Raw genomic sequence first — 219,840 nt, 5'->3', positions numbered from 1 at the left:
TTTCAGGAACAGAATCTAGGACTTTAGAATAATGCCAAAAAATGGACTTGCTTTAAGTACGAGTGAACCAATCATTGTAATCACTACTATAACTTTGCATGTTATTTCTGAAAGTGTTGATATGGTGATCAGGCTCACAGAACTCTGGTTTATCTCTCTCATTTTCCAGTGAAACGTTCCCTTGCTGTGTCCATTTCTCAGTATCCCTGGTTTAGCTATCTTGCTCTTTTCTTGAGTAAAAAGAATCACTGGATGCTGCTGTTAGGCTGCTGTCAAATCCCATATAGACCACAGCAGTAGTAAGAAAAGTGATTAGATGAGGTTAAAAACTTGATCCTTGAATTATTTTTAAGATGTTCAGTAATTTGTTAAATGTAAAAACTTCAATATTTTTTAAACAAGTGCAAATACATATATACATTAGGTTGAAAATATTTTGGCAAAGACAACCCCATACAGGAAGATAAGATTACAAAGATTAAGTATTTGTGTATACTTCCCTGTTCTGTGGCACTGGTTATTGCCAAGAAGCTGTGTTATGGGGAAAACAGAATGAATATGGACTTATCAATTTACCTGCTATGATATCAGCTGCATTTGCATATGAAGACAATAAAAATTACCTTGGCTCAAAATACTTTTTATGAATAACTTGTGATGTTTGTAGAATATTCTTGAATTGAAATCCATAATGAGTCATAGTCCAAGCATATCAGAAGTTGAAATGTCACACCTGGGAACTGATAAGGAAAGAGAGAATACGCACCCAAAAAAAGTAAGTAAAACTGGTCACGCTCTTGAGCTCAACAGACGTCGCTTCTTTTTGTTGGAGAAAAAACACACTTGTCCTGAACTGTGGATCTCCATATGGGAGGCAAGGGCAGTGCACAGATAAACATGTACACAAAGGAAAAGGGTGTAGACAGTGAATGATGTAGGCATGGGAGGAATCTCTTCTGAAGGAAATAAGACTTATTTACAAAACTGAGCTTTCTGCATTAAAGCTACTGTCATCAGTTGCTAGTTGTATTCTTTGAGCATTACTTTCACATGCTGTCACAGGTTTGCATTCCAATACTAGTTCTTTTCCTAATTTTCGGTCTGACATACAGACCTCTTTATCTCATTTTATCCAAACACAACTCTTTATAACAGAAGGGGTAAAATGAGGTTTTTTTGAGGAGTTTTTCAGATTCTTTTGTTGAAGAGGATTTATTTTGGCTTGGTGAGCTAGTGTTAGATTCAGAAATGCCGTGTTCCGTTGCAGGCTTGGGTACCAGTCTACTTCAAGACATTGTGCTACTAATTTCCCCATCAGTGTTTTATTTTCCCCATCTGTAATTTAATAAAAATGAGACTTGCATTTGAAAAGCCATGAAATCTATAAATGCAAAGCACTTCAAAAAAGCTTCAAAATAAAATTCTATAAATATAAAAACTTGGGCCTCTTTCTTATGATCTGGGGTTCTACCTGTACATTCCTATTTATCACTAAAATAATGTTGGCTCACTAATTTATTTACCATTCAGACCATATAATAATTTCAATCTCTGTTGTAATTATTGTAATCCAGTAATTAATTTCTCCAGCTTTCTTCTCTTCAGCTCCTTTTAAGGATTTTTCTCCTTATATGAATGGGCAGCAAAGTAAGTTCAATAAAATATTTATCTGGCCTCAGTTAACAATCAAAGTATGTTTTTGAGATGAATAAGAGCAATTAGAGCTTAACAACATCGTTGACAGATGTCACATACTGAAATATGAAACAGCATTAGCTTAGATTACATTAGGGGATAGTTGTCAAGTACTGAGAATTTATTGTCTTATGTATAATGTGATAAAATATTGACGGAAAAAATGTCACACTTCATGCCAATGGAGGTATTGTTTTGCGAAGATAAGCTATGGGTATGCTCGCCATTGGATATACATCTAGAGACTTAAGAAAGCTGTTGATTAAATCAGTGCTTTTATGAAAATAAATGTAATTTCACAAATTGCTGTCAGATAAAAAGGTAAGTCTATACTTGTTACATTCCAGAATTAAAGCAAGACACTGTTTGTTAATACAGAATTCAGTCGCTTAACGTCTTTCTTACTGGATTTACAAACTGTATTTTTTTTCCAGAAAATAATAATGTTGTAGCAACTAGGTCCAACAGTAGGGTAATTTTACAATATTACTAATTTTAAAATATAAGTACCAAGTTTGTGCTTATTTAATGATAAGTGAGTGTAATGTACCATTTGAGACGCTAGAGGGAGCACAGTGAAAACAAGGAGGCAAGTTATATTAACTGCTTCATTTTGCTCAGGATGCGAAACCATGATTTGTTTTTGTTGAATTGCAGTTTAACTACATTTTAAGCTTTTAGAAGTAATCTTCTTGTTTTGTCCTTCTCATAAATATTTTAAAGACTTTTTTCTTGTTACAATTACTCACTTCACACTGTGGCTTTGCAAGATTATCTTCATAAAATGGGTTGTTTCCTTGTGTTTTTCTGAGGAAAAGTGTGGAATACTAAATTATATGTTTAAGGTTAAAAGGTAAGGGATTTTTTGTAACAATTTTTCACAATTTAAAAATTCCTCATAATAAGCATCATGACCACACCTTTTCCAGTATTCTTGCTCCTGTTAAGACCGTATACTGTAGCGAATTGTGGCTGCTACGTTTGTTTCTAGGAGTTCCTTGCTTCTTCCTTTTGTGGGACAGGAGAATGCAGGAGAAACAAATTACCTGTTCTGTCTTTCTACAGGACAGGAGATATTTGCGTTTCTGGTAGATATTTAATGTGGCTTTAGGGTATGAAGTGATTTTTCTTCTTTTCTTAAAAGGCTGACAGTGTTGAGCTATTACAGATAATTTAGAAATATTTATTTAAGTACTTCCTATACGTTCATTAAATAGAAATACAGGAAATAAAGATTTTTTTACCTCTTGTTTTACACTATGGTTCCATGTAGAGCTGTGTTTTAAGAGAGAAATAAGATCTGAAAACATCTGAAGTGCATTCGGAAATGAGAAGTCATAGCTGTTTTCCACAGCAATTCAGGCTATAGCCACTGGGTGTCTCTAAATGTAAAATAAAAGTAGTTAAGAAAGCAGCTGAGACTGCATAAGAGCATGTGGAACAGATATTCAAGAGACTGGAAAACTTTTCTTTCATAGGTAACAAACTTGCACTTCTAACTTCTAACGGTTACTGAGTAGAAAAGTTTGGACCTCTGATTAGCGGAGTTTCTTTTGGAACTCATTCCTCCTTAATTATAATGAGCACAGTTTAATTTTTTGTGGCAACAAGCAATTTTACAGAAATCATACCAATGAGCAGAGCTTCTAACAGCTAAATAAAAACTTCAGAAAAATCTTAGTTAACCTAAAATAGATTCTAAAAGAAAATAGATTTTTTTCCTTAACGAGATTTATGTTTCTTTGCATTATTTAAGATAGCTTTTTCTGATCTGTCTTGCTACACAAAGCAGGCATGCGACTTCAGCGGTCCAAATGACTCCATCACTGAAGAGACAGAGGTCACAATGGGGAGAGAACAGTATCCAGACTTAAGGACTGTAATCAGAAGTAGGTGATCCTCTTCCCAGTTAGTGTAATGGTACAATGACTGGTTTGTACATACTCCATTTATTTTATGTAAAGTAGTGAAAATATTTCTTTTCATAACATTCTTAATGAGAAGATCCCAAAGCACTGTACAGACGTTAATTCCAATGCTGTTTTCATAGGACAGGTGACAGGTTTTTTCAGGTTTTATGCAATTGGAGTCAAGGAGGAGAGGTGTGAAGTGACGTGCAAAAAACGTGCAAAAAGTTAATCTGGACTGTATAATCTATTTTTTTCTAACACTGAGGACCAAAGGAAGAATGATGCCATTTTCTCATTAACTCCAGGTATTCAATTATTCAACACTTAGAGATCTGTGGCACTTATTTTTATAGCTGAAATACCACTTTTCTGCAATAGAATTAGAAAAAACCTGTGAGATGTCTATTAATCTGCTAGCTCCTACGTCTATCACAAATATGACAGCTGGAATATGAATCTATGATGAGTTTTTGTATTTTTGTGTTAAAAGTTCAGAATTTTTTAATTGCTGTGGCTTGACTTTTTGTTATTAATCTACAAAACTGTAATGAATAGATATTTCAATTAAATTTGTATCTATGTGCTTGGTGGTTAACACATAATATTTTGAAGGAGAGCCCTTCCTTTGTTTCCTGCTGGAAAAAGGTAAATGGAGTGCATCGAACTCATTTATAAAGGATATTCTTGTGAAGCCCAGAACACATCACCTACTATCCCTAGCTATAGTTGTGCCTGTCTTTTGAATGCAAGGACCAAACTGGTCCAATATGTAGTTTTTATCTTCAATACTGCTCATAGTTTCTCAGGGTCAGAAATCAGCTGATAGGTTTTCTGCTTATCCTGTTGCTTTGATCGATCTCTTTATAGCATGCTTTGTTACAGAATTCTTTATTTCTATCTTTTATAACTTATGGAGTCCACTGGAAATTATAGTATAAACCTGGGGATGCACAATCTGTATTTCTGAAAGGTAGAAATGAGTTGGATGGAAAAACTATGTGGGTTTTTGTTTTATGGGGTTTGGTTTGGGGTTTTTTGCTTCCCTGGTTGTGAATTCCCTCTCATTCGTTTCAGTTTTCTGTGTTATCACAAGGATGATAATATAGCTGTTTATCTTTGAATTTGATCTGCCTATTTTTTTCCATAATAGACAAAATCTTCTCTCAGTAGCTCTCATTTTAATCAAAAGATTGAATCAAGGGGAAGGCAAAAAACCCAGTATATCTCCCAGTCTTCTGAGATGACTGGCACGTTTCTTCATCTGCTTATGTAAAGAGATGGCGATGAATGTTGATCAGCTGAAAATTTCACTCACTATATTTATTTGCAAAGGAGCAAATTCCCCTTCTTCTCAAGGCAAGAATTTCAGAAGAAAGATAGTTTAAAATGTTTGTGTTCCAAGGTCAAAAGTTCTTTTAAAAGACACGAGTCAGCATAAAAGTAGCCAAGAAAAGATTGTTTCATAATGTTCACAGGTGGAAATGTCAGAGATGCAAGGAAACTGCTCCTACGCTCTATATTTGTAATATCAGTTGAAATTTGGATATTTTTTCCCACCAAATTTGTTTTTTAATATTCTTTTATATAACTAATATCTTAAACCAGCAATAGGCTGTGTTTTCTTTTTCATGTGAGAGTTGAGATGTTATCTTCCACATGTTTTTGCAATCAGTATTCAAATGTGCTCTGTTTTGTGTTTTCCATATTATATTAAAATCTGTATTCATGACCATAGCTCTTGCATTACAATGTCCTGTAGAGGAGGAATTTCCTGAGAAGAACAATATGTAGTTTTAATGCCAAGTAGGTAAATCATCAGACTGAAATCTCTTTGCTTTTGATGAATTAACTCAGAGATGCTCTCAGGCTTCAATTTGCTACTATGTGCTGTATAAATTCCCATGAAGAAAGAGAAGTAAAAACAAAGCAGGTTCTCACCAAAAAAAAAAAAAAAATCATATCCTCCTTATATCAGTTTAGAATTTGGATTGAAAATAATTACATACTTCTTTTGGAAGCAGATCACTCAACAGTGTCAGCTATCAGCTTGACACATCCTTAATAGAATCATAGAATTGCTTAGGTTGGAAAATACCTTTAAGATCATTGAGTCTGTTAACCTACCACTGCCAAGTCCACCACAAAACCGTGTCCCTAAGTACCACATCTACCTGTCCTTTAACTAGCCCCAGGGGTGGTGGCTCAGTCATTTCTGGGCAGCCTGTTCCAATGTTTGAGAGCAATTAAAGACCAAAAAATTAAACCCCAGTATTAATCTGAACTACCAGTCACAAGCACTATGGTTTTTTAATTATTTCAGTGTTTTCAGTATTGTTGTAAAATATTTTAACAATTGCACAAGAATATTTACTTTCCAATGGAGTGCTGCAATAGAGTTAGAAATTAATGAAGTATATTAAATTTCAGTTTGAGTTTTTGTGCAATATTTGTTCACACTTTATTTTAGAAAATTAAGGCTACTTATGCTTAGCTATAGGTAATGCAGGAAAATAAGAGTTCTGACTCTGTGAATCCATGTTAAAATAAAAAAGGAATTAAACCCTCTATGTTCCCCTTCAGATGCTTTGAAAGTGTTAAAATCAGTGTTTAGCAACTCCCAAAGTATGTTCTTAATAGAATAGTTGCACTGAGTTTGTTATTACTGACAAAGATGTCATTAAGAAATGTGTTTAGACTAGAGACAGCTGCAGAGAGCAGATAGATGTTGAGGAAATGAGGGTGAGGAAGCAGCTGTAAATTTCTCCTTTCCTCTTGCATCTCAAGAGTGTGTACAGAGGGAGAAAGAATTTGTTGGTCTTTCACTGCTCCATCAATTGGCTGGTTTTCCTCTGTGCGAAACATGGGAGGAGCATGCAGCAAAAGTGAAACACACTTGCAGTGAAGAAACAGGAGGAAAAGCCTAACTTAGTCTTCAAGCCAAACTGGTTTTTTTCCCATTTGTTAAAAAAAGCTTACTTTCAATTTATGTTCTTTAAAATATTTTTCTACTGAAATGGAACTTCTTTCTGTAAAAGGTAGGTTTTTCTTAGCATATAAGCTCCTTTGCTAATGTGACAAATATTTAGTAGGTGGCTATAATAAGCAACTTCATAGACTGCAAATGTGTAGTGCTCGTTTAAGTTGATGAGAATATTTCTTGCAGTACTTCCTTCAAGGGAAGTCAAGCAAGTGCAGCACTTAAATTCTGCACTTATGCAGTGCAGTTGAACTGCTGCAGTGTTTCGGCTCTGCTTGTGGCTCAGCAACAGTTTGGCCTCTCCCCATTCGCCTTGAAAGCGAAAGCTTTGTCAGTGTGAGACATGGAATTATTCATGCTGTCAGACATTCTGCAAATATGAAACAATTCCATGGAATACTTGGGGATATTTAGGAATAGATGAAAGCAAGAATAAGGCAAGGAATATAGGTGAACTTAGGCAAGTGGGAAGGGAAATGGAACGCAATGGTAAACTTTTGGGAGCCTTTGCACTGTAAAGTTGCAGACTCAACATTTTGTTTTATTGACAATTACTAGCTCCTAAATACAGTAGTGAAACATGATATACATAACTATATAGTTAGAGCAGGACTGCAGTGTGATGTTTCATTTGAATTGAACTGAATTGTCTTACATGCATAGATATGGCAGGAAAATTTAAAGAATATTTAACTATATTATTTCAAAGTCTAAATTCAATGAACATTAGTAGCCAGACACGATACAAAATGATGACCAAGCTAGATTTTCATAATTATTATTACTATCTGAATCACAAGCCTATTAGCTTCATGGCATTTTTCATTAATGGAAGTGATACCAAAATGTGGAACTTATGGCTATTGAACGAAGCCAGATTTAAAATGTTCACTTTTGAATTGATAATGTGTTGACTGCAGTATGTCTTTTCTAATAGGTAGAGTAAATACAATTCAAAGTGAATAAAAATACAAAGGATTCTTTGTAAGATGATAGAAACTACTTTAGATTATATGAAGTCTGTAAGCCTTCTGTGACTATTATCGAAAGAATTTTGAACTACGATTATGAGGTGATGGATAGAATGCTGCTCTCTCTGGTCACACGGTCTCCCTTCGTGTTATATCCATGTAATTACTAAGTTTCTGTAAACTGCAGAAACTTATGACGTCTTATGTCCCAAAGAGTTCTGAGTAATCATATTATCTTACTGCACTTGAGCTTACATTTTTTTAAGAATACTAGTTTTCATTTTTGATTCAGGATTTTATACCACAGAAATCTCTTAGATTTTTTTTTTTCCCGAAAATGTATGGGCAAGCATTGTTAAGGTATTATCTGAATATAATATATTTCTCTTCTTTTATATAGTGAAAAAAGGAAGGTTGGATAAAGCAGCTGGTAAGTCTGATTTCTACCTTTTGACTTCTGCTTTACACACTAAAGAATCATTTAAACCTGGGAGTACCTGCATGCCTTTCATCATAGTTCAGTTAAAAAAAAAAAAAAAAAGAATAAAAAACCCCATATATTTTAAAGATCAAATTAACAAACAACATTGTGGCATCACACAATCTGTAATTTTCAGTTATCGTTATTGTCTCTCAAACTAGTGGTATTTAAAGGATATTTCCACTAAAAAGAATTTTCATATAATTTTATAACCTAAATGGGTAATCAGTGAAGAGAGGTTATTTTTTTAGATAAAGAGAGTACAGATTTTAACTTAACCAGAGCAGCAAGGAGATGGTGTCTGAATTTTCCCAGTGAGGAAATACAGATGGCAGATCCTGATGGACAGATAAGATATAGGCCCTAGGCAATAAACACGAACCAAATCAAGCTGTCCAGGACCCTGTAAGTCTGCTTGCAGGACCAAGACTTAGCCAGAGTGGAAAAGTAAGTCTGAACTCAGCCAGAAAGGTGCCTCCATTTTTGACAGCCAAAGGGTTGGGAGCTGCGATAGTGACTTCGTGGAAAGTTATGCTTAAGCAAAATTTATAGCTTCTTTCCACTGCCAAGGTTTTGTAATAATATTGAGTCTCAACATTATTATTCTTCAAGGAGGTTACATATCTGCAGTTGTTTAGAGAGTAGAATTGTTACATTGTCTGTCTTGATGTAACTCATGAAATCTGAAGAAGGTGAATTAGTGGTAAAGTGCTGAAGGGTAACATTTAGATCCGGAGAAGAGTCAAAGACATCAAGGAGCTACTGGAGAAATAGAATCTTGTTATCTGTCTTTTAAGATACCTATGCAAGACAATGATAATCCAAATAGTCTGAAATACTGTTTTTGTGCTAGAAAGGAGCTGGGCAAAGATAGAAGGTGATTAGGTTTGATCACCTGGCATGATACATGGGAATGTGAAATTTTCAAATGGGAAAGAAATTAGAGTTGAATGTGAAGATAACAGAACAATGAAACCAACTGCCACTAAAAAGATGTCTTTATCTTGTCAGTTACACCTTCATTTAACGGAGCTAAGTTTTATTTTTGAAGGGAAGTTTGTGGCTGTATTTTTGATTTAAATGTAAATACAGGTATGAATGCTCAAAATGACTGGAGTTAGGTGTTGTAGGTGACTATTTTTCACCCAATGGTGAATTAATGGAGAGTCCTTTTGAAAATTTCTCAAACTTTGAGTTGCAAGCCTCCAAACTACAAACAAATTTTGCAAGTATGAAACATTTTGCAAATTTTATATGCCTCAGTTACACAGAATGAGCAATAGAATGGTATGTGAATCACGCATTGTTGACACCATTTCTCACCAATAAGTCACCAGACTTTTAAATTTGTATTGACTTTGTCAAGTTTTTTCAGTGTAAGAGCAAAGACATGTTGGAAAAGACTGGTGCACTGAACTACAGAAAATAAGTAGATAACATTTATCATTGTAGATTTTTGTTTATTGAAAAGAATAGTTCCCATAACATCCTTTAGTCCTTTTGTCAAATATTATCGGTGAGATCTCATTGATGAGATCTACATACAGGATAGAGAGAGCTAACTCTTCTCCTTCGCACTTTTTAACTGCAGTGTAATTTGATACAGCCTACCTATTCAATAGCCAGAAATAACTCGTGTCCTTGGCTACACCTCATATGTATATTTTGGCAGTAGTTCTATTTTTTTTTAAGCCTTTTTTTCAACTGTATGTAAATGTTGATCCTTATGTAGGATGCTGGAGGCTAATGAAGTACGTGTTACATGCATGCAAGCTGAGAAGCTTTTCTGAACAGCCACATTCATCAATATGATATAATATGTCCTTTGCCACCTTAGTTTCCTGTGTGAGGCCCTAAAGAGTAGAGTTTTCCCTTAGTTCTTCTGCTTATTTGTGTCAATTATATTTTTGAGCACTTTGAATTTTTAAAAAATTCTTCTTGCTGATTAGGTCCAATTTTATGAATACTCATACTGTGCATGTACAAAGACATTTACAAAAAAGTCTGAGTTCTTTTGGAACTGCTTCTGAAATACATTTTGCTGCTATGTCTATAGACAGAATTAGATTCACACGCAAGGCAAGACTGAATTAGATGTTACAAGTCTGTGGCCTTGCCTTAATTGAACATAAGAGCCCATTATACAGTCACCAATATTATCATACCAATAGCAAGGCAAAGATAATTTGCAGAAAGGAAGTGCACACTAGTTTCATGCAAGATCTGTGAGATAAATTGATAAATAATCTGAGAAGCCATGTCTGGAAACTGATCCTTAAAATATTGGGATTATGTTGTCTCCTCTCATAATTCCATTAGAATTAATGACAATTTTCCTTGTTCAAATCCATGTTTGAACCACACCTCTGAATGTTTTGTATGGAGTAAGAGTTAAACCCCTACTACCATGGGGTTTAATGTTTCTATCTTCTAAGAAGAAATATAGTGGGGTTTAATGCTCTGGTTATTTCTTTTTCAGATACATTCGAAACCTATGTTGTTTTAAAAGTCAAAAATTTAAAAAGCACTACAATAGACAGAAGGGGGAGTGAACCTTGCTGGGAGCAGGACTTCATGTTGTAAGTAACCGGGAATTCTTATCAATTGGTTTTGTTGTATCTTCACAGTATCTGGATAGTTTAGAGCAATTAATAACACCTGAGACTGTGTACAGACTGTAAAAGCAAAAAAAACCCCATTCAGTTCAGAGAGAAGGTGCCAGGCTAGTTCTAGGGAACAGAAAAAAAGTTAATTTTGCAAGCCACATTGCAGATCAAGGCCAGCAGTCAATAAAGGGAAGAAAATATTTGTTTCCAGTATCTTTAATTTCATGTAATGTTTTAGGAATGCAGGAACCAGAAGAAAGAGAAGTCAATCCCCATACCACTTGATTTTTGTTTCACTCAATTTCTTTTCTGTATGCCTCATATTTTATATATTCATTTATCTACTTAGCTGCCAATTTAGGTAGCTTTTTTATTATTGACCTACTGTTTCTCACTTCTGTCTGCAGATCTTTGACCACTTCACCCAACTCTCCATCTTGTTATTCAGTCTTTATCCTCTTTTCTCTAGAGCCTTATGCTACACCTTACTGGTCAAGGGGGTCTTAACACTTACATATGGACTGACATTCTGAGGAAACCTGCTTTCAACTGTAATTTCCAAGCAGTTAAAACCAATAAATATTTAACATCATTAAATGCTGAGATACCACCTTAATCTCTACTATTTTTGTTCCCTTCTTTCTCCCTGCACGAATCCTCTCCTCCTCCCTCTATCAGCACATGCTCCTTGTGGAAACACAAATTTTATTCTTGAGGTCTAGAGTTGGTTGAAATATTTTTACAGAATTAAACATGCAATTTGCTTTAGTTATTTTTATGAAAAGTGTCCTAATTACAGTTTTGTTTTGGTGTTGCATGTTGTGGTGTGTTTGGTTTTTTTTTTCCTCTAATCCAAGTGTTTTAATATTTTGCCAGAAGAATGAGTTGTTTTGAATAACTTTTCTGTACTTTCTGGTTATCGAAAACTATAAATATATTTTGACAGGCTCTGTGTGTTGAAACTGACATTTTGATTGAAATAACCCCTCCAAATTTAATTTTATTATACATTAAAAGCAGCATTTCTAAAATATTCTCCATTTTTCTTCTTCGCAGATATTTCACATAAATTAATTTTATTTCACAATGCTCTTAATCTCACTTAAGGAATTCATCTACCTCACAATTTTTTCCTAAAGTTTGAATCGAACTTGGAAAATTTTTTTTTGTCATGCAACTGGTTTCTTAGACAATTGTAGCAGACCACTAGTTTGCTTAACTGAAGACTCTGAGTGACTGAAGTCTATATATATTTTTTTCTTTACGTGCTATTTTATGGCTAGATGTAATGACATATCAAAATCGTTGTTAAAAATTCTGACTTCTGACCATATAAAACTAATTTTATCCTGGAGTTAATTCCTCCCCTGCTCCCCAGTCATCAGGTTTCTGTAGCAGACTGTTCAGAGCCACAACCTGAATTATCTGAACAGGAGGATCTGTTTTTGAAAATGCTAAGGAAAATTAATATCAATAGCTGACCTTTATAAATACCATTCTTATACTGCAGCTTTGACTTTTAGAACAGATTGTCGTGTTTCAGTGCAAAGGAATCATTGTTGTATGATACTACCATGTTAACATGACTTTTTGGCGCTTTACTGATCCAGACATAATAGTTCCATAAAACATGGGACGTGGATTGGGTGACAATGTAATTGTATATCAGGAAATAGATCGATTATATTTCAGCATTTGCTCTGTTACCTTTAGTGCAGCAAGGAATTAGAAATATTTTAAAGTGGGTGTGTGTAATCTGTCCTTTAAATTTTCCTGAAAAAGGTATTAAAATATTATTTAATACATTTGCTTTTCAGGTGTATATATGCTTTTCTTTTAATCATATTGTAGGTGAGTGTTGCATGACATCAGTGAGAATGAGCCATTTATTAGGCTTATTTTCTTAGTTTGCAATTTAGATGTTACAAAAGAATACTAAACCACATTTCTAGCAAATATGAAACGAGGTTGCTGTAACTCCATCTGCTGCCTACTCAACAACACAGCAGCTTTTAAAATGCATTAGAAGTAGGCATTTACAAATACCTTTGTATAGACTTTGTAAAGTCATCCTGTAGTTAATTTTCTTAAGGGCGCTCTCTCCATCTCTGTCTGTTGCAGTACATTTGGAGGGTAAAAAAACATGTTCTGTTACATGCAGATATTAACAGCTTGCATTTTAAAAATTATGTATCGTTTAAGCTTTCAAAATGCAGTTTCACTGTTCAGTTATCAGTGCAATAGTTTTAAAGTCGAGGTCCAAAAATACCAGAAGATAAGAATTTACAATCTGTCTTCCATAACATATTTGTGAAGGGAGAAGCTGAACAAAGATTCATTCTACCTATTCCGCTGCATGAGTACAGCAGAAAAGTAGACATTGAGCCAGCCAAGACAATGTTTTTTGAGAGTAATGTGATAAGTTCAGTACCCATCTCAGGGGTGGTGCCCTTTGCCCTTCTCAGGTTTCACTTGTCCTTTTCCTGGTAACTTTGTTATATTGTTTATATTTAAAGAACTGGTCTGTAACTGCTTATAGTAATATACAAAGGAAAGACACATTCCATGAGGAAATAACTTTTCTCTTCGTTTTAGTTCAGTGTCTTGAGTGAGTCATATGACCTCACAAAATTTTGTTTTAAATTCTTGCAAAATAAGATTGTGGTATGGTATTTTTTTGGTGAAAACCAGCTAGTTATAAAATGCGTCCTATAAGTAAAATTTAAATAAAGCCTGGATCAGCAGCTCTCAGAGTTGCGAGTTATTTTCCCATCGTATTTTTATTGTATAGTGCAACTTCTCAATACTGATGAAGGGAATATGCTTCAAACGTCTTTTATACCTGGACTCCTTTACATTGAAGACGACGAACTGGTTCAGTTTCCTGTAGGAAATGGTCTAGCACTTCTTTCTTCTACTGACAACTGGGACTTCTGTGCCACGTTTCCAGCAGAATTGTCCTTGTCAGTTTGTAAGAGCGATCCTGAACAATAAGACTTGAGACTTGGCCTGTCCAGTCTAACCTTTGCATCACGCCTGCTGTCTTGCATTTCGAGTATTACTGAAAGCAAAACACCTCTGTATCTGCTTTAAGTCACTAACTCAAGTTATTATGATAGATTACCAAGTAGCTGAGACTGCATTTTCAGTTTAATGGTTTGTGTGTTCATTGTCTTTAGTGAAATCTGTGCTGATACGAAGGGCTTCATTATAGAGCTGTGGAAGAAAGGCTTGCTCTGGGATAGCATTTTAGGAGTTCTATGGATTCCCCTTGCAACTGTGGAACATGGAACAGATGTAAGTTGACTTTCTGTGGAAATATAAAACACTGGCTAAAATCTCGTATGTCCTATTATATCTCACAAATGAGTTTTTTATTTTTAGCCTTGCCAAATACTGTGATGACATTTATGGTCAATGTATATCTCTATATCACTTGTTTCAGTATATAATACTGGGGCATAATGCACATTTAACTCTCAAAGTGACTACTGATATGCATTAGCCATATACCCTGGAGAAATGGCTCACATGCCGAGTCAGGTATAATTCAGTAGGGGGGTTAGAGTTCATCGGTACTCATTAATTATTAGGGAGGCAGGGACAGTTTGGTTTATGCGATTAGAGTGAGGGAATTTCAAATTTAGGTTCCTGAACAGCTTTTCATTGTGTGACCTTGGGTAAATCTCTATTAGAATGGCCAAAATACTGTTGTTCTGTCTCTCAAGAAAATTGGACATTGTCTCAAAGATGAAAACAGAAATTTACCCCATGGTAATAGGGAAGAAATTAATAGTACAATGAGCACATATAAATGGGTGAGTGGAGAAAATGAGTCAATCCCAAGAGCTCATCATAACCCTGCAGATCTGCTCTGGGCTTCATAACTCAGAAATAGTCTGTAAGGGAGAGTTACTTCAGAATCTCTTTTTTGGCTTGGTTATTAGCATATGTTGATTGCTTCAGTCTTGCTAGAATGTACTTGTTTAGTACCAGTTCAAAGGGAACTGGAAAATCTCAGTGCATAAGAGTATTTTTCAATATTCATATTTCTTGCATATTAATCATCTGACCATCTTAATGTGGATTTGTATTTACTGTAGAGCAAATATTTTATTCTTTTGAATTCCATGCCTGTGAGAAAATTTGAAGTCCTAACTACCACTTACACAAACAAAAGTTGGAAGAGTCTAGAACGGATCCTAAGCCTATTAGTATCATAAAAAAACTCTGATTGACTTAAGGGAACCTTCATTCAGGAAGAAGTGAATAATGCTATAAATCCTATGCAGGTAACTCTCAGAATGTTTTTTCCTAGGAAGGTCCAGGTACCTGGTGGACATTGCATTCTGAAGTAATAAAAAAGGGGAGTGAGATTCAAGGCACAAAAACACCAACTTCGCATGAGATCTTACTAGATGTCTACTTTGCATTACCATTTGGTGAGTTATGGGTTCTATTCCACTTTAAGTTCCTGAAATACGATAGCAAATAGTAATTGTTCTCTAAAATCTTATACACTTGTTTGTCACTGGAGAATTTGTATAACATACTGATAAGCCACTGAGAGCCACTTACCATGAGGAACTGGATGAACCATTCCACTGGTTAATGTTCATCCACATGTGGATTGTAGAGCTAAAGAAAGTATTAAGACTCGTTCTACTGGGGCCTGTGTTATAGCTCTGTATCACATCAGCTTTGACCAGTCATTTGCACAATGTAAGTTCTAGTAAAGTCTAGGACTTCACAGCATTTTTATCTTATTAGCAAAGGTTCTCTGCCCTGATGAATAGTGCATATGAAGATGGAAACTGCATATATGTGAATGAAAATAGTGTATATGAAGGTAGAAATGGAAACTGAACATCAAATAATGCATGACATCACATTATTCCCAGATTTAATACAAAGAGATTGACTTTATCAAGATTATCAGACCATCTATATGACATGGTCCAATATGCCAAATGAGTACACAAAGATAAATTAGCTTAATATTTTATTCTTTAAACAGTCTAATGAACTATGACTAAAGAGAGTAATCCTGAAATTTATACAATAATAAAATTAAAAAACATGAAGAAATGCTAATGCGAAACATTATCTTTTGAAAGGGAGAAATAGAAGTCACACCAAAAAGAAGCTCTCCAGCTGTTTAATGTTCTTTTTCAAATGCATTGCCTGGAACTGAACTTGGCAATACAGTTAATGCTGATTAGAGCAGACCAGTTATTTCTGATGTTTCTGTGTGTAGCCTGCATAACTACACTCTTGTTAATACATGTGGTAGAATGTATACCTTTTCACAGAGTAACTGTGGACCATTGTGGATTCTTATGAGTCACAACAGGGCCTAAATCTATTTTTCTTTTCCCTTCAGAAATTACTTTTTATTTAGTACTTCTTAGCCTTTTGAAAGATAACCTAAGCCCTAGTCACGGTCACATTCTGGATTTTTTTAGTCTTTTGTTTTGTTTCATTGCTTCACTGTGTGTTTGAGGATTTCTTTTTATTTGTTTTTGGTTGGTTGGTTTTGGTTTTTTTGTTGTTGTTTTTTTTCCCAGCAGCCACAAGGAATTTTCAGTTGTCTGAGTAAAAGTTCATATGGACAAACTTTTTTCTTGCTATTCACATGTGCCTCCATGTCATTTTCACAAGATAATTCTATTTCCTCTAAGCATGATGGAAAGTGTACATATGTCAAATAGACTGAATCGTCAAGTACAAAAAGAGAATAGTAGTACGAAGAAGGAGTGGTTTATAAAGAATATGACAGAAAAGGACAACAGTTTGTGCAGTAATAGTGGAATACCCATTATAAAAGGAAATAAAATTGGTACAAATGGTATTTATTCTATGTGCTATTAATTCTTCATGAAAGCTCCTTTGAATCAGCAGCATGTTTTGTGTGTCCTTACATAGTTTTCATATTGTAGAAACCTGGTGCAAATCTGTTATAGAAACTCTAATTGTGTTTTTACAAGCTGTAAATCCAGGTTGTTTCTGATTTCAGGCTGCTGCTTGGAGGGAGTGTCGGTCCATAGGTTGATGTCTGTATTCTGTTTCCAAATATTTACATTTGAATGAGTTTTAAAGGCAGTCCCTGGGACTGTACTCTTGGAGCACTGTGGAAATCCTATAGAGGTCACTAATACACCATAGTTTTCCGTGCAGAGGGAAGGCCTCAAAATCATTAAGTCTAGGGTGTTGAGAAGCCACATGTTTAACTTTACCCTCTACTTGGAGTTCGACTAAGGCATTCCATTTTGATAGTTTATTCTGTTGAATGGCTCTCGGCTCAGCTGTGACCAGCTGAAAATCTGTCCTTGACTATTGGAACAGCTACAGCCTCTTTGTTATGACAAATTACGCTGGAAAGGTAGAAGACTGCAGTTAGTTTTTCACTTTTCCTGAAAGATGTCCATTTGAGAATGCCAGATACTTGGTGGAAATGTAAGAGCCTTCCACAATGCTTTAACAATATGGCTTCATTTGTACTTGAAGCACTCCATGTAGTAACAGGGAAGTGTTTTAACATCATTAGTTCATTCATGAGTGCTTTTGTCTAGAAGTATCATCTAATGTTAGTTGTAGTAGGAACAAAGTTGTCATTTCACCATTGCCATCTAGACTGAACTCCATTAAAAGAAAAAGACTGCTAAGTAAAATGAGGATCTCGTATACTTAAAATTCTGCAAGCAAATTCACAGTAATAAAATACGGACTCTAGATAAATACTACTTCTGAATTGTGAACATTTTTAATATTTCTAAAATATAAGGGTTTTTAAAAGAATAATCAGGTTTTGTTATGAAATACAGTAATTTTGTTTCAAATTTATTAGGTCACTCTTGTAAGAGAAGACAGAAGAAAAATCAAAGGACATGACTATCTATCATGCTCCTTAACAGTCAATTATACCTTACATAGAGAGTATAAGCTAAAAAAAATAGAGATAATTTTACTTAAGTGGAATGTATTTGGTAATGGCTATAATTTTGAACATCATTTGTGTGACTTGGGAGCTACAATCTCATTTCACCAAGTAGCCTACTGAAAGTCAACAGAATTTTAACCTCACAAGTAATTTGGAAACTGCCATGCAGGTATTCACCTTTTAGGCTCTTTATCACTTTCTGCCATATACATTAATTAGCAAATGAGGATATAAGGTAACAAGAATGAAGTAATAATGATCAGTCCCTCTTTCTGCAATAGTCACCATACTATTAGTCACTGATAGACCAAGGGATTAGGAAATGAGAAAATGAATTGTTCTGATACAATTTTGATCAGCCTGTAACAGGGCCATGAAAACTCATAGTGGAGTGATTTGGAAAACAGTATAAAATTCTAAGTTCAGAGCACCTTAGTGTGATAGTTCACTTATGTTTACAACCTGAAAGTTGGCATTAATTGACACAGCAGGAAAACCACAAGATCCTGTTTTTTTTCAAAAGTATTATCTTGTATCTTCTCTTTGTTTCACAACAGTGTTGTTTTTATTTTGAGCAAAAGATATGACATAAATTTTACTTTTTTGGTAGGTAACCATGTGTGGCTAAACAGTGTGAGAGGAAATAAATCAAAACATAGTTCCTAATATATAATTGAAACATTAAAAATGGAGGAAAAGAAAATTCTTCTAATCAGTATGGAAAAAAATTTCCCCACACTTAGGACCAGATCAGGAACCCTTTCCTCTCACTGAAGCTAATAGGACAATTTATAGAGTACAATGTTGTGCAGGAAATCAGTTTGTACCTCCAATTGCAGATGAGACTTGCCAGGTTTCTCCAAAGACATAGGAGCTTGTAAAAAGTTCTAGGCCAATAGCAATGGAATTAAAGTAAAATTTGATTCCTTACTTAAAACACAAACCAACAACAACAAAAAACCCAAAACCAAACTGAAAAAAGCCTGCCTTGGAATACTGTGCATGGACACATAAGAAATGCATGGCCAGTTAAGAACTGAAGTTGGACTGGGAAATTAAGAGATACATTTTTCTTGCCAATCCAGCAATAGCTCAGTTTTCAATTGTAAAATGAACTGTTTCCAAGTTCGTCTAACAAAAATGTAACTGGCTTAGGCCTGTTTTCAAAGGAACAATCAGAAGGTGATCTTGGAACTGTTTCTACTATTCTTGTAAAAAGTGATTTAATTGTAATAATGTTTTGTAATTGGCTTGATTAATTCCCTATTACTATGAACTGAATTAATTGATTTAATGTGCACTTCCTCTTTTAGAGGTTCCTGCTGTAAAATGGACTGAAAGATTTCTAGCAGGTTTTTTTCTCTACAGATACCCACAAAGATTTAGATTGCAGAGGCTGGTACAGAGGGACACCCCTCCGAGGTACAAGACATTTGCATCAAGATACATATGATAGTCTGTCATCCATGGAAAGTGGTCTCAGCATACAAGAAAGCGAACTAAGGTATTTTAATTTTTGGTATCAGATGAATCATAACTTTGTTTGGTTTTGTTTGTAATTACTGAATGACATGGATATGTATACAATTCTTTTAAGCAAGAATGTGACTGGAAGTTTTATAAACATATAAAACCATAAGGCATATGTTTCCATTATGCTGGGACAGAGCATCATAAATCTTCATATTCTGTTGAAAGAAAAAAAAAAAAGCGAAGAAAACTGTATCCTGCCAGACCAGTCTGTAAAGATGTGTGCCTTCTCAATGAATCTTTGGTGGTCAGAAAAGAGGATTTTAGCCTACAAAAAATGTAGATATTGAAGGCAACCAGAAATAACTTTGGCAAATTCCTACAAAACAATAATATAAACATCTAATGATTCAAAGAGGTGAATCACATTCTAGAATCTTTTGCAGTAGATTATGTGTATACAGATGGCTTCAGAAGTGCAAAAATGTTGGTCAATTGGCCTTCATTTAAGATGATGTTTCAAAGGGTAATATTTTCAATACAATACACATATTTATTTGCTTTCCTATATTCTTTAATGACAGACACGTGGTAAAGCAAGTTTCTTTCAAATAAAATAAACATCTCACCAGAACTGAAAGTCATTCTTTCAACCCATCCTTGCCTCTAACCCATCCTACTCTTCCATCTCCAGCCCCGTGTTGGGACCATCTCATCTCTTCCATCTCTTCTGGAAATGTACTTTGTTGAAACAAGCTGTCTGTTTTGAAATGAGAAACAAGAAGCCCCACTTTTTGGCTTGATTAGTTTTCTGTGTGTTTAGTTAATTGAACAGGTTCAGGGATGAATGGAGGACACTGAAAGAAGTAGTGCTGCTTCCACTGTCAGCTTATCACTGCTTTCCCTGTGTTGTGCAGCTCAGTGGGTCATCATGAAAGTTTTTCTCACGATTCATGGAACAAAACTGGGAACTGATCTGGATTAAAAACTGAAACATTTTGCTAGGTAACCTTAGCTTTGTGGTCCATTTAACTTAGCAGATGTTCAAATATTTTATGTCAGCATAAAGGAAGAGCAGAAATGAGCAGGGGCAGTTCTAGCTTATTTCAGTTTAAAGGTAGTAGATTAACAGCCTATATAATAGGACACATAATGTAGCATGGAACAAAGTTTCTGACAGAGCTTCAAACAACAGAACTCCATCTTGCAAGAGGAGGCAGTAGAAAGTCTGGTGTTATGGCTATTTGCATTACGTTTAACAATGACTTTCCAGGTTTTGGTTCACAAGCAGTGTGCTGCCTGTATGATACTTTAATTTTAATGTCCACAAGACATTAAAGAAATTGGAACTGAGACCAATAGGAAGAACAAGTAACATTTGTTAGAAGGTTCAGTGGGCCAACAAAATTGACGGATGAGTAGTCTATAAGATTCCTTGTTACTGTCTTTCTGAAAATACATGAAGTTCTATCTGGCTAAGCGTTGAGAACACTTTAGTGGTATTAAAATAAAAATTATTGCAGTGTTCACTATCTGCAACTGTGACTGTGGGGGTCTAGATTGTTTTACCTTTTAAACAATCATCTCTGGAAAATCTACAGAGCTGAGACAGATAAGAGTCACCTCAGCAGCTCATTGGGAGCCCTGCCTTTCCCTGATAGTCAGTCTTCAACTATGTCTCACATGGTGGAGCAGGAAGGTTCCTTCTTCCCTGCCTAGATTACGTGCAATGGATGCTAAATGCAGTTCACCCAAAGTTGAAATAAAGGCAATACAAAATGTGAAGAACTGCTTACAACCAAAAGTAAGGTAAAGAATTCAAGGGCCCTGCCACAAACCATAAACTATAAGGCAAGCCATCAAAGGAAAATTCTTATAGGAGCCATGAGATGTGAAAATGTTTGTTGCATAGCTATGTATTCTGTAAACACTGTACTGTATGTGACAGTATTTTATATTAGGACACTAAATTATAATACCCAGAGCAGGATAAGGTTGAAAAATACATATATAACTGTGATGGAATTATATTCCTAAATATTTTCAGAAATTAAGAATCCTGCTTGATTTAAAAGTAGCAAAAAGGAGAGCAGAAGTGCACAAATTTGTTCTAACCTGTTTCTTTGTACTACAAATTGATCTTGAAGATTTGCATAATGAAATGATTCTTGATGCAGTCTTCTAGTTATGTCATTGTTTAGGTAACATCTATTAATTTTCAGCTACTTTTTACAAATCCCAAAGTCTTAGATACCTTTGCAGTGTGTATTGCTGTTTCAGTATCACAAAGATTTTGTGTGCCTTGTTTGTGTTGAAGCACTAAACTGCCTTCCTGGTTCAGATATGCAAATGGGTATATGAGGAGGGAAGTGATGGGATAATGGAATTTAACTGTTACATTGAGTTCCTTGGACTCCTTCGTATGTGGCAAGTTCTGTAAGTGGTTTGGGTTTCTTGGTGGATCCTCTCTTTTCCTTGTGTGTTCGTAGGCCATGATTTTATAATGCAGTGTGCTTAAAATCAGAATTGGTTTAATTTCTATTACATGACCCTGATCTCAGCTCACTGTCCTCTTGAGTACAATGGTACAAATCTTTGTCCTCATCCTATTTAAAAAAAAAATAAAAGAGAAAAATTGTAAGGTTGGTTGTTCTAATGGCAAATATTTTTACCTGAACCATTTTGTAGATTTGGCAGTGGCTAGTGCAAATAGTGGTTTTAGTATGCCATTGAATAGGTACAGATGCAAGGGGCAGGTGATGGGAAGAAAAGGTTGGAATTGTTGTTAACAGCTTTGTGTTGTGGAACTGCAGATTTATAGGAGAAAGAAGAGTGCTTGTAAGGTGAGTGCTTGCCTCTCATCTAAGTGGAATAGCGGAGCTATAGCCCATATTTAAAAGCTAACCACATGAATTGTTTTTCTAAAACACTGGAGCATTGAAAAGTTCAGGTACAGCTTTTTTTGAAGTAGAGAGTATATAGTTTGGAACCAGAGATACTGGTGAGTGAAAGATGGCAGCCAGCAGACTATCATCTTCTGTTAGAGTACTCCCTGGTTATTCAATATTTATCTCTGATAGCCTGCCATGAAAAAAATAGATCTGTAAATGCTCGTGGAAATGAATATTTTGCCTAGTGGGGTTACAGTTAGCTCTGTTTCTTCTGTATGGGAGAGGATACTGAGAGAGGCTCCAGAGAGCAGTTCAGTGTAGCTGCTGCTCTTAATCACCTGTCTTGATACCCAGACCTAAGCAGCTTAATCTGATGCCAAGACTGTGTGGAGGGGGCTGGACTGGACGAATATCAGCTATTTGTTCACGTAAGAAGATCAAAAGAATGTCTGAACAAAAAGGTAACATCTAATGAAATAAATGTCCTCTTATTAAAAACAAACAAACAACAAAAAAAAAACCCCAACCTTAAAAGCTTCTGTTCAACAGGTCTTGGGTGATACGAGGTTTTGTGACTATTCTAATAGATGGTTAAAGGTGTGTTTCACAACCCAATATATACTTCTTTTAAGCTAAATTGGACCAATTGACAGTGTTGATCCATAAAGCTTCATCTCTGTCCTGTTCTCACCCTTGGACGTGTGTCCACGTAGTGTTCAGCTATTGGATTGTGACTTTCTGAAAGCTTAAGCAATTCCTGACATGATTTGGGTGTTGTAAGTAATTTATTGCATCCAGAGAGCAGGAAAGGCATTTGATTCCATTTTGGAAGCTGATGTGTTTTCCTTAACAGGCTACCACACTTTCTGGAAGTTTTCCAGAAGGCAATTAATTTTTTGATCTCTTTGCTCTGAACAAGCAACAATGCTGTGGGAGGCGGGAAAGATAATTGCAATCTTTCTGCTTCCCTGAGTGTGGAAGATGATGATGCATAACGGGTGGAAGAGGCAAGGAATGAAGTAGCAACAATTGTATAACTCCCCTGCCATCACCTTCTGTTGAGTGGGGTTGAATAGTCAGGAAGGAGTCTGGTCAGGCTCTGAGAACATTACTCGACAGTGGTCTCTGCTTGCCAAGGGAAACCAGGGGTGGGGGCAACAAACCACAACTCTCTTTACTGTTAATTTTGGCTTTTGTATTAGCTGTCACAGACTATATTACTTTTCATGGTGTCCTCTATCTGTAGTAACTGAAGAAACTCTGTGAGCAGCTCACCCTCAAAAAGTAGTGTTGTTCTGTTGAGGGATAGAACATGCGCTTAGGGAATGCAGCAGGAATACACGGAGTGTCAGGCACTTGGCTCATGTTTAAGCCATGTCTGACAGCAATGGTACCAGAAAAATACCTCAAACACACACACACACACACACACACAAAAGATGATAAAAGCTATTACATTATTAAGTTATGTATTCTCTGAGGGGATGACACGTGTATGCACTTAAATGACCTTTTCATGTACAGTAAAAGAGCAGAGTCCTAGTGTGTGCAGCTTCAACACAAAGTTACTTGGAAATAAATGAGTCTGCAAAAAGATTGTCAAGCTCATGGATGCAGTTAGGCAGTAGATTGTATATATAAAAGGCGCTACAGCATCATTTTGGCTGTCGTGATCCTTGGCCTGTTTACATTTACTAGCAAGATTTTGCAGGGTATTTACGGAGAAGTACAAGTGCATCCTTAGGGGAAGAACTGTCAGTAATGGCAGTATTCAAGAGCTATTTCTCTATTATTCTGAGCACTCATCCAGCCATTAGCATATCATCTAGGCCGACGTCTTTTTCAACAGAGATCTGAGCCTCCGAGCAGGTTAAGCTAAACCAAAAGAATTTAACCTAACCTGTGAAATTTCTTACCTCTTTGTCTCAGATAATTTTATTGAATTTAAATGAACTTTTGTATTACTAAATAGAGGGTCACCACTAAATTACAAGATAATATTTTTAAATTGAAAGGTTTTAATCTAGTAATAGGTATTTTTAAAGATTATGAGCAGAAATATGATGATCTTTTTAAAGCTAAATTAAAGATAAAGATGTCTATTCCAAATAACTGTATTTGTACTATGAAAATACAGAAGAAAAGTCTGGGAAAGTAGGGAAGAAGATTAGACTGTTTGTTTTGAATGGCTGTATTAAACCCCAAATTTAACTATCCTGTAAATATTTAAGTATTAATCTGTACAAAACGTCTTAATTAATCTGTTTCTTACACTGACATTTGTCAATTATCTGGTTATATACATAAATGGTGTTTATGGCAGTTTTACTCTAGATGTAGACTGATAGGTAATTAAATGTAACTTATTAATTTTTTCCATAAATCATAAATTAACTAAATTGGAGTTTGAAGGATGTGGTAAATGGTTTAGTGACTTCTTATTACAGCAATATATTTTCTTCTGGAGTCTTAAAAAAAAAAAGAAGAGAGAGGAAAATATTGTTTAAAAAAATAAATCTGAGTTTTGCTTCAATGAAGGTAATTAATGAATGGATGACTGTAATTTTTTAAAATTGGCAATGAAGTATTTTAGTATATCCTTCATTCTGGCTGTGTATAGTAACCATACGATAAATCAACTGATTCATTCTGTATACATTGTTAGTACCCAGTGCTGAATGCTACTACTTGAAAGAATAAGGATTTCATGGTTAATCTCTCTGGTACCATTCATGTACAAACATGTTGCTATATATCCAGAATAGCCAGAAATTTACAGATTTTACGCCAGAATGGAATGACTGAAACAAGGTGCCTTATAATTGAAAAATATATAAATTATGGAGAAGGACGTAATGACTGGGTACTTCATATAATTATATGCTACTTCTTCAGGAAAAATAAGCATAGAAGTACTTCAACTATACTCTTCAGTAAAATCACACTTTTCATGTGTGCTTCCTTGGTGTGCTATCATACTTGGGCACATCTATCATATTAGCAGTATGCTATGGCATAAATGCTTTAAGCTATAACAATTTCAATTAGAACTGCAGATAAGGAAATAAAGTATATACAATATTCTGTGAAATGTTAAAGTTTGTAAAAAGCTTTAAATGAAAGCCAAGTATTCTATTTACAGTCAAGCTACATTAGCATAGAAATGAATTAATCGATGCAATTAGTATACTTGTAATTTGAAACACATTAATATTAAAATACTACAATCAATGCTTGTATTCACAATAAGTTTACAGTATTTGTTCTGAAGACATTTAACTTAATTAGAAAATAGAAAAGGAAAATATTCTTAATGATTGAAACCAATCAATTAATCTAGGCCTCAGAATGAAAAAAGAGTGTGTTGTAAAATTACTGTTTTGAACAACTACTGTTTGAAACAAAAGTCAGATTATGCTGAAAAGGTACACCAAAGAAAAAAATTACACATCAAAAAAGTAAGCTTATGTTCCATTTTCAGAGTAATTTAGTCACCCAGCTTTTGAAAAATGTTACTCAAAATCTTGTTTTAAAAATGCTTGCTGTATTTAAAAAAAAACAACAACAAAAACCAACAATCAGATACATTGTGAATATTAATGACAATAATTAGAAAATATTAATGCTGCGGTCCACAGTTAATCACATAAATAAAGTACTATGCAAGCGCTTATCAATTAGAAACTAAACTGAACGGCATGAAATTGATAAGGGGCATTTCCAAAACAAGCAAAATTAAACAAAGATTTCTTGAAAATATCAACCTGCTCACCCGCTGCCCGCCCCCCCAAAAAAAAATATTTTTTTTTTTTTTAAAAAAGCATGTTCTGTGTTACGTACTTCTCTGCAGAGATACAAATCAGTCATTGGACAAGGAAAAAAGAAAAAGACTTGATTACATAAAAAAGTCTATTCTTCAGGTTTTATTTCTGCCTACATAGGCTGTATGAGTAGATGTCATCACAGATCCTTGTATTCACACAGGAAATGACAAAATCGGTTTTGATTATTTTGTTCCAAAGTGTTTGGCTTTGTGACAAGTAGCTGCTGAGTGTTTAAAGGAGCTATATTACTAAAAATGTATTTCATGATCTGCAACCACTAGCAATGTTGATTTTAATGTAAAAGTCATTAAACTGATATTAAAGCAAATTAATGTGGTATGACAGCAATATGTAGATTTTTTTTGAAAAGATGAATACTGAAAAGAAAGTTTAAATGTGATTGTCTTAGAAGTTTCTTAATGCTTGAAACATCTTGAGAGGTAAATGGCCTCCTAAAAAATGTAATTCATTTTCCCTGTTTCTAAATACAGAGAAGCAAACATTAATGTCTAAATTCATTTGAAGTGATGACTTTACAGCCATTTGTCCAGTAATCTGTTTAATTATTCATGCCTAGATAACAGAAAAAGTGATAGGCAGGCATAAAATTATTTCTCCACCATGAAAATTTCCACCTCCACCTCTTGGCTGCAGCTCAGGCACTCCTGAAACCATATTTCCAATATGCTGCCATAACTGTTTAAATAGGTAATGTTTTTCCATGTATGTTTGGTTTCTGTTGTGATCATTCAATAACAGATTGTTTCTTAAAGCTATATCACAGAATGGCTAAGCATAACCTATGTTTTATGGTATGTTATTGTTTCTTTTCATGTTTACTGCCAAACAGAAATGAGGTCCAAAAGAAAGAAAAGAAGAAGGTGGACTAAAAAAAAGTGTATGTCACACATAATCCTTTTGGCTATGATGGTCCACTGATTCCCAGTCTTTCTGAACTGGCATATTACTTTTAAAATACAAAAAAACAGTTGACATTGTAATTAGTGGGGGTTTGCATATAATCATTATTCTGAGGCTGTTCTCTAAAATCAAGCCACATGTTACATGATTGCAGTCCCTGTGTCATTGTTTTAGAGAGCTTTAGTTGTATTACTGAGCTTTACTTTCTCATAGCTGATACTATGCTCTTCCACACATTTGAAGAAGAAAGCAACTACTTCCCAGAGTAGCAGCTTCATTTGCTCTGGAGAGCTGAGAGGAACATCTCATAGAATGATGTTTCATACAAGTGCATATTCTTTTCTAAGTGGTTAAGCTGTTCCAGTCAACTGCATTTTCAGACATATTGTACTTACTGGGGTCTGTGGTGATTTGGTTTTGTGTTTGTTTTTTTGTTGCTGTTGTTGTGGGACTTTTTTTTGGAGGGGGGGATGTGGCATGGAGTAGGTGGGAGAGGGGCTGTATGTATGTGCTTCCAAGAAATAGTTCTGTTCCCTTCCAGCGGAGTGAAACAAAGCTGATGAAAGGGCTGGAAGAAATGACCTATGAGGAGCAGCTAAGGACTTTGGGTTTGTCTAGTTTGGAGAAAAGGAGACTGAGGGGTGACCTCATTGCTCTCTACAGTTTACTGAAGAGGGGAAGGGAAAGGGAGCTGCTGAGCTCTCCTCCCTGGTATCCAGTGATAGGACATGTGGGAATGGTTCAAAGCTGCACCAGAGGAGGTTTAGACTGGACATTAGGAAGCATTTTTTACTGAGAGGGTGGTCAAACACTCGAACAGGCTTCCAGGAGAGGTGGTCTATGCCCCAAGCCTGCCAGTGTTTAAGAGGCAAATGGACAATGCTGCTAATACCATGCTTTAACTTTTGGTCAGCCCTGAATTTGTCAGGCAGTTGGACTAGATGATTGTTGTGGGTCCCTCCAGCTGAAATATTATTTTCTTTTCAGGCAGAGACTTGAGCAGAATTCAGTTTGGCTAAACATAGGTGTCCAGTGCTGTTTGGATTTTCCCTGTAATTCCTTCAAGACAGATCTACTAGACTGAAAAAAATAAAAATAAATACTTCACCTCCTATTCTTCCTCAAACCCAAACTATTGATTAGGAAAAATAGTTTAGAGAAAACAATTATAACTAATTGAGCTATATCAAATCTATTTTCGAGATAGTGACTGAACATGGATGCAGAAATCATAGCTGGTAAATGTGAATCTTGACAGTAAATAGAGAAAATTAGTTTCTCATGATATCTTCTAATTAGCATAAATAGCATCATATACAGGTCTTAAAGGTGGAAACCAACAATACTTTATCATTTCTATAGTATCTAGTGTGATAGAAACATTTGATGTCCATAACAGTTCAGTGGAAGAGAATGTGAATCTTGATAAGTGGCTGCTGCAACTACTGCTTCTTTGATTTGCTGTTCTAAAAGAGCTAGTTTATTTTTTCCTCTAGATAACAGTTTAAGTCATAATATTTCTGTGTTCCAAAGGCAAGGCAAAATGGCTGTTTACATCAAATACCCACTGACTGAGTGGCTTCCCTGAATATGAACTGGTTTTGCATATTAAAGAGCATTCCTCTCAGGTCTTTGGCTGCTTGAGCAGCTGTTTTCTACTTGGTTTATAGAAAGCAGCGCGAGTAGGAAGGTATTCTGCTTTAGGTGATGTTTGGTTTAGTTTTATAGATCAGTCATTTAAAACTGCAAATGATGTTATCAATTTATTTTATTACAGTAAGGCAGATAAGAGAAAACTGTTGTAATAGTGGCTTACAGTCTTATATAAAATCAAGCCCTTCTGAATAGCACTGTAGTGCTGAGAGTTCATTCTATTGTTCCCCAGGCTGAATTCTCATCTGTCAGTCAAGATAACATGCTCATTGATGATCCTTCCTGCTCTGCAGCCCTTTCCAAGTTCAGTTCCTCTCTCTTGCTTTTACCAAATGTGTTTTTCCTTCTGATCTTTTGTGGTCTAGAACTATTGCTCTTGATTGGAGTAAAAGTAGTTCTTTCAAAATCAGCTTTAAAAAAAAATGCTTCTGAAAAATTTTAAAGAATGTTGCGGTAGCTCTCCACAGCTGGAAAAGTGTAGACAAAGATTACAATTAGAGCTGGAGAATGCCAAGTATCAGAAATATACTGAATTTGAAGTTTAAGAGATTTTAATGGGTTTTCTTATATGTCTCTACTTTATAACTGTTAACTTCACAGTTGTTACCAGTTTTATTCTTATGTTAAAAAATTTTGACTGAAGAACATGGAAGAGGAGGTAAATTAGCAGTAGCAATAGGTAGATAAACCATTGTATTTGAAAGAGATTGAGAAAAAGGACATTGAGAGAATTGAGGAAATTAACGTTTAGGGAATTGACAATTCCATCAGAAAAAAAAAAATAATGTATAAAACTGTTAATAGTAGTAGGGAACAGAACAGATTTACTTTGGCAAGGCAAATTGTAGTTTAGAACAAGTGATGGTGAGCTGATATGGAATGTGGATGTACATTTTCTTCCCTATAATTATCCCAAATAGATTTTGGTAGGTTGGTTTTGTTTGTTTTCAAAGCTAAATGCTTTAATTTACATCATGAAGTACTCAGTAGGATCTATTTAAAAGTTTGCTGAAAAATTATGTAGCGCAGCTGTCAATCTGATCTTTGTAGAACTTTTGAAAGCAAAAGTCTTCATACTCAACTGACTTCTTAGAAATACGGAATGCAGAATTAAGTCCTTAGGTAAGTGAAGATGAGCCAGTGCAGCCAGCTGTTCCCCAAGGGATGGGCAGTCAGGCACGATAGCACAGCAAGCAGGGCAAGGGGCCTCACCAGCCGGTGCCCCAAACCACTACCCCAGGCAACTCCAGAAATAGCAGCAATGGTCAATCAACAGTGCAGATGACCAGAAAAGTATATGGTGATGAAACAGGTCCAAGGTCAAACTGGTAAGTCAGCTCTTATAGGTCAGGATCAGGTCTAGTGATGGCAACCAGGGTAAGACACAGCACAATGCTCACCTGGCAAGTCTGTGACAGTGAGGCAGGGTCAAGCTCAAACCAGGACACCAGTCCAAGAGTGATTGTCTAGATCAATGGGTATGTGGGCAGAGCTGTACTTGAACCAGCAACTGTCACTCCTATAACCTTGTCTCTTGATACACTCAGGGCCCTGACAGAGAGACAGAAGAGTGATTGAAAAATACTGCTGCAGATTTGTTTTTTAATTATTGAGTTATTGATGATAAATGGAATTGATAAAACTGAATTTCTATTCTAATAGATTTGTTCAAATTATTTCTCATTTAAAATAATAATATAGACCTTTATATATCCACGTCATGTCTCTGTAAAGACAGGCATTCTGTTGCAGAATTAAAAGGAATTAATCTGACAAAATGTTCAGCAGCTCTGGAGTGCTCTGAAGAACTCTGTAGAAATTAGGTCTTCTGTTTTGGATATTTGGTTTAATACAACACAATCTTTACACATATTTTTCAGGTCTTTCCTTGGGTTTGAACTTGACCGTGTATTTTAGTCTAGGAATGAGATAATCATGGGAAAACTTGTAGTAGGAGAAGAGGTATAGTGTCTAGTTCTGCCACAAGAGATACAGCCAGGTTTGATATCCTGTGGTATATATAAAATAACTTACAAAACCTAATTATAAAAAAAAGGTTATCTATTAAAATAAAATATAACTATCTTTATCACATGGCAGAGATTACTATTAGTTTCTTCCAATATCCATCCCTATTAGACCATACTGTGTTGCTCCTCCCAGATGTCATAACTTTCCTTTAAATCTTTCACAAGTGTCTGTTTTACTTGTGGTTATGGAAGTGTTCTGGTGGTTGTTTTGCATCCTATTATGACTTGATATTGAGCTTTAATTGACTTCATTATTACTGTTCATGGCTTTGTATTGTTTGTTATGGTGACAACATTTCATAAGAAATGATGAATCATTATGACCTTCCCTGAGATTCCATGTAATAATACTATTAATGGGTTCATTAGGTGTGAACGGAATAGAATAGTCTTTGGGAGTGGTGGTTTGGTGGGGTTTTTTTGTCCTAGATTAATTAAAGTTCTATGCCTTCTTAGGTGTTCTGTTCTCACCCAGCTGTATTAATGCTCTACTGTGATGCAGTTATTTCGTCTTTCATTCCCAAAAGGTTTACGTGCTATAAAGGTTAACAGACTTCACTTAGACCTTACTTATGTAAGTAGTAATTTATTTAACTAAGTAGCCTTGTCAGCTTCTGGGAACTAGTTTATCTAATTAATGCTTACAGATATGTGTAAAAGATGTATATTCAGTCTCTGTGCAAGTATTCCCTTGAAACTGCCACAAAAGCTGTTCATTTATAGAAAAGCTGAAATAGTCAAGTCGGATATCAGTTCTTGTGCAGGGAAATCCCCTTTGTAGGACTTCATTTAAAAAAAAAAAGCAGCCATTTCAGGTAGAGGCACAAGAAAAGAGAGCTCCTGTGGGAAGAGGAGCACATCTTTATCTAAAGTTTCATTAGGCTCTGAGTGTTGTGCCATATTTCATCTTTAAGCTGCTTCTGTGAAAGTTACCAACATGTTCATGTGCAGGGTAAACTTCACTAGAAATAATTCACTGCATTTTCATAGCAATTGCTTAGTTACAAACTCATAGATTAAATTTTGATTGGTTGACAATGAAAGCAGTAAGCTACTTAGTGTAAATTCATATTACTCTTTTTTTTTCTCATTTCATTAATTTGATTACCTATTAGTAGGGATTTTTCAAATGGAATTTCAAGTATTGATGTGGATTATCGGTACAAAGTTTTCTAGCATGTTGTCCATGGACTAGCAGTCAATGATATATGACTTAAACAAGTTGTCCTCCTGAACTTGTGGTTTCTATGAATTACTCTGCAATAGACTCAAAAGTAGTCCAAACAGTAAAATCATCTCCCTTGGAAACACCTTCCTTTCTGTCTTGGATATTGAGATTCAAGGTTAGAAAAGCCATATAAGCCTGTGATGTGGAGAGATGGCAGACAGCTTTTTTGCTTTATGGTGCAGCAATTGCTGAAGGTCAGGGAAAACGCTGGTCATGTAAATGCAGACACTACAGGTACAGATTAAGTTTGGACTAAAACCCAACTGATTTTTGCAGTGCGAGACAGCTGTTTAAAGATAGCTTAAATATGGTCAGATATTTAACATGCTTTCATATAAAATTTAAGTGCTTTAAGCTAAAGAAGTCTATGTAGAGCACTAGAGCTTCCTCTATTATTCCTATTCCTTACTTGTTGCAAATCAAGCTGGATAGAAGGAGAAAATAGGAACAGCACTAGGTGCCTAAAGCTAATCCTGTTCTGGTTTTCCCTACAGTAGGTAAGGATTATGGCAAGACACTAGATAAACATTCAACATTCTGGTGCAGCAGGAGGGCAAGGACACTTCATGTTCTTAAACCATTTCAGAGTTTCTGAAGAAGAACAGATTCATCCAAAAATTGTTGTTATTTTTCTTAACTATCACATAGTTATCATTGTATCCTACTATTATATTCTTTCATTAGCTAAAACAATAAGCCAAAAAATCTTACACTACTCAACATGATAGTTTTGTATTTCTGTGTTTCACATAGTTTAGAAGTATAGACAGATTGAATCTATGTAAGGATTTATTTGAGGTATGAGTTTATCATACTTGGATACTGTGCAAGAGTTTTGAATGCTAATATGATGGGTCTTAGTCAAAAGAAGGTAGTGAAAAATATGTAGTATTATAATTAAATATAGTTGTTATTAATTAAGTTGTAATTCAGGGCAAGTATAACTTATTCAGCACATTCATAGTGTATCAAATTAGTGACTTTGTCAAATACAAAAGTTTAAGTAGTTATTATTTCCCTTTCAGAGTACCCATTCTCAGCTACACAGAATAGTTTGCTATATCTGTGATGATACAAAAGCTTGTTGGGTCATATGGTAAGTCAGAACACCTAAATAACCTAACTGGAAAATAATTGTTAAAGTAAGCTGTAACTTTCTGAATCAGTTTTAACAGAGACAGCAATAACCCACAAACCTATAGTCTGAAGGGTAAAAACACACTAGAGAGAGGAAAGTACTTACCTTGCAACAAATAGTTAATCGTGCCCAGGAAGAGAAGGGATAATCAAGCAGCAGTTATTTATGGGTTATCTTCAGCAGCTGTGCAGATAACAGCCTTGGCTTGGGGTATTTCTAAAAGCAAGCAGGAGTAGGCATCTTCCTTCAGGAAAATATGAAGATCAACATCAGTGTGAATTATGCTTCTGAAAATCTTGGGGAAAAAGTAGAGGAAATATTCAAACTTGGAAAAAATTTGAATTCCACTGTGGGGATAAATGCATACCTCAAAACTTCATTAATTTTCTCTGGAGGTGAGTCAAAAGATATAGGTCTTCTTTTGAAGACTTAGGTTCTTAATGATTAGGTAAGTAACCTGATTAAGAGTGGGGGAAGAAAAACTCTAAGAACTTAAAGTGTATCGTTAAGCGTATTTTAGTTTCTGTTCGTGTATTACTCAACATTTGGATCTGAACGGTTAGAAGATGGATGTTATTGCTGTACTATGTGTTTTAGGCAGGTACACAAGGTGATCTCAAATCAGAAAATGTTATTTCATTGCTATAGATAATGTTGCCCTCAAAATACAAGCTGATACGATAAAATTTAGTTCCTTGTCTTGAAAAGACTAAGGCCTCACAATTTTAGTTTAAAACAGACAAAAACCACCAAGAACTCAGAACTGTAAACTATTCTAAATGAAAACCAACAGTATTATAACTGATGTAAATGTATGATTGAAGATAATACAGCTACTAAAACTTGTAATTGTAGACAATAAGAAAGCAAATGAAACAGAAAAAAAGTATAGTCAAATTTAAAACTAAAATTTTACTGTAGAGATGAGTAACTGGTTGGTTGACCTATAAGCAAGTTTTGTTCTCTGCTCCTAGTGTCTGGAGACTAAATTTTGAAGTTCAACTTGAGCATCTGTAAATGAAAACCTGTGTGGGGGTATAGATTTAATGCTATAAAGAAAGTATCCTGGAGCAAAGTCTGTCTTCTGCTGTCACTGAGACAGAAAAATGTATGAAGTAGTTAGGTAATGCTAAATTATATGAATCTGTGTAATGCTTTAAAAAGTCTTACTGTGATATAGCTAATTGTGGAGAGCTTAGTTCACATAATTCTTCTTTGCAATTTTATCCAGTCATTCACTTTCTGTTAATGTGATTATAGGTAAAATGTACATGTACTGCCTGCAGTTCTTCCTAAAGTTTTACTAAACTGCTACTTATTGCACAGCTTTTTAATGTCATACGGATTCTTTTATCTGCTCTGTAAAATTGAGACCTATGAAATGGGTTAAAATTGAGTTATAAATTTATAGTACAATAATCCTTAATGGGATACCATTTTTATAATTCCACATTCCAGATAAACTTTCCAGTAAGAACAGTGCTCTCTTCCACTAAGCGCATGAGTTGACTTGAAAGGTAGTGATGCAAAGCACCTTGTTTTCAGCTGGAAACAATTTAAGTGGAGTCAACTTCAGATAATCTCCTGGCAGGTGCTATAACAAGGACGTGTTTATTGGAGCCCAGGTGTATGTCATGCTACTAATGTCACTTTGGTCTGATGCATAAGGCTGTGATAGCAACGTCTGTGTCTAGTGTGTCACTACACCAATAATTAGAGATACACCCAAAGAGCTTGTGCTGCTGCAGTCTAAATAGAGTACCAGATGTGTACATCCTCCCCAAAAAGTTGCAAGTATCTCATGAACTTTCAATATACTTCCAATGCACATTGAATTGTGTGTGTTTCAGAAGTTACAGCATTATTGCTGTAGTGCTTCGAAGTACTCTTTTTAGTATGCTAAAGAACACAAAGCTGTTCATCTCCTTTCCTGTACTCTTTCTGAACTATAAAAGAATGCAGAATAAAACAAGAAATTACCATTAGTATCCTCATCCCATATTCTTACAAGAATGACCATTGCTAGATCCTTTTCAGGAAGTTATTTAAAGGAAGCAAAACACAAATAGTGATGGTTTTGTGGTATTATAGTTTACTACCCAAGTACAACTCTGCTTGATTTGTCCATTAGAGACTGGTTTAAGTACAAGATGTTAGTTCCAACATGGCTGTTGCTATTGGAAGATGGAAACTGCCTATTAAAAATCATCGTAGTATGTCATAAGAATGTAATTATTTTAGTTTTTCTTCCATAGTATATTTCCATTTATATTCAAAGCTGATAAGATTGACGTTAATGATGAATAGTTAGAAATCAGTGCAGATGTTCAGGACTGCCTATTGCAAACAAATAAGCATTCAGAGGATGCTATTATTTGTATGTGTCCATACTGCAACTGCTATATAATTAACTGCTTCACAGTGAAGTCTGTAGTGAGATTGACATGAAGAAGTACTATGAAAATGCAAATAGTTCTTGAAATACTAGACCAATTTTAGTGTATTTAGGCAACATAATTGAGAGATAAAACATTATTAAATAAAAGTGTCAGTGTAACTTTTGTTTTCCATTAGAAATCCTTAGCTTTTGATAAACCAGACTGAACAGCCTTCATGTTTATCTGGCCTGCGCATTCCTTTGCACACGCCTGTCTTCTGTTGGTAAACTGACTGTGACAAGGTTGTTTATTTGGATCCTTATGGCTAGGAGATGTGGAGGCCTGCTAAGTTTGCACAGTGCATAAAAATTTTGACCTAGGCTGTTTGCTCGACTCATCATATCTGAATATTGCTTCTCATTATGAAATTTCTCTTCTAATTTTCCCCTTCTCATTTTTCTTGTGAAATGCACTTGTTTAGAGACCACAGCTGGATGTTATGTTGTAGGAAGAGTGAATCAGTATGATTTTCAGGCTTTCTTAAGGCATTTGTTTCCAAGCTTTTTGTTTTTTCTACCATGGGGAATTAATGCTCTTCTGATTACCAGCTATGATTCCCTTCTTGTCTGACTTAATGCTTGTGTGAAATTCTCCTGATCTGCTGTTATTGATTATGCTATTTGTTTAAAAAAATTTAGCAATGTCTTTGCCTGTAACAAAATACTTCCTTTGTACATAGTTCAGTTAGCAGTACTGATCATTCCCAGTGGTATCTGGTGCGTCTTTGCTACTCAGAATTCCTGTAAAATGCATGCCATCTGGAGGCTTTATTCAGTATTGAGAAGCTGTTTTCTGCTGGGTAACTAATCAGTTTTAATAGATCTGAATAGAAATTTTACAATCTTTTGTTGTCCAAACTGCACCAATCATTGTGTCAGCAGGATGTGGACAGGTAGAAAGTTGTTCCTGCTCCTACTGTACCTGTCTATGCTGGTTTTATGTGATGTAAGGAGAAATGTATCCTAATAAGAAGTGTCTTGAACTGCTGTACTTGTCATCACTGTACAGCTGTCTGATCACAGACCCATGATTTTCTAAAAGTGTTCCAAACCAGTTAAATGTTTTTGTCTGCCTGTGTATGTAATGCCTCAAAACTTAAGAATACTCTTGACCCTACTTACTCTTGGCTAAGGCAGAGAAAGCTGTTTTTCTCTTCTCCTTCTGAATCAACGTTGACAACCAACACTCTATCTGACCTTGGGGTTAATTACCCTAATAATTCCTAAGGTTAATTATTACCTAGTATTTCCAGTCTAGTTAAAAGCTGCAGGATGGGATTGACTAATTACTAGCATCACTTGGCTGATTTACTGCACAATTAAAAAAAAAAAAAGTGAATAGATGTAAAAAGGAAAAAGGCTGAATCTGCAAATGTGCAGCCTCAGAGATGGGGGCAGGGGAAGACAAACCTCTTCATGCTTCATTTATGTCATGTGCACTCAGCTGTGTATATCAGGGAGAACATTGTTCTCCTTAAATGAAAGAACACTATTCCACAAGTCCAAGATAATAAGTAGTAATGTGTGGACTTAGGGATATCACTGAAGTGTAATACAAATATACTGCAACTTTACTTAGTAGATAGGCCACTGCTGTCATCTGTAGGTTGTACCTATAGAATTTGATTGTGTACTTCTATTTTGCTACTTGTTATTGTACAAGGCAGTATCTTCTGAATTACTTAGATTCTTGTGAGAGTAAGAGAGTCTATACTAATTGTTTTAACCTGTGCTTAACAGCCATGAACTGAATTAGTGGCTTTTCAGCTTGAACCAACATTCTTCACAGGTGTGGTAAAATAGCTGAATAATGAAACTTTATTATAATCGGCCTGTGTAACTGCACAACTTTTGTGTGGGGGCAATAAATTGCATAACAGATTCTTATTTCAAAGATCTGTTAGAGTTCTGATAACAATGCTTATGTGACCAAATGTAAGCTTTTGTTGTGGTTGCTTTTTTGTAGGGGGGTGTTGTATTGGGTGGGGATGTTTTTTTTCATTCCTTTGTAGAGGTTTATTCCAGGCCTTGAGAGGTATGAATGGTTCCAGGATGTCTTCTCAGTCACTCCTCCAGTGCAGTTTGCAGAGACTTGGTGATGGTGCTAGCTCTGTGTCCTAAGGATATGCCTTTACTGAGGAAGTCTGAAAGTTTCTTTTTTTTTTTTTTTTTCTTCCTGTCTCGGTGGTGGTTTGTTGTTGCTGTTTTTCTTCTCTCCTCCTGCCATTTGATGTCAAAGACCTCCTAAACCTGACTTAAGAATCACTATAATTGGGAAATATATTCCTTTACCAATGCTGTTTTATATTCTTAATAATATAAGGAGCAGGGATCATGTCTTTTCAAGCCAGTATACTCTTAGAATTAATGAAACCCCCTGTAATCCAAAGGGATTTTGCGAGCCAGTCTTCTCTGCTTGAATGTATCTTAATTGTTTCAGAATGCCTGGGTAGATAGGAATTGCTTCAGAACTGCAGTTTAATATTTTATTACAGCAGAGAAAATCACCATATGGAGATACAGCCATGTGTTCTGTTGCAGTTACTGTCTAGTGTCTGCTTATTTCTCCCTGTATACTGAATCAACTTATATGTATGCTGTGTTCTAACTCTACAGTCAAAACATCATCCATGTAGTTCACCAAATCACCGGCCCAAGTAGAGTGGCAGGGTAGTTAGAAATGAATGAGGAAAATGTGAGAGAGAAATGTGTTTCTCTACCCTTATCTTCAATTGTAATGAAAATAAGGCAACATATTAATTATCAAAATGAAAAAAAAATATTTTCAAATTGTTATATTTTATTTTTAACATTCAAATCCTAGGAGAGAAACAAAGCTGTTTGAAAATAATATCAGATTTTCTTAGATTGTTACTTTTATTTCCCTTTTGGAAAAAGTGGGCTGGAATTGAAAACATGCGAATAATGGAAAAATACATTATATGATTGTCTTTAATTAGGTGATTTAATCTGGTCATCCCCCACAAAAAATAGTGATCTAGCTCATGGTGTCATGTTATTCATCCAATATGAATGAAATAAATCTTCCATGTGGAGGGCTAAATACATCATAACGAAGTGTTTTCCTCCATGATTTTCTGTAGCTTGTTTGGATTCAGTATGGACAAAGCAAACCACTTGTGAATCCACTCACTTGAATCTACTTACTGAACAGCTATCATACTGAGTAGAAGGATGAGAGACTTTGAATCAGCCCTTTTCCTGTGAAGTATAATTGTTACCCTTATGCTAATTGCCAGGATAAGTTTTCATAACTTTATGTGAAGAATAACTTCCACAGAGCTATATTTTCTAGTATAATATATAGAGGATACTATATGCGTAGAAAATACAGAGGAAATGGATGATTGTTCTGGCTGACTTTGATCCATCCACTTGTCCATAGACTTATCAGAGTGCTTTTAATTTTTTATTTTTTTGAGCTTAGCTGTTCTGAGTACTTTTTTTTTTTTTTTTTTTTTTTTTTTTACTCTTCCCCCACCCTGCCTTTCTGCAGGAGAAATAAAGATCAAGCTGATGGAAGTAGTTTTGCAAAAGCAAGATGGGCCAGAGCTATTCAGAAGGTAAGAGCTGCTCTTAAAACAACAGATGTGTTACTGTAATTTGAAGAGTTTTCTCAAATGGAGGGAGAATTTTGTTTAAGGTTTCTAGTTCATGTAAAAGGCTATGCAGTTACGGCAGGACCTGAGGACATGACTGCTGAGTTTCTGATAGTAGACACAATTCCTTCTGTTGGTTCTTAAATGTGTGTTTCCCTCACCTCAGGATTTTTTTTATTCTGAAACAGAAAGAGGATGAGATTCTGAAACTTTTAGATGCATGAGAAATTATTGTTGTTTGGCTATATTATCTGTGTTGCATATTAATCCGGAAACGATATCTTCAGACATCTATTTTTAATAATGTTTGCTTTTGAGAAACCTCGGTACTTCAATAATATTTAATTAAAATGATTTAAAGAACATTATTTTAATTTTTTTTCCTAGAAAAATCTTGTAAGTTGTCCTGATGATACCACTGCCTAAACAGGTGTTTTTTATTAGATGTGATAATTAAGGGAAGTTATTATGATCACTTGCTCTATTTATGTGATCCAAGTATTTTCTTTCTTACTGCTGCTCCTAAACTGTACAAACCGTTGCCTCACATGACCAGTTGAGAATTCAGATATCATCAGGTTTTGCCAAGGTTGCTCAGTAGTTCAATCTGTCATGTCAGTTGTGTGCCACTTCCGGATAAAGGAAAGGAACTAATAACCCAACTCTTAAAATCCCTTTTTCTTTTTGCATTGAACTGTTCAGCTTTGGCTGCTGGTGATGTTTGGTGTACACGGGTGAGCACAGCTGTGCAGTCCCTCCATGTGGCTCTTTCTGCAGTGCAGGTGTAACTCTCCGTAGAACAAAATTATTCTCCCCACCCTCGTAGCCTCAATCAGTATCCTCAATCTCTCTGAAGCCTGTACACCTAGATGTTAATCCTATTGTTGTAAGTTTGGCATCACTGCCTTAAGTAAATGTTCTTTGGTGGTTTTTTAGGTGGTTTCCCCTTCCCCCTCCCTGAAAGATCACTGATCAGAAGTTGTGTGCCTAAGCTGAGGTAAACAGCCATCCAAAAGAATGTACACTAGAGAAGTACCCTCAGAGCTCCTCAGGAGGCCGTGTCTGTTTTAAATAAATAAATATTTATGTTTCCGAGGAGAAGGAAGTGTCAAAAGCAGCAATGTATCATTATCTGTTGTCATTGACTGAATGGGCTTTTTTAGGTGTGGTGTTGGGGTTTTTTGTGTTTTCTTGGGATTTTTTTGCTTTTCTGTAATTCCTTTTAAATACCTCAATTATTATAAAGTAACCAAGCCCTTTTGAAGCAATGTTTATCAAGCAGCTGTCTCCACTATAGAGTCTTTGAGTGGAAATTATTTCACACAGCTCTTTCAGATTGGTGTTTTGAAAAAAGCTTGAGATAAGTTGTTTAAGAATTTGGATCTTAACTACCTGAGGTCTAGTAAGTATTTTGTGCATTAAAAACTGCTTCAGCTCACTACTCACACAGTGTGTTATACACTAGGATATCTGTCACTGGAGGCCTTTAAGAACAGAGGAGTAACAATTTTTTTTTTTTTTTTTTTGAACTGGAACAGAGATGGCTGGGGGGGAGATTTGTCAGGTGGATGGTCTTTAAAACACATAACTACAAAATACTTACCTTAGGCAATAACACTCTGCTTCTTTATAGGTATTTCCTCACAGGTGAAACAAACGTAAATTCTTACTGCACTGAAAAATAAATAGGTGGCTTAAGTTTCAGTAAGAATATTTGGAATATTATGCTTTAAATGCTAACCTATGGAAATAAGAAATTGAATTAGGCAGTTCTGATCAAATATGAGATGGCGTTCAGCAGTTCACCAGAGGCATTGTAACTAATGAATATTTACTCAAATATTGACCAGATAGGAAAAGTGCCAAATGTCTGTTTTGGGGAATGTATCATTTTATATAATAAATTGCCTCAGTGTCTGTTTGAAATAGCAATAGTTAGGCCTTCTTGCAATCATATAGGATATAGCAGTGCTAAAATAAATGTATTAGGGAAGTCCTTCCCATGTTTGGGAGAGCAGAGAAGTTAAACATTTGAGGGAATGAATAGCTTTTAAAAAAATGATGCGGGACTAGATAGGGTCCTTTAATTACTTCTCCGCATATCGATTAAAAACAAAAATCCGAACCAGAATTATTTTACAATAATCCAAGCCTAGTATCTATTTTTCAGCTTCATGTTCACTGTACTGCTAGGAACAGTGACCAGTTGGGGTTTTGTTTGTTTGCTTTAGTTCTCTAAGAGATTTGAAATGAGTGCTATGAAATACTAGCAATAATTTTGAAATTATGCATTTAGAGGATTTTTGTTTTTCTTTTAACTCTGTGTCAGCCTTGAGTGCAATGAAATGGATTTTCTCCTTTCCTCCTTCCCACCCCAGTTGTAAATGTCACTTCAATTATGTCTTTAGCTACTGATCCTATCTGTAGTAGAGACTGCTTGAATCACTTGAATAAATAATTGTCACCTCTCTGTGACGGATATGCTTTTTATAAAATACAGAGCATAGTAACTGATTCCTAAGGCTAACATTAAGTAGGAGACCACTCGTGAGTTACTTCTTCTATCATTTCACAACTGTGTTTAGTGATAATAGTGAGTATTTGAAGTAAAGGGTAGAAATTGAAAGAAAGGTGGCTGGTCTTATAACCTGGAGATCAACAGTGATAGTGACGCAGATTTACCTGGGCATATCTTCCCTACGTGCCTTATTTCTTAGTTTGCACAATGGACATAGCACATCTGTATTTCACAGTTTATGCCATTAAATATAAAAATATTGGTGTGTGTTCCAATATTAAAAAAAAAGAGAAGATATAGAATTAAATATTCACTGTGGATTGTTCTTACACTGTTCTTTGTGATTGATGGTTAACCATATGATGGATGCAGTGGTGATGCTCAGTATGAAAATGCTCACTAACAGAGAAGTTATCAGTAGCTTAGTTCTGTCAAGATTATTGATTTACTGTCTTATTCTGAAACAAAACTTGATAAACTAATACTAAAGCAGATATTACATAGTGCCAGCGATGGGAATTTAGGAGTGGGTAAGCAAAAATCATTCTTTGATTAGGAACCACGGAGCTTCCTTCAAAAGATCCCAACAGGCCCCCAAAACTGCATATTTTTAAAAATCTATCTTTCAGTTGAATGATTTTTTTAACCCTGCATTGCAAGTATTATTTTGTATACAAGTTCCCGTTGAAGTGGGAATAAACACATATTTCCTTTTCATGAAGTATTAATTATAGGTATTTTGTATCCTGATGCAATTCAAAAGTAATCATAGTGGTCAAGTGACAATTAGCATATTCATTGGGCTAAATGATTGTCAGCAAATAAGCTGCATTTCTCAAAGTTTTGTGAATTGTTTCAAAGATGAAACATTTCACAGAAGTGGCAAACTGACAATTTGAAAACAGAGAGATGTTGAAGTGCTCTTTTCAATGAAGTGAATTTCATATCAGTGCAAGTTTGTCAGCTCTAGGATATTTCGACAAAGGTTTAGAATGTTAATTGGTATTATGAGGAAGCTCAAAGTATCTGAGTAGTTAAAGGACTTTTTGAGATGTCTTTACGAATCACTCTTTTTGTCACTAATTACGTGAAGAAAATTATTCATTGGTTACATCAAACAGTTCTATGGTACAAAATATCTTTACAATCCTGTGTCTGAACTGTTTGAGTTCATATGAAGAAGGTAAAAAAGGTGAATGTGAGGAGATTGAGCTAACAGTTCTAAGACCACTTCATAGTTGCCTTTGAGGCTTTCAAAAAGTGGTGTTTGGAAAGTTTACTTTGAGAAAAGGTGATTCACTGATAAAGGCAGAACTTCAAGCATATATGTCACTTGTGTTGTGGCCACTGAATACAAAACAGAGTACAATGCTTGCAAATAGCATCAATTATTTCCTCAAAGAGATCATGGGAGAGAGATTCATCTTCATTCATGGCTTCAAAAAATCACACGAGTTCATCCTGGTTGCAGCTTGGAATACACTGTTCAAAGTAGAGATCATGGATTAGAAATTGAGCTAACAGGTCAGGATGGTAACACTCATATCAGAGGCATGTAGGAAAGTCATAAAAAAGCAATAAGTATAGCTTATTAGTTAGTTGTATGGAAGCAATTGAAAGTTTTATGCTGCCTTGCTGGTAAATTATCTAGGACAGATCAATTATAACGGGATTATGTTTTAAGTTAGAATGTCTCATGGCTTTTGTGCGGGATATATACTAGGTAAAAAGATAAAAACACACCTCAATTTTCACCAAAGAATTGCTTTTACTTTATTTCTTTTTCAGTAAACTCACTAGCATATTTGTTGTTGGGGGTTTTTTGTGTGGTTGTGGGGAGTTTTTTTGGTGTTTTTGTTTGTTTTTGTTGTTGTTTGTTGTTCTGGAATGACTTCCTCTGAAAGTTTCTCTGGAGTAAACGGTATCAACAAGTTGATAGAATTTTGAAGAAAAGAAAATGGAGATGTCTTTTATCTGAATAAAGCTATAGTTAACTTACGTGAAGGCTTATTTTAACTGTAATCTTCCTATGGTATTGTGAGTTTAGGTATTTTATGATTTATTCCGCACACCCCCCCCCCCCCCCTTAAAATCGATGTGAAAGTTAAAAATGGCTTTCTTCAGTTAATTGAAGATATTAAGAATGATAGACCCTGGGAGAAACCTTAATGAGCTGCTGCGCCATTGTTTGGGGATTCCGTTAGGCAAGATCAGAAAAAGAATTATCACTTTTCTTTCATCTTCAAAAAGTGAGAGATCATGATTCACAACAGAGGGTAATAAACCAAAGCTTTCTCTCTTGACCCTCATAAAAGAAACTCAACTAAAAGGAATGTAACGTGTAACTTACTCCCTTCCACAATTCTCTCCTTTGCTTCAGAGTTCAAAAAGGGAGTGTTGTAACATTCTTTCCCCTCCTCCTGTTTCAATATCTAGTTTGAGTAACCATTTTATAGAATTTTGCAGGTTGTCTTTGGACTCAAGTTAAATGATTTTAGTGGTTTTATCGGTAGCCTGTGGCTAAGTCAATGCTCTACAGTATTATACCTCTCCTGGAGCATATTTGTAATTGAATTATAGAGCGTTTTGTGAACATTTCAAGCCATGCTTGGAAGACTGTACAATTCAACAGGGTTCTTACCAGAGAAAGTTTACAAGTGAGAAAGTGTGCTTCACACAAGTAGAAAAATAAACCTGTTAGTACGAATCAGCTCGGCTGTCCTTTAAGAGCACCATGCTGTGGAGGCAAAACCTGGCTTTTGGAATGCAGTGAAGGTACTGAAGGTGAATAGTTAGGATTGTGAAGTCAAGAATCCATCAAGTTAGAGAGAGCTGAGGCTGTTAATTATAAGGATTGGCAGAGTACTTCTCATGATGGCAAGAAAGGGAAAAAACTCCCAGGGTGACGAAAGAAATACTGGGGTGATCAGCAATCATATCAGTGGGAGATCTAGGATCAGAAAGAGAGCTGAGAGCAGCCAAGAATGGAGCACTGGACCTCAGAATCCTGGCACAGGGAATGACAGGTCATATACTGATAAGCCAATGAATGGTACTAATGGAATCTAAGCTAGAGTCAGAGGGCTCCGGGGGGTGGGGGGAATATCCAGGAGAGCAAATTGCCTGGATTCCAGATTTATGACAAATGATGTAACCCTTTACGCTGGCAATCCTAACAATGTGAGCAGGATTGTTGCAAGCACTCAGCTTCTAGAATCCTTGCAGCATCTGCCTTTGAGTTCCTCCTTCATCATTATGGATCTTTCTTGTGATTTACCCTCCTTATACATTTTCACATTAGTGGGGTTGGTTGTTTTAGTTCACTACTGAAGAAACTTTTCCAGTTTGGAGATGTGCTCTTTATTGCTGAGTCTTTTATAGCTTCTCATGTCAGCATGTTACCTCTGAAAAATCCTTGATCTGCTTTTTTCCTCCCCATTCTTTCTTTTTCTTTTTTTTTTTTTTTTTTTTTTTTTGCTTGGTCTCCCCACTCCAACACGTGTTCTTCTTGTCTTGCTCACGTTTTAATTACAGCTCTCTCAGTAAAGCTCAGGCAAGGTTATACACCTGTACTGTATTTAAAGAGAATTTGGGTCAAAGAAACTTGAACCCTCAGGCTGAAGGTCACAGTCGGTTCCTTAGCTGGGACTGGAATGCATGCACTGACAGACCTACGACAGGAAAGTCTAATGCATAGAGTTAGACCTGAGGCAGCGCTTGCATATTGTAAGGGTTATTTTATCTGGAGCCAAGGTGCAAAGAATCAGTGGAAAGAAATTACCTTTAAGAGAGAATAATAAAAATCAACTTGTATAATGGGGCAAAAACGCAGACAAATTATGTTACTTTGAGTTATTATACTTTCCTGTCAATAACACCAGTAATAAATTTGTATGTAATTTTAAGAGAGTAAACATAAGTATTTGTGTAATGCAGCTGATAACTGACAATTTTAGGATAAAAAAGAAAAAAAGAATATTCCCAAAATATAATGCTTATGTAAGTATTTGACTATTTTACATTAATTTCTGTAAAGATCACTATCTTTTTCTGCATAAGGTACAATGCTGCACAATTAGTTATATTGTATTTGTGCAAGAATAGTGTTTAATATTCTGCTGAAACTTTTTGTGTCTTCTTCCAGAATTGGAAACAGTTAAGTAGAACAACAGTATGATTTAATATTTAGAAACAGAAATACTGTATTTTCTGTGACTAATGAAGAGTATAATGCTTTAACAGTAGTATCTGTAGCAGGTCAGTTACTACATAGAATGTTGTAACTGTGGCAAAACATAAAGGGACACAACAATAGAAAGGAAAGCATCAAACTAAACATAGTTCCTTACATGAAAAGTGGCAACTGAGTCAGATTCTTGATTTTTAAAAAATTCCTTAGCAAACATTCCACTTTCCTAGACAAGAAAATCAAACAGTCACTAGAATGAACACATTCCTAGAGGGCAACAGTGAACATCATAGTCATAAGCAATGAACGCAATGGGAGTATTACCTTTCAGGAGTCATGTATATTGTTCTTAAGTTACCACTTCAAATGCGTATCATTATGACTTTCGGTGCTTAATACATCTGGATTAGGAGAAAACTCCCTTTTTCTTCCTGAAAGATGTTTAGTTGTTGGTTGGTCTTGATTTTTTTTTTCTTGTAATTTTTGTTGGGTTCCCTCCTCCCCAGTATTTGTATTTCACTGTGATCCCATCTTGTGATTGCCTTTGAAATCAGGGCCAACTTTTGTTTAAATTGCAGCTGACAAGAAGTTGTTCTCATGTCTTTAAATTGTTTGCCCGTTCCCTGTTAATTGCTATTAAAAAAGCTCAAAAGTGATTTTACTTCACTTCATGGGATTCAAGATGCTTAATTTTATAAAACTGGTTTAAGGAAAAAGTGTTTGGAAAAGTTTTAGTGCAGAATAAGAAATGGCCTTAGCCTTCGTAATTTCAAAAACTCCAAAACACTTATCGTAGTTATCCGAAGTAAAATCTAAAACAGCTCTATGGGTGGATTCCATGCATTTATGAAACATCAAGATTTGTATCTCACGAATAGCTATTTTCTCTTTCTGTCTCTTATTATGAAGTCTTCTTTTTAGAAGAAAACATTGAGATTTGCAGTAAAGAAAATAATCACTGTATGGAAAAGGTGTATCTTGTATGGAAAAGGTGTATCTTGTATGGAAAAGGTGTATCTTGTATGGAAAAGGTGTATCTTGTATGGAAAAGGTGTATCTTGTATGGAAAAGGTGTATCTTGTATGGAAAAGGTGTATCTTGTATGGAAAAGGTGTATCTTGTATGGAAAAGGTGTATCTTGTATGGAAAAGGTGTATCTTGTATGGAGAATAATTTCCAGCCGCGGGGCCGGGCGAGCCAGCAGGGGGCGCGCTGGGAGCGGCACGGCCGCCGGGGAGCGGGGTCCGGTGCGGGGGAGCAGCGGGGTCCGGGATGGAGCAGCGGGGTCCGGGGAGAGCAGCGCGATCCGTGCACCGCTGCTGCGGGGAGGAGCCCGCGTGATTGCAGTGAGGGAGTGACTAGAGAAACTTCCTTTCTACTCTTCCCGGTTATACCCCCCCACCTCACCCCAATCCGGACATCTCTGATTAGGACAGAAAATTACGATTTAAGAACTGATTGATTAGATTAATTTTTAATTGGTTGATTAGGTTCAAGAATTGACACATTTATTGCCTTTCTTTTATGATAACAGAAGAAATATCCGTTCCTTAAACAGACCAGTAAGGTCTGGGGTGGAGAATGATAGCTTAATTCTGTAACAGCTTTTTTGACTTTCAGGCTGAAATCCATCATGAAATATAAATAAACTCTTAGTTGTTCCATCAGTTTATAATTGTCTCCATTCTAGTGTAAGTATACTACTTGTAAAAAAAATGTAATATTTATGTTATTTAACACTGGTTTTATTACTTAGAAATAGTGATGGAAATTGTTGAAATATTTTCACTGCATAGATGCTCATTCCTAGGAATTCCAATAATAATCTCTGAAAGTCATGGTCACATAATTCTGGAAATAGGCACAAAGAATAGCTGTCCTCTCCATGAAATCTAATAGCTGCCAATTGTGGTTGGAGATTTTTTTTTTTTTTTTTTTTTTTTTTTTTTATTTGGGTTGCGGTTGATATTTGGTTCTCTTTTTTTTGGAGGGTGGGGTGGAGATTGATGGTGTTTGGGGTTGTTGTTGTTTTTCTCTGTTAAAATACAGGTATTGACTAGAATTGTGTAACAAATAGCAACATCTTTGTACATGGTCTGTATTTCTTCAGTTCCTGCATGTGGGAGTTATATCTTTAACACTGTGTTTGTGAAGTACAATCACTGTGAACCCTTACAGTTGTGGTTCTTTAAGCCCAACTTTGTACGTGTGAGGTTACTGGCAAGTGACCACAAAAATGCAAATGGCCTAGGGGTGCAAACTGCTCCCTTGTGTTGGTTTTTTGAAGGCTGACATGGGTGCCTCTTCAAGAGGCACAGCATTCAAGCCATTGGCTTACAAGTATCTGGGCTACCATGACTCTGAGCATTTTAGCTACTGTACAGAATGAAAACCTCTGCTCATATATTTACTATAGAAAGTTCTTAACATCATATCCCTGTGAGGATCATGTGAAAGAGGTACAACGTAATGTTGTCGTGAAGATGAAATTTGATAAGTCCAGTTGCAAGTAATTAGTATGTATTTATACATGAAGCTAGATTCTTGATTGGTCAGTATCATTACAAGTAAGGTCAGCATTTTGCTGGCTTGGGCAAGTTCTACGTGGAATTTTAATTCCAAGGTAGATAAGTCATAATTAGGTATGAATGTTTGTGAATTGTTTTTTGTTTTCATTTGGTTTTGTTTTTCCTTCTTGAATATCACTTGAGTGACACATTTGGCAGAGCAAAATTCTATGGTTCTGCTGGGCTATCAAATAAGTGGCTTCAAACTGAAACATTCAACATCTGGGAATATAACAGATTGGTATAAACAAGCTCAATACTTAGGAACTTGCTTGAAGATGACAACATTAATCTAAGAGTTATGAGTTAACATTGTTTGCAGGTTTTTTAATTCAATGACCAAACCTTATATTTTTGCAAAACAATCCCAATATTTACTGGTTTTACTGCCTGTAGTCTTAAAACTATTTGCCTTAATCTTGATTAAAAACCCAGTTTATTTCTGTTTTAAGTGTGTATCTATCGTGGGTGGCCATGTTTGATCAGGCTGCCAGATTTTTTTTTTTTCAGTCCTTACATGAGCAGACCTTTTGATTTTGAGAGTCATTATTGTTAATTCTTATGTAATTAGGATTCTATCAGTCAGTATTGATATCAGTGGAATATTTCCTGTTGTACACTTATATAAACAAGTTTTATTGTATTCTTTCTTGACTTGCAACGTGGCAGGTTTGAAGCATCAGTTTGTTTAGATGAAATACTAAGTAATTGCTGCAGGTTAATAATTACAATAAGATTTGAATAATGAACCATTCATCTGGTTATTAACTATAAATCTAATTAGTGCAGTATTTATAGGTTGCATTCATAATAAATAATAAATATGGTGGTCCATAATGATTTTTACAATGATATACAAAAGAATAAAAAATATTAATTTTACTACTGTATTTAAGATATTTTATTCTAGGACAATCAAATTATAAACTGTACTTTAAAAGCATTGTATCCCAAGTTCTCATTACTAATAATAATACAAGGATTGCAGAAATTGAAGGCTACAGTCAAGAAGCTTTAATAAGTATTAGTAGAAATTATTAAATATTATAGCTGCTTCCTTCTATTCTAGGCAATCTTAATATATTTTTGAAGTAAATAACTGAATTACAGGTTTCACAAATGTGTCAGCTGTTACGAGAAAGTCCAAAGGTATTTTATTTTTATACAGGAAACATACATAATTTACTAGCTAAAAACTTAGTGGCACTGAAATGCCATGTAAAATACTATCTCCTATGATTAAAGGGGCTAACGGTATACCTGTGGTTTTAGGCATGTACACATTTTATGAAACTTTTACACTTAGATTATGTGTCTACTTTGTATGTAGACTAGTTTTCTATAGGATCATTCTGGATGTATTTCTATAGTTCTTCATGTGTCAGAGTTTCAAATATGTCCTCAATATATGCAAGGCTGAATGTGGCCTTATGCACCCTGTAAAATCAGTAAGCATTTAAAAAACACCCATTGTATTCTGTACAGGATAATTTACTTCATGTACAATAATAAAACATTCTGCTATTTGAATCCTAGTAAACAACTGATTCCTACTGTCTAGGTGTTAATTGGGAGCATATGAAATACTTTTCATGGAAAAGTATTTGATATGCTGCATATTATCTGGAGCATTGTTAGATAATCATGGAACGATAGTAGTCTATTTAGCAGATTCATTATAAAAAATGATCAGCTGTTGATGAAAGCACTGCTGAAAGAAATAGCTATGCAATTGTTTCTCTGGGTCATGTCAGACTGATAAATAAAAGGTTAGGTGAAAGAATGGCCCCACCAAGCAAGATGTGCTATGTCACACTGTTATCCTTGTGGGCACTGATGCACTTGCTAGCTCTCACGATGCACTGCATGTGTTGTTTCTCTGAGCAAGGGTTCTCAATAAGCCTCTTTTACTCTCTCCGTGAAGCAGAGGAGCTGCCTTCCACGCAGGGGGGCTGTGGCTATTGCAGTGAATGCTGCATCCAGGAGCGCTGGCAGGAGGAAAACAGCAACGGGTGAAGTTACCAGCACATAAACCACCAGGATGATTACTGTTCCCTCATGTTGATGTTGAATTTGAGCAGGAGTAGGACACTGACTCCCGTTTTGCTATTAGAGAGGAGAAATAAAGCTGCGCTGCAGAATGAATTAGTAGCTAACATGGCAATTACTCTTAGCTGTTAGCACAAGTTGTACGTGGGGGGAAAAAAAAGGGAGAGGGAGTCAAAAAAAAAAAAAAAAAACCCAACCCATTTAATGCTGCCTAGGGAATACAATGGAATTTAGAACAGATACTGCTGCGGACTAACAGCATGCCTGATTGCACTTGAGTTGAATCACTGAGAAGGAGCCTCATGTTTTATTGTACCATTTTTAAGGCTGAAGAAAGAACAGCAACATAGTAATGGGGTTGTGTACAGTATTTCTGCATAAATGGAAAACAATATAAAGATGGTGGTATGTAATTTGTGTTTTATTTTTAAGAAGAATTTAATCCAGGTATGTATCCTCTTTGTATTTTTGTGCCTAGTCTAAATACATTTTTCTGTTTCCTTTGTTTCCTTTCCTTATTTTCATTCCGAATGTACCTCCCACTGTTCTAGCTAATGCAATGCATTGATTTGTTACTGATTTGCTTTCTAATGTTGTAATGTTGATGAAACTGCCTAGGCTTGTGGACTTAAGGATAAACACTTCATTAAAAAGTGGGGGTTTATTTTGTAATGTTGGTAAGCTCACAATGTAAGTCGAGCAAGACAGTATAGTGTTTGATTTCACAATGAGTTGGAACATTTCAGTTGGTATAAAAAGATAAAAAATTCAGTATACAAATACATGGTGAAGATATAGTACATTTTGCTTATCTGCCAGTATTTTTTTCCTAGTTCATTATAGGATTAGTAATAAATTGAGCTTTACAGATGCTTATGTATTTTGGGGTCTTGATTAATCTCCAAGATGAACACTCTGCAGCTTTCTTTTGAAGAGGCAGCTTGCTTAGGAGACGCGCTTGATTCTGTGCCACAGTTAAACCTATGTGTTAGAATACCCTCTCATATAGCTCCCCCAAATCCACAACCTAAAAAACCCCTATAGCTATTTAATACTTTTTTGTTCATTCTTTTAGGTTCAGGAAGTTAACATTAGTATTTTGCCTTCTGCAATGGTAGAAGCCAAGCAATATTAGCTGAAACTATTTTCTTACTATGAGATTGATGGTTTATTTTGCTTAAAGAGGAAGAATTATGCAGATGTAAAAATCTGACTGTATTCAATAACTCCCAACTTTCTTTAGTCACCTAGGTCCAATTGCATTTTTTTGTCTTTATTAATAATATTTTCTTTCAACAGACTACTGGTTCTATGTAGTAAGGGAAATAGAACATAAAGCTATGTGCCCTTAAACTAAGGACACTAAGTTGTCTTATAATGGGCATGTCTAGTAAAAATCTATTAAAAACATTTAAGACATTAAAAATAATGCTCATCTGATTGTTCAGTAGTCCTGCAATCTCTTAAAACATTCTGTTGCATTTCTAATTTGAATGCAGTCCAGTTTTAAGTGAGTTGTGGGGTTTGTGGTGGTGGTGTTTTGTTGTAGGTTTTTTGGGGTTTTTTGAGGTTTTCTGGTTTTTAATAACATGTTGATACAAAAGGGTTAATATCAGTTCCAGCTTCTTAATACTGATGCTAACCCTTGGCTGACAGGGATTCTTCTGTCATAAAAGTATTCATTGGTGTAACATTACTTAATTGCTTTCTGATGTGAAAATAAACTCTGATTGTAAAGTTATAGTTATTTTTCACAGAAGAGGTGATACGATGCTTGTTTCTTGAATGAAGTTGTCAGTGATTATATAAAATAGGTGCCTTTACTTAGTGTAATACACAGCTATGATTTGGCAATTGAAAATGTAAGGTTACTTGACACATTTGAGTGTTATAAAAATCAGTGCTAATTCTTACCATATGAATCATCATACCGAGAAAAGTGTAGAGAGAATGCTGTTGAGTCTAAAAGCATAAGAAGAGTGAAATGTAGCATTTAAGGTTAAAACATCTTTTCTTCATCATAAATTACTTTGGTAAAGGATGTTATGATAGAAATTACGATTAAGAGTCACCTCAAAGACTTTTAAATCTAGAAAGAAGTCATGATGCAAGATAAATGAGGTTTTTTTCTGGTGGAACGAGTTTTTTCACAACCTGCAAAGAGTTGTATAAAGGCTTTCTGTCACTATACCATTTGCTTGATCCTGCAGTGATATCAGTACAACATTATCATAATGACTGTATATTGCTGTGGAAACCCTTAGGAAATCACAGGTGAAGTAGTGGGTTTCCACAGTATTATCAAGTAGGAGATGACTGATGGCTCAGAATATCTCCCAATTCATTAAAGTGTCAAGGAGGATTGAAAACTCCAAATTTTCTTTTAACTTTAGTGTTGTGAAAATCTAGGAAGAATCGAGTAGTATGTTAGACTCTGCCTTATGAGACCATTACAGGAAAACAGAAGCTCTGAAGCATAAAAATTCTTTGGCAACTAAGAAGGTTCTTTTACAGGTTTTGTTTTTGTCATCTGCGGTGTTAATTAGATTGATAGCGCTAAAGCAGAGGTTCTTACTTTCAGGTGGAAATCTAAGTATCGTTCTGTAGCTGTCAGTATATTGAAGCAAAGAAAACAGAGAATCTCTTTGTTTAAAATTTTTGCAGCAAATCTAAAATTATGTTTAATATCTACCATTCTTGTCAATGAATGTCATTTCAGGTGTTTAGCAAGCATGGCTCCTATCTGTGTGTGCCTACTCATCCTAGTGTATGTTACTGTCAACAGTAGTCGTAGTGGTTTGTTCTTGTGGCATTTTTCAAATGTAAATATCACAGACGGTTGCTACTATTTATCAAATGAAAGACTTCTTTATCAAAAACCATACATTTAATACTTTTGTATTCCAAAAATTTAATGGAATTATTAGTTAACTACATTTTAGAAAATATTTCAAACCTTTTTGGGGGGAAGGATGGAATCCAGGGAGCTTAAAAGTAACATTTTGCCCATTTAAAGTTGTTCCCTTAATCTAAACATTTCAAAGAGAATTTTTGCAAGTAGTTTAAAAAAAAAAAAAAAGTCCCCTAGGAAAAAAAAAATCATAGCTCTCTAAAATAATCCGTTATATAGAGTGCACACATGGTCACAGACTCCATAGCAGTCTCTGTCCAAAAGAGATCTAATTCAGGGCAGAGAATTGCCCATTCTAAGGCTCAGTCCAAAACAATTAGAGGATTAAAATTCTATACCTGGAAAAAAATTGAGGGATTCTTTTTATGTTTTTGGATGGCATGGTTGTAGAGATTGTTTAAAGTTGCTGAAAAGTTTGAAATGTTAGTGTTATATGAGACTTTGAATGTACACTCAGTATACTGTAAATATATCCTCTGCATATGTGTTATGCTTCAGTGTTAATTAAATCACTTGGACTATCAGGGTATAATGCTTTAAAGAAAACTCGCAATTAAAAACCCCAACAAAATTAAGGACAGAGCTGAGATTGGGTCAAATGCATGATGATGCTTTCTATTTTTTTGAAGGCACTAAATAGGTTCTGATTATTCTGTACTCTATACAGTAAATCTTTCGTATATTTGTAGTAATCTGACATAATAGCTTGCATGTATGAGTCTAAGTCATACTTAGAAGATAATATACCTGGTACCGACTCAGTGATACAATTATCACCATATTGCCAGCAAATAACTTTTCCCTCTCCAGGTTTTCCACTCCTTTTGTAGCCTACATTTAAATAGGAATGCACTATTAAGCGGAGTTATCTCTAAATCTTAGCAGCTTTTGAAGTGAGAGTATTGGCTAAAAATAAGTTTATATAGGGTAGAATACAACATATATACAGCTGTAAAAGGGGGAGAAAACAACTCTCGCTTTCACTATTGCTGCCGCCTTTATACGCTGCAATCTTTTTCTTCCCTTCTTTTCGTTTAAAAAGTTGAGGAAACAACTAGAAACATTAAAGAAAAAAAGATAGTACACTTAGCGAAATAATATTGAAGCTGTGTTCCAAATCACCTCCAGTCTCTTCACCCTTGTACACATTAATGTATTCAGCTATGCTATACTAAGCTATCTACTTCCTTGAATGTTAACTTTAGGAATCTTTTCAATAGCTCATTACATTTAAGTATTAATCTATTATATTTGGCAAATCTCTTCCTTTTGTTTTTAGTTCTACTCAAGGCTATTATCCTTTAAGGACAATCACTTCAAATTTAATTTTCATATTTGTAATATAAATACCTTACTACACAATTGTTACTGAAGAAATGAATGGTGTTCTAAATGTCTTCAGCAGTTTTGTTAGTATTTCATAAATAATTGGCAAATTTAGCCTCACAGTTACTCTAACAAGACTTTTCAGAGAGAAATGTAAATATTATGAATAAACGCAAAGGTGCAGAGGGTAGTGTAACTAAAAAAGTAAGAAAAAGTATTGCAAAGTAAGTGTGTTTATTTTCTTCTTCAACTCATGTCTGCCTTCAACTGTAATTGAGGAAAAAACATCTCTGACTCTGCAAAAAAAATCCTATCTTTTCCAATAGTGGTCATAGCAGTAGGGGAGCAGCTAAGGCAACTTTTCAGAATAATTACTAGTTCTAGTTAACTGGGAATTCACAGTTTCTTCTAAGCTGTCCTGAAGATAATATGCTTGTATATATTATAATGTAGTTTGATTGCAGATGACTGTTAAACCACTGAGTTAATTCACTAATACATAAGGTTTTACACACGGTTTCTGTTTCAGGTGCTGTTCTAAATCACAATGAGCCAAAGTTAGGTTTTTTAGCATGTGCTACTTGCATCTGTTGTTATCCTTACACTTGATTAAGTTGTATGCTGAAAGAACAGGTAAGTCAAGTAATAGCTGTGAATGACCAGTTTTGCTGTATGCCTGTTAAATATTTAGATTGGATTCCATAATGTACTTGACTTGCATATGTGTAAGCTCTTCAGGACAGCAGTAGGTCTTGTGGGTTAAAATATAAGCAGATTCTAGTCTCTTTAGACTTGGGGTTGAAACAGCAGTTTGGTGGTTAGTTTTGTTGGTAACATTCCCCATAAATAGAAAGGCAACCTGTTTAATGGTGTTTAGATACATTAAAAGCAGGATCCATAAAGAAATATCACCAGATAAATAGATACAGTGCACTTTCCAAATGACATTGGTGGACAATAGGAACAGCTTTCTAGCCAGAAGGAGAGAGTGCTGTTAGCACTCCACACTTCATCTCAATGTAGGATAGGGCAAAACTCTGGTAAAAACCTGAGAAATTCCTGGAACAAAGAGTAATTATCAAAGCAGGGCTACTGTCTTGCTGTTGTCCTTGTCAGGGTCTGCAGGCAGGTCATCTATGTGGCGTGTGCAGTATTAAGATGAGTATCACTTTACCTCAAGAGACTCACCAATAACACAGATCAAAAGTGTCCATACTTAAGAATGTGAGGAGAATTTAAGAAGAATATAAAGTGGCAGATAATTAAGTTCTTCTGAATTAGGTCATCTGAGATGATCTGCAGTATAATGCTGCTGTTACAGTAAACTGATGAAGCAATCTGGAATATACACAGTTATTCTTGTCTAAAGAAACATAGCAAAGTTTTAGCCCAACAGACATACACTGATGAAAAGTACAGTTATGTCAGGATAACCTTATTCCCAGGTGACCATAAGACTAGTCGAAGACCATACTTGAGCAATCTGTAGATCTGAATTCTAATTATTTTGTTGTTGTTTCCTTCTGTTCCTGATAGTAAGAGAGCCTCTCTTAGCCTCAGCTTCTGTGGCTGCAAAGTGGACTATTTACATTTTTTGTCATGTGGGAAGAATTTGTTTCTGTGAAGCATTTTGCGTATCACAAATAGATGTTACTGCCTATAGGCAGTAGCGACTGCTTTGGCAGTACTGCAGAGTGGCATCATTGCAGAAAAAGACTTTTGGGGTTTGCTTTGTTTTTCCCCAGTGTCTTGGTGTTGTGAACAAGAACTGCCACATGCCTTTTTACAGAGAAAGACCGCTTTAGTCTCATCTTCTTCCCTGTCCGCTTCCAATACACACAGGCCCCTTGCAGTTCATTAATAGTGTAAAGGTTAAGCAGGGCTATGGTCCTGCCTGTTTCTAGCTTTTTTTAGGGGGACAGTCTGCATCCACAGAGCTACCTCTGAATGGAGAGGGATGCTGCTCTACAGCTTCATTAACTAGGATCTGAACAGAAGGTCAGCGGTGATCCAGCTTTTTTTTTTTTTAATACTGAAATTATTTTAAGATTATTCAATTTTCTTTAAAAATAAAGGGCTGGATCTAATAAAATGAAAAAAAAAAAAAGGGAATCTATGAGGATTTATTGTTCAGACATGTAACTAAAATACACTGCTTGCTTTATTTAAAAAGCTATTATTCTTAACCCAGCCCACTCCACCCCCTTCTACCTGACACGTTAGTTTTAGACTTAGCAGTAAGATCCTTTATACCTGATGCTTCCAACTGACAAGTTTTATTTCGACAATGCTTTGTTATCAATGCTATCCTTGATATCAATGCAAATTAAAATACCTGTTCACCAAGTTGATTCACAAAAGTCTATGTTCAGACTTGCTAAAAAGTTCAAGGAAGTGTCATTGTGTCCTTTTTTAACAGAAGGAACCCATTAACCATTTCTTTTATTTCTGATCTCACAATCCATAACACTTTCCAGTTTCCTGCTCTATAACCATCAAGCATATAGTCTGTATTGCTCTAACATTTCAGCTCAATTCCTTCTGCTTAGAATGGGTTAACACATCTGTGTTCAACTTTATCATATAAATTGATTTAAATCAATAAACAAGCAAAGTGAAAATTAAAAAAATGGGGTTATTATGGCTTATTGGGAGACCTGGATAAATCTGAACAATTGCTGAATAACAACTTACAGCTCATTCAGATAATTGACTTAGTCCTATGTCTTCTCAAAAGACTGTTCCTTATTTCCTAGAGTTTCAGCCTACACTGATTTTAAAATGGTAAGAACAACCCAATACAAATCTTTACAAAAAGAAATGTATGAGACTTATGACTAAAACTTGATTCCGTATGTAGAGATACAATTTTAGAAAATGAGTATTTGACAGAGCAATGGTAGGCTGTAAACTGATGAACAGATCATCTGACTAATATAGCTGAGATGGAATGGAACTCGCATGAGAGAACATAAATCTGCTCCATTTAGCAGATCTGTGTGTGTCTGTAACAGTGCAACTTTTAATTTACTATGGCATTGTCAGAAACTGGGTTTAGATAAATTGAGTATTGAATTTGCAGCTATTTATAATACTTTCAATTACCTCTGATAAAAAGCGTAGGTTAGGCTTTGGATAAAACATATATATGGCTGGCTGTGAAATCAATATTCACAGGGAATTAAACCTGATTTAAAATGAATGGCAATGTTAATTATTCCAGTGTTAACTTCACTATTTCTTGATGTTTTGTAGGCTGAGCCAGTAAACAAGCCTTCTAGCTTGTTTATATGTTGTTGGTTTGAAGTCTTTTCAATGAGAAGAATGTCCAAGTTATCTGAGTGAAGTTTGTGTACAAAGGCACTTAAAAATCTATGGTTGTGTGTGCAGCGGAGATGGGCAGTCACACTTTGAATCTTATTCGACAAATGGTTACAAACATGCAGTGTCTGCATCTAGAAACATGCCTTTGATATTGAAAAGTATCCCAGGATGGTTCCTTCCTTTACTAATAATATATGAAAACAAGGCAGCCTTGGCTCTAGTGATAGCTTTGTAATATTCTGAGATGCTCTTTGCTTGCCTTGAAAATTGCATGCAGACTCGTTGAGCATTCTTTTCCTTCCAAGCATTATTTGCTCTTAGTTCACTCTTAATACTCTGACTTCAGGTATAAGCCTCAAAGTAAAAGAGGTCACAAGAGCTGTGCTCATGTATATATGTTAAAAATGTGATTCATTTTCCACAAATATTTGACCTTTTATAAAATAACAGGCAACAACTTTGGGAAGGATGAGGAATGTTGTCTATTCTTGTTTGCTCTTGTGCTTTATCCAAGTTTTGTTATAACTAGAAAAGAAATAAGTCTCTTTACATCCTTTCTTCCAGGATTCCAGAAGTCAACCAAGCTTCTGCCAGCTTTGCTTGGGCTCTGTTGAGCATGGTGCATTTTGCTGCTGCAGTGTGAATCAGTAGTTAGTGTGTATTATTGACCGTAACATGAGTATAATAGTAAAGTTAGTTAAGACAAACTTTGTAATGAAAGACCAGAACTTGAGGTTGTGAAAGTGCCATAACGTTTCATACAGTGCCATGATGTTTGCAAACAAGGAGGACAGTTCATAACCTTTACTTCTCTTAAGACACCACAGAGCAAGTTTTAACAATTCATATGCTCTGTATCAAAATAAACTTCTTATTCTGCCAAAGAATTTTTAGCTGGTTTAGAAAGGTGAAATGGCTGTTTTAAGAACTGCTTGTTTGTTGGATTTTTCTGAACTATATACCTTGATTTTATTCTGCAGCTGTGAGACTGGGAGGTGCATGATACGCCCTACGAATAAGTACAACTATATGTTTTAAATGCATTGACTGCATTTCTATGGAATACAAGCTTTTGTTTTATGGAATAGAAGTTTCCAGAAACCCCATTAAATATTTTCTTACTCTTCCATACTATAGATCAAATTGCTACGGTGTTATAATGGCACCTGATTTTGTCCTGAGACTTATAAATCGTATTTGTTTCTCCCTCTCGTTTTGTGTAGATTTGTGGGGGGTTTTTGTTGTTTTGCATTTTGGCGGTGAGGGGTGTGGGGTGGGTTCTTGTTTGTTTATTTTCCCCATGGCCAAAAAAAAAGTAAAAATTAGTAACCTGGATAAGAATGTTCCATTAGTTTTTGTTATGATTTTTCTGTTATTTTCTATAGTGATTTTATTTTGTTTTTTCTTTAAGAAGGGAAACAAGGATGTATGCCCACTTTAAGTCCTGGCTTACCATAATATATGTTAAAATCTGGTATAAAAAGAAAACATTTATTTCTCAAACCATAGTAATGTGCATAATTAAATCTCAAGATATAATAGTACTTTATGAATACAATACTGATTTGTTGCACAGAATCCTGCCTTGCTCCAAAGATGAACCGAGACCTTTCTATATTTCTGTTTTACTAGCTACTAACAAGTTGTTCCCATGTCAGCTTTTTGACCACTGCTGAATATCATATGGATCTAAACTGAGATGTCAGTACTCTGAAAGAATGCTGGCAGAATTAGTACCAAATATCTCTGTAAAGTCAATGAATTAAATTGGACAAAGAAGCTAGTAAATAAGTATAGCTTATTCATTTATGTTAAAAATATTTGCCTAGAACTACTTTCAACTTCAATTTTTCATGAAAAATTCTATTCAGACAATTATGAGGAAAGTATAAATACTTAAATGCTCTGTGTTTCCATTGTAATCCAGTTAAAACAACATTAATATTGTTGAATAAGAAGTTTATTTGGCAGCCATTGTAATGTCATTCCCTCCTTTTTAGATACTTCAAGAAGACGTGCAACAGAGTGAGATTTTGCAAGACTTACAAAATCCCTTCAGGATTTGGGTTTGAACAAGAGGATGTGTGATTTTTTTTTTTTTTCCTCTTTTTCTCCTCCTTCTTTCCTTCTCTCTGTCAAATGATCAGTAATTTATACATCTATAGTGTCTGTTAATGAAATATTTGCGGATGATCCTGTTGGAGATACAAATACTTGTCTGGATCAAAAATTGTGTTTTGTGGAAACAGTTTAATATAAATTGCACTCCATGGTTTCTGCCTTCTTAAAGAGCCTGATCTCATCTTACCTATATAAGATTTGCAAAGGAATGTTTACAAAGAAATCGGGAAATAGTACAAAAAGGAAAGAGAGTTGTCAGAGCAAAAAGGAACAAGACTTAACTCAGATTGGACAAACAAAGAATCCAAAATTTTCAAATACTTTAAAAAGCACTGTTAAAAAGATTACCAAGTGTCCGTCTGCTCGCAACTTATCAACTGAAGAAGAGGAAAGTAATAGAGAATTTTCACTTTCTCCAACATTCAGTTACAGAGTTGCTATTGCCAATGGACTGCAAAAGCATATTTTTGTAACAAACAATAATAATGAAGATATAATTCAAGATTTGTCTTCAAATGATAGTTCATATTCTGAGTCACTAAGTGAAATAAAGAGTAATAGCAAAAAAAACGAGTACTTATCACACACAATGCCTGTGAGACGCAACAGAAAAAGCTTAAGCAGCCTTGCGCCATCTGATGGAAGTTCTGATGGGGAGCGTACTTTACACACACTGAAGCTGGGAGCTTTACGAAAGCTAAGGAAATGGAAGAAGAGCCAAGAATGTGTCTCATCAGACTCAGAACTAAGTACGTGGAAGAAAACATGGGGCTTAAGAAGTAAATCTCTAGACAGAACTGGCCGTCACCAGAAATCAAATACTCTTGAACCTGGCTTTAGTTCAACGAGTTGTATTAGTCAAACCCATGATGTTATGGAAATGATTTTTAAAGAGCTTCAGGGAATAAGTCAAATTGAAACGGAACTCTCTGAATTAAGAGGACACGTTAATGCTCTGAAACAATCAATTGATGAAATTTCTAGTAGTGTAGAAGTTGTACAAAATGAAATTGAACAATTGCGAACTGGATTTGTACAGTCCAGAAGAGAAACTCGGGACATACACGACTACATTAAGCAGATAGGCCATCCAGGAAACAAAGCGAGTCTTAGGTTTCTGAATGTGCCTGAAGAGAGACTTGAAAAACCTGAAAGCATAGTTTACAAAATATTAATAGATAAAATGGGGTTCTCAGAGGCACAAAGCACTATTAATATTGAGTTTGCCCAAAGACTAGGGCACCAAAGAGACTGTCCAAATGCGAAGCCAAGACCCATTCTTGTTTACTTTGAGTCATCACAACAAAGAGACTTGATTTTAAAAAAGTCTTATAAACTTAAGGGAACTGGCATTGGAATTTCTACAGATATATTTTCCCATGACATAAAAGAGAAAAAAGAAAGAGGACTACCTTCTTCTCAGACATACGAGAGTATGGATATGAAACCTTTAACTGTGGAGGCAAAAACTAAAATGCATGACTGGGAGTCACCTGACAGTGATAAAGACTTGGAATCTGATATAAATAAGAACAGTTATGCAAAGGTATCTAAATCAGCACTTCAAACAAAAACAAGCACTGCAAAGGGGAATATTGAGTCACCAAATACTAAAGACCTTAACACAACTGCTGACAGCAGCACCTTTTCAAACAGAAGAAATTATGGTAATCAGTCACCAGAATTTGACAACATGGAAAAACAATCAAAGACCTGTTATTCAGACATGACTCCTCTATGGCATTTACAGAATGATTTTGCAACACCAAAACTTAGCCGTTCAGAGTCAGATTTCTCAAAATTGTGTCAGTCTTACTCTGAGGATTTTTCAGAAAATCAGTATTTTAGCAGAACAAATGGCAGTTCGCTGTTGTCTTCCTCTGATCGAGAACTTTGGCAGCGAAGGCAAGATGATTCTACAAACTGGTATGGTAGTTCCCAGGAACAGACTTTTGTCCAAGATATGCAACAGTATCCAGAGCTAAATGAAGTAGAGAACACAGGAACTGTTGACAGTGGAGTAAGCAATGGAATAATATGTGCATCTGGAGACAGAAGCCACTATAGTGATTCTCAGCTTTCTTTACATGATGATCTTTCTCCATGGAAAGGCTGGAATCAGTTGGAACAAGGGGCAGATTTAGGCCTAGACACATCCAGACAGGAAGTTTTTGTGTATGATATGAGCAGCCCTTCAGATCAACAGACAGATTTTGGAAAGTGCCAAAGTTCTGACCTCCAGTATGATACTGAAAGCTATGATTTTACTCTTGATGGTACTTCTCCATCGTGTCCAGGCCTTGATAGCGAATCACAAAGTCAGTGGACTAGTCAATATGATGATTATCAGGAAACAAATTCTGTCTCCCCTTATCAGAATCAAAACAGTTTGCCTATGATGTACCGAAGTCAGAGTGAACTACCAAGCGATGACTCGGAAGAAACAGCCCCTAAATCATGGCATAGCCGACTAAGCATAGATCTCTCTGATAGGACTTTCAGCTTTCCTAAATTTGGATCTACACTTCAACGTGCTAAGTCAGCTTTAGAGGTAGTCTGGAATAAAAGTACACAAAGTTTAAGTGGGTACGAAGACAGTGGATCATCTTTCATAGGGAGGTTCAGAACTTTATCGCAGTCTACTGCAAATGAATCAAGTACAACACTTGATTCTGATGTTTATGCTGAGCCTTATTGCTACAAAGCAGAGTATGAGGAAGACTTAATGCAACCACCTGGTGAGAATGAAACAGACTATGTAGAAGTAATGGAACAAGTTCTTGCTAAACTAGAAAACAGAACTAATAGTAGTGAAACTAGTGAGCAGGTCCAAGAATACGAACTGGGGCAGCCTTCATATGAAACTCCATATACGGTCCTGTCAGAGGAGCAGTATGATACACAGTTTGACCACGTGGTCAGTGAAGAGATATTGGAAGTTGAAAGTAACATAGCTGCTGAGGTAGAAGTAAAGGAAGATGAAAATCAGAATGTGCCAGAAATGCTCACTGAAACTCCAAAGAAAAAAAGAATACGACCATCATTTAAAGAAGCTGCTTTAAAAGCCTACAAGAAACAAATGAATGATTTGGAAGAGAAGATCCTTGCTGGAGGTAATAGTATTTTAATATTGTCTTTTTAAGTAAAACATGCTTCTTACTAGAGATGGGCATTAATTGCTGTATGGTACCTGATCCTGCTTCCATTGAATTTGGTGACAAAAATTCCACTTATGTCTGGTTTTTGTTCTTAGAGTGAAACAGTCCCAAGAAAGTAAAAAAGCTAAAATTTTTTGTTTTGAAGGAATTTTCGAATACATTTAGTCAATCATGTTTATAAGAAATTGTATCGCGTCGAATTTCAATAACTTGAAAATTAAATTTCATGATATTTAGGTCCTCTAAAAAGAACTAAACAGTTCTTGGTCTTTTTATGGCTTTACAAATGTATTCACAGGAGTAATCCCTAGTGTTCAGATATTGCAGTGCTTCCTTTAACAGTTTTTAAGGCAAGGCTGATTCTATATTCATCCCGACGATCAGTGTTCTGCATCCTGTATGCAACCTATAGCTTGTTATGTACTTGTGGGAGTGTAAGTCTAAACTGATTTTAATTCTGTTCCTAGCTGTACCCCTCAAACAAGTAGTCAGTCCCCAAAAATGGGAAGAGAAGGGTGTAGAGGAAAGAGAGAAGTTTAAAAGGTAGCATCCCTGTATGAAGAGGTTGTAGAAAGGAACTTAACTCACGGAGTATGTTGACACAGTTTTATTCATGATCTTTAGCATCAAACCAGGCAGTCGTATAGGTAAATTTAATAACTATAGTAATACATAAATATGGTGTTTTTCAATATTAACGTACACTGTATTGCTGTTGTTGTAATATTGTATGTTTATTTAATTGGGAGTACGTAATTACCATAGCTAGCCAGATGGTAATTGTCACCTTGACTGAATCTTCTATATCTTTATCTGCCTCAAAAAATAATCAGCTGATACATTCATTTCAAAGTTGGAGAATTGTGCCTTTAGCCAACGTTTGTATTTAGTAGTAATGAGCATCCAAAGCTTGAATTACTATAAAGTTCCTTTTGTATATGGACAACTTCTTTTACAATATAGTCAAGTTGAAAATATGTTGCACAAACAAATATTGCTAATCTGGAAGTTGATTTAAAATATTCTTACATTCAAATAATGACACTGGATTGTAGATTTGCATTTGGCAGATATCTTTCTACAGTAATAGACACTAGATGGTGTATGTATGAAAAAACAGCTAGCAATAACTAGTATTTTCATGACTCTTTCAGTATTTTATGTGGTATGGGATGGGGGACCATAGTCATTTTACCTAGTCATTGTTGTACAATAGGAATATAAAGGTCTGAGGACCTGATTAAAGAAAGCATGCAGGAAAGATCCAAAATAGTGAAACCCAAATTGGTTCTATTATTTAAAGTCTGTACATTTGTATATGTTACTAGATAACATAGGCTGTTAGAAAATGAGGGGTTATTAGACAAGATGGTCTCTAGTGGTCCCTTCCAGCCTCAGCTGTTCTGTGATAAGGACATTTTTTAATATTTTGTATGCAGCTTTGAAGAAGGATGTTTTCTTAATGTCAGTTTGTTCTCTAAGATGAAACATGTTTAACTTCTGTTTATTACTTAGATTGCACATATATTTTGATTTAGTATGGGAAACAACATTTTGTAAACTAGTTCTTAAAGGAGTTCTATGAAACAGACAAAATGTAGTTCTCAGCCTCTCAGTTTTCACAACCTACCCCCTCTTTACATGTGGATTCATGCATGTCCAGAGAATACTTAATTTATTATTTATGCAGATAGTAGTTTGGGGTGTTATATCTTTATATCTTCCTTTTCATATTTGTAGGAGCACTAATAACTTAAAAGAAAAGTGACTCATAGTTGATCTAGACTTTACATTACTTTTATAACTGTTTGGCGTTTTGGTGTTTTTTCCGCTCTTATCCCTGTAACCGTTTCACAGTAAACTTCTGATTTCTTAATTGTGGATGGAAAAGTACTAGTTGCAGATCAAATTCCTTGAATTGATCTTTATTGTATAATGAAAGCATAACCTATTGTTTAATGAATTCTTTTATCTTTCTATGTAGACAGGAGCAGGTAGACAGCAATCTGGCCAACCAGAGATATAGCCAGATCATACAGTAGTGTTATTTCTCCAAATTAGTACAAAAGAAAGGTTTAGAATACTATTATTTTTATTCTAGTAACATATGAGGTAGGGTTATCGAAACTTTGGTACATAAATAATTTATTAGTGTACAAGAGCCCTATTGGATAGTCCTGTTTTCTGTCTCTAGCTGGTGAGAAAAAATACACTATGGGCTGATTGCTTATGTATTATTTATTACAATGTGGTTTTGGAGGCATACTGGAGTGAAAGTAATGGGGTATATGGATGAGAGGAGGTGTGAGTGGTACATGAGTAATCCTCGGATTTAAAGTTCTGTAAGGACATAGAGGCATTTTGATGATGCATGTATATTAATGGAAGGATTCATGGCTTTTCAGAAGAATATCAGAGAAATGCTAGCCAGTGGTTTTTCTCTTTTACCACTGTAATCAAGAGTAGTGCTTGCCCTTTATTTATTGTTTCAGTCCTCGCTTGCTATTTTCTAGCTTTCTGTTCTCCTAGTGGCTTCTTTCATTCCCTCCCTATCTTGATATCTTTTACAGGTGCTTGGAATAAGCATCGTTCTCTCTCCTGATGAGACTATCACTCTGGATAAGCTTCCAGAGTTGCATGCACCCTTCTGAGTTGTTTTTAATAACATAGACTGTTTCTATGAATGGCAGTTTACAAGCGATAGCTCCTTGTTCTAGTTGATGAAGATCTTACTGATCATTTGATGACTGGTCAGATTTTTAAAAACCTTTGGTTTGAATTTTCTGCCACAGAGTAACCTGTAGATTGCTTGTGGTGTCAAGATGGGTGAACTCATCTTTATACATACATACAGTGGCAGGTCAGACCACAGGGACCAGGTATGTGAGTTAACTTTATAACATGTGGATGAAGGTTCGTTTTCTGTTGTTCTATAGGAAGGATTTGTATTATGTTTAGTGGTGTCTGACTGAAGAACAGAACTTAGAGATTAGTATCAGTACAGCCTTATTTTGTATATGCCTGAAGGAGGAAACATGATGCTAACATTTGAAACCAAAGGAATCAGTAATGTATTACGGCACTCCCCTTGCAGTGTGGTCATTTGGTTCCCCATTAAGGACAGCTGTCATCAAAATAAGTTACTAATGCGTATTTCAAACTCTGCTAATTCAAACTATGGTCTTTTGAAAGAGGTGTATGTTTTCTTGTTTTGACAACTTTTCTAGCCTTTTTATAAGGACTATTTGCAGGAACTGACTGAGTCAGCTGTATTTTTCCCAAGGAGAATAGGCTTTAGAAGTTAATCTAATCCTGTTTTGTGGCACTCAGGCTTTTGTTTCCTTTCTGTCTTACCTGCATCGTGTTTTTTCAATACACTTATATAGGTGCACATTTACTAGTAACTAATAACTATAGTTAATAGAAGTTGTACCAGTTTTGTTACCTGAATATAAATCTTGGGTTTAGACTTGAAAAGATCAATGCTGTAACTCAGATGAAAATCAGTTGATCAGGTATCGTCTGGTAAACGAATCAGATGTTTTATAGCCATTCAGGTGGAAATAAGATAAATAAAACCAATACCTTGTTCGTGACAACTGTGTGTTGGTTGATGGTGACTGTAATGGGGAAAATAAGAAGCCTGGTAGAAGATTAATTGCTTTTAAATAATTAAGAGTTCTTCTACATTCAATCTAGGTGTGTTGGGATGTGGGCTTTAAAAAAGGACCATTATTTGTAGAAAGAGAAATGAAAGGTAGATTTAGATCTCATCTTATTTTTTTAATTGCTTAAGGCGGCAACTATGTTGGCTGATTAAAATATGATGAATTGTGTTTTGGGTTTTTCTTAGAAATAAAGTTCTCTCTCGGGCTGCCGGTGCAGACTGGGTAAAGGAAGGATGTCTAGTTAGATGGCGGAATTCTAGTTTATTGTATAAAATATTACAGTAATTAATAAAAATAGGACATGTATATTAGCATGTATTATGCCAAACTGAGCTGCTAATTCTTTCACTGACCAGTAGTAAGAGCTAATGCCAGGCAATCTTCTTCATACCAGTATAAAAGACGGTGTTAATAACAGTCATATTTTCCCCTTTTTAATGAGTCTGCCATTGTCATAATAAAAGTAACAGTTTGTCATCTTGCAGGAATTCATTGAAATCTCTAAGACCCTCCTGTTGTTATAATCATCTCATTTCTTCAGCTTGCAAATCAAATATTTTGTGGCAATGTTGGCTGTGTGACATGGGAAGACTTGCAACAGTCGGTTATCTGTTTGATTTCATAGGCTATAATTAATTACTCGGTTCCATTTACTGTTATATTTTGTATCAAAAAAGATAAAATATCCCTCTGTTTTATAGATAATATATGCTTTACCATTCCAGTGTGTTCTGGGGTTGGAATAGAACAGTCTGCATTTTACTCCCTACCATCACTCTGTCAAGCCAGAGACTGTCAAGGAAGAGGACCTTAGTTCTTTGAGACCACCAAAAATTAAGAGGCAGTAGTATCATACCGCATTCCGTATTCAAATAGTTCTATTGATAGTCCATAATTTATTCTCTTAGACATAAGTTTCAGAAGTTGAAGTATCTAGCAGCTGTTGAAAGACAATGAAAAACAAAAGCCATTCAAAGTCTAATGGGACTTTAATTTCTTAACACCAGAGATGTTTTTAAAGCATGTCCTCTTGTTTCAGATTTGCAGACCAGTTTATTAATAAAGACACGAATGCAGTTTTTATTTTCACTAAGCTGACCTCTTGTTTTGGCTCTCAATATATCCGCTAGTAATTTTTCTACATGACTGCTAGTAAAGTGCTAGCAGCAATTCTTCTATTTCTGCTGTCAACTAAGCTTTATTCAAGTTTGACCTTCTCTTTGTCAGACAAGCATCGCTCATCTTTTATGATGTGCTAGCTTTAACATTATCTTTCAAGCATTATACAGTATATCTTCCTAGAATATGCTTCAGCAACACAACATCCTCTAGGCTTACATACTGTATACATTCTGTTCTGTGGTGACAATATTAGCTTCTGGGTACGTTATTATTTTAGCATGAGTTAATTTGTGTTATTGTTTGGACAAACAATCTACTACTTTAATGTGCTGCTTTTATTTGACCTGGTTTTCATCTTATATTTCCCTTTCTTAGCAATACATACTAATTAGAATTGTCCAGCTCTGACTACAAACTATTTCTGACTATGGGTACTTTACACGTTATTTCCATGGAACAGCTGTATTGTTATCTAATTCCAGCGAGTATTATATCTAAAGGGTTTTCTTCCAGGAATGACGTAATTATCAGTCAGTTTGACATTCTTGCAGCTGTTTTGCAGCATTAAAGATTAAAATGATACTTGAGAGACTAATGAACTTTAAATCTTTTTCCAATTTGGTTTTGTATAATTATGTGCACTTATAACAGTGGAAAATCAAGGTAGTATGCATAATACCATTTTAATCCTAGGGTTTCCTAATGGTTTTGATTTTTATGACCTTATTACAGTTCTTCTGTTATGGTGGGGGATGGTGAACTAAATTTTTGCAATCATTAAAGAAAGAGAAATATATTAGGATGATGCTCTGCTGCTCAGAAAAATACAAAAGTGAAATAATGACACAAGGCTTGAAGGATACTAATGACTGGGATGGGGGGAAATCTTCTGAAACTCTTTGATATAAATATCTGTGCTGACTGATGAGAATATTGTCCAGCTGTATTTCTGAGGGTATCGTAAGCCACAAAAGCGAAGGTCTGTCTTCTCTTCTATATCTTCCATTCTAGTTTATCTTTCATGCTGGAAGAAGCTGCTTTTTCAGCATCCTTTAGATTTCCGCGCCCCCCCCCCCCCCCGCCCCCAGGAAGTTTGGATATAGAAACTGTTTACCTTGTATGGTGAATTCTTGTGTTGTGTGGTTACAGCCAGCAATATTGCCATTAAAAATGGATAAATCAGACCATGTGTTAATTTGAAAACAGTTCATAACAGTATAAAGTTCAACTTTTATCAGATCTATTAGTTTTCAGACTGAGTTTAAATAGTAATTATGCAGCATTAGTAAACACTTTTTGGAAATTATACTTAGCCTTCTCAAAACCTTCAAACTGATATGTGGACAGAAAATAACTTGGGAGCTTATTTGAGGGTGCTGAAAGACTGCCAAATAGTCTTCCCTAGGTCCACTCCCCACACACACACCCCTCATCTGGGGACTAACTTCAGTGGATAATTATGAACCATTTTCAGTAGAAGCCAGGATTTAGTGGATATGTTAGACAGCCTTTTAATATCTGAAACTTTTTCTTAGCAGAACCTTAAAGAATAATTTTAGCTAATGAATATTTTAAATTTCTTGTTTACCTAAAGGTTTATGTCTGTTTATGGGAGGCTTAGGGAGTGTTAGTAAAGAAGAGAGGATTAGAGATAAGTGATAAAGAAGGAAGAACTTTCTAGCTAAGCAGGAGCATTTTAAAATATGGTTTGCTAAATATTCCTTAAGGTTGTCCTCTCCTTCCTAAAGCTGTTGTGTTCTATTGTCATCTCTTAGGAATTCTGTGTAGAAAATAAGCTTATTTGGAGAAATGTGATATGAGAGCTGATCATCATGCTTTCCTTGCTGTAATTAGTTATGTGCTACTTTTTTTCTTCTTTGTATTCTTACATGGTTTTAAATGAGCAACAGAAACCTTGTACCACTAAAGTATTCTTAACTAAGTTAAAACAATTTTTTCCCTCTTTTTACCAGTTACCTAACTAAATATAACTGAGTTTGAAACTATCAGACTGCCTAAAAAACCAGGAGGGGGAGATTTTCATTTTACCTTCAATATTCGATGTCTATAAATATCTTTCACTAGTAAGTAGCTAGATGACCATTGAACTCTGTATTATTCCACTAGACAGGTGTATATGTATGGAATGCACTGAGCTGAAGTAGCATCAAATATGGAGCAGCGTCACTCCAGAGATTTTCCTCCCCACCCTGCCTGTAATCCTAGTAAAACACCATTCAGTTATCCAAAATGGCATATGGTATAAAGGCATAACATGAAGGCTGTACTGGTATTTCATGAGGTGAATTTTCACATAAAATAAAAATCTAAGGAGAAACAAAGTAATTGAAATAAAATAGGAAGTATCCCATAGGGTTAACTAAATGAACCAGCATTTACACTGTTCTTAGTAAAGTCATAATTTTTTTTAGGTTAGTTGTTTGCCATAGAATGTGTGGATGACAGAAATGAGTTACACGAAGATAAACTCTTTTAAGTTTCATTGTCATTCAGCAGTGTAATCTGAGATGTCTAGCCTTGTATCCTTGATTTGAAAATACATTCAGTGGTTTCTTACATAATCACAGTTCATTTCTTATCTACATCAAGAAAATGTTGCTGTCTATTCTGGTAGCCTAATGACTACCAAAGGGAATTGCTTGGTGACTGTGCACTTCCTGCTCTCAGACACGCAGAGAACATTGCCACAGTTCAGAATATTCCACTCATGGTGAGTTCAGAAGAAGCAATAAACAATGACGTTTTGAAGCTAATTTTGTTTCTGAAGATGCAGTCATTTCTTACAAAAAAGAGATGCTCTCAGAATCTCATTCTGGGAAATTTGTGCCAGTTTTCTGCTTTTTTTTCCTGCTTTATGCAATTTCCATTGAGAAAAGAGAAGTTAAACTGCTTGCCTTTTTTTTTTTTTTTTTTAAACCAAGCATGTAATAACTTTTTTTTTTCCCTTCCTAAGTTTTGATTGTTGCTCTCCTTCCTAAATTTAGGCTAGATTATGCTCCATTAAAGGAAGTGTAGTGAAATTAGATAAAGCTTTCCTATGTCCCACAAAGTGTGACAACAAAGGAGGTCCCACATAGGAGGAGAGACTGTTGCATAGTTGGATTTTTCTGTGGATTCAAATTTGGTGATGTGATATTGCTAATACCTAGTAGCTCGATCCTTTTTAACCTATTTGAATAGTACAAAATCAAATATAATCTGACTGGTAAAACGTTTTGAACAACCTATCTCCAGTTTCTATTCTGACTGTTCTTCCGTATGTGCTTTGCGTTGATCACATAAGTAGCCTTTAAAATTAGTGGCACGAGAGCCTTTTGGTTCCCTGGATTGTCGATACTATACTGTATGTACCTTACATTTGCCAATCTGTTTTTCATATTTGTGTTTGGATGTGATATTTTCTTGTAGATAAACTGGTTTAAAAATGAAATATGGCACATACTTAAGGTGTAAATAATCATTTTGTAATGTGTGTAATGTGAGATATCTCCAAACATCTTAAATACCTGAACTAAGTGGAAAGGTCAGTAAGGTGACAATTAAAACAATACAATGTCATGTATGCACCGTATTATAAAGTGTCAAAAAAAAGAGAGATACATTTATCAGTGTAATAGTATATGAAAACAATTCTAATGCACTGGTATTTTAAAATTGACCAGACAGTAAAATAAGGGTAGCTTTTCCTCTCAGCAAATATTTTGTCTTGATAGTAAATGTGAATACATCACGTTTTTGCATTAAGCAATTTATGACATATGTATATTGTATGTTATACTTTGACAATTGTAGTTCATCTACTGGCATTTTGGGGGTAATTTCTGTCATTATATGAATAGCTGTGATAGAATAGAATAGTAACAGTTCCAGAGATTGTTGGGGTTTTTTTTGTTTGCTGGGTTTTTTGTTTGTTTGTTTGAACTATATCCTTGGTAGAAACACTCATTTACTGAAAATACAACATTACTGTTCTGAACACTGCAACTATATTAAATATATATTCATTAATATAAAAATATTAAAAAAATAAAACAAACAAAACACTAAAAGTCATGTAGGGATGAGATACAGTATATATATTAAATGATATCTACACAGTCCTGCATAAGTCACAGGGGTTCTCAACTACTGAAAACATCTTTTTGCTTGTTTAAAATGTAGTGACAGTGGTCTTGTCACGATGATACAGCTAATCACAGGTGTTACTTGGATTCTGCTCTGCGTTAGTAGATTAAAACAGTGACAGCTTTTTATAGCATAAGACATTTTCTGAGAAACTTTTGTCTAACCTATATTCCCTTTCTTCCCAATTCTCTTTCAGATAGCGGTTCTGTGGATGAAAAGGTTTAAAATCCTGTATTTACTATAGGGATTGTCTATTTTGTTGATGCTTGTTTGTGACTTATTTGACCTGTTTGGTTCCTCCATTTTATTGTGAAATTTGCATGTTTCTCCCAGCTTTCCGCTCTTTCGTTCTCCTTTGAGTGTATTGCAAATGTGTGGCATTTATTAACAGGATAACTCTCACTGTTGTGCTTCTCATAACTGCCAACACAGGGGTCTGCTACTGTCAAATATGATATCTGGGATTTTTGCCTCCAATTATCATCTACACTGCATACACTATAGGACTTAAAGGACAATATTTGGGAAGCAATATCTTCCCACAGGTTCTTCAAGTGTGTTTCACTAAATGCTGAATGCTACCAAAATGTATTCCAAAGTAACAGTGACTCTAGCTTTGGCCTGGAGCTGACCCTGCTAAACATTTTCATACTACGTGTTATATGTTTGGTGCAGTTCAATTCTGTCCAAGACTTAGAGCAACTGAGTAACTGTACTTCTTTTGGTCTTTATTAAAGGCTCGGATAGTAAGTGGAAGTTCCTTGGATACTTCAAAGCTTTATGCAGTCCAGGCATTTAGTGGGTAAGTACCAATATGACTGTGAATTTTGTTATTTGTATCTGCAAATTAGTCTCATAATGTTATAGTGTTTTTTCCAAGTTTTGTTCTTGTAAGAGATTGAATTATTTTTTAAAGGAGGATAATCAGTTTCATTGTGAACATTTTCTCCTTTTAATTTAAGTCCTTAATTTTTAAGAATTTAATGCAACAGTTCAGTTGCACAGGTCAACTGGATGACAATTTTTTACCTCTTTGCATACAAAAATAAATGCCCTTTGAAGCTGTAATTTGATTTTACGTCTTCATTTTAGTAAACATGTAGCAATGTAGTAATATCAGTCTAATATTTTAAAGCTTAAATGTCTTCCAGTTGCTGAGAGGGAATGTGGCAGAAACCTGTACATTGGTTGTCTCCAGACAGGGTTTTCTTGCATCCAGTTCTAGAGATTCCTTCCTTTGAGGAAAATCTCTCCTATTTTGAATGCCTATTTATTTTTTAGTTTAGAAAGGGGCAAAAAAAAGTAAGCAATGGGTAAAATTTATCAGATATATTAGTTAACTATTTTAAAGGTGTATCATGCCCTCGGCGGTGCACTATATAACCACCATTAGCTAGAATTATGCTTTGTTATGCAGACAAGGTGATGAAATCAAATTATCTAATTTATCTTCGTCTTCTCATTTGTACATCCTACAGGCCATATAACAGAACCTAGACACTGAAGTTTTTCCATCTAGATACCTATGGGGTTTTTTCTTTGTTTTTCCCTAAAATGCAGTAATGGTATTAATTTGCTTAATAAAATTCACATGCTGCTGTGGAGTGTATATAGTTAGGGTAACATCTGTACTTATTTGGGTTTTTTTCTCTAGAAAAATCAGAATACAGAGACTGATAATAAAGCTAGTCCAAAACTGTCTTGGATTTATCATTTGTGTTTTTTACTGACCCAATTTTGATCACTGCATGTGGTTGGCCTTTCATTGCTTAAGCTATAGAATTGTTTCTTAACCATAATCTCAAGGAAAATTTTCAATTTCATATATTTCTTTTTTCCTTATTTCCCCTTATTAGTAAGCTACTTCTTGTTCTCTGTTACCTTTTATTGCTTGCCTCCCTGCCCCCCATGTGAGTAAGCTTAATAAGAGAGAGCTCATTCTGTTGTATTCCTTGCAATCTGCAAAGCCAGACAAGAAACCGTTTAATGTTTATTTAATCTGTAGTTTAGGAATAGCATTATGTAAACAGGCTCACTTGATTGTCAGTACCTACACTCGCAATTGATATCTATGCATGCAGGAAGCTCCACATGACCATACAGTTTTGCTGTATGCAGTACTTTCCATAGGCAATTACTTAATTACAGTTTCCTAATAGGTGTAGGACTTAGAAAAGTAGTGTACAAGAGTGTGTAGAATTTCTATTCTTTTGTGGGTTGCACACAAAAAACCAGTCTCATGGTAGTAAGGAGACCTTTGCTACTGACAAGGACTATAGAGACAAAAGTTGCACTTTTTATGCCCTCTTTTCCATTCACAGGTGAATAAACTCAAATATCGAATCCTCTAAGAATGTGTCAATCCCTTGTGCAGACAACACTGCATAGGGCTACTTCACATGACTGACAGTAGCTCAGTATTAGCTCACGTTTTCAGATTAAACCTTTCTTCTCTTGCTGATAAAATTTACACTGGGCTAGACTGGGAGTTTAAACCCCCTTTGCTGTCTGCAATATCTTTGTGCAAACTTGTGTTTCACTAGGACTCCCTGAAAACAGTGATGCAATTCTAATTTAAGTTCTCATTCAGCTGAAGAACCCGATATCTCAAAGACTCTTGTGGTTCTATTTTAATCACACTTTCCGCTCTACTCCTGCATGCAAAAACTAATCATGAATTCTAGAATCCCTCAGCCTCTTCACTGCCAGCATAACAGACTGCAGCCTTAGCTATGATTCCTTTTCCCTCTTACTCTCTCAGGAAAGGTGTTGCTGTTTGAAGTGAGGGGAGATTATTTCCCTCACAACCGTTTGATACCTTGCTTTATCTGTATAGAAATATCTCAATTACCTCTTTTCTGCTTTACTCTTCCCTCTCATAGCACAATGCTGTGAACCCATCTCACATGTACCAGAATATCCCAAGTCCATAGCGCAGACTGAAACTCTTCATTCTCTGCAATGATCTACACTTGGCTGCATGAAATGAGAGAAAAGCCAGGATGAGAAAGAAAAAGCAAAGACCAAATACAGTTTTCCGGGGGCTTCTTATGCTACTTCCCTGTTAAAAGGCAAAATAAAAGCTCCATCTTTCCTGTTCTTTCCATGCCAGTATCAAATAATATCTTTATCATTTTATTGAAGATGAGACACTTTAGAATTTGTTCTCTCAGTATTTCTGAGAAGCACATGGGAGTCAGTTGGGTTTTTCATCATGTTTATGAATCTAGGGTAGTACTGTTCTACGTTTTCCAGAGACTTGATCTGTATTAGTTCACTGCTTGCTTGGTAGCAGTGATGTCAGAGACTGATAATTTTATCACATGCCCTCATCCATTCTGAAATTTGCTAATGGTACACAGATGGTGCTGCATGCAGATGATTACTCCTTTCCTTCAGTGGCATATTCTCAATGGTAAAACATATTTGTTTTTCTTGAACTCTGACAAATCCAAATAGATGATTGTTATGCAGAATATCTTCAGAAGCACGCAAAAATAGTCAACTTGCAGGTTTTTTTCTTGCTTTGAATGATAACTTGTGTGCCTTCAACTTCATCATCTTCTGTGTCAGGATGTTGTTGGGTTGTTATTATTGGAGATGGGGAACATGAACAGTTTGTCTGTGGCTGTAGTGCTTAACGTTCCAGAGACTATACACAAAGACTAATCTTTCACTGTCAATAGTATATTGCCCAGTTTGTTAGTTCTGGTACTGTAGCTATTCTCCTGGTTTCCAACAAGATTTGATCCCACAATCCACGTCAGTATATTAATATGTACTTCCAGCTGATAGCCAACAAGCTTTGCATACTTGCAATCCTCTTAAATGTTATTAGAAGGATCAAATTTGTTCTTGTATGGAGAATTTGTGCATAGGAGAATTTCTACTTCATATCCTCAAACTCTGGGCTGTTTCAATAAAGATGCAAGAAAAAGTACTAAATATGCAGTTGTCCAAGAATAAGATTGAAATGTGCATTTTCAGCACACATATATATTAGTGGAACTGTATTCTCCCACTGGATCATTCAGTGGATTCTCCTACTCTTCACTTAAGACTGAAATGGATCTTCCCAGGCAGAGGTACATGTATTATTTATCTCTGAGATATGAGAGTTTGGTGGGTCACCCTTTCCATGTCTCTACTGGATATTGTTTACCTTATTGTGTACCAATCCCCTTTTGTGCTGTTACACTTCAGTTTTGTCTCTGTCCTTGGAAAGGACATTTTTTGTTTTAATTAGTTCAGCAATTTCTTTTTTTTTTTTTATAGTGCTTATAGCTAAATATTTTATTGGGGAAAAAAACTAATTAACAGCATTTAAAAATGTCTTCAAAACAATGTGAAATGCTATGGCTGCTCTGCTACCAGGAGTAAAATGGAAATAACTTGCCTATGTACCACCCAATTTCTTCCCCCTCACCCCTCAATATATGCTGGAGTCCAGTGGCTATTGCTATCATCCTTCTATATGTATCCACAGACTATCAGTCTTCAGCCTAAACAGCAGTGATCAGAATTTCTGATGTGGCCCTTCTTTAGCATATCACCTTGCTTATGCACTTTCTTTGTCTTCCCACCAAGACCAAAACACACACAGGCATATCTCAAACCACTTCAAGGCAACTTCTACTTGCTCCCAACAAGCCTTTCCCAAAGCTGCTCTTCTATTTGTTTCCCTTTAACCTTTAATAAGAAAGGAAGAGTCACTGTTTATCCCAAATTATGCAAAGAGGCAGCTTTTTGTACCAAGATGAATTCAAAGTTTAATAAAAGGTCCACAAATGCATTAATCAAGTGAGAATTCATATAACCTTAGTGGAGTATAACTGGAGAACAACTCTGAAAAATGAAAGCAGTCCTGCAGTTGTGGAAAGAAATATTCTTTCCCTCAAAAAAATTGAAATGTAGATTTGAGGTTTTAGTGGGGGGTTGGATGTTCGGGTTTGTTGGTTGTTTTACTGGTTGATTTGTTTGTGGGGGTGTTTTTTTCTCTCTTGTTGAAAACTCTTTTGCCTGTAACTAAGCTTAATCACATCAAGAATACAAGGAGAGCAATTAATGATGCTCCAAGGTCCATATAAGGTAGCAGAGAAGTAGGAGACAAATGTAGTTTTTCTTCTAGAAAGGCAATCTGAGAACATGTTCATTCCTGTCAAAATACAGAATACCGACTACTAAACAGTACAAGACACACTGTTCTGCAGGTAAAGCAACCGATTCAGATAATTACTTGGATTCTGTTTGACTATTGCCATAAGGAACACATTGTTTTCTCATGCAGAAAACAGGCTTTACTCTCATTTCACTAGATTCCTATAAAGAAAAGGCACCCCTTTCTGATGAAAGCAACTGGAAACAACTTGCCTTGTGATTTCTTCTTCTATCATTTATAAGCTGATCTGTTAAAATATCTCCTGATAATCAAAAGCAATTGGAAGCGAGTTTTGAAGCATAATAACCTTAGAATGACTGCTAAACTTGTGGATGCCAAGTACAAACCATATAAAGAGATGTTTTTAGAACAATCGTTAACTAGAAACACTCTAGACACCAGACCTTATCTATCAGTTTTTCCCCAGTTGTCTTATTTCTCTACAGAGTATGTATTCTATCAGTATTACTGAAGTGAGAAAGTGCATTCAGATACAAATTTTTCCTAGTTTTTTGCAGTCGAAGTATTAGCCAAGAACTACTCTTAGCCTGGCTTCAAAATTTCCCCAGTTGACTTATTTCTGATACTTAGAACCCTTCTTGTTTCAGCAAAGATTTTAATGTGTTATTTGTATTTCAAGTTAGTTACAGACTAGGAGGAACAAGTTTGGGGTTTGTTTGTTTCTTTTTGGTAATGCTTCTACAGATAATCACCAATACACCTCTATATAGTATTCATGTTTGGTTTTCCTCCCTTTTTTTTTCAGTTCAGGTAAGAGTTGTCTAGTTCAGCTGGCATTTAATTTATTCAAGCAGCAAAATGATTTTTTTTTTTTCAGCACAGTGTGCTGATAGATTGCATGGCTGCTTTTCCATTCCCTGATCAAGCATTTTGTACTTCATCTGACAAGATATGAGTAAGGAAATCACATCTCACTTTCCAGCAGTTTGTATACTGAGATTTCTAAGACATTCTTCATTAAAATGACTCATGATAATAATGGTAAAGAAAAATATGCTTACATTTTATTATAATAATAAAGAAGAAACATTCTGGAATGATTCAGTGAAGGACTTGGCCCCAATTAACTCTGTGTTTGAGGTACAAGTCACTTTTCTGTAGTATGTGATAGAGCTGCCTTAAATGTATAAAGTAGGTAAAACTTCTTTTACATTGTCATTTTGTCCCACTTGGAGCAACTGAAGACCAACTAGATACTTCAGTGGAATTAGTATAAATTTCCAGTGTAATCAAGGTTAAAATACACTGTAACAAGTAACAGCTATGAAGCAAACAATAATCTTTTCTGTGGTAGAAACTGAAACCAGTAAAGGCATAAGAAGTCCTTAGAGTCTCAAATTTTTCTATGATCTTTACTATGCACTAACTGAATGCTGGGCAAAGAAGAGGCAGGAAATATTATTGTCTCGTATGAGTTCATCTCGTCATTGGTTCGTTGCACAAAAGAAAGTTTCCTTTATGAGCTGCAGTTTCAAAATTGTAGTCCTTCCCTGAAGTCTGGTTAGTTCCTTTACTCTCTTTAAAGTATTCCAATGAATAACTAAGCATGTGTAAGTACTCTCAGACACTGCCATACTTCAGCAATTTAAAAAGTTGCAGACAAGTTGCAGAACCAGCTGATAGAATCCATAGGCTTCTTGATAGTAGCTACAGCGCTGCCCTGGTATTGTCAGAAGAGATGGTGAAGCTAATTTAAAACTGAAACATTTCATGTCGTTAATATTTTGCAGATGATAACTGGAATGAGCTTTAGTAATTTTTTTAATAACAAAATGGGCACTTCTTACCATATATAACTTTTAAGCAAATATTTCTGACTTGTACAAATACACAGAGAAAAACTCAGATCTAGATGCTTCTACTAAGCTGAATTTGAGCTTGAAAGCATAATGAGAAGACTGGGGGGAAATAGTTTGAGTAGAAAACTAAGCTGTTTAAAGAGGTGTGAGCTATGGTAAATTACTGAGCATAAATTACAACACAAATGTCATAATAAAATATCCTTATATTATGTACTCATCTGTCTCGATTCTGTTATTCTTGCTGTTTGTTCAAAAGCAATATTGTCCTTTTCTTTGTTTGGCAACATCATCAGCACTCTTAATTCAGCCATAATTTTTTCTCCCAGGAAAATACTATTAGTCATTCTTGAGGATATTTTTCCTTGCTTTATGCTACTCCTTAGTGATCAGTAAAAGGAGTCCAGTAAGAACCTCAACTTTAGTCATATTTTGTGTTATAGAGCAGAATAATAGATGGAAGTGATTTTACAGACATTGCTTGTCAGAAGTACCTCTTTGTGGCACAGAAATGCCTTGTACAGATGATGAGTTTTATTCACTGCTGATGGAACTGCTCCTGAGTAAGAAAGAGCCCCAAGAATCTGAGTTTCTCTTAGTCTCTGTACATTTACTTTTTGCCACCTCAGAAATGTTATTTTATTTCTATCATGCTTTTGCTGAGATTTGTAGATGTGTCTAGAAGTTGCAATTTGGGTCTCCTTCATCTTCATTTTCTTGAAAAGAAATTTCTAATATCAAAACACTGCACCAAAGAGTGTTCCTGTGAACATATAGGGGAAATGCATAAACAGCCTATGAATCCCTTTCTCTTTCTTACAGAATGGTGCAGATGTATTAGAAGGAGGTATGGGAGAAACAGATTATCTCCCAAATTTATAGGAGAAGAGTTAGAATAGTGCTCAGAAAGTGATAATGCTCTTAAGGGTTAAAATAAACTCTGCTATACTCTAGATAAGTGCTTTACCCGCTCAACCAAGATAGGAAACAGATTACTATTTTTTTCTCTTATAACTAGAAGGAACTCTATACCTTCATTAAGGTGTCACTGATATTTCAGTATTGCTTTTAATCTGTTTTATCTCTTTATGCGCCAGGAGGTTTATATTCTTAGTTTGATTAGATGCTATGATTCTATGATATGACAACCGCAGAGATGCATATTGTCAAAGGTAAACTAAGTGTAGCATGTTATTACCTCAACTGGTTCTAGGAAGGCCTCCATGCAGGTTTTGCAGATTAATTTGTCTTTTAGAACTTCCTATCTCCACCATATAAATTCTCACAAGCTCTATGCAAATCCATTCATTTCTTTCCCTTGTTGGTCTCTCTTCATTATGGCCACACTGATACTGAGGAAACCATTTACATAGACTTCAAGGATAATAGGGGGAATTCAGATTGAGTCCTTGGTTTTATGGTATTGCAACAGTTCTACTAAGGGAGCGTTAATTTTGAGAAGGATGTTCAGATTTTTCTTTTCCCATGTTAATGTTTAGACCAGATTTTCCTTCTAGACAATTTTTGCAGCACTGTGAATACTCTGTTGTTAGTATTACTACTGATTTGCTCTGGTCTAAGAGCTAAGAATATCAGCAAAAGTAGTCTTAATGCAGTTTGGCTGATGCTTGATTTTTAATGCTTAGGAAATAATTGAAGTGTTTTGGAGGGGGTTGTCCATTTGTGGGGGTTTTTTGTGGTTTTGTTTTGTATTCTAAAATATTGGGGGGGAAAAAAGGTTTACAAGTTGAAATGGCAGTGCTTTGAGGCCACATTGCCTGAGGCTAGCGTAAAATCATTTTAGTTGGCTAGCATCATCTCCCTGTAATATGACAAGCAGTATGACAGGAAAAAGAAATGAGGCCAGAACTTCTTTGCAAGCAGCTTTATTTTTTCCGAAAGCTGAGATGGCCCCAGAGGCCTGTTAGCACAGTTTAGGGTACCCGTTGGTCTGCTTGGGCTTACACCTGGGGATGGAGCGTTCAACATACTCACGATCAGAAGGCAGAGGGAGGCTCAAAGCTGTAGTCACAAAGTTTGTTTTGCTGCCTCAGCCAGAATCTGAGCATCTGTCCATATATCCTAATGTATGATTAATTCGTATCTTTACTATAGAAATACATTTAACAAAAATAATTTCAAAATTTTCATGACAGTAATACGCATACTCATTTGAGCACACGGTCTGTCAAAATTAGAGTGGGTATAGTCCTTTAGTGTAGCTCAATATACTGCAGGTTTTTCTGACAGGATAACAGGTTTTCTTCTATGGGGAAATTTGGCGCTTTTTTTTTTTTTTTTTCATTTCTCAACACAGTATTTTTAGCTCATATTAAGAGTCTTTTAATCCAACTTTCATTTTCAGAGAAAGTACTAGGTATTTCTTTGGTGGCATTTTAATATATCGAGGACCAGGAAAAGCTGTAAATCCAGTCCTATAATTACTTTTATAATGCTGGTGTTTTTTCCTGGTATTCACACACAATTTTAGATCTTGAATTTCAGTTTTCCACTCCTCAGAAAAATTCTGTATTGCTACCCAAGTGTGGATTTGTGAGACAACCACACTGTGTTAAGATGCATAGTTATTTTCATTAACTTGCATAATTCCATTTTTTATGTTTGTACAAAAGCTACTGGCTATGTTTTGTCATTATAATATACAGCAATGATACATGTGTTCTTCACTTCCTCGACACCTAGTTCAATCGTCAAAATATTCATGAGATCAGACCAGCATTATAGGTTATTAAATCTGCCTAGGTGTTTTATTTATCACATATAACTACATAAGTTTAATTATGCTATCAAACAGACTCATCTAAGCTGAAGTATTACATAATCCCAGGATCTTCAAGAAAATGCAGTATCACAGTATCCTAAAACTTATGTTCAATACTGAGTTATTTTAAAAAAGAAAACAGTGACACCTCACCTCTTCATTTTTATAATTATTTTCATCTGGAAATGAGCTCACACAGACCTTAGAGAGTACATGTGATTCTTTCCAAATTTTCTATGCCTAGGAATGAAAAAGAAGAAAAAGAAAAAAACCTCAACTCTCTTATTAAATACTGAGATGTTTCATTTTTTTAATAACAAAATAACCAATATTTTTGCAATTATTTATTTTGAGCAACTACATGTATTGTGGCATAAGATTGATTGCCTTTCATAAAATTACAATTGTTAAATATTGGTAGTGTTACTATAACTGTAGTGAACATGTACATTGCCACAACTCTCAATTTGTAATTCAGTCCTCTAAAACTGAGGACTTGACTGAGGGGAAAAAGCTTGGAGAGGGAACAAGTTTGGAAGGTTTTGGACAGTTAAATATATCAAGTATGCAGCAAAGAATACCACTCTTAGAATCACAATTTCCAAAAAGCGTTTTGAATAGTTTAGTAGAGAAACTGCCTGTTTATATGAGCTGAAAGGAAAACATAGTTGATTGAGTCCACATCTGCAAAAGAAATGGTACATGTGTGTGTGTATATATATGCATACATGTAGATTATCTGTCACGTTCTTCATACCAGCTACATACCAGTTACAGAACAGAAATTATGACATGTTTTTCCATTGGGAGGTTTGTCTGAATTACTATGCTAAACTGCCAGTCTAGAAAAAAACCTCAGATTTTATTGGAAGATATTGTTTTCATCAGAGTTCATGTTGAGTGTTTTGATTATAGCTTTCAAGTCCTACGTTTGTAATAAAAAAGAAAATTATTTAACTTGAATTAACAGTGTGGGCCTGATGAACACTCACAGGATCTGATATTTGTACCATTCCTTTTAAATTCTTTGCAGTAACTAGAAAAATGTATGCTTCTCATGTGACAAATTTATGTATTTTATATATTACTTTGTCCTTTAGCCCACAAATATCCTTTGGACCAACAGGCCTCTGTGCTGTACAGGAAATCTTTAGTGAGTCAGTCATGGCTGTTAGCACATCTTTTATCCAAAGCAGTGAATAGCTCAAAAATTCTAAATCCAGTGAAAAGCCATTGATACAAACACAGCTTGTAGTCCTCCCTCCCTTACTGCACTGGTAAACAATACCATTAACTTCTAACACTGAAAAATTATTTTAAAAGTAATTTCTAACTTAGCTGTCTGGCATATTAGATTTTCCTGAAGAACATCAATGCTTGAAGAGCTCAGAAGTTCTACTAGGAAATAAAATTTCTTCTCCTACCAGCTTTAATCGTACTGGCTATGTGAAACTAGTTGTCGCTTTGTGATAATGATAGTGAAATGTGACTCCCACCCCCCGCACCCCCCCCACCTCTAATGGGAAAAGGGATACAATTTCTGGAAAAACTTCAACAGTTATAATTTTTTTTTAAAAAAAGCGTTGCATTTTAGTCATCTAACTTTGGCATCATATGAAAAACAATACTAAGTTATTAAGATAGAAGAAAGATCTTTGAAGTCTGGTTGATGGTATTGGGAGAGCTGGGAATGTCCTATTTGAGTTTGTGGAGAAAGATTCTTGACTCCACAGGGTTTTTTTAAAGTTAAACCCATCAATTTGGGGGATTGAAATTTGTGTATATCAGTGTAAATATTAGGATATCCTTATCAAGGTCTTTGCAGGTATGATAAGCTACAAGATTAAATGAATGTGAAGATGATCCTGAACATTAATCTTTTAAAATCCATATGAGAAACAATGTTCAGAGTGTCTTTGTTTATTACAAGATATGAGAAATGGGCTTTGTTCCCTCTATGGGATTTATCTGTGTATCAACATCTCCCAATGTATAACACCTGACTTATTTTGAGGATTAATATTTGGCAGCTGTGATGAGTGCTTCATCACAGTAACACAGTCTATGGAACTGGAGTGTGCAGCAGTACATTCTGACTCATTATTTCTAGTATTACTTTTAACAGTTAGCAATTCCTTGATGCTAATTGATTGCTTACATCCAGACCATGGATTTCAGGGTTATCCACGCCACAATACCTATTAGTTTTACACTGAATGTTTGTTTCCATTTTGTGGTTTTGTAAGTTTATTTTGGATTTAATCTAGGGGATTTGTCCCCTGCTATGTAACAGTACTCTGACCTTAAGGATGGCTTCTCAAATTCCTTTTGCAATTTATTCTGCTTAGAGAGCTGCCCACTGAGCAGTCTGTTAGCCCAGACTTGCTCTATTCATTTCATCACTCTTTTATGGTGTAACTGGGCTTGTGTTTCACATATCTTGGAGATAAGACTTTGGGCAAGAAAGCACTCCCCTTTCTCTGCAGATCAGAAGCTGGACCTGTGTGTAGTCCTGGTACTACCAAAGATAAAGTTTCACCAGAACTTCAAAGGATGGGAATTATTAAACAGAAGGTGAACAAAGACCTCCAACAGTATAGATGCAATTATGCTATTCTACCTTTACTCCCCTCTGATTTTATTTCAGTTAAGCTTCACCCAAGCTGAGCTTTTCAAGTCTTCTATCAAGCACATGCCAAGAAAGTAAATTCGCTGCTCTGCATCTGTTTGAAAAACACAGAAAACATGGAAATAAATACTGCCAGTCAATTGCTGTTTCAGTTTCTTCCAGAAGCTTGTGGAATAGCAAGGGGACCAAATAGAACCCCATTTTATACCAAGTCCCAGTGAAAAATTGCTGTAGGCTTCGTCTTAAAAACAGAACAAATGGAAACTGTAACATCTATATCCAGCAGGAATCATCAGCCAGAGTCTTGGCTTAAATAAATACGGAATTTGTCACCTTTACTAGTGGCAGGGGGTTGTAATCCTCAAGTCAGCAAAGGAGTATTCGGGATAAAGTATGTACCCTTTGGAAGGAAGTGAAAATTCTGTCCCTAAGTTATCTTTTCACGCAGTAATTGTGACATGTATAAATAAAATGAGGGCTTTCAGATTGCCGAGGTTTGATTGCGGGGTGACAATAAAACCATGGCACATGTATTGTTAACCCCCTCTCCCCGCCTCTCCTTCTTCAGCCCCTCCCTCTTTCCCCCCTTCCCACTAAGGACAGGCAATTGGGAGGGAAAGAAGAATCGAGAGAAGAGAGTTGGAAAAATTAAAAATGTTTTACTAATGCTACCAATAAAAATAGAGAAAATAATACAAAATATACAAAACCAATCTTGAAAGTCCCGGCAACTGCTCCGGCAGATGTAGGGCCGGCACCCGAAGTCCTGGCCTGGACTCTGCAGCCAACTGGAACTGGATTCAGTCTGTCACTGGGCCTCCGTTCGCAGGGACAACTCGCAAGGTCCCCTCCCAATGTCGGCCATGAGGAAAAGGGAGGAGATCCTCGTGATCTCCCACTTTTATATGAAGTATCACGTGAATGGGATGGAATACTTAGTTGGTCAGTTTCAGTTCACCTCCTGCTTGCACATCTCACGGGATACATCCTTATCGATGACCTTGCATTCCATTGCTATGTCTACCAAAACATGTCTCTAGCTTTCAGGAAAGCACAGTTTGTAAGAAGACTTTAGCTGACAGAAAAATTCACTAAAAGAGAAACTTGTTTTTAACAAAACCAGGACACAGATGAGGAACTCTTTGCTGCGACGTGTAATTTTTTGTATGTAGAAATAGAAAGGTAGAGATATAAGAACAACCGAAAAGCATATTTGAGACAGTGCCAACCAGAAGTAGCATGGAGGGGAAAATGTTTGGTCTTGAAAAATATGGTATCCCGGCTTCTCTGAGAATCTCAAAGTATCTCTGAATTAGATCTGGCAAGGTATCTAGCAATCTTTCAACATCTACTGTGGGAAAAGCACAGGAGGGTAATACCTGTATTACCTATTCTGAAGAGTCAGGGAAAATGAGGCATATTGTTACTGGATCAGTAGTTATTCTTTTAAATCCTACTGATGTGTCAGCTTGTTATTATTTGAAGTGGCTTCAAGTTGTTCTTTGCTTTTATTTCCAAGTTGTATGTGAGATCTAATATGGGGCTTGAATATGCACTTAATGAAAAAAGCTGAAACTAGGCAAGGGAAAATGATGGTGGTCACTGTGGAATTCTCTCACAATGCGACAAGTTCTGTTTTCCCCATTCACATGAACTCATACAAGAAGATGTGATTATGTATTGAGTTAGATATTTTACTCTTTGTATCAAATTTATGACAACATCCTGCACAATGTTGGGCTCTACCTCAACTACCAAATATGGTAGTCCTTTTGATGGAAAACTACTGTTATAATTTCTAAATCCATGGTAAAATGTTTTAGCCAGTATTAAGCATCATTTCAGCTACTCTTTGCTTTGGGTTAATGCTAGGAGAAAAAGTTAGCCACACCAAGAACACTCTCATTAATTTTTCATAATAGTTAGAACACTTACTTTCTTTAGCCAATAACTGCTAGTTTCAATTTTAACTGTAAATACAGATATTATAAGCAGTTCTTAAGGATGCAAACCTATAAGCCCCAGATTTTTATTTTCTTCTTTGCCTTTTCATCTTCTACAGTCCTGGCCGTGGGCTGTATGGAATTGACAGCATGCCAGACCTGCGTAGAAAGAAATCTTTTCCCATTGTTCGAGACGTGGTAGGTAACTTCCAATTCCTTAAAACTGTTGTTTCATTTGCCAGTTGTCTAGATCTTCCTTGTAATTACTATTAATGTGAATGGTGGTTTGTCAACAATTGTTTTATGGGAAAAAAGGTATCTTGAAAGAATGGATTGAAGCCAGTAAAAGTCAATGATGCAGTTGTTATAATATACTAGATAACTCTGAATATTTCATCAAATGTTTAGATATTACTTGTGAAATCAAGTAATGTCCATTTCGTGCAATAATAAATTACTAATTTTCATGTTGAATTAGCTTACAAGGACAGCTGTTATTGAGTGCTTTGACTTAATTTATTGTGATACGGAGGAAGAAAATTCTTTTTTAAAAAGGCAGCCCTGTTTCAGTATGAATGTTTTAAAGATTTATGCATACTTTTGGTACAAGATGAGGTATGTTATTTTAGGAGTTATTGTAGACAATAATAATCTAGGCAAATAAATTTCATAAAGGTGAAAAGAATGGTAGTTCCTTTGAGATTTATTCTGACTTCCAGTCTAAACAAGATTAAGTAGAATCTCTCTGCTCTGAAGAATTTTAAAGTGCTATTCACATTTCTCTTTTTCTTTTCCTAAAGTATAGAATTCATAATTCAATAAAATACATATTTAGTTTCTGGTGGTGGTGAGCACCCAAACCAATTTCTCATTATAAAGAAAGGGTATCAGCCAAAGTAAATGATTGCCGTAGTTGTCTTTAAAAGATCAGTCTTTGCTAAATTATTGCTCAGTGTATTCTTAGCTACACTGTTCAGTTACTCTACAGTGATATACCATACTACCTGGAGGGTCACAAAGAGAAGTCACAGCAACAATTTTAGTGTAGAATTCCTTCCAAAATTGGTGAAAAATTGCAATTTATGACATAGTAGAGCCTACATTCATTGAAACCATCTTTTTGACAGCAGCCACTCCTCTGTAATTTGTATTACACTTGAGTATAATTTACAGCCACGTTGATATTTTAATGCATAGTAAATAGTACTTAGCTTTATTCTTAATTATTGAAACTGTTTACAGACAGATATTGCTCAGAACAAATTAAAATGTCAGAATCTTATTGTTAATTATTCACTTTGAAAAACAACATAATTGTGAAAACAAATAAAGATAAACAAAAAAGAAAACTCGCATTTTGAATGGTGGAATAAAACATTCATTGTATTCATCTGATGTGTCAATGATTACAATGGAATGATTACCACTTTGCTGTCCAGTCACTGAAGGATAACACCTCTTGAAAGAATTCTACTTTTAGTAAGGGAAGTTGCAGAGTTTTAAAACTGAAATTTATTCTGGAATTCAATCATTATGGACTTACAGTATAGCTCTTGACTATATGCTTATTAAAAATAGTCAATTGTTTACAGTTCAGTTCTGCAGCTGTAAACTTAAAACAATTTTACCAACTTAAGAAGAACTTATTTCAGGCTTAGTGTAGGTCACCTTAATCTTTGAAAGAATATCTGTATTTGAAGGCATGTGCATTTTAAGGAATCTCCTGTGAGTTCTGAGCTTATAATAGGTTGATTCCAAAGTACCTAATTTAAGTCAGTAAATTAATTCTCAAGTTCTTGTAAGATCTGATACATTGTAAATTATCTTATTTGTTTACTTATATGATTGTTTCAAAAATACAGAAATAATATTGTTAGAAATGAGCGCTAGACTCTTTTGACACTGACTGAAATAGATATCATTTGGTATCTTTTTTTGTTGCGATAAATCTGACAAATTATTAATACTCTTTATCATTTCTTTCCTATCTTGGCTGGATTTTTCAGGCTATGGTAAGTGCTTTTCTACTGATAAATGTTCCAAAATGTTCATAAGAACTCTTATGGATTTCATGGATATCATATTTTATGCTGACCTTTTATTGGGCAATAGAAAAAGTATTTTATGACCAAGAATTAAATCTTAAGTGAAGTTGTGCCTTATGTAAATGCCTTGTCCTCTGCATCATATATACTAAAATTATTAGAAAAAGTTTGTTAACAATTTTTGTTTGTTTTCTAAATATCCTCTCTAATGATACAATCAGAGTGTTTAGTAACCAATCATGATGAACCCTCTGTGGAACTGAACAACCTTAGGTATTTAGATAAAAAGAAGTTGAAAGTATTCCCTACTTTTAAATTCTCTTGTATCAATCAACTGAATTATTTTATCTCTCTTGTGAAAGGTGAATTTCCCAAAGCACATAAAGATCTCTTAGGTACTGTGGTGTAATTTTTTCTAATAACTAAATTAATGACTCGTGGAAATATTTTCTTTTTCCACCAACTTTGGCACTTGTAAAGGTCCCTCATTTTCCTAGTCCCTTTGCACTTCCAGTTTCTCTACATGAGTTTTTATGCTTTCAACTAGTGTCTCAATATAAGGTTTATCAAAATGACGTGCTTCATCTTAAGATGGTGTCTTTGACTCCTATTTGTTTCCATGAATTCACATTTTGAAAAATCCAGTTTTCAACAGCAGCCTTTTACTAGTTCTCTTTCTTTTAAATCTCTGAGATATAGTAAGTTTTTCACTAATGCATTGGAATTCTCCACTTTCCATACTTGTTTTGGATTGAGTCATTAGAAAGGATAAGGCAGTCAAAATCCATCTAAGGGAAGAGTTCTCTTTGCTGAAGCCGTGAGTTTCCCTGTGGGTCATTATGGGAGTTCTAGTACAATATCTCTGTATAGGAGGGAAAGATAATGAAAGGAGAAGCGATCATTCAAGTGGAGTGACAATACAGAGAGCTATTTGAATAACAATACAGAGAGCTGGAACAGACCCCTCTTTAATGTGGAGCCAGAAAAAAGAGTGGAGTGCACTTGCTAAAGTGATCGGTGTAACTTCTACTTTTAAACAAACGTGTTCTTTCTTCTGTGCTAGTCAGGGCTTCTATGTGAGGTGGGACTGCAACCAGGGAGGGGAATAGCAATAATTACAGTGGAGGTTAAAAGTATTGCCAAAAGGCCAATGGCCAAATAGGTGTGGTGATCTGCCCATTTACAAAGGTTTTGTTTTTCCATGTCACTGTTTTTTAGTCTTTGCTTCTGCTAATTCAAGTCATCATTTCAAATGTTATGAAAACTCTAGAAAATTCCTGGTTTTATTTGATTTAAAGGTGACTTTATACTGTACAATCACTGCAATCAGGCAAATTTCTATCTTTGATCATTGATGAATGTGTTATTATTTACCGTTATCATTTTATTATAAGAACACAAGAAAAAATTGTGAATCCTTGCTGCTGTAGCAAAAACCTGCTTGGTTCATACTTTTGAAGTGAACATAGCAGTTGAAACAGCTTCCAATTTCAGCTAAAACAATAATGCAGTGAGACTTCTTTTATGTAAGTGTCTCCACAACAAAAGCATTTATAGAGGCTGGAACTTGATTATGGTATTTAAACTCTTAAGACAGAAAACATTCATATAAATTGCAGCTGCTATATTCTCAATTTTTGTATGCTGTCATAGTAATCATTAGATAAAAGATGGGGTTTGTATTCCTGTCCTGACAAGTAGTCCACATTGCCTGGAATGGCTAGGATTGTGTATTTTAGACCTAAAAGGATCAAATCACTTTCTAAGTATAAGGGACATGAAGATGAGAGGTCAAAACTATAAAACTAACATACTGCAGGCAAGCTACTTTCCAAGCCTTTGAGAAGAAATCTGTGCTTCAAGAGAGACGAGGAGATGGATGCTTTTAAGATGAATCTTTTTAAACCTAAAATTCTACTGTTGATGAACATTGTTTATTTTCTTCTTAATGTTCCAAACACATTTTTGCTTGCCATTTCTCACTTCGATGTGTGGGTCCTATAGTTTTAGGTTGTGTCACAAAAAGTTTGAAAAAGCAAAACCTGAGCCAAGGATGACTTCTTAGCCTATAATTGACTTCACAAGATTAATAATTTTGTGTTTATCTGCAACCTTAATTATTATCATGAGAAACTTATTGAAAATGGAGTGGGTATGTTCTCACAGGAAAGTGAACATTTAAAATTAAAATGAATAGTCTTAATATCTCTAAATAATAAAAAAAATCCATTTAAATTATGTCAGTGTTTAACATTATAAAATGAGAAGAAATTGGAATTGTCTCGCCATCCAAAGATTAATGATGCAGTTCCTCTGCTGATGTAAGCCAAAATTGCTTCTGACCTAATATGTATTTCACAAAAATAAGAATGTCACATGCAAAATATAGTTGTAACTTTTGCTGTAATAGCTCTGTAATGGTGGACTACAGAGACCCAGTACACAGTAAGGTGAAAATCTGTATCCTCACAACAAAGGTAGAAACAGACTTACGGTTACTGGGTAGTATAATTGATCATCCTCACGCTGCTAGACTATGAGGGCAGCAATATATGACAAAGCAGACACTAGATTACAGAAGAACAGTGATAAAGTGCAACTATACAGGCACACTTGGAATTATTTAGAATAGGGAGAAGGATTCATGAGCTCAATTTTCCAGGTAAAATACAGTAATATAGTAGTATTATGGTTAATATTGTGTACAGAGGAATAAATCTTACCTGTTTTTGTCAGGCCAAAAGGACTACTGATAGCAGAAGCTATAATAAGAGTTGAAATATTATTTGGAAAACAAACAGAACTCGTTTCCTCAGGGTCTTTTTTCTTCTGATCATTATACTCTCCAATTAATTCCTGGGGACCCATTTAAATTACAGGAATATTTCAGTAAGGAAGATAAATATTCCTTGTTTATTGTATATTAAAAATACTTTATTTTGAGTGCCTTTGTATGTACCATGCTAGAACAAATGAGATTGTCTCTACTACCAAGGACGTAGTCTTTGGAACATCATGTGGGCAAAGGAGGACAAATTGAGACAGAGTTCCAGCCTTTTTCCCTCCCTCCAAGAAGCAGAGTATTTGTCGATATAGCTATTCATAGTATTGAATGAATATTGTCTTTAAGGAAAAAAATTAAAGACTTTTTATTTAAGAGAAGTAGCATTTTATATACATACACTTAGTTTAGAACTGCTCAGTGAGTTACAAAAACTTATCCAGACTGATAGCTTGAACTGTAAGACTGTTGCAAAATTATCTCTCATGTTGTTGCAGGCACAGACAGCTTCCAAATTAAGGCAGGATGCCTATCCTTGTACCGCATTCATTTGGTTGGCAAAGCGGAAAAACAGTGATAGCCTGTGGTTTAAAAGACCTGAGTCATAAACCTCTGAATAACAGGTTGTATATCAGAAGTGGCAGTTCAGCTGCTGAAAGAAACAGTAACGATGATGGAAAGTGTATTTGCATTATGTACTGAAACCTTAAAAATTGTGTGCTACAAACATTAGCTAGAAGTTTTTGTAACTCCTACAGTTTTGCTTAAATCCAATAGCAAAATCAAGTGCTACTTGCCTTCCATTAGATTCTCCAGTCAGAATTACTAGTGTAAGTTTTAACATTTGCAATTGTTTTAAACAGACACTTGCAGCTCGAAAATCTGGTATTTCTATGGCCATGCTCATCCGGACCTCCATAAACAATGATGAAATGGTAAGTGTTTTCAATGGGAAGTTCAAGTCATTTAAATAGTGGAGAAATTGTGTCAGCCTTAGACACTCCAAACTGGATAAAACTGAGTGTATAAGCATTCCATTTTTTTGTGTAGGAACTTTCAGGGTCTTGAGCAGAATTTGCTGCCTGATACACAGTGACAAGATCAGATTTGCTTCTGCTGACTCACATGCATGACATTTAGAAGAGACTAAGCAAGAAACCTTTGTTTTACAAAATAGTTACTTGGGAAAACCTTTTATTTTAAGTTGTCCAACTGCACCATGCTTTACCTGCAGTCTTTCAGCATCTGTCTTTTTTCATCACACCACGAGTACAATTAGAATGACAGGACTCTGAAAAAAGGTTTCTGTGTGATTATTTTTTTTTTCCCAGTCCTTACAGGTGGTTGGGACATTATTTGATGTTGTAAATGTAACTCCTGCTAATAACTCATGTGATTCTAGATGGAGAAATATTTAATTCATACAAGAAGCGACCAGGAATATATTTTGAAAAATCTTTTTCTCATAGCTAGTAAAACCTGTGTGTTGTAGCTTTCCATTATTGACTTCACTTACATTTTGCAAAAGCGATCTATTTTAAACAAAAACACTACAGGTACCATTTTCTTCAGGAATACTTAGTGTGATGCAAGCAGATTTACATGACTGAACTAAGCAAAAGCACTAATTCGAAGTGATGAAGGCCCTTTTTGTGCTCTCTAAATTGCTAGTGTGAAGACAGCCTTCTAGAATATATCCTACATTGAAAAAAAGGAAGTGTTGAATTTTTCTTACACTCTCGTTAAGCTCTAAAGTAGAAGAATGGAAGAGCAGAATATTTCGACAGATATTCTGGGAACTGAAACCTATAGCACAAGTATACATATGTCCATCAGTCTTCTCTGATTTATTGTGGACTTCCTGTGCCTATACGGTAATCATAAAGGAACGGTTTGGTAGTGCTCAGGGATGAATTGATGAGGTAGGAAACAGCTGGGGTTTGAAATGGTCTTTCAGTAGGAGCAGTAGTTATTTTGTTCCTCTATCTCAAAATGGCAACAAAGTTTGATAGAATGAAGGAGAACAATTAAAAAGAAGTTAAGGCAATTAGTGCAAACTAATGACTTTTCCCTTTAATGTTATAGCTGTTACAAACATACCGAAGTTCAGTACAAGACCCTAAGATACTCCATATGCTTTACTCAAAGATTTCTACTAAACGAACAAATAAGACCATTTATAGGTATTACTACCTTTTATGACAATAAATGGAGGTTCAACTATTCATTTACGTGCCTCCCCTCATGCAAAATCTACCAGGCTGTGACTTTGGAGGGCTAAAGGTACAAGTTTTGGAGATAATATTAATTACCAACAAATGCAGGACAAGAAAGAATAATTTGAACTGCACTTATAGATTTTGACTTAAGTGGTACTGTTCAGAGGAAAAAAAATGTAAAAAGCTAATCACAGAAGAGGTGAATAAGAGAAACCTGTCTTATGCCCTCAGTAACCATACTAAAGGGAAGTGGGTATTGTTTGAAGAGTAAATGTGGTGGTACAGCCAGTAAAACCACTTGCAAGATATTTAGAACGAGTGAAAGGTGATACTTTTCTACTTGGTCTCTGAGGAACCAGTAGGTGTTCCTGCTCTGGCAGGGGGATTGGACTAGATGATCTTTCAAGGTCCCTTCCAATCTCTTAACATTCTGTGATTCTGTGAACTTAATGCCCTGAGGCATCATCACAACTGAGTAGAGCAAGATTTGAAAATAAAAAGGACAGACATTTTCAGGCATAAAAGAACTCTACAGATACTCTCCACAAAATCGATGAAGAAGTGCAGTCACTGATGACAGTTAAGGAAGAAAATCCCCTTTGGTCAAGTTATTCTATTCCTATGATTAAGACTTTTCTGGATTTTACTCTCCCTCAACTTTTCTGGAGGGAATATTATCGGCTCTGATGGAAGCAGGTTATTTGGCTGATTAGTTTCAGTATGGAAACTGTTTGAACTAATGTCTTCTGTTAAAAATCAAATGCCATTTACTCCAAAAGTTAAAACCTGAGGTTAAATGCTTTGAGCTTGGCCACACCATGTTGCTATCATTTGGGTATAACACACTCATGACACAGTGAGTTTGTATGTTCTCAGGCACTGATTCAAAGGCGTTTTAAGCAGCGTCAAAGTATTATTTTCGGTGGTGCTTAAACATATTCTTTCAGTTGGACGTTCATTTTATTGCCTTGTTGAACAAAGACAGAGGTCCAAGTTTGTGAAAATAATATGCAAATGACATTGAAAAAGTATCTCGAGCAGTATATGACAGAAATAAACTTCATTTCAGAGGATAAGCAGATAACTAAATAATCCTCCTATATATTAACAGTGCTAAACGTTGCCGATCCCAGAACTCGGTCAATGCATATAATAGATACATTTACACAGAGAGGAGTATAAGGAATGAAAGCCCCTAGACAGTAAGAAATAAATTCTCCTTTACAATTGTAGTTTGCTTTATTAATAACAGGGGAAGGATCGTGTTCAGCAGTAAAACTAATCTATAAATTGTGTTTTTTAACTGAAAACGTCATTTACCCTCAGATGTTTATTTCAAGGCCTGTTGAGCTGCAGCATTTCGTTACTGCCATTTCAGGAATAGATAGAAGCTAATGGCAAAATTCTAAAATGATTTATAGTGTGAAAAAACAGTGAAGCTGAACAGGGTGAAAGGGTGGGATTTGTAGTGATACCACGAGGTGAGTGAGTGAATCTGCAAAGGAATCTTCAAAGACCTGGTGGTTTCTGAGAAATATGATTCCACAACAAGCTGCATAAATTCACTTTAGGTCGTTTTTAAAGTTTTCTTTCTGATCTCTGTAGCTGGTAAGTTGCAACATGGGAGGCAGAGGGTAGAGAAATGCCCAAAGATGAAGTTTGCCAACTTGGGATGTAAAAACCCATTTACACACCTAAGAGATCCCAAGTAAGTGGCCGTGACTAGCCTAGTCCCTCTTATGATCTGCCAAATCAAACCAGTGCAGACCTGTGCTTGTTTTCGGAAGAGTTACTAGATGGTTAATTGTCTAGGATATGCTAGAAAAGCACCCTGGAGAGCAATTCAGTATTTGTTTCAGTCATTCCTGCTATATCAGCTTCTTAGTTCAGTTCTATAGTGTTCTCAAAGGTGCGAGGATCAAATGTCCATGAAATATCTGACCACATTTGTTTGTCCAGGCTTCACAGGATAGATGTTAGGTTTAGTATGTAACTGTGGACTTCAATCAGAGCTGTTGCAACCTAAGCTGCTAAATGTTTGAGGTTTTGATTTATAGTGCTTGAACCTATGAATCAGTAGATTTATGGCTACATGGTAACCGTTTTCTCATGGTAGCAAAAGTCCTTTAGTTGATGGCTTTGACTGTGCAACATTATGCAGATGTGCACACAAAAATACTTTCTTTTTATCAGACAATTTATTATTAGAAGAATATTTTCCACGTTTGAGTGGAGATGCCAATACATAAAATCAAGAGCATGTCAACACATTGTTAAACAGGCTATCTTGCATTTGGTATATACTTACAACAGCTGAATATTAAAATTATGGGAGTGTTAACAAACACTTAACTGAATAATTTAGCCTTGCTTTCTGTACTATCAGAACTGTGGCAGTAATGTTAAAGCTCATATAGACAAAAACTACACAAATTCCAAAATGTTCCCCAGTTTGCTACAGCCAGCATTCCAGCTACCTTGCATTATAGCCACACAAGATGAAGAGATGGTAGGACAGACAGACTTTCAGAAATATCCCAGTTCCCACTGTGCTACGTCTTTTAATATGGTTTGTTTTTTCTAAAAGAAACAATTTATTCGTTTATAAGAGAACAGGTCTAGAACTTCTAATATATTCACAGCAGCCATGCGTGTGTGCATTTAGTGAAGAAGAAAAAAGAAATAAACCAATGTCATATTTTTGTGTGGTGCTGAGTGCTGCCTACAGGCTGCTAAGTTTTTTCTTATTTCAAATAAATCAACTGGATTTAGAAGATCTGGATCCCTGAAAACAAATCTTGAATAAACAAACCAGGCCATTGTGGCCCTATAAGCCTATGTTTTATACACAAAACTTCAGGGACTGCTTTGCTTTCACCTTGTTAAGCACTAAAGAGCTGAGATTCTGGTTGTTTGCAGTACTAATTGGTGAAGAGCAAATAATTGTTCTTTTACTAGAACTAGTCATGGGTCCTAAGCAAAAACAGTCAAGAAATGGGTATGGATTTTTGAGAGTATGGATCATTCTCATTTATAGGTAGAAAGCATCTTGATGCTTAAAAAGGAAATAGTGGGTATGTTATTATAGGAATACAGACAAAATAGAACCATAGAATTGTCCCACTTTCATTTGATGAGGAGATTATGTAGACACAAGTATCAGAGGATGGTACTATGTATAATTGAAGTATATTTTGTGCAGTGTGTCTAAATTCCCTAGGAACTCTTCTATTTCTACAGTCAAGACGGTCATCCAGGGTTCTTTTGTGTTCAAAGTGCAATGCAAAATGAGTAAATCAGTATTTTGCAAATAAGTTCATAGTTCTATGTATATTCTGATATTTCGTAACCTTTTAAGTGTAATAACATACACTTTAGCTCCAGTTCACTTGTATTAAACAACACTTCGACCAAAGTCTTGATTACTTTATTTTTCTTGCCCAACAGAAAATACATGTCTTCAAGAAGACATTGCAGGCTTTGATCTATCCAATATCATCAACTACACCTCATAACTTCGAAGTTTGGACAGCTACAACTCCCACATACTGTTATGAATGTGAAGGTCTACTTTGGGGCATAGCCAGACAAGGCATGAGATGCACCGAATGTGGTGTCAAATGCCATGAGAAATGCCAAGACCTCCTAAATGCTGACTGTTTGCAGAGTGAGTATTTCCTAACAGCTAAAGCTTTGCAATACTTCACACTTCTTGATTTTGTGTGTACACCCAGATATTCCCTGAAATGAAGGGCCAGATGAGAGATGTATCCATCCATGTAATAGTTGAACCTTGTCAAAAACTGAAAAGCTACAAAAGACATGCAGAATTACAGCATCCTCTTTGTTTTCACTTACCTGAAGAAAAACTCAGCACAGAGGTTCTCTGGCCCATATCACCAGCCCCAGAAAATCATAACAAATGGTTCAGAGTACCATATTGCTTTTCAAGAATTTTTGCAGATATGTACATGATAACCTAGAGAGAGAGCCTGCAGAAATAAATAGGGTTGCAGTCATCTGTGGTGTGAACAGTTTGGAAATACTGAACAACTGAGTCTTGAGTAAACTTCGAGAAGGCAAACTGCAGATAAAAACCCCATTTAACACACCTAAGAGATCCCAATCTTCCCATTAGTATGCAAATGGTTTTGAACATCCTGTCATATTTTTTGCAGCAGATTAATTTTCAGCGAGTTTGAATATTGTACTACTTCAAAAATGAGGTTCATGCAATTTATTTAATTTATGTTAAGAATATTTATTTTTCTATTTAAAAAAATTAATTGATCAGTTCAGTTAGTTAAATCTCTATTTCTAAGAAAGCTGATGCTAACAATGCCATAAACTGAAATGAATGTGGTTTTACCATTGTCATCCTTTTGGCTGTCTCATGATCAGTAGGAAAGTTTGGCCTCACAGCTTTTTTGTTTTTTTTTAATATGTAGTGATCGCTAATGTAGACTATAGAAATGAATTAACATCTTAAGGTCTTTAAGGTCAATATCCGAGCTTGTTCTAAATTAGGTTTTAAAAAAATCAGTAGTACTTTCATTAGACCTCTCATCTTCAACAAAATATCCCTTTGTAGTAGTAGGTGCAATATTAAATCAGAATTTATTTCAATCATGTTGAGTTTGTATCAGTCCCTAGGGTAAAATGGGCTTGTTAACTTCCTGTGCAATATAAGTTACAATATTGTCTTAATTAGTCTGATCAATACTGTGTGAAAAGAGCTGTTGATAGACTGTCAGCAATAGAGGATGTAGAAGTAGCTGCAATAAATGATTTAGTATAAATAGAAGGCTATGCTGTTTTTTCAGTAAAATTTAAAGAAAGTAGCATTTTAACGCATATTCCAATTTTATCTGTATTGTCTCAAAAATAAGCAAGGTTTTCAACAGGAATATGTTATTGCCATTCAGATTGTGTGGGTGGTTTATCATTTGGTTATGATGTTGTATCTGTACTTTTTAAGGAAGGGCAGAAAATAAGAGAAAACGAAAAATGTATCTTTCCTGCATCTTGCAGGAACCACCTGTCACACTTTCCAGGCAGCTCAGCAATCATCTCTTTTGTGATAAAATGACTAGAGAATTCTTTAATTGGTATTTGGTTTTATGGTAGCATCTAACTCTTTTTCTATTAATTCCTGAATTTTCAGTGTTGGAAATCCTGAATCACTAGAACTTTGGTCTTCCACATTCAAAAAAGATAGGTACTCAGACCAAGAGATTTTCAGGATTCTCAAGATTTAGTAGCCATGGAACACACCTCGAAGAAGCCATGTTATTCAGCCTTTTGACAATTTGGAGTCAGTGGTATCTGGTATATTTTTCCGCACTTTTCCAGTCTTACAACATTATGCCTTCCTACTATTATATATATATATATATATATGTCTATCTTTCTTTGTGATCCTCCGATGCACTAAGAAACCTTCAGACACAATCAAAACAGTAAAGAAAACAAAATATAAATTTTTTTTTTCTGTAAGACTTCAGCATAAGATGACCCTTTGCAGCTCTATAGATATGTTACTAATTTTTTTTTTTAGCTGTTTCAAGCTGAAAGTGCCTCAACAACAAATGCCATCGAAAGAATGTGTTTGATGATATTGTAGAGAAGGAGCCGTGCTCCTCTTCATTGTTGAAATATCTGAATTCTGATTGCATAGCAAGTTGTTCAACATAATTTTATCTTAATGTTACTATCCATTGAAAGGGAATAATAGTACTTTTTTTCTTTTTTTAACACTGGCATTTGGTAGTACTGTGAAAACAAAGCATGCTGTCATGTTACACTCTGGGTGAGTTATGGATCATTGCCAATTTGTCAGCAAAAGAGAGCAAGTGTTGCTGCATCTCAGAACTGACCTGCGATAGCTGTGTTCTGTCATAAGGTTTCCATCTGCATGACACAAGCCTTTGTAGCAAAGCAATACATTTCTTACTTGAAAACATATTGGTTTAGTTAGTTGCTACTTTCTACTGCCATGATGTTTACAGCTGTTAATGCACTTGCATCTTTCTGTTTCATAAGAGGAAGGAGACTACAATTCTCTCCCTTGAATCCTATCCCTGGCCTGCAGCTTGTAAGAGCAGGATAATGCAGGTTCACGTCACTCTTCGTACAATGAATTTGCAGAATTGGACTTCATAAGATTCTCTATCCCCATCTCACTCTTTCCAGAACGTTCTTTATGTCTACTAGACACAGTATTCTTTGGAGAAATTCCCTGGGTGGCTCCAGTGTTAGAATACTTGGAAAAGCATTCCCTTTAATCTCTTCAGCTGCAACCTGAGTATAATGTTATGTCTACTCTTTGGGAGACAGGGCATGGAAGAGTGGCTTAAATAGCCATCAGAGAATTCCACTGTTACCGTCAAGCTCTGTGAAGCACTCTTCTGTTCATGCATGATGTTTAAAGAAGGGATAAAGCACACTGCTGATCTGGAGTGAGGATGTCAAGTCAGTGTTACAGAACTGTTTGACAGTTAGGGTAATCCCAGACTAATCTAAGTGCTTAAATCCAGTGAATTATTACATTCAGTAGATTTTGAATGCTTCTTTAAATGGATTTTTGTGGTAATTATGTTTTTTTAATGAACACTGTTCCAGGAAGGAATGAAAAACTTTCCATGAGTGCAGGCAGCATTGGCAAATACTGAGGTGTATCTAGAAGCAGTCAAGAAAGCATCCGAAGCTGCTATTCCTATTTCTTTCTACTATTCATTAGATTTCCACTGTGAAAGAGCATAGCAGGAGTCTCTGAAAAATGAGGTGGAAACATTATCTGCTTTAAATACTGTTTCTACTAATTTAGTGGGGTTTTTTGTCCTAATGAACCTAGTATGATTTCTTGTACCGTCATACTCCAAAAGGAGAGACAGAAAGGAATGAAAATATTGTTATATCATGCTGACTTAGAGAAAAGAAAAAAAAAAAAAAAGGAAATTACTTGAGGAAGTATTCATATATGCATTATTGAAGTTTACCTAGTAACAGAAGAAAAGAGCGGAGCAGACAGACCCACATACTGCACAGTTCTACACACCTTTCTGGACAAATCAGTATGCCTAATTATGTAAGAAAAGTTACTTACTTGTTCAGAGGTTTTCACAGTACTGATCAGTACTGAATAGTACTGACTCAACAAATATTTCTAGGTATAACACATACGTGACTGAAGTTGAATATTAATGTGAAACTAAATCAATTGATGATTTTAGGTATCACAAAAATAAGAGGCTTGATATTACCCAGATGAAACTCACCTCTCCTTTGAGTACTGCAGTACCAAGCATTCGCTGGAGACTTTAGAGGAGAAAAAGAACTAAGATAGCAACTTTTTAATAAAAGTATTGATCTTTTCTTTCATTTCAGGAGCTGCTGAGAAAAGTTCCAAACATGGTGCAGAAGATAAAACACAGAATATTATTAGTGCTATGAAGGAAAGAATGAAAATTAGAGAGAAAAATAGACCTGAAGTGTTTGAAGTGATCCAGGAAATGTTTAATATTTCCAAAGAAGATTTTGTGCAATATACAAAAGCAGCAAAACAAAGTGTTTTGGATGGAACATCCAAATGGTCAGCAAAAATTACCATCACAGGTAAATTTTCTTCTGAAAATTTTTGCTCTAAGAGCTCTTTCTTTCCTAGTCTCCTGGTTCAGCAATATGATTTATTATAATTAGAGCTTGAACTGTGTGTTCAATTGCATACTTGGTGTGTTTATAAATGGCTGAATTTATAGCATGCTAACTGGAAGAGTTTTAAGTTACAGCTGTTGGCAAAACTACTTTACATTCCACTGCTCTAGGAACAAAGATAAGTAAATGGTCTTGTTGTGCCTCCTCTACCTTCTACCAACATCTCCTGTGCTGGTGCTGAACTTTTTGCCACCAATTGCAAGAGTTAAAGTTCACAGAAGCGTTTATGGGTTTTTAATGGCTGTAATGCTAAGAACACCGCAGCTTGCAATTCCAGGCCCCATTGGCTTGAAACTCATTATCCTTTCTTGTTGCTTGACTGAGGGTGTGTTCTAGTTTAGTGATGCTGAGCCAGGAAAACCTGTGCACCCAGAACATACTCAAGATTGCTTCCAACTGCATTAGCCTGGTTTCTCATAAAGATTTCCAGGTCCTCTGACTTTGGCCTTTCAGCTTTTGAATTAAAGCCTCAGCACAGAAAATCTGAATAAAAGCTCAGCTGACTACACAGGTCAACCTGACTTTGTGTGATATTGGAATAGAGACAAATAGATATTAAACTAAAAAACCAAAGAATTGAAAGGCAGTGATGTGAAGCATTAAAGGACTCCGGGCCTTTAGATTTCACATCTAAATTAACCTCGATTTCATTTTAATGTTATGAAAAATAATAAGCCCTCTTCTGATATTAAAAGTGTATTAAATATTTTCTCTTTCTCCAGAATCTGCATTTTTCCTGTTATGTGGGATAAGGAGATAAACTTTAGGAAGTTATTTTTGGCTTTTACTAGTCAATTTTGCTAAAAATAAGTGAAACAAAAGCTATATTTTAAAAATTAACAGTAGTGTATACTCAAGTAACGTATTTTTCTCACTATTTAACAGAAACTTGCACAAAAGGTATGTTTAAGATAGTTCCTGGTGCCTGATGTTTCACACCTTATATATGGTAACTTTTGTAATGTCTGCTACAAGATATTTTCCATAAATCCTCTGCAAGATCAAACAGATGCACACTGTTAAAAAAATATAGGAGTGTCCTTTACTACCCTTTTCATGATGAAATGTGTGAGTAGGGTGCCCAGAGCAGATAGATGGCATTATTTTAGCAAGTTACGCAGTAAACCTGCAAATGTTTTGACACTCTATCTGCTGGGTAAACATCAGTTTACTAGTGTTGGTACAAAACTCACTTATATTGCTGAATGGCTTGGTTCTTCTCTTTTAGAAGTAAAACTCATACTGACTCAATTTCTGCAGAATCATGACCTAATAAATAAATCATAGAATAATTTAGAAAGTGGTATTGGAAGGGATTTCTGTGGTGTATTCAAACTTTCTGCTAAAAGCAGGTCTAATTTCCAAGTTAGATTAGCCTTCTCAGGGCTTTGTCCAGACTAGATTTGAAACTCTCCAAGGATGGAGATTCCACTTTCTCTCTGGGAAACCTGTCCTGCTTACTGGACAAGCTGTTTCAGTTATTAACCACTCACTCTGTAAAACTGTTTTCCATGTATCCAGCTGGGATTCTTTTCCTGCAGGTTGCAGCTGTTACATCTTATTATTTTACTCTGTGCCTTTGAGAAGAGTCTGGCTTCACAGAATCGTATAATAGTTTGGGTTCACAAGGACCTTTAAAGTTCAACTAGTCCAATTTCCCTGCAATGAGCAGGGACATCCTCAACTAGATCAGCTCGCCTGGTATCACCTCTTCTCTGTGATGTGCTCTTTAGGTAGGTGAGGACTGCAGGCTGGTCTCCTCTTAGCCGCCTTCTCCAGGATAAGCAAACCCTTAGCCCTTTCTCATATATGCGCCCCAATCCCCTAACCAAATTGTCAGCCTTCCATTGGACTTTCTCCAGTTTGTCAGTCTCTTTTACTGGGGAGCTTCAAAGTGCAGAAACAATATTTTGTATGAGTGTGGCCTCATACAAGTTAAATAGATGCAAGTAAACCCTGAAGAGAGAATGCAATATTCTCTCTTCATGAGAGAATTTCCCAAATTGGCAAAACTAAGCCATCTTAGGATCTTAGAGAAAGATGGAAAGAGAATCCAGACTTCCTGAGGACCTAAGTATTAATAATCTGGAGAGGAAATAGTAGTAGTTGTGCTTAGAGTTGTGTACTTCCACATAAATAGCTAAGTATATGTTGAGTCCCAAGTTAGAGAAGACTGCTAATTCCTTCCCTGACTGGTATCATGTTCTACCCATCATTTAAAAAAATATATCAGACTTTCACTCTGCATTTACCCTTTACCCCAAACTAAGCCAGGTTGCAAGGCATTTGCTGGAGTCAAACTTGATGAGTACTGTGAAGACTTTCTTCTTTACAGTCCTTACAATAGCTAGTAATGAGATGGGGAGTGACCATGAAAATCCTCTGTACTGCACAGAGGTTTGCTAATTATTTTGTGGCAAAGTGTTAAAAGAGTTGTTGAACTTAAAGATGAGTAACACATTTTTCTTTTAGAAACAGGCAAGCGTTTCAAATTTCCTGACTTTTTCCTGTAATGACAAGTGGCTCTCAGTAGCATGCTACTCAGCAGATGTTTTTGAAAAAATAAACACATTTAAACTGTTCTCTCAAGGTAAAGATGGCATCTTAACAATGAGTGAGAAAGTAACTGCTTTTCAAAAGCAATCTATGTTATGGTGAGAGCATTATGAAAACAGATGTTTGAAAATGTTTCCATCATGTGATTTTGCTGCCAAAACCGGTGTGTGTCACCCACAAAAACTCTAAGCTTTACACTTAAAACACTTGGAAATTGAATTTTCTGCCTTGTTCAAAAATCTTCCAAATTAGGAGTTCCACTGAGTTTTGAACCCATTTGTTAAAAATATAAAAATGCAACACTTTCTCATTTGTTTGCAAGAACAACTGGTTGACATCAGGCAAGATGGAAATTTAGAAGCTGAATTTCAATAAAAACCTTTGTGTAATTAGTGGATAGGATTGAAACATGAGTGTGGTGATTTAGTAAGTGCAGCAAATGATGCACTTCTTCCATTTGGATCTATGTATGTTTGTAAGGTATCTTTTTCAGCTCTGGCAGCCATTAAAACGGAGTATGAAAATAAACTGGACTTAGACACGAATCTTCAAATCACTGTATCACAAAGTATTAAAACAATATTTTCAAAAATAATGAAGCATAATTAATCTCATTGCTATCACTAAAAGTATTATTGCTAGCAACATTTTTTTTGTGGGACCCAAAGGGTTTTTTCTGACATTAATAAAATTAAAAAAAAAAAAAAAATCATCTTAATCTTTTTTTTAGTTTCCGGTTTTGGGGTATATTTTACAATGTACATAATATATTAGTATAGTGGTACATGTAATTTGTAAATAAATAAGTGTATTTGGGTTGCATGTTCAAAAAGTTTGCTATAGTACTTTTAGATTCCATTGCAATATTTTTATGTGTGGAGGAAGGGTCATTGAGAGATGGAATTGCCATTTCCAGTGCTGAAATGTAAATCTGGCATTCAGAAGGGGAAGGAGAAAATAATTTGTCTAGTGGACCATGAGTGAATTACTCTGTGAGTATTGGAGGGTGTGTTGTTAGCTATGCATGCCTCTGTAGTCCAAACTTAAAGCCCAGTCACAACTGGGGTACTATGTAAACTGTACATGGACCTGAAGAATAGTAGATATGTGCCAGAAGAAATTTAGGGAAAATCAGAGCTTGTGAGTCAGATGGATTAGGAAAAAGGAAGGCCATTCTGAAGGTCGTGGGACAGTGCATGAAGCTAAAAAGAATAGTTGTTTCATTTTGGGACTGTCACTGAGCACTGGGAACATAGAGAGGCATGTCAGGGAAAATACTTAATTCATGTTCTTACTTTCAGTTCCGCCTCTAAAGCATACTCTAGGCTGCCTCGTATTCAGGCCAGTATGATAGTTAAGGAATCTGGAAGATATTTTCTAAGATGCCACTTAATTCTCCTGCAGAAATAGGAGAGGGATACTTCCTTGCCTTCTAAAAATTTCCCTTTGGATTTACAGTGAATAGGGAAGACAAAATATGTTCTAGTTCATTCCTAAGAGCTAGTCTTTTCAGGAATGAGATGTGTAAAAAAGTAACAAACTTCATTTTTCACTGAAGTCAGCAGACACAACTGAACCCACACTGGGAGCTGATCTGCTGAGTAAGAAGGTGCCATTTTTATGTAATCATTTTTCTGAGCACACTGAGGGAGCTCCATTATCCAAAATGATTGACATTAGAGAATGTTAACTAAATGTTACTATTCAGATGGTTTAAATAATATGTGCAAAATAATAAAGCCAAGCTCTGCTGATGCTAGGAGACATGGCAAGTGTTTTAGATGCAGCTCTCTGGGTTTGGTAGGCTGCTATTTGACAGTTCTGCTTCCTCCTGAGTTTTCCAGTTTTATGAATTATGATGGAAAATAAAATCGTATGTATTTATATTTGCCATAAAATGCAAAACATTAACTATACACCCACAGTAACTGTCAGAAAGGCTCACAAATACATAAGCAGTTAATGATAATTGATCTGAACTGTCATCCTATCTGTAACAGAATAGAAAGTATTCTGAAAATTCTCATGGTTCATCACTCACATGAGAAAAACAAATGACAAAGTCATAAACGTGCCCTTCACGGTTAGTTTCAAAATTCACAGTGCAGACTTTTTAAAATGTGATGTTTTATTTCAGAAATGTAATTTCAATTTTTGGAGAAATTTTGGGAATCATTTATTTATCTAATTGGGGAGGAAATATGGAAATTTTAGGGAATTCTTAGTCTCAAACCAAGTTATAGAACAGCATTATACTACTTGCCATGCTGATTAAAACAAAGTTTGAGAAAAGTGTCTGAATTATGCATGGCAAGAAAAGTATTTGTTTTGTACTTTGTAGTGAATCTTTAAATTTATTGCTCTGTTAAACCATATTTATAAATCTTATACAGTCCAGAAGGGTAGTTAGACAAGCCTTGTCTGTCTCCAGAGTAACAGACACTGGAAAAATTCATCCAGAAAGCTTTGTTTCAGGAGCCCTCATTTTGAGGGCTTTTTTTCCTGTTGCTCTTGTCACTGTGTCATTTATTTGTTGCCGCTGAAGGCTGTAAGGGCTAAAGCACATTTCTCTCCTTTTGTTGCAGTTCTTTGTGCTCAGGGCTTACAGGCTAAGGACAAAACTGGCTCAAGTGACCCCTATGTTACTGTGCAAGTTGGCAAAACGAAGCGGAGAACAAAGACTATTTTTGGAAACTTGAATCCAGTATGGGATGAAAAATTCTATTTGTAAGTATGGAAGATACTGTTGTTTCTTGCTTTTTTAATTTACATTCAGGTAAAATAATGCTACCAAGTGAAATAATGACTTAATTTGAAAATATTTATTGTCTATACCATGCATATTCATAGCATTAATAAATAAGCAAGTTCTGAATGGAGAGAGCATAGAAGTTTATTGTGACTTTATCATATGGCAGTCATACAGCTCATAATTATGTATTTTGGGAGATCTGTTGGTGATATCTATTTAGTGCAATTTGGGGGGGAACTTCAGTAACAGTTTCCAGACTTTGACCTTACATACCAAATGTTTGAATTATAAATGCCTTCTGATCTCAGATGCTGACCATGCAAGTTAAACATGGTTTTATTCAACATTACAATTCTCCTAGGTGAAACAGGGGAATTTGATAGTAACTGGTATGCTTAAGGCTCTGGGCTGGGCTGTTTGTAAAGTCTGTCCTTCCCAAGCCTGAGTATTGTCCAGAAGTCTGATGTGGAGAGTGTTGTATGATCCTCCTGTCTCCTTTTGTTGGCCACAACCTCTGAACAGAATGTGGTATAGTCTGTTGTCAGCGTATCACAAAGTTCAACCTCACCTGCAAAGTAGGTGTTTCAGTCTGTAATACGTTGACTAAAGTTTGAGTATGATTTCATGCCAGTTCTAGTTCTGGTTAGAACTTCTTTCAGAAAGACATATTACAGTGCAGGAAATTCCGATTCACAGGTACTGTAATGTTCCTTTCCTGAAAATATTGCCTTAGGATACAACACATTCCTGACTGAGAATGTGACCGATCTGATAATAGTATCAATTTGCTCAGTGCTTTTCCTCTGCATGTCGCAAAAGTATTTCAGCATTTATTCTTTTCTCAGTTTGATTACTATGTGCCACAGCATATGATATGCACTATTGTTAAAGTCAAAGAAGGATTCTGAAAAACTAATATAAATCCTAAATTTTCTTTGGAAAATTTTAATTGAAAGAGAACTGTTTATTTAGGTAGATTTTTTAAATTGTTCAAAAAAGTTCACCTACCCTGAAAACACCTACCATTGTATTATCACATGAAGTTAATAGGTATTTTATGGAAGCTGTGTGAAAACACCAGAACAGTAAATTATAAAAAGAAGAAATTACAATAATAAGAAAGGATATACAATTTCAGTGTTTGTTAAATACAACAGTTTTGTTTGTATTTTTGCTGAGTATGTATGCAAACTGTTGACATGTAGTAGTCTAACCTTTTAGTACTACGTTACAAAAGTCTAATATGTTTATGCCTAATAGTGCTATTCAAAACTGGACGATAATTGGATTGATGAAACCCTGTATCAGTGGTGATAAAAATGTTGTGTCATTTTTATAAGCAACACTGAATTTACGTAGCAGCAGCAGAACAAATCAGGATCCTTCAGACTGCCCAGTCAAGATTAAGAATCTCTATTTAGTCACCATGTGCAACAGACAATTTCAAAATAACCACTTAACATCGTGTAACATAATTGTCTTTGAGCTATAATGTGGTTTAGTTGCTTCATACATTCCTTTTCTCCTATAAGGAAGACTTAGTTGTCATTATTCCCATCTACATAAACCACAGAAACAATTTCTGTCAAGGTTCAGGCATCTGAAATACAGCTCCATTTTCTTCAGGAAGGTGCAATGCTGTAACACGAGACGTTACCTTTCTGTCATGTAGCACAACAGCTATTTTCTCTTCCCTGCTTTTTGACTAAAATCTGCTACTTTGCTGTTAAGGAGGTTTCACTAGTGAGTTTGAAAGAGGTTTGACCCAAGTTGCCTCTTCTGTTTGTCTGGAAAAAGGTACTTGGTAATTCAGCTGTACTAAACAGTGTATCCCTGTTCCTTTCACAGATTCAAAGGCCAGGACTAGAAACACATAGTTAATTCAGGGAAAACACACACTCAGAAACTTTTTACAGGCTTCCCCTATACAGATCATGTTTTCCTTTTGAGATATTTGTGTTACTCCAGGAACAGCTGAAGCATCTTACCTCATTAAATGACTCTGAGTAACCAAAGATAGAAGGTGAATTACTTTCTTGCATTTAATTGTATGAATTGCATAGTGTCGAAAGTTAGATGAGCAATCCAGCAAATTTGGTATGAAGTTTTAAATGTATTTTCTCAAAGATGTGAGCATGACTACCATAAAATCCCTGGAAACTTGAAAATATTATAATTTGTTTTCACCTAGCCCTAAGTATCATCTGCTGCTCTAGCAATAACATTAATTTAAACAAAACAAACAAACAAAAACCCCAAAAACCAAACCAAAACAAAAAAACAACAAAAAAACCAACCAACCAAAATACCTTACTAAAGCATAAATCTCCTGAGTAACTGCTTTGAACTGAATACCTTTTCAATCATTTTTATAGTACTTGTAATTTCTAAAATAAAGTTATCTCCCTGACTTATTTAATGTATTGGATTTCAGTTGAAAGTATATGAATTTCTAAAGTGTATTAAATAAACTATAAATGTTTAACCACAAGACCAAATCTAAAGTAGATCAACATAGCTATTTCATTGACTCAGGAAGTTTCAATCAAATTAGACTCTACTACTGAGATTTGATAGTCCTATTTAAAATCAAATACTAATCATCATTATAAGTCCTAAATTATAAACTGCAGAAATAAAATATATGTCAAAATATTACAATCATAATACCAAAACAATCATTTAAGTCTCTCCATCTCTTCCAAAACACGGACTTGGAAAAAACGTTGACTCCCCATTGTTTGTTTGCTCTGTCATAGCAGATAGAGTGAGGGCAGTGTTCTAGTTTGCAGAATCCCACGTAACCTTGACATGATTGTATGATAAGCAGGGTGAATGTTTCTAACAGAAAATAATGTAACCGTCTGCTAAATGGCGATGGGATACTGGCATAGATTTTAACATGGTAACTCATAAACCGTAACTAAAGTAGAACTTACAAACAGCTGCATGCATCTCAGTTAAAAAAAAAAAAAGTCTATCAGACATCTTTCCTTGAAATGTATATTTTTTGTACTTAAGATAGAGAAGTAAATAGGCCAGCAGATGCTCCTTTAATTAATGTAATATAGGTGGTAAGGGCTTTGACCCTTTCTATTGGAATTATTAGAAAGGAGATAACAGAGCAGTTAGTTCGTTTGGTTTTTTTCAATAAAACATCACTTATAGGAGAGCTTTTCGCAATGTGAGAGCGAAGGAAGAGTCTTGCAGCTATCTGTCACCTTCCCTCTTCTGGTTGAGTGTGGCATCTGATATGGGAAAAGGGACTGCTTTTTTTTTTTTAGTTACAAGGAAGAGATATTTTGCCAGCACTGGGGCTACTGAAGCACTGGAATAGGTAGATTTCCTGAGAGACTATGGAACTGTCTCTGAACACTTAAGGACAGAGTGGACAGACTTCTCACAGCAATGTCATGGGTGTATTAATATCTGGTTCCGGCTTGCAATAATGGCAATAATAATGAACATGAGGGTATAATAAGAGCTTCATAAGAGCTTCTGTCTTCCATGACCATGTGGATTCTTTATACTTTTATACACAATCTCTGTTATCACCTTTTATTCCACATCTAGACCATATGGCATCCGAGATATTTTAGTATAAGGGAACAAAATTCGGTTAAGAACTTAGTGAGATTCAACTCTGGGATTGTTTTATGTGCATTACCTGCTATAGAAAATGTATTCCTTATGCTTGCTTGTAGTGAGGTTTACAAAGAACAATAATCTGTCATTTTCAGGGGTTTTTTTTAAATCTGTCCTATGTTTTGAGCTACTTTTTCCACATACATAATTCATGCAGCCAAGTGGCACCTTGAATTGTGTCTATTTTCCAATTAAGTCAATGTTGACTCACTGAATAAATATAGCACTTGAACAAAATATTGTCTTCAAAAATCTATTCCTTTAGTTTGTGGAAGACATCTAAAGTATATGTAACCATCTACAACTAAAGCAATATCCATCCAAAATAATAATATGAATAAGTGTATCTATGATAAGTATCATGTTTTCTTTACAAGCCTTGATGAGTGTAAATCTAAAAATAGTTCAGTTACTTTGGTAGCAGGCTGAACAGAAGTAGAAGATATCAGAGAAAGAAACTGAAAGCAAAATAGAGCAAAAAACAAAGGTTGTGTACTTCAATTACAGCAAACCACAGTGATTCTTCAACAAGTGCTCTTACATAGGCAGACTGGCAGTCTCCAGCTGAAGTAGCCTGTTGAAAACAAATTAACAGATCTTGAGGCTTGTCCATCAACAATCAGAGAGACTTCTCTGGAACTTGAGCAAGTCATGTTGGCTCTGGATTTGACATTTCTGGAAAGTTATGCAGGTGAATATTATTTGGATCTTGGAAATCCTCATTGGAGTGCAGAGAGAATGTTAATAGAAGAAACTTATCTCACACTTTGCTGGTTTTTTTAATAACCACTGTTGGGCATAAAAATACATGCTAGTGCTTCAGGAGAAAAAAAAAAAAAGTCTAAATACATTTTGAAAAGGAGGAATGGGCAGAGAAGTAAGGAAGTTGATTGTAGGGTGATTTAATCTGTCTGTGAATCATTATCCTAGCTGTAAAATTGGGGTAAGAATAGTATAATGCTTCCCTGGTTTGCATTTCTTTATTCTGTCACTTTTGAGGATTTTTTTTGAAGATAACCTGGTCGTTATCTGTGGCATTGAAAAGTTTCCAATTAAAGTACAAGTTTGTTAAAACTTTTCTACCGCTAGCTATTTTGAACTAGTTTGCTGAGCGCTCAGTGGAATACAAGACCAGTTCTAAAGAGATTTGTTTATCTTATTATGACAGGAAAGATTTTTCTCGACGTCTTTGGAGATCTGATTAAAAGTAGTGTATGTTTGATTTTTAGAGTACTTATTTGTGAAATGATTAGTTAAAAGTTGCTTGAGAAAAACAAATTAGAATCTACAAAATGTGCAAAACTGGAAGTGAGCTGGCAAAGATGTTGCAAAGGCTTGTCAGTAAAGTTTCTTTTCTACATCTTAGGTATAGCCTCACTTGTCTGCTGATTGCTTACAGAATTTCACCAATATAGTGTATTTTATTGGAAAAATTATTTTCTTTAAGATATAGAAATACTACTTCTTTAGAGTAATGCGGTGGGGGAAAACCTCTCCACCTAGACTGAGAGTACACAAATTTGGTTTTGGATGTAAGAGTTTTTACTGAAGACTACAAGGAAAGAATGCTGTCATGATGAATGTATTTCATTTTGACAGAGTGGGAAATTAGTCTCCATAGATTCTTTACCAGCTTCTTGGTTCATTTGCGTTTATTTCTTTACTGAAAGTAGCAGAGTATCCGTTATTATTTTAACACTGGGTGCAGATCTCTTAGATGAGGTGTTCAGTCAGGTCATTCCAGTGCACCTAATATTAAATTTTCATGTGGCTACAATAATTAAGATAGTTTATTATTAGATTTTTTATTACTCTAGCCATTAGAATAAGCAGGAATGCTGTGGGGTTTATTTCATGTCTCTGCAGCATTCTGTAAATGCAGAAGCAATGTAGTGTCACCAGATTGTTGATAAATTATTAAAACTGTCTCTTCTGTCTAGCACCTCTGAATATACTGGAGCATTTCCAGCTTTCAGAAGCATTGGTATCTTCATTCTCTGTGTGCTAAACAATTCACTTCTCACCTTCCAGCATCACACCTTAGTGGACAATTTAACTAAGCATATAAAGCTGAGTGGCTAGAAGAGGAACACAGAAAATAGTGTATGTTTTCTTTGCCTTGAATTCCCTGGGCTAATTTTCCTGGACAGAGTGAGAAGAAGTAGGGATCCCACCCAGTGCTTTTTGCAAAGCCACAAAGCTTCTGCACAGACATTACCAGTGACTAAAGCAAAATGTGTATCTCACTTTATAGTGCGAGTAAGGAGAATCATGCTGAGACAACTCTGTAAATTTATTAGTAAATCTCCCTGCAGTGTCACTGCTACAGGGCAGGCCAGTACAAATACATGTTCATCCACCCTTCCATTCCTGCATCACAAATCCATACTAGTTTTGGGGTCTTGCATAGGAACATTATGAACATATAGCAAAGCTGACTCAGTGCTAAAGATCTACACACAAAGATGAACATGTGAGTAAACCCACTGGTTGTGATAGGTTTCACCATGTTTTGCTAGTCTAAGGTTAAAGGAGAAAAAGATGTGGGACAGACAAATGAGGATATAATGGAAAAATGCAGTCGTCCCGACGAGCTGAATAAATATTCCTTAATCAGCTAAGTGTACATCAGAGGGATATTAGTGTTGTCTCAGGAGAATAAAAACATGGTATTGGTACTTAAGTACCATTTAATGACTTTTTATATGCAGCATCTCCCTGGGAAGCAAGGCAGGAACAAGATTTCTACAAATAGCACAGATGTGATGAGTGATGGATCTTCCATGCCACTGTAGAAATCCCCTGTTTAATATTTCTGTTGGGTGCACAGTTAAAGCAATTCTGGACTCCGGCAATGTTAAGCAATAATTTAGGGCTACATTTTAGGAAAATTAAATGGTTTCTGGGTTTAGCCTAGTTTCTCCATTTGTCTTCCAATATTTTATGTATCTCAACCCACAAGCCTTTTGTTATATTTTTTTCTCTCCCCTTTTTAGTTGAGGTGGGGGAACACCTGTCAACCCACCACAGCTCACCCCATAATAAGCACCAGGGAGTCCATATGAAGGGGTAATTTATGAAAATCCCAATTATGGGAGAAGGTTCAATAGGTGATTGCAGTTTGTTAGATGTCAGAGAAGCCAGTCATAAGACAAAAGGAAACTGTGCATAACTAATTTTGCTAATCACAGAACAATGTAAGTTTTAACTACTAGAGATATCTGCAATGATAAAATTTTGGAATACAGACAGACACAAGCATTTCTGTGATACTGAGTGATGTCACAATGAGGCAGAGTAAAAGCTGTGCATGCCATTTGTAGTAACTGATTGGCCTTGACAGTAATAATACCATTTAAAGCACTTTATACTTCCAAAGCCCATTACCACCACTAATTAATTCTTAGAACACCCCTGAGGGGTGCCAGTTGGGAGATAAGTTATAGTATTACTGTTTTAATGCTGGAAATGCTGAGACAGATCACTGAACAGTGATAGTGCTTGGAATAGAATTCAAATAAGAACTCTTAATCTAGTGTCAAACTAAGACCTTGCTGAAGATGAAAATTTGCTGCTGCACTTTAAAGCTATATTTAAAGATAATCAAAGATCTGTAATATTTAAAATATTTTTTGTAGTATTACTGAATGGATATAAAAAAACCCTCCAGTTAGTATGGATGCACAAGTACCACATTGCCTATAACTGATGTCTGATCTATACTAGCCATTAAATGTCATCAGAAAGTTTTTCACTACCACAGACTCCTGCAGTCAATGTTGGGATATTCCAGTTAAGTCATCAAAAGCCAATACTGACCACCAGTAAAGGGTCCTCACTGTGGCTTATAAGAATAAACAGCAGTAGAGGGGTTTTTTTCTATTTCTGTGCAAATACATGCAGGATGGTGCTGGGAGTCAAAACTTTTATCCACAGGGAGCTCTGAAGATTTCAAGTGAAACCACCTCACTCTCTCATGCATCCATTCTGAAATCCACTCAAATCATGAGAAGTTAATAAGCCACTTAAATTTGAAAGGAATTTGTTAGTTTATGGCAGCCTGTCCCTACTCCTCCTCCTTACCAGGGAATGGATGTCTTGGAGAAAAGTAATATATCTTTTAAAGAAAGCAGCTACTTATTTCCCTAGGTTTTTCTGATTGCCTGTGTTGTCTTACTGTGGCGTTTCTGCATACTTGCTGGGGTTTGTTTCAAAAACTTCCAGCCACATACTAGAAATATTCTTTAAGATTTTATTGCTTTTTGTATTATTCTAAGCTACTACTTTTGTCGTCTACTGTATGTACTACATAGCATTCCTAAATTAATAAACCTGATCTAACTGTATCTTTCCTAAGATATTTGCTAAGTAATAGCATCAAGAAGTACACATTGTAAATTAATTAATAATTTTAATGAGGAGTTTGTGACATTCCTGAACACAATCCATGTGCATATATAATACAGTCAAGTTAATATCTTTACTTTCTCTTATAGTAATTGTAGTTTTGTCCCTGGAAGTCAAGGACAACGGATTAGACAGAAGTATAAATGTATGTAGCTTATGTACCACTCACATTTTATGTTTTATTATTATTTTTACAGTGAATGCCATAACTCTACAGACAGAATAAAAGTAAGAGTATGGGATGAAGATGATGACATCAAATCTAGAGTAAAACAACATTTTAAAAAGGAATCAGATGACTTCCTTGGGCAAACAATCATTGAAGTAAGAACACTGAGTGGAGAAATGGATGTCTGGTATAATTTAGGTATGATTCTTACTGTTTTTTTCAAACAAATTTAGGTAGAAACTCAGCATCTGTAAATTTGGGGCTTCAAAATATATAGCTTTGGTACCAATATACAGCTTTTAAAATCTTAAATATTACAGGTTGATTGGAAAATGAAAGATACTTTCTTGGTGTTGATCCAGAGTTATGGTGATTACAGAGAGCAGACTAATGAGAACAATATCAAAAGAAAATATTTGATTTTAATGCAAAAATTAAACTGTGTAAGAAAACAAAACATTTCAGATCAGTCCATTCACAATAGCAATCTGTGGGAAATACATCTACAAAGATACATAGAAAAATCTAGCAAATATTTTGCTTGTTGTCCACATTCATTTTATCACATATTTATAAAATTATTTATGTCACATTCTGGGCCTGATCATCTTTGTTTTTCACTGTGCTTACACCTGTGATTCTTCATGAAACTTGCTTGCTTGGGTTTTTTGTTCTGTACATGTCAAATGTGTTTACATGCAGAGTCATAAACTGAAAACAGCCCACTGAAGCTCAAAATGCTCTCTGCTGTGGCTGGTGTCTGCATTTTCTTGCCTGAACAGGTCTTCCAAAAATCTCTTTGGGTGAGCTAAGTGTTCTGGACTAGCCCTTTAAAAGTTAATCTCCTATATTTGATAATAAAAATGTGATACTAACATTTCTATCTAGGTTGCCTGCTCTGTGAAAACTTTGGGTGAATTATGAGACATAATTTTATGAAACTGTAGATCATTTGTTTCCTAATCAACAGTCCTTGTTTCCCGGCCTGGTGTTTCATTTCCCAGTGACATATATAGATGTGTCAAGAACTATTTGATTCTTATTGACAATGAAAAAAGAGCCTTGCTTTATGTCCTGTTTATAATGAGATTTTCTTAAAAGTAAGATAATTGGGTCATTATGAATTCTGAATTTTATTCCTTCAAAACTTTCAGTGACTTAAACTAATATAAATACTGATATAAAACATTATTAAATGGACTTTTAAAACAAATGTTGCTAAACTGATTTGACTGGAAGCGGTTTAATCATAACACTGAAAATCTATGTGCTCTGCAAAAGGAAGAATCTAGAATGAAAACTTTTCAATCAAAGAAATATTGGTAAATGGCTTGTGATAATTCAATATTCTAAAATGAATGGCATCTTTTATTCTGACACATACACACATTGCCACAGCTGCAGTATGTCACATCATATAGAGGAAAGAGGAGTTAAATTCTCAAAAAACCCAGTTAGATTTGTGGAATACCAGTTCTTATTAATTGTACTGTATGTCACCACTCACACCACAGTACTTAGTGAAAGAATCACAAAAATTGTAATACCTATTGACTCATTTATACTGCTAGAGTGGATTGGAAAAATGAAAATTGGAGTCAAAGAAGATCAGTAATCTCCACAATGAGTGACAGCAACTAAAAGGATGAGTACAGATAGTGTAAACAAAGTTCTTCATATCATCTCTTCTGTAAGATTCAGCTTAGCTCTGTAATTGTAATAGTAGTTGGTAAAGTCTTCATAACTAAAGGAAAATATCAATAATGAAAAATAGTACTGATATCAGATAGAAGATTGAAATAATTTATATTGAAAATGGAAAAATGTTAAATAAAGTGCTGGTTTGAATTTAGCAAATAAAATAAGACAGATTATTTACTTCATAGTTCGATATTCTGCTTCATGACCTGAGCCATATGTGTCACTATGTGACAAATATATCTTTTTCTCAACAGCAGGACCTTCTGGCTTTAAAAAACATTCTTATTAAGGTAGAATGATTTATGAAAGCTTTTCACATGACATATAGATATTCTTGGTAGTTACTAATACATTATTTTTCTGCTCTTCAGAAAAGCGAACAGATAAATCAGCTGTCTCTGGTGCCATTAGATTGAAAATCAATGTTGAAATAGAAGGAGAGGAGAAAGTTGCTCCCTACCATGTGCAGTACACCTGTCTACATGAGGTATGTCGAAGAAAGCACACTATACAGAAATTACTACTCAGATGTTGCACTGATAATGAAAAACAGCTACAAAACATTAGAACTCTGAAACAAATAACTGCTGCTGCACCTCAGGACAAGTTTATTTTAGATATCCCACTTCGTGTTCCTGATGGCATATCAGGTTCAGAGTCAAAGGCAGAACTGTAACACCAACAGGTCATCCTGCCAGTAGGAGTTAGAAAAAAGAAGAGATGGAGTCAGCTGAGTTCTCCCTACACCATATTTTATATCAGCATTTTGATGCTCTGTACATGCTTGCTAGCATCAAAAAGATACAACCATTTCTGTATATTACAGAAATATAGCTATTAATTGTAAAGGACTTATTTCCTGCTACATTAATTCATATTTTGGAGAGAGCAAGAAAAAGCAGGAAAGACACAGACAATATAAAATTTGGTTCTCCTATCTGAATTTCTTTTGTCAACATTGAAAAAGAAAATCACTGATAAACCAGTGTGTCTTTTGAAATATTTTCTTTATATTTGATTCTTCTTCCCTCAAACAGTGATCCACATTGAAGTTCTATTCTAAAAATACGAGTACTTTCCAAAAGCTGATAAGTAATATAAGGCTTAAAGTTCAACACTATTATGTATCCACAAAATACCATTGTTTACCATTTGTAAAACTGAAAGTCTCGGGCATTTGTGCTTTTCGATTTTGACCTGATATTGCAAATGTTTTGACCTATGAAGTAAATGGCAAAATTCTGTTCCTTCAAGATGATCCATAAGACAGCTATGGGCTAATTAGCAAAACTGAAATGATATCAAAATTTGGGGTGTTTTTGTCACTGAAAATAGAAAATCAAATCTACTGCTCAGCTTGTGGATACATATGGAGCTAGGTAATCTGAGAAGCATTCTAATAACATTAACATCAAATTAAATACTAGATTGGGTACTAAGGATGCTAAACCTAAACTTTATTGCATGCCTTTAGCTACTTGAGAAGCTTCTGCAATATTTCTGATAGGTTTCCTCTAACTTACAGCTCTTAAATAATGAATTTGAAATTTGTTGGTCACAGATCCAATTAGAGTTGAAGCACAATGTGCTGAGCATTATAACATCACGATTTCATTCATCAGCAAGAGCATATGATAAAGTTTCTGCATGGTTTTATGTTGCAGTGTCTCTCTGCCGGTTAACTGGTGTGACCTTGTATCAAGGAGACAGATCAATGCATTGAATCACAGGTCTGCGCTACCAGACTTCCATTAGACAAAATGTGTTTAGAGTCTTGAGTTTTTTTGTTTACCAAATGATGATTAGTTAATGCCAGTCTTCAGAATTTTTTTTTCCTAAAGAAACAATGATGAAATATTGATGACTATTATATAGTACATACTTTCAGAATGCCACTTAAAAAGCTGAAAATTCCTATTTTTAAATATTTCTTACATTCAGAATCTATTCCATTACTTGACGGAAGTTAAATCTAATGGCGTTGTAAAGATCCCTGAAGTGAGAGGTGATGAAGCCTGGAAGGTGTACTTTGATGATGCTGCACAAGAAATTGTAGATGAATTTGCAATGCGCTATGGAATTGAATATATTTATCAAGCTATGACGTAAGTATTATCATGTCTGATTTTCTACTCTACTCTACTGTCAATAACACATTTGAGGGAAGAAATGAGTCCCAAGCCTTCATGCATTCATTCTCCATTTCATTCCCATTCCTGATTTAAAATTCTCGTTATCATTTTTGCCCATCTGATTCTTATTCAAGTGCCTCTATGTGCAATGGAATTAAGATATATTATAAGCATTTTATAAGCTGTTCCTGATATTACCTCTAATGCATTTCTTAATCATTATGATACCTATATGTGACAATGATTAGAAAGACTTCTGCTGTTCCAGATGGGATTAGGATGGTGGAACAGGGTTTCACAAGCTTGGAGAAGAATATACATTTGTATATGTTGTTTCGCTGATTCATCTGCAGACATGTGTCTCAGAGCATTCAGACTTTGGGGAGAATAACGAAGACACTAGATCTGTCATGGAGAATTTTCTTTTGGACTGTTATCTGTTGTTTTTATTTGTGTTTCTGAGATCACCTTTTTCTCTTGGAACAACTTTAATGGCCAGGAAAAGATGTACAGCTTCTTGATTTGGAAAACAGAATGGTCAGATTCTATTTGGTAATGATGTGCTCCTACTAAAAGAAAAGCAATTTTCTACCACACAACAGAGAGAGAATTCGAATGTAATCACTTGGCCCAAAGGAATATTGTGTAAGCATTTTATGCTTGAGAATCTAGTTGCAGAATATTTCTATTGCATGTCTCATGATAACATTGTAAATTAAAATGTTTGCATTTGTAAATGCAAAACTGACTATGCTTTAATAGCCCACAATTCAGACCCCAGAGAGCATCCACATGCTTCTTATGCACTGTATCAGGCTCAAGTGAGTTTTAGGGTGTTGCTAATGAGACGCTCTTTTTGTCTGAATGTAATTTTTAAATTCATATTCGTTTGCAGTTTTAAAGTTACATATTATAGAAAGTTTCAGTGTCACTTAATGATAGGCAGTCTTGACACTTTTAGTTATGGACAGACACTATATGCTGGAGTAGGAACATATGCCATTCTGTATTTCTGAACAAAATATAAATCTAATTAAGCCTCCCTAAAGTACCAATTCCTAGAACAATTTGGCATCCTGTTCTGCTATGGTAATAAACAACATCCCTTGTCTATCATTTCAGGTTCATGCTGGTTGGTTAGTCATCTATGATCCTCTCAGTAAACTCTGATGATTGATTTCTGGCTCTCAAATTAATACTTATTTATATTTATTTCTTTAGAGCACAGAAATAATATTTCAAAAGGATAGCCTTGATTTTCCAAATACACCGAGCATACTCATCAACCACAATTGTGGCAGCTCAGCAAAGATAAACAAGAATTTAGATCATTTTATTGTTTCTGTGCCTGACTGCTTAATGGAAAATCAGTCCAATAGGTGACCAACTAAAAGTCCTTAAAACATAAAGTTCATGCTCTTTTCCTCTCTCAACCAGCATCAGCAAAGAAATTCTGCATTTTCTGCTATTCAAAACATGTCGTGTATGCATCAATGTTTGTTTCTAGATCAGAAGGAGGTTACCTGTGCACCACCAAAGACTTACTGGAATGTGGATATCAACCCAAAAGATGTCAGATAGGTGGTTACTTACCTGCCTTAATTGTCTCCAATGAGACCTTTTTCATTAAACTTATGAAGAGAAAAAATGCAAGTGTGATTGCATCTGCTGTTGGAGACCGAGTCAGTTCTTCCCTAAAGGATGCCCACTTAGAAGTCTTACCCTCAGGATACCAATTCCAACTGCCCAGTTCCTAAGCAAGGAAATCTGCTTTTAAGTTACCAGATGCGGAATTCACATGAATAGAAATTCAACCATTGACCCCAAACCAAATATAAGAATCCTGCTTGTGTTGCAGTAACTGCAGCTCCTTGAAAAGCCTTGACTGTATAGATTCCACAATCCACTCTTCTTTCTTATAATTATTATATTTCTCCACTCCTCATGGAGTCTGCATTGGAAAAAGAAATGAAAGACAACTACAGCCATTCTTATATGGGTCAGAAGAGACTTTTTTTTTTTTTGTGAAGGATAGCAGCCAAATAAATAGTTAGCTACATGAATGGTGTGCATATACTCCCAGAAGTCAAAGCACATATCTGTGAGAGAATAGGAAAGAAAATAGATATGACAGAGAACAGATTAACAAAAGCAGAACAACAGCTCAGTGATCCAGCTGGCCTTTTTTTTGATGACTGCAGTGATGGATGGTGATTTATGCTATAATTTCAATGTCTTGAAGGAATCTGTTAAGGAAGTTTCTTCACCTTAGTTACCCTGAAGCAGAGTCTCAGGGAACAGAATTTTACTGGAAGCTTATTTACCTATATATATTAAGCGACCTGTAGACCACCAAGAAAAAATAATCTTCTTCCTCTCATTCATCTTTCAACATAATTTATTTCTCTTTAGAAGGCAAAAAGCAGAGCACGTAGTGAAACAGTGTTTGGCTAGACACTGAAATTATATGTAATGTCAGCATCCTGAATTTACTGTGTAGCGGAATCAAGTGCAATTAAAGCTCTATTAAGATCTTGGCCTCTTACTGGTAAGAGTCACCACAGGTAGAAGCTAATGCTTCTAAATGAGCAACATAGTTCTCATTCCAGCAGGTTAATGGGTATTAACTATGCCATCTTATTCTCTTGCTAGTCTTCAATTAATGTGGCAGCATTGAAAAAAGCACACAAATCACTCATTAAAGTCATTTTCATTGATAGCATTTGCTTACTGACTACAGCACGTTAATTGGTCTGTCTTTGCTGAGTCACGCTGGCACAAAGATTGGAAGAATCACCGGCATTGTATGTTGGTCAGGAAATTGCACAGTAAGAAAGTTGCAGCAAGCAGACCTGGTTTTAGACATGTGACTCAAGCTTAAACAGTGGGATGTTACACTAAAGTATGTGAGACTTAGCAATGGTTGCTGTGACATCATGTGCTCATTAGAAACTGCTAATAACTCATGGTATTGGCTGCTGTTTTCAGAGACCTACAAAAACAGTGAAGGAAGTTTTCTCTTTATTTATTTTAGCAATCAGAAGGAAGCCAGGTGGCTTGCGGATTTCTTACCTGGGTTATCAGGACTCCAACTCATGACCCATATTGCATGTGATAAACTTAACAGATTCTGTGAACTTTACAGATTTTAAATGGAGAGAAGCAAAAATTCACATAACTTGTCACTTGTGACAGATGCTTTATCATCAATTTCACTTACCAAATTAGAGGTGGAACAGTGTAGTAATATAATAAGGACATAAATAAATTACATCAATAGGTTTAAATTTTCCTCACAACAAATTAGTACAATATGGACCCATTTTCAAGATGAGAGCTCAGTCCAAGCCTTGGGTAGCTAAATGTGAAATTGTTAGAAGAACTTGCAGAAGACACCTCCCTGAACTTAAAATGTTGAGCCAAACTATTCTTCCATGGTCTGTCATGTTCCCTGCAGGCCATTGATACAATCTCAGCAGCTTCTCACATAGTGACTGCTGCTGACTGCCCCTTCTGTCTGCCTCCTCCCCTCAGCAGAACATATGTTATAGGTATGACTCCAAGGCCTCCTTGTCTCCAACTTGGGGTTCCTCATGCACTAAGGATCTTTAGGTCCAGCAAAAGATTTTTGGAAATTAAAGGTCAATGGTAAAAGTATATGTTAATTTTTTTTGTGTCAATTTTTTAAAAAAATAGTTCTGATCAACTCTACCTGTATTTCTCAGAACACATGTGATGAATAGATCAAGTGAGATTTCTATACATTTTAAAGGTTACCTGAAACCGGTGAGAATCACCTGACGTCACTATTGTATTTTATACAAAGGAAATTATTGTTGTTCTGGTTGATAGGAAACATGACATTCAATGAAACACTTTCATAAGGAGTAGGTAGCTGCGTTGTGCTTTTGTCAGATTCACATTGTGGTATTTAAAAGCACTTCTGAAAAAATACTGGCAATGAATGAAAGATTTGGTAGTAATATCCCTATATGCCACATAGCTGGGAATGATGAGTCCTAGTCCTGGTTCATGTGATTGATTTGCTGTGTAGATTTGATCAGTTTATCACAGTTTTGTAAAATTAAGATAATAGCACTTAATGATGTACCTTAGAGGAATGCTGAGAAATATTTGCAAAGCACTTTGAACATGACAACCATGATACAAGTTTTAAGTATCAATATATATCACCACATCAGTGCAAGATTGAGATATATAAACCCAGCTGGAAAATACTTTAGAGAGTCCAATGGTAGAGAAGGCCCACAAAGTGGGTCCCCTGGCTTGGCCTGGAAAGACTTGCCAATACAGAGGGAACCCCATAGAAAGACTGCAGGACTAGATTCTCTCTAATGTGAGCCTGCCTCTCTTGCATCCCATCCTCACTTGGATCCCTTCTTTTTCCAGTCTCTTTGCCCAGTCAGATAAACTAGAAAATCCGGCAAATGTGCAGCTTCTCAGCCTAGTTTTGGAGTGGGATTAAGGGCTTGATTCATCCCAGTATCCACTCCTGTTGAAATCTTATGGCTTCAACACTTCAGAGACTTTGGATGATACTTTAAAGTATCAAAATATGAATATGTGCTGGGATTTTCTCTAGGTGCTTGTACATGCATAATTAATGACTTGGTCTTTTTCTTGGGAAATATGACTTAAATTATAAGAGGATTTATCTTGAGTGAGATGCAAAAGAGCTAGAAAATTACAATTTTAGAAGTTTTCCAGCCAATTGCTTTTCAATTACAGAGTCAATTGGTATACATCTCTTGTGCTTTATTTTTTTAGAAAAAAATAGGAAAATACTTTAATTTATGGATCACATTGAGTGAGTTTTGAGCACTCAATGGAAATTAAAAAACAGTTTACCTCTAGTATGAGTCCTAAACTTTTGTCCTGTGTTAACCAGAGTGATCATGTAACTGTAGCAATAGGTGGATGTGTTTAGCACCACATTTACCCTACTGCGAGTAGCTGATTCTATTTCAAATCTCTTACTACATTCTGTAGCCTGTTTCATTGACTAAGGTTGTTGAGGAGTGCAGTTTAGCTGGTAATTTTATGGTGTTCATTTCTGATATCAAGGTACTGAATAGATATCAGGTATATTAATGAAGAGTGATTCCTGAGCCTGGACACTTGAGTAGTTTTGGAATTTTCTTCTTCTTTAACCTGATTGTGACCTGACAGTGATAGACAGTATACATTACAATTTAAATGTCTCATTTGGAAAGGAAATGAAAGTGTTGGAGAGGGCTTGGTGTGGAGTGATGTGAGGTACTGACAGCACAGAGCATTTTTTAAAGGCCCAATTCTGAATCTGTAGATGAGCATCTGTCTGTGCACTGATAGTTGGGTACTGGAAAAGCAGAAGCAAGAGAGACTTTGTGTGTTGCCTTCTCCTGACTCATTCCATTCCCCTGATTTCCCTTTTAAAATACGTAGGCTAACAGAAGAAGTAAGAGTTGTTTGGCAGGTATGAAATTGCAGATTACCCCAAAGGGTTATGAAAAAGGCATCTGCAAATATGCTAAGTCAGTGGTGAGAGAGACCCTAGAAAAGATACTGTTGTCTCTTCAGCAGAAGCAAGTTTCTGCAGCCTTGGAGCATCAGAAAACTGGAATATGACTGAACAGGGTCAGTCACAAGATCATGAGGCAGGCCTCAGAGTGAAGGAATTTAAAGGACCAGAAACAGCAAGAGGGTATCAGAAAGCATAGAATAATTTCGGTTGGAAAACGCCCTCAGGATCATCAAGTCCAACCATAACCTAGTTCCAGCACTAAACCATGTCCCTAAGAACCTTGTCCATATGCCTTTTAAACACCTCCAGGGACGGTGACTCAACCACTGCTCTGGGCAGCCTGTTCCAATGCCCGAGAACCCTTTCCATGAAGAAGTTTTTCCTAATATCCAATCTAAACCTCCCCTGGCACAGCTTGAGGCCATTTCTTCTTGTCCTATCACTTGCTACTTGGGTGAAAAGACCAACATCCTCCATAATGTAGGCAGAGTGAGTTTGTGTGCAGACTTGCAAGAAAGTATAAAGAGCTCATGTTTTATACCTTTAGGAACAGGAATCCAAATGCAAGATGAAAACAAATCTTGAATGATGTGGTTGGAAGAATATTTGGGCAGTGACCGCAGTTAAGAGTACTAGGCTTAAGTTCAGCAGGACCGAGTTCAGTTGTACCTTGTGTTAATTTTTTTCTTGGATGGGCTCTAGGGCCCAGCTGGTTCAGGCACAGCACACTGCTCTGCCTTATGCTCCCAAGGAGATAGAGAGGAGTCAGAGACTCCAGCTAAGAGGAGCATGCTGCCAAATCAAGCCCTTCAGACATGTAGAGAGCTCCAGAGTCACTGGAGTTTCTACATCTTCTTCTGTTTGACTGCATGCTCATTTTCACCATCAACTTCTCTGCCTGATTCCCCTCAATCTCTTTCCTCTCTCTATACATTTACTCTTTATTCCTTTATCTTCCTTCCATTTCTGCATTACTATAAATCTTGAAAATAAGATTTTATGTTTTGCAATGATGTTGTTTATTCACCACGTTAGATCTATTATCCATCTTGTATCTCACTTGTTTTCTTATGTTGTAAGCTCTTTGTACATTATAAGCAGGCACCTCCTGTTATTTTATACAAGTAAACAGTGCCACTACATTACAAGTCTGGTTTTGGCTGGTTAAGATTTAACAGACTGCGTAAACTTTACTTGCCTGAATCAAAGGGAACAGTTTTACTTATGGCCTAAATCAAATCAAAGTGAACTCAGAAGCTGCTCAATGCCTGACCTTTCATAGATAATTCAGCCTAAAATACAAGCCACAGTAAAATTCTGGTTTGAGTCTTTTTGTTGGCATCAATTAAATCCTTCTCCACTGGAGTATAGATCTTTTGTGGCCTTTTATGATTATAAGTTTGTCTTTGATTTTAAGTTTGTGCTTAATAATGAATGTTTTGCTTAATAGCAATTAAGATAGTTAAATAATATTTTGGTATTTAGGATTAACAGAGTAAGAAGCAAATGTGAATCTGATGTGTTCAATTTGAAAATATCAGTGTGCCACAAATGGCAATTATATCAATTGTCTGGATTGTCCTCATATGCTTCTGCACAATTGTCCACGAGGTAGCTTGAAAGTCACATTATTGGAACTGAAAGAAATTGTGTGAGAAAAGATCAGAATTTTCACCATCTTTAATAAATGTCTGTTTGAATTGTAGGCACTTTTCCTGTCTATCTTCTAAATACATGTGCCCTGGTGTTCCAGCAGTTATGAGTACGTTGTTGGCCAATATAAATGCTTTCTATGCTCATACTACAGCAGCAACTAATGTATCTGCCTCAGATCGATTTGCTGCTACTAACTTTGGGGTAAGTAGACTTTCTTTTTTAATAGAATACTAGTTCTCATATTTTTATTTTTCCTAATAGATGATACCATATTAACTTCTAAATTCAATTTTTTTTTTAAATCGGTCATTTTAGAGAATAAAAGTTGCTATTAGCTTTTGAAAATTTGACCGAGTCTTTACAATCAAATAAAAGCTAGAGAAGATACTGTTCAGCTCCTTGTATAGTGATATATAAGGCATATAGCGTAGAAAGCACTGGCACACCTGCATAGTACTAAAATCTTCAACAATCAGGTTTTGTTTTTATTGCAGTGGGCCTTGCAAACTACTACCTGTGCTAAACTGAGTGTCGGTTGCAATGGCTTTCTTGGGCTGTGTCATCTGTGAACTAATTTACTAATTAACCTAATGGATCTAGCCATAAATAGTGTTGTTCTTTTCACAAGAGGCTATAATGATGGACTCTTATTTTTGCTGAAATAATGGTGCATTGTCCAAGTCCTGGATTTAGGTATCTGAAATTTTAGGAGGAATATCAGCATCTTAGGACGTGGTGGTACTCTTTCTGTTGTTGCTAACTTTCCTTCTGTGGCTGTCTCGCAGTGCGGATTTCCTAGCCCTTGAACATGGTAAAAAATAAAGATACATTCACTCTGTATTCTAATTTGTTCACCTGCCCTCACTGAGGAGGTGACAGCAGGAAGGGAGAACAGTAATTCAAAGAGGTTGCTTTCATATCTCTGCTATTACACGTGATGTAATCAGAGATAAACATAATTTGATGCTAAAAAAAAAAAAGCATTCATTCCTTACGGGTTTTTTTATGGCTTTTATTTTTATAGCTGATATCAAAGCCATTTTTCATTTAACAGTAGCTATGAAAACATTATAATGTTTTCTAAAATACCATTTATTGACATGAAGTAAAACATTAAACATAATTAAAATTTATTGAATACAAACTATAGGTGTTTGAAGTAGTATTAGATGTACTAATGCTCTTCTCCAGTATTAAGAATAATAGAAACATTATGAATTTCAGGATTTTCAAGACCACATTATGAAATTATACGTTTGGACTCGTAAACAAAGAAAGGCCTAATTCTAGTTTCACTTTTGTATTTCCAGCGGAAGTCATAAACATGATTATCGGACTACGCTCAGTAAAGTAATTTAATCCATGCCTGGAAAAAAGTGTAAATGTTTAGTTTTGTAAAGAAAATTTGCTTTGGATGCTAAAATTAATTTTGATTTGTAGCAAACAGTGTATTAAGTGCAGCATTCCTGCATAATCTTTTCATACAGGGCCTCATAAAGTTGAAACTAAATAGTAGCTTGCATTTAATGCACAAGTACCTTTGAGATAGAACTTATATCTATAAAACTCAATTTGTGTAGTAATAATTTCAAAGATTGATTTTTCTGATTATTGCTGAATCTTGAATGTTCCTAGGATCTGATGGTACTGCTTACAGCTGTAGATAGTCAACAGTTAGTTCTAAATGCTCCTTAAAATAGTACTAACATTAATATATTTTCAAATTTAAGGGATGTCATAAGTCTGTTCAAAAAAAAAAAAACATTAAGGCATAATTATCAGGTCCATTCAGTAGGTTTTTTAAGAGAAATATTTACTGTAACTATTACTTTATTTTTCTTTTATATGTTAAGTCTGGTGGAAGTACTCGCATATAAATGTACCCAGGGCTGGGTCTTGAGTTTGGAGACAGAATTTTCTTGAAATGGAACTTTATCTCCTACTTCTAGATGTTTGCAATGAAAGTGGAATATTAACATTTCTCCATTACTATAAAGTAAAAAAACTTTCTAGATGAAAAGCACTATCAGAATATTTATGATTTAGTTAGTGGAGTACCGTGACAGCACAGTATTGCTCTGTTCTTCTTCAGTTTTTCTTTTGTAAGCTAATTGATGATTTGTTATGGAATGACTACATCTTTGTTGAAACAAGGCTATTTTTTCAATGTTCAATCTCTATTAGACTTTTGAGTTCGATCCAGCTTTTGAAATTTAGAATGTTTTTGCTGGATTTTCCATTCTTTTTTTTTTTTCATTTTTCTAATGTCAGAACTACTTTTATCCTCAGATTGTATGTAGATTAAGTTCTCTCTCTGATGTTAATGCCAGTTTACATTTGACGCAAATTCCAATCCAGTTTGTAGTTCAACAGATGGGTGGGAAGACAGTAGTAAGCATCACTAATAGAGATTTGGAGCTCTTTTTTCAAACAATTGACTTATAGGCAAAACAGATTATTTTTCTCACTTGGGTCAAAAGGCATTTGTTAGTGGATAGCTGCACATCATTCATCAGAAAGAACATCTCAAACTCAAGTCCTCAGGCTACAGCTGGAAAGGATTTGGCTGACTGAATATTTCAGTACAGATTTATAACATGACAAAAAACTTCCCTTTTGATTGATCCCTTAAGGGAACTGTGCCAAATTAGTGCCTTTTGGTGTAGGTTAGTGCTCCACTGATCAGAGACAGTGCACAAAGAACTCTATTTTCATATTAGTGCTGATCATATTTCAGAGATGGTGTGAATACAGTCATGTGTTCTAAGAGCTATCAGATCTTGCTACTTCCACAAGTGTGCTGCTTTCACATAGGCTGGCAAAGATTTCTGCACAATTTTGTCCAGTGAACTATGGAATATGTTTTAACATGAAGATTGGTAATTAGAAACTCTCATTAGTATTACTTGAGTATGGCACAACTCAGCTGGGTATCCCACAGCAAAATATTTTCACTGCAACTTTGTCTATCAAGATAACAAGTTAATCTCTGCACTTGAAGGGAAGACAATAACTACATAATATTACTTAGCTAATTCTTACAAAATCTCAAAGTATAATTTTCAATCATACTTTTACACCAAATTCTGCTGTAAATGAGCATCATTTTGTACACATTAAAGGGAGGAGGAAGTGCTTTCTCCAAGAGTGTAAGCAACGACAAGGCAAAGATAAAAATTTAACAAGCTTATCTGTTTTAATAAACCTTGCTAACCTAACTTAAGACTTTGGACTTTATACTGAATGGATGCTGTTATTCCATCTTTGATCAGAGACATCAGGCAATGTTTTTCAATTTCTAGATATTGTGAGTTATTTAACAATGCATCAGTCATTAAGAAAGGAAAACGCTGCATAGGAAATTCTATGTTACCTCACTAGTAACATAGCTGTGCGGTCTTGGATGCATACCAGGTAAATCACAATATAGAACAGAAAAGGAAAATGAAGTGATAAAAGATACATTGCCTGGCCTTGAAAAACAGATATCTCAAACCAGCACTTTTACATGAAACAATAGAAAGCAATCTATTTTTCGAATAAATTCAGAATGCAAAGCAGCTTTCTAAAAACCCACCAATTACAGGAACCTGCAAATTCTAATGCAACATGTGCTTGTTTTCTTTTTACAGAGGGAAAAGTTCATAAAACTGCTGGATCAATTGCACAATTCTCTGAGGATTGATTTATCTAAATACAGGGTATGTGCAATGCATTCTATCTAGGGGACAACTCAAATGGGGTTTTTTGTGTAAATATCCCTGTGGGCTCTATTTGCTTAAAGAAGTTTTAGAGATGAATCCCTCTTGTGGCATAGAAGCTGAAAATATAGGGTGCTGACAAGACACCCCAAATCCTTTGGAACAAAAACTTACAGATTTTAAGCAGTTTAACAACAATATTTTTCCAATTTGGAAGAAAAAAAAAAAGTTATTCTTTTCTGTCCAAAAGCTAAGAATGGGTCAAGGAATGGGCAGACATTCAAGAAAGAGTAGGATTCAATAACTTTGATTAAATTAATCCATAACTTCATTAAGTTAATTCATCTGGGAATTACCTTTACTGACTCATGTAGTGCAAATTTCAGTTACTGCTGTATTTATTCTGAGAGACTGACATCTTTCCTATGACTTCCATACTAAGATCCTAGGAATGTTGAAAGAAACTTGACCCCTCATTTTTCTACGTGATAGGAATTCAGGTTTCATTTCTGCCTCAGGGAAGCTCTTTCCACTGAGGTATGATCCAAAGCCAGCCTTTCAGGAAAGAAGCATGCACTGAATACCTGCCATTGGAGCATGAGGATATTTGGCTGATGTTTCTTTAGTATGAAGCCATTTGCTACTTCCTGTCAGTCTTCCTGCTAACCCAGAGATCATAGGAAATTTTTCATAATGTGATTTCTTCAGTTAAGCTTGTTAATGCATTTATGCCTACAAGTGATTTATGTACCATGGATGACCCATAAATAATTTTCATTAGCAACATTTTCTAGTCTTTTTTGTAGTATTTTTTACTCTATTAATATTTTGGAAATATCACAATATTTTTAATCATTCATATTACAAATACAGGAGTGTTATCAGAAGTATTCCTATTCCTCTTAAAGTGATCCTCATCACTAACTTCCTCACAGGCAGAATTCAGGTAACATATGAATATTTCTAATCCTTCCAAGCAGCAACTTAGTTTTCCTAGGGAGCTTTTTCCTAGCCGTTCAAGGTTCTTACCTGTAACTCCAATTGTTGTGATTCCTGTCTTCCTGATTCACCAGGATAATTTTCCTGCCAGCAATTCTGAAAGACTCCAAGATCTGAAATCAACTGTGGACCTGCTTACCAGCATTACTTTTTTTCGAATGAAGGTATTGTCCTTTATTAACAAAAAATGCTGTTGCCTTTTATTTTCCAGGAAAATCATACTCTAGTTAACACTCCTAACTCCTTCAGTTTTAAATTAAATATCTCAATGTACTGAAGATCATTGAACTCATCTTATTCATACTTTGTATTATCAGTTTGGTAAAAGCCATTATCTTTGATAAATAAACAATTAACTTTTCCTTTTTTAGCAATTACTTTACATCTCCTGAAGGAAACAAAAAAGAATACCTTTTAAATCAGTTTAAACTTAAGTCACATGAAGCCAACTCAGTTGAACTCCTTAGGAACACGTAGAATAATGTTTTCCTACTAGTATCATAACACGAACAGCAAAATAGATCTGATAACTGTACTTGCCTTAGTCGCTCCAGATTTTGATATTTAGGTGGTCAAGTTCTGAAAAATTTTTAGAATGGAATGGTACACATAGATATTACTGAATGAAAATATAGAAAAGCAAAGCAACATTTGTTGCAATAGCATGTGATTGCACTGCGTTAGGCACTACATAAAGAGAATTAAACTAATCCATTAAGTTGATGTTCAAATTAACATATCCTGAAAAGCAGTAAAAAGCTGAATCCTTTGCTTTAAAAAATGAAGAGCTACTTGGCTGATATTCAGAGGAAAGTACATAATTATATGGTCTAAATAGTTCATTAATAATGGAAAAAACTTCAGAAGTGGGAAACTTAAAGATGTAAACCCTTGGGTATATCTGCCTTTTTCATTATATGAATAATTTCAGTCAAATAAAACTTAGTGATACAATCTACTTGCTTAAGTGTATGTTTTATTGCATCTTTAAGCTAAGATCACCTTAAGTTATCACAATTTTAAATATTTATATCATTATTATATGTCAAAACTTTTCATCCTGTATTACAGAACTACATTCCTTGCAATACTTAGATTTTTTGTGTTAAATCTACTTCTGACATTCTACCATTTATGAAATATTTTATTAGGTCCTTGAATTGCAGAGCCCACCTCGAGCCAGTACTGTGGTGAAAGACTGTGTAAGGGCCTGCCTGGACTCGACTTATAAATACATTTTTGACAATTGCTATGACCTCTATTCCCAGTTAGTGGATCAGGTAAGACCAATCTGAACTTGTTTCATGCTATTGCTCATTCATTATTTTTAGTTTAGCGTAAGTAAATACAAAGCATCTCAGTGTTCCTTCATATCAAGGCGTTCAGGTTATTTTCATTTTATTTAAGAGAAAAGGAGCAATGTAACATAAACCCACAGATGCCTACGAACTCTAAAATGTTTGACAATATGAGTTTCAAAATGAACATGTTAACTCCTAACTTAGTCATCACATTGGACATGACTGTAAAATTTTCCAATGGCTTTAGGGAAGATGATGTTAGATTGATTACTGTTTATTTAAGATCCATAATGGGAAAATAATTTTTAAAAATCCAATACTTCACTTCAGTAGCTTTACGAAAGAAGCATTATAATTTGCTAAAAATCATATACTGTCTTTCCAGCCTTATGTTTTAACATCTATGATGCATACTCAGATCCAAGCCTTAGTAACTGTTTCAAGAAGGCAGAGGATAATTCTGTGACATTTAGTCCATCAGGCTGAGCTGTCAATGCAAAATAATTAGAGCATTTGTCATATTCCAAATGCCATGCAAAAGCCTTAAGAATGCTTTTTTTTCTATACTATGGCCACAGTTTATTCTATAATTAACATTAAAATTAAGAAATTTACATCTGCAAAATGATAAGACCGTCTAAAAGGAGTAGTATCACTGCTTTATCACATTACCTCTGCCTTCTTGGTGGTACATTGGGAAAAAGGTATTTCAGTGACTATTCCTGCCTTGGAAAGGATGAGCTAAGTTGTTTGGCAAGTGCACATTTGCTGGGTAGTGTATAATAGATAAGAACAGTCATACTACATGATATAAGACATCAAATTTTATCTGAAAGCACATTTCACTTGAATCCAAAATACAAAATCCTCTATTTCAGGAGAGGCAGTACATGATATATATTCAACTTTTCTGAAATGAGAATTTATTTTTAATGTTGGATTCTTGTTACGTGAGAAAACTTATCTCTAGCTCCCAAGCTTTTAATTTCTCACCAGCACCCATAGACACTTCACACTGAGTGCTCATGTATGTGTTTATTCTCCAATAGATTATATTGTAAGATGAGTAGCAGTATAAATAAGTAGAAGGAGCAGCTTCAGACATCACATCTAATTTTCCCATAAACTGTTCTGTTTTCTTGCTAACATCTACTTTGCAGCAACTTGATCTTTTCTGCTAAATATAATGAGGTGCTGCTAATCTGGGTATCACATCAGTCTGCAGAGTTTATTAGCAGGTTCTAGCCATTTTCATAAACAGTTAAAAGTGAAGTAATCTTACTTCTCTAAAGCGCTGTGATACCTACAAAAGCTTATCTCTATAGCCTGTCTGGTAGAGGATGTAAAACACGTTTAAAGTGATGCCTCTGTCAATTTTTTTTTTTTTAGCAGCATGGGCAATTTCATAATTTTTCTCTGATACAACTCTTCTTAACAATGGACCAACGTGAAGTTCTGAAACTAAAAAAAATATAAAAATTCTCTCAGCTGGAAAACCGTATTAACTGCATTTCCCTGTATTTGTGTGCCTCCTCTATTCTCGTTCATCAAGATTTCCAAGCAGATGAGCTTGTATGTAGAATCTTTAAGCAGACAAGTGTCTATAGAGTTATAATCATTAACAAGTACAAAATATTGTAGTGAAAATGTGCAAAAAGCAAAATTTAAAATTAAGATAAATAGACCACATTCAAAATAACTCATCACTAACAGTCATATATAGTCTTGACTAAAAGATAGTAAAACTTTCTATTTCACAACAGGTGGGATGCAAATCTTGAGAAATATAATCTAACTAACCTGGCTTTTAAAAGATATATGAGCAAAATAATTCAAATTACTGCCTAAATTTCGCATCAGCTCTAGACTTGTACAAGGAAACTGGCTTCTGCACTATCCACTTACAGTTTGCTCCCAATATATCTGCATGTGCATTTAATTTTAGGAACAGCTTGTTGGAACCTATAGCTCTGGAGGCTTTCCAGTGAATCCAGGTGCACAGCAGACTGTCTTGTGGTATCACTGTTACAATAATGAAGCCGTAACCAATATTGTAATTAACATTTTATTAGCTTTGTGCCCAAACTCCTTAGTGCAATCACACCAGATTCCACCCTTAAGCCTTCTTCATTAACCATTCTCTAATCTCTGCTTACCTCTCCATCAGATGAGGCCTCCTCCTCTCAGGGAGGAAAGGAGTTTATCCTAGCATGGTGGTGCAGCACAGGAGGTTCATGTTTTGGCTGCACAGCTGAGATTTGAGCTGTGAGTAGTGAGAACTAAAATCGATGAACCCCAAAGCAACAAGAAATGGTTCATATATAGGTCACCACCTGCTCTCACTCAGGGGAAAAACTGTCAGCTGTTGTCTTGCTGAGGCCCACTGCAGGCTGAGGGTTTTACCGTGGTTCATTTCTTGCCTGAATCATATTCTGGATGATATGAAAAAGGGGAACCTAGACAGTCTATTTAAACAGTGGGATTTCTATCTGTCCAAAAGTGGGGGTTTCCTTTGTGTTATATGTACTATATCTGTGTGCAACTCGTGTTAATCACCTCCTGCATTTGCTTTTGTCTTCAACCTAGAATTTTCAAAGATGCCTGCCACAGTATTTCTAGAAAATACATGTAATATCTGATGATGTGCAATTGTCCGATGTGAGGTGACAACAGAACAATGAATGATGAAATCGAGGGTGCTCAAGCTGGAGTTTTGGGAAATTTATCACTATAAGAAGAGTAACGAGTAAATCACAAACTATGCTCAGCAATCCCCACTTCCTCTTTTTATTAGTCTCTACCTTTATGTTAGAGAGACAACCACTGTTATAAAGCAAATATCTTGCAGCAAAACAATACCCCTGGGGAACAGCAATATTTCCTGGGGTAAAGTATGGTAAATGCTAACAGTATGCAGAAAATGTCATACTGTAATTTCATACCAGAACACAAAGAACAGCTGATGACAAAAAAAAACAAATGGGTACTACAGATAGTAAAACATGACATCTTGACAGTCTTACAGACACATATATTACTGTCCTCATTATTTGAGACAAAGCACTCTGATGAGTAACTGCCTAATTCCTTATGCAGCAGACGTAGTGTTTTCTCTTTTTAATTAACACCGATCTGAGTGAAGAGCTAGCTGCCTTGGATTGAAAAAAAAAATAATGCCTTGAGTAACTAGTTTAGGCAGCACTTTGATAACTTTCTGACTCATTTTACAAATATGTCACTCTATCTGTTTTCTCAAGAAAACAACAACAAAAAAAAATGAAGTCTTGGCTGATACTCACAATGACTGAAGTCCCTTCAATATTATTTTCGCAATCCTCTCCACTGAGCTAAACCAATAAAATGCAGATCAAACTCTTCCTCTTCTCTGAAAAGCTCAATACAAATTGATCAGTGCAAATCATTTCCAGCATACTGGAAAAAAACACAGGGATACTCTGTATTTGACACCTGCTCAGAGGAATAGTGTTGAAATTCTAGCTGATTTTGGAGACCTTTTCTTTTGTCTGTTGCTCAGTTCTGTGTGTTGCCATAGTGGAGCACGGTGCAGAAGACCAGGAGCTGACAATAAATTAACTAGTTCTGGAGCCAGATGTTACACAGCTGTAGCCGCACAGTATTTATCTCTGCTTAGAGGTATCACACCTTAGGTCAGGTCAATAATGTATTACTAATATCCTAGCTTTTGGGAATCAGAGTTTCTGTACTAACAAGATGCTGCAGGCTGGCATGTGGATGGACCTGTGCTTAGAGAGCTGGCTCAGTTTTGCTGCACTCATCTGAGTCCCTGGTCACTTTTCCGTTTGGGATTTGGGAACCCAAGCTACTTAGTTGCTTTTGAAGGTGTACCTCTTTTTTTTTAGTAGACATGACAAAACAATAGTAGGTTATTAGTTTCTTATAGAAATGCTGTAAGAATTGAATCATGAAGCATGTGATGTGTGACTGCCAAATGCATTCAAAAGTATGAAGTGGGAAATGAAATTGTGCAGTCGTTACCCCAGGGAATCCTGTTTTACAGGCATGCAAATTTCAGTGCCAAGTAATACTTGTTGTGAGGCACTTTGTTATATTTACATACTGATTTAGATGCACAGAAAAGTTTCTAATTTCTCCAAATCTGGCATGCAGAGGGTACATAGAGACCTCTCCTTAAGTCGTAGCATTGTGTTAGGCGTAGATTATGTTAGTCACAGTAACAGAAAAACCTTTGATAAAGTACTTTAGAACAACAGAAGGATGCATTTTTGCTATGATATTTCAAATCCCATCCTGAGGTTTCTCTATCAGAGAAAGAACAATTCTTACAGATAGAATTGCTAGTTAGAAACTAGTCCAAGAACATTGATTAGAAAGTCAAGAGAACAGCTCATCATCAAGTGGCAGCGGAAATCTGGTAAAAGAGAAAGCAGGAAAAGCCATAGATCTTCAACCTTAAAGTAAGGAAGGCTAGTAGTGTTGTCATCTGAAGAGATGAGCAAACAAACTGGTTTGTTACCCGAAGCCTTATACTCTTCAACTGTTTATGTTAACTCTAAGTGCATAGCAGTGAACTGTTTTCAGTTAATGTTAGATCTCCAAAAATCCAAATATTTTTCAATGCTGAAATCTGAATTCTGGTAACAGTTGGTTATTAGTTAAGAATAATGAGCAAAGTAAACCTGAACTTTACCCAAGCCTTAAATACAGAATATTTCATATCCAATGAAAGTCTAATCAATATTGATTTTTCTGATATTGCAGTTTATTCATAATACAGCCCTTTTAGTTGTGAACATACTCAGTGATTTAAAAGTAGTTCAGATGATAGCATGCAAACAGTTTGCTTTGATTATTTATTGATCATCATTATTTAATTATTTATACATATCTATGTGATTGGGCTATCCTAATATTCCCAGAAAATGCTATAAGCTTGAGTGGAATGTCTACTATTCAGATTCCTGTGTTATTGAGTCCTGTAGCTATGAGGCTATGAACACTTGAACATTTGAATGCAGTTGCTTCAAGTCCATTTTGTGTTTGAATACTGGCAAAAGCAATTGCACGTTGAAATCTGACCTTCCATAATACAGCTCCAAACTCATTATCAATAAACGTTGACTTGGAATTGAGTGAAACACTGACAATTCTGAGAAACATACACGTGCATATTTCTGCATCTAAGTTTGTGACACACTTCCTGTAGGTTTATTATTATGGTGTAATTAATCATGCAGCAGTCATGGGACAGGCATCAATTCAGGTATGCAAAACCGTCTGGCATCCTGATTACATACTTGAGCTGAGACCAAAGTACTTCAGCTTCTTTCTATCACGATTAACATGAGCAAGCATGTATTTATCCATGCTGTAAACTGACTTCTATTTCCAAATAGAATCCGGTAGTAGCGAATGTCCTTGCTACTGTATTTCTGTACTGCTTCACCTCATGTCTCTGATCACATTGTGGCCAGAAGATTAAACATGAGACTGGCCATGCCACATCAGACAAAAGATTCATCTGGCTTCACATCCTGTCTCTGACTCTGAGCAAAGCAGATGTCTTGAGAAACTTCCAGCTAAGGAAAAGCTTTATAAACTATGTAAAATTTTGCTCATATATTCATTCCTATAATGGAACTCATTCTGTATCTTTCATAAACCGTACTGTCCTTTTCTGAGCATTTTCCAGTTCGGCTATAATATTTTCAGGATAAGGAGAAGGGAAGCGGCTAGATTTGTACACAGCATTCCAAATACATTCACCCCATGGAGAGAGGAGGTAGAATAAAGATGTTCTTTGTTGTGTGCTCTGTTCTGATAATTCTTCATGGTTGATTTGCTCTCTTTGCTGCTTTATCACTGCACTGATGCTTTCATGGAAATAGCTGTCATAACCTTAAGATGTCTCTCCTGTGGCAATGGTGAGCTATGACTCCCAGCGTAATACGCAGGAGATGAAGTGTGTGGGACATACAGTGATCTTGACTGCTGCGTCCTTAGATTAGGAAACAGAGCTTGTGAGACAGTGTTAAGAAGAACTACCCTTCTGCCCATTGGGTCAGAAAACTCCTGATTTACCTTGCTGGGGCTGTACATGACTGGTCTAAAACATAGTTATTTCTTCTTTCTTTAGCAAGTGGATTTGAATTTATTATAAAACCTTGTAAGCAATAGCATTTGAGCCATAGTCCTTTACAGACTGTTCTGTATGTTACAACCTTCGGAGTGTTAAGTATGCACATTACACAGTTAAAAAGCAAGGAGCCTACATAGGTTGATGTATTTTCTTAAAACTTGAGATGATGTGTTTTACAGTGTCCAAAAGCAAGAGCAACATTTCTGTCCTTTCGATTTGTATTATATACTATGTAACATATAATATAGAAAATATATGTTCTATAGTATATAATACATAATAAATAGATTTTAAAATATACATTATGTTATTGTGAATCCTACTTTCTTTACCACAGTTGTCCTTTAATGTAGATATGCTTCAGAAAGCAGGGTATTATTCCGATTAGACTTCCACATTCTTAAAAATCTTGCAGTGGATATTTCAGGGCAGTATGAAGGTTATGCTGATTGCTGCAAAGACCTTTCGTTAAGTGAGGAACTCACTCTTTCTCCACCTATTCCCTGCATAAGCGTAGCGCTTTTGGGAGGGTGGGGCAAACCAAAGCACAGCAGCACTTGGTTTGCCAGTGCAGAGGAGCAGTGCATGTTACGCTGCCCTGAATGGTTAGAACAGTTAGATTGGCTACTTTCCTGTGCCAGTTTTCAAAGAAAAAGAGTGAAGAAACTTAATTAGAATTTATCCAAAAGGATTCCATTCCATTTCAGTTGGTACTGGAGAGGGAAACGTGGAATATAGTTTCTGTTTCAGATGTGAAAACAGTTTAGGAGTTACTATGCAATATTTCTGCTCAGAGGGTACTGATTCAGAGAAATCCCTTACATGTTTTGAATGTACTTTGTATGTCTTGAAATGGTTTCAGGCTTTAGGCTCTCTAAGCAAATGCTGTAAATCCAAATTTTTATTATTTACATACACAAAAATTAAAAAGAAAGTATAAAAAAAAAAAATTATAAAAATAGGTGTGTGTATTACATATAGATGTCTAGATGTGTGTATGTTATATATAGTGCATATTGTGTGTTCTCTGATGATTCTTAACCTCTTCCAAGCTAAATAATATTTTAAAAAAATATAAAAATGGTATATTAGAAATAGATCTTTGATATAGAAACAAGGTCTTTTAATAAAAGTATAATGTACACCAGGGGAAAGCCCTTGTGGGTGACCTTAATGCTCCAATATTCATTTCTATTTTGAAAAGCACTCGTTTGCGTGTGTAGTTGTAAATTGCCAGTGATACCATTTACACCAGCCATTGTAATTGCTTTGAGTCTCACCTTTATTTCAGTTCGTTTGGACATTGAAGCCATAGCATTTGTAAATCAGCTGAGTATGTAACAGTGTGATTAATGAAACTTTCCTAAAATGTTCCACAGTGATCACAAAACCGGTTTCAGTTAAGTGTTGTTGAAATTATCTTTCTGCCGTTGTAAATGCTGTTAATAGATAAAAGTTAATTGAGGTTAAGATAATATCTAATTAATTCATTATGATGCTGACATAGTGTCATATCTATTCAAAGAGATACAGGGTCCATTGAAGTGGGCATATTTGGACTACAAATGAGAAGTACAGGGAATATATTTTTAAACTTCCAAGATAACAAGTATTTTTATTTTCTCTGACTTACCAGTTGAGTGAAAAGACCCCTTTATATCTGACAGCTGCGTAGAAGAGACCCAGCACGCGCAGACATACATCTTTGTGGCAGAAATTATATGTGTGTATGTATGTGTGTGTCTATATAGTAATAAAACTATTTCTTTTCATATTTGGTTCTCTGAAATGAAGTCATTTATTGGACTGTCGTAAGGAATCTGATCCTTCTGTCAATCAAAGAACTCAAAAATACTTCTGTCTGGTAAACTGTAGACTAAGAATTCATGAATCAAATTTGTAGAGACAAAATCTAGCTGTAAATGCACACTTTAGTGAGATTAAAAACTATAAAATTCTCAGTAGAAGTTTGTAAGTGGTGCATATTAATATATATTTATAACTATATAAAAAGGTGCAAAAGTCATGCTTTTATCAAGAGGAATAAAAAACACTGCTTTATTTATCAACTTTTAATTAATGACTGGAGAGTAGTTTTGGAAATCCAACTGATATATCAGCATGTTATGTTGTTCCTTATGACTATTACAAAAAGGTAATGGGGCATCTCAGCTTCTCTGTTTTGGATGTGAAACTGGTTGCAGTCCCCTTCATTTAAAAGGAGTATACAAAAATCCCATTTCCCTGGCAATCAACAGATTGGTTTTGCTCACAGCTTTGAATTTCTTAGTAAGGCAATACCTTCACAAGCCTCTCTTTTGGACATTCATATGTACCTTTGCCTAGTAATTTTATGTATCCAGGGATTTTTTTTTTTCCCTTCCTACTTGGTGTTGTTTTCCTCTGCCTCTCTAAACGCACACTTTGTGGTTCTGCCAGTCAATCAATGAGTCCCTGGAAAATGTCTGCACAGAATACTTTCAGAAATAGCCTTCTTTATTTTAGCTATTAAAAATAAAGTGAAATGTAACTGCTGCTTCATTTAAAGTGAACACCATAGCAGATGTTAGGCCAAATAACTTCAGCGTATAATCTAAAACAAAGCAAGAAATGTTTGTTAGCATTGATTTATTCAGTATTTATTGTGTAGAGTATAAAAGTTCTGTCGCAGCAATTTTACCTGCACTCAGTATCAGCACAGCATAGAATTTAAGAATGTATTTAATTAAAGCGTGGACATACACTAAAAAACAAGTCTCTGTTGACCTTCTTTGCTGACCTGACTGTCTTTGCACTGTGTATGTTTTTTGATATGTGTCCACAGCCAGGTACAGTCTGCCATACAAGCTACTCTAAGTTGCATGGAGAGTCCATCCAAAATTTCTGAAGATTCTTAATACATCATTCTTTCCAACCAATTATCATTCTATAGATGGAAATCCCAGAAATTTTCTTTAATTTCTCTAATGTAAAATATATTTGATCTTGTTTTAACAGAGTAAGAAACAAGAAGTTCCTAAAGAAGAACAGGGACCAACAACAAAGAATTTGGATTTCTGGGCACAGCTTATTACTCTGATGGTCACTATCATAGATGAAGATAAAACAGCGTATACGCCTGTCTTGAACCAGTAAGTTATTACTTTCCCCATTAAAAAATAAGAATCACGGATTTATTAAAATAAGGACAGGAAATACACTGGAATCAGTAGTTTTATTTTAAATATAACCTAACTAGAGATTTTTAAAAGTATAGAATGTAACAGTGACATAGTTTGACTTAGTGCTCAGATCATGGAAAGAGAACACTAAAGATACATGGTATATGAACCATCCCAACATGTTAAATAGCAAAGAACTAAATGGATAGATGGAAGGGAAAGTTCAGTGAAACAGTGTCATGGTATTAATGTTATGATTGTATCTTGGCACGCAAAACGTTCAAATCATGCTGAGGGTTTTTAAAGCATTATAATAGATTTTTAGGCTTGTATTTGTAAAAGAATAATGAACTTCACAAGAAAAACCCTCTACAGATTCATGATTGGTGAGAGAGAAAGCCTAGCCAGGCTGACTTGAAAATTTATAAGAAGGAGACCAATTTCCTGGACTTAGCAGAGATAGAAGTTGACTTCTCAGAATTGAAGATGTAACAGATGAGGGAGTTACAATCAATAACCAAGACAAGTTAAATAACTAATGTTTAGTAGAAAAGAGAGAGTCAATCAATAAACACAGAAAGAGGAGATAGAATACTGGATTTTGAAAATTAAATGTACAGAAGGAGTACAAAGGAACATATTTCACCTATTAAGGCTGGAGAAGAGGATGTTGCACTAATAGAAATGTGACATGATGAGGGCCTAGGGAGAAGTTTTAGCTTTTTAGAGCTATTTTACAGAGAGATTCTAGAAAATCTGAGCATAGTCTAGCTGTGATGACTTATGCAAAAGTTAAAATTCAAACTTATATCCGTATTATGGCTAAACAATTAATAGAGGTGTCTGCAGTGACATTTAATGGAATGGTCTGAAGCGGGGAAAGAACAAGTCTGTTTCTTTCAACCAAAACAGGGTAGATACTGAAAGACACTCTGTACATGCAGATGTGCTTGTCTGTTGATAAAAGGTATCATACTTTTTATGGGCTCACAGTATATTTACCAAAGAAACCTCTTGGTGATAATCAGAGGTTGGAAGATATTTCATTACCTTCTGATTTCTTCCTTTCTTTTAAATAAAGGATTGTTTCAGTCCTGGATAATAAACATCTCTCAATCATTTCCTGCACTGACCTTATTAAGGAACAAGTTCTTACCCTACAGAGGAAAGAAAACTCTTTTCCTGTTTACTCCTATTATACAACTTAGTGTGAAGTTACTCTGTTAACAAAAGCTCAGTTTTTTGGCTTGCTGACTGTATAACAAATATACTTAATATAAAATATGTGAGTGGAACAAATACATGTGTTTCATTTCAGTCTTATAATTGAAATTAAACAAGAGTAATTGGGAGTTGATTATCCTAAAAATTGTTCTAGCTGTATTCTTATGCAAACATGAGAGAGAAAGCAAAGGCATAAAGAACAGAGTTCCTCTGAGGGGATTAGGAGATTCCCTAAAGTACAGCTGAGTGATTGTGTAAGAGGTGAAAAGAGAATCAGGGGTGACAGAGTTGGGACAGATTAAGGGAAAGAGTTTGTGTGTGCGACTTCTCTCCCATTTTCACAGTTGTTTTGGAAGTGGAAGGGTAAACACAGTGTCTTTGAAAAGTAGGAGACACCAGGAGAAAGAGATGAAGAGGCTGTGGGTGGAAAAACTAGAAAAACTATTCAGAGTTGCTTTGGAGAGTTTGTTTGTTTGTTTGTTGTTTTGTTTTGTTTTAAAGCTTTTCCTAACACAAAAGCACCATGTAAAAACTGTTGACAAAAATGACAGACAGCCCCTTCCCTCTTTTTTATCCCAGAAAAGAGATAAAAGGAAAATATAAGTTGAATGCATAAGAATATTGCAAAATCTATGACTCCTTATCAGAAATATATGGCCATGCGGTGTCTCAGTGGAATATTCAGGCCTGCATCCATTTGAATCCTGTTGTAGAAATGAGGTTACTGGAGATCCCCAGGAGAGCTCAAAGTAATCTGATAATAGTTTTCATAATGGTGTAATATTGCTCAGAATTTTTTTCCTCAACCAGTTTTGGAAACTCTATATTTAAATCTACCTCGGAGGCAAAAAAGATGCTATGATGGAGCAGTTTGAACTGTATCAGCTGATGAATCCAGATGAAACATGATGTGATTGCCTCAGCAAGCATTGCAGCAACCGAAAGACCACACCAGGCCATTCAGTGGGAGTTAGGTGGGCAACCTGCAAGTCTTATGTGATATCAGAAACTTGACAAGTTTGAGGGGAAAAACAGGAAGTCTGGTGTTAAGGTTGTAAAATTCTCATTCTACTAGTTAATACAATGTAAAATGTGACTGGAACAATTCACAAGCAAGTCTAGGACTTGCCAGCACTTGTCAAGTATGCATTGTACACACTCTGAGACAGCAGAAATTGCTATCAAAATAAATTATCTGTTCAGCTAAAATGATCAACAAATCAAGAACAAAATCTTCAACTGAAATATGCTTGTACATTTGGAAATCAAGATCTAAGCTTTGTGCCACTGCGCATCTTTAGTAAAAAGCTTTCCCTTTAATTGTATGGCACATATACTCAGAATAGTCATGTGTGTTGTAATACAAATTTAAGAAACAAGACAGCTGTGGTGGGACTTCTAGATTTGATATTTACTGATTCTTACATCCTTGTAGTTCTTACATCCTCTGTGAACGCTGTGTTTCATACTCTTATTTAGTACTTTATTACTTCTCTAATACTTTTTAGTACAGTGTCATATTGAAATACTGGCTTAGCTAGCCCTTGAAATTTTTAGTCTGATACCTAAAAATCATATTTTGAAAGGAAAAGAAAAATCATAGCTACCACTGATGAACAAATGCTGTTAATGTTATCTGAGAGCACCCGGGTTGGATACCCACAAAATTATCCGATTCACTGAAGAACCAAGAAATGATACCATTTATTGCATGGGTAAAGAAAGCATAAACAGTGTTTCGGAAGAGCTGATTGAAGATACTTAGAAAAAGTACTCAAATGTGAAATAGTCTTGCAAAATCTGTTAAGAACTTTATTATTAACACACCAGGACCAAACTCTCTTTAGCACTTGAATGAGACTGAACCCACCAAGTATGGAATATGAGCTATTCTGAGAATGTACATCTGAGGTTCAGGAACTCTGATATTCTTAAAATGTAGCAGACTGTAGATTTTGACAGCATAAATTAAGAAGAAAAAAAAAGTTTAATTGTAATTATAGGAATTTCTTAATTTAGGATAGAACTAGAAACATGCTGTACTCTCTAGGTTAAGTGCTTTGGGGGGGTTATTTATGTTTTGCTTCATACATAGATTCGTTGTTTTCTTTCAAGCTGAGTTCAATTTCATTCTGTTGATCTGTGGTTTTATACATAACACTTTGACACAACTAGCCAGTGTAAACAGTTTTCATTACATTTTTGCTCAATTAAGATCAATAGAAGGAGGACATTCATCACCGGCTACCTTTTATATGGAGTTTAGTATTTTTGGAAATACATGGAAATTATAATGTACAAGCAAACTGATGGTTAATTTATTTCCCATGAAAATCTATTATATTCTGTTTATTAAGTTCCACTAAATGGTATTGTATGGTTGGCCTATGAGTTGAAGACTAGAGACTGTCATGCAAGTGAGAAAGGTGATTTTAATAGCAATGTTTTGGATAAACTGAGATTTTCTAGCATTGCTGTAAGAATGACAGAGAAATTGGGAAAATTATGGCTCATGAGACAGAAATAATCATATCAAGAGGAAATAAAATGACTAATAGAGCACTCTCCTGGTTGTCTTCTTGCTTCACTGAGAAAAGTGAAAATGTGTGGATTTTACAAAGATTAAAAAACTTGATATGTAAAGGTTTGCATGAAAAATTTGTTTGATATTTCACTGCCTAGGGACCAAATTCTGGAATAGTTTGCAAAAGAAAAGTCTTTTTGCCTAGAAATAAGGTGATAAAATACAAATAATACAAAATTCCTTACTTATGCTTTAGAATTTGACCTTTGATTATCCCTTACCTTTAAGTCAGCTGCTGCTGTTAACATTTATGTTTAGTGTGTGGAAAACTCGGTATGCTTCTATTGTGTGTTAGGCTTTGATAGCTTCTCGCATATAACAACACTGCAACAATAATTATGATAGTTGCAGGAATTTAACAATGGTAGGTAACGTCTATTTCTGAAAATAGGTTTGTAAGTGGTATTTTTTTTTAATAAGCGGCTTGTGGCTAATTAGTTTTGTGACAGATGTGATGCTGTCTCAGATTGCTGCACATCAGAGAAAAGGATAAAGAATGCAGAGCAGAGTAATGGAATAAAGCTTATTTTCTTGTGTCAACACAATTTGTATGAATGACAGGATAAAAGAAAGCCATGAAGCAGATGTGAAATGGTTATTTCTAATGTGTGAAAACAATGTTTGTGAGAGTTTCCGTTGTATGTACCTGTCTGAGCTGGGTGCAGCTGAACTAGGAAACATTCAAGCCTGTAAAGGCAATGTTGAAAACTAGAAGTTTCTTTGCTTATGGCATTCCGCTTATTACCAGCTCTGACATGAATATTTTTCATAAATACAAAAAGTGGAAAAGCAATGGTATCGTGTGGAGAAGTGGATGGGAAGTGCTGAAGCCAGAGTTCTGTAGTTACAATGCAATAAGCAAGTACTTTAGCTTTCTGAAGCAGGATTAGATTGTCTGGAAGTCAAACTATTAAACTGTAGGAAACTTTGATGAAATAAAGTCTAGCTGAGCCCTGGCAAGTTAGGCGATGTCATTTTTGAACACGTTAATGCTTGGAGAAGTGTATTTTATGGGTGATATCACTACACCATGTGATCTACAGGCATATTCAGCACTAGTTCATTAGCATGTTAAATCAATTTCATTGGCTGAAAATGTCGATTAGTTAAACTGTCCACATTACGTTACTAACTTACTTTGGACAAATTAAAAATCTGTTACTTGAGTCTCTGATAAATATGCCTACAACCATCATAGCTGCCATGAAGTAAATTAATTATATGTGAAAAGTGGAAGTTTTGTACTAAACCACAGTGGGCTTTCTGTCATATGATAATTTTTGTCACAGTAATCTGCTAAGAGGCCACTGTGTTGGATAGAATGAAACGAGACGTATGGGAACAGCAGGCTGACCTGCAGGGCTGTATACAAAAATATATCTGTGTAATGATAAAATTGCAGATATCCATATCCTAGGCACTGGATGGAAGGATTTCATTGGAATGTGCAGTTGATGATTATGCATCAAGTTTCTATTTCTTAGCAACACAGAAGTCGATATCTCAGGGTCTGAACTTCAGGTACTAACTGAAGTCAGGTGGGATGAATACAGTGTAGAACTACACTAATTCAAGCAACATAGTGAAAACATAATTGCAGTTTGTGTGTGCATGTGCTTTCCCAGGTTAAAATGTGTATGTATATAAACGTGGAGAAACATATATACTTACGTACACACCACTAATCAAACAAATGCATTTTTATCAGACCCAGCCTTACATTATGGCCAGGTTTGCACTATGGACAAAAGACAGTGTCAATATTAAATCAACTTTTAAGTATTTCCTCAGAGCAACATTGTCAAAGTTCAATTCTGGTGCTAAGACAACACTCAGACTGGACTGGACAGAAAGAAATTAAGGCAGTTAAAATACATTTGAGCTTTTGAGCAACAATTAATTTTGTGCTCACAGAATTAATACAAAGTTCTGTAACTGAGCAGCCATTAGCATAATGAAGGCATATCAGTGATCTGAGCTAGCAATTGCTTCGCGTTAAAGCGACAGAGCTAATGAGCTATTTAAGTACTTTTTCTTCGCAGATATGATCAGGGTCAAATACGTCCCTGGAAATAATACATTACTTAGATCATATTGCTACCACCTTAGAGTTGCCCACCATTCTCATTCTTTCTTTGTTAATAAGAACTTTAAGAATTCTTACATTTTTACAAAAAATATTACAGAATTTTCTGAATTTGCTTACTGCTTCAGTAAAAGGTCAAAATACTTTGGATCAAATTTTCTGCTACTGTAAAGTGGTGTCATAAACTCAAGATGAAAGCCACCCAGCTCTGTGTGTTTCCTCAGGTATATGGTCCTTGGTGATTTTATGTAAGGACAGACTTTTTTGTTTGGGTTTTTTTTGTTTGCTTTTGTTGTTGTTTTGTTTTTTGTAAATGACAGACCAATACCTGTCCTTTTAAATATCATGTGAAAAGTACAGTGTCTGTCACTAAAATGTCGGCTTTGCTAGTTGGTAACAGTGAAGATGGTAACTGAAAGATTAAACATTTTCTTTTACATAGAATAAGAAGCTGGGATTATGAAAAAGCTGGGTAAAAATACTTGCTTAATAACAGCAAAAAATATCTAAAAGGGACTGTTTTTCAAAGATGACATGAAGCATAGGACCAAAAATAAAATTTTTAATTGAAAGTATTTATTTTTCTACCTTTTATAGTCTTTACTGTTTTATCCATACTTCAGGGTGAAAGTCTTCAAACAGTGATTTAACTAGTATAAACCAATATTGCTTCACAGGCAACTTTACATTTTCCACTGTGATAAGGGAATTACGGGAAACCGGTAGCTGCTAAACATCTGAGCCAATCATAAGCCATCTGATTTATCTGAAGTTGGGGACTTCTCTGTAAGATAGATGGATGTTTCTTGGTTTAAAATGTCATGTGAGGGAATCGGTGCAACATTCAACTAAATACTTAGGCCCCTGACGTTAGACTAGGGGAAGTTTTTATTTGAAGATTGGATGGTTCAGGTAATAGTACAAAACACAAGATAGAGCAAGTGCATACTAGGGAATTTATTTTGTGGAAATACTTGCCTTTCTGCTGTGCAGCTGTAAGCATAATTTCCAGCATTAGGTGAACTGATGTAATGTGTTTGGTTACAGGTTCCCTCAAGAGCTGAACATGGGAAAAATCAGTGCTGAAATCATGTGGATTCTGTTTGCCCAGGACATGAAATATGCTCTGGAAGGTAATTAGAATGAACTATTTATTGCACTAGAGAGTTCACCAAGACTGTTTGCCACTGCAAATCATACCAAACATCAGATGTCTGTGAATGGTAAGAGTTTTCTGGCATACTTGTTTAAGATGTTTAATAGATTACTGAAAAAGAAGCATTGCAAAGGAAGCAAACTATTGCACTGCAACTATATGAAGTTATCTGTGGAAGAAGCAGACAAAAGAACTGTAACTTGAAATGCTGCTGCTTCTTACCTAAATCTGACAAAATCATCAATGTCCAAAGAAACACAGATATGCTTGTTAGAGAGCATTGTAGGCATTCCATATTTTCTTACTAGCTGAAAATTGTTATCTTGTCCATAAGAAACATTTACAGAATGAAATTATGGAGAAACTACACACAGATAATTAAAAGTTTTTGTGTTCAAAAGGCAGGTCAGAATCAAATGCAGTTTCCTTTTATTGTTTAAGATAGTGCTGTGGTTAACCATAAATAATATTCTTTTTTTCTCTATAGCAGATAATCTCCAGCTTATAGTTTCAAACCCACTCGTTAGAATATGGTTATTGCAGAAAACCAAGTAAAAATACCTCTATGAAACTTTTTTAAAAATACTGAAGAGGAAGAATTAAGGAAATAGTCTTAATTAATGATAGAAATATTGCCCTGCCAGCCCATATACATTCATACATATAAACTTTTAGATCATTGTTAAAATCATGACTCCTGAAAATAAGTTCATCAAACTCTCACTAACTAGTATTTATTTTTGCAGAGAAAAATGATGGCATTAGCTGAACTTCAATAATTTTCTGTAGCTATCAAACAGATTTCAGGTTTAAATGTGAGAGAAATGCAAGAGGATTTTAGTTTCCATCAGACATCAAGAGTATAGCTAAGATGAGTTGGAAACTAAATGGATGAAATCTGAATTTGATCAGAAAACTAGTTTTTTGCTTTGTAAGATATGTAATAAAATGCATTCTGTTGGTCTTGTTCATATACAATCTTTACAGTTTCTTTCCAGAAAGAAAGGAAAAAAAAAAAAGCATATCAGAAACCATTGTAAAGCAGTCAGTTCAGTTTATAAACTCATGGTAAACCCTGACATGATATGAAATTAATTATAATATAGAGCACTTTAAAAACAAAATAAAATTTTTCTCATCCTTTTATAAAAAGATTGTTATTCAGAGAAAGAAAGGATTTATAGTGCTAGCCATTTTTTTTTGTTGTTTTACTTCCACAGTATCAGAAATAGCTAATTGTGATTTTTAGGTAAGCAAAACTCACATTGTCTTCAGTCAAACCTGCTACTAACTACAGACTAAGTCTGCCAGTGGTGGAAATAAGTATGAGGTTGGATTTAAACAACAATGCAACCAAACAGGCATAAAGGATTAAAAAAAAAGACAGAAAAGAAGAATGACTGGAATGGATATTAATGGAACAATTATTTTTTTAATCTGCTGTTGTGTTACTTTGTTAATTATATAATTATATTATTTGACTGTGGAATTTGCACTCTAAGCACATCAGAAGAAAATGATAGGAAGAAAGGAAGGAATTAATTATAGGAGCATTGATTATAATACGTAGCATGACAACAGAAGGTATGAGAAATCAAATCTAAGATCTAGGAGAAGAGATGTTTAAACTAATATTTGAAGCTAATGTTCTATAGTCATGTCATAGTGAATCAAAAGTAAAAGTTTGAGAAAACTAATGTCAGGCAGGAGATCATCCTTTAAGAGTTATCAATGAAGTCAAAAGCTACTAAGAGCTGAGAAGCATGAAGGCCAAACAAAAGCCACTAATTTGGGTTAGAACATATTCCTGGCTACATCAGTGAGAACAACCTTATATCTGGAGAGGCTGTAAGTCAGGAACAGGTATCAGAAGATGGCTATTCAGCAACTCAGTGTTGTGATCACATTTATAAATAGCTAGCCTGTATTAATAAGAATTTCTAATAGCCATTATATTGCCATGCTTTCGTAACTTCGAATGTACAGTTACACTCTGCACCCTGACGTCTCTGAGCACCCCAGTGCTTGTAGTGTTTTAGCCATTGAACTATAAACATTCTGTACTGCAACAGGATAATTCACAAAAGGTAATTCACTCTGTTTGCTAAGTAGAGCATAGTGATCACTCAAAAGGCAGCTTCAGATCACGCCATGGTTTGTTTCTTGGTTGGAAAGAATAGAACAGGAAGCTCTTGAGGAAGAGGTAATTATACAATATATGAAGTATGGAAGGTTGGGCTGGATCAGGACTTTAAAACAAACATTAATGTTAATATCCTAATTTTGCAAAGAGAGATCTAGAGGACTCATTCGGAAGCACTTGACTTTTTACATCTATTCCAAACTTGTTTCTGGCTAAGATCTCGTCTGTTGCTGTGGATACTGTCTTTCTGAGGACAGTAAATGCTGTTCTTCTCATTAGAAAAATCACTCCCAGAATCAGTAGTGAAACAGTTCCTGTGTATAAATAATAATTAAAGGAAATTGAAATTAACTATGTATATTTATAATCATTTATAATTTCACCTTCTGTGGTTTAATTCCTAAAGAGGAACCTCAATAAATCTAGTCACAAAATATATATGAGCATGCTGTTTCTCTCTTCAGCTCTGCTGCTTTTAAATTACTAATTATTTCCATGGATATTCTACAAACTGAATTTGATTCTCCAGTTGTTAATGGCAAGACATTTTTTTGCTTTGAATTCTACAAGATTAGGAGCAAGCCCTTAAATATGGTCACACTCGATCCTCATGGTTTGAATGGAGTTCATTAAAATGTATTGCGTTCTGCTCTGCCAGTCTCACCTTCCAAGTTATTAATGTAGGCTACCATCTGTTCATATGTAGTGTCCAGGGCTGTGATGGCAATCTTTGTGTGATTTGATTTAGTGTTCATCACCTGAAGCAGCATCTTTTGTGTTATAAGGTTGATTCCTTTCTGCATCCAGCCAAGAAGCAATGCAATAGTCCAACAACATTTGCAAAAGGATTGCTGATGTGACAAAAAAGATTGAATTAGCTCATCCAAGATCCTGTTTCTGGTTTTTCCCACCCTATATATTCGCAAATATATCCAGCCATTCCCATCAGCTTAAATTCAGGAAATGAGTATACCGTAACTCCATTCTTTAACAGAAGACTATTACTGGAACCTCCAGTTTACATTGCTTTTCCCCTTTTTTTCTGAGAGCAGTTTGGAACGGCTGTTCAGGCTACGTCCTCTCCCTGCACAGCGGAGTGCCTCCTATATGTGCTCAGGGGATGTCTGGAGCTGCAGCTGCTGCTGGGGAGGTTCGCTGCTCTCCAGCGGTGCTGGGAACCCCATCCCAGTAGGAGCCACTGGGCTCCGTGAGCCAGGCACAGCAGTCGTGGCAGCCCTTGGTTCCTGCCCAGGACAGCCTGGCTAGGAGGCTGCTGGTGTGACATGGAGGAGACAGAGGGAACGGCAGCTTCCATAGCAGTGGCTTTTCACTAGAGAAGAGTACAGCAGCTGCACATCTCTGTGAACACAGACGGCATATTTGCATGTGACAGGGTAGATGGCTGTTGGGGGAAAGAGCTCGCTCGCTGGGTGAAGGGGGAAAGGATATCCCAAAGCACAGTTCAGGTCTCCACAGCTGCCAAGAATCTATGCCAAACTGGCATGCCTTGCAGACAAAACTGTACTAAAATCTGGTGTTGAGTTCATCATTTCATTCTAGATTTTCTTCCATTCTAAATTAATAACAACGTTTAACCTTTGTGTAATATTAAAGCTTTTACGCAAACTTTAACAAATTAAGTCAACACTAGTTCACTAGTTCTATTTTTTTTCTGATCTGAGGAGGTGGGCTTATTTTCATGTAGAGGTTTTGAATGGAGAAGGTATGACATGTTTCTCTTTGAGAACTGACTTCATTAGATTTAGCCCTTTTTTTATTTCTTCTCTGCAGGTTATTCATAAAGCAACAGTGATTTGCATGATAGATTATACGTTGTTGTTTGGCATTTAGTTTACACAAGCATATCAGAGCTTATAGGACGTTAATATTTTTCTACTGTCTGGTCCTTAAATTGTTCTATATTTATGGTGCAAACAAATGAGAACAGAGAGCATTTCACCAGCACTGGAAGTCATTTGTTACTGGTATCATATGGCAAGAAACCTTCTCTAAGTATGAAGATGTGAAGGTTAAAAGATTATGAAAAAGAGTAATGAGCTGAAATCAGACATGTAATTTTTTATTCTATGTCCTCGGAAATGTTGTTTTCAGGTCTTTCATATTTCTTAACTTTTGAATAGGTCAGATCAAATGTCCAAAGCTATCTGGTCTGTTAGAAAGAGAACATTCTAATTGCTGTTATTATGATAATCTAATTCTAGTAGTGGCCAGTAGACCTGGATCAGGCCAGAAATTAATTAGCCGCTATGTAAATACAGCAATAAACAGTGTCAATTCCACAGAGCTAAGATTCTGAAGCGTCAGGCTTTATAAAAATAGGAGAAGAACAAGAAAGTCATTACAGCATTTTATGCATTTACCGTAGATTTGGCTTTTTAAGTTTGCTGTTGTCCTCAATGCATAAGCAGATATCGTCATCCTGTTTCTCTGATAGATTCCTCTTTCATGACAGAAACTGATAAAGTGATTTGAAAGAGAAGAGACAGGTCTGTGAGTTGATGCTGAGCACAGAGACAGCATAAAACAAAACAAAAAAAAATGGCTAATGCTGCCCAGAGAAATGTCGCGCCATTTGGTGTCAGATTTCAGGTCTATTTTCACTCTAACTTTACAATTTACAAAGTTTCCCTTAAGACAGAATATAGCCTCAGCTTAGAGGGAGACTACAGAGCAGATCTGAGGAGGTGGCGCTGAGGTGATGGAAAGGAGAACACGGCTGCATCAATCAGAATGCAGGGTTTCATCAGGGTATCAAAATATGAAAACTTTTTATTTTGGTGTATCTCGTTCTGCATTCACACATTTCAACAAATGTATTCCATCCTTGTTTTTCCAGAGACCTGAGGAATAGAGAGTCATATGCAGTCTCATGGGGGATTTGGAAAGGCAAGGAAATTACATTTGGGGTTAATAATAAACTTTCCTTTGGCAGATAATCAGTAAGATTTAATATGACATGATTGGAGGAAGAGGGGAGTTAGAAATGTTCTTTGGTCAGCATAACAGATAATGAAGTTACTAACAGCAGCTGCATACTGTATGTACTGGACCACTGAGCTTTGGGAGTGTGAGAATCCAGTTGAGTACCCGTCATGTGCAACACAGAGATCCCCAGGCTTGCCTAAACAGCACAGTCGCCATACCAAATGGCACTATTTTGTTGAAGTTAATTAGACCAGCTAATTAAAACAGATAAAGTGGACAGAACTGCTCCCGGGAGTGAAGTTAATATTTCTTCGTGGCATCATATTGTGCTGCATCACTGTGTCATTTTACTTGGATCTACCTCAGAGATTCCTAGGATGGCATGACCTTGCACTTGGGGGCATCCCCACCATGTCATTTCATTATTCCTTAACCCATTTTCTTTTATTTTTAAATACTGAACCGTAATCAGAACAGTTACTACTGAGTGTTTATACTTGCAGTACAAGTCTGCAGTAATCTTAGTAAGTTAAAGCTTCTTTATGACTGGTTGTGGGTGTATGTGTGGTGCCAGATGTTACTAGAAAAAACAGAGTGCACCAGTGAATGCCCAACTTCATTATTTAGTTTTAAATTTGTCACTCAATAATAGCGGTGTATATTGCCCCATATACTTAATGAAAGCTCTGGCCTTATATAATCTTCTTTTAAGCACTTAATATTAATCTTGTTCTGAAACATTGTTAGCTCGTACCCAAGCAATCACTGATTGTAAAACGTTTGTATATAAACTTTTCCAGTGTTGCCTAATTGTGAGCAAGACAATTTTGCTAGTCAATGTGTGCTACTACTACTATGCTAGATAGGTTATGAGACTGTAAATGATGCTTTAAATGAACTCTACATTGATTAATAATTAGGGGCTATTTACAGCTCACATGGCCCTGTCCTTTCCACAACCTAATTAGCTGAGTATGCAAGTAAGGGAGAAGTGTTCTGCTCAGTTGGAGGGGCTGTATTCATCTATAGGAGCAGGAAGAAAGCTCTGTCTTATACCAAGGGGCAGTCAAAGCTTCGTCTGTGGTTTATTAGGTATCTCAGCCCAGAAGAATAATTTGCCTCTTCTTTCACTGTTCTTCACCAGTAGCATGATAAAAGTTCATCGCAACTCACATTTTTACAAAAGCTAGAGTTATGTCTTTTGTCTGAAACAATTTTATGTCTGGGGAAAAAAGGAAAACAAACAAAACCAAACAACAAAAAAAGCAAAATTGTGACTTTGTCCCTGCAGAAAGTCACTTAAAGGACCTCCACTGCTTAGTGGAGTTCTGCATCTGCTGACTGGAGAAAAGATTCATCCTTTTCCTCCTAGAGGACAGTCCTCTAGCATGGTCATGTAGTCCAGCAGCTAGGGCTCCAATTTTCCTGTCCTATTCTTGAGGGGCTTACTCCCCTTATCTCTGTCAGAGTGGAGCTGCGTAATACTCCCACAGTAGGAGGGGAACGTAGCTGTTGCAGCTCTTCATGAATTCTGTGAGCTAATCACCCTGTGAATCCACTTATATTTTGAATTTTTTTCCTTTCAGAAACAGTGACAAATGACAGCTTTCTTAAAATATTTTTTCTTTATCAACCAGAATAAAACATTTGAGTAAAAGAAAAATTAAAATAACAAGAAACCTGCATGCTATTTTTAATTCTTCCTATTCTTAAACTTCACACTAAGACACTCCATAAAAGTTTTTCTCATACAGCAAACAATTGTTCTCCTCCCAGCCTGTGTTTTATGAAGTTGAAGACTCAGTCTTTCACTTTCAGGATTTTCCACATATGGAAATTCACTAGTGACTTTTTTTGCATTAGTACTAAACTAAACATTTGATACTGGTCTCAGCACCCCCAGGAGAGTACGATAAATCCATTAAAACTGCTTGTTTCCAAGTTATCTTTTAATAAGCCTTAAGTGCAATTTGCAAGGTAACAATTAGAGAACAGCTCTGCGTTTTCGCCTTTGTTTCTGCTTTACAGGCAGATCCAGATACAACGCAGGTAATTATGAAAGCACAGCCTCTCATTTATCTTGCTGCCTGACTATTCGTGTTTTGTGCTTTGTTCTAGTAATTGCTAATAAAATGCTACTGTGCCTATTTAGTAATGTGTTATCCTCACTTTGCACTATTGCACCAATCCAAAGAGCAGAGAATCAAGTCTATTTGTTCCTTCATGGAAAGATGCTTTTTTTTATTTTATTTTTTTTTAAATGAAATAATAAGTAAATCAAAGTAACCTGTCATAAAAATAACATCGAAGTTGCAAAGCTGAGTATTCAGCAGTTAAGACTTAATAAAATTAAGGCTGCCCTTATTACCTTTATTATCTTTTTCCTCCCAGATTCAAGCATCATGATATAGCATTTAATTATGTGACATTTACGAAGCAGCAGTGCTTCCCAAGAAGCATGTATATTATTTCTTTATTTTGCTGGTTTTATACATATTAGATATCTATGAAAGGCAAAATCAATGTAAATTGGATTCATATACCAGCACTACTTTTTCTCTATTATGTGATTACTTTGAAAAAATGTTGAAACTTCAGTACAAAGTATTTGAAACTTCTGTTAAATTCTCCAGAACCAGGGTTCTAAACATCATCATAGATCTCACATTGTAGGATGGACCATTTCTTCTGCTCCATTCATAGCATGAATTCCCTTAGGCTTTCCATGGTCAGTTCATGTACAAAGCAAGAACTCCACTAACAGTAAAAAAGCACAATTCAGATTATTTCAGTCCTTGGAAGCAAGTGCTTATCAATGGTAGCTGTGTATATCCAAAGCCAGAATGTTATCGCTGAGTGTTTGTTCTTTCAATATTATTGATCTGTTTAGCTTTCACAGTCCATAAATTTCACTCTGATGTGATATTGAAGGGTTAAAGCTATACGAAGGTTTATCTTATTGAATTATTTGCTGTACTGGCATTTTTCTTAGTTGCAAGCAGGACAGAGCAAGTTTATGCTTAAACAAGCTGCATATCTTGCATCTTGAGTTGTACTATTGTGGTATACCCATCCACTTTTTCTGGAACTTTTCTGGAAGTATTTGGCTGTAAAATAGTAATAAATTGATGAGGCTAATATGCTAAAGTTTCAATAAGAAGTTAAAAAAGAAACTCAGTAATGTGAAGAAGATACCAAAGTTAATTTGCCTAAATTAATTTGAAATGTTTAGGTTAAAAAGGCAAATGCAGTGGTTTGTAGTAGAAAATAGGGTCATTTTCAGCAGATTCACACATCCCTCATGATATTGCACAGCTCTGCCTTTCCAGATGCTAAGCAGGTGGCCTTGAACTCCCTTGTACCTGCTGTGGAACGTGAAGCAAAGCAGAGCACTCTGAGCAAACGGCCTCTTGCTTTGAGAGCTCCTCCTTGAATATAAAGGGCAATGTCATACTGCTTTTAAAGTGCAGTGCATTAAGTCAAGGATTGATTAGCCCACTTCCACTGCAGGCAAGAAGACAAAAAAGAACAGTAAATCCATTTTTCTCACAATTCAGAATGAGACAGTCTGCCTGCCTTCCTTCCCTGGTCTCTGTGAAGTGAGGAAATATGACTCTCTGGTTAAAAAATCTTTGAACAAGGTCTACACTGCCTTTCATAATTTATGTATGTTACCTTAGTAGAGTCACTTGATGTCCTTATACCTCAGTTTCCTACTTGTAAAATGTGAATAGCACAGCCTAATCACCTCATAGAGATGTTCAAGGTGTACTCCATTATGTTTGTGAAGTGTTGAAAGACAATTTGATGAAAATTTCCTAACAAATGCAGAGGAAAGATTGAATACATAGAAGCCTTTTATGAAAGACACAATTTATTTTTAAAAGAATTAGAGGAGTTTTTAGTTGTAAAACAGTTCTAAGTGCAATCTAAAAAAGGAGGTAATGACAGATGTTTTTCAGTTTTCAGTTTATTATATTTATCTTCACACAAAGTGGCCTTTCAGGAAGATCAGTAGTATTTCACAATGTCAAAATCAATGTAAATTATACATAATTATCAACTATTTGTGTCCTGCTCTGTATTGCAGTTAATAACCTGTGACTTCAGTTGCCTTTAGCCAAGTACGAGAACCCTGGGATGAGATGTCTAGTAGAATGTAATGTTTCCTTCTAAATTGGTTATGAACTTTGAGTTTCAATTTTTCTTCATTTGTGGCCTGATCCAGTTTGTTACATTCAGTTAGAGCCTTCCAGTTCATTTCAGCAGTACAGGCGTTAAGTCTAGAGCACTATAAGCATAATAGCTCAATTAAAAGAGGCAATGGCATAGCAACCAACTCCCGTATGGCAGGTAAATTGCATTGGGATCAAGTACCCAAAACACAGGTGCATCGTACGGGTGCAGTGTTTCCCCAGCGATTCAGAGGCAGGAATACCAATCCATAATCAATATAATTCCTCATAGAACTTCCTTAAAGAGCTCTTGTTCCACTAACCATACTCACTTTGTGCCATGCACATACTTCGCAATTATATGACTGAAAGTTTGGAAAGAGCAGGTTTTCTGAAACAGCAGTTCTGAAAGAAATAGACAAAATCTGCAGCCAGTATTCATTAGAATGATTGGTAAGTAATTACTGCAAATAATATGGAATTATGTCAGAATGATTGAAAATAGCATCTGAGCTTCGATGGGAGATTTCACAGTTAATCCAAGCACAATTCCCTTATGCTTCGTCTCAATAATTTCCATTTTAATACACTGTAGTGTGATGGCATGTACATAACAGTCAAACCAAGTGATTGTGATATAATTAATTTGCTACGCATAAATATTCTTTGTGGTAGTTATCTCTGAAACATTATCTTTAAAGCCTAGAAACTGAACAAGTTTGGGGGATTTTTGTTAAATATTCACCTATATTTATGTATATCTAGTTAATTTGTTCATTTTTACAGGCAAATTTCCTTCTTGCAGTTTTTGTTCGTAAGGGTTTGAAATATTCTTTAAAACAACCTTGTTAGAATCCTTCAAGGAGTTTAACTGTATGTTGTTACAAAAAACAGTGGCTAGGAAACTGCCGTAGAAAAAAAAATGCTCTCAGCTTTTGTACCAGAATAAAGGAAAATTAGAGCTGAACAAAATATCAAATTGATTACCTGAATATTTAAAATGTTCATCTTTTATGAAGGTTATTAGATTTTCCTTTTTTCCTTTTTTAGCAACTAGTACATATCAAAAATTACATGGATACTCAGACTGATATTACCTCAAGGTTAAAAAGGAAAAAAGAATCAGTAGTGAACAGTATTCTACTCCGGTTTGTTAAATGGCATTATATCTTTAGTGTCATATAGATGGTTCTGTTAACAAGTCCCTGTTATGACTTTATTGACAAAATACCACGACACTACAAACATAAAGCCAAAACATAATAGTTGTATTGTAGTTTCTTTTTGTTTGCTGCCTTAAGAAAAACATCTCAGCTTTCTTTAGCAATTGCTGGGAAAACGAGCAAGAAATCAAAAATTATTCCAGAGCATTACTGTTTGGTTACAGGCCTGTGAGGAAAGTACCTTGGATTATAGTCCTTCCTACAATATCTTTTTCTACGTTTTTCTGTAAAAGAACAACAATCTGCAATTAGATTATTTGCTAGATACAGTGCCACTGGGTCGTTGGCCGATTTCAATCACACACCAAAGACATTTGCATATATTAATGAATTCCACATAATAGTCTTCTAAAAAAATGCCTCTTCTTTCTTGGTTACACAAACAGCACCTGAAGTTTTGTTGTTGTTTTTGTTGGGTTTTTTTTTGTTTTTTCTCAGTGCTGTTGTTTACTGGAAGACTTCTTCATGGTGTTACTATAATTGTAATTTGCACAACTGAAATGGAGTGACTCTTTATACAGTTTTTGTTGTAGCTGCAGTTACAATGTCTGTTACTGCAAACCTGTGAAAAGTATATGTGCATTACAACATTACCCCTAAGGAGATAGTTAAAAAACCCCACAGCATAATCAATACTGTAAAAAAGATGCCCTTACTGGAACTGTGATAGATAAAAGCAGCTAAAATGCCCCATACACATAGATTACAGTTTACAGATTTTTTTATCAGTATTTTTATAATTGATTCATGATATAGTAATATATTAGTCAAATAGTGTGCCAGTATCACTAATGGGAACTGCAAATGCCCTTGTTATGAAACTTAATAGATTAACAGATGCTTATATAAATATATTGTGCTATAAGGAACACTTCATAAAAGTAGCAGCACAAAAAAAAAATAGGTTTACTATACAGGAGGTTCCATTTATCTAGAATCAATTGTGAGAAAGGTCTAGGGTTTCTATCACAATCTCTGCTGAGCACATTTGCACAGCAAAAAAATTGGCAGGTTTGATTCAAGGCTGACTCAGTATTGTAATAATTTTGCAAAGCAAGAGTGGACTTTTTTTAGAAAGAGTTGTGTTGTACAGCTACTACATCTGTCTTCCAGAAAGGCCAAAATGAATATATCTGTATATGATAACATGGTGCCAGTTTTCCTTCCAGGAAAAATGACACAGATCTCCAAACTGGATATGTATATTCTGTATTGTCCCATATTTGTGTTAACTTGTGCAAGTTTTTCAGAAATTGAGAAAGAAATCCATGGGTCCTAATCTAAATTTATAATTCCTACAGTGATGCTCCTATGATTTCTAACAGAAATTCATGGTTGCTGTTGATAAACCCACCTTATATCATCCAGTTAAAATTGTCATGGGCTGCCACATACAGGCACCTGTTTTCTCTGTTCTTTGGTTTATATAAACTGAAGAGGTAACATGCATGGATACAAAATGGCTCTGTAGATCATGTGTATTTTCTGATGTTCTGATAGTTAATATTAGGAATTGAGGATGCATTTTTCACTTATGTGTAGCTACAAGTAATATCCTAGGAGACTCTTTTGAAATATTCTTTATAAGGTATAATAGCCCGAAGAAAATACCTCAATTATTCATGAATGACTAGCGTGCTCATTTCTCATGTGTGGTAATTTAGATCTTAAAAGAGAAAATATAAATGAATGGTATTGTATAAATCGTACCCTTTAGACAAGTTTGCCCATCATTGGCAGCAGCTCATTTCTAAAATTGAAATAAGCATTTGCTTGTTTTGTGATACTATAGCAAACATTCTTAAGTTGCATTGTATAATCTAATAACCCATTCATGCAAAAAAATGCTATTCATTTCAGAAATTCCATTCTATTGGGATGCAACAGAAGATAGTTTTTTCTTAATAATGACTTAAGCAGTAGATGTGCAGTAAATTTGATAACAATAAGATAATTGTCAAAGACTGTAAGAACTACCTTTTATTGAGCAAACGTTTGGTCATCTAGCTGTCTATAGTAATAGATTGTGGAAAAACTCCTACCAGAATAAAAAAAAAAGATTCCTCAGGTCTGTGGGAAGTAACAATCATGAGAGTATGCAAACAACTTTCTCTCCATTACTCTCTTTAGTAATCAGTGATATTATGCTAGGGAGAATTTGTAGTACTCTCAAGTAGTGATTGGGCATGAATGAATGGAATATTTAGACAGAAACTGAGTTACTGATTTTTCTGGAGTGTGATGAAAAGGCACTGAAGGTGAAAATGCTAACACAATGCTAAAAAGGCACAGTGCCCCACAGGGGCACTTCATTAGCTGATTCCCACAAAACTTAGTAATTCACTGCATAATAATACACTTCTGAAATATTTCTTTCTTGTATGGCACAGTGATATTAGTAGAGTGCTGATTTGGCGTAATAATAAAACTACAAATTTCTTTTTAATGTACCTGGTCAGATCTGAAAAACACAGAACCAAGTGGTGTATTCAGGTGTGTGTATGACAGAGGATGGGATGCTCCTGCTGTTAAATAAAATCAGGTGCACACCCAAAATATATACGAAAAAATGTGTAATACTACGTTATCATGCAAGCAGAAGTAAGGAACAAAAAGGTTTGAAAGAGGTGAGTTCGTAATACGTGCTGTTTACACAGGAATGTCATTCCTGCTGAGCATCTGTGTGAGGTCACATTTTAAGGGAAAAGAGATAAATGTTTTGCCTAAGGAAGAATGTGCAAGTGACATGAGACCTCAAACAGATGAAGCTGTGAGCAGTAAGTGAAGGAAGGATTACTCTGCCCAGGATTTGTGGAACCATAGTTTCCTGCTGTGGAAGAGGGAAATGGGAGATTTCAGCAAGGATAAAGTGCCCATTGCCTGATGGAGGGAGAGAATAGAGCTGCCCAGGGCCTGAAGTGGCCTGAGGGGAAAGACTGCAAAGCATTGTGGAAAAGCTAAAATAAGGATCATAGGCCTGGAGAAAAGATGGGCATTTGTTACAAACCAATTAAATCAGCCTTTTAAAGTGCAGAAAGTGGTTACAGGTGGCCCCATGATCATCTGCATATTGATTATGCTGAAAACAGGAGGAGACTGAGAAAGTGGAGAAGCCCATTTGAAAAACTTCAACACTTTTTTAAACCAGCTTTTCTACTTGTGCCATGCATAAATTAGATAGCTGTAGAGCTGCAGAGTCGTCTCCTCTTTCAGCCCATTTACTAATGCAGGTTTCACAGATTCGTGTAGGACTGTCATTCATAGCTGTTACTTGATTTGGCTGCTACACAGCTTTACTTGTCTTTTCTAACTTGACACCTGACACAGCTTCTTAACCATTTTCTAACAAAAGAGGTGTCTAAAGAACAGGAAGTCAGCAGGTTTGTGGGTTTTCCTCACTGCAGGGAGGAACTTGTGATCTGGTCTTTGTTTTGTTTTTTCCGAAGAGTACTGAGAACCTGAAGACTGGAACTGTGCGTACTACTGCCTCTAAAAAAACCTAATTGTTTATAATGCAAGTACTATATTTTCATGTCACTAGTGCTTTGAGGCACAAGAATGTTATTTACTGTTAGAATGTTATTAAATGCTTTTATTTCAACTCATTCTGTTACAGAACATGAAAAGCAGCGGTTATGCAAAAGCACAGATTATATGAATTTGCACTTCAAAGTGAAATGGTTTTATAATGAATACGTGCGAGAACTCTCTGCTTTCAAGGATGCGGTGCCTGAATACTCTCTGTAAGTAGTGTATAGGGATGTCTCCCATGAGTTTGAGCTCGTTGCAAGGGTGTTTTTGGTCAAATATTTATGCTCAAGCTTGTGCAAGATATCAAGGTGCGTAGCACTGACAACTCTTTACTTTTTATACTTCCTCTTCCCTAATTCTTCATTCTTTCAAATGAAATGGTCCAGGTACTGAAAGCCATATTAGCTATTTGGTAGGACTCTTTATCCTGCAGGTCTTCATAGATGACAAAATATTTTGGTCAGAAAATGCCTGAGGAAGGTATGAAATGTGGGAACAGCAGCAGTATTATTAATATAGGCCTCTGCATTTGTTTCATAGCCAAAATTGGATAAAGGCACAATGCTCACTTTACAAAATTGGTTTTTATTTTCAGGTGGTTTGAACCATTTGTCATTCAGTGGCTGGATGAAAATGAGGATGTCTCAATGGAATTTCTTCATGGAGCACTAGAAAGAGACAAAAAAGACGGGGTGAGCCTTTACTTTTTAAAGAAAAGAATAAAGAAAGTATTAAGACAGTTATTTAGTATTACGAAGCCAGAAGTACCTTTGGTCCCACAGTATCCTTGTTAGATCTCACAAGATACACGGTCAGTAACGGTTCTTGGAAGATGACCCTATGGACAAACTCCTCCTCTAATTCCATCTGCCTAAATTCCCCATAGACTCCAGTCTATGGTTTCACTAAACTGATGTGATACTCATGTCATGAAAGAGAATTTTGTTCTTATAAATAAGAGGTTTGAAAGTAATAGATAGTAAAGCCACATTTCTCAGTGTTACCAGTGAGACTTTTTAATTTCCTTTTTCTTTTTTTAATACTTTTTACAACTCTAGGAAGAATTTCAAGTGTAAGAAAATCAGTTCATACAGTTTTGATCTCTGAACAAGTATTAACTCATTTGAATGTTTCTCTCTAGTTTCAGAAAACATCAGATCATGCCCTCTTCTCTTGTTCTGTGGTTGATGTCTTCACACAGCTCAATCAAAGCTTTGAGATTATTAGGAAACTTGAGTGTCCTAATCCAGAAGCACTGTCTCATTTAATGAGAAGATTTGCAAAGGTGAATTAAAATCATTGCATCTCAACTAAGCTTCAGAGAGAGTGACATTGTGTTTCCATGTACTTAAGAGCTAAGCAATTCCAATGTTGTTGAGAATCAATCTCTTCTGGGATCTTTAGATCCTTAGAAAGACATGCTGTCTGTGGCTTAAGACTGTTTTTCATCTACTTTGTCAAAATCATTTACCAGTTGGAGACGTTCTAACCTCTCTAAGATTTCATATTTACATATGTTATACAGTCGATTGTTAAGCACTGATTACAATTCCATTAATGGAGCAATTCAGTGAAATGCAATTATCTAATTATTCAGTGCAAGGGAAGGAGAAGTTAAAGGTATGGCAATAAAGTATTGTTGGTTGAAGTCCTGAGGTAGTAGTTCTCATTCATCTGCTGTTGGATAAACTCAGCTTTGTTAGGCCAGCTTTCTGTTTGGATTGTAACATTTCCTCACAAGATTTAGATTTCCATTATAGTCCTGATGGCTTTTAAAAAGCTTGCATTTACATTTATTCCTGTTCTCCATTTACAAACAAAGTTCCTATTTACATGATTATTGTAAGGTAAGTTCATATTGCCAGGCTTTGAACAGTGCACCTTTGGTCTTGTTTCTCCATTATATTTGTCATCTATACATTATAACCCTAGAGGATTTTTTGACCTTGCTACTGTTCCATTAAGTACGTAGCACATTGCAAGGAGCAGAGCTGTCAATGCTTCTCAAAAACAGTATGACTAAAATTAAAGTATCTCTGCCATTGAAGATTACATTCCACTAAGAACAACCCACCATCTGTTGTGCAGGGATTTGAAAATGTGCTCACAGAATTGTTTATTTTGTATCTAAAAACATACGATATACTAAATATGTAAGCACCTGTAAAATTGATCATTTATATAAACCTCATTATCTGTGTTTTTTAGTTATTATTTTTGGTTTACATTATGAAATTTACTATTTAAAAGATTCTTCTCCTCTCCTAGACTATCAACAAAGTGCTTCTTCAGTATGCTGTAATTATTTCAAATTATTTCAGCTCATATTGTGATAAAGAAGATGTGGTGAGTAGAAAGTGTGTTTTCTTTCTGCCTCAGAAATTATGCATAAATGACTTAGTGTACTTTTTGAAAACATAATTATTTTTGTCTATGAGAAAAAGCATGAATAGAGGAAGAGATTTTTCATTTGCTTTATTTTTTAATAAGGTCAGCATGTTTTCATAGCTGCTTACTTTGCTGTGTAAAAGCTGGAATAGGTGGAATTAGTTAAGAATTGTAGTTAATAATTTCAGTATTAAAGTAGAAAAAAATTATAAGATGGTTAGAAACACTCCCTGGATAACAACCTTATACAATGGCGAATGTATCTTCATCTTTTTTTTTTTTTTTTCGCAAACAGAAGAAAATATTTTTGTGTTTTCATTTTGCATTAGCTTGCTTCTCTTTATCAATTTATTCATTAGAGATTTTATAAGATCCTTGTTCCCTGTGCAGGGAGTGTGTGCAGACTTTTCTGCTACCTCTACTCACTCTCAGTTCTTTATCCATGCAGCATTGAGAAAAAAATCACGTGCTATTTTGTTGACTTACAAGGGACTCCCTAATGAAGGACCAGGTTGCCATGGTCTCAGAAATAAATGAGATATGGACACTAAAGATGTGGTTAAACAAACCAAGACATTATCAGTAGCTTAACATGACTGAGGCGAATTGTTCTTGTAAACTGACTTTTCAGTATCATTGATATTCAAACAAAGCCAGTACTCCCAAGGCAGACAACATTTAGCACTGTGTCAACTATGTTTAGTAGTATGTTGTACAGATGTATCAATCTACGAATAGACGAATAACTGCAGCACTGTCCTCATACTGTTCACCTTTAAAAGTGCAGCACTTATATAGCTCATACAGAGATCCCAGCTGTATTCGTCACATCCCAATCTTGCCAGTGCTCTCTGTAGTGTGAGACAGTGTCATAATCTAGGGGTCACCAATATATACACAATAATAGAATTCAGAAAGACATTTATTGCAGCTAAATATCAACTATTGGTGGTTCTTGTGAGCAACATTACAAGACACTAAACTTACTAAGATATATTCATACATAAAAGGAACAAAACCTGCACATTCTCACATTTGGTGCTCTCTTTGCAGCCCCGTATCTTGATGAACAACATTCAACAATTAAGAGTCCAGCTTGAGAAAATGTTTGAGTCCATGGGAGGAAAGGAGGTGAGTCATGTTTGTTTCCCGATTCATTTTTAGTTCCTTAGAGATCATTAGCACCATGTTTTCAACCCAGTTTCACTTGTGCTTGCAAAGAAAATAATTTAAAAAAAAAAAAAAGTCTAAAAGAACTATTTAATGTCCTGACAGCACTAGAAAGGGTTAACACTATTTTACAGAAACATGCTAATGATCTGTAAAGTTCAACCAACACTGGGTGTTTTGTGTTGTAATCTGTAGTGCCAGCTTTGTTTTACTGTTTGTATTGGACTATGCTTTGCTTTTTTATGTATTGATTCGTTTTGCCTGTATCTGAAAACTTTGTAGAATATGTGCCTTGTGCTTTGTCTGTAATGTGTCATGTCTTTGTCTAATGCCTTTGACTTGCAATCCACTGAGCAGAAGAAAGAAGGAGAGAGATTCTCTTATGAGGTTTGTGATAGTAAGCATCTTTTATTATTCCAGATCATATTTTCTAAGGCTAACAACAGTCACATTTCCTACCAATTTCCATTGATGCATTTGTGTAACTCCCTGTGATTTAAATCAAAAAGAGATATGCTTGGGCATTCAGTTGGTACTCTAAATTGAAAAGTTTTACTAGGTAGATAGTGTAAAGTCTTTCAGAATTTCTAAAAAATCTATAAAACATTTTTAAGTGCACTTTTCAGTATCTGAGGGCCTGCTTGTATTCAAGATTTGGCACTGTTTCAGCAAGAGCTGCTACTCAACAGTCCAGAACTTGCTTAGCTTTATATTTCAGGAGACTTAAAAGTGACTGAAGTCCTGTCAACAGTAAAAGGACATAAACATGTGCTTCAATAGCTTGCTGATTGTAGTCTTTGATTGTTTTGAAAGCTAATGAAGAAATTAACATATTTTCAAGCTATAGAATCCTGTCTTATTGTTAAAAGCAGTGTTTAGATGATGAATATACTGACCTTATTATCAGTAGGTGGCTTTAAAAAAGAAGTTACATATACATCAGCATTTTCTTGTTGAAACTGTAGTTTAATAGTTTCACAAAACTTAGATCTAATGTGACCACATTATAGGGAGAATTGGAAAGTACATCATTTCGTACTTCCACATCTACTGTGGACACTGCATAGGCAAGATAGTCCTTTGTGCCATGCAGGGAAGACCAGCTTCCAATTGAACAGATTCACTCCATAGTGAAGAGGTTTTGTTGAGCTAGTAATAGCTTCTTGAAGCTGCCATGGCAAAAATACTTCCTGCTTCAGGAAACATGAAATAAACTTCTGCAGCTGTGTCATCACTGGAAATTTCATATCAAACTTTAAAAATATAGACGTATCATCCAGACATGGCTATGTTTTTTGTGGTGACTATTAATTCCCTTTCACTCTCCAAACATTACAAATAATCTTACCTTCCATGTTTTTATGTTCTGTGCAAAGTACTTTTGTATTAAGTTCTTGGATCCAATCCTACATGTTGAATGTCATGAATCATAAAAACAGCTAATGGTCCATAAGCCATGATGAAGACAAGAGCAGAGGACAGCTGATTAGCACTTTTTGTCTGTATCTATCGAATTATTTTCAAATCAGAATATTTTCTTGAATCTTCAAAATGTTCCTTTTTCCTCAAGAAAATATTAGTTTTCCTTTTGTTCCCAATAGCTTACATAACAAAAAATATGGTAGAAAAACTAGGGGTTTTCATAGCAGTTTTCTTTCAGAATCTCCCATCACTTCTAATCCTTTATGCTTTCCCTTTTTATGTTAGTGGGGATTAATTATTAAGGGTGTTACAGTATCATAGCAACATTTCCTACAAATGTGGTGCAACATGCAACCCTTGGAGAGAATTCAGAGATACAATTCTAAAATGCCTTTGTTAGGTACCTTAACTGCATCTCTGAACAGTCCAAGAAAAAAGATCTAAAAAATACATTCAAAGTTTGATTTGCATCTCATTAGGGGAATTTCTTGAAGAAAGGTACATTCATCTTCTATTTTTTGTCACCCCTATTGAAGTTCTCCTAAAATGTTTGTCCTCAAATTGGAATACCTACTTTTCTGGCTATTGCAAGAACATAAACGCTAACAGCTAATTTACCTTATTGAACTGTTACTTACAAAAACAAAGCCAGTAATAAAATCTGTAAGCAAGTTCCTTGCAGGGACAAAACAGTTTAATTTTTTGCATGTGGAGGGCATAGGGATTCAGATGGTTTTCAGTGGAATAATGAGACCCATTTCAGTTGAAGCAAAACTAATCCTAAGAAAAATTAAATGCTGTTAATCTCCTCAGTGTCACATTGTGAGCAGTATGTCTTTCAAACTGTGCAGTCAGAATACCACAATCGAGCAGCAGTTCCTATGTTCAGAGTAGGTCTATTGCATATTGCAGTGCAGGGAGCTCTATAAATAGAGAAAAAACTGGGCTCTCAGCTCTTCTGACACTGAAATAAAATAGTCTGAGCAATATGAGTTTCTTTATTAACTCTCCTCTTCCCCTGTAGCCAAGCAGGGAGCATACTTAAAAAATTATATAAATGAGATCAGTCTGCCTTAATAAAGAGTAGTAAAGTGACATCCAACCCACTGTCTTTCTTTTTCTAAAATCACGTCCTAAATTATGGTCACAGATTATCATAATGTAGAATTTTTGTTTAGATCCTGTTTGTTTCATCCAAAAGTAGTGCATACATTTGCACTAAGCCATTTGTTTGTGTCTGACAAGCTGGAAGCTGATAAAAGGGAAAGAAAAAAATGTGTTGCTTTTTACCAGATGGCAGAACATGGCAGAATTGAGTTGCTGCAATTAGGATTTTTAAAAAAAAAAGGTGGAAAGAAAAAGCAGGTTGTTTATGTAGAACAGCATTACATTGACTGTAGGTAAATCATGTTTCCTCTCCAGTAAGTTCAGTTAAAACTTTACATGTAATGCTTAGGAATTCCTATAGGAATCTATATATGGTCCTAAAGGCTTTGATGGCATGACAGAGGCCCCAGGTTGAGCAGAATAGTCCTGAAGTGTCCATCTTTGAATCTGTTAAGGCAGAGGCCTAAGTATTTAAAGAAGTGGCAGCCAAACATGCCAACATGGCATTCACTGTACCTAGATAGTCATGCAGGGGGGTAGAGGAAGGGTGATGGCTATCAGAGACAAAAACCACCACCAAAGTGATGGCTCTGATAAATACCTGTATCTTCCCTAGATATGTACATACAATATGTAAAACTATTTTCTGAACAGAAGTAACCAGGTGGTCCCATTAGGAAACTATAAGCAATTAGACCTCTGATCCTGCAGATAAATGGAATTCAGATTAGAGAGGTTCCATTTAACTCATGCAAAAGTAATTTGCATCTCTGTAGTTTCCTAGAGAAACATTACCAAATTTGCAGTTAACAAGATTATGTCCATACTAGCACACATTAAATTACAGCATGGAATAGCTCAATCTAACACATTATGTCAAAAGCAGCCAAATTCATCAGATCTTTAACTCTCTTCCGAGACTTGTATGTATACAAATTTCACAGTTTTAGACAGGCAGCATTTGGAAACAATGATATTCAAATACTTCTCATTTCTTTTGTATCTGTTCAGCAAAAGCATTCTCTGCTTTTGTTTAGCATTCAGAAAAAGTCAGACTTCTAATTATCTATTTAATAATCCATAATTAGCAGAACTTACGAAAGATTTCTCAGCATGTTCTGTTGTGGGTAAAAATAAAATCTATTATTTAAGAAGGTGGTAAAATAACAGCAATATTTATGAACCTAAGAAAGCCGAGCAAATTAAGAATTGGAAGAAAAGTATAATTAACATGTTAGCAGGTTAATAACATTTCCACTACTAAAATAAGTTTGCTCTTTAAAAAAATCCAGATTTTGACACCTGAGCAACCTACCAATGTATTTTAAGACTAGCCCACACATGCTGTGAACTGTAAATGGAACACAAGAAGCCAAGGGATAAATGGTATTTTTCTCTCTTTTGAGTCTTAGATTGGATACATCATATTAATGAAACTTGGCTTTTTTCGACCAACAATAATTTGCTCAAATGCGGGGGGGCACTTCTTGTGTTTTTCTGGAAAAATGTTCAGTCATGTGGTTTTGGGGGTTTTTTTGTCCTCATCAAACTCTGTGGAACAGGTGAGACTTGAGAAAAAGAAAAGTCCCCAGAGCTGTAGATACTTAATTTTCATAGCTGTATATCCCTTCATGACATCTTCTCAGATGCTGATCAGCATTGGGCTTTTGTCCCATTTTCATCCTTTTCTTCTGGTTGGCTGCAAAGCAGGGTAACACTGGGGCTAGGTTACCCTATAATTCCTCATTTAACCGCATCTGGGTGCCTGAGATTTCTGCAGCTGAGCATATTTGTATCTATTTTCCTAAACTGCTGCTAGTAGCAACTAGTATGAAGAATTACAGGTTGCATTTACCTGAGTTTTTGTACGCTTCCCAGAATAACTCTGCACTATCCAGAAGCAGATTGGCTCATGAAACAGAGATGGGCATTTTCATCGTTACTGCCTTGCTCATAAGCAATCTCAGCCAAGTCAAGCATGCTGAGGACTACTTCTCTTGGTCACTGGAAAGCCTCAGATAAATGAATTAATCTCTTCATCACTGATTTGCCTCACTGGGAAGCTTACCTCCTTTACATGGTGGTTTGAGAGCTGTCAGTTACTGTCTCAATAGTGAGTGTTGTGATGTCAACCCGCACAGGTCTTGCAGCTTGTCAGCTTCATTAAGCCAAACCATTTGCACATTGCTATAGCGTATTTCCCACACAATGCTTTCCTGAGAACAAGCAAACCTGGTACAAAACTGTCCCGTCTCAACAGATGGGAGCAGGGATGAGTTAACTCTGAACGCGACACGTGCCCTGACTCAACAGATGAGATCAGGTGTGAATTAACTCTGGGTTAATTCTGCGCGGTTATGTGAAGTGAAGGACAGACAACCACTCCAGGGGTCCAATTCAATTATGAGTTTTACTAGAAGTATGTGTTCGAATACTAGTTCCAGCGAATAGTGGCTGACAAAAGTATAACAGCAGAAGTCCTTCTACAAGCGATGTATTGGCAACCATCAGTAGCTATAATACAAAATTTAACCAGAATCAAACAGCAGAGCTTAAGATGATGTTACTCTTATACGTTCAAAAGGAAAAGAGAGAAAGAGAGTGGTAGAGGGAAGGAAAACTAAGGTATAAGAGAGAGAGAAAGAGAGTAAGATATTGTCACTCACAGAAGGAGAGACAAAGAAATAGGGATATAGGAGAAAAAAAGAGAGAAGGAAAGAGCAGAGAGAAAAGAAAAGAAGCAAGAAAAGGGTGAGGGATCCAGCCACTCTTAGAGCTCCGCAATGTGGATGGTGAGACTTGTATGATGATGTGTGGCCTCGGGTGTCCCGCAGCGAGGATGCTGGGGTTTGTAGTTCAGGAGCGCAGCATCCTCCGGTGTCTGGTCCAGTTCCCGCAGCGAGGCTGGTGCGCAGAGCGTCCTCAGGGTGGTGGGTTCCCTACCAGTGCTGTTCTAGATGAGCTTTTTTATAGCTCTCCGAGTAAAGTCTGGGGGGAAGGGGTGATTGCAAAAAGAGCGACAAGTCTGGACAAGTCTCGGGCCATGTTGAAGGGTCTCAGCTTTTCCCCTTTGTGTGCCAAGTTGGGCATATCAGAAGATGGAGCTATGTGCCCTCCGGCACATCCCCCACCTCCAGTATCGGCCAGCTGGCCTGGGCTGTGGCTCCTTAGCTTGTCGTTGATAGGTAAATCGCAGTTCACCCTAAACTGGATGTGTCATCTCCTGCTACAATGTTTGAGCCATGATTCTTTTTAGCCTTTGACAATCCTGGGGCTGGAGGAACTAGTTTTGCCACAGTATTTCAGCCATGATCCTTATCAATACACAACAAAAATATATTAGCAGGAGTGGTTCAAACAATTGCTGAAATAATGAATCCTTCTAAAGTACAAATAAAATTCCTTTTTGAGCAGCTTGTTTCAAAACTGTGATGTTGTTGCGTAGTGTAGTCATGTTGTGAATTGCAGCCTTCTAGAATATTTAGGAGGGAGACAGTAACCCTTCCTGAGCTGACTTAACTCCACTGCATGAGACCATCCTAAAACAATCTTTGTGAAGTCCACCCAGAATTTCATAATATAGAACCATCATCATAGTTCCCATCTTAACTGTATCGTATCAGGAAAGAAAAAAAAAAAAAAGGCAGGTCATGGCTTTACTATTTTTGGATGATGTCAGTCAAGGACTGACGCCTGAGGACCCTGTGACTTGCCCTGGGAACTCACTAGCACATAGAGGGCACATGGTAAAATAAATGAAAAGTGCACATTTTAGTCCTGGTCAGACACTCAAATTAGCATATTTTCCAGTAGTTAAACAAAAATAATAATAGCATTTTAAAATCTTGCTGATGTATTCTTAGTCCTCACGCCACCAGGTGTCTGGCACCTGGATGTCAGCCCGCATACCTCTTTGTATTCCACTGCTGCCTATGACTCTGCATTAGTAAGCATGAGCATGTGTATACACAGGGCTGGATGTCCTGCCAGATGCCTCCAGCTGTGCACACACAAACTTGTTCATGCAATTTGGGAGCACAAAGCCCTCCAAAACATCTAGCACTTGCATGCACCTTTCTATAATATGTGTTATGTTCACAATCTGATATTAGTATTTAATCCCGTTTGGGCCAGACTAGGTGAATTTAGCAAACACATTGTGTTTTCTGGTTATCACAACAATCTCTGATAGAAGGTAACTACATTGGCCTTTGTAGTCCCAGTGACAAGATGATTCCCTAACTTGTGCATGATCTGGTAAGAAATCTTGAGTCTCTGCCTGCCTGGTATTTCGTGCTTTCTCTGATGTGTACCATGTTCAGTGTAAATGCTTGTGTGTTCAGTATTCGTTAAATGTTAATATTCTAGTGGTCTTAAATTTGTGTTCTGTGTGTATCCCACCAAAGAAAGCAGTATAATTCCCTAGCGAAATGCATTTTCTGGTAAAAACTTTGCCTTTGTTAGTAAATTCTAGCTTTTTTGACTAATATAGACATTTCAGTCGAATTAGCTTCTTTATCCCTGCTTTTCATATGAAGGAAAATAATCACTTTAAGTGTACAAACTGTCAGAGTGTATCTGCTGGGGAAACTACTAAGATATGAAGCGAAGAACAACAAAACTCTTAATGCAAAATAATTAAAAACTAAATCAGAAAAAAGTTGTCAAAATTTGTAATTAAAATCTTTGATTTTTCTATGCTTTTAAACCAGACATAAGGTCTAAGGAGAGAAAGGATGATCTAAGGTTAGAACACAGTAGATCTTTGGGGATGTTTCAGAGTTTGTTTTTTTCTTTACTTTGCCTTAGAATTCCTGCGTAGTCCCATGTAAGTTCTCCAATGTGCTGTGACACAGCTTCCCTTTGTGATTAAAAGAGCTGACCTACTGCACCAGAGGACTCTGAAGCATCAGATGAAGAATAAGCACTAAACACTACTCATGCAGTTGAAAGATATGAAAGCACAAATAGAGAGATGTCTTGTAAATGCACAGTTTCCTTCGAAATAGTCAGATCCGTACCTGAGTTCACTGCAGAACAGAGCCCAGAATTTGAGGTTTATCATTGAAAATCATTCCTTAACACTGTGATGTAGATAGCTGAAAGACCTGGATTATCAGCTATTAATTCAAATTTAGCTGTTGAGCCTGATGATCATCAGTCATATCCCACTATGGGCTGTAATTGTTTTTCATAAATGCTAAAGCTGGAGACAATTTTTTTGGTTTTTTTAATTTGAAAGAGAATGCATAGCAAATAAACAAGTGGCTGACCAATATCAACAGAGTACCTTTTTGATTAAATATCTATGCATGGATCCCCATCCCTGTAAATGTAAAACCATATTTCTCCCCTGCATTCTCTTTTTTCCCATGTTTAGAAAACCTGTATCAGACGTACAGCAGCTGTTCTCCCTGTGCATCAGAACGTGTTGCACTGTGCTTGAATTATGGATGTCTTAATGGATTTTAGAAACACAAGTACTGAAATTCAATAGATTCCCTTCCCTCATACTGTGTCAGTAGAAGCAGCATGGAAAGCCTTCAAACCATCTTTTCCAGTGCTAGCTGTTCTACTTTTACACTGCATTAATGGGAATATGGAAACATCTTCAACACAAATCACAAAAAAATACCAACAATTATGAAATCTATGAACATAATTAAAAGCCAAAAGCATCTGCAGTATTATTAGCACAAACACTAGCTTCTCACACATTCTTCTCTTGGTATGCCCTGTGAATTCCATCTGCCTGATAATGGTAGTTCTATTCTTGTGACTACCAACACAATTTGCACCATTCCATAGAAAGCCGTTGTTTAATGGCACAGTTTTGGTTTCTAACAGTATAATTCTTCACTATTATAATAAAATGTTTTCCTTTACATGGAAATTGGATACTTAGGCCTACTAAAGCAATCCTGTGTTGTAACAGGTGTTTCCACCGTTGGTTTTCCATAGTGCAGTGCATCATTGCATATAATTCCTCATTCATCAGTTGTAGTGGAAAACCCAAAAACATATTGTATAGCTAAAAGATAACACTACTTATCTCTTTGCAGTTGGATCCTGAAGCTAGTGTCGTTCTAAAAGAACTCCAGGTGAAACTTAGCAATGTATTGGATGAACTTAGCGTAACATACGCTACAAGGTAAGAAACCTATTTTACTGCAAACCTTAGAGAAATATTCCTGTTCAAAAATCTGCCTCATTGATTAAGTCTGGGTGGGTGTTTGGACGTTTGCAGGTACAGCTTGCTTCTACCCTGACGAAGTGGTGTGTATTTGAGAGTGTGTGTGTGTTTAGACTCTGAAGCATACAGCAGTAACTTCACTGCAAAGAAAACTGAAAATGTTCTGTGGGCATGAACGTGTTACAGCAGCGAGGCTGGTGACTTTTGTTCTGCTTTTGGGAAAACAAAAACTGCCAGTTTGTTCTTGCCTGATGCTGTTAAATTTTACCTCTTTTTCCAAGTGGCCTGCTTCAACCAGGGATGTCTGCCTATGTTTAGCCTGCTTCAAATAGTCACTGGGAATGGCCTTCTTTGGTCATTTGCTTGCCTGTGGCTCTCCAAATCCTTCATTAATCAGAGTGCACACTGCAGTCTCGAATGAGTATGGTGCTGTGCCAGCAGGGCCTGTGCTATAAGAAGCTGCAAGTTATTTTTGCTTCAAATTAGAATGGAATCTAAGGAAGAAGGATTAGTGCCGTGGTGGTGTTCATTAAGCAAAGTCTGTAGTTGCTTATTTAATCCATCCTTGAACTGTCTTTCCAGGGCTTGTTTCTGAATGAGCCAGCTAGGTTTCTGCAAAAGAAAACCCAGGAATAGTTCAGTCCAGGTCATGCTTCAGATAGCTAGAATGTTCCTCATGGGTCAAGTTATTGCTGGGGTTCGTGAGGTTAAAGATGTTAGAAAGATGGCTAATGTCAAGAAAAGCCAATGTATTCTTTTGCCTTTATTGCAGCGACTGGTGCTAAGGATTTATGTGAGCAGCATCAATAGCAACTTAATGTTGATTTTATCTAGGGCTTTGAAGTGTGTAGGTAATTACACATCCAAGTGTACTTGGAAAAGTTTCCAACTTTTCCAGTGTTTTCACATGGAAATTTGCACTCTCTTTTTATGATTGGCTATGTAGCTGGAATAGCTTACTGCCTAATTATAATTTTCAGTCTATAGCACATGCAGTATCTTCTGTTTGTGAACTTTCCATCTTTGCAGAAAATATTTCAATCTTGTTGAAGAACCTGATGCAAAAATGATAAATGTTGTTTTCTATCCCAGAATTCTCTCATTCTCTCTTTTTTTCCCCCACCCTATAGTTTCCAATTTATTATTGAAGATTGTGTAAGGCAAATGAGCAATGAACTGAATCAAATGAGAGGCAATGGGAATGCAGCAGCTAATAAGAACAGTGCGGCCATTGATGCCGAGGTTGTGCTTCGACCTCTCATGGATTTCTTGGACAAAACGTAAGTGTGGCAGGGAACGGGCAAATGCTCGTTTAATGCACTTCATAAGATTTGACTATTTTTGCAACACTGTCAAGTGCAGTGTCTGCATTCCTAGCGTGGAAAAAAAATTAACCGCTTTATCTGTATGTCAGCCTTTTATTTTAGCAATCTACCTAGTCCTGTGGGTTAAGTTATAAAAGGAGTATGTGTTGCTTGCAAGCCATATGGTTTACATTTTAATTATCTTTGAGTTAAGATATTTACGCCTAGCACAAGTATTGAAGAAAAGGCAAAATGTTTATATACTTCCATGTGCTATCTTAAGCTCATCGTTTAAAAAAATGGGTAAGCTGACTTTTGCCTGTCACGTTCAGTTCCCAATTGCCATTTCTCAAAGCTGTCTTTGTGGCTTCTTAGAGATTTAATTGAATAATGACATAATGGAAATAAAAATGTGTGTTAAATTACTGTCCAAATAGAAAATATTCCTCAACACAGGAATGGTAAATGGAATTTTAGCAGGTGCTAAACCCATGCACAGAAAATAAATATGTGAAATAAATAGAAACACACGCACGCAAGACCACCGCCACTGCTTGGGAATATCACCTTTCTTACAAATATATATTTACAATAGGATTATAAATGTATCACATTAATATGGTTTGTTAGTTATCTCCTAATTATGCTTTTATTTATGTGCTTATTAAGAGTAGTAATTGATGCTAGAAATATGAATTGGCATATTTATGATGTGATACATATAATGACTTTACAATAATATTTTTTCCACTAATAGTTAGAAATAATTCTGTAAAATTGCCCACATATGTATTTGCATTCTATTATTTTGAAATATTTTTCCTGTGCCTGAAAACTGTAGCACTTTATTCATGGCAATACATGCAAGATGGTTTATGAATACACTCTTAAATAAAGAAAAAAAAATCTATCCAAGTATATAGATCGTCAAAAAATTTAATTTTACTGTTTGTAATAGATAGTATGATTGCACAGACATGCCAGTATGTAGAAATAAATTCTTCCCAATGGTAGCCCTGAATTCATGTTAGCTATCAACACATAGTTCTACATCACAGTGAAATATAGACAACAAGGCAGACCTTTGTTTTTTATTTTTAAGACATAAACAAATTATATATAAAAACTTTAATTTAGGGGCTTGGGAGTGCTAAATTGTATGATCCATCAAACTTTATAACTCATCATTTCGCATTTTTTATAAATATGTATCAGTAATATATTAAGCAATAAATTGAGTAGTGGAGATTTACATGATTTTCTAATTTGCAAGTCTTTTTTTTTTACCAAAAATATTTATTGATAATATTGCAAAATAACTAAGCTATTGAAAAATCCTTATTGGTAAAGTTAAACCATAATGGCCATTAATGTGAGCATATAGTGATATAACACCTCTGAAGTCTTAATGCTACTTTTGGAGACTGGCTTGTGTTTTGGTTTTATTTCCAGCCTAAGCGTCTCTGCAAAAATCTGTGAGAAGACAGTTCTGAAACGCGTTTTAAAAGAGCTATGGAAGTTAGTCTTGAACAAAATAGAAAAACAAATTGTGCTTCCACCACTGACGGACCAAACCGTAAGTGTGCCAGTAGCAGTTCACACACAGTAAAAGGGATTGTAACAAATACTGTGCTTTATCAGGTGATGAAAAACCTGAGTCATTAAACATTCTAGACTGGAGCTAATCACAGGATCATGGCCAGCACTTCATTCACTAGATTTGTTCATATTCACTATAATGTTCTTGTTTACTATACATACTTAGAAACAGCCTCTCTTTCAAAGAACGTGTCAAATTTAGATTTCTGAGAAATTTAATTTGCTTTTCAAAAATTTTTGTGCAAATTTTATCTGCAAATACAGAAGTAGCATCTAAATTGGGTAACTGCATTTCCTGTCAGGTGTTAGGAGTGTTTATTAGCTGTATGCAGGATCACTTGTTACACTCTGACTCACAGAACAGTGTGGTTCAGAGTTAAGGGGGTTTTCTGTTGCTTTTTTCACTTGGTTGCCCAAAATACAGAATTACCTATCAAAGACTTGGATAATAGCACAATATGTTTCAGTTAGTTAAGATAGTAAAACATTTTTTGAAACATTTCCCCTTAAGAGTTTGAATGTAGACCTTTAATTAAAAAAAAAAAAAAATTGATCTTTCAACCATAGTGAAAATAACCTTTGACTGAAATCCAGACATTCAGAACTGTGTCTTGCTGAACTGCCAAGTAACTGCACTAGTAATTATATTTCTTGGAGTAATTGTGATAAAAAATTTGAGCATGGAATTTTAGCAGGATTCTGTTTCTCTAAGACAAACACATAGGCATTGGACTTTGGTATCAGGATTTGGCGATTGTAAAATGTTGGTTTAACTTCGTAACACTTTGGTATCTTTTCTTTAAAAAATAGCTTTGGAGTAACAGTATGCTGTTACGCTGGGCGTTACTCACCTGAGGATTTCACTGTAGACAGTTAAGCTTTTGCAGGTTCCTCAGGGCTGCTCACTTTCCATTATGATTATTGATATTTGCGTAGCACCTGAGAGCTATGGTTATGGACAAATATCTCATTGACACTCTGTATAAGAACAACCCCAGCCTTAGCTTAAAAATATTAAATACAAAATGAGATAGCAGACAGGAGCACACAAAACCACTATCAATAGAATATGCAATATTTTATCAAGTATGGGATACTGGAGGGAATTATGCTGCAGGCATTCAACTACTTGGCCTTAGCAACTGAATGAAAATGTGTCTCATGTGTAATTGAAATTTTTATTTAGCTTTGTGAAACAGTGAGTTTGGCTAATGTCCTAGCAGAAAATAAGATCACGTTGTCATAAAAAAACAAACACGGTGTAGAGAGGCTGTTTCCTGAATTTTCAATGTGATTACAGGGGCCCCAGATGATATTCAGTGCCGCCAAAGATCTTGGACAACTATCAAAATTGAAGGTAATGGAGCCAAATAAAGCAGTGAATGGCTTGCTATAATGAAAAAAATAAATGAAGTACTAGTGACTGTGAGGCCAAGCCTCATGTCACATTCTTGTGCTTATTTACTCTCATAAAACTGAATATGGCAGTAACTATTCATAGGTGAGTAATGATTTTGCCGTCTGTAATACAGTACAGACTGTATGCTTAAATGCTAAAGTGATCACTAGATGGGCTATAGAAGATGTCCTTCCCATGTTGCACAAATAGGCCTTGTAAGCATTAAACCTCACCAAAGAAACACTCCATGTTCCCTTCTAAGATGGGAATGCTAGTAATTTTTTTTCTGCTTATTATTTATGGTATGTAATGAAACATATCATGTACTTCTACAATAAATTCCTCAGCGCTGCATTACTGAAGTCCTTAAAACACTTGATGGAGAGTTTAGACATCTGATACTGAAGCTGGTTGTTTGCCAATCAATTCTGCCATTAAGATTTCAGATTTGTGCAGAAATGTGGTAACTTGTGCTTCTATGAATAGTTGCTAAGTTTGCTGGGGGAGTTAAAATGTTGCCTAAATAAATCAGAAGATGCTTATTTTAGACAAAGATTTCACAAGAATGTAGTCACTTTATGACTCTATTAAGCTTATGTTCTAATAGGAAACACTTTTATTTTAAACCAGAGGCATTAAAAACATTAATTTATAATATTCTTTCAGTATCACCTAATAAAATTATTTAAACTTAAAATTTAACCTTCTCCCTGTCCTCCAGAACAGAGAAGTATCATATCGTACGAAAAGAAATAAAGCTACACAGATATTGAATATTAAACATTGGTTCTTTTTCCCTACAATCTATGTTTTTAAGAAACAACATGATCGCTTTAGGTTATAATTTGTTGTGAAAAAATCTGAAGTTGAGTTAATCCCCATTAATTGTAGGGGCTAGGGGGCATTTGGTGGCTTTGTTTGTTTATTTGTTTTTCCAAGAATAGACAGACCACAACACTGTCTCTTGTTCCAAATCAGCTGCAGTCTTAACTTGCTTTGCAGGACCATGTAATTCGAGAGGAAGCCAGGAGCCTGACCCTGAGGCAGTGCGCAATCATGGAAGTGGCCCTCGCTACTATAAAGGTACAGCTTTCTGTGGTTGTCTGTTCTGTGCTGGAATGACCGAGAACATGACTGGCATAAACAATAGATTCTAAAATAGAATTGTCCTCTAGAAGCATGAAGATCCCTTTAATATGTCAAGAACCATTTGATCCTAAGCTCCTTGCATTGGCTTGAAAGCAAATGTCTAATTGTCTCCTTGCAGGAAAGTTAGAAACATTATTCTGCCAGTTGCAGACAGGACATGTGCAGCATCTCTTAAAGGAGTAGGTGGCCACAGCTCATCTGGTTCTTGTGTTCCTTCACGGGCTGGAGTCAGTGCAGCTGCAGCAGCTGGGCTGAGTCCTTACCATGTTGCAGCACGGCCTCATTTCTCCCACAAATGAGACACCGAGCCTGAAAAGTGTGGTTATTCCAAGCTGCACTTGCCTGCAAACATGTATTACATGGTTTTTTTATAGCGCACCAGAAAACAAGGCTTTTAATACCATGCATTAATTACTGTGTACTATTTTAAATTCAGTGTCCAGCTGAATTTATCAACTTTTTATCGTTTGGAATTCACCACTTAATTTACTGTCACTCCTATATAATTTGATTTAATTTAAAGATGCCGTTTAATTATTCTACACATTGGTCCCTTTTCAGTGAAAACAAAAAATCCTATTTGTTGCACATCTGTTAAAAACACTTCTAAATAAATTAATTTTTATGCTTTACCAACATTTTCTTGATGCAGATGTTGGTAATGCGTAAAACTACTGTAAAAATCTAATGTAAAACATTTACTGCAATGCTAAGACTTTTCTAAAGGAGCCACAACCCATCCAACCTTACCTGGTGCTAATCTCATTACTAGAAATACTAGTTAGTTTATTGTTTATTGATAAAGTAACTCTAGGATCTCTGGAAGGCTGAAACAATTAGGCCATAGGCCAGCCGAAATGTTCTGAAAACTTTGTTAATCTCTTTACATTTAGGAGTATAATGCAATAACCATAAAATGAATGGAAGAGAAAACAAAGTCCTTTTTTTTGGATTAAAAACTGGAGGCTTTTGTACAGTCTTCACAGAATGGGTTTCTGAAGTCAAAAGAAATCATTAGGGAATAAGATTCAATGTATTTAACAGTCCTTTTCACTTTGGCCTGGGTCTTTTCTTGATGTAAATAACTTGAAAGGAATCAATTTATAGAATTAACAGCATATTTTCGTGTCTGCTGCTGAAGAGACGGCACATCAGGAAGGTAAGGAGGCAGCTACGTAAGTATAAAATTGAAGTTATAAGTAAGACGACATATTCATGATCAAGTCTTGTGCAACAAAATAGTGTTGCAAAAGACAAGAAGGAAGTATCAGAGAGGGCTCCCAATTGCCATCTTTTGTATTTGCAGGGGAATTGGCATTTCTTTCAGAAATAAAAATAATATTTGAGGATTACTGCTGTTGTGGAAACAGAAATGGAACAAAATGCTGAAGTAATGTGTGGTCCCAGATTAAGTCCTGTGGAGTCCCCAGTTCAGTATGTGAATCTAATTATTTTCAAAGCATTTGTTCTAAATAATTAAAGTTGAGAAAAAATGTTAATTCTAACCTTGCCCGAATTTCCAGTGCTTAAACTCTTAAGAGTCAGATAGTAATCACTTTACTAAACAAAATTTTAGAATTGGAGAGAAAAGGTCATAAATAGGGAAAATCCTCTATTAATTCAGGATTATTATCTCTGTGCACTACATTCATAAACTAAGCAAAATAATGCTCTCTGAAAAATCTAATTTCACATTGTAAGGCAATGACAGGTCTGCTTACTCTACTTGGTGCATGATATGGCAAAATCTCTTTTGTCCAAAATACTAAGCAAATAGCCTTGATCATGCAGAAATTTGACTTAGGCTATTAGAAAGTGAAGAAAAACAAACTTTGTGAGTTAACTGAAGAAAAAAGACTGCTATGTTGATTTAGGAATGCAGTTCATAAGTTTAATGATCAAAAATATATGATTTTTTGGTAAGGCTAGGTAAATATGGTTTGCTTAAAAGCAAAAAAAATGCCCAAGTAAGAATAGAAAAGTGGTAAAAATGGCACGTGGTATCTGTCAAAAAAATAAGTAATTGTAAGTAAGGGAAAAGGATCTTTTTTTCATTTTCCCTTTCATTAGTCTAATTTTTAGTACCAGAAGTTAATTCACTGAGCAACTTACGATTATAATTTAATAGATGATGGCCTCAGATATCTCAAACTGAGTTATCTCAGCTATCTCATTATCTCAGCCCAGAGATAAGGTTCATTGACAGTATCGTTCTAGTTTCCATTTTTGTCTTTGTAAGCGCTGTAAACCCACTCATGTGACAAGTGTCCAGTTTTGGCTGAGACAGCAGTGGCCACAGCGTGGATTTCCACACACGTGACACAATGCACTCGTGTGTGCACCTTTCAAGCCTCTTTTGTTACCTGTGAACCTTGAAATCCCTCAGAATGGAGCATGAGTGGCAGGTGAACCATTTTAATGTTTACATCTCGAAAGTATTAGGTATCCAACTGAATCTGTAAAATCCTGTTTACTCATTATTTTTCTATATTGGCTTCCGTACAATAATGGTATGTTCATATTAGTGGTTTTGCATGCAGAATTTACGATTTATGGACAAAAGGAAAAAAAAAAGTAAAAACTCAAGATTGGAGTCAGGTGTCCCTGTTGCTGTAAATATCTGTTGGCTTTCATGGAGCTTTTAGTACTTTGTAGCTACTGCTGCAGATAACGTTCTATTAGGAGACACAACTAAGAAAAAAAAAATCACAGTAATTGTTACAATAGCAGGAAATATTAACAGATTTTAGCACTTCCTTATAATTAAGATCCTTGGTAAAATCATTAATACACTTTTAAACAATTAAGAAAATACAGATTTCTTTGGAACACATATTATTAAATAATTCACTTGGAAAGATACAAATTTCATGCAAGTAGGCAATGCTGAGAAGATACAGGTGATTTAGTCACAGTCTCTTAAATTGACACTAACTCCTCACATCTGGAGCACTGTATGTTAAAACAATATAAAACTTTTCAGCCTGATGAGGTCAAATGCTTTGTTTTGATCCTGCAGATATTTTTTCCCTGTAATAATCAGTAGCCATCAACACAGAAATGTAAATAATGACTTTGCTGTGAAAGTATATTTTTGTTTCATCTCTTGCAAAAATCTTGAGAATCAGAAGGTGAAATGTGTAGACTAACATGCAGTGGGCATGTATGGACTGTAGGTCTTGCTTTGTCACAGGTATGCTTAGAATAAAGCATTAGTAGATATGTATGTATGTGAAATGAAATGTATATATTGCATATATTCCTTTAGCAACACTCCCTGTAGTGAGTGCACCAATATTGCATGTCATCAAGTAGTCAGTGTCTTCCTGAAAAACATTGTTTGCCTTTAATGATTAGGCGTTTGTGGGAGCTTTATACATCAGGTTTGAGACCTAGAACTGTAATGTAGATTGCAAAATGCTTCAAGGGCAGAACCCACCCATCATGAAGACCAAAATAAAAATTTTGCTTTTTTTTTTCTCCCACAACATTAAAATTTTTACCTTTGGAAAAAAGCTCTGTAGTAGGTATGATGACAGTTATCTCAACTACTATAATCATAAATCTAGCCACACATGCTGGGTGTTATTTTTAAAAGTTTGTGTAAGAATTTTACTTAAAATTGTATGTCTGTAACTGAGGCCTCTCCCAGCTAATTTGCCTCTCTGAACAATCATGTTTGTTTTTCATTTCAGCAATACTTCCATGCTGGAGGAAGTGGGCTGAAGAAAAATTTCCTGGAAAAGAGCCCAGACCTACAGTCCCTGAAATACGCTCTTAGCCTTTACACACAAACTACTGACACCCTGATAAAGAAGTTCATAGACACTCAGACGTCTCAAAGTAAGTGATCTATAATAGAGAAATAGGTGCGTCAGATTATATTTTAAGTGTTTTAAACGGTTGGTTGCCAATCACATTCTCCAAACGCTGTGGTATTTTAGAGTTTACTGTCACAAATTTGCCCATGTGATGTTATCCCGTATCAACTGCTGTTGTCAACCAGTGGAGCTTGTCTGAGGGCAGTGTGCTCATCAGCTTGTCACTTAACATGAAGAATAGTTCCTACAGCTGTATATGAACACTGAATATCAGGGTTATCTATAGGAGCACTCCACACACAAACAGGGCAGTAGAGGCCACACCAGAGTGTGTATTATAATTGCAGAAACAGAGTAAATTCTTAGAGTTCATTGGCAGCTCTAGATACTTTCAGAGCTGGAGGATATTAATTACTAATTACAAATAACTACAAAACTCATGACATATCCCTTAAGGTTTCCGTGGGGATTAAGAACAATAAATTTTGAGCAACATGTCCTTAAGGTAGCCCACTGATTCCACATTACAGAACACACACTTCTCCTTCTAGCAGGTCATCTGTGGATTCAAAAGGAATAGAAGGTTTCTGTAGACTAAAATAAAGCATTATTTCTCTGTCTAGATTTTTTTCCTTTGTGCATTTCAGAATTTAGATTCAGAACCATCCTGCTGAACATGTCACATCATTTTTTATGCCCACTTATCAAAATTCAACATTTTGATACTTTCTCAAAAGCAAACCAAGGCAGAGATTGTGCCAGAATATGACATTAGGTGTACTTTGAATATGGACATCAGGAACACTGAAGCCACTTTTTCCTGCTCTAGAATTTTGGTGTAGTGCACAAAAAAAAAAAATGAAACACGAAGTCCTCTTCATTTGAAATACATATACCATTCATTAATGGTGTATTTCAGAGGATGACTTTCCATGGTTTCAATAAGAGTTCCTGGTGATACTTTTAGAAAAAGATTCCTCCTAGTTTCAAGAAGCAGCTATTTCTAACTGATCTAGGACAGTGTTTTCATACTTCTACAATATATATAGAAACTGCTTTTACATGGATAATGTGCATTATATTCCAAACTGGATGGTTTCTTCATTCTAGAAACCGCAAATTTTTGCATAATGGTAATCTTTACTAGATTTCTTTTGACTGTAATGGTCAATTGTAAAACTGACCTCTCCACCACTTACTATCTTTCAGAAGGACTACAATTTGCTGATCTCTAAAGAATTACACTGCTCCCACTCATGAGAATCAGGAAAGTTTAAATTGGACAGTTAAGCTCAAAATCTATTGCTTTTACCTCTGAGGTACGGTATGTTACAGTATAAAAAGCATGAAACATTAGTTTTGCAGCTTGCCTCAAGATTAATTCCAAGGGATGATTTCCTAGGCAGCCTCCATGTTAGACTGAGGATCTTTGTTAATAATTCGTACATTACAAGTCAGAAAATTGATACAAAATTCTAATATATAAGGAATAGATTATTTTTACCTCCCTCTCGAAAAAGATTAACATTATGGATTTAGGCAGAAAAATATTAATTGCTGGTATGTTTTCTTTTTCCTTATGCATACTTTCATTGTAACTTTAGAAGAAAAAATGGTCCAGGTTGTAGGTGTAAGCAGAAATCCTTTATAAGTACTGAAACAGAAACTGGAATTTTCTGATTTTCATCATGATTTCAGCCTGAGGTCTGTGTTCTTTTCTGTGCACACATTAGGATGCTTGTATTTGCACACCAGTATTATCAGAAGTGTAGCCCCTGGGAATGAAAGTTAAGGAAATGTGACTCATAACTTTCATCATCCTTTAATGTCTCATTTAAAAGAACCAAAAAACTCATCTATTATGACCTCCAGCCTCACAAGTGTAGCTGTATTATTAGCATTTAGTTTAAATTACCCTGTTTGCAAATCATTTTTCTGAAACAACTGATTTTTCCTTTTTGTTCATTACTTATTTTTAGCTTGTGAATCTCATGTTTACCTTATTTTAACTTCCAAGTATTACCATGATGTAATTTCGATCTCAGCTCTTATTTAAATGGTCTAATAGTTTTTAAAATAATAAATTTTTAGTAATGCAAATTACCCAGCAAATAATTGGTGTCTACGTACAGAACGGGTATTTCTAATAGAACTTAACATGATTAGAGGGAATGTTATTGATATTTCCATGTTTCTAATTCTGCAAAGACCATGACCTGGACATCACACGAAGAAATGCAGAACAGTTTTCTAGGCTTGTCTTCAAGGGCTTTTGCTGACAGAAGAACCTGCATCTCTACATAGTTGACAAGTTCTTTTGGTCTGAAGTAACTATTTGACCTACAACTTTCACTTGCTAGTCACCTGGAAACACTAGAAGAACATGTGACATCTTTTTATAGTGTTTTATAGTGTTCTTAATTTCTTATTATTCTCAAGTTTCTTCAAAAGATATAATATCTTAAATAATTTCAACTGCAGTTTCTAAACCAAATTTGTATAACCCTTGCAAATCCAGAACCTCAGCTAGATAAAGCAAATTTTTAGCTTTTTTAATCAAAATTTTCAGGTTCCTCACAATTTTCAAGTAGAAGTTCTGTGGCAATATTGCAAAAGTTAGATAGTAGTTTTTATTATCTCTAGGATGCTCAGTTTTCCTGTAATGACTCCTAGAATCAGACAAATTAGTGTTACTTTTAACAACAGGTTAAATATTTTTTAAGTTGCAATGAATGTTTCTAAGAAACTGAAGGGCAAAAATTTGTTTTATTGGTGTGAGGAGAGGGAGTTACCTTGTTCCCCCTCAAAAGCATAATAGCCATGTAAAAGTGCACGTTATGGTCCTTGATACATCCTGTGTTGATGTACATACAGGGTCAAGTTCAGTAGGAGTAACTAAGTTATCCAAGAATATGCATTTGCACCATTTCTAAACAAGTATGATTGCTTGAACCAGATTTTTGATTCCCAGCCTTTGTGCCTACACATTTCTAAAAAGTTTCCTGGAAACAAAGCAATTTGTGTAGGTAATATTAATAACAACATTCCTAACTTTTTAAATGATTATTTCATCTCAGGGATTCATATGTTTTCATGTGGTGGTTTCAATACAGTAAATACTTGAAACCTAAACTCTTATTACTATTTTCAAATACATCAAGAGACTATATTGTTATAGACAAATGCTTTAAAAGCAAATTATCACACAGTCAGGACTAATGAAGCTAACTGCCATAATCTTACTCTGATGATTTTTCCTTTTCAAAGCACTGCTACAGACTCTCAAGATTGTTTTCAAAACAGACAGGTGTTTGAATAAGTAAATGACAATGCTGAGCATAGACCAGCAGTAACTGACATTGTTTTTTTCTTTTTTTTTTTCATATAATGGTTTGCCATTTAAAAGGAATATGGCAATGAAAGTTTTAAATTAAATCCTCACTCAGTGTTGTAAAAACAAATCTGTAACTACACTATGAAAAAGATTGAAGACAAATGTTGGCTGTATCAACTTTATTTGTATCCGATTAGCATTCTTAGTGACATAGTTCCAATTGTTGTATGCTGTCATATTAAACACCTGTTTGTCTTCCTGGCACAGGAAGACAGAGAGGTTTCTCTCCTCTGATTATTCACATCCGTGCTGCTGTTCCAGATCTGGTACACACTTTCAGCTTGTTCAGAAATCAAATGCTGCTGGGACTCTGTTACATATTTCAACATTGTTATCAATATGATAGTAAAGGGAAAGGTTAACTATGTTTGTTCCTTAGCATAAATAAAGGAATTTCATTTCCAGGAAAATAAGAAAAGCCTGCCAGCACTTGATCTGTTTTAATCCTAACCCACAAATGTAAAAGTTGTAGAGCAGCATTCTCTTTTGCAAACAAGCATTGTTTGGTGGCAAAACTTTATAATTTTACATACAACTAATTATAAACTGCTAACTAAATTAATTTCACTTACCTGAAGTTCATATTCAATATTAACCAGAAGGTGTCTGGGTGATTCTGCAGCACCTGTTGTAAGTACATTCTTCTGGATCACAGTTTTCTTCTTATTCAACCATACACTAATGTTAGCTCTGCCAAGAACCATTTTGTGGAGCAGGTCAGTTTTAGCATCTCTAAAATGGACATTGATATAGAGCTAAAGGATTTTCAAAAACCTGAAGTCAGTTTAGTGAACAGAACTGTATTTCAAACCCTGAGTGACTACCATCTTCCACAACATTTCAAAGCCTGACTAATATCTTACACACTAAATTGTGATTGATACCTCTGCAAAGAGCATATAAAACACAGCCAAGCGAGAGTCTCAAACCGTCAGTACACCATTACAAAGTAGATGCCCTGAGGTTCAGAGCTCTGATTGATTCTGTTTGCTTTGGACATCGGTCAGCTGTAAATTGTCGCTTTTAGATTGGGCGCTACTGTAAAAGTGATTTTTTTTTTCCTCCTCTAAATTCACCTGCAATTTTGTCACAAATGTAGACTATAATATGGATTGTTTTCAACATCTTTTCTGACCATACAATTATTTGTGCATGCTACAGTCATACCAAGCATGGATCAGTTGTAAAACAGTAGCACACTGCCAAGCTGACCCATCAGCCCTGCTCAGTTGCAGGACTTGGGGGTCGGTGCTGTCTGGCTAAAACACACCACAGCTGGCTAACAGCTGGATGGCAGCCAGCAAGCCAGCACAGAATATCACCAAGGAAATCTCCAAATGACCATGTATTTATGTATTTATACAAGTTGTCAACCTACATCAACTCTAGCAGGACGAGTTTATTTTAACTAAGCTTGAGCTAAATTGAACCACAATTTCACAATCAAGACAAAACTATAAAAGCCAAAGGACAAACTCTTACTGTATGTGTATTCAGAGAAGAAGAAACAGACTTAGAACACTGAAGTAAAACTACATCCATATCTATTGGTCTATTGTACAAACTTTCCTACTCTATGGTGTATTTGACTTACTGTTACTCAATGCTCAGACCAGTCCTGGTGATGCTTCTCAGAATTCATTCCTAAAAAAAGAGAATTTTCAGCCTAGCAGTCACCTTTTTATTGAATTAAGTTATACATTCACCTTTTAGAGTACTTTAAAGGATATCAAAATTGAAAGGAGATTTATAGCTGTGATTTGTTTTAGCAACTGTCTTAAATCTTCAGTAATTTCATAAACTAGAGCCTGTGCTGTGAATGTTTACATTTGATTAGCATCAACTCTAATAACATTTGGATTAATATGACTTTAGTTTTAACGAACAACATAAAAAAGAGCACTTCAAACATTAGTGTTCTGAATTTGCTCTCATTTATTACCACTGATTTCTACAAAGTAAATGCCATCTAAAGTAGTTACTTATTGGAAATAGAGAAATATTTTTTTCTTGTACATTTACAGCAGCTTAGTTTTATAAACCTCATTAGAGAATGCTATTGTTATCATAAGGTATATGATATAGCAATCCATAGTGGCAGGACTGCAATATACTTTTTAGTTTGACTTTAGAGTTTGTATTACTTAAGCAGAAAAATCAATACTCATCTAGCAACATGGAGCTCATACTACAATCTCTACTTGCGTGTTTAAATGGCTGTAGAAAAGGCCTTTCACATCAGCTGATTTTTATTGGATTTCTTCCTTCTTATGCTGGGCAATTGAAAGGTAAAAAGGGAAGAAGCATCTGAAAACAATAAAATATAATAAGCAGAATTAAAAATATTTACCTAATGAGAATGAGTAGCTATAACAGTAACTCCATACTCATCTTGTGAAGCGACCAGCACGAGGAAGGGAAATTACACGATCAAAAATGAAGGTAAATTCAAAGCCAAAATTGCATTCTGTGTTCCTTTACAACCTGTAACAGTACAAGGCAGAGCAGAACCTCATTATCTTCTTAAATATATGGAATCAGATTCAAATAACTAAACTTACAGTTAACTTAGCAAACAGCAAACGTACCATCATTTTGGCAAGCAGATCAATGACATCAGACTATAGAAAATAAAAATTGTTTGGCAGCTCTTATAAGTGAAAAAGGAATTTTTTTTTTCTGGTCTTTTACATGTTAAAATTGTTGTATTATTTACTGTCATATTTTGAAGGCTGTGCCTGTATTCTACTATGAACTTTAAGTCCTACGGAGCATTTCCAGTCCTCTCATAACCTGCACTGCAGACAGAATTTTACTCAAGAAATAATCCCTACTTCATCCACTATAGTTTGAAATCGAGGTCACAATCATGTGTTACACAACCTTATTTCATGAAAGAAAATAAACAGACCAGCCTTATAAGCTGCGGAAAACAGCATACAATTCCAAGGAATTTATAGTAATGAACAACAGAAAATATAAGAACAATGAATAAGCTTGCAGAATTAAAACCAATATATGTATTCTAGCATATGCTAATGTCAAAATAAATGCATTCAAAATAGTGGCAGAAAATAAACATTTGCAAAGTTCACATATTAAAAAGACTGCTGGTGAAGACATATTAAAAAGACTACTGGTATCCCTCAATTCTATGACATCATTTTTAACAAATAATTTCTTAATGGTATCAGTAGGGCATTCACTCTTGAGAGCCATACTTGCTTGTACGTTGCCTGGTTAAAATGCTGGGCAGTGGGTGTGTACATGTACACATACACGCATATACATAAGGATGTATGGATGATGCCAATTGGATACTCATGTCCCAGCTAAAAGCTGGCTCATTGCTGGTTTCTCACCTTGCGGCTACAGATACCAGAGGGTCATGGTGGGGCTGTGCAATAGTTGCAGCCCTCATCATCTGAAGCACAGCTTGCACTAGGGAGGGATGAAGAGGAAACCTTGACTGGGGATTCCACCCTGACACTCAATATTCTGCTTTTATATTATGCTCTCCGAATTCCTCATATCACTCTGTCTGACATTACAGAAATTCAAATAGGAGAAAATCTATTTTGATAGTGTGGCTTTGTACAATTGAGAGGCTGGCAGATGCTGCAGAATCATCTGTCAACCTTAATACCTTCACACCAGCTGATCCTTAAGATAAATGATTTATGTTTTCTAATCAAATACAAGCCTTCTAAATATTTTCACAGCAGCCTTGTGCAAGAATGGTTGCTGAAACTCAACCATCAAGTAGCTGAACCTGGTTCTCAGAATCCTCCAAAACAAACAATTATCAATAGTTTATGTAGCAACTGCTTGAAGCAAAGCATGTGTTGCAGTTAGCAGGGTTGTCATTACTAAAAGCAGGCTTCCCTGCTTGCCTTCCTTTTCTCTAACCCACATACAGAAGAGATCATTTAGTTTATGACAGCTAGCTCTTAAAAATTCAGCTTTAACTTACTCTTGGCATTAAATGAAAATGTTAAAACACACATTCCTCAGGATCCTGTGAAAACTAATTTGATTAGTCACCCTAATCTTTTGGCTTCTAATAAATTAGCAGATCAACCCCAGACAAATATATGTATTTTATTGGCATCGTTAATCAGAAGATGACAAATGTTGACCTGAATTAAAATGTTGATATTGTAGCTTGTGTAATTCCTGGAGCACTGGGCAGCGTGAATGCTTGAATATTTGTTCAACTTTTTCGTTGTTACGCCCTGTATAGAAAAGAAGGACAAAGCATAGGTCTGCTATTTAAATAAATGGTGGGATTTCTGCTGAAGGAGCAGGCTGGCAAATGGGCTAGGGCAGGGCTACCCAGGGCAGCATTGCCAGTTGAGCTGGTTTCATTGCCTGGCTCACAGTGCCTAGTGAGCTTTTCTAAGTCTCAGGTACTAAAATCACGTCATGCATGATGATTGGTTTGCAGGTAGTTGTTTTTCTTTTAAACTAGATTTCTAACCCTCAGAGAGGTAAGGAAGGTCTTGAAATCCTGAATCCTAAAAGTCAGAGTAAAAAAGAAAAAAAAACAACTCCACAGACTTAGGAACTTTTAATACCGCTATAAAGATTGTTTCAGAGCCTAGCTTATTATCCTTGACTACTTTGGGAGAAAAATACTCTAAAATTCACCACTTGCAACAATTTTATGAATGCCTGGATGTGAGGAGGAGGAAGTCAAGATGCTACAAAAGCCCAGGAAGAAGACATTAAAAGGCATTAAAAGAGCATCTAGCCTCAAAACTACGAAAATATAAGAACCCTGGACATTAGAGGGATACAGTGTAGACGTACAGAGAGAAACTTGATCAAATAAGTACAAAGGGAAAGGCTGAAAAATTTCAGTAAGAAAAAATGACTTCCATTTGGTAGGGAAGTTGGGGAAATCAGAGAGCCCAAGTAGGGCAGAAAGGAACAATGTGAATAATCTAAAGTTGATTAGAGATCCATGTCAACTACAAAAAGAGAAATACCAAATACCAACATGGTAATATGCAGCTGGGGAATGAACAAATCGTGAAATTCCAAGATGAACAAAAGGAAAAAAAAAAAAGGTTAAATCTCATCTTACCTTTGTATTATTATTATTAAAGCATTGATAGGTTCAGTACAAAACACATTATTATTTAAAGTCAGATGGGTGTTTGGGAAATGTCAGATGCCTTTTCTGTGTAATCAAGCACTCCCTTTGCATAAAGTAAAATATTTGATTCTTGTTTACCTTCTCAACCCAGCAGTCATTTCAGCCTTTCAATAAAGAACCATGGAAGTTTTGAAAGCTGGAATGTAATTCTGTGAAGAAAAAAATAAAGTGAATTCAAGTAAACGACTTCTGACAATATTTTTTTACATATTCAATAAATTCTGACATGCAGTGCTTTCCTTTCAAAGAAAATAATAGAGTATTATGTTGTAATAACTGCAGATAGTATAAAAGCCTTTCAAATCCACATAGGAGCTTTGTTTTCAAACACCTGAGAACAGACACTGATCTCTTTTGGATGCTGTGTAGACTGCTGAACAGATTCCAGCTTCCACAAACTGGATTAATTCTCTCCTCAGAGATACGTAACTATTCGCATTACGAGCTGGGTATAGCACATTTCTAAGTTTCCTGGAACCTGAGCTGAAAAAGGCCATGAATCTAGATCCCCATTAGGTTTTGGATACTCAGCTGCTGGTTTTGGTGACAAAGCCCAGCCCTTATTTTTCTACTGAATTTTGCCCGAATTTCCAAAAAGCTCCAGTTTTGACTATACCTCCTTGTCTCATATCTCTACGCTGTCTCTTATGCATGCCCTCTGACAACTTAAACATATACTTAAGGCTCAACAGATCTATAAACTGGACAGCAGGTAGAGGAAGTTAAAACAATTCCCCTTGTTAATTGCTGTGATTTCTTTTTTTGAATAAAAGGGATTTTTTTGAATAATTTTGAAGAAAACACAGTTCCTAAACAAGTCCTATGAACTTTGTGGATGCAATGCAAGTTTGAGGAAAGTCTCATAGAAACAATGGAAGTTGTAAGAAAATCTGCATTTTGTCCTTATAAATATTATGCAAAAACTGAGTTGTACTTTTACAATATGACTGCATAGTTATTAGAATTGTCCCTGAAAGCACCACTAACCAAAAATGGACACTGCACAGACCACAAACACTTTAACAATAAATGCTTCTGGTATTCAACACCCAAATCTGTTGTTATTGAAATCTGTAATTGTTATTGGATGAAACAAGAAGAATATGTCCCTAGCTGAAGAACAATAAACACATTCCATTATTCTCTTTTGCGACTAGATGGCTTAGCAGCATAAAAAGAATCCTTGTTTTGCAAGCATGACCTTAATATTTCTCTTTCTGACACACAATTTGGTACTGTCTTTTATGTTTTATGTTGTGAGAAACAGACCCTCAAATAAAGCCTGCTCCAAATTTAAGGATTTTATATGAAACTGCCAGCAGTAAGGTATGATGAGTACCAAAGATCTTGAAGCAGTTCCAAAAGAAAGAATTGCTGTCATAAGACAGAACATAAGATCGTTGATGTTTCATGTCACAGAATGAGATGCTAACCTAGGATTGTACAACCATTTTCAAACTCTGTGTTACAGGCACAGAGCTGATGAAAGGCTTGCATGGCTGAGCGCAGGGACGGATTTTTTCATTCAGGGTTCAGTACTATGTAGTTATCTCTGACTTTTGTTACACCATCAAATTATTGGTTTTTCCCTGAATCAAGCAGTACTCCACATACAGGACTAATCCCACTACATATTTGCAGGACTGCTTAGAGCACTGTTGTGACTTATGGACTACTAGGAAAAGGAAAGGAAAAGATCACTTAGGAGACCTTTGCAAGGATATACTCTGCATAGTTAACAAAACAATTGGAGAAACAAAGGAAGACTTATTTTGTAAATTCAAATATGTTGTCTCGGTAAGATCTAATGTGTCATTATTACAGGTTAACATAACGCTATCTATTATTAACATTGCCCACAGGTTGCTACATAAGCTAACTAATTAAAATGCTACTTGTTTTCTTTTAAAATATGCCTGATTTCTCCTAAAGGAGTTTTAGTTGGGGTTTTATTAACCTAAAGGCTAAAATAAGTAACTGACACTGGCTGATATTTTCAGTGATATCCAGGATTAGCCTGACTCACCTTCCACTGTAGTCGGTGGCAAATTATTATTTATGTTGATTGGGAGAGAGTTTGAGAACTTCTTGTACTCTCCAGTACACTTACTTTACCCTATCCATTCAGCGTCCCTATGATTTACATGTACAAATTCCTGGTTGTTTTCTCCTGTTCAGCTTGGCAATTAAAGTTTTTTAATCAGAACAAAACATTAATGACTTAAAGTTACAGCATGTTCAACTGAAACATCATAGCCAAGGATGGTCATACATGGAATCAAAAGCACCATTGATAAAAAGGTCCACCAGCACCACAAAAAGAACCTGTTGAGTTTGAATTTTGTGTAGTAAGTAACAATTTGAAAAGATGGAATTTCACAATATAAAAGAACAAGACAAATTAATGCTCTAGAAGCTCCTGTCGCTGCTCTCTTTGATATACTTTACAGCATCAGAAAGCCAATGAGAATAACCTATAAATAAATTAATTAATTAATAAATATAGTATTAGAGCACTAGGCCAGGTAAGCTGCCTTCTGAATTTTAAAGGGGGGAGGGTGGGGAAAAGTGCTCTCTTCATTTAGATCAAGGTAAGTAATCCACATAAATATGAGGGAATGTATTTTCACACAAGTCAGCACACTGGGTTAAATGTAAGTCCATTAGAAACAGAGTTTTGTATAATGAAAATAAGGCCCTTTTAAAAATCTTGGTTTTCTTCTGGACAGAAAAATTTTACAAAGCACTTTTTCCTCTGAACAATTATTTTTTTAAAATTCATAAATAAATTTTATTTCAAGCAGCAGAATCTCAGTGCCTATATTATGCTGTTCATTGATACATGGTCTAAAGATACCATGTTTACAAGAGAAAAGGAAAACAGCTTTAACTTTATGACCTTGATCAAAAGAGAATTTCCTTTATCTTCCTAAGTAAAAGCTAATTTTACAGTACAGTCAGATGATCCATTTTTTTATTCTCCTAAATAATGCTGTTCCTCTGATTTTGTTTAGCTTTTCTAGTCCATTTCATTCCTATCTTTTCTTTTTAAAAATGTATTACTTATTGTGAACAAGATGTAGAATGATTCAGCAACTTAATTAGAAATCCTGTATAGTGCGACTTTACATAACTATCCAAATACAACAAGAAGTTTAATGGCTGCCACTGAAATTAAATGTCCTGTCATTAAAAATCTGATGTCTAACAAATGGCCACGTGTCAGTCGTCACACAAACCCTTTGGCTGATCTTGAAATACATGTAGCAGCAAAATTTGTACAGGTACCACAATTCAGAAGTAACAGCTCTAAACAGATTAAGATATTGAGACTATTTTGCTAAAACACTTGATTACAAATCAAAAGTGAACTCACAACAATTACAAGCCAAACTCACCTGAAAGTTGGAAAGTGCTGAACAGTGTTCAAGGATTCTGAGCAAGTTAACTGAGCACTGAATTTCCACATTTTGATATATCAGGAAAAAAACTTATTCTCTGATGCAGAAACGGATGGGTTACAAGTATTTCATTGACCTTGCAATGTGCAACCAGTGTAGAGAATGTAATTACAGGTTATGCCAACACAACAAATAAAGACCACTGTAGAACACATTTCTAGGAAGCCACTGACAGTGAATCCAGAATACACTATACATGATAAAGGGAAAAAATATATTTTAGGTATAAACTGATCTGGGGAGCAAGGGGTGGAAAATTCATTTTCCTCAGTATGATTACACAAGACATCACTTTTCTTTGTAATCCTTCCTTAATTCCTGCATGAGCTGCTGGAAAACTTCTAGGGGAACATTTGCTTATCCTCACGTATAGATGGATGGGGAATAAGAGGGTAAGGAATTTCTGTATAAACAGAAAGAAGATAGAATCTATCCTCTGCTATCCCACAGAAATAGTAGCCAGTTAGAAAGGGGTAGTAAATTGCTTTAGTATATTGTTCGCAGAGATTAGACTGGGGAGCAACTGCACAGTTCGGAGTTCAACATTCACAGTCATCCAATTAAAGAACAAGTAAACATACATATCCAATTTTGTTTATACTGTTCTGTTATAATCTGATATATTAAAGGACCTTTCAATACATACTGAGAGTCCTTTTAAGGAATCATGATGTGCAAATTGACTTGGAACCTGTGCTGGTGCTCAGAAGTAGAAACTTTCACAATTAAGTTCCTGGCTTCTCTGCCATCCCTACAACCTTCCAGTTTTTAAGCCACTTTGTCTGCGCTAGTGCAGAACTTTAGTATTTTGCTTAGACTTAACCCCCAGCAAAGGATTCATCAATAACAATACAGAAATAACCTTCCAAAGGTGTGCTTACAAGATTTTTGGGCTGCAAATGCAAAGTCTGACAGAACCACCAAGTTTTGCATCTCAGGATGCAAACACAATAACAACCAGAATGCAAGGCTCCAAATGAAAGGGGTTTTTTATTTCACTGAGGCACTTTACATAAACGTTTGTGCTTGCAAGGTACTTATGTGGCAAAATCACTTATGACTCTGTAACTGATTCCCACTTAAATGTGAAGCGTATGTCAGAAATTCCACAGTGTTTATGACAGAAAATACCACTTACCTTCTTTCATCATCTGTTTCTCTGGATGTATTGAGAAGCCAAGTGTGCTAATCTCCTAATTATTATTTCAGGTCAAAACACTAATAATACAGTGGGTGAGATATCCATACAGGTGGACATTTCTACACATCCTGGAACTGGTGAGCATAAAGTCACTGTAAAAGGTAAGTTTCAAATACCTAACTTAAAGAGAAAGCAACTACAAAGTCCAAAACCCCAAAGCACTACATCCTAAGTAAACCATACTAGTAATGAAATAACAAATGTTAAGTATTACAGTACTTGTAAATCTATGAATATGCTTCAGGTGTTTAGGATTGTACTTTTTCCTTGCTCAACATCAGCAGAGGTTAAGCTTATGTGGCAAGTACCATCCATGCTTCTCTGTGTAGACAGCATTTATTATATGAAGTCATGGAATTATAAATTCAAATGTGCCAAATTACACTTCTGAACTACTTGCATATCATTTGATTTTCCAAAAGCTGTAGCAAAGCTGAGTAGTGAATGACTGCATCAAGACTTAAAAAGTTCAATTGTTAACAAAATGTCTTTGTTCTGCACGACCTGAATTCCAGAGGAAACCCATTATCATTTATATAAGCTATTTTTTAAATTACAGTGAATGTAGCAGACAAAAGAGCTGTTAATGTGAAGCATTTGTAAAATATATGTTTATATTTGCTACTGTTGTAACTGAAAACAGTCAGACATCTTACAGAGAACAGGCAAAGCTCCTCGTTGGCGTTGCTGGGTATTGGTATCCTGTAGGAAAGCCCTCAGGTCACCTTTCATTGGCTATACCAAGTCATATGGATAATTAACTGAACCTCTTCCAATGGAACTGTATTTAACTTCATTGCTTTTATTTATTTATAGTTGTAGCAATTAATAAACTAAACTGGCAAACAACAGCTATGTTCAGGCCATTTGTGGAAGTTTGCATATTAGGTCCTAACCTAAGCGACAAGAAAAGAAAACATGGAACCAAGACAAAGAGCAATACCTGGTCACCAAAATACAATGAGACTTTCCAATTGTAAGTCTTTTTTTTGTCTGTTACTTGCACATTTTATGCAATTTGTCAGAATTTCTTGCAGTTAAACTGGCAAGAACACGAAAAAAACATCCTAAGGCCTCTATACATATCAGAGGCCGTAGATAGACACTATTTCAAAATTATTTAGTAACTTGTATCTTTGTTTTATATTAATGACAACACTAAGCTTTCAGTCTTACAAAAGCTAGTTAAAATGTACAACTCATTTCTGTACACAGGAATAACTATTTATGTACCTACAAATGTACTTGCCCAAGTAGTTATCTGGACTGAAGCCTTAATTATTACTGCTAGATATCTGGGCTTTTATGACTGTTGAGCTATTTAAATATGTAAAGGGTTGTACATGTGTTAATAGTATTATTTAGCTCTTATTAGTTAATCCTTAAGGCAATAAGAAATATTCAGTTAAACTGGAGTTTTAAACTTAGTACTCCTGACAGCACCTTTCCGCTGTTTACCCCTCCTCCTCTTCCATAACAGAGACCAATTCATTTTCCTGCCCTCACCCCCCAGCCCTGACTAGGACAGAGTTCACTTTCTCAGTGTCTGACCACAAAGCTTTGAACCTGCTGCCAGTGACTTCCTTTATTTTTTGCAGTTGATTTAAAGATGTGGTTATGATAGCGGTGGAACTAGTTGAACATTTTAGGTACTTTCTAGGGAAAGGTAAGAGTGTTTATTTCAGCCATTGAGGGAATAATGAAATATCCGTTTCTGTTCAGGTCAGTGGGAACAGAGGCTACATCACCAGTAGCATCTGAGTAGTTAACTGTGTAGATGGTTTAAAACTAAGTTATATTCCGTTGCAACAAAATGGAACTACAAAAATTAAACTATTACTATCACTTTAATTTTTACAAGATTTCTAAAGTAAGTTCATTCCTTAGGGGAATTAAACTGAACTGCTTGTTCTAAATTCATATTTTTAATCCATGCAGCGTTTTGAGTAATGAAGACAAGCCAGGAGCCTACGAACTGCACCTCTCAGTGAAAGATTACTGCTTTGCTCGGGAAGATCGCATTATAGGAATGACAGTTATTCAGCTGCAAAACATCGCAGAGAAAGGTAGCTGTGCATCCTGGTATCCCTTGTTGAGAAACATCTCTGTAGATGAAACTGGGTTAACAATTCTCAGAATACTTTCTCAGAGGAACAATGATGAAGTTGCTAAAGAATTTGTAAGACTTAAATCAGAAACAAGATCTGCTGAAGAAATGGCCTAAAATACCCAAGTGATGCAAGATTGTCGCCGCCAAGAACATAGATAAAATGCTGTTGTCTGAATAGTGCATGCATGTGCATATCTGTGGGAATGTTTAACTAACTATGTTTTCAGTGTTTGCCAGTACTTATGTACTATATTTGCAAGGTATGTCAAGGAGCTGTATATCTTTTATACATATTTTGGTCTTTGGTAAAGTAATTGTCCCAATGAAGTGCCAAAACTAAGATTAAGAGTATATGTTTCATCGTATCTTTTTAAATGTTGATTTCACCTCATCACAATTCCTTTATTTTTTTAACAGTTATTAATAAATCATTAGCTTTTTTTAATTAATTAATAGGTTGTCCCTGTTAAACTACTGTGCTGCTTATTCTAAATTAAGTTACCTCCCTTACTGTTATTTTTAAAAATATGTACCTAGTTTTCTTCAAAATATCATTTTATGCAAGCAAGCCTCATTTTAGGTGTCTTACTGATAACTTTTTCTATCATTACTACAGATGCAGTTACTTATAGAAAGTGTTTGTAATTTTATAATTACCAATATAAAGTAATGATTTTTGCATAAAACCTGAAAAAGGATGGGAATATTTTATGCTAATCTTTTTCCAACCTTTCATAAATATCACTGTGAAGAAATGCTGTTAAAGCAAGTTCTCAAGAAGCTGTGCTTATCAGAGTTTGTTACTGATGTTTGATATCTTGAGATAACTTTGTTCTTCAAAACTGCCAAGGTAATACCATATTTGTATTAAAAGAGTAAGTCAGTATCTGTAGAAAAAGACTGCTATACAGTACATGCGCTTTTAAAAAAATCATTTTTTAAATGATACGGTACTGTACAAGGGGAAATAGTTTGGAATATGTAATGCTGGTTTGTGGTTTGTTTCTAGAAGTTGTTTATGAAAAGAAAAGATGCTGTTAGCATTTTCACTCAGAGTTATTAACGTTGCTTTACATACTTAGCTGTAACATCAGTTAAGTGCTTTATTTCTTTATTTTTTTTAGAAAAGTTCAACTGTTTGTACTTATGCAACATTACTATGTATTGCACTAAAGCAAAACTCTGTGTTCTGTAAATATATTTAGTGAGAAATTGTAAAATAAAGTATGAAGAAACTGCTTTCTAGTTTTGTTGTTTGATGTTATTTATGTACCTGTAAGTTTTATGTGCATGTGAAGTCCATGAAGTGGGTTTACAATATAGCTTTATCATATATCAAAGTATGGTTTCCAGTGTCTAACATCCGGCTCTTTCATAAGTGTTAGAGTTGATATGTCAGCGTCCTAAAAAGCTATAATGAGGAATGCACATATACATAATATAATGTTCTGTAATAATACACTTATTTGTCATTGGTTCTGATTAAAAGTGTTTCTAATAACACAGGTTGGAGTTTTCATCTTGGCTTAGGGAAAAAATAAATAAGAGGAATGGAGGACACATACGTAACATGTTGATGCCAGTCTTTTAAAAATGTTGTACATGACTCCACATAGGTAAACCAGATTTTTTCCAGGATATCCTTTTGTGAGACACATACATGAGATTTTAAGGATGTCTTTCAACACCCTCAATCCTCTTCCTTGAATAAAAGTAGAAAGTAGATTTGCCAGAAGTGTATTTAGAGAAGATCTGCACAGCCTTTAGAGAGCTAAAAATACTTCACTAAGATCATAGCAGGGAGAACCAGACCCAAGGTATCTTATTAGTGTATATCCTGCTGACAGTTCTGCATTGCAGAATACGTTATAGCAGAGGGAGATTTTGATGGGGACATATTTTAATTCATCACTTCAGAAAGCCATTTCTCCATGTGAAATGTTGTGCTGATAATTTCACATTTCAAAAAGTCATTCATTAATATAGACATGAAGTGACAAAAAGAATGCAACTTTAATAATACCTACTAAATAGAGGTTTTGTGTAATTGTGAATACTTGCGATACTCTCCCAAGAATCTAGAGACCCAAAAATCAGCCTTGAAACTAAACCAAGCCTTTAATGTTTCAAATATATTTTGCATGTTGGGGTATACGTAAAAGTAAAATCCAGGTGTAGCTCCAGTAAATTCAGGAAAATTACAGATTTTTTTCTGACTGTACAATACTGCCTCCTGAGAGGTTTCTGTTTGTACAGACAGACATATTTCTTCCTAACTGTATTTCTGCAAGGTGTAGCCTGAAGTATCTATGGTGGATGATACTTAAAACATATAACCTAGTAGCAGTTAACGAGATGTAATGTAAGAAAACATCAACAGACTCAGCCTCAAATAAAAAAAGGGGAGTAATCCAGAGATGAGGTGGTTCCTGCCACATAGAACATTATTGTGGATAAAATGCAAAGAGAATTCCACAATAAATCATTTCTGGCTCTGTGAATTGAAACAGAAAGGCTGAGGTAGACAGCTTCTGGTTTTTTAACCTGGAACACATCATATTTTTCTATAACTGTCCATTCTGCTGTAAAATGGCACTCCTTTTGGTGCATAATGTAGTCACCACACGTTTAACTATTTATTCTTGAGATTCACCTATAAAGGAATAATAACTGACCTTGTCAGGGAAGTCAATTACCGCTCTCAGTGGTGTCTCTCAGTTGCACACACAAGCAGTAATCAGGCAATCTGGTAAAGTAAACCCTTATAATCTACAGCTTTAAAACAGTACACTTTAATGTTTCACTATTTTTAACAGAGAAATATGTATTTTCTAGATCAAAGTTTGTCATGTGGAAGATGAGAGGAAAATATGTTTGCATCACAAGGCTGTTTTAAACATTGTTATGAATCAAAATGCAATGGTGTAGCACCAGCAGGTAAAACACAAACATTTCATGTAGTAAACATGATTGATATATAAAAGGTTTCAGTGCTCTTTTAGAAGCTGTTATGTTCTCTTTTAGGGAAGTAAATATTCCAATTGAAGAAAAAAAAATATTTCAACTTATGAGAGCATATTTTTAATACAACTGAGCTAACCTTAGTGAACTGGCAACTCTTTCTGCAGTTTCACTTCTCAGTGACAGCTGATGTAATCAAAATTCTAGCTGGAGTTCCATTTGTATTGGTTTAAGATAGGGAACACAAATACATACACTCAGGAAAATAAAGGAGAAAAAAAAAAGACAGAGGAGAAGAGCAAAGTTAATTTGAGAACAAATTTTTCATTCTCTAAGGAAACCATTTCATGTGCACCTAGAAGAACAAATACATTTAGAGAAGCTTGTCAGGTGATAACACTTCAAATTAACCAGTATACTTAGAACTGACAATTTTATATCACTCTGTTCAATAAGGGTCAAGAGAAGGATTTTTGTCCTTTTTATTTCATTTTCTAGAATCAAAATGTAATAGCCAAATATAGGGAATTGAATTAAATTTTCCTTGATGTGCTTCCTAGCTAATATCTGACAAAAAAGGAAGTAATGTGTGAATTAAATACATAAATATAAAAGGAAGTTAACATTAATAGGCATTCTGAAATATAAAACAGCTTATCTCAAATAAATTTGTCTAATGCCATATTTAAATGACACCTAAATTAAGAACACAGCACCTGAACCGGCCTTTAGGCTTCCTTATGGGACTCTGAACCCAGGAAACTGCCAAAATACCAATGGAAACATCTATCAGATGGAACTAGATCTGCATGGTTCTTCACACACTTCATTCTTTTGAGGAGTTAAACTTGCATCAAAATAATATATATGAGAGGTGTTGGGTCATCACCAAAACATTCAAGTCACAGCAACAAACTATAAAATATTTTTCTAAATATCTCCTTCCTATTGGCTGTTACCTATAATCTCTTCTATGAAAGTAAATCTAAACTTAGTAAGATTCCAATCTCCTCTTACGTCACATATGTTCCACCACTGAAAATCCCACTAAGATGCATTTTATTGGATTGTAAAAGATTGTAAAAAGTTTTTCCTCTACCCTGGAAGAATCAAGAGATCCTTTCTGAAGAATTCAAGACATGCATGTGCATATGCCATCATTTGGCTTAGTTATCACTCTAGCTGTGTTCCCCATACAAGTTTTAGCATATTCATAACTACTATTTTATTTATGCAGCTTCTTCACAGGCATTTTCATTTAAAAAGAGGTCATTTACACAAGCTTAGTTAATAGAAGTATTCCACACTTAAAAGGAGAGTTAATTCCAAGAAGTTTTATAAGTCATTGTATTTGTTTCCCTATAAATTAAAGAAGTCATTTACACAACTTATTCACATCAGTAGTTAATAGGAATGGTTGGCCATTATAAATCTCATGTTTAAAGGAGAAGGTGAATTGCTGCTGTATTTTACTATCATTGCTACTTCCAGAAGAGGACACATGGGCAGACAGAAATCTGTTCTCAATGAAGTCAAGAGGAGCTTTGTCCAATGGCTGCTCTTCAGTCATTTAATTCAAGCCAAGCAATTTAGTTTGAGTTACTATAACCATTCAGGATATGGTTTTCCAGTTCATAGGTTGAATGGAACTTTGAAACTCATTAAAAGATGAGCTTAATCAGTATTATACATTAGAGGGAAGTTAAACTCCTCCTCTGAGTACTGTATGTGTTTTGATAAACAGATGTTATCTTGTGCAACACGGTTTGCATCACTAGTACAGGTTTACACAAGAAAAGGGAGTAGGGTGCCAGATGCCTCCCCTAGGATCCCAGAATAATTTAGGTTGAAAGGGACCTCTGGGGACCATCTGGTCTTTCAAAGCTGGACCGATGAAAACAAGCTGTTACCATGGGGAACGGCAAAATCAGAGGTACCTTCAGGTTTCGCACCTTCAGATAGATGCAATTAGAATGATAGACTAAGTCTAACAAATAGCTCAGCCATGGCTGTGACACATAGCAAACAGTTCTTACGAACAGTAGCTTCCATGGCTCTACAGCCAACTTGAGGTTGAGTGGCACCCCTAACAAAATTAGCATCATTGGCTTTTAATAGTGATAATTACAAAATCTGTACAAGGTCTCTGTATGAAGATCTTTCATTATGAAAACAAGATGTAACAAAATTAGAACATGGCTGAGTTTATGGATTTAATCGTTATAGTTAATGTTAATCAAGAATATAATTACTACTTTGATTTTAAGCTCTCCATTAATTCATAGCTGTCCAAAAGCAACTTTAAATGGTACATCTGATTTCTAACACTATTTTATGGTTAGAAAGGGACTGCACAGAATTTGCTTGTAGAGACCTTTCATCCTTTCTGCGTGCCTTTTGCTCTCTGTGATTAAATTTATGATGATTTGCAAGGTGTAATCAGCTGGAAAGTTATTGCATTAATGTATATAAAAGAAAGACTTATGTCTAAGTTCTTCTCTCTTACGGAAATTGAGAAAAAAAATGTTATATATCAAATGTGCACAACAGGAGAAGAAAATCCTGATATTTGAAACTGCAGATTTTGGTAGATAATAATCCAGTATATTTAAACCAAGAAAAAGTAGCAGTTTCCCTGAGCAAGAAAAATTTGACTTGAACTTTTGGAGTCAACATCAGGAAGAGTCTCTGGACCACATATAGACTGTACATATAGGACAGTTCCATATGGAAAGCTATCCTGTCAATTAGTGTGGAAAACATGCCAACTAATCAAATGGGAAAGAGTATCTTTAACTCCAATAGATTATCAACAGAATTACTTGAGAAGCTTACAGAAGAGAAATAATAAAAATGTTCATTGCTTTTCTCTTATCTATTTTAGTGGTTTTCATTGATATTCTCATGCTAGTGACTGTATAAATCAAATTTGTAGGCAAATACTGAAAACAGAAGAATAATTTACCATTACTGCATTAATCTGAATTAAGTACCCATTTCTTACAAATCCTTTGAAAACTAAAGAAAAGAGCTGAACAAATATGTGGAAAACATTGAATTATGGTATTAAATTAAATGCAGCTAGCAGACACAAAATTAAGATAAATGGATTCAGTGGTTTTTGTAGCATACAGCTGGGCAAATGTTGGAAAGGATTCAGTTGTTTACACATGCTTATTTTGATGGTATTTTCATATGATTTGTGCTTGCCTTTTGGCATCACACTTATATGATTGACTTGTACAATTAAAATTCCTAGAAATGAATTTTCAGAAAACAAATTTAAAATTATTTTAGAAATTATAATCAAGAGATAGGATACAAACATGAGACTGTGACTAATGAGCAGAACTTGGATATTACAAAAAGATGTCACTAGAAGTATTTTTTGAAATAAAGAAAAATTAAAGCACGTGTCTGGAAAATATCTGCTTCTTTTTCTGTGCTACACATACACACTCTACAGATTATAAGTCAATTTGTAAATTATGAATCTACAAAACCTAATTTGAAGACAAACCCAATCAAGAAGAAAATGAACCAAAAGATCTTTTCAAATACATTCTGTATCTGAAAACCAGCTTACCTAAGCAGACTGCTCCTAAATGACTCATGGCCTATGACCATTTTGGAATGAGAATTCGTGTTCAAGTTTCGAAGACTGCAGCAATTAAAGCTGAAAATCCTTCCCTGTGAATTAAGCTAAATAAATTAATCACTACAGAATACGAAATAACAAGCGGGCATACTGTGTAGTTTGTAGTGAAAGCCATGAAAATGTCATAGATTAATTTTCAACTAAAAAAACAAAAGATAATCTGAAAAGGTAATCCAAGGAAGAGAGAGAAGTATGCTTTTTAATATTTTTCTGTTATTTATTTCTATTACAGCACTGAGGGTATGGTAGTAGACTATAGTACAGAGCCAGGCTGCATTGACTTGGGGTCTCACATAAGTTAACACCTATTTTTGTAGTTTTTCAGAGCAGTATCGGGAGTTCCAGGCAAAGAGGACAACCCAGAGAGTACTACGGGCCATAGAACCAGCTTACTGAGCAATTCACAGCTCTGGTCTGTAATCTGTGCGTATACTGGTTTTCGACTATATGCACAATGGAGAAAACATACTTACACTGGCAAACACAGCTGACTTTACTGGAGTTGTAACAGAGCATACTCAGGCAAAAATCAGAGATCCCTGTCTTCCCTTCCCCTGGATATACGAGGTCTTGCTGCCAATTACTGCTCTTGGTTCACCGCAGTTCCTCTGATAGTTACCGAGGCAGCTCTAACTTTCATTCCCTTGAAGTCTAAGAGGCCTCACACATTCTGTTCAATAATGTTTACCCATTTAAGCAGGAAGTTTTTTGTTGCTGAGTGATGGCAGTTGACTGCAATGCGAGTTAAGCCTCCAGGACTCAGGTCATGACACTAAGAAAACAAATGTCAATTACTGACTAGCAGAATCAAAAAATGAAAAGGATTTGCCAAAATATGCACTGAACAGTAGAACACTAATGCAAAATGACAGAGTATTGAACATGCTCCCCTCCTCTAGATAACGGTCTCCTAGATTTCTCTGAGTAGAGAAGGCACTGTATGTGCACAATGCCTGCTAGCTGGATTTTAGTTTACAATGCATGGCAGGGCTTCATCCGTAAAAACCACAGAGTTTATATGCATTACACAGCAGTCATACGTAAAAAGCACTGAGCACAGCACTGGATACACAGAATAGCTGCACTGTTATGTTTTAAAATTCTTAGTGACCAAAATTTTAATATTTGAAATATATATTACAAAAAGAAACAGAAACGCAAACCATGACCTTGCTTTGCTTGTACAACTGAAGTGACACAGTATGGGTGCTTTGAACTAATAGCTGTGATCATTGCTCTTGAGATCAAAGAAAAGACCCTGGAAGACAATGAGGCAGCTGCTAAGAAAGGGAAAGGAGTCTCAGCAGGGATGGCAGAAGATAAGACTGTGACACAGGTGAAGCATAAAACAGCACAAGCATTGGGATATTTTACAGTGATAAGGAAGGAAAAGAGTCTCCTTCGTGACATAATCAGCCAGTGTATATCTTTTTATATAGTCACCTTCACCGTATTTTTCCAATGGTATGAAGAGACAGTCAGAAGAAAAGATGAAAAGGAAGAAAAGAGAGATGGATGTGGAAAAGGGCTGACAGGCAGCCCAGCCTCAGCCTGCATTCCTAATCCCACAGCAGGACCAGAGGACACTGGCTGTGACTTTGATATAACAGACACAGAGAGGTAGATGTGTCTCTGTATTTTTGTCATGTTCTGGTCTAGTGCAAGAGTTACTTCCATTGATTGTGATTTCAGTGGAGGTGCTAAGTGGAGTCTGAATACATCAGTTCTGCATTTCACTACCCTGCATTACAAAAAACAAAACAAACAAAAAAAAAATCAAAAACACATTCCCAATCTGAAGGCCATTACAAACAAGTTCAAGCTAAAGAGTCTGCAGAGATTATTTCCCTGGATAATATATATCCAAGACACAACAGTATTAAGTAGATGGAATATTCTCTTGAGGAGCTTGCGAAACAATAGCAATTTGCGTCTAATGATGCATCAATGTATCAACATGCTAATTTGCTAGGTGACAATATTAAATCAATGTGCCCTTAAAATGCTTTCCTCTTTTCCTGTGTAATTTGTGAGAAACTTATGTGCCAGACTGAGCTTCCTCAGCACAGTGACCACCATGAAATTAGGTCAAATCCTTCATTCTCCCCTACTCAGCTTGACATTAGAGATGAAGCTGCAGGAGCCACTGAAGTGAGCTGGAGCCAGTAGCAGCAGTGAACTTAACTCATATCGAATATGCTCTAGAATGTTCAATAGCCCATATAATTGCAGCCCATCTTCTCTCTACTGCAGAGAATTTCATTTCTGATCAGGGAGAAATTCCACAGCAGAAAAAAATGGAAGCCAGGAATACTGCTTACATTTAACATTTGCTTACTGCATTTTTATTAGACGGAAACAATAAAGTGTGTAACTCTGAGTACGTATCCTTCACTGTCACACAGACAAGCAAATCTTATATACAAAATTAATTGCATTACTTGAATCTCTTTTCTATTTAAAAAGTGCTTATGAAAGCTTGCAATTTTGGCAAATGCTGTTATTTAGGCTGGCTGGCTAAATGAACTGTGGGGAGTTAAATCTTCATTTAATGCTCCAAGTTGGCTATGGAGGCTAGTGCCAACTAAAAGAGTCCTGTCTGGCTGAATGCAAGAGCTAGAATCAGCTTATTGAAACACATAAAAGGTTTAAAATTCAGCACCTCATACATTGTTTCTATCAGCAAATGCAATTAACTAGAATACTTAAGAGAATGATGTCTGCCTTTATGCAGAGAGCATAGTGAGCACATTAGAAAACACAACCTGCCATACAGATGATGAAATCTTGGAAGAAGATATTATTTACAATAGCAGTTTGCATCTGGATGACAGTATCAAATAAAATGCCACTGAAAAGAAGATACCCAAAAACCAAAACAAGGTATGTTGCAATAAAACAGAGAAGGGCACAACTGAAAGAAAAGGGTCTTTCTGCACAACAAAGACTATGCAATTCTAAATCAGACCTGTCAGCCAGTGAGTCCTTTGAGACTTTGACACAGTAAATTATTTAGACAACTGACTGAAAGAGGATAATTAGCAGATATCTATATACCAAGGTGACTGTGACAAACCATAGGAAAGAAACAAAAAACTCCTCAGCCTGTATTGTGAAGGAGGTCTAGCAGGAGGAATAAAGTTATAGGCACATTTTGAGATTCCATGATAAGAACAAAGTTTATTGGATTTATATCAAGTACCAAATATACTTTCAACATTTCTTTGGTTAATATGTGATTGGGAAGTGCTACAAGAGGCTTTTCCCATTCTTTCTGCCTACACTCCGTGCTCATGAAAGGTTTGTTGTCAAAGCACTATTTGAATAGAAATTAAAACTGGCTATTGAACTCAGTGGTAAAAACAGTACAGCATCTTTTACTGTGCAAAATTATAGTCAGACAATACGATAACTTTTTTTAAAAAAAGCTAAATTACAGGAGGACACCACAAAATCCTTAATACGAGTTGGACTCTGCTCAGTGAGAGCTGAGAGCACACAGTGTGCGTGAGGAGACCTGGCAGACAATAAATACAGCCTGATTCATATCCCACTGAAGAAAACAGGTGTTTTTCTGGTTCAAGTCAAGATATTTTACACTTTTTCCTAAGAAAGAGATGTGTCAAGCACGATGTGCAAGCATGTTTGTGTAAAAGCAGATGTGTCCATAGAACAAGATACTGTGCAGATCCATGTGTAGTAGATTGGCTTATAGTCTCTGTTACAGATGTTGCTCTAACATGCAGCCTCATTTTTTGATTCATATTTCTTGGTGCTGTTATAAGAACAGACTTCTGATCACATCAGTGAGCCAAAGGTCACAAGTCAGCATTTCACGAAGAGCGAGTAGCTCTCAGCATTCTTCCTGTGCTAACCTATCCACAGTCATCATCTTCTGAGGGAAACAATGTCCCATCATAATTATTCACACACAGAGAAATGAGGGAGCAGGATTAAATGATTTGTTTAAACTATAGAGGGCTGGTGACAGAATCAGAAGAGAAATTCTGGCAGCCGTAGCTTCCAAATTTCCTCTCTAACCATTGCACCTTGTTTTTCTCCCGAGGCACAATATGGGATATATCACTATCTCTGCCTAGAATTATGGGTGTTTACTGTTCGATATACTTCAATTATTTTACTGAACCGAGTAGGAACGCTTCAACTGACTCATCAAGCAAACCTGCCCTCTGGTAATTGGAGGTAGTAAGTGAAAAAAAGAAGCCCACAAGTAAATTTCTAGAGGGAGATATCAAGAAGAGTAGTAAATCCATTTTCACTGTAGCGACGGTATCAATATTCAGAGGCAAACAAATCATTAATTCACAATTCAAATGTCATCACTGGAGAATATTTCATAATGGTTCTTTACCTATACATCTAACATTTGCTTTCAAAAAAAAAAAATCTTTTAAAGATCTGAAGAGATCACAGTCAGCTACAGCTATATTGTGCAACTGAAAACACCTTCAGTCAAATTCCTATTTACCCTTTATGTGTGATACAGGCAAATGGCTAATGTAATAAATATCACTTCTGGGATCCTGACTACAATGAGAGGAAAAGCATGAAGCACATGAGAACACTATTTACATAGTCTATCGAAGTGGAACATAAACATGCAGCTCAACCTAGGGGCTCATAGGTAGCCCTTAATGGAAAAAAATCTGGGGAAACCACACAACTGAACAGACAGATGAATCAGAAAAGTAAAATCTGAACCTCTTTGTCTCAGTTCAGAAGCTTTAACAACTACCACTTACACCCAGTATCATCTTTGCTAAGAGAAAGCCAGTGGGTTTCACTTAAAAACTAAAGCTAGGATGCCATATACTCACAGACAAGTATCATTAATAAAATATTCTTTGTTATCAGCTGGCAAACCTGCCTGAGATTTGACCATAATACAAGGATTAAGACATAAGGATTGATAATAAGACAGTTGGAATCAGGAAGTTAGTGCTGTTTAAACCCATATAAATTGATTCTCCTTTTCACTGATTTTTCTGTTGACTTAATTCATATATGACCAATTCATCTATTTCTTGTCAGTATTCCTCTGTAAGGTATTAACAGGACTTCTGCGTGAATTTGCACCATTAAAAGCAGACATACTTTAAGTTTTCTAAAATATTAAATTTTTATTCTGTATAAAAAATACATATCTGCAATTATTTTAATTTCTCATATGCAACATGGAGAGAGAGAACTTATTTTTTTGAAAGAGGCTACTGAATAACTTTATGCCCTTTCCCAGCTAAAAATGCAAGAGCTGTTGCCAGGAACTAAAAGATGTTACATGCACCGCAGCCTTCAATAATTCCTGCAAGACAATTAGCAATTTTTCTGCTAAACTGCAAATAACAGGATTACACAAGTACCTAATTATTTCACACCCTCACTAATACATTTTAAAATTCCTCTATTAAAAAAAAAGTCAATCTATACACATGCCATAGTATTTTTTAGGCTTTCGATGTGCACTTGACCTGGAAGTTATAGAGTCGCATATTTCTACAACGATTCCCCCAGCTATTTTACAGGTCCCTAGCTGAAACAGTACTGTGCAAAAATAAAATCTCATGACACCATAGAAACTGGGAGGTGTTCCCAGAAGCAAAATAGTTCACAAGTAAAATATGGAATAATTAAAAAAACCTGTGAGGTTTTAGACTGTTTACAGATATTACTTCATTCTAATACTTCTGTATTTACTATCACTAGATATCAAAAAGGCAAGTCCAAAGCAAAAATTCAAATATTCTAAAAGGCTGAATATTCTTCAAATTTAAGGCACCACTTAAATTCATTAAGCTACAAGGCTAAATTTAAAACTCAAAGTTCTCAAGGTTTTAAGTCAGACTCAGCATGCTTTCTGATCCATGATCATGCTGAATTTAAGATTAAGTTACAGCCAACTATGTAAAATACTTTCCTCTAGGAAAAAGTAGGAAAGAAAGTTATCTGCTTACATTTGTGCTTTAGCAGAACAAGTTTTATAGCATACCTGCTACAGATACACTTTATATATGCCAACTACTATCTGTTAAAATGTAAGCAGAAGTAGATATTTTTACTGCAAAATAGAGAAGTCGCTAGAATAAGAAAGGGAAACGGAAGCAAAGGCAGGTGCCTAACGTCTCACAATAAATCCATGCCAGAATAAGGAACAGAGCCAAGCTTTTGAACGCCAATTCAGTCATCTCTCTGCAGGTTACATGCTTCACAATTGGTTATTCTGCAGCATTGTTCTGACTAACCCAGGAACTCAAGAAAATGAGGGTTTTTTTTCTTCATTGGCATGTGACAGTACTATTTGTGAACTGTAACCATGGTGTTGCTAAAAATTATTCAGAAACATGAAGAGGTAGAGAACCGAGGGTCATTTGGAAATATCACTATGAACATTTCTGTAAGTCCGCACACACAATCGTATCACTGTCTGATACATTTGTGTCTGTGTTCAAACTGGAAAAATACAGACTGGAAATCTTATTAGCCTGAGCTCTTCCCAAGCTGATTTCATATTTCTTAATGTGAGAGTGCTGAACTGGAAACCAGTCTCCCCTGCATCTCTAAAAGCCCTTTAGTTCATTCAAGACAATTTCTATTATTAATCTTGAATTTGCCCAGTAATTAAAAGACAAGGAGGTATTAAACATTATATGGTAAAGATTTGCTATGATTGTTGAAGACAGAGAAAGGCATGTCTGCTGGACACTGAGGATTCAAGGCAATTCTTTTTCATTAAACACATTTCATGTTTAAGTTATTAGCCAGGAGCTGCTTTTATGTTGTGAATTCAACTTCACAGAAAATAGCTTAGATTAAAAATAAGATTTCTTCAATCATTGCTGAAGTAATTAATTCCCATTGGATGGTCCTAGGATAGCAGAATAAATATGCATGAAAAGAAGCAAAAGCTAACATCTACAATCTGTCAAGGTTATTCTGTCAGCCGGCAAGAGCTACACAGCACAAAACACATATTTTTAAAAGGAGGTGTATTTGAGCTTGAACTTACCTTTAACTTAAACTGTCAGAGAAGTAAACTTCTACACTTGAAAAACTGACACAACTGCTATTTTAGTTTGGCTTTTCTCATGAAATATTTGAAATATAGCTTGTATGTCTTTACACAGACAAAGTGGACCAAGTCAAATTTAAGAAGGATGCATGTATAACATAGTGCCCTTGTACAGTTCTTTTAGATGAAAAGCTTGGAGAAGAAATAAAATTTAAGTAAATGTCAATCCAAGTACTTGAGAAAGAAAAAAGACCAAGAACGGAAGAAAGTTGAAATTGAAGTTTGTCAGCAAAGCTCTATACAGAATACATTCATTAAATATATCCAAAGACTTTAAATTATTTAGTATATAGTTAGCTTTTAAGTCTTGACTACACCACAATTTTTTCTAAACAATAGTTCAGAATAATTACTTGGGATGCTGTTTCGAAACATGCTCAAGAATATCCCTTAAGGAACTCTCCATCTCCATAAAGGAACATTCTTCCTTTGAAAGTTAGTAATCTAAAATAAAATGTGTGTACATATTATATCTCCTCTTCACAAACTTATTATCAAGAGTCAGAAAAATATGGAAAAGTGTTCCTTCCAGATCATGTAAAATTATCACACAAATTGTAAATTTTACAGATCTCATTTCATCGGGATGAAGGTCACAAGTGTTGGGTTCCATGGTTTGATAAAGTCTCTCATGTGCACTCACAGTTGCTCATGCAATTTGGCAGATAACACTGGTGAACATTTGTAACAGCAGAGCCTACAGTACTGGCACATATAAAACCAAAGTCATCAGAAGTATGTAACTGGACTCATTCCTGAATGCCTATCAGACTTGGAAAAATCAAGACCACCATCATATGCACACAGAAAAAAAACGTTTCGAAAACCAAGCTCAGATAAAAAGAGAATCAAAGCAAACATTTCAGGAAACCAAAAAGAAGTGACAACAAATTGTAAGAAACACATGAAAAAAGGCCAAAAAACCACCCTCCACCCCCAATGCCTTGATGGACATTTAATAATTCTGCTTATTGTTATAATTTTTAATATATATCACATATCCGTATAGAAATAAATATTTGCTACGTATGGCATCTGATTCTAATAATATTAATTCAAAGGAAAAAAAATCTCTATTATCCTATAATGTTCAACACTTGTGTTGCATTTAGTCAGGGTGGAAAAACACTGACATTTGCAATGATTAATAGGAGCACCTTTCAGATGTAGGAGAAAATCTCTTCCTCAGATTAGATATAAAATGACAGATGGTCTAAATGTAGAGTGATTTTTTTTTCTTCAGTAAATAAATATTATCTTTAACATTACTATAGAAAATCATGTTTTAATTTCCCTGACCCTTTCAAAACATTCAGCAATAGACACACTTCCAGACTGTTTAGAAAATACCTAAACCACACATTAACCACTATAGCCTCTAGCCATGAAGTTCTCCTTTTGTTGGATTTTAGCTTAGTAAAAGAAATGGTTCATCATCTCTTCTAAGTAGCTAAGCTGCTATTAGGTCATGCATCAGTTTCCTTTAATCGCATCACCACAGCATTCGCATGTTTTCACGAGGGTTTTAGATTCTGGCTCAGCTGCACAAAAGCACTTTACATACACTTAAAAACTATAAATGAGTCAATACAGACTGTCAGTCTCATAAGCAATTATGTGTGCCGTCCTTCTGTCAACAGCTGTAAGCTACAGAGTGTAGCAGTGCTAACCAAGACCTAACTACACCAGGAAACACATTCATAGTTATCTCACAACTGCTGACACAGTTTCTGCTGACTTTGATACCAATTGACAGATTTTGCATTTGCAAATATAGAGCAGGCATATATGAAGTTCTATTATGCAGTTATGTTCCGAATTCACACTTTGCAGAACAGATTTCACTGAAAAACGTGCATACGCAACGGAAACATTCAGAACCAAGACACTAATTTCAGAACTTTTACATCTGTAGCAAGTAAACATGAAAAGGAAACAACACCTATGTATGAAGATTACAGGTCACAATCGAGTTCAGTTTAAAAAAAAACCTCGCCACCTGAGAAACTTACAAACATTTGTCCACCATTGAGAGGTTGTTCTGCAACCGCATGCCAAACCTCTGAGGAGCACTGACAAGCTCCTGTGCTCAAAAACTAAACGTTCACAGCAATTGCTTAGTGAAGGTTGACCACCTGTTACCATCTCCATCTGGTTAGGGAAAAGACCACACAGACAGATTTTTTTTAAATATACAGGACCTTACCTGTTGCTAGTAATACAGGACTCAATCTTTTTCAAGCAGCTTTTTTCGTGTGTATTTCATTTCTCTTTAAGCTCCAAGAAAAACATTTACCAAGATAAACATTTCCCAAGGAAAGAAACTAAACATTCATGGAATTAAGGCAAATTTTGTAAATCAGAAAGACAGATGATTTGTTCATTTAGTGGAAGAGGGAAAGATTATACAGATAAGATACAAAATATAAAGATTGTCACCTTCCTTTTTCTCCTGTTTCCTGACTGAGGGCGCAGTGATTGGTGTTCAATTAAAACCACACAAAGGAGGATGACTTTGCAGTACTTCTCCTCAATGCTTTTAGCACTTCCATAAAGGCAATCCCTGCATAGCGGAGCTCTTAGAGAGGAAGACAGTTATTTATAGAGAAAAATTGATCCAAAAAGGTGGATCAGAATCTGGCACTGAGTTTTGGGGCTCATAAGAAACTAGCTCTTTCATTCAGACTCTCTAAAACAAAATTATGATCCCTGTCATTGCAAACTGCTCTCTCCTGTCTGCTGGATCACAGACACATTGCTGACTGTTCTAGACATCCCACACTTATCCAGGCCCGATTCTTCCCCGTTCTGAACTCTAACGCAAGTATGAAGAATGTACAGACAATCTTACTTTACCAAATCTTTACACTTCTTTTGCAGTCTTCTGCACTGGTATGAATAAATGTATAAGGTGCCAAGCAACAATTATATCCACATCAAACTGTTGTGATAAGACAAAGGTGACTTTCTAACTTTAAGAGCCAGCTGTCAGCAAACCTGTCAAAGACATGTCCTGTTTATTACATTCTGAACAAGTACTTTCTTACTCTACACTGTGCAAATGGAACTTTTACACTTTGTCTTTCCACAGACTCAAGAGGTGTTGCTTCCTTATTGAATCTTCCACTGATATTTAGTTTCACTCCCCATGACCCTGGAAGGCAGACACATTCATCAGGGACAACTAAATAGACTAAGCCAAAACCAGCATGTTCACAGTACTGTTGATCATCCTGCAAACTGTGTCTGTCCTTCAGACAAAAACATGGTTTAGTGTAATTACTACCAGAAGCCAACATTACATTCTGCATACAACAACATAGTTGGAAAGAAAATAGAAACCCGAGTTCAAGTAATTAAACCACATAAAGATGAAAGGATCTCATATAGGCTTGAAAGCAGCAATCTTTGTTTTACTGAATTAATTCCATGACATTTTTTCCTAGCTCTCCTATCTCTTCACTGTGTGCTGCTGAAGTTCCATTAGGAAACACACTGATTTTCAGCCCTAAGATTAAAACACATTCTGAGACCAGTTTCACATTACAAATCCTTCACTGTGAATAATGCTGCAGAGCTCCTATCCAGGAAAGGAAGATCCTGTGTGAATAAGGACAGAAAGCATGTGTCTTCCTTTTGACAAGCCACTCGTATACATCGCGAGCCCGTTCAGTCCCATCTTGTCTTTTCATGATCAGTTGCTACCATATCACTACAGAGCAGCCCTGAAATATTGCACAATGCTTCTGGGTTTAATCAAGCGCCTTAAAGTGAATGTGTAGGCATTACCTTAGCCTCCTATCCTCAACTAGGTCCTATTTCTGGAAAATTAGGTCACATTTCTCCTGCAGCAGTAGAAATACTGCGCGGTTATACACAAGGTAATAATGCAGAGATGATGGAGTTGGACATCATTGATGAGATTAGCTGCAGTTTTAGTGACAAAAATAATATCCAGAAAATATTGCTTTGTGTTGAGACACAAAATCCCTGCAAAAAGTAATCTTCTAACATATATGTGAAAAACATTCACAGGAAGTGCTTGGATTTGGGTTTTTATGGTGTTGCATGATAACGCATCCTGCTATCACTACCATTCACTGGTGTATACTTGCCCCAATGTTCACAGTCTGAGGATGGATGAAAGACATGCTCACACCATCTGACTCAGTTTCCCTTTGCTTTCTGATACAATACTCTATTTTATGCACTAAAAAAACAGCTCCAGTCATTTACTGTACAGACAATCTGTCACTCACTGTTGTGACAATAAACTATCTTTATCTTCCACAGACCCAGTGTGCTGTGATAGGAGAACATGCATTTTCAGAAGGAGTTTTGAACGGAATCAGTCGGAAAATCTCCAGAGAAAAGACATCTGCAAGTCTTCCAAGACTTGTGATTCTCCTTGTTTAAACAGTGGGTCAGAAACACAGCAAGATCAGCCATCTTGTGCTTTGTGAGAGTTTTCATTACAATGATCATTAGGTGTCAAGAACAATGGAAATGTAGGCTAAGAGTTTTATCATGCATTTTCCAACTGAAAAAACATACACACACACACATCCACACACCCCCAAAAAAACCAAACCAAACCAAAACAAAAACACAAAAAAACCCACACACCACACCTAAAAGTCCACAGCTGGCTTCTGGTAGAAATAGTCCCAAACCATGCACCTCCCAGTCAAGACAAATGAAAGCTGGATTCATCTGGATGCAGGCACCTATTATCAAAGATATCAACAACAAATTTGCTTTCTAATTAGATCCCACAGGGAAGCCAAGAGATCGGAAGTTTAGGACTGCCCTTCTGCTTGGCCTTTTCATAATTTGATTTATGATCCAACCAATCCTGGCAAATATTTGGCCTTAGAGATTATATTAGGTGTTCTCAAAATCACAGTAATAGAACAGATTCTTAATTAGGCTCACTACAACTTGAGAATGTCACTGTCATGTGATATTCTTTCAGCCTTGAAGTCTGTCCACACAGAACAAGATTTTCAGTACCAGGTTAAGGCACCTGCTTGGAAGACACCCAGAATACATGGCACTTTCCCTCCCTCCCACTTTCTTTCAGTCTTATTTTTCACAATTAATCAGATGCATGGTACACGGCTTTCTACAAACTGTAAAGCAAAGCCATTGCAGTCATAAAAAGCTATTTTTGCATAATCAGATAACAAGATTTAACAAGCCATTTGTCTTCATTATGCAGCACCCAGAGTTGCAACTCCCATTATGCAAATCCCGGAGTTGTACAGTTTAGTTCTCCTGCACGCTGATTGGCTCTTATAAAGATAAACAAGTTTTGGAGAATCCAAATTTGTTGATATAAATAAACAAGAGTTGGAATATAAAGAGGATGATACATAACTTTATGTCAGTATGGGATATACCCTGAAAGTATGGTTTATACCAGAGGCAGTTTGCTTTTCCTCTTTTTTTTTTTCCTCCAAAATGTCTTCATTTGAACTTCCCTTCACCTATACATATAGCACTTCACCTAATCAATGTGCATTTCAAAATATGAAATGTGTGCAGACTTCAAATACTTCCTGGAAAGACATGAAAAATAAAATTGCAAAATTCATCATAATTACCTACAGATATAGATGAGGTAGCCTTAATATTCTGGAACCTGTTAAGCCCAAGTCCTCTTCAAAGCCTGTTCCAGGGGTGTAGAGGGAAGAATGAAGGTAAATATTTCTGATAAACCAAACCTTACATTCTGATGATGAGGCAATTTATTCAGTTTAATGCTAGCACCTGCCATAGATACAGCCAACATAAAGATGAGTTTTGAATATCCTTAAAAGACCTGTTTCTCTGCAGACACACAAATGTGTGGAGATTTCATCTGCGTGAACCATATCCAAATCCATTACATATAGAACCCCAAAGTTAAGGAATTCCTTGCTCAATTGCTTTATTTCCTCTTTTGCCATGTAAAAATTGCATCACTGTCTATGAGATAATGCGCAAATGGTTCCTGGGATATCTGGCAGTATCTGTATCATTCAGGCATATTTGTACACACTTCCTCCACAATAGGTGTTTGAAAACATTTTTTTCTACTTCCATTTCCATCCATACTTGTTCATCTCTTTTTATCCTCTCTGATTTGCCTTGTGATTTGCCAATATCTCCTCAAGAAAACCCTTACAACATTCAGTGTAGCAACTCAGCAGAGGCAGATTTAATCATTGTACTTGTACTGTGCTGTACTTGTAACTTTGTGAAAACTAGCACAGCCAAAATTATTTCATTTGCTGATATACGTAAACTCTAGAACGGGATAATTTACATTTAAAACAACAATCTGAATAGGACTTTCAAGATTATCATTTAAAGGAAAACAATCCAAAGTGTCACTAAGAAGCAATTATTTCTAGTGGCTTTAGTAAAACGTCCTTCAGCAGAATGTGAAGTATTTACTACTGATGGCTGACTGTTCTGAGGCTCCCCAGAATCCATCAGCAAAGAGAGAATAACAGAGCTGAATGTAACATCATTTTTGGGGTTTGGTTTGGTTTTTTTTTTCAAAAAAAAAAACACACAACAAATGCTTTTCTCTTGTTTTCAGCATAATAGACAAACGAATATTTTTCTCTCTACTTCACGCAATTCTGAATTATAAGATACACTTGGTCAAACTTTTCCCCTCACAAAACCTGTGAACATTCATTTCATCTCCCCAGAGACCTGTTACCACGTCTCTGAGCTTTCCTTCCTGAACTTAATTCTTCTGCAAGCCTTGGAATTTAGCCCATGGAGCTAGGGAAACTTATACACACTCTCAATCTCAGTGGCTTCCAGCCTGTAAGTATGTGCTCCAGATAAAGGTTATTTTTAACCTCAATTAGTTTGCTATACTAGCACAAACAAGGAGATTTCATGAGGTTGAGTAAGCAGCAAAATGCAGGTAAAATTCATAAACTAGCATCACTCAAAATTGAAAAAAAAAAAAAAATTTTTTAAAGTGTATATATATGTGTGTATATATATATATATATATATGTATATTTTCGTCCATTTGTCTTGGCATTCTCCTGCATTGCCTTTCTTTCTTCCCAGGCTGATTTTGTGATCCAGTCCCTGGCTCAGGCCTTATGTTCTCAGAATGTCTTATGTTCATTTTACCCAGCAAGTCCCCCCAAGTGAGATATCATGCGGCACCCACAGGCAGAACTCTGTTTTTCACAAGGAGAGCTGGGGGTGACTCATGCACACAGGCCAGTGTCAGACACGAGGACATCGGCACACCTTTCAGAACCAGTCCAGCTGGCCGACTGGTGATCATTCTTAATACCTTTATTTTATTCAAGAAAAGACCATCAAGACCAAGTTTTTTTTCTC

General features: G+C 35.6%; 2 protein-coding genes across 3 annotated transcripts; both read left to right on the top strand.

Annotated features, from left to right (window-relative positions):
• The first annotated feature begins 13,460 nt into the window (after positions 1 to 13,460).
• LOC135992622 (protein unc-13 homolog A-like) lies at positions 13,461 to 59,748 on the top strand. Its single transcript, XM_065641919.1, has 6 exons — positions 13,461 to 13,603; positions 13,820 to 13,937; positions 14,959 to 15,082; positions 18,949 to 19,084; positions 38,690 to 38,756; positions 59,677 to 59,748. Exons 1-6 carry the CDS (start codon positions 13,461 to 13,463, stop codon positions 59,746 to 59,748), a joined length of 660 nt encoding a protein of 219 aa, XP_065497991.1.
• Positions 59,749 to 59,942: 194 nt separating this feature from the next.
• UNC13C (unc-13 homolog C) lies at positions 59,943 to 199,098 on the top strand. 2 transcript variants are annotated; one of them, XM_065641359.1, is made up of 32 exons: positions 59,943 to 62,910; positions 72,088 to 72,110; positions 72,629 to 72,693; positions 86,343 to 86,421; positions 88,230 to 88,235; positions 91,914 to 91,985; positions 96,717 to 96,936; positions 100,656 to 100,883; positions 106,124 to 106,265; positions 114,540 to 114,709; positions 116,584 to 116,699; positions 118,154 to 118,317; positions 125,575 to 125,725; positions 129,157 to 129,225; positions 130,299 to 130,388; positions 131,376 to 131,504; positions 140,662 to 140,795; positions 147,767 to 147,852; positions 161,979 to 162,105; positions 162,489 to 162,585; positions 163,035 to 163,178; positions 164,162 to 164,239; positions 165,335 to 165,412; positions 174,043 to 174,131; positions 175,304 to 175,453; positions 176,930 to 177,053; positions 178,377 to 178,433; positions 179,478 to 179,558; positions 183,320 to 183,467; positions 196,671 to 196,763; positions 197,479 to 197,638; positions 198,601 to 199,098. In XM_065641359.1, exons 1-32 carry the CDS (start codon positions 59,946 to 59,948, stop codon positions 198,884 to 198,886), a joined length of 6,621 nt encoding a protein of 2,206 aa, XP_065497431.1. In that variant the 5' UTR covers positions 59,943 to 59,945; the 3' UTR covers positions 198,887 to 199,098. The 2 variants fall into 2 exon arrangements, with proteins under 2 accessions (XP_065497431.1, XP_065497430.1); XM_065641358.1 differs by lacking the exon at positions 88,230 to 88,235 and having other exon boundaries at positions 59,946 to 62,910.
• Positions 199,099 to 219,840: the final 20,742 nt, after the last annotated feature.

The sequence above is a fragment of the Caloenas nicobarica genome, chromosome 10 (assembly GCF_036013445.1).
Source record: "Caloenas nicobarica isolate bCalNic1 chromosome 10, bCalNic1.hap1, whole genome shotgun sequence".
In the NCBI taxonomy this organism is placed as follows: Eukaryota; Metazoa; Chordata; class Aves; order Columbiformes; family Columbidae; genus Caloenas; species Caloenas nicobarica.
Note: the sequence above shows the minus strand (reverse complement) of the source record. Positions and strands in the feature narration are given on the sequence as shown.

Bases quoted from the DNA above. Each gene is read 5' to 3' on its own strand.
- UNC13C (XM_065641359.1), top strand. From the start codon at position 59,946: ATGGTTTCTGCCTTCTTAAAGAGCCTGATCTCATCTTACCTATATAAG. The intron at 162,106-162,488 runs GTAAGTAGTGTA...TTTTATTTTCAG, and splicing joins GCGGTGCCTGAATACTCTCT to GTGGTTTGAACCATTTGTCA. The intron at 163,179-164,161 runs GTGAATTAAAAT...CTCCTCTCCTAG, and splicing joins TAATGAGAAGATTTGCAAAG to ACTATCAACAAAGTGCTTCT.
- LOC135992622 (XM_065641919.1), top strand. From the start codon at position 13,461: ATGCTTCAAACGTCTTTTATACCTGGACTCCTTTACATTGAAGACGAC. The intron at 13,938-14,958 runs GTAAGTTGACTT...GTTTTTTCCTAG, and splicing joins CTGTGGAACATGGAACAGAT to GAAGGTCCAGGTACCTGGTG. The intron at 15,083-18,948 runs GTGAGTTATGGG...TTTTCTCTACAG, and splicing joins CTACTTTGCATTACCATTTG to ATACCCACAAAGATTTAGAT.